This window comes from Medicago sativa, chromosome 3, assembly GCF_051527215.1.
Source record: "Medicago sativa cultivar Bolivia chromosome 3, Bolivia_mono, whole genome shotgun sequence".
Lineage (NCBI taxonomy): Eukaryota > Viridiplantae > Streptophyta > Magnoliopsida > Fabales > Fabaceae > Medicago > Medicago sativa.
In genome coordinates this window covers 7,752,529-8,012,500 of record NC_140751.1, presented here as the reverse complement: position 1 = coordinate 8,012,500, position 259,972 = coordinate 7,752,529, and the positions used below count along the sequence as shown (strand labels likewise).

At 34.1% G+C, this 259,972-nt stretch overlaps 22 protein-coding genes, 4 long non-coding RNA genes and 8 pseudogenes across 100 annotated transcripts in view; 18 read left to right on the top strand and 16 right to left on the bottom strand.

Moving 5' to 3' along the window:
- Window positions 1–6,883: 6,883 nt before the first annotated feature.
- Window positions 6,884–9,762, bottom strand: LOC146935412 (F-box/kelch-repeat protein At3g23880-like). Its single transcript, XM_085750617.1, has 2 exons — window positions 8,511–9,762; window positions 6,884–7,051 (listed from the first exon to the last, which is right to left on the bottom strand). Exon 1 carries the CDS (start codon window positions 9,451–9,453, stop codon window positions 8,539–8,541), a length of 915 nt encoding a protein of 304 aa, XP_085606743.1. The 5' UTR covers window positions 9,454–9,762; the 3' UTR covers window positions 6,884–7,051; window positions 8,511–8,538.
- Window positions 9,763–12,569: 2,807 nt separating this feature from the next.
- On the top strand, window positions 12,570–13,272 carry LOC146935411 (uncharacterized). Its single transcript, XM_085749046.1, has 2 exons — window positions 12,570–12,740; window positions 12,862–13,272. Exons 1-2 carry the CDS (start codon window positions 12,570–12,572, stop codon window positions 13,270–13,272), a joined length of 582 nt encoding a protein of 193 aa, XP_085605172.1.
- Window positions 13,273–20,687: 7,415 nt separating this feature from the next.
- LOC146935410 (uncharacterized) lies at window positions 20,688–21,389 on the bottom strand. Its single transcript, XM_085749045.1, has 2 exons — window positions 21,219–21,389; window positions 20,688–21,098 (listed from the first exon to the last, which is right to left on the bottom strand). Exons 1-2 carry the CDS (start codon window positions 21,387–21,389, stop codon window positions 20,688–20,690), a joined length of 582 nt encoding a protein of 193 aa, XP_085605171.1.
- A 2,829-nt stretch (window positions 21,390–24,218) lies between these two features.
- On the top strand, window positions 24,219–76,452 carry LOC146935403 (F-box/kelch-repeat protein At3g23880-like). Of its 6 annotated transcripts, none has more exons than XR_015030217.1 (4): window positions 24,219–25,449; window positions 48,401–48,471; window positions 49,677–49,748; window positions 51,277–51,571. XR_015030217.1 is itself a non-coding variant. In XM_085750604.1 (2 exons), exon 1 carries the CDS (start codon window positions 24,507–24,509, stop codon window positions 25,419–25,421), a length of 915 nt encoding a protein of 304 aa, XP_085606730.1. In that variant the 5' UTR covers window positions 24,219–24,506; the 3' UTR covers window positions 25,422–25,449; window positions 76,091–76,452. The 6 variants fall into 6 exon arrangements, 3 of the variants coding, with proteins under 3 accessions (XP_085606730.1, XP_085606727.1, XP_085606729.1); XR_015030218.1 differs by lacking the exon at window positions 24,219–25,449 and adding an exon at window positions 44,766–45,827; XR_015030216.1 differs by lacking the exons at window positions 49,677–49,748; window positions 51,277–51,571 and adding an exon at window positions 48,616–48,774.
- Window positions 39,989–44,739, top strand: LOC146935409 (F-box/kelch-repeat protein At3g06240-like). The gene is made up of 2 exons (XM_085749044.1): window positions 39,989–40,214; window positions 44,033–44,739. Exons 1-2 carry the CDS (start codon window positions 39,989–39,991, stop codon window positions 44,737–44,739), a joined length of 933 nt encoding a protein of 310 aa, XP_085605170.1.
- On the bottom strand, window positions 52,756–54,271 carry LOC146935408 (ABC transporter B family member 18-like; annotated as a pseudogene).
- On the bottom strand, window positions 56,742–60,026 carry LOC146935407 (F-box/kelch-repeat protein At3g23880-like). The gene is made up of 2 exons (XM_085750608.1): window positions 58,760–60,026; window positions 56,742–57,111 (listed from the first exon to the last, which is right to left on the bottom strand). The coding sequence occupies exon 1, from the start codon at window positions 59,928–59,930 to the stop codon at window positions 58,788–58,790; it is 1,143 nt and encodes a 380-aa protein (XP_085606734.1). The 5' UTR covers window positions 59,931–60,026; the 3' UTR covers window positions 56,742–57,111; window positions 58,760–58,787.
- LOC146935406 (uncharacterized) lies at window positions 63,947–68,366 on the top strand (annotated as a pseudogene). Its single transcript, XR_015030212.1, has 2 exons — window positions 63,947–64,578; window positions 66,825–68,366. The product of XR_015030212.1 is annotated as an uncharacterized LOC146935406 (transcript).
- LOC146935405 (protein ZINC INDUCED FACILITATOR 1-like) lies at window positions 67,503–69,892 on the bottom strand. The gene is made up of 7 exons (XM_085750616.1): window positions 69,810–69,892; window positions 69,509–69,594; window positions 69,306–69,413; window positions 69,106–69,150; window positions 68,916–69,004; window positions 68,478–68,550; window positions 67,503–68,216 (listed from the first exon to the last, which is right to left on the bottom strand). The coding sequence occupies exons 2-6, from the start codon at window positions 69,578–69,580 to the stop codon at window positions 68,517–68,519; spliced, it is 348 nt and encodes a 115-aa protein (XP_085606742.1). The 5' UTR covers window positions 69,581–69,594; window positions 69,810–69,892; the 3' UTR covers window positions 67,503–68,216; window positions 68,478–68,516.
- Window positions 69,978–70,724, bottom strand: LOC146935404 (uncharacterized). The gene is made up of 3 exons (XR_015030228.1): window positions 70,558–70,724; window positions 70,377–70,452; window positions 69,978–70,198 (listed from the first exon to the last, which is right to left on the bottom strand). It is a non-coding gene; the product is annotated as an uncharacterized LOC146935404 (long non-coding RNA).
- LOC146935401 (F-box/kelch-repeat protein At3g23880-like) lies at window positions 71,900–84,979 on the top strand. 4 transcript variants are annotated; one of them, XR_015030219.1, is made up of 3 exons: window positions 71,900–73,139; window positions 75,823–75,963; window positions 76,091–76,452. XR_015030219.1 is itself a non-coding variant. In XM_085750610.1 (2 exons), the coding sequence occupies exon 1, from the start codon at window positions 71,993–71,995 to the stop codon at window positions 73,109–73,111; it is 1,119 nt and encodes a 372-aa protein (XP_085606736.1). In that variant the 5' UTR covers window positions 71,927–71,992; the 3' UTR covers window positions 73,112–73,139; window positions 76,091–76,452. The 4 variants fall into 4 exon arrangements, 1 of the variants encoding a protein (XP_085606736.1); XR_015030220.1 differs by lacking the exons at window positions 75,823–75,963; window positions 76,091–76,452 and adding exons at window positions 84,451–84,511; window positions 84,622–84,979 and having other exon boundaries at window positions 71,927–73,139; XR_015030221.1 differs by having other exon boundaries at window positions 71,927–73,139; window positions 75,903–75,963.
- Window positions 77,826–80,478, bottom strand: LOC146935402 (uncharacterized). The gene is made up of 2 exons (XR_015030227.1): window positions 79,270–80,478; window positions 77,826–78,077 (listed from the first exon to the last, which is right to left on the bottom strand). It is a non-coding gene; the product is annotated as an uncharacterized LOC146935402 (long non-coding RNA).
- Window positions 80,542–84,979, top strand: LOC146935400 (F-box/kelch-repeat protein At3g23880-like). The gene is made up of 2 exons (XM_085750609.1): window positions 80,542–84,511; window positions 84,622–84,979. The coding sequence occupies exon 1, from the start codon at window positions 80,614–80,616 to the stop codon at window positions 81,748–81,750; it is 1,137 nt and encodes a 378-aa protein (XP_085606735.1). The 5' UTR covers window positions 80,542–80,613; the 3' UTR covers window positions 81,751–84,511; window positions 84,622–84,979.
- Window positions 84,980–87,408: 2,429 nt separating this feature from the next.
- Window positions 87,409–89,844, top strand: LOC146935399 (protein RTF1 homolog pseudogene; annotated as a pseudogene). 2 transcript variants are annotated; one of them, XR_015030213.1, is made up of 2 exons: window positions 87,409–87,479; window positions 87,789–89,844. The product of XR_015030213.1 is annotated as a protein RTF1 homolog pseudogene, transcript variant X1 (transcript). The 2 variants fall into 2 exon arrangements; XR_015030214.1 differs by having other exon boundaries at window positions 87,409–87,661.
- A 153-nt stretch (window positions 89,845–89,997) lies between these two features.
- On the top strand, window positions 89,998–100,476 carry LOC146935396 (large ribosomal subunit protein uL6m pseudogene; annotated as a pseudogene). Its single transcript, XR_015030223.1, has 2 exons — window positions 89,998–92,118; window positions 99,658–100,476. The product of XR_015030223.1 is annotated as a large ribosomal subunit protein uL6m pseudogene (transcript).
- On the top strand, window positions 93,889–96,259 carry LOC146935398 (protein FAR1-RELATED SEQUENCE 5-like). The gene is made up of 2 exons (XM_085750594.1): window positions 93,889–95,994; window positions 96,129–96,259. Exons 1-2 carry the CDS (start codon window positions 93,945–93,947, stop codon window positions 96,257–96,259), a joined length of 2,181 nt encoding a protein of 726 aa, XP_085606720.1. The 5' UTR covers window positions 93,889–93,944.
- LOC146935397 (uncharacterized) lies at window positions 97,094–98,328 on the bottom strand. Its single transcript, XR_015030226.1, has 3 exons — window positions 98,163–98,328; window positions 97,606–97,679; window positions 97,094–97,522 (listed from the first exon to the last, which is right to left on the bottom strand). It is a non-coding gene; the product is annotated as an uncharacterized LOC146935397 (long non-coding RNA).
- A 1,693-nt stretch (window positions 100,477–102,169) lies between the features above and the next one.
- LOC146935395 (uncharacterized) lies at window positions 102,170–106,059 on the top strand. The gene is made up of 2 exons (XR_015030225.1): window positions 102,170–102,505; window positions 105,671–106,059. It is a non-coding gene; the product is annotated as an uncharacterized LOC146935395 (long non-coding RNA).
- Window positions 106,060–108,939: 2,880 nt separating this feature from the next.
- On the bottom strand, window positions 108,940–112,040 carry LOC146935394 (F-box/kelch-repeat protein At3g06240-like). Its single transcript, XM_085750600.1, has 2 exons — window positions 110,754–112,040; window positions 108,940–109,298 (listed from the first exon to the last, which is right to left on the bottom strand). The coding sequence occupies exon 1, from the start codon at window positions 111,982–111,984 to the stop codon at window positions 110,782–110,784; it is 1,203 nt and encodes a 400-aa protein (XP_085606726.1). The 5' UTR covers window positions 111,985–112,040; the 3' UTR covers window positions 108,940–109,298; window positions 110,754–110,781.
- Window positions 108,940–139,567, bottom strand: LOC146935390 (F-box/kelch-repeat protein At3g23880-like). The gene is made up of 3 exons (XM_085750607.1): window positions 138,183–139,567; window positions 136,510–136,704; window positions 108,940–109,138 (listed from the first exon to the last, which is right to left on the bottom strand). The coding sequence occupies exon 1, from the start codon at window positions 139,363–139,365 to the stop codon at window positions 138,211–138,213; it is 1,155 nt and encodes a 384-aa protein (XP_085606733.1). The 5' UTR covers window positions 139,366–139,567; the 3' UTR covers window positions 108,940–109,138; window positions 136,510–136,704; window positions 138,183–138,210.
- On the top strand, window positions 113,806–116,118 carry LOC146935393 (uncharacterized; annotated as a pseudogene).
- Window positions 116,259–119,363, bottom strand: LOC146935392 (F-box/kelch-repeat protein At3g23880-like). 2 transcript variants are annotated; one of them, XM_085750606.1, is made up of 2 exons: window positions 118,013–119,363; window positions 116,259–116,610 (listed from the first exon to the last, which is right to left on the bottom strand). In XM_085750606.1, the coding sequence occupies exon 1, from the start codon at window positions 119,212–119,214 to the stop codon at window positions 118,045–118,047; it is 1,170 nt and encodes a 389-aa protein (XP_085606732.1). In that variant the 5' UTR covers window positions 119,215–119,363; the 3' UTR covers window positions 116,259–116,610; window positions 118,013–118,044. The 2 variants fall into 2 exon arrangements, with proteins under 2 accessions (XP_085606732.1, XP_085606731.1); XM_085750605.1 differs by having other exon boundaries at window positions 118,017–119,363.
- On the top strand, window positions 121,180–125,514 carry LOC146935391 (uncharacterized; annotated as a pseudogene). The gene is made up of 2 exons (XR_015030224.1): window positions 121,180–121,702; window positions 124,226–125,514. The product of XR_015030224.1 is annotated as an uncharacterized LOC146935391 (transcript).
- Window positions 128,292–153,228, top strand: LOC146935389 (F-box/kelch-repeat protein At3g23880-like). Of its 6 annotated transcripts, XR_015030222.1 has the most exons (3): window positions 128,508–129,766; window positions 152,771–152,832; window positions 152,948–153,228. XR_015030222.1 is itself a non-coding variant. In XM_085750611.1 (2 exons), exon 1 carries the CDS (start codon window positions 128,620–128,622, stop codon window positions 129,736–129,738), a length of 1,119 nt encoding a protein of 372 aa, XP_085606737.1. In that variant the 5' UTR covers window positions 128,292–128,619; the 3' UTR covers window positions 129,739–129,766; window positions 152,948–153,228. The 6 variants fall into 6 exon arrangements, 5 of the variants coding, with proteins under 5 accessions (XP_085606737.1, XP_085606738.1, XP_085606740.1 ...); XM_085750611.1 differs by lacking the exon at window positions 152,771–152,832 and having other exon boundaries at window positions 128,292–129,766; XM_085750612.1 differs by lacking the exons at window positions 152,771–152,832; window positions 152,948–153,228 and adding an exon at window positions 133,432–133,966.
- Window positions 153,229–155,704: 2,476 nt separating this feature from the next.
- LOC146935388 (uncharacterized) lies at window positions 155,705–156,564 on the bottom strand. Its single transcript, XM_085749043.1, has 2 exons — window positions 156,550–156,564; window positions 155,705–156,460 (listed from the first exon to the last, which is right to left on the bottom strand). The coding sequence occupies exons 1-2, from the start codon at window positions 156,562–156,564 to the stop codon at window positions 155,705–155,707; spliced, it is 771 nt and encodes a 256-aa protein (XP_085605169.1).
- Window positions 156,565–164,071: 7,507 nt separating this feature from the next.
- Window positions 164,072–165,454, top strand: LOC146935387 (uncharacterized). Its single transcript, XM_085749042.1, has one exon. The coding sequence runs from the start codon at window positions 164,072–164,074 to the stop codon at window positions 165,452–165,454; it is 1,383 nt and encodes a 460-aa protein (XP_085605168.1).
- A 6,570-nt stretch (window positions 165,455–172,024) lies between these two features.
- On the bottom strand, window positions 172,025–176,107 carry LOC146935386 (F-box/kelch-repeat protein At3g23880-like; annotated as a pseudogene). The gene is made up of 2 exons (XR_015030215.1): window positions 174,639–176,107; window positions 172,025–172,299 (listed from the first exon to the last, which is right to left on the bottom strand). The product of XR_015030215.1 is annotated as an F-box/kelch-repeat protein At3g23880-like (transcript).
- Window positions 176,108–177,775: 1,668 nt separating this feature from the next.
- LOC146935385 (uncharacterized) lies at window positions 177,776–182,433 on the top strand (annotated as a pseudogene). The gene is made up of 2 exons (XR_015030211.1): window positions 177,776–178,420; window positions 180,871–182,433. The product of XR_015030211.1 is annotated as an uncharacterized LOC146935385 (transcript).
- Window positions 182,434–182,910: 477 nt separating this feature from the next.
- On the bottom strand, window positions 182,911–189,374 carry LOC146935384 (protein ZINC INDUCED FACILITATOR-LIKE 1-like). Of its 4 annotated transcripts, none has more exons than XM_085750598.1 (17): window positions 189,200–189,374; window positions 188,898–188,938; window positions 187,727–187,787; window positions 187,534–187,636; window positions 187,069–187,188; window positions 186,917–186,970; window positions 186,596–186,658; window positions 186,180–186,229; window positions 185,999–186,074; window positions 185,630–185,809; window positions 185,430–185,517; window positions 185,129–185,214; window positions 184,933–185,040; window positions 184,733–184,777; window positions 184,557–184,645; window positions 183,994–184,037; window positions 182,911–183,370 (listed from the first exon to the last, which is right to left on the bottom strand). In XM_085750598.1, exons 4-17 carry the CDS (start codon window positions 187,594–187,596, stop codon window positions 183,261–183,263), a joined length of 1,176 nt encoding a protein of 391 aa, XP_085606724.1. In that variant the 5' UTR covers window positions 187,597–187,636; window positions 187,727–187,787; window positions 188,898–188,938; window positions 189,200–189,374; the 3' UTR covers window positions 182,911–183,260. The 4 variants fall into 4 exon arrangements, with proteins under 4 accessions (XP_085606724.1, XP_085606722.1, XP_085606725.1 ...); XM_085750596.1 differs by having other exon boundaries at window positions 187,069–187,171; XM_085750599.1 differs by having other exon boundaries at window positions 189,279–189,374.
- Window positions 189,375–192,696: 3,322 nt separating this feature from the next.
- Window positions 192,697–201,256, bottom strand: LOC146935383 (protein ZINC INDUCED FACILITATOR-LIKE 1-like). Of its 2 annotated transcripts, none has more exons than XM_085750593.1 (17): window positions 200,981–201,256; window positions 200,703–200,743; window positions 200,477–200,550; window positions 200,278–200,380; window positions 199,843–199,945; window positions 199,668–199,721; window positions 199,310–199,372; window positions 198,979–199,028; window positions 198,789–198,864; window positions 198,149–198,340; window positions 197,776–197,863; window positions 197,397–197,482; window positions 197,197–197,304; window positions 196,881–196,925; window positions 196,711–196,799; window positions 193,465–193,508; window positions 192,697–193,180 (listed from the first exon to the last, which is right to left on the bottom strand). In XM_085750593.1, the coding sequence occupies exons 4-17, from the start codon at window positions 200,367–200,369 to the stop codon at window positions 193,068–193,070; spliced, it is 1,203 nt and encodes a 400-aa protein (XP_085606719.1). In that variant the 5' UTR covers window positions 200,370–200,380; window positions 200,477–200,550; window positions 200,703–200,743; window positions 200,981–201,256; the 3' UTR covers window positions 192,697–193,067. The 2 variants fall into 2 exon arrangements, with proteins under 2 accessions (XP_085606719.1, XP_085606718.1); XM_085750592.1 differs by having other exon boundaries at window positions 200,477–200,537.
- A 10,151-nt stretch (window positions 201,257–211,407) lies between these two features.
- LOC146935382 (lysine--tRNA ligase-like) lies at window positions 211,408–219,183 on the top strand. Of its 50 annotated transcripts, none has more exons than XM_085750580.1 (17): window positions 211,408–211,757; window positions 212,419–212,508; window positions 212,607–212,714; window positions 212,865–212,897; window positions 213,086–213,166; window positions 213,320–213,909; window positions 214,021–214,145; window positions 214,252–215,121; window positions 215,196–215,293; window positions 215,383–215,501; window positions 215,942–216,224; window positions 216,301–216,399; window positions 216,490–216,609; window positions 217,042–217,091; window positions 217,183–217,351; window positions 217,477–217,594; window positions 218,276–219,183. In XM_085750580.1, the coding sequence occupies exons 13-16, from the start codon at window positions 216,535–216,537 to the stop codon at window positions 217,510–217,512; spliced, it is 330 nt and encodes a 109-aa protein (XP_085606706.1). In that variant the 5' UTR covers window positions 211,408–211,757; window positions 212,419–212,508; window positions 212,607–212,714; window positions 212,865–212,897; window positions 213,086–213,166; window positions 213,320–213,909; window positions 214,021–214,145; window positions 214,252–215,121; window positions 215,196–215,293; window positions 215,383–215,501; window positions 215,942–216,224; window positions 216,301–216,399; window positions 216,490–216,534; the 3' UTR covers window positions 217,513–217,594; window positions 218,276–219,183. The 50 variants fall into 49 exon arrangements, with proteins under 50 accessions (XP_085606706.1, XP_085606705.1, XP_085606690.1 ...); XM_085750579.1 differs by having other exon boundaries at window positions 218,538–219,098; XM_085750564.1 differs by lacking the exons at window positions 217,477–217,594; window positions 218,276–219,183 and adding exons at window positions 215,808–215,858; window positions 216,826–217,002 and having other exon boundaries at window positions 213,320–213,476; window positions 213,837–213,909; window positions 217,076–217,351.
- Window positions 219,184–237,630: 18,447 nt separating this feature from the next.
- LOC146935381 (uncharacterized) lies at window positions 237,631–239,283 on the top strand. The gene has a single exon (XM_085750541.1). The coding sequence runs from the start codon at window positions 238,087–238,089 to the stop codon at window positions 239,056–239,058; it is 972 nt and encodes a 323-aa protein (XP_085606667.1). The 5' UTR covers window positions 237,631–238,086; the 3' UTR covers window positions 239,059–239,283.
- A 7,745-nt stretch (window positions 239,284–247,028) lies between these two features.
- Window positions 247,029–250,426, bottom strand: LOC146935380 (uncharacterized). Its single transcript, XM_085757616.1, has 3 exons — window positions 250,188–250,426; window positions 247,776–248,815; window positions 247,029–247,471 (listed from the first exon to the last, which is right to left on the bottom strand). The coding sequence occupies exons 1-3, from the start codon at window positions 250,424–250,426 to the stop codon at window positions 247,029–247,031; spliced, it is 1,722 nt and encodes a 573-aa protein (XP_085613742.1).
- A 7,850-nt stretch (window positions 250,427–258,276) lies between these two features.
- The window catches only part of LOC146935379 (putative pectinesterase/pectinesterase inhibitor 24), a 4,947-nt gene continuing 3,251 nt past the window's right edge, over window positions 258,277–259,972 (top strand). The window contains exon 1 of the mRNA XM_085750540.1: window positions 258,277–259,187. Coding sequence (XP_085606666.1) covers window positions 258,644–259,187 — 544 coding nt within the window. The 5' untranslated portion in view covers window positions 258,277–258,643. The remainder of the gene's footprint in view (window positions 259,188–259,972) is intronic.

Genomic DNA, 259,972 nt, shown 5'->3' with positions numbered 1-259,972 from the left:
TTTGTTTGATGAGGAGAAATATTCAATTGTGTGATTTACCATGTATATGTGTTTGATTGTTATCGCTAACTTTTTCTGAGTAGGATCCTTAGGAACTGCAATTTGACAAGACCAATCCCTGATTTCAGTAGAATACTCTTGTTCATTCTGTCGAAAATCAATTTTACGATATAGACGCTTATGACCTCCCCCTCTATGCCCTGCGGTAATGATTCCTCTGGCATTACGGCCTTTACCACACCATGGCTATATGTAAATCCATTCATCTCATTTCAATTCACTTGGTTGGTTTTTTATAGTGATAGAGATTAGCTAAATTTCATAGAATCACACTGTTTTATGGTTCAACCTCAACATTGCTTAAGAACAGTCAAGAATGCCAGGTTCTACATATTTTCAATCTTCCTCTATGCCTCCTAAATTGCCGCCTGAGATTAGAAAGTTTGAATAGAAGATTGCTATTTAAAAAATACGTTTTTATTTTTTACGAACCTCATTTTACGTACAGAGCCGAGCCTCCTGATTCATAGAGCCACACACAATTAGTTTCAGTTGGGACAAAAATAAACACATCTGTTGGGAAAAAATTGCAAAAGAGGAAATAATTAAGGGACCAAATATTTTGATTTAAAAAATATTTCCTCTAGCTCTTAATATTAGTTGTTTAAAGTTTGTGTTAATTAACTGTGTTGATTTCAATTGTAAAATTAATGTCATTTACTAAAATACTCTTATTAACTTTAGTTAATGGTGTAGTTAAGTTGGATAAAATTCAATAAATAAGGGTATAATAGTGGAAAAAAATAATAAATATTGCATCGATATTTTAATTAAGAGAAAGAGAAATAAATGCCAAGACTTTGTTTGGGAGTTTGGAGGGGAAGGGAAGGAAAGACTTTGAGGGATGGAAAATATGCGGAAAAATTGAGAAATCTATCAAGTTTTTTAAATGAGTGATTTTAGAGAATGATAAATTAATACATATTTTTTTCTGGCAAAGTAAACGATATTCATTCATTCAATTTGATAGAGTACATTGATACAATACAAATCCAAACTCGCTAAAAACAAAAAGGATGAATCTGTGAACAAACTCACAACATCCATGTTAATAGCATAAAACGGCAAAGTATCTATGCCTACAAATATGACTAATATGGCTATATTCAAGTCTCCAGAATACTCATGTCTCCAGATCTGCAACGTTGACGACGCCAAAGTCATTGTCATAGATCGGATCTGCACTTGCTCAGAGCTAATCTTTCAACCTGAATCAAATAAACACCGCACTAAGACGGGAAATAAAAAAACACACCGCACAAAGATGAGAAATCAAAACAAACAGATTCGTTTAGAGACGACGAAATCACAAAGACAAACGAAAGAAAACAAAAAATATGTGAAATCACTTATTCAATTAGGATAGAAGGAAAAACAACTCGGACGGGTGATTTTTGGGTCAAAATTGACCCTAAAGCACCCCTTTGACAAGAAGAAGAAAGGTGTGACGGCTAGGATTTGAGGATAAATTAATACATATGATTACTTTATTTTTATTTTTAAAAATATTATAACAACATAAATTAAATTTGAAGAATTCATATAAACCCTCCTCCAATACAATTTTTTAGTTCCCAAACTAGGAGGGTTTGTATTATGAAAAAAAGTTAACCCCCCAAAGCCCATTCTTCCCCTTTTTTCTCTATTTCTTCCACTTACTCATTTCTTTTTTCCCAAGCCTTCACCTCCAAACTCGCAACCAAAGCCTAAAGAGACAATTATTTTGAGACAGAGGGAGAAAATTCTTTTTTGATTTTGGTAAAATAGGAGGACAAAAAATTCAATTGTGAGTTTGGTAAAATAGGAGGACGAAAAGTTCAATTATATAATGGATTAGGATTCTAAGGGATTTTAATTATGAAAAAGTCTTGTTGTATTCAATCAAGACTCTTTGCAATTTAAAAAAAGTCTTGTTGTATTCAATTAAGATTCTTTATCATTTTAAAAAAGTCTTGAGGTATTAAATCAAAACTTTTCATCATTTAAAAAAAGTCTCATGGTATTCAAAATCATTCAAATTTCAAAGTATTGTTTACTAAATTAGATTATGATGGATTTTGTGGGATTTTCTAGTGAAATTTTAACAAGAAAAAGTCTTTCATGAAGATATAAGATTTCTTCGGATTATTTTTCTTATTACTATCTCTTTCTTATCCCCTCTTCCTTCGCTCTCTCCTCTCTTCGTCTCTCTCTCTTCTCCCTTCTCTCTTCGTCTCTCTCTCTTCTCCCTTCTCTCTCCTCTCTTTTCGCCCTTCTCTCTCTCTCTCTATCTCTCTCTCTCCTCCCTTCTCTCTCTCTCTCTCTTCTCCCTCTCTCCTCTCTTTTCTCCCTTCTCTCCCTCCTCTCTTGCCCCCTCTATCTCTCGTAAAAATAAAATAAAAAATATTAGTATGTACTGAAAATATTATGATAGAGAGTGTGTTGTAATAATTTCTTTTCAATGAGTCCTTTATATTCATAAAATCTTTTGAAATCTTATAAATCCATAAAATCCTTTAAAATCTTATGATGTAAATCCATTGAAATCCAAATTGAAAATCCTGATAGTCTTTTAAAATCATGAAAGTCATTAAAATCCTATAAAATCTTTTAAAATCTTTTAGACTTTTTTAAACAAAAATCGTCCTTTAAAATCCTAATCCAATACACCCCCCAAGTAATTTTTTTAGATATTCTCTGTTCTGAAAGATCTGGCCACTAAATTATTGATTATCACGCATGTCTTGGCGCCAAGACAATAAAGAAATTAATGAGATTGTTGACTTCCAGGATATAGTTTTGTTCTCAAATCTAATATGATTCCTAGAATACCAAATATACTAGAATATTTATGATTGCAGCGTTGATAACAATACTACATTGAGGGGTCAAATGTCTTTCACAGAGGTTCCGAATATCCTCCATAGATTGAAAATGAATAGTGAAGTCAAGGATTCAAGCTAGCCAGCAAGAACGCTTAAAAGCACAAAAGCATTCAAAGAAAAGGTTCCGAATATCCTCCATAGATTGAATATTAATTGTGAAAGTCAAGGATTGCAACATAGGGTACACAATGAAGAAATGTTGCAGCCTCTTTGCACCAGTCTCCAGACTAACAATGATTTGGATCGGGGAATGTCAGTGCACATAATAGATTTGGCCCGAGAAATAAAGGGGTGTCTTTGCTTCTTAAGCAAGTAAGCATCTTTAAGAGTTAGGTTCCCAGATGAAGAATGCTTCAAGATTAGCTTGTCTACTTTAGGTTCATTGAGAATAATATATTTTTGCACAATGAAATTGATGGAGGGAAACATTTCATAATTTGTAATCTGGAATCCTCCATTGGGAGTTATAGATAAAATCACTAAATTTCTTAGGCAGCCAAAAAAGGATATTTGGATGTATTTGCTTAGAATTAGACAAAGAGTTTCCACACCAAGAGTCAAACAAAAAATTAACATTTTCGCCAATTTCCTTTTAACTAATAAGAGTTATCAGTAAATATGTATTTTTTTTTTTTTGAAGAAGCTAAAATGAAATTTATTGAAAACATAATGAATCCTAGCAAGCACAAGGAATGCTAAGCTAGGAGACTTAAAAGCAACATACAAAGAAAAAGTGTCCGTATATATGCGGAACACCCAAACAAACACCCATGTATCAAATACAAACTTCTACAAGCAAACCAAAACTTATGTTGATCACAATCCCAATTCTAATTACTCTATCTCTAACACAATTGTCCATTGATCATCAGAGTTAAGTATATCCCAACAATGTTTGAGATTGGAAGCTTTATTCAAGAAAAATAAGGATCTAATACCAAGACCTTGTTGGATTAATTATTTAATTAATCAATTATGGATTGACAATAATCAATTATTATAAGTTAATATTATATTATAAATTATGGTCTATTGTGTTAAGCACTAATTAGTTGATGAATTTGAGTGATTGGACTATTGTTACTAAATGGACCGTGATGGGTTGGACCATTTAGATAAGCCCAATGAGAGGTCCCTGCCCTCAGCCGTTTAGCTATTTATTCGTCATCCCATCAGACGGTTAATTATGCTGAATGTCATGGTGAAAACCTAGAGCTAGACGGAATGAGGGTAGTTATCCCTCTCATAGTTGTCGGAGTTGTTTACGTTTATCCTTCATCAACCTAATTCAAAGGTACACAATTTCTTGTTCCTTCTTTGTTACTGATGATATGCTATAATTTGTATCTAGTGATCTATGGCTAAACACTAAAACTTTCATCAGACCTCCCACCTCATTGGGGTAACAAATTTTCTTCCAAGCATACCCTTATCTATTGAATTCAATTCCACTTAATTACTCTGCTAACTATAATTAATAAGGATGTTTTAGTAAATGATACTAATTTTATCTTTAGAATTAACTCAACTAATCATTTTTTTAAGAATCACGCACAACTCAAATGTAATATTTAAAATGAGAGACACAAATTATTTGTTAGATGACACAATAAATTGATTAATACTATACGGCAAATTGAAAGAATGGTCTTTTACACTACTTTCTCATGATTCTAATCTCAATTTTGAAATATTGATATCTTATTTTTTAAGAGGAATAATCTTATATCATTTTATTATATAACAATAAATATATACATGGTGGAATATCAATATAAATGCCGGGACCAGCGATGGCAATGGGTTCCATTTAGGTAAGGTATTATATAGTGTCCATCCTCATATCCGAGCCCATACCCTCGTGGACAACAAGTTTGGTGTCTGTCCTCATACGCTATGGGCATCTAAACTCTTAGACCCACGCCCATTACTCGTAGTTTAACAACAAAAAGATAATAGTAACAAAAAAAATCATAATATAATAAAAATATGGTCTGAAATCACTTAAATTAACATATAAAATATTTTGCATCAGTCCCAGTGAGCTTAACTCAGTTGGCAGACACAAATGGACAATGCGTAATATTGCAGGGGCCAGGGTTCGAACCTCAGACACCCACTTCTCCATATTTAAAATGTGTGAGCTCTATTCACTAGGTTACTTGACAAAAATAATAATATTATGTACCATATTATTTAGCCAAATAAAAAGCAACGAAAATATAAAAAACAAGTTCATATTAGAATAAATATCAAAGATTTAGGATTAATTAACGAACTTTAAAATTACATAAAATTATTGGTAAAATTACCCGCGCTCAGCGTGTTCAAATTTTTGGATAATTACCCGTGCCCAGACTCATACCCAACAATGCAAGTATTTACCTGCCTGTCGTGGGTATTTTTTGTGGGTGCTCATTGGGCTTGGGTCCAATTTCCATCCCTAGTCGGGACAAGGTAGGGATGGACCTTTCTACCTAAGGTATGAGTTACATCATTCATTTGTCTTCAAAGAGTTTACAAAATATAAATTGCCACATCTTTTGCATTCATCGTTTTCCCGTTCCAAAATTTTGTTGCAAAAGTTTCATTTGTTTGGTGCCAAACACGCAAGTTTCGGCTTTTGCTTTGATTCAAACCCTAAACATTTAACTCCTCAACTCTTTAATCGCTTAAGTCAAACCACTTGAACTACCCAACCCCTATTTGAACACCCATAAACATGTAGAACATACACATAAATAGCAGCAATTTGACTATTTCTATTGGAAATTCTAATTTGTATATAAAAAAAAATTTAGGAAAAAAAAAAACCAAAAAAAAAAAACAAAAAATTAATCACTAGCACAAGACATGCTCGCTAAAATCATCACACAATAATTAATAACAGTTCACAGGCTTAAACAAGTCATCACCCCTTAATAATACCAAAAACATATCTCAAGCTTTAGAATTAGACAATAAGATCAATCACAATTGTAATTAGAATAAGCATTATCACAAAAAACAACAATAACCTTTCCATTATCTTGGACTCACAAGAAGAAATTGGCAATGACCTATCAAGCCTCCAAAGACTTTACATCATCACCATCTTTTCTTATTCCACCACTTCTTCCAATTTGAAAGGCCTATTTTAGTATTCAAGTGATCTTGTTTCTGCAACACCTCTTTTTGGTGCTTTATTCCCTTTTGCATTTGAAGATTATTGCATAGGTGTATACATGCCTCAAAAGTGATAGCATTGTCTTGATCATGTTGGAAACATTTCTTCACATTTTACTATATAAATTCAAGGGGGGAATAAGAACCCTTAAATAGAACTTTCAAGAGATCTAAATGTCCAATTGTTCACGAAAACTTTCAAGGGACTCTTTCAACTTATTTCTTGACTCAGTTGACTTAACTTATTTATTTAGCATGAATAAAAATCACAGACACAAGGTCACTTTTATGTTAAGCCAAACCCACTCAACCTGCTAATTTTGCAGGTCACTCTAAACAATGATCGTTTCATGTTTCTTGTATATAAGAGGTCATTCCTTTACTTCCTTTCCTTTCCCCATTCCCACAAAAAATTCAACTAAACCAACAAATTTCCTTTTCTTCCTTTCCCCATTCCCACAAACAAGGCCAACCACATAGGAATAAAATAGAAGCTTTTAAATAGATATTGGATAAGTGATTTCATCTAAGAAAATGAAAACCATCAATATTTATATGGGCACAGAACGAACTCTTTACCTTGTACACAATTCAACCAAAACAAAAAAATTAAAACAAATAGACAGACAATAGTAAAATAATGCACAAACCAGAATTTTGTCAGAATTGAAAACATGCGGAAATAGAACTGCAAAACCACCAGAATGCAGTAGCAAAGTATAATCAAGGTATTGTTATAAAACTGATAAAGACAATAATAATAAGTGCAATTAAATAATAAAACCAATAAGACATTTCCTACACAAGTTTTTTGCTAAATTATTAAAGTATTAAACATTCTAATAATGAAAGTAGGATAGAGATTGAACGCAAGATATTCAGAAACAGAAAGTCCAGCCCAAATTAATTGAAAAAACAAGGCATTCCTCCTACAGCTAAGGTTGAATCGACTCCGAAAAGACCTGCAGAAATAACAAGCCAAAATAACTTATTCCTTAAAACAATAAATCCATAACATAACAAAATTAACAAGTTCAACAAATCTGAAAAATAAAATGTAAACAAAGATACAGTGTTAACAAAGTTAAGGCAAACAATAGTTAGAATCTAACCACTATTGCGTCTAGTCTAGTATTAAGAACAGGCATGTAAGACATGAAAATATATCGATAACAGAAAACATACGTGCCATTTAAATTGCAAATCTAAAATAAATGCAGCCATCAAAAGATTATCATATAACTGCAATCCTACATGAAATAATAAAATCCTGAGTCAAATAAGGCATAATAGTTAACAATTTTATCTGTAACGAGTAATAACCAACACAACCTTATTCAATTTATTACTACACTATAATCAGCCAATACATCAGATTCTTGTTTCAATACATATTCCAGTAGTCACTACTAATAGGATATAAATAATGTACATCCAAAAAATGGCTTTGAAGTCAAACTCATAAACTGAGTGCTCATCTTTATCTTTTACTTTAGTTCTATATTCACATTCTGCAGTGCACAAGATGTAGACCGAGATTTATGTTCTGCACGGTTTAGTATAAGTTTTCCCTTCCAATAAGGATAACCGAAACAGTAAGAAAATTAAAACAGAATCAAACGTCCTTGTATATATCACCAACAAAATCTTTCAACTGTGTCTCATGAATCAACATTAAACCCTTTAGAGTATTTCATCACTAATTTATCACTACCACTTCAAATCAAGACTACTCAAAAATAAAATAAAATCAGTGTCAGTGTCATTAAGAATAAGATGGGATGACTTGTGGTTGATGATACAAAATAACTAAAAACAAATCAAAAACCCTCTTCCACCTGGAGAATCAAGTAATGAAAATGTGGGAAATACATAACTATAAGATAACTATCCATTTACAATCCAACACTTCGGTACATATATTATAGTCTAAAAAACAGTTCACGCCATCAGTGGGAATATTAACTAGGTTGAAATTGAAGATCCAATTTGTCAAAAGGCTACATCTAGTACTATATACTTATGTTGAGAATCATCGGGGCATGAGATCATTCGACTGTCTCTTTTTCAGTATATTGTGCCTTTTTATACAAGTTCTACAATAGTTATCTTCTTTAAAAATTACATCACAATAGTGTTATATAACATATTCAGTGTTGTTCATAATGCAGTGTGCAAGATTTGAAGCAAACATTAAAATATTTGTGCAACACTATGCAAACATTATTACATCTAATTCATAACGCAAATCATAGAAAAATCCAATGACAAACCATTTAATGTAATTCATGATTAATCAAACTATTGAAAATAAAAATCAATGTTGAACCTATAGATTCCATCAACCATTAATTAACAATGATCTAACAAGTCACCAAAATCAGAGCAGGCATAACATAAATAACAGAAACAAAAACTAACCATATATATGTTGCAGTTGAATCCATGCTTAAGGTGATATGAGACTCTCAATGTAGACTTTGGCATGTGTATGTTCATAGTTGTTTTGAAACACAGGAATATTCGATGTGCCAGCTTTAGAATCATAAACAACCAACTTCATATCGTCACATTCAGCCCCATACTCATGGCATTGTCCCAATAGTTGGTCATCCTCTGAAATATATAAAGCTCTACTGGCTTCTAAATCCTGATCTTTCAGGCTAGGAATAGTGTACAATTTAGTCCAAGACTCTTGATTTCCATACTCCTTCATAATCCAAACATCCAAGTATTCACCACTCCTTGCAAAGACACACAAGCAATCCCTCAACACACCCATGTCCCACGAATTATTTTCATTGTTGAAATCAGGTAGCCGAAGCTTTTGATATGACTCCTTCTCTAAATCAAGAGAAATAATGACATAACATGCAAACCAATTAACAGTGCCACTAACAAATAGTCCATGTCCACAAATGGGGTTAGAATATGGGATGTCCTCTATTCTTCTCCAATAATCAGTCCCCAAAGTATTAACACTAACCACTTTTTTGAAAGAAAGGGCAACAACCTTATAATCATCAATGAAATGATCATATCCAAAGCTTAGTAATGACCATTTGTGATTCCCCAAAGGAGGCAATAACTTAAACTTTCTAATGGAAGGGTTCCACAAGAAATAAGAATCATTATCAAGCTTACCACAAAACATGCCATCGTAGGAGCACATCAAGTACATGCAGTGATGTCCATTTGTGAGAGTACTAGGAATGTAAAGTTGTGTTTGTATAACAACAGTAGAAGTAGTAGAAGTAGAAAATAGTGAAGCGAATGGAGAATCATACATAACTAACTCATTATCATAATCATAATCATGATGATAAACATTTGGTAGCATGAGGTGGTGGCGCTTGGTTGACATACGGAGATGCTTCTTTGCGAAATTAGGATCAGAAATATGAGAATTGAAAAACCTACAAACGCATCGAAGCTGTACCAGTAATTTGACCGGAAGCCTACAGAGAATCTCAGGCTCCTAGGAGATCAAAAGGAAGAGCTGGAAGCTCCGGCTCCGGTGGGCATGTTAGGGTTCCGGCGGCTAATCTCTGCCTCTGAGTGTTTGTTGTTTCCTCCGTCGGTGACTGAGAACAAACGACGTCGTTTTGGTTGTCACCTTCGTTTCCTTGCGCCATTTCTCTAACTAGTAAAGTGAATTATTTTCTCGCGAGAGGAAAAAAAGCAGAAACACACGGTCCACCCTAGTTTTTCGTATCACGAATTTTTATGTAGATTTTTTTTTGTCAAAATATCATTTCTTTTCTTAAATACACTCGAGATGCGTCACAAGAAAAATACATTTGAGATAATATAAAACCATTTACAAATTAATTTTTCTTCTTCTTTCAAATAGCCTAGTGCTTAGCTAACTGTGGGTACTCCAAAAGTGGTGAAGTACTTGTTGTACCCGTACACCCCCTGTAGCTGGTAAGTGTATGATACTCGTATTGTAAGTACCGAACTATACCCATTTTTACTTAGTTGATTCATCATAGTGGATACCTGCGAAAACGTCTCGACCATAAAAAAATAGAAGAAATTATTTTTATTTTTTATTTTATTTCAATTCTCTTTCTTACTTTTGATGAAAAATGGAGATGAACAAAAAAAAAAGTAAATAGTGTGGCATAATGATAGAAGTTTGATTAGACACATTATTAAAATATGAATGAAGTTATACCATTTTTATTATAATTGATTTTATCTATGCATTTTTTCAACGGCAAAAATATATATTAAAACCAATAACGGCTTAACATTGAAATGAAACAACACGAGGGATCAACTAGAAGCTGAAACGACCAACACACCATAACAAAAATACGGATGCACCACAAACTAAAACAAAACAGGGGCCAAAAAAAACCGTTCAAGCTCTAAAGAGACTCACTCAAACCTAGCACCCAAACGGTAGCAACGCGAAGAGGACCCCCTACCCATCCACCACTACTTGAGAGAATCTGAATGCTTGGGCGCCATGAAAACACCCACAATACAGGTCAGATGCATCTCTGCCCCCCACTTAGCATACTATTAACACCAGCAAAAGAGGGGTTCCACCTTTCACTAATAGAAGGAACACTAGCGCAAATGATGTTTCCCAAATAACCACATCCAGGACATGATATGGATCTTATCCACCAAATGCCCAAGCTCGGGTGTCCTACCGGAAAAAATAAGAGCATTCCATGTTTTCCATATAGACTACACAACTGCATGCCAAACCAAAATACACCCTACCCTAGTCTTTCTATCACACCCTAAAGCTATGAAACTCTGAAACAACCCGACCAAATTTCGCGTCAAAACCCACTCAAACCCTGGCCACTTTCACACCAAGTACTAAACTCTGGACACTACTTCACAAGTAATAAAAAGATGATCCAATGAGTTGACACTACTCCGACATAACTGGCATTGAGCACTAGTAAGTTCCACTAAATTCCTTTGCTTTAAAAGATTTTGGCGCTTTGAGAACATATCCAAAATACTCTGCCAAAAAATTGGAATTTACTCGTATTATATTTTTTTAATATTTTATATTAGCGTATCGATACCTTCCATTTTTTTTAGATTTGACGTATTACATATTGGTGCGGGTTCACGTACCTATGCATCATAAGCGATTAGACTGGTAAACCGTAAATATAGAAAAGGAGAGAATTCAAGCATTGTTGATGAAGCTATCAACTAAGCTGCATTTATAGAACAATTAGTAATTTGTTTAACTAAACATGAGTATATTTGATTTGTTTGGAGTGACAACATAAAATAATTTTATATATACATTCTATAAAATCAATTTACGGTGTCACTTTTATAAGATAGTTCTTAAAATATCTCCACCAATATTTATATGACATATTTTGATTTGATACATGCAGTGGCAGAGACACCACCCGGCGACCCTGGGCATTCGCCCGGGCTCTATCGATACTTTCTTTATTCTAGGTACAACCGAATAGGTCATTAACCCACTTAAAAAAATTGCCAAACTCGAATTTTGTTCACACGCACGAACAACAAAATCCAGAAACACAATTTTCTCTTCAGCTCTGCCTCTCTCTCGTGTTCTTCAACAGTTCAGCTCTCGGTCTCTTTTCTTGTTCAATCTCTCTTGTTATTTTGTTGCTAATCTCTCAGTTCTCACTCACTCTAAAGCTAAGCCAATTGATTCTCTAATTTATCCTTCCTTCCTTCATTCCTTCCTTGTTTTAGGGTTTTAGAATTGGGAATTTTAATTGAAAAATTGGATGTGAAAATTGGATATTTGTTTATGGTATGAGGTGTGTATTGAAATTTCTTGAGTTTAATCCAAACTGATTTAATTTGGCGACTAATAAATATATAAAGTGCGTCTCATTGATTTCTTTGAGTACATCTCCTTGATTGTAACCACATCAAGCGCATCTTGCAAGAGAAGGGATGCTTTGACGGAGGCACAACATTAAGATATTTTGAATAGACTTGAGAGTGGTGAAGTATATGCAGGAAGGGGCTTGCACTAATCATCTAGTCTCGCTAGACCCGAGATACTAGATGGGGTTCACATCATACTACTTTGCTTCGTTTGGATCAGATGCGGTCCTCCGTGTTAGTGGTGCTTAGTATGGTTGATGAAGATGAACGGGACCATCTCAAGCGACGGGTTTGATAGAAAAAATGGTGAGCTTTAAATTTGGTTTCATTTTTAAGTTATTGTTAAAGTTGTTTGGTATCACAAACGAGCTTTCAAAAATCTTTCAAAGAGCTTAATATTGTGCTTACCATGGAATTAATTAATGTCGTCAAAACTCGGTCGACCACATTGAGTAAGAGTGGTTGGGATAATTTATTTTTGATGTCTAAGATTTTTGTGTTGCTAAAGGTATTCCGGTGCAAAATATGGATGAAGAAATACCGGTTCAAGACTAGAAGGGAGGACTGTCACTAATCTTCATCATTATCGTGCAGAGTTTTTTATGTTGCTATTTACAAAATATGTGTGGAGATGGATCACCGCTTATCATTGTGCTTGATTGCTTCTCATGTCTTGACCCCAAGAACTCTTTCTCCAAGTTTGATGTTGGTAAGCTTGCTCGTCTTGCTGATATTTATCATGCACACTCTGATGATAAACGTGGAACAATAAGGGAGCAACTTGACACTTGTGTGTGTGAGAGAGAGAGAGAGGGTGTGTGTGTGTCTATATTATTTTCCATTAACAAAAATAAAAAAGAATTTATATTATTGACAAAATTTTATGAATTTAATTATTCTTGTCAAATATTAGTGTATTCTCAAGCTCAATATTGATGGTAGCTTTCTAGAAGACTTTGGTTGTTTAGGTGTTGGTGGTGTTGTTCGCAACAACGATGGAGATTGGATAGCTGGGTTTTCTCACTATGAAGCTGGAGGTGATGCGTTGTTAGCTGAGTTACGTGCTATCCAGATAGGTCTTGATTTTTGTAGTAAAAAAAGTTATGTCAACATTATTTGTGAGAGTGATTGTTTGGAAGCAGTTAACCTGATTATTGCTGGCCATGATCATAACTTACACACTTATGCTACTGACATCCTTCATATCATAGATGCTTTACATGGAAATGTAAATACAACATTGGTGCATGTTCTTAGAGAACAAAATATGTGTGCGGATTTTATGGTTAAGGATGGATCACATGCATGGTGCTCTGCTCACTAGGATTGCCTTCTGCCTGGCATGGAATCTCTCATCCTGAGAGATAAGCTTGGAACTTAATTTCATTTTTTTTTTCTTTTGCCTCGTTACATTGTAACACTACCAAAAAAAATATTAGTGTATTCCATATTACCATAAATATAAAATAAAAGATATGAACTTGATAGATGAAAAAGTAGTATTAATTAGATGTCCTTCAAAAAAAAAATATTAATAGATGGTACAATTTTAAAAAAATAATTAATATTGTATGTAAACTGAAATGGTCACTTATTTTTGAGACAAGATATTTTTACAAATGAGTTAGTACTTATTATGTGATGAGGTTACATTTAACGTTGGTGAGTGACGCGTCTCAAAACCGATTATTCGTGGGAAAACATTGGGGAGATTTTTAAATTTTCACGTGTATCTAAAAAATCACACATGTACTCGAAAATATATTTGTGGACGTGAAAAAAAAAATGTGTATTGTGTGAAAGAAAACCATCGGAGAAAAAAGTGTTTCATTCGAGAATACTTTAATTTTGTTTGATAATTTTATCACACTTTTATCTGGAAGATATTCAATAGAAGTGACACACTAATCATTAAACATATCATATCTTTGAGCTTATTATTTTTGTTGTATTTGATTTCTTTCCCGAGTTAGGCTTATGTTTCTAATTTTTTTCCATAACGTTTTAGCTTCATAAGTCATTATTTAATCCTTCCATAAAATAAAAAACCATTATTTAATTTAATCCTAAGAAATCCAAACAACAATGAGTTAATTGTATTTCTAATTGAATTTTTCCATAAGTTTCCTTCATTTACCTTACTTGAGATCTAATGGTTCAGATTTTGAATTCATAATCTGCCAATTAAAATCATTAACTAAGTTATAAGATCTCTATTCGACGACACGAACAAACTTAATGCGGTGGCTCTAAATATTCACTACAAGGAATTGAGCTTCATGACCTACATCTTCTTCTTATTATAAAAGCTTATTAGGTTAAGCTTTTTCTTAACCCTAATCATAAGCTTGATATCCCTTCTAAACATCTTAACCTAGCTTTCTTAGCAAGCCTTAGACGTGTAATTAATGCCATTTCCCCCAATCTTGGCGACCTTCTATCTTCTTAATTTGAATTTGAATCTCCCTCTTCCCAGCATTAATTCGGCGCAGCTCTCCATGAGTCTCTTAAGTATTTTGGTTCTCTATATATAGACACCTATGGATTATATTTATTTTCCTTCATCCTTTCATTCTGACCATAACAAACTAACATCACGTGTGCTTATCAAAAACATGGCTTTTCGTGAGTTTGAAAGCTTTCTTGCATTGCATTGCTTGAAGGGTATTCTTTAGATTTTGTGTTATTCTTTTCATAAATTTTTCTTGATTTATGCCCTTTACTAATGTGTTTGTTGTATATTTATTAACACCTCCTTTGGATTGAATTCCAACCTCTGACATGGACAAGATTGTCAAAGAAATACGACTTCAATAAAAGACTATTTATGTTGAGTTTCATGCCAATGAAGTGAGTATGCATATTTACTTTTCGGATTTATTTTGGCAGAGAAAATCTAGCATTGAGTATATAATGTATTCCTTATTGTTTACAAGGTGCTGCTATGTTGTCAAAGATGTTTGCTTATGATTTTGGTGAGCAAATTGGACATTTTCCTACAGTGGTGGATCCTAACAACAACCAGTTCAAGGTTTTGGTGGAGAAGATCAATGGATGCGTGTTTTTAACTACATGATTCAATGCGATACATGATTTGTATAACAACCTTTGGGTGGATGGGCGATGATGGTAATTTACAAACCAACAAGTGCTCGTAAATTTTTCAAGTGTTCTATTCTAGAAAAATTTCTATACCAAAAGAAATGACTGCCGGTAAATTTTTATAAAAAGTTTCATTTGCACTAACTTTAATTTGGTTTCGAATTGGTAGATTATACATAAATTTTGTTGTAAATTCTTGTTATGATCAGAGGTGAACCTCACATAATCTATATTTGAATTCAATAAGACACGCCCTTGTGACAAATAAATTTTTAATTGAATTGTAAATTAAGAAACAAGAGAGGGTTGCACACTAAAAATTTCCAACCATAGCAAAATGGACAACCAGACACCCTAAAATAGATCGCACTCCAAAAACATAAGATTCATCGTTTCCTGCTTCCCACTGTCCTCAACACAAAGCAAAGACCCCAAATGTAATACGCCACAACACCCTAAGTTGTCTTTTGTCGGAGTCCTTTTATTCAATAACTTCCCCGCAAAAAGACACTTTTAGAGGCACCTATTTATTCCAATGATTTCCGTGAAAGGAGGATGGACATGCTACCCCTCAAAGCCTCTATAGAAGCCTGCAAAACCCACTTTTATCACCAAGTAAATACCAACACGTTCATGACAACGCCAAATTAAACTCCTTTATTTTCCTTATGGCCTAACCCTCCTAACTCCTTCTCGGAACCCACTTTACCCCATTTGGTTCAATTAATGATGGGAGCGTCCCCCCCCACAAAAAAAAAAAATTAAAAGGGATTCAATTACATTGTTGTCAAAATCTCGACTTAAATCCATAGTAGAATCCTAAAATAAGCAAAATTCATGGATTTTGATTGCGATTTCACGATTTCTTATAAATTAAGTCATTTAGGACTATATACCATTTATAACATATATTTAGTATTAGGAAAATGTTAACTAGTGCCCCCGGGGCACTGGTTAAGGACCTAAAGTAGTAACTTTTTATAAAAGTTTGAGTAATCAGTGCATTGGAAATTGAAATTTTTAAAGAATAATTACTTTATTTTACATGCTTAAAGAGTGCCCCGGGGGCACTCGTTAACAAGACCATAAATCCATTGATTTTGATTGCGATCTTACAATTTCCTATATTGATTCTGCAAAAATCTTTGAGTAAAATCCTTCGATTTTGATTGCGATTTTACGAGTCCCGATTTTGCTATTCCCTTTCGACCTGAAGTAAAGTCCCGATTTTGAAAATCTTGTTCAATTAGAGAATTGATACTTGTGGGTGCGTATAAGAAGGAAATCAAAAATACTAAAAGAGAAGAGAAAACATATTTAATCAAAACCAGACGACCATAACCGACCCCTACAATTAAAAATTTAATTTTTTTTTATAGGGGAAATTACTCACATATCATTGATTTTTAAATAAAATGCCCCTGTTAATACCCTCTTCTCCATCTCAGTATGTGCTAGTATCACCCTCTCAAGTCACCAAAAAGACGTATATAATCATTTTGAATTTTTAAGGTATGTAATTTAATTTTTTTATGGTCAACTTTGTGCTTAATGCTTATTAAAATATAATTTTGTTTATATATTATATAGTTTATTGTTGTGGCCTACCCAAAAAATTTATTTTGCCTCTGCTACTGCTCATTGACAGATTTTTGCTCTTCTAATCGGATAACCTTTTGTTTAGAGCTCTCAATCAAATGGTTCCAAAACGACAAACAGTGTGGGTTTCCACCACTAGGCAGACCCAAATAGAGAAACATAATCCGACCAACTTTACGGTTTAAAACCAAGACAACTGCTAACAACGAAGACTCTTTGACGTTTACACCAACCAAGAGACTCTTGTGAAAGTTCATTTCAATCCAGATATAATTTCAAAAAGAATTAAGGTTTTCTTCAAGGCTCTGATGTTTCCCCAACTTTTCTCTTCCACAACTAAAATATCATCCACAAAATGTAAATGCGACACCTAAACGGAAACAGACCCGCTGTCGCATATGCATTCAAAATGATATTCAACCCATCTGCTACTATAAGGAACAAAAAAGACAAAAGAGGATCGTCTTGGCGGAACCCCCGTCCTCATCTTAAATTCATTAGTACGGCTCCTATTAACTAAAACAGAAAAAGTTGTTGACCACACACATTCCATAATCCACTTACATCACATATACAAGAAAATCCTATTTTTAGCATGACTAATTCCAAATACTCCCACCCAACAAAATCATAAGCCGTTTTGAAATCAACTTTAAACAAAATGATAGTACCAAACGATTTTCTCATTTGTAGAAAATATTTAAAAAATTAATTACCAATTTGATTATGTTTTTACATTTTCATTAAGATAGAATTGCTAACAATATAGATAATCAGAGAGAATAACAAAGACATGGCTAGGGTTTTATAGAATACAAATAGTTTAACATTACATAAGGTTACTAGAGAATATATATAAAACCTAATGGACTCTAAACCAACAGACCCAATACAATAGCTCATTACTTTATAATCTAACAAGAATGGCATTAGGGACGGAGGGCTACAACCCAAACGACCCGTTTGTTCTCAAAGACTCACAGTGGAAACATCTGCCACTAAAAGGGAGAAACCAACATCACTCACCCAAACCCTAAAATCACTTTCTCTTTACTAGTCGTCGCTTCCGACACTTCCATTTGATATTGTTGCAGAGATTTTGTGCATGCTTCCGGTAAAGTTACTCATGCAAGTCATTCAATTCTATAATCTCTGATCCCAAATTCGCTAAGAAGCACCTTCCCCTGTCAACCAAGCGCCGCCATCTCAAGGTACGCTCTACCAACTTCTTAGGTAAATTACTTCTCTTTGATTCCCCAATCCAATATGTTTTTAAACTTCTAGAGTTACACAAATAGAAATTAGTCACCCTATTCCCCATCTCCCTTTGGACATGTGCTTTTGCGATGACATTTTGTGCTTCACCAGCTTGGATCTTCCTGCTATTTTGTGGAACACTTCCATTAGGAAAGTCAACATATTGATAATTATATGGTTGTTGCTATTAATTTCTTTTGTAACGAAAAAATGTCGTTTAGTTTATGTTTATACTTTGGGTACTAATCATTGTAGGAGGATCCAAGACTTCACATATTCTTGCCCCATTCGTGGACCGAGAGTATTTGTGAGTGATATTATGAATTGGTTGGCAATATAGAACTGCGTCATTGGTTTTCTTGATTTGGAGAATGAGACATATTGAACGATTTTGAAGCCTGATTTGGAGAATGATCACTGGACTTGGGGTGTGTAAGGATTGTTTGTGCATCTTTGCTTGTAGTGAAATGTTTTTGGATGTTTGGCTCATGAAGGAATATGGAAATAAAGAGTCTTAGACCAAATTGTATGGTGTTTCTTACATTGGAGTTCTGATTTAAAAGTTATTGGTATAGTCATTAGCAAATAGGACTCCTCAACTTGAATATGATCGAAGTCAACTGACAGAATCCTTGATAGAACAACTTCTATATAAATAAAATAAAGATGCATGTTACCACGTAAGATCAATAGTACCTAAACATAAATATGATCGAATAAATAACTATATCTATCATACCAGATACTTGGACTTAACATCTATCTTAGTCAATTATTTCTCGTAAGTGAGCTGAAATTTCTTTTCGACCTGATGAAACGTTAAGATTTTTGTTGAAATTGGGACACCATGAAAAACATATTTAGGAACCATTTATTTCTAGGTCTCAAATTTCATTAGACGAGCGAATGAAGGAGGATCCACCACAAAACCCAACCTATTGATGATGTTTATCCCAAACTGTCCTAATCGTGTAAAACACCATCATCGCCCATCCACCCAAAGGTTGTTATACAAATCATGTATCGCATTGAATCATGTAGTTAAAAACACGCATCCATTGATCTTCTCCACCAAAACCTTGAACTGGTTGTTGTTAGGATCCACCACTGTAGGAAAATGTCCAATTTGCTCACCAAAATCATAAGCAAACATCTTTGACAACATAGCAGCACCTTGTAAACAATAAGGAATACATTATATACTCAATGCTAGATTTTCTCTGCCAAAATAAATCTGAAAAGTAAATATGCATACTCACTTCATTGGCATGAAACTCAACATAAATAGTCTTTTATTGAAGTCGTATTTCTTTGACAATCTTGTCCATGTCAGAGGTTGGAATTCAATCCAAAGGAGGTGTTAATAAATATACAACAAACACATTAGTAAAGGGCATAAATCAAGAAAAATTTATGAAAAGAATAACACAAAATCTAAAGAATACCCTTCAAGCAATGCAATGCAAGAAAGCTTTCAAACTCACGAAAAGCCATGTTTTTGATAAGCACACTTGATGTTAGTATGTTATGGTCAGAATGAAAGGATGAAGGAAAATAAATATAATCCATAGATGTCTATATATAGAGAACCAAAATACTTAAGAGACTCATGGAGAGCTGCGCCGAATTAATGCTGGGAAGAGGGAGATTCAAATTCAAATTAAGAAGATAGAAGGTCGCCAAGATTGGGGGAAATGGCATTAATTACACGTCTAAGGCTTGCTAAGGAAGCTAGGTTAAGATGTTTAGAAGGGATATCAAGCTTATGATTAGGGTTAAGAAAAAGCTTAACCTAATAAGCTTTTATAATAAGAAGAAGATGTAGGTCATGAAGCTCGATTCCTTGTAGTGAATATTTAGAGCCACCGCATTAAGTTTGTTCGTGTTGTCGAATAGAGATCTTATAACTTAGTTAATGATTTTAATTGGCAGATTATGAATTCAAAATCTGAACCATTAGATCTCAAGTAAGGTAAATGAAGGAAACTTATGGAAAAATTCAATTAGAAATACAATTAACTCATTGTTGTTTGGATTTCTTAGGATTAAATTAAATAATGGTTTTTTATTTTATGGAAGGATTAAATAATGACTTATGAAGCTAAAACGTTATGGAAAAAATTAGAAACATAAGCCTAACTCGGGAAAGAAATCAAATACAACAAAAATAATAAGCTCAAAGATATGATATGTTTAATGATTAGTGTGTGACTTCTATTGAATATCTTCTAGATAAAAGTGTGATAAAATTATCAAACAAAATGAAAGTATTCTCGAATGAAACACTTTTTTCTCCGATGGTTTTCTTTCACACAATACACATTTTTTTTTCACGTCCACAAATATATTTTCGAGTACATGTGTGATTTTTTAGATACACGTGAAAATTTAAAAATCTCCCCAATGTTTTCCCACGAATAATCGGTTTTGAGACGCGTCACTCACCAACCTTAAATGTAACCTCATCACATAATAAATACTAACTCATTTGTAAAAATATCTTGTCTCAAAAATAAGTGACCATTTCAGTTTACATACAATATTAATTATTTTTTTAAAATTGTACCATCTATTAATATTTTTTTTTGAAGGACATCTAATTAATACTACTTTTTCATCTATCAAGTTCATATATTTTATTTTATATTTATGGTAATATGGAATACACTAATATTTTTTTTGGTAGTGTTACAATGTAACGAGGCAAAAGAAAAAAAAATGAAATTAAGTTCCAAGCTTATCTCTCAGGATGAGAGATTCCATGCCAGGCGGAAGGCAATCCTAGTGAGCAGAGCACCTTGCATGTGATCCGTCCTTAACCATAAAATCCGCACACATATTTTGTTCTCTAAGAACATGCACCAATGTTGTATTTACATTTCCATGTAAAGCATCTATAATATGAAGGATGTCAGTAGCATAAGTGTGTAAGTTATGATCATGGCCAGCAATAATCAGGTTAACTGCTTCCAAACAATCACTCTCACAAATAATGTTGACATAACTTTTTTTACTACAAAAATCAAGACCTATCTGGATAGCACGTAACTCAGCTAACAACGCATCACCTCCAGCTTCATAGTGAGAAAACCCAGCTATCCAATCTCCATGGTTGTTGCGAACAACACCACCAGCACCTAAACAACCAAAGTCTTCTAGAAAGCTACCATCAATATTGAGCTTGAGAATACACTAATATTTGACAAGAATAATTAAATTCATAAAATTTTGTCAATAATATACATTCTTTTTTTATTTTTGTTAATGGAAAATAATATAGACACACACACACCCTCTCTCTCTCTCACACACACAAGTGTCAAGTTGCTCCCTTATTGTTCCACGTTTATCATCAGAGTGTGCATGATAAATATCAGCAAGACGAGCAAGCTTACCAACATCAAACTTGGAGAAAGAGTTCTTGGGGTCAAGACATGAGAAGCAATCAAGCACAATGATAAGCGGTGATCCATCTCCACACATATTTTGTAAATAGCAACATAAAAAACTCTGCACGATAATGATGAAGATTAGTGACAGTCCTCCCTTCTAGTCTTGAACCGGTATTTCTTCATCCATATTTTGCACCGGAATACCTTTAGCAACACAAAAATCTTAGACATCAAAAATAAATTATCCCAACCACTCTTACTCAATGTGGTCGACCGAGTTTTGACGACATTAATTAATTCCATGGTAAGCACAATATTAAGCTCTTTGAAAGATTTTTGAAAGCTCGTTTGTGATACCAAACAACTTTAACAATAACTTAAAAATGAAACCAAATTTAAAGCTCACCATTTTTTCTATCAAACCCGTCGCTTGAGATGGTCCCGTTCATCTTCATCAACCATACTAAGCACCACTAACACGGAGGACCGCATCTGATCCAAACGAAGCAAAGTAGTATGATGTGAACCCCATCTAGTATCTCGGGTCTAGCGAGACTAGATGATTAGTGCAAGCCCCTTCCTGCATATACTTCACCACTCTCAAGTCTATTCAAAATATCTTAATGTTGTGCCTCCGTCAAAGCATCCCTTCTCTTGCAAGATGCGCTTGATGTGGTTACAATCAAGGAGATGTACTCAAAGAAATCAATGAGACGCACTTTATATATTTATTAGTCGCCAAATTAAATCAGTTTGGATTAAACTCAAGAAATTTCAATACACACCTCATACCATAAACAAATATCCAATTTTCACATCCAATTTTTCAATTAAAATTCCCAATTCTAAAACCCTAAAACAAGGAAGGAATGAAGGAAGGAAGGATAAATTAGAGAATCAATTGGCTTAGCTTTAGAGTGAGTGAGAACTGAGAGATTAGCAACAAAATAACAAGAGAGATTGAACAAGAAAAGAGACCGAGAGCTGAACTGTTGAAGAACACGAGAGAGAGGCAGAGCTGAAGAGAAAATTGTGTTTCTGGATTTTGTTGTTCGTGCGTGTGAACAAAATTCGAGTTTGGCAATTTTTTTAAGTGGGTTAATGACCTATTCGGTTGTACCTAGAATAAAGAAAGTATCGATAGAGCCCGGGCGAATGCCCAGGGTCGCCGGGTGGTGTCTCTGCCACTGCATGTATCAAATCAAAATATGTCATATAAATATTGGTGGAGATATTTTAAGAACTATCTTATAAAAGTGACACCGTAAATTGATTTTATAGAATGTATATATAAAATTATTTTATGTTGTCACTCCAAACAAATCAAATATACTCATGTTTAGTTAAACAAATTACTAATTGTTCTATAAATGCAGCTTAGTTGATAGCTTCATCAACAATGCTTGAATTCTCTCCTTTTCTATATTTACGGTTTACCAGTCTAATCGCTTATGATGCATAGGTACGTGAACCCGCACCAATATGTAATACGTCAAATCTAAAAAAAATGGAAGGTATCGATACGCTAATATAAAATATTAAAAAAATATAATACGAGTAAATTCCAATTTTTTGGCAGAGTATTTTGGATATGTTCTCAAAGCGCCAAAATCTTTTAAAGCAAAGGAATTTAGTGGAACTTACTAGTGCTCAATGCCAGTTATGTCGGAGTAGTGTCAACTCATTGGATCATCTTTTTATTACTTGTGAAGTAGTGTCCAGAGTTTAGTACTTGGTGTGAAAGTGGCCAGGGTTTGAGTGGGTTTTGACGCGAAATTTGGTCGGGTTGTTTCAGAGTTTCATAGCTTTAGGGTGTGATAGAAAGACTAGGGTAGGGTGTATTTTGGTTTGGCATGCAGTTGTGTAGTCTATATGGAAAACATGGAATGCTCTTATTTTTTCCGGTAGGACACCCGAGCTTGGGCATTTGGTGGATAAGATCCATATCATGTCCTGGATGTGGTTATTTGGGAAACATCATTTGCGCTAGTGTTCCTTCTATTAGTGAAAGGTGGAACCCCTCTTTTGCTGGTGTTAATAGTATGCTAAGTGGGGGGCAGAGATGCATCTGACCTGTATTGTGGGTGTTTTCATGGCGCCCAAGCATTCAGATTCTCTCAAGTAGTGGTGGATGGGTAGGGGGTCCTCTTCGCGTTGCTACCGTTTGGGTGCTAGGTTTGAGTGAGTCTCTTTAGAGCTTGAACGGTTTTTTTTGGCCCCTGTTTTGTTTTAGTTTGTGGTGCATCCGTATTTTTGTTATGGTGTGTTGGTCGTTTCAGCTTCTAGTTGATCCCTCGTGTTGTTTCATTTCAATGTTAAGCCGTTATTGGTTTTAATATATATTTTTGCCGTTGAAAAAATGCATAGATAAAATCAATTATAATAAAAATGGTATAACTTCATTCATATTTTAATAATGTGTCTAATCAAACTTCTATCATTATGCCACACTATTTACTTTTTTTTTTGTTCATCTCCATTTTTCATCAAAAGTAAGAAAGAGAATTGAAATAAAATAAAAAATAAAAATAATTTCTTCTATTTTTTTATGGTCGAGACGTTTTCGCAGGTATCCACTATGATGAATCAACTAAGTAAAAATGGGTATAGTTCGGTACTTACAATACGAGTATCATACACTTACCAGCTACAGGGGGTGTACGGGTACAACAAGTACTTCACCACTTTTGGAGTACCCACAGTTAGCTAAGCACTAGGCTATTTGAAAGAAGAAGAAAAATTAATTTGTAAATGGTTTTATATTATCTCAAATGTATTTTTCTTGTGACGCATCTCGAGTGTATTTAAGAAAAGAAATGATATTTTGACAAAAAAAAAATCTACATAAAAATTCGTGATACGAAAAACTAGGGTGGACCGTGTGTTTCTGCTTTTTTTCCTCTCGCGAGAAAATAATTCACTTTACTAGTTAGAGAAATGGCGCAAGGAAACGAAGGTGACAACCAAAACGACGTCGTTTGTTCTCAGTCACCGACGGAGGAAACAACAAACACTCAGAGGCAGAGATTAGCCGCCGGAACCCTAACATGCCCACCGGAGCCGGAGCTTCCAGCTCTTCCTTTTGATCTCCTAGGAGCCTGAGATTCTCTGTAGGCTTCCGGTCAAATTACTGGTACAGCTTCGATGCGTTTGTAGGTTTTTCAATTCTCATATTTCTGATCCTAATTTCGCAAAGAAGCATCTCCGTATGTCAACCAAGCGCCACCACCTCATGCTACCAAATGTTTATCATCATGATTATGATTATGATAATGAGTTAGTTATGTATGATTCTCCATTCGCTTCACTATTTTCTACTTCTACTACTTCTACTGTTGTTATACAAACACAACTTTACATTCCTAGTACTCTCACAAATGGACATCACTGCATGTACTTGATGTGCTCCTACGATGGCATGTTTTGTGGTAAGCTTGATAATGATTCTTATTTCTTGTGGAACCCTTCCATTAGAAAGTTTAAGTTATTGCCTCCTTTGGGGAATCACAAATGGTCATTACTAAGCTTTGGATATGATCATTTCATTGATGATTATAAGGTTGTTGCCCTTTCTTTCAAAAAAGTGGTTAGTGTTAATACTTTGGGGACTGATTATTGGAGAAGAATAGAGGACATCCCATATTCTAACCCCATTTGTGGACATGGACTATTTGTTAGTGGCACTGTTAATTGGTTTGCATGTTATGTCATTATTTCTCTTGATTTAGAGAAGGAGTCATATCAAAAGCTTCGGCTACCTGATTTCAACAATGAAAATAATTCGTGGGACATGGGTGTGTTGAGGGATTGCTTGTGTGTCTTTGCAAGGAGTGGTGAATACTTGGATGTTTGGATTATGAAGGAGTATGGAAATCAAGAGTCTTGGACTAAATTGTACACTATTCCTAGCCTGAAAGATCAGGATTTAGAAGCCAGTAGAGCTTTATATATTTCAGAGGATGACCAACTATTGGGACAATGCCATGAGTATGGGGCTGAATGTGACGATATGAAGTTGGTTGTTTATGATTCTAAAGCTGGCACATCGAATATTCCTGTGTTTCAAAACAACTATGAACATACACATGCCAAAGTCTACATTGAGAGTCTCATATCACCTTAAGCATGGATTCAACTGCAACATATATATGGTTAGTTTTTGTTTCTGTTATTTATGTTATGCCTGCTCTGATTTTGGTGACTTGTTAGATCATTGTTAATTAATGGTTGATGGAATCTATAGGTTCAACATTGATTTTTATTTTCAATAGTTTGATTAATCATGAATTACATTAAATGGTTTGTCATTGGATTTTTCTATGATTTGCGTTATGAATTAGATGTAATAATGTTTGCATAGTGTTGCACAAATATTTTAATGTTTGCTTCAAATCTTGCACACTGCATTATGAACAACACTGAATATGTTATATAACACTATTGTGATGTAATTTTTAAAGAAGATAACTATTGTAGAACTTGTATAAAAAGGCACAATATACTGAAAAAGAGACAGTCGAATGATCTCATGCCCCGATGATTCTCAACATAAGTATATAGTACTAGATGTAGCCTTTTGACAAATTGGATCTTCAATTTCAACCTAGTTAATATTCCCACTGATGGCGTGAACTGTTTTTTAGACTATAATATATGTACCGAAGTGTTGGATTGTAAATGGATAGTTATCTTATAGTTATGTATTTCCCACATTTTCATTACTTGATTCTCCAGGTGGAAGAGGGTTTTTGATTTGTTTTTAGTTATTTTGTATCATCAACCACAAGTCATCCCATCTTATTCTTAATGACACTGACACTGATTTTATTTTATTTTTGAGTAGTCTTGATTTGAAGTGGTAGTGATAAATTAGTGATGAAATACTCTAAAGGGTTTAATGTTGATTCATGAGACACAGTTGAAAGATTTTGTTGGTGATATATACAAGGACGTTTGATTCTGTTTTAATTTTCTTACTGTTTCGGTTATCCTTATTGGAAGGGAAAACTTATACTAAACCGTGCAGAACATAAATCTCGGTCTACATCTTGTGCACTGCAGAATGTGAATATAGAACTAAAGTAAAAGATAAAGATGAGCACTCAGTTTATGAGTTTGACTTCAAAGCCATTTTTTGGATGTACATTATTTATATCCTATTAGTAGTGACTACTGGAATATGTATTGAAACAAGAATCTGATGTATTGGCTGATTATAGTGTAGTAATAAATTGAATAAGGTTGTGTTGGTTATTACTCGTTACAGATAAAATTGTTAACTATTATGCCTTATTTGACTCAGGATTTTATTATTTCATGTAGGATTGCAGTTATATGATAATCTTTTGATGGCTGCATTTATTTTAGATTTGCAATTTAAATGGCACGTATGTTTTCTGTTATCGATATATTTTCTTGTCTTACATGCCTGTTCTTAATACTAGACTAGACGCAATAGTGGTTAGATTCTAACTATTGTTTGCCTTAACTTTGTTAACACTGTATCTTTGTTTACATTTTATTTTTCAGATTTGTTGAACTTGTTAATTTTGTTATGTTATGGATTTATTGTTTTAAGGAATAAGTTATTTTGGCTTGTTATTTCTGCAGGTCTTTTCGGAGTCTATTCCACCTTAGCTGTAGGAGGAATGCCTTGTTTTTTCAATTAATTCGGGCTGGAATTTCTGTTTCTGAATATCTTGCGTTCAATCTCTATCCTACTTTCATTATTAGAATGTTTAATACTTTAATAATTTAGCAAAAAACTTGTGTAGGAAATGTCTTATTGGTTTTATTATTTAATTGCACTTATTAATATTGTCTTTATCAGTTTTATAACAATACCTTGATTATACTTTGCTACTGCATTCTGGTGGTTTTGCAGTTCTATTTCCGCATGTTTTCAATTCTGACAAAATTCTGGTTTGTGCATTATTTTACAATTGTCTGTCTATTTGTTTTAATTTTTTTGTTTTGGTTGAATTGTGTACAAGGTAAAGAGTTCGTTCTGTGCCCATATAAATATTGATGGCTTTCATTTTCTTAGATGAAATCACTTATCCAATATCTATTTAAAAGCTTCTATTTTATTCCTATGTGGTTGGCCTTGTTTGTGGGAATGGGGAAAGGAAGAAAAGGAAATTTGTTGGTTTATTTGAATTTTTTTTGTGGGAATGGGGAAAGGAAAGGAAGTAAAGGAATGACCTCTTATATACAAGAAACATGAAACGATCGTTGTTTTTTGTGATAATGCTTATTCTAATTACAATTGTGATTGATCTTATTGTCTAATTCTAAAGCTTGAGATATGTTTTTGGTATTATTAAGGGGTGATGACTTGTTTAAGCCTGTGAACTGTTATTAATTATTGTGTGATGATTTTAGCGAGCATGTCTTGTGCTAGTGATTAATTTTTTGTTTTTTTTTTTTGGTTTTTTTTTTCCTAAATTTTTTTTTATATACAAATTAGAATTTCCAATATAAATAGTCAAATTGCTGCTATTTATGTGTATGTTCTACATGTTTATGGGTGTTCAAATAGGGGTTGGGTAGGTCAAGTGGTTTGACTTAAGCGATTAAAGAGTTGAGGAGTTAAATGTTTAGGGTTTGAATCAAAGCAAAAGCCGAAACTTGCGTGTTTGGCACCAAACAAATGAAACTTTTGCAACAAAATTTTGGAACGGGCAAACGATGAATGCAAAAGATGTGGCAATTTATATTTTGTAAACTCTTTGAAGACAAATGAATGATGTAACTCATACCTTAGGTAGAAAGGTCCATCCCTACCTTGTCCCGACTAGGGATGGAAATTGGACCCAAGCCCAATGAGCACCCACAAAAAATACCCACGACAGGCAGGTAAATACTTGCATTGTTGGGTATGAGTCTGGGCACGGGTAATTATCCAAAAATTTGAACACGCTGAGCGCGGGTAATTTTACCAATAATTTTATGTAATTTTAAAGTTCGTTAATTAATCCTAAATCTTTGATATTTATTCTAATATGAACTTGTTTTTTATATTTTCGTTGCTTTTTATTTGGCTAAATAATATGGTACATAATATTATTATTTTTGTCAAGTAACCTAGTGAATAGAGCTCACACATTTTAAATATGGAGAAGTGGGTGTCTGAGGTTCGAACCCCGGCCCCTGCAGATATTACGCATTGTCCATTTGTGTCTGCTAACTGAGTTAATCTCACTGGGACTGATGCAAAATATTTTATATGTTAATTTAAGTGATTTCTGACCATATTTTTATTATATTATGATTTTTTTTGTTACTATTATCTTTTTGTTGTTAAACTACGAGTAATGGGCGTGGGTCTAAGAGTTTAGATGCCCATAGCGTATGAGGACAGACACCAAACTTGTTGTCCACGAGGGTATGGGCTCGGATATGAGGATGGACACTATATAATACCTTACCTAAATGGAACCCATTGCCATCCCTGGTCCCGACATTTATATTGATATTCCACCATGTATATATTTATTGTTATATAATAAAATGATATAAGATTATTCCTCTTAAAAAATAAGATATCAATATTTCAAAATTGAGATTAGAATCATGAGAAAGTAGTGTAAAAGACCCTTCTTTCAATTTGCCGTATAGTATTAATCAATTTATTGTGTCATCTAACAAATAATTTGTGTCTCTCATTTTAAATATTACATTTGAGTTGTGCGTGATTCTTAAAAAAATGATTAGTTGAGTTAATTCTAAAGATAAAATTAGTATCATTTACTAAAACATCCTTATTAATTATAGTTAGCAGAGTAATTAAGTGGAATTGAATTCAATAGATAAGGGTATGCTTGGAAGAAAATTTGTTACCCCAATGAGGTGGGAGGTCTTGGTATTAGATCCTTATTTTTCTTGAATAAAGCTTCCAATCTCAAACATTGTTGGGATATACTTAACTCTGATGATCAATGGACAATTGTATTAGAGATAGAGTAATTAGAATTGGGATTGTGATCAACATAAGTATTGGTTTCAAGGGCCCTAAGTGGAGGGTGTTTTTGGTTTGCTTGTAGAAGTTTTATTTGATACATGGGTGTTTGTTTGGGTGTTCCGCATATATACGGACACTTTTTCTTTGTATGTTGCTTTTAAGTCTCCTAGCTTAGCATTCCTTGTGCTTGCTAGGATTCATTATGTTTTCAATAAATTTCATTTTAGCTTCTTCAAAAAAAAAAATACATATTTACTGATAACTCTTATTAGTTAAAAGGAAATTGGCGAAAATGTTAATTTTTTGTTTGACTCTTGGTGTGGAAACTCTTTGTCTAATTCTAAGCAAATACATCCAAATATCCTTTTTTGGCTGCCTAAGAAATTTAGTGATGTTATCTATAACTCCCAATGGAGGATTCCAGATTACAAATTATGAAATGTTTCCCTCCATCAAATTCATTGTGCAAAAATATATTATTCTCAATGAACCTAAAGTAGACAAGCTAATCTTGAAGCATTCTTCATCTGGGAACCTAACTCTTAAAGATGCTTACTTGCTTAAGAAGCAAAGACACCCCTTTATTTCTCGGGCCAAATCTATTATGTGCACTGACATTCCCCGATCCAAATCATTGTTAGTCTGGAGACTGGTGCAAAGAGGCTGCAACATTTCTTCATTGTGTACCCTATGTTGCAATCCTTGACTTCACAATTAATATTCAATCTATGGAGGATATTCGGAACCTTTTCTTTGAATGCTTTTGTGCTTTTAAGCGTTCTTGCTGGCTAGCTTGAATCCTTGACTTCACTATTCATTTTCAATCTATGGAGGATATTCGGAACCTCTGTGAAAGACATTTGACCCCTCAATGTAGTATTGTTATCAACGCTGCAATCATAAATATTCTAGTATATTTGGTATTCTAGGAATCATATTAGATTTGAGAACAAAACTATATCCTGGAAGTCAACAATCTCATTAATTTCTTTATTGTCTTGGCGCCAAGACATGCGTGATAATCAATAATTTAGTGGCCAGATCTTTCAGAACAGAGAATATCTAAAAAAATTACTTGGGGGGTGTATTGGATTAGGATTTTAAAGGACAATTTTTGTTTAAAAAAGTCTAAAAGATTTTAAAAGATTTTGTAGGATTTTAATGACTTTCATGATTTTAAAAGACTATCAGGATTTTCAATTTGGATTTCAATGGATTTACATCATAAGATTTTAAAGGATTTTATGGATTTATAAGATTTCAAAAGATTTTATGAATTTAAAGGACTCATTGAAAAGAAATTATTATAACACACTCTCTATCATAATATTTTCAGTACATACTAATATTTTTTATTTTATTTTTACGAGAGATAGAGGGGGGAAGAGAGGAGGGAGAGAAGGGAGAAAAGAGAGGAGAGAGGGAGAAGAGAGAGAGAGAGAGAGAGAGAGAGAGAGAGAGAGAGAAGGGAGGAGAGAGAGAGAGAGAAGGGCGAAAAGAGAGGAGAGAGAGAAGGGAGAAGAGAGAGAGACGAAGAGAGAAGGGAGAAGAAAGAGAGACGAAGAGAGGAGAGAGCGAAGGAAGAGGGGATAAGAAAGAGATAGTAATAAGAAAAATAATCCGAAGAAATCTTATATCTTCATGAAAGACTTTTTCTTGTTAAAATTTCACTAGAAAATCCCACAAAATCAATCATAATCTAATTTACTAAACAATACTTTGAAATTTGAATGATTTTGAATACCATGAGACTTTTTTTAAATGATGAAAAGTTTTGACTTAATACCTCAAGACTTTTTTAAAATGATAAAGAATCTTAATTGAATACAACAAGACTTTTTTTAAATTGCAAAGAGTCTTGATTGAATACAACAAGACTTTTTCATAATTAAAAAGTCTTTTAAAATCCCTTAGAATCCTAATCCAATATATAATTGAACTTTTCGTCCTCCTATTTTACCAAACTCACAATTGAATTTTTTGTCCTCCTATTTTACCAAAATCAAAAAAGAATTTTCTCCCTCTGTCTCAAAATAATTGTCTCTTTAGGCTTTGGTTGCGAGTTTGGAGGGGAAGGCTTGGGAAAAAAGAAATGAGTAAGTGGAAGATATAGAGAAAAAAGGGGAAGAGTGGGCTTTGGGGGGTTAACTTTTTTTCATAATACAAACCCTCCTAGTTTGGGAACTAAAAAATTGTATTGGAGGAGGGTTTATATGAATTCTTCAAATTTAATTTATGTTGTTATAATATTTTTAAAATTAAAAATAAAGTAATCATATGTATTAATTTATCCTCAAATCCTAGCCGTCACACCTTTCTTCTTCTTGTCAAAAGGGTGCTTTAGGGTCAATTTTGACCCAAAAATCACCCGTCCGAGTTGTTTTTCCTTCTATCCTAATTGAATAAGTGATTTCACATATTTTCTGTTTTCTTTCGTTTGTCTTTGTGATTTCGTCGTCTCTAAACGAATCTGTTTGTTTTGATTTCCCGTCTTTGTGCGGTGTGTTTTTTTATTTCCCGTCTTAGTGCGGTGTTTATTTGATTCAGGTTGAAAGATTAGCTCTGAGCAAGTGCAGATCCGATCTATGACAATGACTTTGGCGTCGTCAACGTTGCAGATCTGGAGACATGAGTATTCTGGAGACTTGAATATAGTCATATTAGTCATATTTGTAGGCATAGATACTTTGCCGTTTTATGCTATTTGTTATTCTGGCAGGCTAGCTTTCTCATGTTTTACACGATGTTTCAAGATCAGATACGAACATAATGAAGAGTAAGATGTTTTAACATCGAGCTAGCAGAAAATAGACAGATCAAGACAAATATAACAAATGTTGAATTTTAGCATGACAGTTAGAAGCTGTCTTTAATTCCAGATGCGCAGAAAGCAGATGTTCCGTTTAATGTTCCAACATCGTGTTAGCAGTAAACATAAACGAACAGCAAAATAAAAGACAAGAAGGTAAAAGGCACAGAAGGATTGTGAACCCAGTTCGGCACAACTCACCTACATCTGGGGGCTACCAAGTCAGGAAGGAAATCCACTAGTGTAGTCCATATTCAATAGCTCTCAGCAAACCACGTTTGCACTATATGACCTAGGACCTACCCGTCTAGACTTCAACCTAGGAACTCCTAGATCTGAGATCCCATCTCACTCCCTTACAACAGATCACAGCCTCTGTGATTCACAAATTACAAATTCAAATCAAATGAGGTTACCCTAAAAAATAACAACATGCAACCTTGCTTAAAAGCTTAGATGCAGTTCACAATCTACCTAGCTCCTTGCTTAAAAGCTTCGGAGTAGTGCACAATATTACAACTCAAAGCACAGTCCTAAACATGCATCAAGATGATACACGAAAGGCTCACAATAGATCAGAACTAAACTTGCATCAACATGATACAAGAGTAGAACTCACAAAGACTCAAAACCCTAAAAGTCTACATTTTTAGTGCGGCGGCTTCGGTCAATGAATTAGGTCTTGTAGTCTTGTATTTATACTGAAGCAATGCGGGTCATAAACATAATCGGGCTTCAGATCAAACCGGTGATCCATTTCACGAACAACTGAACCAGAAAAGGAAACTCCTAATATGTAGGCACATAATTAGAAACATCCTGATCACCTCCAAAACTTTCCTAATTAAATAGCACAATCTTAGGAAATCGCAAATGATCTGATTCTGTACAGATATGCGCGTTGCTTAGCCACTAAGATATGAAAACGAGGTTTCCTTAATAAGAACAGGCGCGAGTACAAATAGGCATAAAACCAGGCACACTGAACCGTGCCAGGATGTTGGAACATCGTATCCAACGTCTTACAAAAATGCCTAAAACATGGATATTTGTTTTAGCAACAATGAAGCCAATACTCAAATACCCAACAATCTCACCCTTTGGATTTATTCGTTGATAAAACAAATTGAGGCCATACAGACAAGGTAGAGAGATACCACATATACTTTTCTTCCATCCACGACCATGAAGAAAAATAACACAACCGCAAAATGGACATGTTGAATCATCATCCAGCACATTTATCCAGCATCTTACAGAGATGCCTATCCACATGTTTGAACATTAGTTCCAACCAAAACGAGGATATTTGTTTTAGCAATAATGCAGGCAACACAAATACCCAACAATCTCCCCCTTTGGCAAAATTTTGGCTAAAACAAATTAAGCCCACACCTGTTAAAACAGAGAGATAGCACACGCAACCTTTCCTTAAATCTTCACAATTAAAATCTTCCTTGAAGAAAGGTTCACATTCTCAGACTTCTAAAAGATACCAAAATATAGTTCTTCAGTCATCACACATAATCTTCAAGACTAGAAGAATTATATTACAGGTCTCAGATGCTTCCATTATTTTCACACAACAATTAACATATGGAATTATGCAGACAAGAGAAACAAAAAGGTATCAGAGAGAAAATCAGAGTCTTGCAGCAGAGGACGTATAAGGAAAAATAAATTCCTGTACATCCTAAACAGACAGTCAACTGTCACAGCACGCTACTTAGAGAAATATAAGAAAACAATATTCAGTAGCTCAAACCATCAGGATGTTCCAACATCCACAAGAACATTCAAGGACACAGAAGTTTACTCCCCCTCAAGGAGCACAAACAACATATCTATTACTCCTCCTGAATACATGCATGCTAGACAGAAATCCTCAATATGTTCAAACTCCTGGTGCAACACGAGAACATGCATACATAGAATACCTCACGAGTCTTCAATCACGGCTTCAGCTGGTAGAGGTATTACACTTTATCAGAGACATGCAGCAGCGGATCAGATATATAGCATAGTCTTAAGAGCAAAGGAAAAATAAATTCCTAAGCTACAACTAGGGAACATAAGTTCATGTACAGAGGATGGTTCAACATTCTTCACCACATAGAGCAGAGGAAAAATAAATTCCTATGCTACAGACAAGGTCAGAGAATTCCCACACAGAGATAGGATGTTTCAACCTCCTTCATAACATCAGACAGGAGTACCTGCCACACATAGAGGCAAGGGAAAAAATAAATTTCTCATACCTACAGAGTACTGTCACCAACCAACCATAGAAGCACAGGAAAAAATTCCTATACTTACAGAGTGACAGACATGGATGCCTTCAGAGTACTGTCACCAACCATATAAAGAAGCAAGGGAAAAATAAATTCCCATAGAAGTGACAGACACAGATGTCTAAATTTCTGGCTCAACATCCTTCACCTAGCTTGGTCTAGCACAAGCACACATAGAAGTATCACTCCCCCTGAATATATGAACTTATGAGTGACTACTTACAGGAATATTCCATTACTCCCCCAACCAGCAGACCTATCAGCAGATATGTGCTAGCAGTCCTATCAAGGGTCACACAAATTCTCCTAGACTTTTACAAGGCATGCACAGAGACATGTTCCATCATATTATAACACATCAGTAGGAAACATGTACATCAGAAATACTGAGAAAAATAAATTCTCAGATCAGCATCAAGATGTTGCAGCTTCATTGCCAACATCTACACAATTCTTCTTAGACATGTTCCAGTATTTTAGAGAACATCAGCAGGGAACATGTACAACAGGAATTCTGAGAAAAGCAAATTCTCAGAGCAAAACATCACAACATCTTCACAAAGTCTCACAGACATGTTCCAACTTTCTAGTGAACATGTACAATATAAAAGTACTGAGAATAGATTCTCATATTAGTATTAAGAACACAAAGATGTTGCATCATGAGTCTCAACATCTGCACACAACCTGAGATAGTTGCAAAATAAATGCAACACCAGAGAATACAAGCATAACAGGCAAATCTGCAAAATAAATGCAGACATAGCTACATGTGGAATAGCACAGCACATATACAGGCATATAGAGAGTATAAATATACCATTTTTCTCCCCCTTTTTAGCCACAAAATATGCCAACAATACCGGAGTCTTGAATAAACCCCTAGGAGTACTTTCTCTGTCATCTGCACTGCCTGCCTAGTCAGCACCACAATATCCAATTAATTTGGAATTTTCACTTATAGAATGTCATAATCACTAGTCCCATTGATGTGCTTCAGATGACTCATCTTTCAGCTCAGCTTGTTATCTGGCACAAACCCCTACAGCAAAGGTTATATCAGGTCTGCTTGTAGTAAGATCTAACAGACTTCCAATCATGCTTCAGTACATGATTTGATGCTCGAAGTGAGATATAACATACTACCAATCATGCTTCAGTACATGATTTGATCAACATTAACCCCTTTTACATCTTTTGACAACTTTAAGTGAGTGGCGGCCGGTGTTCTCTTGTGACTAGTGTTGTCCATGCCAAACTTCTTTACTCTGGGAAATAAATATGGTGTCTTTCATCTGTTTGACTTGCAGACCCAGATAGTAAGTCAGCTCTCCCACAAGACTCATTCAAATTCAGATTGCATTTGATGATCAAAATGTTGGACCATTTGGTTCGACATTCCTCCAAACACAATATCATCTACATATATCGGGGTTATCATAAGTCTCCCCTTTTCTTCTTTGAAAAACAAAGTCTTGTCATCCCTTCTTTTCTGCATCCTTCATTGATCAAGAATTTTGTAAGTCCTTCTTAAGTTCTTCATGTATATATACTTCAGGAGGTACCAGAAGTCCACAAATTACCATATCGTCCAAGAAATGCACAGAACCAGAAGGCCAATCAAAGTACAGAATACCATAAGGAATATAGACAAAGGATGTGTTACAGGAAGAACTTCATGAGCCAAAATGAAATTTAGACAGATGAGATGTTTCAACTACATTGGGCACATTAGTATGGCATCAGGAAAAATATGAATGTTTCAGAGTGCATACAGATAGAATACTACCATGTAACATAAATGCAGAAATGACAGAACATAATACTTTCAACAATCTACTGCCAGAAGATATCATACCTGCAGCAAGAGCACTTCCAGATGTTCCAACAATGTCTGGAACATAATCCACACCACACAACTTATAGTGCAACATGAGAGGAGATTCCCTCTTCTTAGCAATAACATTGGCAGTCTTAATACTAGGGTGCTGGTCTAAAATAATACTACTCAACAAGGCAGAAAAGCTATGGGGTACTTAACAACATCAGGTTCGATATGCTTAACAGTTTGTTCTAAGATATAAGCACAAAAATCCATTTTAGTCTTAGAAACTAAAACATGAACAAACTTACCCAACCATGTGGCAATATCAGTGGAATGAGTGGTAGGGAACCAGTTTGCTGCAGCAATCCTGTTGAGAATAGCATAGTTCACAGACAATTTGCAGAGGAAATCTTTTCCTTCTTAGGCAATACTTGGACCTGATTGGTAGAGATCTCCTTGCAAACCTGATTATCAGTCACCTCTAGCTTAGCTATATTGATCTCTTCAACCCCATGAAACTTGCAGAAGTTCCTACATCAGCTTTCTTTCCTTCATTTATACAAGGTTAAAAAAAAACTGCCACCAGCTATTGTGTACTCAGATCCATCAGTAGATTGGGACACATAACAATGATTCTCATAAACAAAGAGATTTGATTATTTCTTGAATAGAACAATATGAGATCATATAGACAACTAGTGGAATACAATCATACCTTCTTTCATTTAAACACACGAACTCATCTTGAAAGAAAGTAACAAACTTTAGCATTACCTCAAATGAACATCTTCAAAAATAATAGTAATGCATAGTTGAATAAGCTGGAACATTTCCAAGAGCATCAGAGGAATATACAGCAGCATAATAGAGATAAAGCCCAGCCTCACAGAGAATCCAAAGGAGAAACAAACTCCCACAAAAATAAAACAAGGAGAAATGAACTCTCACACAGGCAACCAACTTCAGAGAAAAATAAATTCTCAAAATAGGATGTCAAAACATCTGGTAAGACATCAGTACACCAGAAACATAACAGACCCACATCTATCCATACATTAATCACACAAACTAGCATCATGACATCATCAGACTAGTTAAAGATAATGCTCCTCCTCAGGTAATACTCCCCTTTAATAGGCATATATAAATAATAAACAACTCAATTACCTCCTTCCTTGAATATGTCCATGAGTCCAGAATTTATCTTCCCTGGAGCTCACCCAGTAGCAGGTCGGGTGCCTGCTCTGATACCAATTGTTATTCTGGCAGGCTAGCTTTCTCATGTTTTACACGATGTTTCAACATCAGATACGAACATAATGAAGAGTAAGATGTTTTAACATCGAGCTAGCAGAAAATAGACAGATCAAGACAAATATAACAAATGTTGAATTTTAGCGTGACAGTTAGAAGCTGTCTTCAATTCCAGATGCGCAGAAAGCAAATGTTCCGTTTAATGTTCCAACATCGTGTTAGCAGTAAACATAAACGAACAGTAAAATAAAAGACAAGAAGGTAAAAGGCACAGAAGGATTGTTAACCCAGTTCGGCACAACTCACCTACATCTGGGGGCTACCAAGTCAGGAAGGAAATCCACTAGTGTAGTCCATATCATTAGCTCTCAGCAAACCACATTTGCACTATATGACCTAGGACCTACCCGTCTAGATTTCAACCTAGGAACTCCTAGATCTGAGATCCCATCTCACTCCCTTACAACAGATCACAGCCTCTGTGATTCACAAATTACAAATTCAAATCAAATGAGGTTACCCTAAAAAATAACAACATGCAACCTTGCTTAAAAGCTTAGATGCAGTTCACAATCTACCTAGCTCCTTGCTTAAAAGCTTCGGAGTAGTGCACAATATTACAACTCAAAGCACAGTCCTAAACATGCATCAAGATGATACACGAAAGGCTCACAATAGATCAGAACTAAACTTGCATCAACATGATACAAGAGTAGAACTCACAAAGACTCAAAAACCTAAAAGTCTACATTTTTAGTGCGGCGGCTTCGGTCAATGAATTAGGTCTTGTAGTCTTGTATTTATACTGAAGCAATGCGGGTCATAAACATAATCGGGCTTCAGATCAAACCGGTGATCCATTTCACGAACAACAGAACCAGAAAAGGAAACTCCTAATATGTAGGCACATAATTAGAAACATCCTGATCACCTCCAAAACTTTCCTAATTAAATAGCACAATCTTAGGAAATCGCAAATGATCTGATTCTGTACAGATATGCGCGTTGCTTAGCCACTAAGATATGAAAATGAGGTTTCCTTAATAAGAACAGGCGCGCGTACAAATAGGCATAAAACCAGGCACACTGAACCGTGCCAGGATGTTGGAACATCGTATCCAACGTCTTACAGAAATGCCGAAAACATGGATATTTGTTTTAGCAACAATGAAGCCAATACTCAAATACCCAACACTATTAACATGGATGTTGTGAGTTTGTTCACAGATTCATCCTTTTTGTATTGTAACAAATTGAATGAAGCCAATGTACTCTAACAAATTGAATGAATGAATATCGTTTACTTTGCCAGAAGAAAATATGTATTAATTTATCATTCTCTAAAATTACTCATTTAAAAAACTTGATAGATTTCTCAATTTTCCCGCATATTTTCCACCCCTCAAAGTCTTTCCTTCCCTTCCCCTCCAAACTCCGAAACAAAGTCTTGGCATTTATTTCTCTTTCTCTTAATTAAAATATCGATGCAGTATTTATTATTTTTTTCCACTATTATACCCTTATTTAATGAATTTTATCCAACATAACTACACCATTAACTAAAGTTAATAAGAGTATTTTAGTAAATGACATTAATTTTACAATTGAAATCAACACAGTTAATTAACACAAACTTTAAACAACTAATATTAAGAGCTAGAGGAAATATTTTTTAAATCAAAATATTTGGTCCCTTAATTATTTCCTCTTTTGCAATTTTTTTCCCAACTGATGTGCTTATTTTTGTCCCAACTGAAACTAATTGTGTGTGGCTCTATGAATCTGGAGGCTCGGCTATGTACGTAAAATGAGGTCCGTAAAAAATAAAAACGTATTTTTTAAATAGCAATCTTCTATTCAAACTTTATAATCTCAGGCGGCAATTTAGGAGGCATAGAGGAAGATTGAAAATATGTAGAACCTGGCATTCTTGACTGTTCTTAAGCAATGTTGAGGTTGAACCATAAAACAGTGTGATTCTATGAAATTTAGCTAATCTCTATCACTATAAAAAACCAACCAAGTGAATTGAAATGAGATGAATGGATTTACATATAGCCATGGTGTGGTAAAGGCCGTAATGCCAGAGGAATCATTACCGCAGGGCATAGAGGGGGAGGTCATAAGCGTCTATATCGTAAAATTGATTTTCGACAGAATGAACAAGAGTATTCTACTGAAATCAGGGATTGGTCTTGTCAAATTGCAGTTCCTAAGGATCCTACTCAGAAAAAGTTAGCGATAACAATCAACAACATATACATGGTAAATCACACAATTGAATATTTCTCCTCATCAAAAAAAATAATAGTTTATAAAAAGTAACCTTTAAAAACACCTCTACAACATGGTACCAAATACACCAAATACCAATACAATTAGGAAATCAATCAAATATAACATTTCTTTCTCATTGAATGTCATAATATATTCTTTTGAAGAAATCAGGATGATAGTACCATATTAAACTAATTGATTCAAATAAATAAGGTTGTAAATAAAATTAAGGAAAGAGAGGTAAAACTGACCTAACGGTGTCATTTCGGAAATGGGAAAACGAATGTCTGAGATGGCTGAGAGATGGTGGTCGGAATCGGAGCAAACGATTGAGAGATGGAGGTCGAAGGTGGAGGGCACAATTGAGTCGTTGAATACGTTGCAAGCTGAAAAGAAGGAACTGGAACAAACACGTAAGCAAATAAAGGCTTTTTTTTTAGTGGATGGGGTTGGTACTGGCCAATGGGAAAAAATTGAGGCCCATGCCTATGGATATGGTTAGTTTTTGTCTGTGTTATTTATATGTTATGCCTGCTCTGATTCTTGGTGACTTGTTAGATCATTGTTATTCAATGATTGATGGAATCTATAGGTTGAACATTTCTTTTTATTTTCAATAGCTTGGTTAATTTGAGTTGTTGATCCTCTCACATCTTGCATTATATTTTAAATAGTTCACAATCATGACTTGCATTAAATGGTTTGTCATTTGATTTTCTAAGATTTGCGTTATGATGTAGATGTTTCAATGTCTGCTAAGTGTTACACAAATTTCGTAATGTTTGTTTCAAGTCTTGCACAATGCGTTATGAACTAAACTGAATATGGTATAGAATACTATTGCGATATCAATTTTTTAAAGAATATTGGATATCCAAATTTAGCACATATGTAGGTGTGAATATTAGCAATGAAAAGGAAGCTATTTTTTAGGTAACTTCTTAGCTATTTTTTTAAAGAATTTTTTCTTGAAGAACCCCACCCTACTGTTTCCAATGTTCATGTTCATTTCTCCATAAAGATCTGCATGTGTGATGCTTTGTGTTTAACAAATGCACTTTAATGAGTAGCTAATCTACTTGTCTGCTCTCATTAGTCCTTTGCTGATCTGCATGTCCTTTGTTGATTATATTTTTCTGCACAGTGGAATTTATTCATGAACATGATCTAATTCTGGCAGAGCTTCTATTTTATTATGTATGGTTACATTTATCAAATGAGGATTCTTTACCAATTAAGTTTTATAGTACTAAGTTGAATGATCTCATGTCGCCGATGATTTTTTATTGCGTCTGCTGCTACACTAGACTCAACATAAGTTCTATAGTACTACATCTTTTGACAAATTGAATCTTCACTTTCAAGTTTCAACCTTAGTTAATTTTTCCACTGATGGTGTGAACTGTTTTTTTAGACTATAACATATGCAAATAACCAATGAATTATTGTAAACAATGTACCAAAGTGTTGAATTGTAAATGGATATAGTCATATATTGCCCGCATTTTCATTACTTGATCCTCCAGGTGGAAAAAGGGTATTTGATTTGTTTTCAGTTATTTTGTATCATCAGCCACAAGTCATCATCCCATGTTATTCTGAATGACACTGACACTGATTTTATTTTTATTTTTGAGATAGTACAAGAAGTCTTGATTTGGAGTGGTAGGGATAAATTTGTGATGAAATACTCTAATGGGTGGAATGTTGATTCATGAGACACAAATCTTTATATAGTTGCAGTTTAAAGTTTTATATGCCTAGAAGAAATATTTAAAGGATTTAAATTGTTTATGTAAATTTCTGTAGTTAGCTAAGTTGTTATATTTTGTGTAGTAGTTTGAACCAATGGGGATGTGAATATGAAAGAAATACATGGACGAGAACATAGTAACATATAGAATCAAAACAAATTTGTATCATTGTTATGGTTTTGGGCTGATTCGATTACACGTTATTAGAGCTGATCAACTGAATGGTCAAATAAAGTGTGACAACTAGGAAATGTTGATGTTCATCAGACTGGAAACTCTATTCAAGGTTGCATGAATAGGTATGCCGTATGAAAAGCTATCTGTAGGGAGAATTGGATAACCTCAACATCCAAAAGAGGGTATAAAATGGAGACCTTTTACATACCTTTTGTGGTTGATTGTTTGGCTTAAGTTCCCGATCTCAAGAAACATGGGGTTTTGTTGGTGATAGACAAGGACATTTGATTCTGTTTTAATTTTCCTACTCTTTCGGTCTCTTGTGCATTGCAGAATGTGAATATAGAACTGAAATGAAAGATTAAGATGAGCACTTAGTTTACGAGTTTGACTTCAAAGCCATTTTTTGATGTACATTATTTGCATCCTAATGTAGTGACTACTGGAATATGTATTGATACAAGAATCTGATGTATTTGCTGATTATATAGTGTAGTAATAATTTGGATAAGGTTGTGTTTGTCAATACTCGTTACAGATAAAATTGTTCAATATTATGCCTTATTTGACTCTGGATTATATTATTTCAGTTTAGATTGCAGTTATTTGATAATCTTTTGATGGTTGCATTTATTGTAGTTTTTCTATCTTAAATGGCATGTATGTATTCTGCTATAGATATATTTTCATATATATGTCTTACATATGTGTTCTGAATAGTGGTTGGATTCTAACTATTGATTGCCTTGACTTTGTTAACATTTTATTTTTTTTCAGATTTGTTGAACTTGGTAGTTGTCAAGTTTTGTATTTTTTCTTCAATCAATGAGTTATTTTGGCTTGTTATTTATGCAGATCTTTTCAGATCAGATTCAACTTCAGTCGTAGGAGCAATGCCTCGTTTTTTCAGTCATCCTTGTCAATTTATTGCAGTCGGGAATCAACAAACAATTATTTTGCAACCGATCTCTAGCCTACTTAGTACTTTCATCATTAGAATGTTTAATACTTTTAGAATTTAGCAAAAAACTTGTTTTGGAATTGTCTCTATTGGTTCTATTATTTAGTTGTACTTGGAATTGTCTCTAACAATTATACTTTGCTACTGCCTTTCTGGTTGTTTTGCAGTTCTATTTCTGCATCTTTTAAATTTTGAACTGGGTGAAATTTTAGTTTGCATGTTATTTTACTATTGTCGGTGTTTATTTATTTATTTATTTTGGTTGAGTTGTGTACAAGGTAAAGAGTTCCTTTTGTACCCTTATAAATATTAAATGGTTTTTCATTTGAGTTTCTATGATTTGGCTTTTTATTGATGTTATAATGCCAGCTTAGTGATGCACAAATTTCATAAAGTGAATGATAAATGTGAAAAGTCTACTATAAATTCAAGTATTGGAAAAATATTAGTTATTCCAAATTCTGGTTTTATGTTATACTGACGTGTTTGTGCTAGTTGACTTTGTGTTAAGCCTCTTTGAGTGTAACTATAGTGAAAGCTTTTATACTGACGTGGCACTGATGCATGCAAGATGATTTTTTTGACCCTCTAAGGATGCGATCCTTAAAAGTTTCTTGAATGTTGCCACTATGACAGTTTTGTATAAATATGAATGCCATTACACAATAGTATTATATTTGTAATTAGAATAGAAATTTAGACCAACTGTGATCATCTCACATTTGGTGTTTTATTTCTGGCTCATTGTGATCATGATTTGTATCCTGCAAAGTTGAAGAATGTTGGAACAATAGTTCAAAAATTGTTCAAAAATATTTTCAGTTACGGAAGAGATTACTGGGCTGAAAGTATGTTTAAAATTAGACACCATCAACATGATCATTCACTAACAAAGCAATTTCTTAATTAAAGCCACGGCCACTCCAGTTCATATATAGCTCCACTCATTCGCATCATCGCCAGTTCTTTGTTCTTTTTTGTTGATCGACATCGACTATTATTAATCAAATATTATTAATCATTCACTAACATTGCTTATATTTCTTTTTGCACACTATACTCATACATTGTATTGTAAGACAAGAAGGATAACAAGGATAATGAAATCTTTAGACACAACACAAGCCTTTCAATTTTACGGTAATATGCGCCTCATGACTGAAACAAATAAGCACTAAGAGTAACGAATACCATGATCTCACCCTTAAAAAAAAATACGACGAGTTCAATCAAGCGGGATAATATTTTTGTGTATAAACCCGGATAATCCTTGTGCGCAACTACGTAAACTAATTCCTGTGGCCGGATTATTTATTTTTTGTCTGCTCTGATTTTTGGTAACTTGTTGGATCATTGTTAAACTGAGTTGTTGGTTAACTTGAACTTGTTTCATATGATACTAGTATTTTTTTATCACTTGTAGACACCATCAACATGATCAATGTTGGTTCTTATTTTTTGTGGAATCCTTCCATTAGAAAATTTAAATTATTGCCTCCTTTGGAGATTCCAGGCGAACGTGCTCCTTTTCACGTAAGCTTCGGGTATGATCATTTCATTGACAATTATAAGGTCATTGTCGTTTCTTCCGAAAATGAAGTTAGTGTTAATACTTTGGGGACTGATTATTGGACAAGAATACAGGACATCCCATATTCTAACAACATTTGTGGACATGGAATATTTGTTAGTGGCACTGTTAATTGGTTTGCATGGGATGTCATTATTTCTTTGGATTTAGAGAAAGAGTCATATCAAAAGCTTTGCCTACCTGAAATCAGAAATCAAAATGGTTGGCGGCCCTTGGGTGTGGTGAGGGATTGCTTGTGTGTCTTTGCAAGTAGTGATATATATTGGGATGTTTGGATTATGAAGGATTATGGAAATAAAGAGTCTTGGACTAAATTGTACACTATTCCTAACATACAAGATCGGGGTTTAAAAGCCTTAACTGCATTATACATTTCTGAGGATGACCAACTGCTGGTGCAGTGTATTGAGATTGAAAGTCGCAATGATAAGTTGGTTGTTTACAATCCCGAAACTGGTACTTCAAATATTCTTGAGTTTCAAAACAACTATGAATGGATACACCCAAATGTCTACATTGAGAGTTTGATATCACCTTAAGTTGGAATTCAACTGCAACATATATATGGTTAGTTTTTGTTTGTTTTATTTATTCTATGCTGGCTATGATTTTTAGTGACTTGTTGGATCATCGTTAATCAATAGTTGATGATAGAATCTATAGGGTAGAAAATGACTTTTATTTTCAACAGTTTGGTTAATTTGAGTTGCTGATTCTCTCACATATTGCATTACATTTTAAATCGTTCACGATCAAATATTGCATTAAATGGTTTGTCATTCGATTTTCTAAGGTTTGTGTTATGATTTAGATGTAATACTGTCTCTGCTGAAAAAGCGTATTTGGGACATATTAGATGTTTTGTAGTAAAAAGCTGCCTTTGTTGCTTGCGACATTCAAATTCAACAATGCCTTTCACTTTTGTTTCTGCCTCTGTTTAATTCCACTCCATTGTTCTTTTGTTGAGTTTGGGTTATTGCCTATCAGTAAATCATAAATTAGCTGTGTTCTGTTTTTAGCTTGTAATTGGATTTTTGTTATGCAGCTGAAGAACTTGATGAACAAAGCATAGACCAAAATTTGTGATGTAAATATAATTGGAATGTAAAATAACCATTGATGATATCCATTGCTTAAATTTGTGATGGAGTATTTGTTAGTGGCACTCTTAATTGGTTTGCATCCGATGTCATTATTTCTCTTCATTTAGAGAACGAGTCGTATCAAAAACTTTGCCCACCTGACTTCGGGGATTTTGGTGTGTTGAGGGATTGCTTGTGTGTCTTTGCAAGTAGTGATGAATATTTGGATGTTTGGATTATGAAGGAGTATGGAAATAAGGAGTCTTGGACTATATTGTACACTATTGATGACCTGCAAGATCAGGATTTACTAGCCGATCAGGATTTAGTAGCCAATATTGCTTTATATATTTCAGAGGATGACCAACTGTTGGTGGAGTGTTGTGAGCTACAAGCCTGCAACATGAAGTTGGTTGTTTATGATTCCGAAACTGACACATTGAATATTCCGGAGTTTCAAAACAACTATGAATATTTAAACGCGCAAGTCTACATTGAGAGTCTCATATTACCTTAAGCATGGATTCAACTGCAACATATATATGGTTAGTTTTTGTTTCTGTTATTTATATGTTATGCCTGCTCTGATTCTTGATGACTTGTTAGATCATTGTTAATCAACGGCTGATGGAATATATAGCTTGAATATTCTTTTTATTTTCAAGAGTTTGGTTAATTTGAGTTGTTGATTTTCTCACATCTTGCATTATATTTTAAATACATCAAAATCATGAATTGCATTAAATGGTTTGTGATTTGATTTTCTAAGATTTGCGTTATGATGTAGATGTTAAAATGTCTGCTTAGTGTCACACAAATTTCTTAATGTTTGTTTCAAATCTTGCACAATGCATTATGAACTAAACTGAATATGTTATAGAATACTATTGCGATGTCATTTTTTTAAAGAATATTGGATATCCAATTTTAGCACATATGTAGGTTTGAATATTAGCAATGAGAAGGAAGCTATTTTTAAGGTAATTGCCTATCAGTAAATCATAAATTAGTTGTGTTATTTTTTTTTTGGCTTGTCTTTGGAGTTTTGTTATGAAGTGGAAGAACTTGAAGGACAAAGTAGAGACCAAATAATGTGATGTAAAGATAATATTCATTGCATAAAGTGTAATTTTTCAAAACTAGTGGTGAAAACCTAACTACGTTGTTAATTTGTTTGTGGTTAGAAAATAGAAACCATCAAAATTTTGGCACAGGCATTTAAGGTTTGATTTGATAGAATTCAACCTCAACTAGTTTGATTTGATAAAATTGCAAACCAGTTTGGTTTTCCACGCTGAACTGAACTAAAACCACGGTTACCAAGTAAATTTTTCATTTATTTTTTCTTGCCCAAACTTTGAGTTTACTAACGCAAAGTTCTATGCACATTCTCCTTTTCCTGAAGAACCTCACCCTACTGTTTCCAATGTTCATGTTCATTGCTCCATAAAGATCTGCATGTGTGATGCTTTGTGTTTAACAAATGCACTTTAATGAGTAGCTAATCTACTTGTCAGCTCTCGTTAGTCCTTTCTGATTGTATTTTGCTGCACAGTGGAATTTATTCATGAACATGATCTAATTTTTGCAGAGCTTCTAATTTATGTTGTATGGTTACATTTATCAAATGAGGATTTTTTACCAATTAGCCTTTTATTTTCTTGGTGGTGATGATAATTGTCCAATTATAGGGTTTTTCATGATACCTAGGTTCTTTCTATCCTCTTTTTGAACTAGTTATCTAGAGATCGAGAGAGAACAGACTCATATCTTGAAAACTTCAGTTTCCTTTAGAATCCTTTTTTTCGTATTGTTAAATAAGGTTTTCTTTCAATATTAGTTAAGTTAACCTTCTAGAAATGCTAGTTTCTAGTATTGCTAGATGGTTTGACTCTCTTGCATATGTTCGTTCATTTAAACTTGTTTTTTGTGAGCATCAGGTTCTTACACCATTGGTGAGATTGAAATGCAATTCTATGCCTCATTTTTACTTCTCTAGTTTTGAGATTAAGAAAGAACGCTGCATATTTTTTAGTATTTTCCAAAATAATGAAAAGGTGAGGTTGTTAACAGAATGTCTACATGTTTATCATTATGAGTGCTTGGACAGGTGGCTTATTTCTAAAGAAATTAAGATGTTATTAATTTCTTGGTAACTTCATGCCTTTGCTAGTTTTTAATTAATCATATAGTACATTCAGTGTTCAATTAAGGGTTACCATTCCCACTATGTTTTTTTTGAGGGTAATTATAATTGCAAACATTTTGGTTTCTGTTTTGACGTAATATTGATCTTTTAATTGTGCATATGATGATTTTTTTTTTTTGTTACTGCTTAGTGGTGTCTAGTTTTCTGATTGGGTGAGTTGAAATGCCAATATGATATATGCCATGCATTTATTTTCGAGCTGCTAAGTATTTAATGTCTGGTGTGTTGTTAGAGAGATGTGTTAGTGGAAAGAAACTGAATGAATCATATGAAGGGAGAGGCAGAGCGTCACGATTCACAATTTAGAGAGAAATGGCCACACTGTTGCGTGCAACTGAGAGAGAGAGAATGAGAGGCTGCACTTGCTCCATGTACAAAAAACCCGATTTACTTTTACAATCTTGACGTCAATTTTTCGAGCTGCAAATGATCTTGTATAAGATCTGGATCTAAATCACGATTTTGATAACATTGATAGTATGCACTAATTCAAATTGACAAGGAGCGTATTATGGTTTCTATGTTTTAGCTCTTGCTTTTTGATAATGTTTGCGGGATAGAAATTCACAAGATAACGGTTTCTTCTTGTTGAATGATTAATCGGAAAATGGATTTTTTATATTTTGGTGTTTCATATGCAGGAGTTTTAAAGTTTTGCTTCAAAGATATATTCATTATATTGTTGTGTAAATGATATTTTTAAATTCTTACACACACGCAGCACATTGTACAATTCATAACATAGATAAAATGGTTTGAATATGATTGATAGTTTCTGAGATGGTAGTGAAGATCCTTTCCATACGAGTTCTACCTTATAATGTCTCACTATTGTGTTTGTAATTTTAATTGCATCTTAAGCCTCAAAGTACTCCTTATGACGTAATAGTTGGAATGTCTCTTTTTCAGGTTATTCAAAATCAGAATTGCTCGGGTTCTTTTTGTGGTCTGGAGCTTTGCTGAAGATGGGATGAAAAAGGGTAATAGTTCTAGGGTTATATAACTTCTTAAGTTATGTTTGATTATTTCTTCTGGAGTCAAACTAGACGGTGAAAAACCTATATGTTTTGGATAGATAGGATAAACTTGTCTCTGACTTTATTATTGTCTGTTTGTCTTGATAGAACATGGATAGGTTGTGTGATTTTGAAGCATAGTGAAATGGATAATTGAGGGATTCTTTAATTGCAAAATGCATTTGGATGTTCTATTTTCCTTGCAAAAACATATTTGTTACCCGTTTGTTTAAGATTATTTAGAAATCAGTTTACATGTTTTAGTTATGTTTGTGTAAGCTTATTTTTAAAATCATTTTTCTGCAGAAAATAAAAATATATTTTGATTAGGTTTTAAAGGAAAAAATATTAGTAGAAGAAAGAAATACAAGATATGTCAATATCTTTAAGTCACGATCTGAACCTTTGAATAGAGATCTTATAGTTTACACAATGATTTGTGAATTTTCTTTTTCCACCATCAACACCTATTTCAGATTATGAAATCCGAAAAAAGGGAGGGTGTTGGACGGTGTTTTTAACGTGTTTTTAAAAATACCTCACAGTTGATGTGAAACGCACCGTTTTATCAAAACATTTATATTATAAAATAAAAAAAATTAAATTAGTTAAATAATAATAATAATAATAATAATAATAATAATAATAATAATAATAATAAGAAAATAGAACATGGTGGAACTTTCTACAAACAAATAAAATAAACCAAGTAAACCCCACCTCACCTCATTTTCTCTCACGTTTTTCCCCCTCTCCCGTATTCCTCTTTCCTTCTCTGCTCCCTCACATCCTCCATCTAATTCCTTCTCATTTTTTCTTCATTTTCTTTCAAATCATGAAATTTCTTCCATAAATCAATTACCCAAAAGAAAAATTATACATTTAAACAAAGCTATCTCATAATCCAAGTGCTATATGGTGGAACTTTGGGGTTAGAGTTTGTGCTTTGGGAAAGAAGAGGAATACCATATTGTGAAAGTTGCTCATTGAGACTTCTTGGAGGTATATTTATCAATTTACAACTCAATTAGTACATATTTAGGTATGATTATTGTTAGAAATTAATTTTTGATATTAGAGTAGATGATATGGGGATTTTATGGTTAACTATAGTTAGAGAAGTAGTAGAATGAGTTACTAATTCATGAGAAAATATTATGGATGCTCAGATATGACGCCGGACGCTTCACATGCTTCTTTCGGAGTGGTTAAAGAGCAAACTTAGTTGATTCATCATAACTGTGAGTTGATAACGATCATTATCGCATATTTTCCCTATTAATATTATTGATATTTTGACAATTTTCTATGTTAAAGTGTTTATAAAAATTGGGAACACACCCTTGAACTTTTTCTTCTCATTGATGCTTATGTTTAAAGTCATCGATATTATTATGGTCTCTATTTGGATTTATCTATGATTTATTGGGCAACTGGTCGAAATTGAGATTTGGTTGCAATATTATGACATGAGTTTCGAGATGTGGGAAATACGGTTTTGAGATATATGTTTTTGGGAATTTTTGATATTAACATAAACACAAATTAGACTACTTATGACTTATACGTTGACATGAAATGTAGATTTGATTTGCACATATTTTTGTGCACTGGTTTAATATGTTCCGGGAAATACATTGTTGTGATAATTTCTACTTTTAATATTTTCGTGAAACTAGTTTTGATATGTTCTAAAGTATGGTTTTGAAATTGTGTTTTTCCAAGATTTTGATATTAATATGGACTATATTTGGATTTGAATTTGGATTTACCTATGATGATAAGTAGTAGATTTTCGATTGAGTTTTGATGAACGTATTTTGACGTAAGTTTCAATATGTGGTGAAATATGGTTTTAGAGACATTTTAAAAATTTTGTTTTGAGAAAAACTATTATTATTGCGACGACCTAGGTGCACCTAGTATGTGATTTCAATTAGGTAGAATTACCCCATTAGATGGAGCTGCCCCTATGGAAAGGCCGCCATTAGGAGGAGAGGGCTATCAATGAGAGGTAAACTCCCTAATTGAAAATGTTTTACACTTGTTTTGAGTCGAGAGAAAAGAGCTATCCGTTAGATGGAGCCGCCCCTATGGAAAGGCCACCATTAGGAGGAGAGGGCTATCAGCGAGATGGAGCTAGTTCTCGATTCACCCATTTTGATTATTTTCACTAAATTGATTTTACTATACTTTAAAAACGCTTTGTTTTGAGTCGAGAGAAAAGAGCTATCCGTTAGATGTAGCTACCACTAAGGGAAAGGCCACTTTTAGCAGGAAAGAGCTATCAACGAGATGGAGCTAGTTCTCGATTCACCCATTGATTATTTTCGTTAAAGTTGGATTTATATATTTTCTTTAAAGTTGATTATTTTGGTATAATCAAATTGAATGTGATTTTATATTCTACTTGAAGTTGATTATTTTGATCATTTTCATTAAATGGAGTTTTCTATATTTTATTTAAAGGCTTTTGCTATGATTTTCATTAGTGTATTTATAAAGGCTTGTAACCTATTTTCACCTCTTTGTTACATTGGATTTTCTTTGAATTATTCTGATTTGATTGAAAATATTTATACATGTGTAAATTATCATGCGTATAATGCGGATTAATAGAATTTTATGCTGTTACTATTTTTGTAAATTGACATTAGATTTGAAAAGGGTAAATAATCGTGCCCTTGTGTGTTTCCCTTCTAGTTGGTGGTGGTTGTTGTCTCTCACTAAGTCCTTGTGGCTTACTCTTTCATTTTCTATTTTTTTCAGATTTCCAAGCAGCCAAGTAGGAAGCTAGTAGACTTGAAGTTCATCTGTGTCACTCTTGGTGGTAGGTTTCCTTGATGAATGTCTCTTTTGTTTATGTATATGTTGAATCAGAGTATCTGCAGCTATTTGGAGTTTAGGAATGTTTTATTCTGAGATGTACAAAGATGTAAATATGTCATTTGAAACTCTGGATGAGAATACAGGTTCATAAACAGGATTAAAATCTTGGCGAATGTTAAAAATACAGAGGATACTCTGTCGAAATTTCAATGGATATCAATTTATAAATTGTAAATTATAGTTGTCAAGTGTCGTCCATAGGCTTGCCGGACTAGGATGTTCTAGTTCGTGCGCCGGTCACGATTGTGAATTTTGGGTCGTGACATGATGAGTTCTCGTTGCAACATGCACTTTAGGGTTACGGATAGTTTAGGAAAATATTGTCTTAAAAGATCAGTTTAAGTATTTGTATTTTCCTAGCAAGAAAACTTAGTAGGGTGTCCTGTCTTTTGGTATTGACCAAACAATATTTCGTGCTATTGTGGATGTTATGGAAGTTTGTAGACAATAAGCAATGAAAAATTGGCTGCCCATGTAACAGCAAGTCATTCACATGATTACAACGAAATAGTTTTCATAAGATCTAGCATTTTTCTTGATTAATTGATTTTCTTTATTTACGTGAAAAACATCAATACCACATTTATTTTAAGAAAGGGGGGAATGCGGAGTTCTGAAGCTCATATACGTAGTGCAATTACCAGTGCAATACGACATACATACATTAATGAAAATTAATAAAAAAAATTATATATATATATATATATATATATATAGAAAAAAAATACTTTTTAGAGTTTTTGTCTAAATTAAAATATTTTAACATTGTCGCAAAATAGAAGTTGTAACAACGAAAATGAAAAAGAACTTCGAGACATCTTCAAAATGTTTTAAAATTTTTGTTTGGAATATAAAAATGTATTTGATCTATAAACAAATGTGTCAAAAAACTTTTTTTTTCTTGGTAGTGTGAAAAAACTTAACATGTACACCCTTCGGTTACTATTAAAAATGTTTCTTTTAAAGGTAAAATGTGTATTAGTGACACAGTACGGAAGCGTAGGGTTAGCAAGCGCTAAACCTAGATAGAAAAGAACAAGTTTGCAAGCGACAAACTTGTGAAAATAGGGTTGCAAGCGACAAACCTATCAAAATAAGGGTTCCGGAATCCACCAGAAATTGAGAGAAAATCTCGAATATTATTAATGAATGAAAAAGTGTGCCTCTTAGGATACATAAGTTCTGCTTATATAGTGAAAGAAATAACAAACCCGTGGGCCAAAATAAAATAAAACGTAATAATAATAGAGAGTTATAGAAAATTACTAAGATTTGGCTAAATAATAAATACTAGTAAATTACTAATAAAACCCTCCTGCATTAGTCTCCTCCACCTCTGAAGAACTCGATCTCGAGTTCTCATTCTGATGAAGAGCTCTCCATGCATGTTGGCTCCTCCAATAAACAAGAGAACATCCTCCTGGATCCCATTGAGTGAACTGTGAGGGTCCCTTTTTATGGACAAAGCAGCCACCGAGCAATGTACCAACAATTGCAGACGCACTTGATAATTCTAGAGTGATGCCTGACCCTGTTGTACTTGAAGTATAGGAATGAATGAAACCAACACAGTAAATGAATTCCTTTTTATTTGAGCGAATAACCAATATCCTTTTTCATGAAGTCCAAGTAAAGGTTTAATAACATGCAGAACATCAAATGGTGAGAGTACCCTTAGTCTAACGTTTCTTGGTCCCACTTTATATAAGCCTTTAATAAAGCTTAAAAATGCATTCATAAGATATGCATAATATTGATGAAGAGTGGAGGCTTTGTTTTTCAAGAAACTGACATAATAGGATTGCACAGAGACATTACTTCCAACACTCAAATTCGGTTCTAGTTGTCCTCCTCCAAAAATTAAGGAACTATCTTGTGATTCATAGAATAGTATATTCCTCAACAATACTATTGTTGAATACATGCTTCCAATAACTGATATAAAATCCATCACATGAGAAATCCTCAATATAAGCAAAAGTCCTTCAGGGTAGTCAAATACAGACCCATAAGTTACCAATAAAAACATCATATCTCCAACAAGTGAACTTACCAAATTGGCTTCTGAATTGGGTGTACTTATGTTCTCCTTAATACCACACCATTTCATCTCAAAAATCATCAATTTTGATATTGTTTTCTCTTTAAGTCCTGTAGTCAATTGGTGTCCCATAGCAGCAAGGTGATAATGTTGAAGAATAGGATTGCAGAGATTAAAAACATCACACCTTAAGAAAATGAAGGCAAAGGATGGATCCTTAGAAATGTATTCATCATGTTTCCCCATTGTGTTTCCCCACTCAAATGCAAACAATCCCCACTGTGAAGGGTTTAAATAACTTGATATTTTCATTGTACTTTCAAAAATATGACCATCAGGGTCATATGGGATGGAGGAATATGAAGGCGTCCCCATAGAAAATACCCGGCTGAAGAGATACAACATTGAAGTGCTTGAACCAGAGCTGAAATTAACACCTGAGGTTATAGACTTGCCCAACACGGTGGAGTTCATTCCTTCTATTAGAAGTTTGGCATATTTGGAGTCATCATTCTTAGTTGTGACTTGTGGCAATTTTATCATTCTAGCAAACTCTCCTCCTTGTCCACCATGCACTTCCATTAGTTCATAAAGAATACCATTTTGATAAACAATTGTGTTGTCCTCCAAAATAATGACTCTTAAAGTTTTGACAGCGAGATAAACAGCTATTTCCACACAAGAAGGTGAGTTGAAGTTCCCTGTCGCCATAAATTCCCCAGGCATGGTCAAAAGACTTCGATCCGGAGGTTTCGGCGGTAGCTTCGGTGCTTGAGTGTATAGACGAGCATCATAAAAATTCAACCATTCAAAAGCTGCCCACGGCGAAGCCATTGTACACGGCAATGAGAACAACAAATTCGAAACAGAAAATTGTGGGAGAAACGACAGTGGCATCGATCCACCGGGATCGAAACATTCGAGACAGTTGAAGCTTAACGGAATTGATTATGCAAACACATTGAAGTGGTTAGGTGAGAGTGATTGAAATTTTACCTCACCCAATTGTTGTTCTGAATAGACAGTCGTTCCTATTGGAAGAGTGTTGGCAATCTCTTGATGGGTGAATCTGAAGTTTGACCTCCGCGTTTGTTGTTTACAAATGAAAGATTCCTCAAAATCTTCAACAATTTCATTATCTTCTACCTGTTTCGCTGGGATCCGAGATTGTTGGGAATCACCTTGGGAATTTTCAATGTCGTCTTTGCCAAACAGTATTGAATCAGTGAAAATTGGTGTCGAAACAGAAGATGGTTGAGAAACTTCGACAATGTCGTGAACTTCCTCTTCACGTTCCTCCGATAGTGGGACTTCTGTGTTGTTGACAGCTGGTATGTTATTTGGAACTAAGGGTACTGTTTCATGATAGACCTCATCATTCGTAACCTCTTCATTCAAGACAGCGTCATAAACAAATTTATACTTCTCCACAGTTTGTTCCTTTTCGACAGGTTCTTCCTCTTTGATTTCTTCAGATTGTTCCTCAATTACTTTAGGCTCTTTAGTTTCTTTTTCTTCTGGTTCTTCTTTCGGTTGTACATCATTCCTATTTTTTCCATCACAAAGTGAAACCATGTGCTCATCAGTCTCCACAATACTAACAACAGGTTCGGTGACTGAATGTTCTTCGACCGGTTTCATAGACGTTGGAAACGCTTCGGTCGTCTGAGCAACGTCGATCTTCTCTTTCAATTGCGTAAGAATTCTTAGAATATACGTTATCAAAACAGAGTGTCTAGCAAAATCTTTAACCATCTTACGCGGACACGGGTAACCTGCAATTCTGAAAGCATGTCTCAAATGGCCGGACAAGGAGTAATCTTTGTTGTAACAAAACGGACAACGATATACCGAATCGGAGATTTCAATCTCGTAGTAATCATCTGCCAACTTGTTGTAATATCTACGCTCATAATATTCCAAATCAGATTCATTGGTATATTTTGATTTTCGGTACGTAACAATAGTAGGGATGTTATTACAAACCCTAATAATCGGAATTGGTTCTCCTCCTCTATTCGGATTGTTTCTGTTGTTGTTGTAAACCTTAGCTGTCCACGCCGCCATCTGATCTAACAGAGCTTTGATGTCCGTGGTAAGAGTCGCGGTTAAGCCGGCAAACTCTTCCCTCGTCATTAGTTGATCTCCCATGGCTGATCCGTTGGGAAAAGAACAGGAGAAACCTGCTCTGATACCAACTGACGCGGTACGAAAGCGTAGGGTTAGCAAGCGCTAAACCTAGATAGAAAAGAACAAGTTTGCAAGCGACAAACTTGTGAAAATAGGGTTGCAAGCGACAAACCTATCAAAATAAGGGTTCCGGAATCCACCAGAAATTGAGAGAAAATCTCGAATATTATTAATGAATGAAAAAGTGTGCCTCTTAGGCTACATAAGTTCTGCTTATATAGTGAAAGAAATAACAAACCCGTGGGCCAAAATAAAATAAAACGTAATAATAATAGAGAGTTCTAGAAAATTACTAAGATTTGGCTAAATAATAAATACTACTAAAACACTCTTATTATTTATTGTTAGAAAAATAATTATAAATAATTGAAATACAAAAAATAAAGGCATGTTAATGAAAAAGAATAATAAATGTTATATTGATATTATCAAATGAAAAAATATTTTGAAACAAAAAAAATTAAGAAAGATGACATCTGAGATGAATGTTTCCTTCAAAAAAAAAAATTGAGATGAATGTAGTAATATATTTAATCCTTTTTTTTTTTACCAAATATTTAATCCTTTTAAATGTCCTGCTTTTCCTTTTAAATAAATAAGTCCCGCCTTTATTTGGTTAAAATTGATTAGGGTGGGAGAAGAGGAAAATAAAAAATATTCACAATCACAAGATTCACGAGGAAGGTTCAAAGAGGTCTCTTGCTTTGGTCACATCTTCCAACGATCTCGGCATCTCACTCTCTTTCTTCGAAAACCCCAACACCCCACAACATAACTTTTTCGTCGAATCTGAGGTTATCCCCTTCAATGAATAACCCTTTCGAAACGAAACCTTTCAATGTGAATCGTTCCATTCTGCGCATAAGTTATTCAGTCTCAGAATGGTTTCTAGTTTACAGTGTCGCTGTATAACAACAGGTAATGAAGAGGAGAGGGTTTTAAACGGGTCAGGATATCAGTTTGACCCGGTTGGAGTTTTGGGTTTCAGTCTGCTGTTGTCGTAGCGGTGTGTTTCTGGTGGCAGGCTGCAGTTCTGTTCTGTTTATTGTGCCTCTTGAGCTAGGTAGTGTTTCTAATAATATTTAGCCGTTTCAAAAGAAGAAAATCACTGTACTAGCAGAGAAAAGTAATAAAAATATTGACCCTAAAAAAAACAGCAAATATCAACAATGAATCACAGTCACACCACATCTAACCAACATAACTAGGCAAGACTTGGACATACTAACAGACCACTAAGATAGCAAGGCTAACATAAAAACAATGTCAAAAATACAACAATGCAAAGGTCCATCACCACCATATCAAAATACCAAACAGAGAGATAATGAAATGCAATTGCAATCCAACAGCACGCAAAACCAACTATAGCAGCACAAGCCTGGGAACCGAAGGATGGCTGAAAAACAGATAGTCCGGCCCGAATTCACTGAAAAAATGAGGCATTCCTCCTACGACTGAGGTTGAATCTGATCTGAAAAGACCTGCAGAAATAACAAGCCAAAATAACTCATTGATTGAAGAAAAAATCCAAAACTTGACAACTATCAAGTTCAACAAATCTAAAGAAATAAAATGTAAAAACTACATACAATGATAACAAAGTCAAGGCAAACAATAGTTAGAATCCAATCAGTATTGTGTCAAGTATTAAGAACACACATGTAAGACATATGTAGATATATCGATAACAAAATACACAAATGCCATTTGGAAATATAAGGAAACCCCCTTTAGCAAGTTTAATTGATTTCTTAAAACTAAAAGTTTTAAATGAATTCAATTCATAGTATTAGAACCCCATAAGCTTGACAATTTTGGGCTTCTATCTTAAGTCTCACTGCTTATACAAAGAACCCCAACCTTAAACAAATAGTGGCTAAATTTGAATAGCAAAACTACAATAAATGCAGCCATCAAAAGATTATCATATAACTGCAATTTAACATAGAAATAATATAATCCAGAGTGAAATAAGGCAAAATAGTAAACAATTTTATCTGTAACAAGTAATGACCAACACAACCTTATTCAAATTATTACTACACTGTATAATCAGCCAATAAATCAAATTCTTCTATCAATACATATTCCATTAGTCACTACTAAGAGGATATAAATAATGTACCTACAAAAAATGGCTCTGAAGTCAAACTCATAAACTAAGTTCTCATCTTTATCTTTCACTTTAATTCTATATTCACATTCTGAACTACACAAGTGACAAGATGTAGACAGAGACTTATGTTCTGCACGGTTTAGCATAAGTTTTCCCTTCCATTAAGGATAACCGAAACAGTAAGAAAATTAAAACAGAAGCAAGCGTCCTTGTCTATCACCAACAAAACCCCAAGTTTCTTGAGATGGGGACCTTGGCACCAAGGTATATTAGCTCTCAAGCCAAACAATCAACCTCAAAAATGAAGCTTCAATTCATCTCTAAGCTAAAAGGTGTGTAACGGGTCTCCATTTTATACTAAAATGAATGGATTTGATAGATGTGAATAATAAAATGAATGGATGAGATCATTCAACTTTGCGTCTCTTTTTCAGTATAGTGCACCTTTTTTTATACTCCCTCCGTATCAAAATGAGTGTCGCTTTACCTCATTGCACACAGATTAAGGAATGGAATGAAATAATCATTAGACATAACACTTTTACTAAACTTCCCTTACTTTATAAGAAAAAGACAAACTTAAAGTTGCATTGAAAATTGTGTGAGAGAAAAGTTGATGAGGGTAAAGTTGGAAGAAAAAAATTAAAGTTGTATTGGAAATGTAAAGCGACATTCATTTTGAAACAAATTTTTTTTGCTAAAGCGACACTCATTTTGAAATGGAGGGAGTAAGTTCTACAACAATTATCTTCTTTAAAAACTGACATCACAATAGTATCATACGACCTATTCACTTTAGTTCATAATGCATTGTGCAAGATTTGAAGAAAACAGTAAAAAAATTGAGCAACACTAAGCAGGCATTATTACATCTAATTCATAACGCAAATCTTAGAAAATCAAATGACAAACCTTTTAATACAATTCATGATTCTGAACTATTTAAAATATAGTGCAAGATGTGAGAGAATTAACAACTCAAATTAACCAAACTATTGAAAACAAAAACTAACCATATATATGTTGCAGTTGAATCCATGCTTAAGGTGATATGAGACTCTCAATGTAGACAATTGCTTTTGTATATTTATAGTTGTTTTGAAACTCAGGAATATTCGAAGTGCCAGTTTTGGAATCATAAACAACCAACTTGATATCGTGTGTCATATCATGAATATCCAACTGATAACATTTCACCAACAGTTGGTCATTCTCTGAAATATATAAAGCATCCCAATATAGTGCGTCTATACCCCGATCTTGCATGTTAGGAATAGTGTACAATTTAGTCCAAGACTCTTGATTTCCATACTCCTTCATAATCCAAACATCCAAATATTCATCACTACTTGCAAAGACACACAAGCAATCCCTCAACACACCAAAGTCCCACGAATTATTTTCATCCTCGAAGTCAGGTGGGCAAAGTTTTTGATACGACTCGTTCTCTAAATGAAGAGAAATAATGACATCGGATGCAAACCAATTAACAGTGCCACTAACAAATACTCCCATTTCATAAATGATGTAATCAAATGGGATGTCCTCTATTCTTGTCCAATAATCAGTCCCCAAAGTATAAACAAAAACTTCATTTTTTGTAGAAACAGAAATGACCTTATAATTATGAATGAAATGATCATACCCAAAGCTTAGTGATTTCCATTTGTGCTTCCTCAAACGAGGCAATAACTTAAATGTTCTAATGGAAGGGTTCCACAAAAAATAAGAACCAACATCGAGATAACCGCAAAAGATGCCATCGCAAGAACACACTACCTTAGGTAAATTATGTTCATTTGTGAGAGTACTGGGAAAGTAAAGTTGTTTCTGTGTAACAACGGTAGAAGTAGAAAAAACCGAAGGGATTGGAGAATCATACATAACTAACTCATCATCCTTTTTTGTTAACATGAGGTGGTGACGCTTTAATGACAATTGAAGATGTTTCTTTACGAATTTTGGATCAGAAATTAAAGAATTGAAAAACTTACAGAGGCACCGAAGCTGCACGAGTAATTTCACCGGAAGCCTACAGAGAATCTCAGGAAGGAGATCAACAGGAAGAGATGGAAGCTCCGACGGTGGGTATGTTAGGGTTCCGGTGGCCAATCGCTGCCTCTGAGTGTTGGTTGTTTCCTCCGTGAGTTGCTGAGAAGAAACGACGTCGTTTCCTTGAGCCATTTCTAGAACTACTAAAATCAATTGTTTGCTCGCCAGAGAGAGAGACGCTATCTATTCATCAAATTAGGATATACACACACACTCTCTGTTTCTCGCATCTCAATTTTTTATATAAAACTATATTTATAATTTCTCTCAAAAAAATTATTATTAACTTTATTTTTATAACAGGTTCAATTTTATTTTATTTTTGAAAGGGCTTAGAAAATGTATTAATAAACTATAATAAGCACCTCTAAGTGCATCAAAGAAACTTAATAATTCGATCAAAGCATATTTTTAATGGAAGTTTTTTAATTAATAAGGATCGCCGCTTGTTAAGGACCATATTTAAGTAAGAAAAAATACGATAACTTTTGAAAACCCCCTTAGTCCACCAAACTGAAGAAGATGATCTGTTAAAGTACTATAAACAAGATACACCTAACCGGTCGCAAATCACATACCAAAGAAGATCATACAAGTCACATTTAAAAAATGAATGACCTTGATCTTCCAAACAACCACAAATAGCCACAATATGCCGCCTAAACAAATTATCCTTTGTTGGAATTCGATTCTGAAACAAATGCCAGACAAAAATGTTGAATTTGAGCGATACCGCTTTAAACCACATGATTATAACCCACATTAAAATTAAGTTCAACAACAGTCGAGTTATTTAAGCACTTTTGACTCTGTACTGTTGGGTAGAATGAAGCTTTCAAACCCAACGGTATGTGACCTCAACCTGCAAACACAACATGAGTCAATCGATCCACACATGTCCTCACCAACTCCTCCTCCCCACACAAACAAAATCTCCTTCGTCAATTCCACCTCTCATCATTAGTTTTGTAATTTAAATATTTAATCTTTATTAATTTATCTATACCTATAAATTATTGATTAAATTGTTAAATTCAAAATATTTTAATATCATAACAATAACATGTCATAAGAAAAAAAGTCACTTGATATATAACATGAACATTTGTAAAAAAAAAACAAAAGACTCAAATTGGTAAAAAAATAATCTAAAAGACTAAAATTCGAAGGAACGTTTAGAACCTGATCTTCTCCTTTAAAATTGGCTCATTCCCCCTCTCCTTCCCCAATTATTAGGCATTGAATCAATCAAACAATACATAAATTAAAAATGACCAACTCTAGGATGCATAAGTGAGACAAGTCTTGCATCATACACAATTAAATTTATATAAATGAATTAATAAATTTTACTCTAGGATGCATAAGTGAGACAATTCTTGCATCATACACAATTAAATTTATATAAATGAATTAATAAATTTTATTTTGAATAAAATATGATGTGACTTTTTAATCCAATAAAAAAACATTATATATGTTACATGTTAACCAAAATCATTAGAAATATATTTAACGGAGTAATAATCATTTTGATTCTTAAATGTGTAACGAATAATCACAATAGTTTCTCAATATATCAAAAATTCAAAATAGTTTTTGACCATGCACTTCGTTAGTTAAAATTTTCCCTGACATTAAAATAGTCTCTCAATGCTAACATTAAATCTTTTCACATAGAAACATATATGACTTATAAGATTAATATGATAATAAATGATTATATTGAATGACTAATATGACAATATTAAAGAGACATTTTAATATAATGAACTATTTTAATTAACATAATGTACAATCAAAGACTATTTTAAAATTTCAAATGCTTTCAAAGGCTACTGTGACTACATTATAAATAAATTGAGACACAAAATCATTATGATTATTATATTTAACCCTTTTTAAATGTCCCGCCTTTATTTGGTTGAATTTGATTACGGCGGGAGAAGAGAGAAATTCTGAAGGATCCATTGATCTTCGTTTTAGTAATATAAGATTTTTGGTATTGATACAACAATGGAAGAATGAGCCCCGATTTAAATAAGAAATTAAGTTGGTGAAATGGACGGACTCCAAACAAATAATGCAATGTAGTGAATTAATATATAAAGATATAAATTAGATTGAAATGGACGGACACCAAACAAATAATGTAATGAAGTTAAATAATAGATAAGACACAAAGTGACAAAATACAAACAACGACTTGACAACATAGTTAAATAATAGATAAAGATAGAAAAACTTCAAACAAATAATGCAATGAAGTTAAATAATAGATAAGGCACAAAGTGACAAAATACAAACAACGACTTAACAACATTTGTCCCCCACTTCCTCCTCATTCAACATGTTGAATTTTTTTCAACCCCAAATAATCCACCTCACTTTCAACACTCCATTGAACTACTTAATTTTTTTTTCTTCCAACAACCATTGTAACTAGTCTTATAGGATCGGATTAATATGACGATAAATAATTATATTGAAGTACTAATATAATCATATTAACAAAACATTTTAAAATAACAAACTATTTTTGATTAACACAATGCACAATCAATAACTATTTCAAAATTTTAATAAGTTAAAAGAACTATTGTAGTTATCTTGTAAATTGAGACACAAAATGATTAGAATTCTGCTCTTCACCCTGCACTTTTCACTCGCGCCCTGCAGCCATGCCAAAAATGCCCTTACGTTAGTTAACTAACGCATGTGTAAATCAAATATGACTTAATTTTACACATGTGTGACTTAAGTCTGTTGGAACAAAATGTGTTTAACAATAAACCTTAATAAAGAGTTTTGATGATAACAAGGTATTAAAAATTGTAAATTGGACTAACTAATTTTTGTTCAAGTGTACAGGACCATAGTTAAAAATTTACATCATATAAAGGTTTTGAAGAACAAAAAGAGAGCTAAGGAATCGAGAAAAGGAAGCTTTAAAGCGTCTGAAGAGAAGTGTTCCCGAAGACTAAAAGTGCTCCTGAAGACAAAGTGCTCCTGAAGAATGATGACGTCATCAGAAGCTGAAGTTCATCAAAAGCGGGTAGTTCAGAAGCGACTTCATCAGAAACTGAAGCTCATCAGAAGCTGATTATCACCACAAGCTGAAGATTCAAGGATCAACACTTCAAAAGTTGTCTATTGGATTCGAAAGCAATGCAGAAGACTAGTGGAACTTTACAACTGTCATTTTGGTGAAGATTTGAAGGCTTTGGAAGCTTATCTTCAAAGAGCGTTGACATTGTACTGTGTACGAACTGTACAACCACCTTCTCCACTACTCTGCAGTTGTCCACGCTACAAGACAAGAGAACAGCTCGAGAATAAGGCTACGCCTGCAAAGATGTTCCTTCACAATGGGAATGAATTTCAAATTGGTTCTTCATAGGATAACAACCAAATCAGGCAAAAGATCATTGGTGAAAGATCAAGCTTCAACAACGACTCTTTTGATGTGCTGGCAATTTCACAACGTCTCTTTCACACCTCTATATAAATGAGTGAAGACTTAGAGATTGGCATACGACTCATCTACAATTTACAAGCGCCAAAACTTTGCTGAAATTGTTCTGCATTTACTTAGAATTTATGTTTCTCAAAGTCTCATCTTAGAAATTCTTAAGTCTTAGAGTTTGTATCTGATTTGTATTGTGAGCACCTCTGATTGTATATCAAGCGTTCAATCTCAAACATTTTTCTTTGTAATCTTGTTTGATTAGGAAGTCTCTTGCAGTTGTGCTTGAGCATAGAAGTCTCTTGACTGTGTTCTTGAGCATAGGTAGACTCTTGCAAAGTGTGCTTGAGCAAAGGAAGTCTCTTACTGTGTGCTTGAGCAATTGTAATTAGATATTACATTCTAGTGAAATCTCCTTGGAAGTGCATGGGGGATATTACATTCTAGTGAAATCTCCTTGCATGTGTAAAATTAAGTCATGTTTGATTTACACATGCGTTAGTTAACTAACGTAAGGACATTTTTGGCATGGCTGCAGGGCGCGAGTGAAAAGTGCATGGTGAAGAGCAAAATTCAAAAGATTATTATCTATCCTTATATTTAGCTTTTTGCTAAAAAAAAAAAAAAAAACCTTTTAAAATGTGCCGCCTTTTCCTTAAAAAAAAATGTGCCGCCTTTATTTGGTTGAATTTGATTAGGGCGGGAGAAGAGAAAAATTAGATTGACAACATAACTTGTCCCAAATGTTGTTAAATATAAACGAAACCCATAAACAAGATTGAAACAAGAAAGAAAAAAAGAAGAAGCATGATGAGTAGTGGAAATGCAACACAGGTTCGAAAAGGAGACATAGTTTGGGCAAGAGAAATTCACAACAACAACGATTGGTCTCCAGCTTTGGTCACCTCGGCATCTCCCTTTCCTTCTTCAACAACCCTAACACCCTACAACGCACCTTCTTTCTTGAATCCGAGGTTATTCCTTTCGATGAATTACCCTTTCAAAACGAATCCAAAGGGTTCCGTTCTGCGCTTAGGTTATTTGGTCTGAGAATCGTTTCGAATTTGCGGTGTTGCTGTATAACGGGTCGTAATGAAGAGAAGAGGGTTTTATCTAAGTCGGGTTATCAGTTTGACCCGGTTGGAGTTTTGGGTTTTGTTTTAGATGCTTCTATTTTGCCTTGGGTTGAGGCTTCACGTGCTGTTGATGCTTCGTGTGTTGTTGATGCCGTTAAAGTCATTGCTCAGGTTCATGCTTTTCGTGAGTACTCTTCCATTCATCAGAAGAAAGTCTATAGAGAAGCTCGAAAATTAGGTACTTTTTATTATCTTTTTTTTTTCCTTCCCCTAATTGACTGTTGAGATGATAAGAATTTTGATAAATATCTATGAAACACATAATTTGAGAAAATGACATAATTGAATACAATCTCATGTGTTAGTTATGTCGGAGAATTTCGTGTGATGTGTTTGACACTGGACACACATTCGATCAAACGTGTCGGTGCTACAAAGATAAATGTTACCTCGTTTGGTTCTTGGATTAGAAATTTTGATAAAATATTGCAACATAAAAGTGGTTACATAAGATAAGAAATATTGAGTAAAATTATGAAAGACAGAATTGGGGTAATTATTGTGGAAAACAGGGTAGAGATTTCCTTTTTAAAAAAAGGGTTGAAATTTGTATATAGTCATTTGTGGAAAAGATGGTAGAAATTGTATTTAGACATGACATTTGTGAAGAAGAGTCATAGAAGCATGATAAGGGTTTAACAAAATATGGTTGTTACAAAGTGATAAGAGACTAAGGAGTTAGGAAGAGAGTGATCAAAGGTTCGAATTCTGATTCTTTTCTGACACTGATTAGTTATTATTAAAGTACTTAGTACTAAACAACGATGGATACTTCGTAAGAATAACATTATTAACAAAATAGAGTATATTGTTGAATTTTTATACAAAAACTCTAGATTGGATTATTAAAAAGTAATATTAAAAGATCTTATAAGTTGAATGATATTACCATTGTTAAGTGTGACAGTATTGTAAAAGTCTTATAGTAAAAGTCTTATAAATACATGAATGTCCAGAACACAAGTTCATTACCTGACAACACTTAAAAGCAAGAGCTGAATACCTATGCAAAATTAAATGACAGAACCAAAATATACACCTATGCATACACAAAAATTGCTTTTGCGTTGGGGGTCTGGTATGGGATTAATAATTCATCGGGACTGATTTAAGTAATCAATCAGATTTATGTACAATGGTAGAATTAGAGGGGGGAAATAAAAGCGTTAAAAAAAGATAGCTCCGAATTTGGTACGTGGTAATTTGGGTGATATGGAAGAAGAGGAATGACAAAATCTTCTCTAATGTGAACTGCTGTGCGGCTGAAGTAGATGAGATTAAGATGATTTCACGGAAATGGGTCCTGAGTAGACTGCAAAAACTCATGTCTTACTTTGAATGGTGTTGGAACCCTTCACTGTGTATGCTTTTGTATTGGGGTCTGCTGTGAGGTCGGGTGCTGATTGGTGGCTGTGTTTTGGTCGTTGCCTTGATTGTCTGTCTGTTGTTACCCCTTTGCCATAGTCCTTCGAGATGCCAGGTCTATAGTGGTTTGTGTTTAGGTGATTTACGTTTTCCTTTTTGTAAGGGGCAGCTGTTAATTCTGTGACCTGCTAAGGGGGTGTTTTGGGGTTGTTGTATCAGCAGTTTTAGCTACAGAGGCAGTTTTTTTAGTAGTTCCTAGTTGTTTTTTTGCTATTCAGAATTTTATTTGTATCTTCAATCTCAAGAGCAGCTTGTGCTCAAGTGTTTTCAATAAAAGTTTAGCCATTCAAATAAAAAGAAAGAAATAGATTTGTTTATGCTGTGCAAACAGCACCTTATCATGTCAAAAAGGCACTGGTAAAACATCGAGTCATAGCACACGGATGCAGAAGAAAGATAGAGGTAGATTATTGTCTTGTATAGTAATGCAGAGGTATGTTCATGTGGTGCAGCAGTGTGTCACGAGTGAACAGGATTGTTCGACAGTGTTTGTTCACAGGAGGCTACCAGGTCATCGCTGGAAGAGTGAACAAAACTGTCTTCAGGAGTAGGATGGGAATGATGGCAGGGGTGGCTTTGGTTGGCAGGGAAGCATTGGGATGGAGCAAAGAAGTAGAACCATACGGTGAAATGTTCTTGCTTATCAATATTTCGGGCTCAATTTTTCCTTTTTATCAAACTATATTACACGGGAATAAATTTGTGATATTGAGTTTGAACGAGTCCACACAATTTCAACCAATTTTTCCAAAAATTGAGTATGTATGTGATTCAACTAGATTTTCCTACCTAGAAACATGCCACGGACTAGTTTACTAGTCCACTTGTGAGTTTGTTAACCATGCTTGTGACGATTATCCATAATTTGAAATGGAAAAAGTTTTATACTATATGATTTTAATTTGTTAATATTTACCATTTTCTTGACATAACTAAGCTTCTATTCTCATTCCTATGTCGAATAGTATCTTGATATTAAATGCTTATGGTGTTTATTAGGTCATAATGTGAAGCAACATCAACGTTCCTCTTTGAGTCAGAAGGTACTCTCAGTTACTCGAGAACCCAAGGAAAAACATCAGGTCACATCCGACCGAATGCAGAAAAACATGACCGTTGGTGCTATAAGATTGAAGCCAACAGTTCCTGATTTGGAAGGGCATTCTGTACAGTTGTTTCAGAATAAACTTTTGATTATTCCAGAGGATCCAGCAACCAGTGGTAAGGCTGAACTCTTTATGCATTCTCCTGCCTTAATCCCATTCCACATTTGGGGAAAGAATCTAATGTTAGAAAGGAAGAACCGTCCGATATTTGAAAATACATTAGATCATGGAATAGTTGATATCTGCTTTGAAAATTGTTCTAGAATGAGTGAGGCTCATTTTTCTATCGCTTCCAAATTCCAATTTCAAGACTCATTTGGTTGATTATATCGGTGAAAGAGGAGACAATGTACCAAGGCTTTTCTCCAGGTTACCTGACATTGAAACTACTATATGCCTCAACAGAAAAAGAAAGCGACCAGATAAAAGTGCTTCATGTCCTCAAATTCGCAGAGCTCAAGAACATGAAGGGTTTGCGTGCATCTCAAGAAATGCCAGACCTAGGATCTCACATATCAGTATTCTTGAACCAGAAGAAAGTATTCGAAAAGACAATCAGGCCTGCATACACTTTTCTGAAACTAGCATAAACTTCAGTGATGAGGCCCATAAAGTGGATATTGAAAGATGTCAAAAATAGACGTTCCAACAGTCTTTTACATGTGAATCATCTCCTAGTTTAGTGTTTGGCTTCCATTCTGATAATCATGAGGCTAATGCCAGTTCAGCAAAAGTTAAATCTGTATTAAGATCTAACTCTTCTGTTTACCAGGAGAGGCTGTTGTGATAGTGATAAAAGTATAACACCTCTTAAGCCAAAAGAGTCTGAAAGAATAAAATCACTTTCTGGGAATCGTTCGTTAGAGGGTATAAATTCCTATCAATATGTTGCTTCTTGTTCACTATTCAATTTAAAAGTTGGAGAGCAACCAAAAACACATGTTCCCATTTGTCCGACATTTCTGAACATGAAGTTCCCCAAGAATTTCAACCTACCATCAAAGGAACAGCTAATAAAGAAGTTCAGTATATTTGGCTCTGTAGATTCTTCAAACACAAGTGTCTTTTGTACCGGCTCAGATCTGGTGGCTTTTTTCGAAGAAAGTGATGCAGTTGCTGCATATCAATATGCCAAAAGGAAGGTCTGGTTTGGTGATGCTGGTATCCGGTGTTGGCTAGATCCTTTTGAACACAAACGAAGAAAGTTGAAGCATTTATATCACATGCATCCCTCAGCAAAACTAACAGGATCACCTCTGAAATCATGTCTGAAAAAATCCAATTCCTTGAAACAGGAAAACAGAAAGAAACATTATAGGGTAAGATTTACAATAGAAACTTAGTTTGTACCAATTTATTGTTTTAAGCATGTTGTATGCTATTTATCTTTATTCCTTTTTTACTATGGATAATGAATGCCAACAGCTTTATTTAATATCATGGCTTATATTTTTTTTGTATTGCCTAGTGAACACACCATGAGTGGATAAAACACTAATAATTACTTAATTAGACTAAGGATTTCAAAATTAGTTGAGAGTCATACCTGGGAGGAAAGAAGCATCCATCCTCTTTTGTGACCAAGTTAAGCTGCAGTTAGCAAGATCAAAATAAGAACACTGCATATAATTTTCATTATAACATCTTAGTGAAAAAAGGTACTGTTAAATTAATGCTACTCTCTACAATTCTCACAATATTTTTCAAATGTGACATTTGTTCAATGCAATTAGACTACGAAACACTGACACAGAACATTGCGACATCAACACTGGTCAAAGTAAATCTCCATTGAATACTTACTAAAATATGCAATGATAAGAAATGGACTAGTTATTTCTCTTTGAACTTGGAAAAGTTTGAACACATTAAAGACACAAATGAATAAACTATATCTCATAATAAAGAACATGTAGAACACACATGTTAAGGAAATATTATTTATAAGTCAAATAAAAGGTAACGAAATCAAAGGGATACTCACATTGCGCCGCCTCCAGCTGGACCAATTACCTTGCATGCTGACATAGCAGTTATGCAAATGCCATTTGCTACCCCTCTTTGATGTTGATCCTGTTTTCCGGAAAAAATATAAGTCATGTATATCTTGTGCAATTTCATACAGAACTTTTTCAAGGGGAAAAAAAATCTGAAGAGTAAAAACAAAATCTTACCACTGCTCTATTTTGCAGAATGAATAAACCAGTAGAAATTATCTCCTAATTCCATCAAAAAGAAATCAATTAGGCAAGTTCAATCAAGATCAAGTTTTCAATAAAATTAAACCGATCTCCCGAGTTTCAGCAAAGTCAATTCAACTCCTTTTCAATCTCAATATCGCTCGTTGGCTGTAGCGAGATAGAGTTTCACTTACAATCAAAAGATTCTTTAAAATGGAAGCACTATATATCGATATGTACAGTGTAAAGCCGGACAACATTGTCATGAAGGGGAAGCTTTGCAAGATTGGTATTGATAACACCTACAAGTATATGATGAAGGCATATTTTAAATTAAACAAAAAATGAAATGTTGAATCTGAGTATTTGTCACAAAAGGTGAATGCTAAGTGCTAACCCCTGCGATGCGAGCAAGAACGATAGGTCCACAAATTTTTTGCACTGGTTGATATAAGCCAAGCTGGAACATTATAATACCGACACCTGAACAAATTTAATATGGTTCAAGTATATTCAGATTATGTCTGCATAAAATCCATTTTTGATTCATCGATCAAGCAAGTAACCAAATAGCGTCATGTCATCCCGGAAAAGTTTATGTGCAAGGGCTATCATTCGTTGGAGATAAAGGGTTAAGAAGGAAGGAGTGTTCCTATTCTTAATAAATATCTAGAGATTCGTAAATGTCAAAGATGTACCTGATACTGCAAGAATATTGCTGACATCATTAGTTCCAAAGTTCAAACCGCCTAACCTTCGAGGACTTTCAGCCCCTAATGGGAAAATCTTCAAAAATAAATTGCAGAATAATATAAATAGATGCACATATTGATGAATAGTAGTAGAATCAGTAACAAGTCAAAACTCAAAACAGAAACATCTTTAAGTAGGAATAATATAATAATACCTCTGCAAAAGGAATGTCATGAATCGCGAAAACACAATAAACAATGATAGATGACATTAAGGGCCAATTTTTTAGGAGGCTTTCATCTTTTTGGATTGTCTTATTTTTCTCATCCTCGTTGGTTCCATTTTCTAAAGCTTCAATTTTGTTGGTCGATACTTTGTGATTATGAAGTGTCTCCTACATCGATGAAGACGTTTTAGATCATTAGTACTGATAGGAAAAAACCGAAAACCACATAAAAAGGATACTGAAATATGGTGATATATCATCACTAAATTAAGATCAAAATATAAGTCACATACCATAAAGAGGGCAACTATATATGTGATAAAATGTTAGAATTCAAGATACATACCGGTAGCCAAATGCAGGAAATTGCTACTACGAATGCCATAGCTGATACAATGAAGCACGACAAGAAGTATGGAAACCTGCAGGGAGGTTTAAGTTTTGACAAATGAAACTTAGTACAATAACAATGAAAAACAGAATAGATGATTAGAGTTTGTTATAAGATGAAAAAATAACCCCCTTACTTATCCCAAAAGGAATCCTTTGGAAATATATTTGGATATTTCTGTTCTGGCTGTGAAACAAAATTGACAAACTATTAGAGAAACAAGTGACAAATGCTTTTCCCAATTTGGAATAGAGTATTACCTTTTTCAACATGAAATATATACTACCTTCAACCATTTTTATAAGCCCCTGTATATCATTTTTTTGTATATGTTAAGAAAAATTGACAATGTAATTAGTGTATATTGTGTATGAATATTTCTAAATTTCCATTTGTGTGTAGATTTGTCAAATTCTGACTTTTCATCTTCCAAAATGAATTAGTGGTATTAGTAAGGTGTACATTTTGAAAAAAATAATAATAAATGTAACGAGTATTTTGAAATAGAGCTTATATTAATGGACACGTTTTTCCAAAGAAACAAAAGCTTAAGTAGTACCTAAATTTGGGGACACAGATGGAATGGCAAATCATGTCTTGCAATACAAGTTATCTTAAATCCATGTAAAAGACTAGATGCATTAATTATTGGGTTAAATATGTTTTTGGTCCCTATAAAATTGGGACCTTTTAAGTTTAATCCTTACTTAATTTTAATAGTTCTTTTGGTCCCTAAAAAAAAATTGCACTCAGTATTAGTTCCTCCTTAATTCAAATTTGTTTAATTTATGCTTAAACTCTTGAGTTTTTGAACAATTTTTTGTAGACGTGTTAAGAACATTACTAAAAGTTCCTCTGCAAAAAATTATCGCAAAATTTGATTTCAACGTCCATATATTGTTGATTTTATCTTTAACTTGCCGTTTTAAAAAAGTCATATTTAATTCGTTTCATGCTAAAAAATTCTAATTTTAGTAAATGAACCTTTCACAGTGTTCTAAACTTGTCTAAAAAAAATTGTTAAAAAATTTAAAGGTTTAAGGATAATTAAACAATCTTTGTTGTAATAAGGACTAAAATTAGAAGTAATTTTTTTTAGGGACTAAAAAATTTAGGGTTAATTAAGTTTTAGTCCCTATAAATATTCACAGTTTTGTTTTTAGTTCCTACAAAATAAAATCACACTTTTTAGCCTCTGTGACATTTTCCTTAAGCATTTTAGAGACCAAAACTGTTGATGAATTATTTTTACAGGAACTCAAAGTGTTGATGGAAAAATTTATAGGACTAATAATGCTGATGGAAAATTTTATAGGGACTAAAAACTTAATTAATCCAAAAATCTATTAAAATTGAGAACTAAACTTTTTTTTTTTTGACAAAAAGAACTAAACTTAAAATTTCTCAATTTTATAGGGACTAAAAACATATTTAACAATTATTTAATGTATTAAAAAGTGAAATTTTGCTTATAAATCGGAGGGAGTACCTTTGTCATTCACTCTAGTGAAATTTTACTCTCTTATTATAGTTCTCTCGCGACTCCCTTTCGATTTCGTAGTTCTAAAGAAATGGCTCAGGGAAACGACAACCGAAACGACGTCGTTTATTCTAAGTCATTCACGGAGGAAACAACCAACACTCAAAGGCGGCGATTGGTCGCCGGAACCCTAACATACACACCGCTGGAGCTTCCAACTCTTCCTGTTGATCTCCTTCCTGAGATTCTGTGTAGGCTTCCGGTGAAATTACTCATACAGCTTCGATGCGTTTGTAAGTTCTTCAATTCTTTGATTTCTGATCCTAAATTTGCAAAGAAACACCTTCGTATGGCAACCAAGCGCCACCACCTCATGCTAACAAATGTTGCTGATGATGAGTTTGTTATGTATGATTCCCCAATCCCTTCACCTTTTTCTACTTCTACCATTGTTACACGAACACAACTTTACCCTCCAAACGGACATCACTGGATGGGCCTGCTGTGCTCTTGCGACGGCGTGTTTTGTGGTCAGCTCAATGATGATTCTTATTTCTTGTGGAACCCTTCCGTTAGAAAGTTTAAGTTATTGCCTCCTTTGGAAAGTGACAATTTTATCAGAACGCTAAGCTTTGGATATGATCACTTCGTTGATAATTATAAGGTCATTATTGTTTCTGACGAAAATGAAGTTTGGGTTAATACTTTGGGGACTGATTATTGGACAAGAATACAGGACATTCCATATTCTGACCCTGTTTATGGAGATGGAGTATTTGTTAGTGGCACTCTTAATTGGTTTGCATCCGATGTCATTATTTCTCTTCATTTAGAGAACGAGTCGTATCAAAAACTTTGCCCACCTGACTTCGGGGATTTTGGTGTGTTGAGGGATTGCTTGTGTGTCTTTGCAAGTAGTGATGAATATTTGGATGTTTGGATTATGAAGGAGTATGGAAATCAAGAGTCTTGGACTAAATTGTACACTATTCCTAACATGCAAGATCAGAATTTGGAAGCCAGTAGAGCTTTATATATTTCTGAGGATGACCAACTGTTGGTGGAGTGTTGTGAACTTGAGGCTGAAACTGGCTATATCAAGTTGGTTGTTTATGATTCCAAAACTGGCACATTGAATATTCCTGACTTTCAAAACAAATATGACCTGATATACTCAAATGTCTACATTGAGAGTTTGATATCACCTTAAGCAGGGATTCAACTGCAACATATATATGGTTAGTTTTTATTTCTGTTATTTATAAGTTATGCCTGCTCTGATTCTTGATGACTTGTTAGATCATTGTTAATCAATGGTTGATGGAATCTATAGGTTGAACATTTCTTTTTATTTTCAATAGTTTGGTTAATTTGAGTTGTTGAGTCTCTCACATCTTGCACTATATTTTAAATATTTAGCAATCATCAATTGAATCAAAATGTTTGTCATTTGATTTTCTGAGATTTGCGATATGATGTAGATGTTACAATGTCCGCTTAGTGTTGCATAAATTTCTTAATGTTTGCTTCAAATCTTGCACAATGCATTATGAACTGAACTAAAACCACAGTTACTGAGTAAATTTTTCATTTATATTTTTCTTGCCCAAACTTTGAGTTTACTAACGTAAAGTTCTATGTACATTCACCTTTTCCTGAAGAACCTCACCCTACTGTTTTCAATGTTCATGTTCATTGCTCCGTAAAGATTCTGCATGTGTGATGCTTTGTGTTTAACAAATGCACTTTAATGAGTAGCTAATCTACTTGTCAGCTCTCATTAGTCCTTTGCTGATGTAACAAATGTTATGCGACAAGGATTATATTTTACTGAACAGTGGAATTTATTCATGAACATGATCTAATTCTCGCAGAGCTTCTATTTTATGATGTATGGTTCCATTTTTCAAATGAGGATTCTTTACCAATTAGCCTTTTATTTTCATGGTGGTGATGATAGTTGTACAGTTATAAGGTTTTTCATGATACCTAGGTTCTTTCTATCCTCTTTTTGAACAATATTAAATCAACTAGTTATCTAGAGATCGAGAGAGAGACTCATATCTTGAAAACTTCAGTTTTCCCATGACAGTTTGTGATAGCATGGTCATTCTCAGTGTTTGTTATTAGCTTAATTGGCTTAATTTCTTTACACACTTCTCTGGTATGATAGTGTTGATTACTGCAAATTAATAATTAAAGTATATAAGACTGGGGTGCGGTGCGGTTGGTGAGGCTGGGGTATGCTGCTGAGGACAGTGCTGCTGGTTGTTTTTTACTGCTAGGAAGTATATAGCAGCCTCAGTTTCTGTTTTGAGCTGCAGGGTGTTTTTGTGTTTCTGCCATCTGGGTGGTTTGGCCAAGAGGCCTTGTCCTGCTGTTGGTGTCTGTTGGTTCGCAGTGTTTGGCAGCCACTTTCTGGTTTTCTGCTGAAGGGTGCTCTTGGTTTACTGTCAGCTGGGTTGTTTTGGCCGAGAGGCTTTGTGGGGTGGAGTGGGTCGTAGGTTTTTCCGGTATATTGGTACCTATTGTAATTTTCTGTCTGCCGCGAGTGTTTTTGCTTCTTGCATTTACTCGACGAGAATAAATTTGCTGTTTCTAAAAAATAAAAAAATAAAATAAAGTATATACGACTCATAGTACAGTGTATTTGCCTGTTTGCTTAGGACAATATGAGTTTGGTTGGGTTTAATTATGGAACGAGACAACAAAGATAGGAGTAGAAGAATCATTTTCTTAGATTTTAGAATCCTTTTTTTTTATTGTTTAACAAGGTTTTCTTTCAATATTAGTTAACATTCTAGAAATGCCAGTTTCTAGTATTGCGATGGTTTGACTCTCTTGCATATGTTGGTTCATTTAAACTTGTTTCATATCATGCTACTTTTTTGGCTAATAGGTAGTAATTCATTTCTCTAGACCTTGCAAATTTAAAATCACCACACATTGTTTTTTGTGAGCATCAGGTTCTTGCACCATTGGTGAGATTGAAATGCAATTCTATGACTCATTTTTACTTATCTGGTTTTAAGATTAAGAAGGAACACTGCATATGTTTGAGTATTTTCCAAAATAATGAAAAGGTGAGGTTGTTAACAGAATGTCAACATGTTTATCATTATGAGTGCTTGGATAGGTGGCTTATTGCTCATCCTAGCTGCCCTCTCGGTAGAGTTTCCCTCCATGCATGTTAGTCATCAATTTTCTAAAGAAATTAACATGTTATTAATTTCTTGGTAACTTTATGCCTTGCTAGTGCTTAATTAATCATATAGTACATTCAGTGTTCAATTAAGGGTTACCATTCCCACTATGTTTGTTTTGAGGGTAATTATAATTGCAAACATTTTGGTTTCTGTTTTGACGTAATATTGATCTTTTAATTGTGCATATGATGATTGATTTTTTTTGTTGTTGTTACTGCTTAGTGGTGTCTTGTTTTCTGATTGGCTGAGTTGAAATGCCAATATGATTTATGCCTTGCATTTATTTTCGAGCTGCTTAGTATTTAATGTCTGGTGTGTTGGTTGAGAGATGTGTTAGAGGAAAGAAACTGAATGAATCATAAGAAGGGAGGAGACAGAGCGTCACGACTCACAATTTAGAGAAAAATGGCCGCACTGTTGCGTGCGACTGAGAGAGACAGAATGAGAGGCCGCACTTGCTCCTTGCACAAAAAACCAGATTTACTTTTACAATCTTGACTACAATTTTTCGAGCTGCAAATGATCTTGTATAAGATCTGGATCTAAATCGCGATTTTGATATTTCAAATTGACAAGGAGCGTATTATGGTTTTTATGTTTTAGCTCTTGGTTTTTGTTAATGTTTGTGGGATAGAAATTCACAAGATAACAGTTTCTTCTTGTTGAATGATTAATGTGAAAATGGATTTTTTATATTTTGGTGTTTCATTTGCAGGCGTTTTCAAGTTTTGCTTCAAAGATATATTCATTATATTGTTGTGTAAATGATATTTTTAAATTCTTACACACACGCAGACATTGTACAACTCCTAACATTGGTAAAATGGCCTGGACATGATTGATAGTTTCTGAGATGGTAGTGAAGTTCCTTTCCATATGAGTTTTACCTTATAAATTTCTCACTATTGTAATTGTAATTTTGATTGCACCTTAAGCCTCAAAATACTCCTTATAACGTAATAGTTGGAATGTCTCTTTTTCAGGTTGGCTGTGTTTGTTTGTTTCAATGGAAGGGTTATCCAAAATCAGAATTGCTCGGGTTCTTCTTGTGGTCTGGAGCTTTGCTGAAGATGGGATGAAAAAGGGTAATAGTTAGGATAAACTTATATGTTTTGAATAGATAGGATAAACTTGTCTCTGACTTTATTATTGTCTGTTGTTTGTCTTGATAGAATGTGGATAGGTTGTGTGATTGTGAAGCATAGTAAAATAGATAATTAAGGGATTTTTTAATTGCAAATCGATAATTGATGGATTTGCATTTGGATGTTGTATTTTCCTTCCAAAAACATTTATTACCTGTTTGTTTAAGACTATTTAAAAATCATTTTACATGTTTTAGTTATGTTTGTGTAAGCTTATTTTTAAAATCATTTTTCTGAAGAAAATAAAATATATTTTGATTAGGTTTTAAAGGAAAAAATATTAGAAGAAAGAAATACAAGATATGTCAAGGTCTTTAAGTCACCGTAATAAGCCTGTCTGAACCTTTGAATAGAGATCTTACGGTTTACACAATGATTTGTGAATTTTCTTTTTCCACCATCAACACCTATTTCAGATTATGAAATCCGAAAAAATGGAGGGTGTTGGACGGTGTTTTTAAAAATACCTCACAGTTGATGAGTCCTCGTTGTAACATGCGCTTTAGTGTTACGGATAGTTTAGGAAAATGTCTTAAAAGATCGGTTTAAGTCTTTGTATTTTCCTAGCAAGAAAACTCAGCAGGGTGTCGTGTATTTTGGTGTTGACCAAACAAATTGATCAAACAATATTTGGTGCTATTGTGGATGTTATGGAAGTATGTAGACAATAAACAATGAAGAATTGAGTTCCATACTATTTGGAAGAAAAAAAGTGTCCCAAGTCCCAGTTCATTCCTAACAGTTTCACCTTGCACAGAGAAGAAAACCTTAAAAGGCATTTTTTACTATGGCTAACTCGTAGTCATTTCTATAAAACATGAAGCGTTTTTCTAAGAGACTTTTGCTACCACCAATCCAAATGGAGTCTCTGAATATGTCAAGGAACTAAGACCAAATACATAGTTTGTTTCTCTGATAATTTTCTTTCACACAAATACATAGTTTTTTTCACCAATCTCATGATAAGTGACCCAAAAAAGGGTCTTAAATAAGTGACTATTTCAATTTCTAGTACAATATTAATTAATTTTTTTTCCTTCAATTATACCATCAAACTAATACTACTCTCACAACTATAAAAAAATGAATAATAATAATTAAATAAGGATACTAATCTCTTTTTTCAGTCAAAAGAAATTAAATAAGAATTTCTTTCTTTTTCATTACATATAAACAAAATTTCATTTTTTAAAATACATTGAATATTAATGTATATCCGGACTATAACAAAGACCAAATAAGTTAATTATTCAATATATTAAAAAAAAAAAAAAGTGAAATTATGCTTATTGTCACGACCCAAACACAATCATCGTGACCGGCGCACGAACTAGATCATTCTAGCCCGGCAAGCCTATTAAACAAATTTGACAACTATAATAAATAAATAAAAATTCTAATTTGAATTTCATTTCAAAGAAATGTTCACTGAAATTCGACAGAGTTTCCTCTGTATTTTCAACATTTCCAAGATGTAAATCCTGTTTTAAAAAAAACTGTTCTATCAGCCAGAATCTCCAAATAACATCTTCATTTTCATACTAATTCTACAATTTGAAAATAAAGCATCCTATCAGATAAATACTTCTGATTCAAAATTTCTATCATATACTTCATATATATAAAGTTTGACATTAGTCTATAATCATTTTCTATGTCATCAAGATGCGTCAATATTAACGTTAATCAATTCCATAATCTAAACAAATGGCAATATCCATATAATAGAATGGAACCTCATGAATTCCATTAACAATAGCAAGGACAAAGTGAGTCCTTTCTCCCCATAGCATCAGAGGAATCAATGCTCTGCTCGGCACCAATTCTAAAATTCATTTCAGCAACAATAAACAATCATATAACAAATCAAATATAATCATAATCACCACAATCATATCAATCACAATCAGATATCCAAAATGTCGTGCTCTGATATAACCTATACTTTGACATACTTATCTGAGTATGTCTCTGATCCTTTCCGATAACAAGTTTCAGCTAATTAAGCCGGAGTTCCATAAGTAATATTCCTCATTCCCAACTATTGGTAAAATGCGCATGAAATATTTCTCTAATCATTCTAACATAACTTTCATGTTAACATGTGTATGCTATGTTAGTATTCATGTTGGAGGGTTCTTAGAATTTTTCCTTGGATCCATAATTGAAAATTTTATTTTCTTTTCTCTTTCAAATATTATTCGAATAATTCTTGACTTAAAATTTCATATCATTAATTATACATTTCATTCGTTACTATGAGCCGTACCTCATAGGCTACATTATCTCTCGTTGTAGCAAACTGAGTTTTCATATTCGTACGTCATAGGCTACATTATCTCTTCGTTGTAGCAAACGGAATTTTCATATTCGTTACTATGACCCGTACGTCATAGGCTACATTATCTCTTCGTTGTAGCAAACGGAATATACCACATTATCTCTTCGTTGTGGCGAACGGTAATATACCACATTATCTCTTCGTTGTGGCGAACGGAATTTCATAAAATATCTATGAGCTTGTTACTCATAGGCTGCATTATCTCTTCGTTGCAGCAAACGGATTTTTCATATTCTTTTCTTTTTCTTTCTTTTTCTATGAGCATGTTACTCATTTCAATTTTTCTCATCATTTCCATTTCTTTGCGATTTTCAATAATTCACTGTGAGCATATTACTCATAGGTTGCATTTTAAATTTTCTTTCAAATCATTTCTATAAGTATATATGCATCAATTGCGCTGTTAATTTCCCTCCAACATTTATACTAACATCAACATACTTATTAACATAAAAGACATTTTAGAATTAACAAGTAAGAGAGCCTAATCATGAAATAATCATTCTTGCTATCTTATAATCATTTTACTTCAAATGTACCATTCATATGGCATAATAGAAATGTTTGCACAAAAGACAAGTAATTCATAAAATGGTCTAATTATTCGTATTATCTTAATAATCTAGCATAATAATAATCGATCTTCAAAGGTGGGTTCTAAGCTAAAGGAACTCACCTTAACATTTTTATGAAGTCTCGACGCTCCTCAAGTCCCATTTCAGCTCCTGCTATGCCCCATAAGCTCTGTTTTTGCCAAAACAGCTTAACTGCAGCTTATGGCTTCTGTACGCTCCCATTTCAGATCAGACTTCGATCCAAACTATTATTATGTCTACTAAACATATACATTCAATTCTGGACCCATTCGTTAACTAAAACTCGCAATTTAGCTTATTCGGTAAAATCTTCGTCTAAACCCGTAAGCATTTTCATGCAGAATTTAACAAACTTCTATTGTGTTTTCTGAGTTCGTTTCTAATCCAAATCACACGAAATTTATATCCGATTTGAAGGGAATTGAATGAGGAATCCATAAATCCAACAATTGCACAGGTCTGGGCTACACAGCAGCAGCATTGATTCGATTACCACTTGTACTGCCATACGAATTTCTACTCATAATTTCTAAAGTTCAATCATAATCACTTTTAACCATATTAACGCATTTCATCTAAGAACTCAGCCCATACATCAACAACATACCATCAATAATAACCAACGACAACAATTCCCTAATCTATTTCATTCCATAAACCCACAACATAAATTTGTAAAAAAAATAAAATAAAGCTTATTAGAAAGCTCACCTCAAAGCATTCTTTCAATTGATATCATAAGTTCTAAATTCCATTTCTTTGATCAAACCCTCAACCTTACCTAGATTAACCACAGCCTTATTCCTTGTCAATCCTCTAGCTTCAGCTCCTTAACTTCTTGTTACTCAACAACATGCATCTTCAAGATTAAGCTCCAAAACCCATGCCTTGCCTTCCTCTCATGCTAACAGAAGTGAAGGAAAGGAAATAAATGGGAATGAAGGGTTTGGTTCGGCCAAAGTGGAAGAGAGGGAGAAAAATTCAGCATGCTTCTCATCTAGAGTATTCAAAGATCATATAAACACCATTATATGTTGATTATTTGAGTGTTAGATGAAATTGATAAGATTGGGGTGAATGAAGAGATGACCGAGGGAGTTAGAAAGAAAAAGGGATGAGAAGACAAGGTTCTAGAGAGATAAGGAAAATGAGAAAAAAAATAATGAGGAAAAAAAAATGGTCTTTGTCTTTTAAAATATCTTGTAAGGCAAGATTACCATTTTGCCCCCACTTAAGTCTCAAAGATAAAAATAACTAACATAAAATTGAGAGTGTTTTTAAGCAGGGTTATTACACTTATAAACACAGGGGAGTACCTTTGTTATTCACTCTCGGTGACGAAATATATTCAACGTTGCTTTCCTCTCTTATTATCGAGTTATAGTTCTCTCGCGACTCCCTTTGGATTTCGTAGTTGTAAAGAAATGGCGCATGCAAACGACAACCGAAACGACGTCGTTTGTTCTCAGTCACTTACGGAGGAAACACCCAACACTCAAAGGCGGCGATTGGTCGCCGGAACCCTAATATACCCACCGCTGGAGCTTCCAACTCTTCCTGTTGATCTCCTTCCTGAGATTCTATGTAGGCTTCCTTTGAAATTACTCATACAGCTTCGCTGCGTTTGTAAGTTCTTCAATTCTTTGATTTCTGATCCTAAATTTGCAAAGAAGCATCTTCAATTCTCAACCAAGCGCCACCACCTCATGCTAACAAATGTTGCTGATGATGAGTTTGTTATGTATGATTCCCCAATCCCTTCACCTTTTTCTACTTCTACCATTGTTACACAAACACAACTTTACCCTCCAAACGGACATCACTGGATGGGCCTGCTGTGCTCTTGCGACGGCGTGTTTTGTGGTCAGCTCAATGATGATTCTTATTTCTTGTGGAACCCTTCCGTTAGAAAGTTTAAGTTATTGCCTCCTTTGGAAAGTGACAATTTTATCAGAACGCTAAGCTTTGGATATGATCATTTCATTGATAATTATAAGGTCATTATTGTTTCTGACGAAAATGAAGTTTGGGTTAATACTTTGGGGACTGATTATTGGACAAGAATACAGGACATTCCATATTCTGACCCTGTTTATGGAGATGGAGTATTTGTTAGTGGCACTCTTAATTGGTTTGCATCCGATGTCATTATTTCTCTTCATTTAGAGAACGAGTCGTATCAAAAACTTTGCCCACCTGACTTCGGGGATAAAAGTAGTTCGCGGGACTTTGGTGTGTTGAGGGATTGCTTGTGCGTCTTTGCAAGTTGTGATGAATATTTGGATGTTTGGATTATGAAGGAGTATGGAAATCAAGAGTCTTGGACTAAATTGTACACTATTCCTAACCTGCAAGATCAGAATTTGGAAGCCAGTAGAGCTTTATATATTTCTGAGGATGACCAACTGTTGGTGGAGTGTTGTGAACTTGAGGCTGAAACTGGCTATATCAAGTTGGTTGTTTATGATTCCAAAACTGGCACATTGAATATTCCTGAGTTTCAAAACAAATATGACCTGATATACTCAAATGTCTACATTGAGAGTTTGATATTACCTTAAGCAGGGATTCAACTGCAACATATATACTAGTTATAGCTTGATCATTGCTTTTTATTTTCAATAGTTTGGTTAATTTGAGTTGTTGATTCTCTCACATCTTGCACTATATTTTAAATATTTCGCAATCATCAATTGCATCAAAATGTTTGTCATTTGATTTTCTGAGATTTGCGATATGATGTAGATGTTACAATGTCCGCTTAGTGTTGCATAAATTTCTTAATGTTTGCTTCAAATCTTGCACAATGCATTATGAACTGAACTAAAACCACAGTTACTGAGTAAATTTTTCATTTATTTTTTTCTTGCCCAAACTTTGAGTTTACTAACGTAAAGTTCTATGTACATTCACCTTTTCCTGAAGAACCTCACCCTACTGTTTTCAATGTTCATGTTCATTGCTCCGTAAAGATTCTGCATGTGTGATGCTTTGTGTTTAACAAATGCACTTTAATGAGTAGCTAATCTACTTGTCAGCTCTCATTAGTCCTTTGCTGATGTAACAAATGTTATGCAACAAGGATTATATTTTACTGAACAGTGGAATTTATTCATGAACATGATCTAATTCTCGCAGAGCTTCTATTTTATGATGTATGGTTCCATTTTTCAAATGAGGATTCTTTACCAATTAGCCTTTTATTTTCATGGTGGTGATGATAGTTGTACAGTTATAAGGTTTTTCATGATACCTAGGTTCTTTCTATCCTCTTTTTGAACAATATTAAATCAACTAGTTATCTAGAGATCGAGAGAGAGACTCATATCTTGAAAACTTCAGTTTTCCCATGACAGTTTGTGATAGCATGGTCATTCTCAGTGTTTGTTATTAGCTTAATTGGCTTAATTTCTTTACACACTTCTCTGGTATGATAGTGTTGATTACTGCAAATTAATAATTAAAGTATATAAGACTGGGGTGCGGTGCGGTTGGTGAGGCTGGGGTATGCTGCTGAGGACAGTGCTGCTGATTGTTTTTTACTGCTAGGAAGTATATAGCAGCCTCAGTTTCTGTTTTGAGCTGCAGGGTGTTTTTGTGTTTCTGCCATCTGGGTGGTTTGGCCAAGAGGCCTTGTCCTGCTGTTGGTGTCTGTTGGTTCGCAGTGTTTGGCAGCCACTTTCTGGTTTTCTGCTGAAGGGTGCTCTTGGTTTACTGTCAGCTGGGTTGTTTTGGCCGAGAGGCTTTGTGGGGTGGAGTGGGTCGTAGGTTTTTCCGGTATATTGGTACCTATTGTAATTTTCTGTCTGCCGCGAGTGTTTTTGCTTCTTGCATTTACTCGACGAGAATAAATTTGCTGTTTCTAAAAAATAAAAAAATAAAATAAAGTATATACGACTCATAGTACAGTGTAGTTGCCTGTTTGCTTAGGACAATGAGTTTGGTTGGGTTTAATTATGGAACGAGACAACAAAGATAGGAGTAGAAGAATCATTTTCTTAGATTTTAGAATCCTTTTTTTTTATTGTTTAACAAGGTTTTCTTTCAATATTAGTTAACCTTCTAGAAATGCCAGTTTCTAGTATTGCGATGGTTTGACTCTCTTGCATCTGTTGGTTCATTTAAACTTGTTTCATATCATGCTACTTTTTTGGCTAATAGGTAGTAATTCATTTCTCTAGACCTTGCAAATTTAAAATCACCACACATTGTTTATTGTGAGCATCAGGTTCTTGCACCATTGGTGAGATTGAAATGCAATTCTATGACTCATTTTTACTTATTTGGTTTTAAGATTAAGAAGGAACACTGCATATGTTTGAGTATTTTCCAAAATAATGAAAAGGTGAGGTTGTTAAAAGAATGTCAACATGTTTATCATTATGAGTGCTTGGATAGGTGGCTTATTGCTCATCCTAGCTGCCCTCTCGGTAGAGTTTCCCTCCATGCATGTTAGTCATCAATTTTCTAAAGAAATTAACATGTTATTAATTTCTTGGTAACTTTATGCCTTGCTAGTGCTTAATTAATCAGATAGTACATTCAGTGTTCAATTAAGGGTTACCATTCCCACTATGTTTGTTTTGAGGGTAATTATAATTGCAAACATTTTGGTTTCTGTTTTGACGTAATATTGATCTTTTAATTGTGCATATGATGTTTGATTTTTTTTGTTGTTGTTACTGCTTAGTGGTGTCTTGTTTTCTGATTGGCTGAGTTGAAATGCCAATATGATTTATGCTTTGCATTTATTTTCGAGCTGCTTAGTATTTAATGTCTGGTGTGTTGGTAGAGAGATGTGTTAGAGGAAAGAAACTGAATGAATCATAAGAAGGGAGGAGACAGAGCGTCGACTCACAATTTAGAGAAAAATGGCCGCACTGTTGCGTGCGACTGAGAGAGACAGAATGAGAGGCCGCACTTGCTCCTTGCACAAAAAACCAGATTTACTTTTACAATCTTGACTACAATTTTTCGAGCTGCAAATGATCTTGTATAAGATCTGGATCTAAATCGCGATTTTGATATTTCAAATTGACAAGGAGCGTATTATGGTTTTTATGTTTTAGCTCTTGGTTTTTGTTAATGTTTGTGGGATAGAAATTCACAAGATAACAGTTTCTTCTTGTTGAATGATTAATGTGAAAATGGATTTTTTATATTTTGGTGTTTCATTTGCAGGCGTTTTCAAGTTTTGCTTCAAAGATATATTCATTATATTGTTGTGTAAATGATATTTTTAAATTCTTACACACACGCAGACATTGTACAACTCATAACATTGGTAAAATGGCCTGGACATGATTGATAGTTTCTGAGATGGTATATGAGTTTTACCTTATAATTTCTCACTATTGTAATTGTAATTTTGATTGCACCTTAAGCCTCAAAATACTCCTTATAACGTAATAGTTGGAATGTCTCTTTTTCAGGTTGGCTGTGTTTGTTTGTTTCGATGGAAGGGTTATCCAAAATCAGAATTGCTCGGGTTCTTCTTGTGGTCTGGATCTTTGCTGAAGATGGGATGAAAAATGGTAATAGTTAGGATAAACTTATATGTTTTGAATAGATAGGATAAACTTGTCTCTGACTTTATTATTGTCTGTTGTTTGTCTTGATAGAATGTGGATAGGTTGTGTGATTGTGAAGCATAGTGAAATAGATAATTAAGGGATTTTTTAATTGCAAATGGATAATTGATGGATTTGCATTTGGATGTTGTATTTTCCTTCCAAAAACATTTATTACCTGTTTGTTTAAGACTATTTAAAAATCATTTTACATGTTTTAGTATATGTTTGTGTAAGCTTATTTTTAAAATCATTTTTCTGAAGAAAATAAAATATATTTTGATTAGGTTTTAAAGGAAAAACTATTAGAAGAAAGAAATACAAGATATGTCAAGGTCTTTAAGTCACCGTAATAAGCTTGTATGAACCTTTGAATAGAGATCTTATGGTTTACACAATGATTTGTGAATTTTCTTTTTCCACCATCAACACCTATTTCAGATTATGAAATCCGAAAAAATGGAGGGTGTTGGACGGTGTTTTTAAAAATACCTCACAGTTGATGAGTCCTCGTTGTAACATGCGCTTTAGTGTTACGGATAGTTTAGGAAAATGTCTTAAAAGATCGGTTTAAGTCTTTGTATTTTCCTAGCAAGAAAACTCAGCAGGGTGTCGTGTATTTTGGTGTTGACCGAACAAATTGATCAAACAATATTTGGTGCTATTGTGGATGTTATGGAAGTATGTAGACAATAAACAATGAAGAATTGAGTTCCATACTATTTGGAAGAAAAAAAGTGTCCCAAGTCCCAGTTCATTCCTAACAGTTTCACCTTGCACAGAGAAGAAAACCTTAAAAGGCATTTTTTACTATGGCTAACTTGTAGACATTTCTATAAAACATGAAGCGTTTTTCTACGAGACTTTTGCTACCACCAATCCAAATGGAGTCTCTGAATATGTCAAGGAACTAAGACTTTTCATCTTGAAAAAAAAAGACTAGTTGAATGTTTTCCCGCTCAAAACTACTGCATAGTGGGACGACTTGCAGCATAGATTTTTCTAATCGGTTCTTTCCTATCACAGTGCTTGGAAAAGAAAGAAGAGATACAAGTTTTGAACAGCAGGACATAGAATCTCTATGATGTGTGAGAGAGGTTCACGTTTCTCTTGAAGAAATGTCATGTACACAACTGGTGCAAATGTTTACTATAAGTCATATTACTCATATAACTCAAACTCGAATGGTCTTAGATGCTTCAGTTGAAGTTCTTATGAAGACCAGACCTTCAAATGAAGTGAAAGCATTGATTGAGAATTTGGCTCTAAATGAATACTAATCGCATAATGGCAAGGGAGCTAAAAAGAAGAGTCAAGTTGACTTGGACACTCAAATTACATTGCTAGCCGGACATAAACTGATGAGTATGCAGAATTATGAAGCTCATATTCGTAGTACGAATACTAGTGTGATACGACTTAAAAACATTAATGAAATTTAATAAAAAAAATTATATATATATATATATATATATATATATATGGTTAGGATCAAATGACACCAAGGTGTCAAATTAAATATGACACCAAATCTCATCCATTCAATTTGTTTAATCCAAAGGCTTAAAACAATCACTAGAACAATTAAAGTGATTAAATATTTCTTGATTTGTTTTGTTGTATCTTTCCTTTAATAGTTGATTTTGCACTCAATTCTGAATATATTTTCTCATGTACGCCCTTCATTTCAATTTCAAAAATACTCATTTCAATCTCAAAATACTCATGCTTAGTGAGTATTCCACAAATCTCATCCATTCAATTTCAATTTCAATTTCAATTTCAAATTTCTTATTAATTTTTTAAAAACTAATGCTTAGTGGCACGACACTTGACGTCGTCAAATGTACATGACCTGTGTATTCTATAAAACACTATTACAGTTTTTAAATTTGATTTTAATTAAAAGTTAATATAAATAAATTCAGTGATGACACGTACATAGTCGTGCAATGTCGTGCTAAAATATGTCAATTTTCGTGAACTATAATATTGCTCTTTTTTAAATTGATATTTTGTGCAAACTTTATTTGCAACAATGCTAATGTTCGTTTTGAATAACGAAAGTTTTTTTCGGATAAATTTTCTATCCGTCGGTTTGCATTCACATAAAAAGTGGACTAAGTTTCAGACCTTTACAACTATACAGGAATTGAGAAAATCATACGATACAAAAAAAATTGACAAGAAATCCATAAGTGATGGACGGAAGAGAACATAGGTTTTTTGAAATTGAAATGAAGGGCATACATAAGAAAATAAATTCAAACTTGAGTGCAAAATAAACTATTAAAGGAAAGATATAGCAAGACAAATCAAGAAATATTTGATCACTTTAATTGTTCTAATGATTGTTTTAAGCCTTTGGATTAAACAAATTGAATGGATAAGATTTGGTGTCATATTTAATTTGACACTTTGGTGTCATTTGATCCTAACCCATAATATATTACTACTCCGGTCCTATTTATAAGAGAAAATTGGATCAACAAAAGTTGATGTATCTGGTTAAAAATTAAGTCCAGATACATTAACTTTTATTGACCTAACTTTCTCTTATAAATAGGACCAGAGAGAGTATAACATTATTATTATTATTCACTGAAAAAAAAAAAACAACAAAATCGCAAATCGCAAACGGCAAGCAGCAGGAACAAACTGAAATCGACAAAGAGAAGAAACGGCAACACCAGAATCGCAAATCGCAAGCAGGAAGAGAAGTAAGTAATTGATTTGTGTAAAAAAGATAAGATTCAGATTCCTTCTTCTCCTGTTCAAATTTCTTGTATTCCTTCTTCTCCTGTTCAAATTTCTGAATTTTCAAGTCTGTAACGGGTGATTTTTGTTGTCCAAAAACGGTCACGGTGACTGCTGATACCGTTTTGTAACGGCCGCAATCCCGGTATCACACTTTAGTATCGAAATCACACCCTTTTGTTTATTGCTTTGTTGTGTTCATTGTTTTGTTGTTTTAACTTTCAATATGATTGATTGATTGATTGATTATATACATTGTGTTATACATGCAGACAAACAAATTATGGCTGATTTAGAAAATGACCTTTTGGAGGCTGCTGGTATAAACAAACATTCTCTCCCACCTTCATCAAAAAATCAATTTTTTGATTCCGGAGACGATGATGACTCTGATGATGATGATGGTGGTTCTGACCGTGAGGTGGACAGGAGTGATGAATCTGATGTTGGCGATGATCTTTACAAGGATGAGGATGACAGAAAGAAACTTTCTGAGATGACTGAACTTCAAAGAGAGATGATTTTGTCTGATAGGGCTGCTAAGAAGGATGATAAAGATATTTTGTCCAAGATAGCATCCAAGCGTGAGAAGGGAAATGTATCGACAAGAGAGACTCCGCCTCCTCTTCCGTCTTCTCGTGTGATGTCATCTACTAGATCTTCTGACAGGTCAGCTGCTAAGGATGGTGCATTGAATGAACTGCGTGCTAAGAGGCTGAAACAGCGAGAGCCGGAAGCACATCGCGAGCTGAAAGAGGGGTCTAAAATTTCAGGATCAGGGGGTTTTCCGCAAATAGGGAAACCTAATTTCAGTAGCTCAAGCCATAGTGAAAGTGAAAGTAGGTCCCGTAGTGACGAGGATGTTGAAGCTTTGTCTGAAAATGAAGGGATTATTGACAGCGATGATGACAAGATAATGCCTGGATTTGAAAAGCCATCGTTTGAGGACATAAAAGAAATCACCATTCCAAGGTCAAAACTTACAAAATGGTTTATGGAGCCCTTTTTTGAGGAGTTGATTGTTGGTTGTTTCGTTAGGGTTGGTATTGGCAGGTCAAAGACTGGGCCTATCTACAGGCTCTGTATGGTGAAAAATGTTGATGCCTCGGATCCTAATCGACTCTATAAATTAGATAATAAAACCACATACAAGTACTTGAATGTTGTCTGGGGAAATGAGACCTCTGCTGCGAGGTGGCAAATGGCCATGGTTAGCGATTCTCCCCCGCTTGAGGAGGAGTTTAAACAGTGGGTTAAGGAAGTAGAGCGAAGTGGTGGCCGGATGCTGAAGAGGCTAGATGTGGTGGAAAAAAAGCAAGACATGCAGAAGATTAATAATTTTGTTTACTCAGCAGCCACTGTGAAGCAGATGTTAGAAGAGAAAAAATCTATCTCGCGGAGGCCACTAAATGTTGCAGCTGAGAAGGACCGGTTGAAAAGGGAATTGGAAATCGCAGAAAGCAAGAACGATGCAGCCGGAGTAGAGAAGATCCAGACAAAACTGCAAGAATTGGAGGAATCCCGGAAATCTCGGGAGAAGGACGCCAAGGCTCTGAGGCTTTCTGAGATGAACAGAAAGAACAGGTTTGAGAACTTCAAAACTGCTTCTGATTTAAAGCCAGTTAATAAAGCATTGAAAGCAGGGGAGGCAGGTTATGATCCTTTTTCAAGGAGATGGACTAGATCAAGGAACTACTATAATTCAAAACCGGCTGAAGAGGCTGCAGCTGGAAATAATACTTCTGGTGGTGCAGTGGGTAATGGAGGCAGCAATGGGATTGGAGCTGGTATGACGGCCACTGCCGAGGCTTTGGAAGCTGCTGCTGGTGCTGGAAAGTTGGTAGACACAAGAGCTCCAGTGGATGAAGGAACAGAGTCAAATGTACTGCATGATTTTGAGTTGCCAATATCGCTAGCAATGTGGCAAAAGTTTGGTGGAGCGCAGGGAGTTCAGGCAGGGTTTATGGCAAAAAAACAGAGAATTGAAGAAGTTGTTGGATTTCGAGTCCCAGAAAAGGATGGAAGGAGTCATCAGCTGACATTAACAGTTGGTGATTACAAGAGAAGAAGAGGGCTTCTTTGAAATTTGTTGAAGTGACAATTTTCCTTTTGGTCAACTCTATTACAAGGCAAAAGTTGGTTTGTATTTTCTGCAGAAATGTTTTGTAATAGATCATAGAGTTTTCAGTCTGAGACAAACCACTTAGCATTAAAGTTTAGATTTGTGGTTTGCTACAAGATTATGACTACACAAATATATTATCGTGGACAACTTAGTTTTTCCCACAAAATTCCTTTTATATTCCAAGATATTCCGGGATTTATTTATTTTTCTTTAAAATTTTACATGAAATTTCAATTCACTGCGAAAGTTAGATTGAGGCTTTTAAGTTTTAAAGGCTCATCCTGGTAATTTTCAGAATTCAGATCCAGGTTTATGGAAATTAGACGTAGTGTCTTTGTAATGTTTATTGGGTACGTGGTACACAATATTTTAGGCAAAACATGCTCATCTAAGTTTTGAACTTACAACCTTGAAGGGTTACAAATTGGATCAACCAGCCTTGGTTTATCTTTTTCTTTCTTTGTTTCCTTCCTTCGTTTAAGTCTTTTATTGTTTAAAATATTTACAACCTTTTCCTTTCCTTTTTTTTTTTTTGTCTTTTAGAAAAACATTGACTTTTATCATTTAAAATATTTTCAACCTTTGTATGATAGTGTTGATTAGTGCAAATTAATAATTGAAGTATATATGACTGGGGTGCGGTGCGGTTGGTGAGGCTGGGGTATGCTGCTGAGGATAGTGCTGCCGGTTGCTTTTTACTGCTACGAAGTATATAGCAGCCCTCAATTTCTGTTTTGAGCTGCAGGGTGTTTTATGTTTCTGCCATCTAGGTGGTTTGGCCAAGAGGCCTTGTCATGCTGATGGTGTCTGTTGGTTCGCAGTGTTTGGCAGCCACTTTCTGGTTTTCTTCTGAAAGGTGCTCTTGGTTTACTGTCAGATGGGGTGTTTTGGCCGAGAGGCTTTGTGGGGTGGAGTGGGTCGTAGGTTTTTCCGGTATATTGGTACCTATTGTAATTTTCTGTCTGCCGCCAGTGTTTTTGCGTCTTGCATTTACTTGACGAGAATAAATTTGCTGTTTCTTAAAAAAAAAGTATATACGACTCATAGTACAATGTAGTTGCATGTTTGCTTAGGACAATATGAGTTTTGTTGGGTTTAATAATTATGGAATGAGACAACAAAGATAGGAGTAGCAGAATCATTTTCTTAGATTTTAGAATCCTTTTTTTCTTATTGTTTAACAAGGTTTTCTTTCAATATTAGTTAACATTCTAGAAATGCTAGTTTCTAGTATTGCTAGATGGTTTGACTCTCTTGCATATGTTGGTTCATTTAAACTTGTTTCATATCATGCTACTTTTTTGGCTAATAGGTAGTAATTCATTTCTCTAGACCTTGCAAATTTAAGATCACCACACATTGTTTTTTGTGAGCATCAGGTTCTTGCACCATTGGTGAGATTGAAATGCAATTCGATGACTCATTTTTACTTATCTGGTTTTGAGATTAAGAAGGAACACTGCATATGTTTGAGTATTTTCCAAAATAATGAAAAGGTGAGGTTGTTAACAGAATGTCAACATGTTTATCATTATGAGTGCTTGGACAGGTGGCTTATTGCTCATCCTAGTTGCCTTCTCTGTAGAGCTTCCCTCCATGCATGTTAGTCATCAATTTTCTTAAGAAATTAACATGTTATTAATTTCTTGGTAACTTTATGCCTTGCTAGTGCTTAATTAATCATATAGTACATTCAGTGTTCAATTAAGGGTTACCATTCCCACTATGTTTGTTTTGAGGGTAATTATAATTGCAAAATTCACAGTTTATGAGTGTTATTCTGGACTATAGTCATGTTTCAAAAAACTAACAGAAACATAGATTAATACTATAAGTATCAGACATCTTTCAGATGTAGCGAAAGATGGAACATGGGACTTAACTCAGCCTTTTAGACCTGGGCAATAATTAGGCTAAAGATGCATAACTCACCATTACAGAGCCAGGCGGCTGGGACTGAATAGCCAGATAAGTTGGGCCTCCGCCACGACCAATACTCCCTCCATGGCCATGGAATAGAGTAACCTTAATACCGTACTCTTTGCAAGCAGCCACCACATCCTCTTGAGCTTTGTAAAGTTCCCAGGCAGCAGTAAAGCGCCCAGCATCTTTACCAGAATCAGAATACCCAACCATTGCATATAGGCATATATAGCATTACCACCTGTTAGGTCTATGGCCGAGTGTTGATTGACCAGAATACGTCGAACGGGGGCGAAGATGGTGGGGGTAGCGTGAGAGTTTTTGTTGGTGGTGAATATGTCGAACGGTCGAAAGGTTTCTTTAAAAATCACTCTAACTTCCGATCCAAAACTACCCTTCAATTTGTATGTCATCATCATCATCTCATTCTATTCAATTTCCCTTTTCATGCATCGATCGTGAATATGCTAATTTTTTCAGTTTTTTTTCTTTGACAATTTCAGTTTCAGAAGAATTCAAAGTTCCTCCACGGACCAGCGCTATTATCACCAATGGTAATTTCTTTCATCATCATTATCACCAATTTCTTATTATTATTATTATTATTATTATTATTATTATTATTATTATTATTATTATTATTATTATTATTATTATTTTCGATAGATTATGTTTTTTATCTGATTATTCTTAAACAGATTATGCCCAATGGGTATGGATTTTTACGATTTTGAGAACGATTTTTTAGTGTTGTCAATCACGGATCACAGAAAATAGTTGATTGTTCAAATTCCGCTATTTGATAACACTTTGTACTGATTAACGTATTGCGGAATTATATCAATTTGTTCAAATTCCGCCACGCTATAGTTCTGCTATAGCCGGTATTTTATAACACCGGAGTACATTTAAGTTTGTTGAAAGCTTTTCAAATCAAATTCCGCCACGCTATAGTTCTGCTATAGCCGGTATTTTATAACACCGGAGTACATTTAGGTTTGTTGAAAGCTTTTCAAATTAAGAATATGATTTTTTATAATAGTTGTTAATGGATATATTTCACTATTTGGAGGTGAGAATGATTTAATATTTAGGTGTTTTTAAGCACCAGGTATAGTCTAAAGTTATGAAATGAAACGTTTTGTGCAAACATTTTGGCTGTTTTGTGAAAAATTCCGTCTTTCACTATCGTAAATATGTTCATTGATTCATTGAAAACCGATTTATGTTGTTGATGCATGGAATGTCATAGAATAAATGAAACAAAGGCATTCATTTTCTGATTCTGATGATCTTCCCTTTGAGTACTGCTATGACTTAAGGTGATTATAGTTTATAGCTTGAGAGATTTCTTTTCTTTTTAATTTCAAATTAATCATCAAGCACTGATTGTTGGATAGAGTTGAAGATATGTTCGATATATAATTGAAGTTTGTTAAGTTAGTTACAGGTTAGATAGTATTAGTTGCACATTAGTTAAGATTTGTTAGTTTAGCTACGGTCCCTACTCCCCTATATAAAGTGTATCATACACTCAGTGTAATCATCTTTTCCTATTCTACCAACTGTAAAGGGGAGGCACTTCAGTGCCATAGTCATTTGGTGACATTGTGCCATAGTCCCTATCATATTTTGACACGTGTCAAGGCTTATTAAAATAAAATAAAAAAAAGAAAATGCAAGTTTAAATGAATTAAAAAACAAAACGCATATGCAGAAGGGAAAACACAAACACGATTGCCGCTCTTTCTCTTTGCCATTTCAAAGCAGCAGCGGTGACAAACACGATTGCCGCTCTTTTTCCTTGCCATTTCCGCCTCCGATGACAACCTCTGCTGCGCCGCTTGATAGTCTGGCATCGTAAGGTTCGTTTCTTTCTTCCTTATCTTTTTTTTTCCTTCATCTTTTGAATAGTTATGGTCATGAGAACAAACAAAAACCAAAATCAAAATTAAAATAGGAATAACTACACTTGATTAGGGAAAGAAAACAAAGCTTTTGAACCAATTTCAATTCTGTAGGATTAGATTTTAAGAAATTTAGGGTTTTATTTTAGGATTGAAGTAAACCCATTGCAAGGGGTAAATATGCTCTGTTTTTTAGGAGGAATACATATGCTCTGTTTAATAGCTAAACATTAGATGAATTAGGTTTGTGTAGCTTTTGTTGCGTGTTATCGAGTATGCAGGTTGGAGCTTCATTTTTGGAGCTGTTGTGTTTTTTATTTCTGTTTGTCTGTCATATCAGTGGTGGTGGTTTAAATTTGGTCTGATGTCTGAGTAGGTACCTTCATTTGGATGTATTGTTAACCTGTTTAGTGACACTCCTTGTTCTTACCTCTTTTATTTACCTGTCAGGTACCTTCATTTGGGTATTTGACATGGCTTCTTCAAATGATGATTGGAAGCCAAAACTTGGAATGAAATTTGACACTAGAGAAGAGGCTGAACAATTTTACCTTGCTTATGCTTTACGTGAGGGCTTCGGAGTTAGAGTACGCTTTACAAACAGGAAGAAAGACGGTAGTGTATCGTCATGTAGGTTTGTTTGTTGTAAGGAAGGAATACGGAAGAAAGAGGATAAATGTGCATATGAAGGAAAAATTCGGAGAGGCGAGACTAGAACGAAATGCTTAGCAAGAATTACACTTTCAAGTATAGATGGAAAGTTGGTTATCAATGAGTTTGTAGAAAAACATAACCATGATCTACTAAATCAAGAGACAACGCACATGCTTCGATCACATAGAAAGATAACTGAAGTACAAGCATATGAGATTGATATGGCCGATGACTCTGGATTAAGGCAGAAGGAAGTGTATCAACTTATGAGCACACATGCAGGGCATATCGCTAATGTTGGATTTACAGAGGTGGATGTAAGAAACTACATCACTACCAAAAGACAAAGAAGTATGGTGTATGGTGACGTTGGATATCTTTCACAGTATTTTCAACGACAGTTGTTGGAGAATCCGTCCTTCTTTTATGCATATCAGATGGATATAGATGAACAGATTACAAATGTGTTCTGGTGTGATGCAAATATGATCTTGGATTATGGGTATTTTGGTGATGTTGTTTCATTGGACACCACATATTGTACCAACGATGCCAATAGACCACTTGCTTTTTTTTCTGGTTTCAACCATTATAGAGGTACGATCATTTTTGGTGCAGCTCTAATGTATGATGAGACAATTCCATCATTTAAATGGTTGTTTGAAACATTCTTACAAGCACACAACAACAAAAACCCAAAGACGATCTTCACTGACCAAAGTCAAGCAATGTCTAGGGCAATTGAAGAAGTGATGCCTGAGACTCACCATGGTTTATGCACATGGCACTTGTTGCAGAATGGAATTAAACATCTTGGAAACAGGATGAAGAAAGGAGCTTCTTTGCTAACAGATTTCAGCAAGTGCATGTATGAAATTGGCATTGAAGCAGATTTTGAGAAAGCTTGGTTGCACTTGGTCAATGAACATAATCTTCATGGTTCATCTTGGATCAAGTCAGTTTATGAAATAAAAAAAAAATGGGCTGCATGTTATATGAAGGAAGCATTAACACTTGGCATGCGAAGTACACAAGTTAGTGAAAGTTTGAATGCTCACTTTAAATGTTGTCTAAAACCGAATTTGGGTATCCTGCAATTCTTGAAACATTTCGAAAGAGTTGTTGGGGAGAAGAGAGAAAAAGAACTGAAATGTGATTATGAATCCTCACATAAGCTTGCAAGGTTAGTGTATGAAACTTCACCATTACTACTCCAAATGGGAGAGATATACACACACACTATATTTGAGTTGTTTCAAAACGAGTTTAAGTTATTCTTGACTTTGTCTGTACCCATTAGACATGAAACTGACTCTCTATGTGAATATGTCATCACTAATGAGAAGCATGAAGGGTCTTTTAGAGTGTCATTTAATCGTGTTTCAACTTCCATTACTTGTAGTTGTAAGAAGTATGATACATTTGGCATACTTTGTTCGCATGCATTAAAAGTATTTGAGCTGAACGATGTTAAGGTGATTCCTGATAGGTATATTTTAAGAAGGTGGACAAGAGAAGCCCGTTGTGGCATTGTGCAAGATTTTAGGGGAAAAGAGGTTGAACAAGATCCTAAGTTATCTAGAAACCGAATGTTCAGACAAGTTGTCTCTAAGTTCATTAGAGCGGCAACTGTAGCAGCATCGCATAGTGAAGAAAGTCTCATGTTTGTTGATAAAAGTGTAGATGAAATGTTCAAGAAAGTAACAGAATGTCCAACACAAGGTAGAGACAATGACAATGATCATCCATCATTTGAGAGTTCTGATGCCATGCAACCAAAGGGATTCAAGAAACAACCCGGCTCAAAGGGAACTAAGCGACATAAAAGTTTCCTTGAGCGTCAGCCCAAGAAAAGAAGTGCTCCTCCAAGTAAACACGCTCAATCTAGCCGTGTTCCACCTCAAAGAAGTTCACAGGTATATAAGTTGATATGTAGATTACTTGTTTTAGTTTTACATGTACTTTCACTTATTTTAATGTTGCATAATCATTTTAGGTTAGAGAATTAACAACTAATATGGTCGATGGAGTATCTTGTTCCGCGCCCCCAACTTATGAGCCCCCGCTAGCACGTGAGGATATGTTTGTTAGTTACACAACTACGTTGATGGTAATTTCATATTTTTTTTCATAACTATTCTTATACTAATTATTTTTCATCACACAATCATGATTTAATTATTTTTTGTTATTAATGTAGGCACCTTTTGATGATACAAATATTGGAGCATTACTTTGACCGATCTCAATCGAAAGAAACGGGGCTGGTTATTTTTTGAATATTATTATGTACAGTTAGTTTGCATCTACAGGGTTGTATTTTGGTTGGAATATACTGTAAAATGCAGTTATAAAAGTGGACTGATGTAGCAAAATAGTGCAAACTAGTTAGTAATTTTGCACTAACAATGCACGCTGAGCTCTTGTGGTGTCTGCAGGGTCGTGTTTTTGCAATGTTTCAACAGTGTTTTTGTTAACAGAGCTGTTTTTTCTGCTGTCATATCAGTGCAGCAGCTGCTGCATTTTTTGGAGGCAGTTCAGGCTTGGGTTTTTTGGCAGTTTTTTCACTTGCTTGCTTGCCTGAGGTTAGGGTCTGTGTTGGGGCCAATAGCGGCTTAGCTATGAGACTGAATTTCGGAGCCTATTTCGGATTTCATAGTCATAGCTTACGCCATTTTGGAGTGGCTTGGTGCAGCTGGTTTTTTAGTGGTATTCCTTACCTTTCCGGTTGGGATTTTAGTGGTCTGTGTCGGGTGATGTTACGCCTATATGCGGCATCTTTGTACTCTTTTATTTACATGATTAAATGACTTTCATTCAATTTCAAAACATTGTAAGGAAGTTGTTATATCAGTGTACCATTATTCTACAATTGATTCAAAATAGCACCAATACCATTGTTTTCAATCAAGAGTAACCATTGTTATGAAGAAATCATGAGAAAGCATAATACTAACCAAAAAATAAATTGAAGAAATCTGATTTCATTGATGGATAAAACTTAATTTCATATACACATTGAGGTTCAAATTACATAACAGATTACATGACAGAGACTTAATCTAATATACATGTAATCAAAATCTGACTTAATTGAATACACATAACAAGATCTAAGCCTTCTTTAGAGACTTTCCTTCCCAATAGCAGCTGTTTTCTTGTTCAAAATCCTTCAAACTGATCCAACCCTCCTGCGACCCTTCTTTAGAGACTAACGGTGCGGCGGAGGGCGGTGGTTACAGGTCATGCGGCGGCTGGCGAAGAAAACCAGTGGTGGTTACAGGCTCGGGGCGGGGCTTTCTAGAGAGATAGAGACCCATAAAGAGTTCGAGTATGAATCCGACCATATAAGGATCTTCCTCCATGCTGCTTTCTACAATGTTCCTCTTAACAGCTTCTGAAAACACAAGGCATGCATGCATATTGTAAGAAAAATACACACGGTTGATAAAATAAAAAAGAGGGGATCATTTAGGTTACCCATTTTGGCTAGGGGGAGAGACTCAGCTGCTGGAACCGTTCTTTGTTCTTAAAATTCCGATAGAGCACAACAACTAACATGAAAGAAGGAAGAAAAAATCTTAAAAAGCAGCAAACAAATTTGAATAATTCCAGCAATCAATCACAGAAAAATTTAATTGGAAGTGCTTCAATAACAATAGGTCCCAATCTTAAAAGCCCCAATTGAAAAGGTTGTGAACCCTAACCCGAAAAAAGACAAAAGGATTTGAATAATTCCAGCAATCAATCAAAGACAAATTTAATTTGAATTGATTCGATAACAATCAATGGCAAAAATTTAGAATAATTCAAGCAATCAATCAAAGACAAATTTAATTTGAATTGATTTCATAACAATCAGTCGCAATCTGAAAATCCCAAATTGAAAAGTTTTAAACCCTAACTCCGAAAAAGTCCAAAAAATTTGAATAATTCCAGCAATCAATCACAGAAACGGAATCAAAGACAAGAGACATAGATTATGAACAAGAATTAATTGAAAAAAAAAAGGAAAGAAGAAGAATGAAAATTCATACCTTGAGAGCAAAACAAGAGAAAGAGAGATGTGGAGCGCGCGTAGATGAGATACGGAAAAGACGAGCAAGAGAGAATGGAACCTGGAAAAAGGAAAATAAAGAAAGAATCAACACCATCGCATGGTGAAGAAAGTGGCAAGAAGAAAGAAGCAAAACGATGCGTTTTGTTTTTTAATTCATTTAAACTTGCATTTTCTTTTTTTTATTTTATTTTAATAAGCCTTGACACGTGTCAAAATATGATAGGGACTATGGCACAATGTCACCAAATGACTATGGCACTGAAGTGCCTCCCACTGTAAAGTGTATCAGCAGCAAATTAGTTAAGATTTCAACTTTGTCTATCCACCAATTTCTTTTATTCTTTGCTTTGAATAGATTTAGTAGCATCCACACAACTGCTCCTTTAATTAACAAAATTTGTTTTCATTATTAGAATGAATAATAAGAAACTTAAAAACCTTTTATATATTAGGGCAGCACAAATGCATCTAGAGTCTGTATCATAGTTCAAATCTCACTCTCGGGTATCATATTTTTTTTGTTTCCACATATTAAACATTTTGTGCACTGAAGTCACATCTCAAAATTGGAACAAATTCTGTTAAAAAAGTTCTAAGTTGTCTCTTCTCTATGCATTCATAGCCTGTAACTTCGATTTTATTGGATTACCAACTTATTTTTTGGATTTCTTGGATTCATGTTGATGTTGGCCTTCCAAATCGTCTACGATCTGTTGTTGTTTTTATATCTTAAGACTATATATCACCCTTCTAGGTTGCCATTTAGTTATTTGTTCAGATTCTGAGTATTTGATTTGGATGTATTATGCTTATGAGATAGAAGGCAAGTTTGTTTGTTAATTGATTTTTTTTTCCATCTCAAAGTTTGATATTTTTATTTTTGAGTACGAAGAGCAAAGGCCTACACATTCTAAGTTTGATATTTTATTTTTGAGTACGAAGAGCAAGACCTGCACATTATCTGCTCTATTTTTTTTTATTGCATAAACATGGTATATGAAATGGGATGTTTGCTGAGTTTCCTTTTGTTAATTTTGTGTCTTTAAGCATTTGTTTATACATGTAGCAGTGTTTCTTCCTCCTTGCGTTTCATGTCAATGTGTTGCAGCCGCAACATTTCAGTTTTATTTTTTGCAACTGTTTCAGTTATGTTTATAGATTTTTATTGTCTGCCTTTGCTGGCTGTTTGTATCAGTCTCCTACTGGTTTATCAATATAGGTAGCTGCGTTTTGGCTCTTTAGTGCGTTGGTTTTGGTTTGTTTTCTTTGGGACGTTTCTTATGTTCTCTTAGTCTTATTTCCTTTTGTATCTTAATTATTTGATTGGAGTTATAACAATGGATCAAAGTAAATGTAAGTACACAAATATTGTTTTCTATATCACTCACAAGGAGCAAACATGTTTCAAACTTGAAGGTTCTAATTAATATGTTTTTTAAATGTATTTTGCTATATTTTTGTTGAATTAATAGGTATTGTAATAATGAACAAATTGGACTCGCATTCATCTCAACGCCGGCGGATTCGGTCACCGGCCGCCACAACCATCGTCAGGAAGCTGAATTACATTGGAATCGATGGAAGCAAAATTTTTCCGCTTTTTGAAGATTGTGGGTGTTGGATTCAAAGCTAGAGCTGAATCTGCAGGGAGGTTACTGTATCGCAAATTGGGTTACAGTCACGAGGTTGAATTATCTGCGCCAACTGCTGTTCGTGTTTTCTGCTTCAAAGACAATGTAATTTGTTGTACTGAAATCGACAAGCAAAGGGTTCTTCAGTTTGCAGTTACCGATCGCAATTGTAAGCCGCCTGAGGTTTACAAAGGTAAGGGTATAATATATACTGATGAAGTTATCAAGAAAAAGCAAGGAAAGAAGTCTAAATGATTGTATAATCTTCGTCGATTTCATGAAGTCTGCGAATCAGATACAATGTGAGCTGTGGATATACAGACGAATTGGAAGACATATGCTAGAGGAGTTCATTTAGGGAAAATTATTCTTCCTTCAAATAATGATTTCTTTGGTTTTGGTTTTGTTCTGCGTACTACACACAACAAGCTACAAAAAAACAATCCAAATGTCAATAATTAGGCCTCGTTACCTGAGTCATTTCAATGATCACCTATGCTGCTGGGCATACAAATTTAAAATGGAAAAAACAAACCTCCAATATTGTCAACGCATGCATGTTCACAAGAATGTATGCAGAATTGCAGATAGATTTTTTTGTGTGAAGTTCATTGAACATTTGAAACAGTTTAATAAAAAAAAAAAAAGGTGTTGTAATCACACTGGGAGTATCCTTTTAGCTTTTCTTTTATCTATCAATTTTTTGGTATTTCATCACTAATAGGAAGTGGTTCATAAGCTCTCTCCTATTGGAATTTTTTAGTATTTCATCACTAATAGGAATGGTTCATATGCTCTCTCCTATTGGAATTAGTTGATTGATATAAAGTTTTAAAATTAATTGTCTCTAAACTTCCATTATATTATACTCCTGTCACATTTATAAGAAAAAATGTACTTTTTAAATTCATTAAATAGATTATGTATTTGGTCTATATATTGACCAAATACATTAAGTATTGAATGAATCTAAAAAGTGTTTTTTTGCTTATAAATGTGACCAGAGGTAGCAAGTAAGAAAAATAGTTTTTAAAAATGGCTGGTCTTCATTGTTTCAATAAAAAAATGGATGGTCTTCGTGGTGCTACTGACAACATTTATTCTATAAAATGACCTTGATAGGAGCTTTTTTTTTTGTCATTTTTTTGGACTTCAGTGTGTTTTTTGGTAGAGTATACCTTTGTAATAAAGAATTCTTGAAATTTGAAACATGTCTTACAAAATGGGACAAATAAAAAACAATGGTGATGTGATATGAAATACGAATACTATTCAGATTAGACGTGTCACAGTGTTGGATTATAAGCTCTTTTTTTATTTACCATATAATTCATATCCACTGTAATTTTATTTGATAGATTGTTCAACATTAAGACTTTGTTTGGGAGTTTGGAGGGGAAGGGAAGAGAGAGCTTTGGGGGTTAGAAATATATAGAAAAATGGACAAAAAATTCACATTTTTTGAAAGAACAGTTTTTTAGAGAATGATAAACTAATACTTATGATTAATATACTTTTAATTTTAAGAATATAATAACAACATATATTGGATTTGAAAAATTCATATAAGCCCTCCATAACCCCCCAAAACCCTCCCCCAATACAATTTTTGAGTTCCCCCAAATGAGGGGGATTTTTTATTATGAGTAAAAAATTAACCTCCAAAGCCCTCTCCTTCCAATGTCTTCTATTTCTTCCACTTGCTCCTTCCTTTTTTCCAAAACCCTCCCCTCCGCTCCCCTCCATACTCCCAAACAAAGCTTAAATGTGGCCACGAGGTAATCAATGCCACTTATCTAAGACTGTTACCCCAATGCCACTTATCTAAGACTGTTACCCAAATAAGGTAGAACCTTTTACCTATTTTACAAGATGTTTTTGATACTTTTTAGGTATAATAAAAAAAAGTTGTTAGTATAGCTGATATAATTTTTACTAAATCATCTTTTGTGTAAAAATAGTGTTAAGAAAAAAAAAAACATTTACACATGAGTACATTCAATATTGATTTTTTATATGCTAAAGAAAATTGATAATATTAATATGGATTATATTTAGAATAAAGGTTTATAAATACATCTAAAAATTTATATAGAGGATTTTATATTTAGAGATAAGTAGATGTTTTAAAAGAGTCTTATAATTAAAAAATAGTATGTACTCCTTCCGTTTAAAAATACATGTTGCATTTTTGCAATGTGTATTATTCATATGATTTATTTTGACTATACTTTTTAACTAACATATAAAAACAAGTAGCATGTAAGATGTTTGATTTGTTTCGATAAGTGTTGACAGTGTAAAGTCATGTTACACAGTTGTCGACCAATAAGATTCTGACACATACATCTCTTTTAAAATAATTTAATTGAATTAAAACCAAAATAAAACTCCATCATCATTGTGATTGTTTCTATTACGACGCCGCTGGCCGCCATTCCACCGCTTAAACCCACAAGCCAGAGTCAATTGAACGTTGTTGTTGTCGAAACGACGTAGTTCTAATGAAATGGCGCAGGGAAACGACGTCGTTTGTTCTCAGTCATTCACGGAGGAAGCACCCAACAGCGATTGGTCGCCGGAACCCTAACATACACACCGCCGGAGCTTCCAACTCTTCCTTTTGATCTCCTGCCTGAGATTCTCTGTAGGCTTCCGGTCAAATTGCTCGTACAGCTTCGGTGCCTTTGTAAGTTTTTCAATTCTCTTATTTCTGATCCTAATTTCGCAAAGAAGCATCTTCACATTTCAACCAAGCGCCACCATCTCATGCTACCAGATGCTTATGATGAGTTAGATATGTATGATTCTCCAATAGCTTCGGTTTTTTTCTACTTCTACTGTTGTTCCACAGACACAACTTTACTTTCCTAGTACTCTCACAAATGAACATAATTTCCCTAAGGTAGTGTGTTATGCCTGCTCTGATTCTTGGTGACTTGTTAGATCATTATTAATCAATGGTTGATGGATTCTATAGCTTGAACATTGCTTTTTATTTTCAATAATTTGAGTTGTTGATTCTCACACATCTTGTCATCTGATTTTCTAAGATTTGCGTTGTGATGTAGATGTTACAATGTCCGCTTAGTGTTGCACAAATTTCTTAATGTTTGCTTGAAATCTTGCACAATGCATTATGAACTAAAATTAATATGTTATAGAAAACTATTGCGATGTCATTTTTTAAAGAATATTGAATATCCAATTTTATTTAGCACATATGTAAACTATTGGTCTGACTATTAACAATGAGATGGAAGCTATTTTTTAGGTAATTGTCTATCAGTAAATCATAAATTATTCTTTTTTTGGCCTGTCTTTGGATTTTTGTTATGCAGTGGAAGAACTTGAAGGACAAAGTAGAGACCAAAAGTTGTGATGGAAAAATAATATTCATTGCATAAAATTCAATGTTTCAAAACTAGTGGTGAAAACCTAACTACGTTGTTAATTTGTTTGTGGTTAGAAAATAGAAACTATCAAAATTTTGGCACAGGCATTTGAAACGTATTAGGCCTGAATCACTTTTTTTGCATTTATGAATTTTTGTTAAGGTTTTCTAGATGTATAAGAAAAAAACAATGTCTGTTTTAAAGTTCAGTTCTAAAACACAAAACATGGTGCATCAACCAGAATCGGTCTGAATTAGGTTGATTCTCAACTTGTTTGATTTGATAGAATTCAACCTCAACTTGTTCGATTTGATAAAATTGCAAACCAGTTTGGTTTTCCACGCTGAACTGAACTAAAACCACAGTTACCAAGTAAATTTTTCATGTATTTTTTCTTGCCCAAACTTTGAGTTTACTAACGCAAAGTTCTATGCATATTCGCCTTTTCCTGAAGAACCTCACCCTACTGTTTCCAATATTCATGTTCATTGCTCCATAAAGATCTGCATGTGTGATGCTTTGTGTTTAACAAATGCACTTTAATGAGTAGCTAATCTACTTGTCAGCTCTCGTTAGTCCTTTGCTGATTGTATTTTGCTGCACAGTGGAATTTATTCATGAACATGGTCTAATTTTTGCAGAGCTTCTAACTTATGATGTATGGTTACATTTATCAATTGAGGATTTTTTACCAGTTAGCCTTTTATTTTCTTGGTGGTGATGATAGTTGTCCAATTATAGGGTTTTTCATGATACCTAGGTTCTTTCTGTCCTCTTTTTGAACTAGTTATCTAGAGATCGAGAGAGAACAGACTCATATCTTGAAAACTTCAGTTTTCCCATGACAGTTTGGAATAGTATGGTCATTCTCAGTTTTTGTTATTAGCTTAATCGGCTTAATTTCTTTACACACTTCTCTTGTAAGATAGTGTTGATTACTGCAAATTAACAATTAAAGTATATACGACTCATAGTACAGTTGAGTTGCATCTTTGCTTAGGACAATATGAGTTTGGTTGGGTTTAATTATTGAACGAGACAACAAAGATAGGAGTAGAAGATTCATTTTCTTAGATTTTAGAATCCTTTTTTTCGTAGTGTTTAATAAGGTTTTCTTTCAATATTAGTTAACCTTGTAGAAATGCTAGTTTCTAGTATTGCTGGATGGTTTGACTCTCTTGCATATGTTCGTTCGTTTAAACTTGTTTTTTGTGAGCATCAGGTTCTTGCACCATTGGTGAGATTGAAATGCAATTCTATGCCTCATTTTTACTTATCTAGTTTTGAGATTAAGAAAGAACGCTGCATAGTTTTGAGTATTTTCCAAAATAATGAAAAGGTGAGGACGTGAGGTTGTTAACAGAATGTCTACATGTTTATCATTATGAGTGCTTGGATAGGTGGCTTATTTCTCAGCCTAACTGCCCTCTCAGTAGAGCTTCCCTCCATGCATGTTAGTCATCAATTTTCTAAAGAAATTAACATGTTATGAATTTCTTGGTAACTTCATGCCTTGCTAGTTTTTAATTAATCATATAGTACATTCAGTGTTCGATTAAGGGTTACCATTCCAACTATGTTGGTTTTTAGGGTAATTATAATTGCAAACATTTTGGTTTCTGTTTTGACGTAATATTGATCTTTTAATTGTGCATATGATGATTTTTTTTTGTTACTGCTTAGTGGTGTCTAGTTTTCTGATTGGCTGAGTTGAAATGCCAATATGATTTATGCCATGCATTTATTTTCTAGCTAAGTATTTAATGTCTGATGTGTTGGTAGAGAGATGTGTTAGAAGAAAGAAACTGAATGAATCATATGAAGGGAGAGGCAGAGCGTCACGATTCACAATTTAGAGAGAAATGGCCACACTGTTGCGTGCAACTGAGAGAGACAGAATGAGAGGCTGCACTTGCTCCTTGTACAAAAAACCCGATTTACTTTTACAATCTTGACTTCAATTTTTCGAGCTGCAAATGATCTTGTATAAGATCTGGATCTAAATCACGATTTTGATAACATTCATAGTATGCACTAATTCAAATTGACAAGGAGCGTATTATGGTTTCTATGTTTTAGCTCTTGATTTTTGATAATGTTTGCGGGATAGAAGTTTACAAAATAACGGTTTCTTCTTGTTGAATGATTAATCGGAAAATGGATTTTTTATATCTTGGTGTTTCATTTGCAGGCGTTTTAAAGTTTTGCTTCAAAGATATATTCGTTATATTGTTGTGCAAATGATATTTTTAAATTCTTACACACACGCAGCACATTGTACATTTCATAACATTGATAAAATGGTCTGAATATGATTGATAGTTTCTGAGATGGTAGTGAAGATCCTTTCCATACGAGTTCTACCTTATAATGTCTCACTATTGTGTTTGTAATTTTAATTGCACCTTAAGCCTCAAAGTACTCCTTATGACGTAATAGTTGGAACGTCTCTTTTTCAGGTTGGCTGTGTTTGTTTGTTTCAATGGAAAGGTTATTCAAAATCAGAATTGCTCGGGTTCTTTTTGTGGTCTGGAGCTTTGCTGAAGATGGGATGAAAAAGGGTAATAGTTCTAGGGTTATTTAACTTCTTAAGTTCTGTTTGATTATTTCTTCTGGAGTCAAACTAGACGGTGAAAAACCTATATGTTTTGAATAGATAAACTGGTCTCTGACTTTATTATTGTCTGTTGTTTGTCTTGATAGAACATGGATAGGTTGTGTGATTGCGAATGGTGAAATGGATAATTGAGGGATTCTTTAATTGCAAAATGCATTTGGATGTTGTATTTTCCTTGCAAAAACATATTTGTTACCCGTTTGTTTAAGATTATTTAAAAATCATTTTACATGTTTTAGTTATGTTTGTGTAAGCTTATTTTTAAAATCATTTTTCTGCAGAAAATAAAAATATATTTTGATTAGGTTTTAAAGGAAAAAAATATTATTAGAAGAAAGAAATACAATACAAGAAATGTCAATGTCTTTATGTCACCGTCTGAACCCTTGAATAGAGATCTTTATAGTTTACACAATGATTTGTGAATTTTCTTTTTCCACCATCAACACCTATTTCAGATTATGAAATCCGAAAAAATGGAGGGTGTTGGACGGTGTTTTTGACGTGTTTTTAAAAATACCTAACAGTTGATGAGTCCTTGTTGTAACATGCACTTTAGTGTTACGCATAGTTTAGGAAAAGTCTATTTTGTGTTAAAAGATCATTTTAAGTTTTTGTATTTTCCTAGCAAGAAAACTCAGCAGGGTGTCGTGTCTTTTGGTATTGACCAAACAAATTGATCAATCAAAATTTGGTGCTATCGTGGATGCTATGGAAGTATGTAGGCAATAAACAATGAAGAATTGAGTTCCATACAATTTGGAAAAAATTTGTTCCAAGTCCTAGTTCATTCCTAACAGTTTCACCTTGCACAGAGAAGAAAACTACAAGCTCAAAAGGCATTTTTTACTAAGGCTAACTCAGATATTTCTATAAAACATGAGTTGTTTTTCTACGAGACTTTTTCTACCACCAATCCGAATGGAGTCTCTGAATATGTCAAGAAACTAAGATTTTTCATCTACTCTTCATGTGAAAAGAAAAGGACTAGTTGCAGAGAAGATTTTTCTAATCGGTTCTTTCCTATCACAAAGTGCATGGAAAAGAAAGGAGATCAGTTTTGTAGTGGGACGTAGAATCTCCATGATGCGTGAGAGAGGTTCACGTTTCTCCTGAAAAAATATCATGTACACAACTTTGTTGACTTGCAACTGATTAAAATGTTCACTACAAGTCATATAGCTCAAACTTGAATGGTCTTAGTTGCTTCAATTGAAGGTATTATGAAAGACCAAACATTGATTTAGAATTTGGCTCTAAATGAATACAAATCGCATAATGACAGGGGAGCTAAAGAGCTAAAGAGAAGAGACAGGGGTGGTTTTACCACCCAACTAGCCTGGGCACACGCCCGGGCTCAGTCCCGGATCTCGTTGGAGACCCATAGGTGCCACTGCAGTCCTCAACTTACCTATAATTATATTATCCATGATATATCATATGTTACATGGTGTTGCAGTGGATAGGCGCACTCCCAAACCCCCTTAGTTCATGGGTTTGATCCACGGTTACCCTCCTTTTTATTTTCTATTGTCCTTTTTATTTTCTATTGTATTAGTATTAAAAATTAAAAATATTTTTATTCAAAAAAAGCAACCTTGTAGTGACTCGAACCGCAGTTCTTCATGTTAGCTTCAAAAAAATCAAACCACTGCACCAATTCACAATTTTGCTAAAATTTTAAAACTGTTTAATATATATTCTGAAAATATTTGGTAAAATATTTTGCCCAGGATCTGCTAAATTTCTGGCTCCGCCGGTGAGAAGAGTCAAATGGAATTAGTTAGCCAGACACAAATTGATGAGTGTTTTGGATGCAATTTCTAAACAATTGGCTGCCCATGTAGCGGCAGGTCATTCACATATTACAACGAATAGTTTTCATAAGATCTAGCATTTTCCTTGATTAATTGATTTTCTTTATTTACGTGAAAAACATCAATACCACATTTATTTTAAAAAAGGGGGGAATGCGGAGTTCTGAAGCTCATATACGTAGTGCAATTACCAGTGCAATACGACATAAATACATTAATGAAAATTAATAAAACAATTATATATATAGAAAAAAAATACTTTTTTAGAGTTTTTGTCTAAATTAAAATATTTTAACATTGTCGCAAAATAGAAGTTGTAACAACGGAAATGAAAAAGAACTTCGAGACATCTTCAAAATGTTTTAAAATTTTTGTTTGGAATATAAAAATGTATTTGATCTATAAATAAATGTGTCAAAAACTTTTTTTTTTCTTGGTAGTGTCAAAAAACTTAACATGTAAACCCTTCAGTAACTATTAAAAATGTTTCTTTTAAAGGTAAAATGTGATTTAGTTACTAAAACACTCTTATTATTTATTGTTAGAAAAATAATTATAAATAATAGAAATACAAAAAATAAAGGTATGTTAATGAAAAAGAATAATAAATGTTATATTTATATTATCAAATGAAAAAATATTTTGAAATAAAAAAATTAAGAAAGATGACATCTAATTTGAGATGAATGTGGTAATATATTTAATCCTTTTAAATGACCTCCTTTTAAATAAATAAGTCCCGCCTTTATTTGGTTGGAATTGATTAGGGTGGGAGAAGAGGAAAATAAAAAAGATTCACAATCACAAGATTCACGAGGAAGGTTCAAAGATGTCTCCTGCTTTGGTCACATCTTCCAACGATCTCGGCATTTCACTCTCTTTCTTCGACAACCCCAACTTCCCACAACACAAATTTTTCGTCGAATATGAGGTTATCCCCTTCAATGTATTACCCTTTCGAAACGAAACCTTTCAATGCGAATCGTTCCATTCTGCGCATAAGTTATTCAGTCTCAGAATGGTTTCTATTTACAGTGTCGCTGTATAACAGGTAATGAAGAGGAGAGGGTTTTAAACGGGTCAGGTTATCAGTTTGACCCGGTTGGAGTTTTGGGTTTCAGTCTGCTGTTGTTGTAGCAGTGTGTGTTTTTGGTGGCAGGCTGCAGTTTTGTTCTGTTTATTGCGCCTCTTGCTCGTCTTGAGCTAGGTAGTGTTTCTAATAATATTTAGCCGTTTCAAAAGAAGAAGAAAATCACTGTATTAGCAGAGAAAAGTAATAAAAATATTGACCACCAAAAAGAAGAAGAAAATCACTGTATTAGCAGAGAAAAGTAATAAAAATATTGACCACTAAAAAAGACAGCAAATAACAATGAATCAAAGTCACGCCACATCTAAACAACATAACTAGGCAAGACTAACATAAGATAGCAAGGCTAACATAACCATATCAAAATACCAACCAGAAAGAGAGCTAAACAAACTCAAACAACCTACTAACTGTCATACAGCCACAGTGCAATTGCAAAACCAATTATAGCAGCACAAGCCTGGGAACCGAAGGATGGCTGAAAAACAGAAAGTCCAGCCCAAATTCATTGAAAAAACGAGGCATTCCTCCTCCGACTGAGATTGAATCTGATCCGAAAAGACCTGCAAAAATAACAAGCCAAAATAACTCGATGATTGAAGAAAAAAATCCAAAACTTGACAACTTCCAAGTTCAACAAATCTGAAGAAATAAAATGTAAAAAAACATACAATGTTAACAAAGTTAAGGCAAACAATAGTTAGAATCCAACCAATATTGTAATTTGTGTCTAACATTAAGAACACACATGTAAATATATCGATAACAAAATACATACGTGCCATTTGGAAATATAATGAAACCCCCCTTAGGAAGTATAATTGATTTCTTAATACTAAAAGTTTTAAATGAATTCACAGTATTAGAACCCCGTAAGCTTGACATTGTTGGGCTTGTATCTTAGTCTCAATGCTTATACAAAGAACCCCAACCTTAAACAAATAGTGGCTTAATTCAAATAGCAAATCTATAATAATGCAGCCATGAAAAGATTATCACATAACTGCAATTTAACATGAAATAATATAATCCAGAGTCAAATAAGGCATAATAGTGAACAATTTTATCTATAACAAGCAATGACCAACACAACGTTATTCAAATTATTACTACACTATATAATCAGCCAATACATCAAATTCTTCTATCAATACATATTCCATTCGTCACTACTAAGAGGATATAAATAATGTAAATCCAAAAAATGGCTTTGAAGTCAAACTCATAAACTAAGTTCTCATCTTTATCTTTCACTTTAATTCTATATTCATATTCTGAACTGCACAAGATGTAGACCGAGACTTATGTTTTGCACGGTTTAGCATAAGTTTTCCCTTCCATTAAGGATAACCGAAACAGTAAGAAAATTAAAACAGAATCAAGTGTCCTTGTCTATCGCCAACAAAACCCCAAGTTTCTTGAGATGGGGACCTTAGCACCAAGGTATATTAGCTCTCAAGCCAAACAATCAACCACAAAAATGAAGCTTCAATTCATCTCTAAGCTAAAAGGTATGTAAAAGGTCTCCATTTTATACTAAAATGAATGGATTTGATAGATGTGAATAACAAAATGAATGGATGAGATCATTCAACTTTGCGTCTCTTTATCAATAGTGTGTTTTTTTTTTTATAAGTTCTACAATAATTATCTTCTTTAAAAACTGACATCACAATAGTATTATATGACATATTCAGTTTAGTTCATAATGCATTGTGCAAGATCTGAAGCAAACATTAAAAAATTTGTGCAACACCAAGCAGGTATTATTACATCTAATTCATAACGCAAATCTTAGAAAATTATATGACAAACCTTTTAATGCAATTCATGATTGTGAATTATTTAAAATATAGTGCAAGATGTGAGAGAATCAACAACTCAAATTAACCAAACTATTTAAAATAAAAAGAAATGTTCAAGCTCTAGATTCCATGAACCATTAATTAACAATGATCTAACAAGTCATCAAGAATCAGAGCAGACATAACATATAAGTAACACAGACAAAAACTAACCATATATATGTTGCAGTTGAATCCATGTTTAAGGTGATATGAGACTCTCAATATAGACAATTGCGTTATTATACACAAAGTCGTTTAGAAATTCAAGAATATTCAAAGTGCCAGTTTTGGAATCATAAACAACCAACTTGACAACCTCATACGCATAACATCGCACCAACAGTTGGTCATCCTCTGAAATATATAAAGCAGTAGCGGCTACTAAATGCTGATCTTGCAGGCTAGGAATAGTGTACAATTTAGTCCAAGACTCTTGATTTCCATACTCCTTCATAATCCAAACATCCCAATGTATCTCATTACTTGCAAAGACACACAAGCAATCCCTCACCACACTCAAGGTCGACGAATCATTTTCATTCTTGAAATCAGGTAGCGAAAGTTTTTGATATGACTCGTTCTCTATATGAAGAGAAATAATGACATCGGATGCAAACCAATTAACAGTGCCACTAACAAATACTCCATGTCCACAAATGTTGTCAGGATATGGGATGTCTTCTATCTTTCTCCAATAATCAGTCCCCAAAGTATTAACACAAACTTCATTTTCGTCAGAAACAGCAATGACCTTATAATTATCAATGAAGTGATCATATCCAAAGCTTAGTGTTCTAATCAATTTGTGATTCTCCAAAGGAGGCAATAACTTAAACTTTCTAATGGAAGGGTTCCACAAATAATAAGAACCATTATTGAGCTCACCACAAAACATACCATCGCAAGAGCACAGCACTTCCTTGTTGTAAAGTTCATTTGGGAGAGTACTGGGAAGGTAAAGACGTGGTTCTGCATCAACGGTGTCAGGAGTAGAAAAAAGCGAAAGGATTGGGGAATCATACATAACTTTATCTTCGGTAACTTTATTTTCGGTAGTTGAATCATACATAACTAACTCAATTACTAACTCATCATGATCACTATCAAAATAATCATAATCATTGGTTAGCATCAGGTGGTGACGCTTTGTTGACAATTGAAGATGCTTCTTTGCGAATTTTGGATCAGAAATTAAAGAATTGAAGAACTTACAGACGCATCGAAGCTGTATGAGTAATTTGACCGGAAGCCTACACAGAATCTCAGGAAGGAGATCAAAAGGAAGAGTTGGAAGCTCTGGCGGTGGGTATGTTAGGGTTCTGGTGGCCAATCGCTGCCTTTGAGTGTTGGTTGTTTCCTCCGTGAGAGACTGAGAACAAACGACGTCGTTTCCTTGCGCCATTTCTCTAGAACTACTTTACTTGCTGGCGATAGAACACTCGTTTTTTTTGTTGTCTTAATTCTTATGCAAATGAACACATGTATATATAGTCCTTAAAACAAAAAGTTTTTTTTTTTTTTATTTGAGGAAAACAAATTCTTATATACTAAGTCAAACACTAACTTTTTTTTTTTTTTTTGACAAATGTAAAACACTAACTTATATACTAAGTTTCGGTTCGTCAAACAAACTTATAGATTAAGTTTAGTTAAAAATATGTGTCATGGTATTGCTTTTGTAACGCACATATACTGATTACTTTTGTTAGAGAATCTATTTTGTGTTGTAATGGTAATAAAAGTTATTTAAAAAATAATAATTTTGTTGTTTGGATACCATTGTACTATAATAGAGATTATTTGTTATGAAAACACCTAAAAATTTTTTTGGTGGTGGTTGGGTTTGAATCCCGAACCTTGTATATTTTATGCATTGTTCTTATTAACCGAGTTAATCTCACGAAGACAAACACCTGAATCTTTTGACAATTATATTCTCTCATCTAATAATGATTTTTGTCAAATAATTAAAGTGGGTATAATTGGTTTTTGCTTGTTATTACTACCATTGTCCCTAATTATAAAACCATTTCGGCAAAATCATGAAAATTAAGAAAATTGATATTTGTATTAAAATTGTTTATAATCACACTATTGTTTTTACAATTTTATCTTTTAAGAGAGAGTTATTTTATGTTATCAACATTTTATTTATTGCTGATTGAAGTAAAATATGTATAATAAATAGAGGTATGTAAGTAAAAAAATAATTAATGTAGTTGGAAATAACAAAGGGGTTTTATTCAAAAACCCGAACCCACCACAACGCACTTTCTTCATCGAATCTGAGGTTATCCCCTTCGATGGATTACCCTTTCGAAATGACGACACATTTCAATGCGAAGCATTCCGTTCTGAGCTTAGGTTATTCGGTCTGAGAATCGATTCGAGTTTGCGGTGTTGCTGTATTACTTACGGGTCGTAATGAAGAGAAGAGGGTTTTATCTAGGCCGGGTTATCAGTTTGACCCGGTTGGAGTTTTGGGTTTAAATTTTTTCTCTCTAGTAGTAGTGAAGTGGGGATGAAGAAGTGAGTGAATTACGGAGGCATGTATCCTCTTATTTATAGAGTTCAGTAGTAGGTGAGTGGAAAGTGGAGACTGGAGGATCATGGGGTCCCCTGCTACTCAACCTCTCTAGACTCTAGTCAAAGCATGATATGTACATGTACTGGGCTCATCCTTGGATAAGAGCAGTGCAGGGTCGCTACGTAAAGACCCGTGACAAATGACCCTTTGCCGCGGTACGCCGCTAATGTGTTTACGTCGCAAACGTGGCTAGCACGTGCCTGACTCCCTTGTCGCCTATATTATTTATGGCGATACAGACAGGATGCTAGAATCGTATATAGACTTGACATTTGTGGAGAAGTAAAGAAGCTTGATAAGGGCTTAATAACATGTGTTTGTTGCAAAGCGATACGAGACTGAGGAGTTAGGCATCGTAAGCAAATGGTCATGGATTCAAATTTTGCCTCTTGTATATGGAGGAAACTTAATTGCAAGACAAAATTCACTCTGTCTGTCCTACATGTTTTTTTGACATTAATGGATACTTTGTACTGATAACATGGTTAAATAAAGATAGAGTTTAGTTGGATTTTTATTAGAAAAACTCTTATCAAATGATTAAAAATTAATATTAAAAGAACTTATAAGTTGTGTGATATTACCATTAATGTTATAATTAACATTTCAGCTCTTTAATAAAGTAAATCACATAAGTGTGATAGTATTGTAAAAGTCTTAAAGATACACGAATGTCCAGAACACAAGTTCATAAGCTGATATCATTTAAAAGAAAGAGCTAAATACCTATGAACATTCAAAATAATAGAACAAAAATATACAATTGTGCATACCTGACTACAGAAAAAATCAGAAACAGAGATTAGATATAGAGATAGATTTGTTTCGTGCTTTTCTGTGAAAACCGTACTTTATCAAGTCAAGAAGGCATTGGTAAAGCACCAAGCAGTAGCGCAGAGGTGCAGAAGAAATTTGGAGGAGATTATTGTCTTGTGTAGTAACGCAGCGGCAGGTTCATGTGGTGCAGCAATGTGTCATGAGTGAACAGGATTGTTCGACAATGTGTGTGTTCATTGGATCCGGGTCATCGCTGAAAAAGAGTGAACAATAGATTGTCTTCACGAGTAGGATGGGAATGATGGCAGGGGCGGTTTTCGTTGGCAAGGAAGCATTGAGATGGAGCAAAGTAGTAGAACCGTACAATGAAACATTCTTGTTTTTTTTTTTGGCCCAATTTTTCCTCTTTTTCTCAAACTTGATTACATGGGCATAAATTTGTGTAATTGAGTTTGAATGAGTCCACACAATATCAACCGAGTTTTCCCAAAATTGAGTATGTATGCGATTCAACTAGATTTTCCTACCTAGAAACATACCACGGACTAATTTACTAGTCCACTTGTGAGTTCGTTAACCATGCCTGTGACAATTATCTATAATTTGAAATGGAAAAAGTATTATACTATATGATTTCAATTTGTAAATATTTACCATTTTCTTGACCTAACTAAGCTTCTAGTCTCATTCCCATGTTGAATAGTATCTTGATATTAAAAACTTCTGGTGTTTATCATTAGGTGATAATGTGAAGCAGCATCAATGTTCCTCTTTGAGTCAGAAGGTACTCTTAGTTACTCGAGAATCTATGGCTTTAGAACCCAAGGAAAAACATCAGGTCACATCCGACCGAGGACAGAAAAACATGACCATTGGTGCTATAAGAAGATTGAAGCCAACAGTTCCTGATTTGGAAGGACATTCTGTACAGTTGTTTCAGAATAAACTTTTGGTTATTCCAGAGGCTCCAACTAACAGTGGTAAGGCTGAACTCATTGTGCATTCTCCTGCTTTAAGCCCATTTCACATTTGGGGAAAAAATCTAAAGTTTGAAAGGAAGAACCGTCCTAGATTTAAAAATATATTAGAGCATGGAATGGTTGATATCTGCTTTGAAAATTGTTCTAGAATGAGTGAAGCTCATTTTTCTATAGCTTTTGACTTCAAGACTCATTTGGTCGATTATATCGGTGAAAGAGGAGACAATGTACCAAGGATTTTCTCTAGGTTGCCGAACATAGAAACCACTATATGCCTCAACAGAAAAAGAAAACGACCAGATAAACATGCCTTATGTCCTCAAATTCGCAGAGCTCAAGAAAATGAAGGGTTTTAATGCATCTCAAGAAATACCAGACCTAGGATCTCACACATCAGTATTCTTGAACCAGAAGGAAGTATTCGAAAAGACAATCAGGCCTGCATACACTTTTCTGAAACTAGCATAAACATCACTGATGAGGCCTGCAAAGTGGATTTGGAAAGATGTAAAAAATTGATGTTCCAGCAGTCTTTTACATGTGAATTATCTCCTAGTTCAGCATTTAGCTTCCATTCTGATAATCATGAGGCCAATGCCAGTGAAACAAAAGTAAAATCTGTATTAAGATCTAGCTCTTCTGTTTACCAGGAGAGGCTGCAAAGAAGTTGTGATGGTGATATAAGTATAACACCTCTTAAGCCAAAAGAGTCAACAAGATTAAAATCATTTTCTGGGGATCGTTCGCCAATTATATTCAGTTCAAAAGTCAGAGAGCAATCAGAAACTCATGTTCCCATTTGTCCTAAATTTCTGAACATGAAGTTCCCCAAGAATTTCAATTTACCATCAAAGGAACATTTGATAAAGAAGTTCAGTGTATTTGGCACTCTAGATTCTTAAGCCAAAACCGGATATTAGCCTCACCAAACACATGTGTCTTTTGTTACACTGGATCAGCTCGGGTGGCTTTTTTCAAAGAAAGTGACGCAGTTGCTGTATATCAATTTGCCAAAAGAAAGGTCCGGTTTGGTGAGGCTAATATCCGGTTTTGGCTAAATCCTTTTGAACACAAACAAATAAAGTTGAAGCATTTATATCATGTGCATCCCTCAGCAGTACTAACAGGATCACCTCTGAAATCATGTCTGGGTTTTGTTTTAGTTTTGGGTTTCAGTCTGCTGTTGTTGTAATAGTGTGTTTTTGGTTTTTGGTTTTGGTGGCAGGTTGCAGTTCTGTTTATTGCGCCTCTTGCTCGTCTGGAGCTAGGTAGTGTTTCGAATAATATTTAGCCGTTTCAAAAGAAGAAAATCACTGTACTAGCAAAGAAAAGTAATAAAAATATTGACCACTAAAAAAGACAGCAAATAAAAACAATGAATCAAAGTCACTCACACCACATCTAACCAACATAACTAGGCAAGACTAGGACATACTAACAAACCACTAAGATAGCAAGGCTAACATAACCATAATGTCAAAACGACAACAATGCAAGGTCCATCACCACCATATCAAAAATACCAAACAGAGAGGTAATAAAATGCAATTGCAATCCAACAGCACGCAAAACCAATTATAGCTGGGAACCGAAAGATAGCAGAAAAACAGAAAGTCCAGCTCGCATTCATTGAAAAAACGAGGCATTCCTCCTACGACTGAGGTTGAATCTGATCTGAAAAGACCTGCAGAAATAACAAGCCAAAATAACTCATTGATTGAAGAAAAAATCCAAAACTTGAACACTACCAAGTTCAACAAATCCAAAGAATACATGCAATGTTAACAAAGTCAAGGCAAACAAAAGTTAGAATCCAAACAGTACTGTGTCTAGTATTAAGAACACACATGTAAGACATATGTAGATATATCGATAACAAAACACATACGTGCCATTTGGAAATATAATGAAACCTCCCTTAGCAAGTTTAATTGATTTCTTAAAACTGAAACTTTTAAATGAATTCATAGTATTAGAACCCCATAAGCTTGACAATTTTGGGCGTGTATCTTAAGTCTCACTGCTTATACAAAGAACCCCAACCTTAAACAAATAGTGGCTTAATTTGAATAGCAAAACTAAAATAAATGCATCCATCAAAAGATTATCATACAACTGCAATTTAACATGAAGTAATATAATCCAAGTCAAATAAGGCAAAATAGTGAACAATTTTATCTGTAACAAGTAATGACCAACACAACCTTATTCAAATTATTACTACACTATATAATCAGCCAATAAATCAAATTCTTCTATCAATACATATTCCATTAGTCACTACTAAGAGGATATAAATAATGTACATACAAAAAATGGCTCTGAAGTCAAACTCATAAACTAAGTTCTCATCTTTATCTTTCACTTTAATTCTATATTCACATTCTGAACTGCACAAGTGACAAGATGTAAACCGAGATTTATGTTCTGCAAGGTTTAGCACAAGTTTTCCCTTCCATTAAGGATAACCGAAACAGTAAGAAAGTTAAAACAGAATCAAGCGTCCTTGTCTATCACCAACAAAACCCCAAGTTTCTTGAGATGGGGACCTTAGCACCAAGGTATATTAGCTCTCAAGCAAAATAATCAACCACAAAAATGAAGCTTCAATTCATCTCTAAGCTAAAAGGTGTGTAAAAGGTCTCCATTTGATACTAAAATGAATAGATTTGATAGATGTGATCATGTGAATAATAAAATGAATGGATGAGATCATTCAACTTTGCGTCTCTTTTTCAGTATAGTGCATATTTTTTTATAAGTTCTACAATAATTATCTTCTTTAAAAACTGGCATCACAATGGTATTATATGACATTAAAAAATTTGTGCAACACTAAGCAGACATTATTACATCTAATTCATAACGCAAATCTTAGAAAAACAAATGACAAACCATTTAATGCAATTTATGATTGTGAAAAGATAGTGCAAAATGTGAGAGAATCAACAACTCAAATTAACCAAACTATTGAAAATAAAAAGAGATGTTCAACCAATAGAATCCATCAACCATTGATTAATAATGATCTAACAAGTCACCAAGAATCAGAGCAGGCATAACATATAAATAACAGAAACAAAAACTAACCATATATATGTTGCAGTTGAATCCATGCTTAAGGTGATATGAGACTCTCAATGTAGACAATTGCGTCTGTATGCTCATAGTTGTTTTGAAACTCAGGAATATTCAAAGTGCCAGTTTCGGAATCATAAACAACCAACTTCATATTGTCCCTTCTTTGCATATCATCAAGCTCATAACATTGCACCAACAGTTGGTCATTCTCTGAAACATATAAAGCAGCATCGGCTACTAAATCCTGATCTTGCAAAGACTTTATATATAACAGTTCGTTAGGAATAGTGTACAAGTTAGTCCAAGACTCCTCATTTCCATACTCCTTCATAATCCAAACATCCCAATATTCATCACTACTTGCGAAGACACACAAGCAATCCCTCAACACACCCAACTCCCACGAATCATTTTCATCCCCGAAGTCAGGTGGGTAAAGCTCTTGATATGACTCCTCCTCTAAATCAAGAGAAATAATGACATCCCATGAACCCCCACCAGTAGATGAAATCCAATTAACAGTGCCACACGCAAATATCCCCGAGCTATGTCTGTCGTAATATGGCATTTCCTCTATCTCTCTCCAATAATCAGTACCCAAAGTATAAACACAAACTTCAATTTCGTGAGAAACAGCAACAACCTTATAATTATCAATGGAATGATCATATCCAAAGCTTATGGTAAAAGGAACCTGTTGGCCTGGATTTTCCAAAGGAGGCAATAACTTAAACTTTCTAATGGAAGGGTTCCATAAGAAATAAGAACCAAGATTGAGCTCCCCACAAAACATGCCATCGCAACAGCACAACACTTTCTTGTTGTAAAGTTCATTTGGGAGAGTACTGGGAAGGTAAAGTTGTGTCTGTGTAAAAACGGTAGAAGGAGATAAAATCGATGGGATTGGAGAATCATATATAACTAACTCATAATCATCATCATCACAACCATTTGTTAGCATGAGATGGTGGCGCTTGGTTGACATATGTAGATGCTTCTTTGCGAATTTTGGATCAGAAATAAGAGAATTGAAAAACTTACAAAGGCACCGAAGCTGCACGAGTAATTTGACCGGAAGCCTACACAGAATCTCAGGCAAGAGATCGAAAGGAAGAGTTGGAAGCTTCAGCGGTGGGCTTGTTAGGGTTGTTTCCTCCGCGAGTGAGTCGGCGTTTCGGTTGTCGTCACCATCGTTACCTTGCGCCATTTTCTGTATAGAACTAAGTGAAGTGAATTGTTTGTTCGCGAGAGAAATACAACAGAAACCCTATCGATCTATATTCTATTCACCAAATTTGGGGTCTACATAATCTCTACCCTAGTTTCTCGTATCTCAGTTATTTTTTATGCGTCTACACTCTCTACAGTCTACACACTCTCTGTTTCTCGTATCTCAATTTTTTTATATAAAACTATATTTTTAATTTCTCTCAAAAAATTTATTATTAACTTTATTTTTATAAGAGGTTCAATTTTTAAATGGAGTAATATAATAAGCACTTCTAGCTATGGGTGGAAATGGGTTAGGCGGGGTCGGGCTTTGTAAGGCCTAAGTCTGGCCTACTTCAAAAATTATAGGCCTGAGCCCGACCTATTACCCGTCATAGGTTTATTTTTGAGGCCAGGCCTGACCTTTTTTAAAGGTATGATGAAGCCTGAAAGTCTATTTAAAAGCCTATTTTATACTAAGGTCTATCAACACATTTAAGCCTACTCCTAAATAGGCCAAAACTTATTAAGGCTTAAAGCACACAAATATGTTTGCTACTAAATAATGAATTCTTACGAAGGTCTAATCACACCAACATATCAGCTACTAAATAACCAATCATATGAAGGCTTGTGTTTGTGGAAAAAAAACTTCAAAAATATCAATAATGGAAGATATATTATATATGAAAAGTTTAATAGGCCGACCTGATGGGCTTAATACGCTTTTTTGCAAGTCTTAGCCTGACCTGTTTAATTAAATAGGCCTTATAAAAAGCTTGAGTCTGACCTTGTTAATAAACGAACTGGGCCGAGTTAGGCTTTAAATAAGCTAGGCCGTAGGCCTCTGTCGGACGGCCTGGCCTGTTCCCACTCCCCACCCCTACTTCTAGCGCAATGTGTATCAAAGTAGCTTAATAATTCAATAAAAGAATGGGAACTCCTTTAGAATGAAGCTTCCCACCCCTACACTCTCTGTTTCTCGTATCTCAATTTTTTTTTTATATAAAACTATATTTTTAATTTCTCTCAAAAAATTTAGGATTAAATATGTTTTTGGTCCCTATAAATATACCGACTTTTTGTTTTAGTCCCTCTAAAATTTTCCTTCAACTTTTAGTCCTCCAAAAATTTTCCACCTTCACTAAAACACAAAGCAATTATACAGGTTCTTTCCATAAACCGGAAGTAGTCATGTCCCCCTTGCACTTCCAAGGAGAGTTCACTAATGTAATATCTGATTACAACTGCTCACTGCTAAAACTAGCAAGAGACTTCAAACTGCTCAAGCACAACTGCAAGAGACTTCCTATGCTCCTGAACACAATGAAAAGACTTCTAATCAAACAGAATTGCAAAGAAAATTGTTTGAGGTTGAACACTTGATATACAATCAGTGGTGTTCACAATACAAATCAGATACAGACTCTTAAGACTCTAGAATTTCCAAGATATGAACTTGAAACAGAAATTCTAAGTGAACTTTTGAAAGCAGAACAATTTCAGCAGAGTTTTGACACTTGTAAATTGTTGTTGAGTCCTTGCCAATTTCTAAGTCTTCAATCCTTTATATAGAGGTGTGAAAGAGACGTTGTGAAATGTCAGCACATCAAAAAGAGTCGTTTGAAGCTTTGATCAATCACCAATGATCTTTTGCCTGATATGGTTATTGTCCTATGAAGGATCAATTTCAAATACATTCCAATTGAGAAGGAACATTGTTGCAGGCAGAACTGTTTTTCTTGTCTTGTAGCAGAGACAAAAACAGAGTAGTGACTTTAAAATATAAGGATGATTAATTATCCTTGCATTTAACCCTTTTTAAATGTCCCGCCTTCATTTGGTTAAATTTGATTTGATTAGGCGGGAGAAGAGAAAATTAGATTCACAAATCACAATACAATTTGTTGAATATATAAAGGAAGGAAACCCATAAACAAGATTGAACAAGAACAAAAGAAGCATGAATAGTGGAAATGCATCAAAGGTTCGAAAAGGTGATATAGTATGGGCAAGAACAATTCACTTTCCTCACAACAACAACAACAACAATTGGTCTCCGGCTTTGGTCACATCTTCCAACCACTTCGGCCTCTCACTTTCCTTCTTCAACAATCCCAACACCCCACAACGCACCTTTTCTGTCGAATCTGAGGTTATCCCCTTCGATGAATTACCCTTTCAAAACGATGACTTTCAATGCGAAGCGTTCCGTTCTGTGCTTAGGTTATTCGGTCTGAGAATCGTTTCAAGTTTGCGGTGTCACTGTATAATGGGTCAGAATGAAGCGAAGAGGGTTTTGAACGGCTCGGGTTATCAATTTGATCCGGTTGGAGTTTTGGGTTTTGTTTTAGATGCTGCTTTTTTGCCTTGGGTTGAAGCTTCTTGTGTTGTTGATGCCGTTAAAGTTGTTGCTCAGGTTCAAGCTTTTCGTAAGTGCTCTCCCATTAATCAGAAAAAAGTCTACAGAGAAGCTCGAAAATTAGGTATTTTTTTTTAATCTTTTTTACGAAAATGACTGTTGATCTTTCAAAATGATATTACTTTCTAGATCGGGTTTAAAAAATTTCTCACTCGAAGTACCTCCGACACATATAACTTCATTCATTTTCTTAAATTATTTGCATTGTTGATGTGTTTGTGTCAGTGCTTCGTAGTTGTTGACAAGTTTAGAATGCTATTATCCTGTTTTGCTTCTAAATTGGAAACTTTAATCGAGGTTTTGATAGAATCTAGCAACTATAAGTGGTTGCCTTATAAAGAATGGACACAGACTCACAAACACGTACACAGAACACTACACAATCACTGACAAGTTGGCATTGATAATAATTTGAGAAAATGACATAGTTCATTGTATGATTGTAATCACATGCATGTAGTGTCGTATATGTGCGACATTTACACGTACCGGACACCATACACGCCTTTGATCAAATGTGTTAGTGCTACATAAGATAAGACATAGAGAAAATTAGGGTAATCATTGTAGAAAACGAGGTCGAGATTTGTGGAAAGGATGTGTACTTGCGCTGAGTACAACCATAGAGACCCTCCTTGCCATGGCAATGACAGTGAGAAACTCCTAGGGTGAATGGAGACATCGCCAACATTGAACCAACGAGTCGGAAGTTGTTATTCTAGCTCTTAGGGCAATCATCGTAGAAAACAAGGTCGAGATTTGTGGAAAGGATGTGTACTTGCGCTAAGTACAGCAGTAGAGACCCTAATGGAGACGTCGCCAACATTGAGCCAACGAGTCGGAAGTTGTTATTCTAGCTCGACAGGGAGGATCTCTGGTCCTACCTATCCCTAAGTGGCTCAGGGGATCAGAGCTACATAGTTCTCTCTAGTAGTAGTGAAGTGGGGATGAAGAAGTGAGTGAATTGCGGAGGCATGTATCCTCTTATTTAAAGTTCAGCCAATGGAAGTAGTAGGTGAGTGTAGGACCTAGGGGTGAGTGGAAAGTGGAGAGTGGAGGATCATGGGGTCCCCCCGCTAATCAACCTCTCTAGACTTTAGTCAAGGCCACATGTGTTTCATGTGGGACGGCTTAGTCAAAGCATGATATGTACTAGGGTCATCCTCGAATAAGAGCAGTGCAGGGTCGCTACGTAAAGACCCGTGATAAATGACCGTTTGCCGAGGTACGCCGCTAATGTGTTTATGTCGCAAACGTGGCTTGCACGTGCCTGACTCCCTTGTCGCCTATATTATTTATAGCGATACAGGCAGGATGCTAGAATCGTATATAGACATGACATTTGTGGAGAAGTAAAGAAGCTTGATAAGGGCTGAAACAACATGTGTTTGTTACAAAGTGATACGAGAATAAGGAGTTAGGCACCGTAAGCTAGTGGTCATGGATTCAAATTTGGCCTCTTGTATATGGAGGAAACTTAATTGCAAGAGAAAATTCATTCTGTCTATCCTACATGTTTTTTTGACATTAATGGATACTTTGCAGTTGCACCGATAACATGGTTAAATAAAGATAGAGTTTAGTTGGACTTTTATTAGAAAAAAATCTCGATCAGATGATTAAAAATTAATATTAAAGGAACTTATAAGTTGTGTGATATTACCATTAATGTTATAATTAACATTTCAGATCTTTAATAAAGTAAATCACATAAGTGTGATAGTATTGTAAAAGTCTTAAAGATACACGAATGTCCAGAACACAAGTTCATAAGCTGATATCATTTAAAAGAAAGAGCTAAATACCTATGAACATTCAAAATAATAGAACAAAAATATACAATTGTGCATACCTGACTACACAGGAAAAATCAGAAACAGAGATTAGATATAGAGATAGATTTGTTCTGTGCTTTTCTGTGAAAACTGCACCTTATCAAGTCAAGAAGGCATTGGTAAAGCACCAAGCAGTAGCGCAGAGGTGCAGAAGAAAGTTGGAGGGAGATTATTGTCTTGTGTAGTAATGCAGCGGCAAGTTCATGTGGTGCTGCAGTGTGTCATGAGTGAACAGGATTGTTCGACAATGAGTGTTCACTGGATCCGGGTCATCGCTGAAAAAGAGCGAACGTCTTCACGAGTAGGATGGGAATGATGGCAGGGGCGGCTTTCGTTGGCAAGGAAGCATTGAGATGGAGCAAAGTAGTAGAACCATACAGTGAAACATTCTTGTTTTTTTTGGTCCCAATTTTTCCTCTTTTTATCAAACTTGATTACATGGGCATAAATTTGTGTAATTGAGTTTGAATGAGTCCACACAATATCAACCGAGTTTTCCCAAAATTGAGTATGTATGCGATTCAACTAGATTTTCCTACCTAGAAACATACCACGGACTAATTTACTAGTCCACTTGTGAGTTCGTTAACCATGCCTGTGACAATTATCTATAATTTGAAATGGAAAAAGTATTATACTATATGATTTCAATTTGTAAATATTTACCATTTTCTTGATCTAACTAAGCTTCTAGTCTCATTCCCATGTTGAATAGTATCTTGATATTAAAAACTTCTGGTGTTTATCATTAGGTGATAATGTGAAGCAGCATCAATGTTCCTCTTTGAGTCAGAAGGTACTCTTAGTTACTCGAGAATCTATGGCTTTAGAACCCAAGGAAAAACATCAGGTCACATCCGACCGAGGACAGAAAAACATGACCATTGGTGCTATAAGAAGATTGAAGCCAACAGTTCCTGATTTGGAAGGACATTCTGTACAGTTGTTTCAGAATAAACTTTTGGTTATTCCAGAGGCTCCAACTAACAGTGGTAAGGCTGAACTCATTGTGCATTCTCCTGCTTTAAGCCCATTTCACATTTGGGGAAAAAATCTAAAGTTTGAAAGGAAGAACCGTCCTAGATTTAAAAATATATTAGAGCATGGAATGGTTGAATCTGCTTTGAAAATTGTTCTAGAATGAGTGAAGCTCATTTTTCTGTCGCTTCTGACTTCAAGACTCATTTGGTCGATTATATGGGTGAAAGAGGAGACAATGTACCAAGGCTTTTCTCTAGGTTGCAGGACATAGAAACCACTATATGCCTCAACAGAAAAAGAAAGCGACCAGATAAACATGCTTTATGTCCTCAAATTTGCTGAGTTCAAGAAAATGAAGGTTTTGCATACATCTCAAGAAAAACCAGGCCTAGGATCTCACACATCAGTACTCTTGAACCAGAAGAAAGTATTCGAAAAGACAATCTGTCCTGCACACACTTTCCTGAAACTAGCATAATCTTTACTGATGAATTCCTATCAACATGTTGCTTCTTGTTCAATACCCAATTTAAAAGTTGGAGAGCAATCAGGAACACATGTTCCCATTTGTTCTACATTTCTGAACATGAAGTTCCCCAAGAATTTCAACCTACCATCAAAGGAACAGTTAATAAAGAAGTTCAGTGTATTTGGCTCAGTAGACTCTTCAAACACAAGTGTCTTTTGTTACACTGGCTCAGCTCAGGTGGCTTTTTTCGAAGAAAGTGATGCAGTTGCTGCATATCAATATGCCAAAAGGAAGGTCTGGTTTGGTGATGCTTGTATCTGGTTTTGGCTAGATCCTTTTGAACACAAACAAAGAAAGTTGAAGCATTTATATCATGTGCATCCCTCAGCAAAACTAACAGGATCACCTCTGAAATCAATCATGTCTGAAAAAATCCAATTCCTTGAAACAGGAAAACAGAAAGAAACATTGTAGGGTAAGATTTACAATAGAAACTTAGTTTGTACCAATTTATTGTTTTAACCATGTTGTACGCTAATTATCTTTATTCCTTTTTTACTATGGATAATGAATGCCAACAACTTTATTTAATATCATGCAAGTACTCAAAAACTTATAGTTTTCAAAGTTACCAATTACCAAACAAGCCGTGCAAATAATATTATAATTTACTAAGACATTCGAAAGCCAAAAACTTATTTTAATATCATGTATTAGAACTACCAAGAAACTTCTAGTTTTCCAAAGTTCATCCATGCTTGCTTGTGTTTGAGTTTCAATCTGCAAATGTTCAATACAGCTCAACATAGAAGAACTATGCAGCTTATGAACCTTAGTTCCTTGGAGTTAAAATTTCTTAAAGTCACTGCATTATGTTTGTCTAATCCATTGAATAGAGATCTGAAAGCTAAAATGAGTGTAGTAAGTGTTGACTGCACAGATTATAGGAAATCCTTTTCCGTAGTTAAAATCTGAACCATTAGATCTATATCAATGGTGATGGTCAAGATCACTGACTGTAGTGAGTGTTGACTACACTGAATATAGGAAATCCTTTTATGTAGTTCAGCCAAGGATATGTTCACATTGAATGAACGTAAAACCAAACAAATCATACAAGTACTCGGATAGATTAGTGAAACACTGTTATAAACAGTTTTGAATAAATGAACTGGTTCATTCCAATAATTTTTTTCAAAAGGCATCACTCATTTTATTTTACCTGTTAATTTATAAAATACATAAAATTTGGAAACATATTTGGTATTACATCAAATATTCAAATGGAACTAATCAATCCAAACTCAACGAATCTACTCCAAAGTTCTTCACTGCATATATGAAGTGTCTCCTACGTTGATGCAGATGTTTTAGATCATTAGTACTGATAGGAGAAAACCGAAAACCACATAATAAGGATACTGAAATACGGTGACATATCATCAGAAAATTAACATCAGAATAGAAGTCACACAATATAAAGAGGGCAACTATATATGTGACGCATGAACAGATAAATGTTGGACTTTAAGATACATACTGGTAGCCAAATGCAGGAAATTGCTACTACAAATGCCATAGCTGATACAATGAAGCATGGCAAGAAGTATGGAAACCTGTAGAGGGTGGTTTAAGTTTTGACAAATCAAACTTAGTATAACCACAATGAAAAACAGAATAGAGGATTAAAGTTTGTTATAAGACTGAAAAAAAAATCCACTTACTTATCCCAAAAGGAATCCTTTGGAAATATATTTGGATATTTCTGTACTGGCTGTGAAACAAAATTGACAAACTATTAGAGAAACAAGTGACAAATGCTTTTCCCAAATTGGAATAGAGTATTACCTTTTTCAACATGAAATATATACTACCTTCAACCGTTTTTATAAGCCCCTTTATATCATTTTTTTTGTATATGTTAAGAAAAATTGACAATGTAATTAGTGTATATTGTGTATGAATATTTCTAAATTTCCATTTGTGTGTAGATTTGTCAAATTCTGACTTTTCATCTTCCAAAATGAATTAGTAGTATTAGTAAGGTGTACATTTTGAAAAAAATAATAATAAATGTAACGAGTATTTTGAAATAGAGCTTATATTAATGGACAAGTTTTTCCAAAGAAACAAAAGCTTAAGTAGTACCTAAATTTGGGGACACAGATGGAATGGCAAATCATGTCTTGCAATACAAGTTATCTTAAATCCATGTAAAAGACTACATGCATTAATTATTGGGTTAAATATGTTTTTGGTTCCTATAAAATTGGGACCTTTTAAGTTGAATTCTTACTTAATTTTAATAGTTCTTTTGGTCCCTAAAAAAAAAAAAAATTCTGCACTCAGTATTAGTCCCTCCTTAATTCAAATTTGTTTAATTTATGCTTAAACTCTTGAGTTTTTGAACAATTTTTTGTAGACGTGTTAAGAACATTACTAAAAGTTCCTCTGCAAAAAATTATCGTAAAATTTGAGTTCTACGTCCATATATTGTTGATTTTATCTTTAACTTGTCGTTTTAAAAAAATCAAATTTAATTCGTTTCATGCTAAAAAAATTCTAAATTTCAGTAAATGAACTTGTCTCAAAAAAATTGTTAAAAAATTTAAGAGTTTAAGGATAATTAAACAATCTTTGTTGTAATATGGACTAAAATTAGAAGTAATTTTTTTTAGGGACTAAAAAGTCTAGGGTTAATTAAGTTTTTATCCCTATAAATATTCACAGTTTTGTTTTTAGTCCCTACAAAATAAAATCACACTTTTTAGCCCCTGTGACATTTTTCTTAAGCATTTTAGGGACCAACACTGTTGATGAATTTTTTTTACAGGAACTCAAAGTGTTGATGGAAAAATTTATAGGACTAAAAATGTTGATGGAAAATTTTATAGGGACTAAAAAGTGTGATTTTATTTTATAGGGATTAAAAACAAAACTGTGAATATTTATTGGGACTAAAAACTTAATTAATCCAAAAATCTATCCTTATTTATTAATTTTGTTAAGTCTGCAGCAATTTAACTTAATATTTTCCCGCTCATTTGCTGTATTAGGTTAGCAGTAATTTACCCTAACAAATTCCATCTAAAAAAATGCATCGCACCAATTTCATTCATATCATCTTGCTTTTTTTTTTTGTACACTTATTTAATACTAAAAAAATGTATCGCACCAATTTCATTCCTATCATGTTGACTATATCCTTATTTATTAATTTTGTTAGATCTGCAGTAATTTAACCTAATATTTTTCCGCTCATTTGCTGTATTAGGTTAGCAGTAATTTAACCTAACAAATTCCATCTAAAAAAATGCATCGCACCAATTTCATTCATATCCTCTTGCCTTTTTTTTTTACACTTATTTAATAATAAAAAAATGCATCGTACCAATTTCATTTTTATATCCTTATTCGTATGTCAATTCCTTTACAATAAACCTGTGCGGAGTACGGGTCAAATATCCAGTTAAAATTAAGAATTAAACTTAAAATTTCTCAATTTTATAGAGATTAAAAACATATTTATCCCTTAATTATTCAATGTATTAAAAAGTAAAATTTTGCTTATAAATCGGAGGGAGTACCTTTGTCATTCACTCTCAGTGACGAAAATGTATTCAACAATGTTGCTTTACTCTCTTATTATCGAGTTAGTTCTCTGCGACTCCCTTTCGATTTCGTAGTTCTAAAGAAATGGCTCAGGGAAACGACAACCGAAACGACGTCGTTTATTCTAAGTCATTCACGGAGGAAACAACCAACACTCAAAGGCGGCGATTGGTCGCCGGAACCCTAACATACACACCGCTGGAGCTTCCAACTCTTCCTGTTGATCTCCTTCCTGAGATTCTGTGTAGGCTTCCGGTGAAATTACTCATACAGCTTCGATGCGTTTGTAAGTTCTTCAATTCTTTGATTTCTGATCCTAAATTTGCAAAGAAGCATCTTCAATTGTCAACCAAGCGCCACCACCTCATGCTAACAAATGTTGCTGATGATGAGTTTGTTATGTATGATTCCCCAATCCCTTCACCTTTTTCTACTTCTACCATTGTTACACGAAAACAACTTTACCCTCCAAACGGACATCACTGGATGGGCCTGCTGTGCTCTTGCGACGGCGTGTTTTGTGGTCAGCTCAATGATGATTCTTATTTCTTGTGGAACCCTTCCGTTAGAAAGTTGAAGTTATTGCCTCCTTTGGAAAGTGACAATTTTATCAGAACGCTAAGCTTTGGATATGATCACTTCGTTGATAATTATAAGGTCATTATTGTTTCTGACGAAAATGAAGTTAGGGTTAATACTTTGGGGACTGATTATTGGACAAGAATACAGGACATTCCATATTCTGACCCTGTTTATGGAGATGGAGTATTTGTTAGTGGCACTCTTAATTGGTTTGCATCCGATGTCATTATTTCTCTTCATTTAGAGAACGAGTCGTATCAAAAACTTTGCCCACCTGACTTCGGGGATTTTGGTGTGTTGAGGGATTGCTTGTGTGTCTTTGCAAGTAGTGGTGAATCTTTGGATGTTTGGATTATGAAGGAGTATGGAAATCAAGAGTCTTGGACTAAATTGTACACTATTCCTAACCTGCAAGATCAGAATTTGGAAGCCAGTAGAGCTTTATATATTTCTGAGGATGACCAACTGTTGGTGGAGTGTTGTGAACTTGAGGCTGAAACTGGCTATATCAAGTTGGTTGTTTATGATTCCAAAACTGGCACATTGAATATTCCTGAGTTTCAAAACAAATATGACCTGATATACTCAAATGTCTACATTGAGAGTTTGATATCACCTTAAGCATGGATTCAACTGCAACATATATATGGTTAGTTTTTGTTTCTGTTATTTATATGTTATGCCTGCTCTGATTCTTGATGACTTGTTAGATCATTATTAATCAATGGTTGATGGAGCTATAGCTTGAACATTGCTTTTTATTTTCAATAGTTTGGTTAATTTGAGTTGTTGATTCTCTCACATCTTGCACTATATTTTAAATATTTCGCAATCATCAATTGCATCAAAATGTTTGTCATTTGATTTTCTGAGATTTGTGATATGATGTAGATGTTACAATGTCCGCTTAGTGTCATAGTATTCAATAGCGGCCAATAGCGCCGCTATAGCGGCCGCGCGGTGCGGTGCAGTGCCGGAGCGCTACGCAACAAGCCATAGCGTTGCGGTGTGAGATAGCGGCGCAACGCTTCGTATTTTTTTGCTGTTTAGAACCGCTATTTCATTTTAATAGAAAATAATTGTCCTTGGTTTAAAAAAAAAAACAAGGGTATTTCTGTAAATCTTCCTCTGCTTTCTGCTGTTCTGTAAAACTTCTTCACCTCTGCTGTAAATCTTCCTCTACTTTGCCGCGTTTGCTTTGTTATCCTGTTATTTTTTTGTTTAACAATCTCAAAACTCTGTTGTCGTGTTACTTTTTTGTTCTAATTTTCTTTGTTATTATGGATTCCAAACTCCATTCTGCTCTCTCTGTTTCTGTTTGTAGTTTGTACAAACAATCCTCTGTTTTGTTCATATAAAACCAATGTAGCCAGGATCGAGTTCCTACGTAGGATCGGTCGGCCGGTGAAAAAACATAAACACGAGGAACGTAACACGGTTCGTAAGTAGGATCGATAGGTTGTCGATAGAAATTGAGAGAAATATATAGGGAAAATAGAGGGAAAACAGGGGAACTAGGCATAAAAACAGAGATATAGAGGAAAAACAGAGGAACCAAACAATAAAACAGAGAAAAACAGAGCAAAACAGAGAAAACACGGTTCGTAAGTAGGATCGAAGCACGGTCAAGGTGCTGTGGCACGTAAGATCGTGCGATCCTACGTGTTGGGACTCGTTCCTCACTACCTTGTATAAAACTCTATTCTGCTCTCTCTATTTCCTTATTTTTGTTGTTTTTGTTTTTATTAAATAGCGGTCATAGTGCTATGCGCTATCCCGCAATGGCATTTTTGGGGTCGGCCGCTACGCGCCGCTATCCGCTATTAACGACTATGCTTAGTGTTGCATAAATTTCTTAATGTTTGCTTCAAATCTTGCACAATGCATTATGAACTGAACTAAAACCACAGTTACTGAGTAAATTTTTCATTTATTTTTTTCTTGCCCAAACTTTGAGTTTACTAACGTAAAGTTCTATGTACATTCACCTTTTCCTGAAGAACCTCACCCCACTGTTTTCAATGTTCATGTTCATTGCTCCGTAAAGATTCTGCATGTGTGATGCTTTGTGTTTAACAAATGCACTTTAATGAGTAGCTAATCTACTTGTCAGTTCTCATTAGTCCTTTGCTGATGTAACAAATGTTATGTGACAAGGATTATATTTTGCTGCACAGTGGAATTTATTCATGAACATGATCTAAATCTCGCAGAGCTTCTATTTTATGATGTAAGATTACATTTATCAAATGAGGATTCTTTACCAATTAGCCTTTTATTTTCATGGTGGTGATGATAGTTGTACAGTTATAAGGTTTTTCATGATACCTAGGTTCTTTCTATCCTCTTTTTGAACAATATTAAATCAACTAGTTATCTAGAGATCGAGAGAGAACAGACTCATTCTTGAAAACTTCAGTTTTCCCATGACAGTTTGTGATAGCATGGTCATTCTCGGTGTTTGTTATTAGCTTAATTGGCTTAATTTCTTTACACACTTCTCTGGTATGATAGTGTTGATTACTGCAAATTAATAATTAAAGTATATAAGACTGGGGTGCGGTGCGGTTGGTGATGCTGGGGTATGCTGCTGAGGCTGCTGGTTGTTTTTTACTGCTAGGAAGTATATAGCAGCCTAACTTTCTGTTTTGAGCTGCAGGGTGTTTTTGTGTTTCTGCCATCTGGGTGGTTTGGCCGAGAGGCATTGTCCTGCTGTTGGTGTCTGTTTGTTCGCAGTGTTTGGCAGCCACTTTCTGGTTTTCTGCTGAAGGGTGCTCTTGGTTTACTGTCAGCTGGGTTGTTTTGGCCGAGAGGCTTTGTGGGGTGGAGTGGGTTGTCGGTTTTTCCGGTATATTGGTACCTAATACCTATTGTAATTTTCTGAATGTCGCCAGTGTTTTTGCGTCTTGCATTTACTCGACGAGAATAAATTTGCTGTTCATAGTACATTGTAGTTGCATGTTTGCTTAGGAGAATATGTGTTTGGTTGGGTTTAATTATGGAACGAGACAACAAAGATAGGAGTAGAAGATTCATTTTCTTAGATTTTAGAATCCTTTTTTTCTTATTGTTTAACAAGGTTTTCTTTCAATATTAGTTAACCTTCTAGAAATGCTAGTTTCTAGTATTGCGATGGTTTGACTCTCTTGCATATGTTGGTTCATTTAAACTTGTTTCATATCATGCTACTTTTTAGCTAATAGGTAGCAATTCATTTCTCTAGACCTTGCAAATTTAAAATCACCATACACTGTTTTTTGTGAGCATCAGGTTCTTGCACCATTGGTGAGATTGAAATGAAATTCTATGCCTTATTTTTACTTATCTGGTTTTGAGATTAAGAAGGAACGCTGCATATGTTTATCATCAATTTTCTAAAGAAATTAACATGTTATTAATTTTTTGGTAACTTTATGCCTTGCTTGTGCTTGATTTATCATATAGTACATTCAGTGTTCAATTAAGGGTTACCATTCCCACTATGTTTGTTTTGAGGGTAATTATAATTGCAAACATTTTGGTTTCTATTTTGACGTAATGTTGATCTTTTAATTGTGCATATGATGATTTTTTTTTTTTGTTACTCCTTAGTGGTGTCTAGTTTTCTGATTGGTTGAGTTGAAATGCCAATATAATTTATGCCTTGCATTTATTTTCGAGATGCTAAATATTTAATGTCTGATGTGTTGGTTGAGAGATGTGTTAGAGGAAAGAAACTGAATGAATCATACGAAGGGAGAGGCAGAGCGTCACAACTCACAATTTAGAGAAAAATGGCCACACTGTTGCGAGCTGCGTATATAATCTTGACTTCAATTTTTCGAGCTGCAAATGATTTTGTATAAGATTTGGATCTAAATCACGATTTTGATAACATTCATAGTATGCACTAATTCAAATTGACATGGAGCGTATTATGGATTTTATGTTTTAGCTCTTGCTTTTTGATAATGTTTGTGGGATAGAAATTCACAAGATAACGGTTTCTTCTTGTTGAATGATTAATCTGAAAATGGATTTTTTATATTTTGGTGTTTCATTTGCAGGCGTTTTAAAGTTTTGCTTCAAAGATATATTCATTATATTGTTGTGTAAATGATATTTTTAAATTCTTACACACACAGCACACATTGTACAATTCATAACAATGGTAAAATGGTCTGAATGTGATTGATAGTTTCTGAGATGGTAGTGAAGATCCTTTCCATACGAGTTCTACCTTATAATGTCTCACTATTGTGTTTGTAATTTTAATTGCATCTTAAGCCTCAAAGTACTCCTTATGACGTAATAGTTGGAATGTCTCTTTTTCAGGTTGGCTGTGTTTGTTTGTTTCAATGGAAGGGTTATTCTCTCCTTTTTCTTAGCGAATGGATTTTTGAATTTTATTGATTTAGGTTAGCTCAGTTTTTTCGGGCTCGACTATATTGCCACTTAGCCGAGCCCGAAAAAAGATTAGATATTAGATATAAATGAATTGAAAAAAAAAATATTTTTTCAATATCATCTGCTCGACTCAACCCAATATGTATACTAAAATCAAAGTGATTCCTAAATCAGAATTGCTCGGGTTCTTTTTGTGGTCTGGAGCTTTGCTGAAGATGGGATGAAAAAGGGTAATAGTTCTAGGGTTATTTAACTTCTTAAGTTATGTTTGATTATTTCTTCTGGAGTCAAACTAGACGGTGAAAAACCTATATGTTTTGAATCGATAGGATAAACTTGTCTCTGACTTTATTATTGTCTGTTGTTTGTCTTGATAGAACATGGATAGGTTGTGTGATTTTGAAGCATAGTGAAATGGATAATTGAGGGATTCTTTAATTGCAAAATGCATTTGGATGTTCTATTTTCCTTGCAAAAACATATCTGTTGCCCGTTTGTTTAAGATTATTTAGAAATCAGTTTACATGTTTTAGTTATGTTTGTGTAAGCTTATTTTTAAAATCATTTTTCTGCAGAAAATAAAAATATATTTTGATTAGGTTTTAAAGGAAAAAATATTAGTAGAAGAAAGAAATACAAGATATGTCAATATCTTTAAGTCACGATATGAACCTTTGAATAGAGATCTTATAGTTTACACAATGATTTGTGAATTTTCTTTTTCCACCATCAACGCCTATTTCAGATTATGAAATCCGAAAAAATGGAGGGTGTTGGACGGCATTTTTAACATGTTTTTAAAAGGGTTAATTATGTTTCTAGTCCCTATAAAATAGCGACCTTGTAAGTTTAGTCCCTACTTAATTTTAATAGCATTTTTAGTCCCTGATTTTGTTTTTCTGCACTGAGTATTAGTCCCTACTCAATTCAAATTTGTTTAATTTATGCTTAAACTCTTAAATTTTTGATCAATTTTTTGCAGACATGTTTAGAACATTACTAAAAGTTCGTCCGCAAAAAATTATCGCAAAATTTGATTTCTACATCCAGATTTTATTACTTTTTATCTTTAACTTTTGTCGTTTTAAAAAATTCATATTTAATTCATTTCATGTTAGAAAATTCTAAATTTTAGTAAACGAACCTTTCATAGTGTTCTAATCTTGTCTCAAAAAAATCGTTCAAAAATTTAAGAGTTTAAGGATAATTAATCAAACTTTGTTTTAGCAGGGACTAAAATTATAAGTAAATTTTTTTTAATAGGGACTAAAAATGCTATTAAAATTAAGTAGGGACTAAACTTACAAGGTTGTTATTTTATAGGGACTAGAAACATAATTAACCCTTTTTAAAAATACCTCACAGTTGATGAGTCCTCGTTGCAACATGCACTTTAGTGTTACGGATAGTTTAGGAAAATATTGTCTTAAAAGATCAGTTTAAGTATTTGTATTTTCCTAGCAAGAAAACTTAGCAGGGTGTCGTGTTTTGGTATTGACCAAACAATATTTCGTGCTATTGTGGATGTTATGGAAGTATGTAGACAATAAACAATGAAGAATTGGCTGCCCATGTAACAGCAAATCATTCACATTTATTGCATTTCTTTATTTACGTGAAAAACATCAATACCACATTTATTTTAAGAAGGGGGGATGCGGAGTTCTGAAGCTCATATACGTAGTGCAATTACCAGTGCAATACGACATACATACATTAATGAAAATTAATAAAAAAATTATATATATAGAAAAGAAAATACTTTTTAAAGTTTTTGTCTAAATTAAAATATTTTAACATTGTCGCAAAATAGAAGTTGTAACAACGAAAATGAAAAAGAAATTCGAGACATCTTCAAAATGTTTTAAAATTTTTGTTTGGAATATAAAAATGTATTTGATCTATAAACAAATGTGTCAAAAAACTTTTTTTTTTCTTGGTAGTGTGAAAAAACTTAACATGTACACCATCCGGTCACTATTAAAAATGTTTCTTTTAAAGGTAAAATGTGTATTTGTTACTAAAACACTCTTATTATTTATTGTTAGAAAAATAATTATAAATAATTGAAATACAAAAATAAAGGTATGTTAATGAAAAAGAATAATAAATGTTATATTTATATTATCAAATGAAAAAATATTTTGAAACAAAAAAAATTAAGAAAGATGACATCTAATTTGAGATGAATGTTTCCTTCAAAATAAAAATAAAAAATTGAGATGAATGTAGTAATATATTTAATCCTTTTAAATGTCCTGCTTTTCCTTTTATATAAATAAGCCCCGCCTTTATTTGGTTGAAATTGATTAGGGTGGGAGAAGAGGGAAATAAAAAATATTCACAATCACAAGATTCATGAGGAACGTTCAAAGAGGTCTCTTGCTTTGGTCACATCTTCCAATGATCTCGGCATCTCACTCTCTTTCTTCGAAAACCCCAACACCCCACAACATTACTTTTTCGTCGAATCTGAGGTTATCCCCTTCAATGAATAACCCTTTCGAAAAGAAACCTTTCAATGTGAAGCGTTCCATTCTGCGCATAAGTTATTCAGTCTCAGAATGGTTTCTAGTTTACAGTGTCGCTGTATAACAACAGGTAATGAAGAGGAGAGGGTTTTAAACGGGTCAGGTTATCAGTTTGACCCGGTTGGAGTTTTGGGTATTGTTTTAGTTTTAGTTTTAGGTTTCAGTCTGCTGTTGTTGTAGCAGTGTGTTTATGGTGGCAGGCTGCAGTTCTGTTCTGTTTATTGCGCCTCTTGCTCATCTTGAGCTAGGTAGTGTTTCTAATAATATTTAGCAGTTTCAAAAGAAGAAAATCACTGTACTAGCAGAGAAAAGTAATAAAAATATTGACCACTAAAATGACAGCAAATAACAATGAATCAAAGTCACACCACATCTAACCAACATAACTAGGCAAGACTAGGACATACTAACAGACCACTAAGATAGCAAGCCTAACTGTCAAAAAGACAACAATGCAAGGTGCAATAAACAGAACCTACTAACTGTCATACAGCCAAAGTGCAGCCAAGGATAATAAAATGCAATTGCAATCCAACAGCACGAAAAACCAATTATAGCAGCACAAGCCTGGGAACCGAAGGATGGCTGAAAAACAGAAAGTCCAGCCCGAATTCACTGAAAAAATGAGGCATTCCTCCTACGACTGAGGTTTAATCTGATCTGAAAAGACCTGCAGAAATAACAAGCCAAAATGACTCATTGATTGAAGAAAAAATCCAAAACTTGACAACTATCAAGTTCAACAAATCTAAAGAAATAAAATGTAAAAAATACATACAATGTTAACAAAGTCAAGGCAAACAATAGTTAGAATCCAACCAGTATTGTGTCTAGTATTTAGAACACACATGTAAGACATATGTAGATATATCGATAACAAAATACATACGTGCCATTTGGAAATATAATGAAACCCCCCTTCCCTTAGCAAGTATAATTGATTTCTTAAAACTAAAAGTTTTAAATGAATTCATAGTATTAGAACCCCATAAGCTTGACAATTTTGGGCTTGTATCTTAAGTCTCACTGCTTATAAAAACAACCCCAACCTTAAACAAATAGTGGCTTAATTTGAATAGCAAAACTACAATAAATGCAGCCATCAAAAGATTATCATATAACTGCAATTTAACATAGAAATAATATAATCCAAAGTGAAAATAAGGTAAAATAGTAAACAATTTTATCTGTAACAAGTAATGACCAACACAACCTTATTCAAATTATTACTACACTGTATAATCAGCCAATAAATCAAATTCTTCTATCAATACATATTCCATTAGTCACTACTAAGAGGATATAAATAATGTACATACAAAAAATGGCTCCGAAGTCAAACTCATAAACTAAGTTCTCATCTTTATCATTCACTTTAATTCTATATTCACATTCTGAACTACACAAGTGACAAGATGTAGACCAAGACATATGTTCTGCACGGTTTAGCATAGGGTTTCCCTTCCATTAAGGATAACCGAAACAGTAAGAAAATTACAACAGAATCAAGCGTCCTTGTCTATCACCAACAAAACCCCAAGTTTCTTGAGATGGGGACCTTAGCACCAAGGTATATTAGCTCTCAAGCCAAACAATCAACCGCAAAAATGAAGCTTCAATTCATCTCTAAGCTAAAAGATGTGTAAAAGCTCTCCATTTTATACTACAATGAATGGATTTGATAGATGTGAACAATAAAATGAATGGATGAGATCATTCACTTTTGCGTCTCTTTTTCAGTATAGTGCATCTTTTTTTACAAGTTCTACAACAATTGTCTTCTTTAAAAACTGACATCACAATAGTATCATACGACCTATTCACTTTAGTTCACAATGCATTGCGCAGGATTTGAAGAAAACAGTAAAAAATATTGTGCAACACTAAGCAGGCATTATTACATCTAATTCATAACGCAAATCTTAGAAAATCAAATGACAAACCTTTTAATACAATTCATGATTCTGAACTATTTAAAATATAGTGCAAGATGTGAGAGAATCAACAACTCAAATTAACCAAACTATTCAAAATAAAAAGCAATGTTCAAACTATAGAATCCATCAACCATTGATTAAGATCATGATCTAACAAGTCACTAAGAATCAAAGCGGACATAAAATAAATAACATAAACAAAAAAACTAACCATATATATGTTGCAGTTGAATCCCAGCTTAAGGTGATATTAAACTCTCAATGTAGACATTTTGGGATATATGTTCATAGTTGTTTTGAAACTCAAGAATATTAAAAGTACCAGTTTTGGTATCGTAGACAACCAACTTCTCCTCGCCACTTTCAAACTCGTAACACTGCAAGAGCAGTTGATCATCCTCAGAAATATATACTGCGGCAGATGCTTCGAAGCCGTGATGATCCTTAGGAACACTGCACAATTTAGTCCAAGACTCTTTCTTTCCATACTCGTTCATAATCCAAACATTCAAAAACATATCACTAGTTGCAAAGACACACAAGTAATCACTCAGCACCCCCAATGTCCAGGAATATGACCCATCCTCGAAATCAGGTGGGTAAAGCTCTTGATATGACTCATTTTCTAAATCAAGAGAAAGAATGAAGTACAAAGAACTATCTGATTCATCTTGTACATACCAATTAACAGCACCACTGACATATAATCCCGATCTACAGATTGAGCAATAATATGGGATGTCGTCTATTCTTGTCCAATAATCAGTCCCTAAAGTATGAACAAAAACTTCATTTTTGGAAGTAACAGCAATGATCTTGTACTTATCAATGAAACAATCATACCCAAAGCTTATGGTAAAAGGAACAATTATGGTAAAAGGAGCACTTTTGTGTGGATTTTCCAATGGAGGCAATAACTTAAACTTTCTAATGGAAGGGTTCCACAAGAAATAAGAAAAATGAGTGAACAAACCCAAAAAGATGCCATTGCAAGAGCTCCTCAACGATGCGTAGGTATCTCCACCAGGAGGGTAAAGTTGTGTTTGTGCAACAATGGTAGAAGTAGAAAAAACCGAAGGGATTGGGGAATCATGCAGAACTAACTTTTCATCATCAACAGTTGTTAGCATAAGGTGGTGGCGCTTGGTTGACAATTGAAGGTGCTTCTTTCCGAATTTGGGATCGGAAATAAGAGAATTGAAAAACTTACATAAGCACCGAAGCTGTACGAGTAATTTCACCGGAAGCCTACAGAGAATCTCAGGCAAGACATCGAAGGGAAGAGTGGGAAGGTTGGGCGGTGGGCCTGTTAGGGTTCCGGTGGTTGTTTCCGCCGTGAGTGACATAGAAGTAAGGACGATGTTGTTTGGGTCATCTTCTTCCCCGTCCGCCATTTCTCTACAACAACTTGTTTGAGTGAGTGGAGTTTCCAAAATTAGGGTTTGAGTTCTAAATCGTATGTATATTTTAGTTTCGATTCAATGCAGCAGGAGAACAACAATGGTTGGATTTTAGTTTCTAGCTATACGCGAATTCCATAGTGGAGTCAAGGTTAGGGTGGAAGTGGGATGGTGGTCTACACTCTCGTGATTCTTATCTAGTAATTTTTTTTGATTAAATATGTTTTTAATCTTTATGAATATGTCAACTTTTCGTTTTAGTCATTCTAAAATTTTACTTCGACTTTTATTCCCTCTAAAATTTTCAATCACTACTTTCGGTCCCTATTTTTAATTTAATTTTTATATTTTTTAATGAAAATGTGCAGAAATGTGTAAAATATTCTAAAAAAATTCCTAAAAAAAATTAGAATTTTTTAACAAAACACAAATTAAATATGAATTTTTAACCGTAAAACATATAAAAATTCATATTAAATTCATGTTTTCTTAAAAAATTCTGAATTTTTTTTTGGAGTGATTCTTATAATATTTTGAATTTTTCTGGAAAATTTTATTAAATAATATGAAGTCTACATATGAGTTTACTTTAAAAGAGGGACCAAAAGTGAAAATTGAAAATTTTATAGGGACTAAAAGTTGAAGGAAAATTTTAGAGGGACTAAAACGAAAAATTGACATATTTATAGGGATCAAAAACATATTTAACCCTTTTTTTAGGGATTCTTATCTCAATTTTTAAACAAGTACTTATTAATTTCTTCTTTCTTTCTTTTATTCAATTTTAGATATGTTATAAATATAACTATTAGTGGATGTCCATTCATTACCCTTCCACATGCTTGTAACTTCCACTATCCATTACCCTTCCATATGCTTGTAACTCTCACTAGTAAGTGGGTTGTAATGTGATCATTCATGTACCTATATGTGTCCTATAAATAGGATCTACATTACAATGTAATGACACACTTGTGAAGAGAATAATACAAAGTGTTTTCATCTTCTTCCTCCTCTTCTTCTTTGATCTTATGTTTTTGTTTATTTCTTAACACGTTATCAGCACGAAGCTCTACCAGAGTGATGGCTTAATTATGAGCTTGGAGATAGATTTTCTTTTTCTCATTTTCTTACATTGATCTTTGCACAAAAGTGTCTTCTAAATTTCTCATCAAAGTCTCTTCCCTAACATTCTTTAGTTTCTTTCTTCATATTCTTTTCTTTCAGATTTCTGTTTCAGATTTTGGTTTCATTTAAAATGTTGTTTACATGTCAAAATATTGATTTTCATGGAGGTTTTAGTGTTGTGCAAATACTAATAACTTATTGACACTCATGTGCTCTAGATTTTTTTTTTATTAGTGACATTGCCGCATGTGCCTTCCATATTTTGGGTCAAAATGTTTGTATAAAAATGTCACTACGTTGAAGAAATAGATTCAGTCAAGGTCATATTTGCTACAAGCCTGTTAAAGCAAATGATTATTACGTCACGAAGCTCTATCAATCGGAGGATGCTTGTTGACGTTGGGAATCATGGTAGTGGTGGTGGTGAACTTTTGATTTAAAGTGAAAGTCAAATAAGTTGCAGAAATTATACCATATATATATGCTTCATCCAGGTTATCTATTCCACCTTACTTCTTGGTTATATATTTGGGTGAAATTTATGCCTGTTATGAATTTGTGCAAATGGTATATTGATATTTAATTTGTTTAACATTATTGCATCACAATTTTTAGATTTTACTATGAATTTATTTTAACTTGTTTATAAGTTTCACACTATATTTATAAAGTATTTTTCTACTTGCGTCTTGTGACTAAAAATTAATAGATTTATTTTTCTGAAATTTCAAAAAGAATTCTTCACAATGCCATAGGTATGAAGAAAAGATTTATTTATTTTTTATTCAATTTAAATTCCGGAAGAATTTAACGTTGAAACATCCCTGAAGGATTGTACAAACAATGAAGATCTTATGATATAGTTCTTGAAGAACTATGTTTTCTCTTAATATTAAAGCATCTTGGAAGGATTGCTCAAAGAATGAATATTATTTTTATCATTGTTTATGAAGATTTGAGATATGGTTCTAGAAGAACTGATAAGTTAACATCAAGCATTTGTGAAAGATTACAAAATAAAAATATTGTGATTTTCCTTTGTCATTGTCGATAAAGGTTTGTGGTTGAGTTCTTGAAGAACTAGATATTTGTTCATAAATTAAATATATAAGATCTATTTGATCTTAGTATGAGTTGAAAAAATTAAATTTTGAATATGCTCCCGAAGTAGCAAAATCGAGAAAATAATATCAAGAATTGATATAGTAGAGATTATCATTTATATAATACATGCGAAGATGGTAAAAATTTATTATGACTTTCAGTGATTATGATTTTTACTACTAATGAGTTCTCAGAAGACATATAAATTAGAGGTATTGTCATCTATGTCATCTCTTTGCACATTCAACACTTATAATTTGTGTTTCACATAATTTCTTTTCTAATGAAATAGTAAATATTATAGTTGTGAATTTGTCAATATTTTTCTTTTTGAAAGATTAAGATTTAAGAACAATATTGTGTTGAATTAAAAGAGTTCCCGAAGACCAAAACATTTAAAGAGAAAATATGAGACAATATATTTATTTTTATGTTATTCGAAATGCTCCTGAAGTAGCAAAATAAGTGATTATCTTCAAGAATATTTTTGAAAGATTAGTCACATTTGTAATTGAACTGATCAAAATGGTGAAAGGTCACATTGAACGTCATTCCCAGAAGTGAATGGTTCATACGATTTGTTTCATATAACTAATGTTGTAATTATGGTAATTGATTTAGTAGAGTTTACTATTGATACAATACATGTCAAGATCATAAAATTCCATTAGTATGGACTTTGATCGTTTGGGAAAGTTGTGTTTGATAAAAGATTTTATTGATACGATCATATTTCTATTATATGGATTGAAACGTGCAAGATTGTTTCCTTATTCTATGATCAAAGTTTGATTATGATTTTCTTCTTTCTTATTGCATAAGACTAGCTTCTAGAAGGCCTGAATTACAAGGTAAGCAAGCACAAACTCTTTTCTACATAACTCTTGAAAACATCTTCTATGAATTGACGTTCTCTTATTTGCTTCTAAATCCTTCAAGATTATTATATGTTAGATATGTATATTTTCTTATGAAATAAAGTTATTCGATCTTGATCTTACATATAATATAAAATCTGGAGATGTCAAACTTGAAAATATGTCTTGCTGACAATATGTGATGTCTAAATTACTCACCTGATAAATACGTATGATTTATAAATTTTTATTTGTTGGAAAAATTGTGTTTAGTTATTTTTATATTTGATATATCTATGATAATGCAAAAGATGTTTAGTTCTTTTCATCAATAGTTGTTAGCATAAGGTGGTGGCGCTTGGTTGACGATTGAAGATGCTTCTTTGCGAATTTAGGATCAGAAATAAGAGAATTAAAGAACTTACAAACGCATCGAAGCTGAAAGAGTAATTTCACCGGAAGCACCCTACAAAGAATCTCAGCAATGAGATCGAACGTAAGAGTTGGAAGCTCGGGCTCCGGTGCTGGGCATGTTAGGGTTCCATTGGTCAATTAGAAAGGATATGGGAAGGTTATGCGGTGGGCCTGTTAGGGTTCCGGTGGTTGTTTCCGTCGTGAGTGACATAGAAGTAAGGACGATGCCATTTGGGTCATCTTCTTCCGCGTCGCTTCTACCCTCCACAATTTCTCTACAACAACTTGTTTGAGTGAGTGGAGTTTCCAAAATTAGGGTTTGAGTTTTGAATGTATGTAGATTTTAGTTTCGATTCAATGCAGCAGAAGAACAACAATGGTTGGATTTTAGTTTCTCTATGTGAATGTGATTTTCATAGTGAGTGGAGTCAAGGTTCTCAGAATAGGGTGGGGTTTACTTCTTAACGATGATGGTCTACACTCTCCTGATTCTTATCTCAATTTTTAAAGGGAAATGTTAACTTGTGCCCTTGGGGTATAAGTTAAGGAACCAAAAGTAGAAATTTTTTCTCGAAAATTGAACATTCAATGTCTTGAAAGTTTCAAAAGTTATCTTTTTAACATAATTTTTTTTTACTTAATTCCATTTTAAGTTCCTTAACTTGTGCCCTTAGGGCACAAGTTAACATGACCCATTTTTAAATACTTAATAATTTCTTCTTGTTTTTTTTAAGAAAGAAATGAAACTCTAAAGGATTCAAGACATAGATATGTTCATATGAAACAGTGAGAGATATCATCCAATTATACAAAACATTAGTGACATAAATAACATGGTACATAAAGTCATAAACACCCATCATATTTATTTAATTAACTACACCTAGAAGTCTTTCCAAGGCAACCAAAACAAGCATATCCATGGCAGGTAGATTCCATAACCATGGCGGAGTGTATTCGATTTTCTTAATGAAACACTCTTTGACAACAGGATCTTTATCTTTACGCTGCAATACATGAGTCTGGAAAGTCGTTAGAGCAGGTCTTCCTCCCTTTTCTGTATTGCTTCTGCTTTTGCTTTAAAAGTAATGTAATATGCCCTAGGAGCATATAAAGAAGTAGCACCAGGATGGGTACACTTGACAACTTTATCAAACACAAAAGTTGGACCCTGCTTAATATTTGTTTGATTGTAAATCTTCAAAGCAGCATTGCAGAGGGGTTTGAGAGTACGGAGCACATCATCGCTTAAGTCGAGGGGTACAATACCGCCAGCACAACGTGGTGGACAGTGGATAGCATTGTAGACACTTGGTTTGCTAGAGCGATTTTTATAGTCAAGAATTTTAGCCTTACGATCCCTCCAAGCCTTATTGTATACAAAGAACCATCACGACGCTTATACCAAAATGGAAAACTGTCATTGTCATGAACAGACAAGTTATCCTCGTCTTCCTCACTATACTCAGAATCATCTGGATCCGGTTTCGGTTCCGATTTCAGTCGTTTCTCCTCCTCCTCCTCCACAGATGAATCTTGTTTCATGAATCCTGCTTATCCTCCTCATCCTCATATGAATCTTCATCGTGTTTCTGTTCAGATCCCGATCCCGATTTCAGCCATTTCGATTTCGGTTCCTGTTCCGATTTTGACATTTTGAAACACGGAAGGAATCTCTTTCTTTTATTCAATTTTAGATATATAAATTTATAGGTTTTTTTTTTGCGAACTTCAGTTCGGCAAAAGTTATGGTGCATAAGTCCTTTCTTATACACCATGTATAAACATATCACAACCGTCAGATCAGGGACACATGTTATAATCTTGTGCTTCAGCTCTACATTTCCCCGTCTCTCTCTGCATTTAACCAATAAACTTCTCTCTCTACAAAGATAATTTCTCTCTCTACTCTCTCTATTATCTCATGAACAACGCTACCTATCACCATCTTCTCCGCGCGCGGTGGCCGGTGGTGGCACCACCGCGCCGGAGTTACAAATCTGTCGTTTCAAAAAGTTTTCACATATTTAAACATCCTTTTCTTCCCTTTATTCATTTTTGAAATCAGTTTTTAGCAAAAACACTTAATAAAGCCTAGATCTAGAAATTACAGTAAAGTAAAATTTCTCAATCCTTTTATTTTTGACCTTCTTCTCACTTCTAGATTCGTTCTCAGTTTACGCTCTTCTCCTTTTTGGTGTACACAGGCTTGGAGACGGTCCCGTTTTGCTCCTTCTTCCCTGGTCCGAACAGCTTCTGTATGTATGAATCTGGCTCGGTTTCTGTTGCTGGAATCAAAAATGAATGGTGTGGTTATGGCTATGTTTGAATCCGACTTTGAATGGGTTGAAAAGAAACAATGCGTTGTTGTGATTCGAATTCGGTTTGAAGTTGTTGTGAGTGTGGAATTCGAACTGTTTGTGAGGTTACTGTTGCTGGAAGAGAGTTTTGAGGATGATGATTGTGATGAACTAGAAATGATAATTGCTGGAAAATGTTCCTAGTGTTCTTGATGAATTTTTTTTGATGATTTTGTGTTTTGATCTGTTTTTGGGCGCTGCCGAACACTAGATCGGTGTAGGAGTGGAGATAGAAGGCGGAGGAAAGAGACACGTGCGGTTCTGTTTTCAATTGCACAAGAAAACCATTAAGTATATCTAATGGTTTTAGAGTACAACTCACAGAAACCATTCTGATAGCAAAATGGTTTTGGAGTACAACTCGCAGAAACCATTTTCACAGCAAAATAGTTTTGGGGTACAACTCACAGAAACCATACCCATAGCAAAACCATTAGACAATTATTTTGGTTTCTCATAGAAGACTATCAAAACCATTAAACCATAGTTATGGTTTCAGTAATAATTTCAGTGTATAACATCTTAATCATTATTCAAAACCATCTAACAAGAATAATTTCAAAATATTATTTCAAAATACCTTAATTTGATATACTAATATAGGTTAATCTGTACTGAGTATGGATTATGGATGTGATGATAGTGTTGGGTTGGTAACAGTTATAAAGGATTCGAAATACCATACTTTACATTACATGAATTAAGAAAATAATATAACTAATTAAATATAGTCGTGTGACCGAAGCCATGTGAACTCTCAAATGAAGAAAGGTTAGACTAATGAAATAAATATGCAGAAAGTGTTGAATTAAACTCAACAGCTAATATATGTATTATACTTAAAAAAAACTAATATATGTATTAATTTGATATACTGATAGCGGTAGAATTAGAAAGCAATTGGGGTGTAGAAAGGTTAAATTGTTTTTGTTGGACTAGGTGTTAATGAGCTGGACTTATGCATGAGTTATTAGAATTAAGCTTTCACTTGGGGTGTAGAAAGCAATTATGTTGGGTGTAGAAAGCAATTATGCACGGTGCATAAGGATCTCCTTATGCACCATAACCACACCCCTTCAGTTCCGGTCTTTATAAAAAAACATATGGGCCTTTTGGTTTTGTAAAATATTTTCTAATTTCAGTTTCTATCTTCAAGATATACTCCATCCGTTCCTTTTTAACTGTCATTTTTGGGTTTTTTACACAAACTAAGACAACAAATACATTTTACTACTTTTGATGCAACGATTTATCTTTTTCCTATAATAACTTTCGTCATTTAATATCTCATTTTATATATTTCTCTTTCTTCAATAAATAACCAAGGGTACTAATGGCAAAACAACATTTAATGTTGTATTGAACTTTGAAAGGGATAGTTAATTAGAAACAAAAAATTTCTACAAAAGTGACAATTAAAAAGGAACGGAAGGAGTATGACTTATAATATTAAGGGGCCATACTCCTTTAAAAAAAAGATTAAGGGTCGTACAAACTTGTGCCCTTATGGTACAAGATAAGGAACCCAAAAGTAAAAATATTCCCTCAAGTTTTGTACATTCTATTTATCACAAATTCAATAATTAAATTCAATGCAGAGATTCCAACAAAAATTACTATATTTGATTCATTAACTTGTATCTTAAGGGCACAAGTTAACATTCACCTAAGATTAATATGACAATAAATAATTGGCTAAAGTGCACTTTTCCCCCCTTAACTTTCAAAAACTTGCAATTTTGGCCCCCTAACTATGAAAACTACAATTTTGGCCCCCTAAGTTTTAGCCCCATTGCAAATTTGGTCCTTTTGGTCAATTTTGACCGGTCAATGCCCATGTAGCATGCCACGTGGGTAATTATTAAATTAAAAAAAAATAAAAAAGCCACTTAATCATTTTTTAATTAAATAAATAAAAAATCTAATTAAAAATATTTAAAAAATCAGAAAAAATATTAAAAAATTCTGGAAAAATGAAAAATTAATAAAAAATTGAAAAAAATATAAAAAATTCTGGAAAATTGAAAAATTAATAAAAATGAAAAAAATTGAAAAATAAAAATTCTGGAAAATATTTAAAAAAATTTCAAAATTTTCATTGTAATATGCATATTTCGAAATTTTTATTGTAAAATTCCCGGTTTATAAATACACAAAAATTCCCTGAAAAAATACTAATGAAAATTTCGAAATTTCGAAAAATACACAAAAAACCTAAGCTCGGTTTATAAATACACATATTTTTTCCCTTATTCTCGGTTTATAAATACATAAAAATTTCCGGTTTATAAATACACAAAAATTCCCGGAATTTTTTTTGGAAATAAATACACTGTAAAAACCTAAGTCGACATATATACTAATGAAAATTTCATTTTTTTAAAAATGATTAATCTTTTTAATTTTTCGAAAATTTTTAATATTTTTTTCAATTTTTTTATTAATTTTTCATTTTTCCAGAATTTTTTAATCTTTTTTTTTTTCAGAATTTTTCATTATTTTTCATTTTATTAGATTATTTTATTTTTTTAATCATTTTTTATTTTTATTAATTTTTCCAGAATTTTTAAGTTTTTCCCGTATTTTTTCAGATTTTTTTTTATTTTTCCAGAATTTTTAAATTTTTTCCGTATTTTTTCAATTTTTTCATTTTTATTAATTTTTCAATTTTCCAGAATTTTTTATTTTTTTATTAATTTTTCAATTTTCCAGAATTTTTTTCAATTTTTTTATTAATTTTTCAATTTTCCTGATTTTTTTAATATTTTTAATTAGATTTTTTATTTATTTAATTAAAAAATGATTAAGTGACTTTTTTTTTATTTTTTTTAATTTAATAATTACCCAAGTGGCATGCCACATGGGCATTGACCAAAAGGACCAAATTTGCAATGGGGCTAAAACTTAAGGGGCCAAAATTGTAATTTTCATAATTAGGGGGCCAAAATTGCAAGTTTTTGAAAGTTAAGGGGGAAAAGTGCACTTTAGCCTAAATAATTATATTGAATGACTAATATGACAATATGAACTAAACATTTTAACGTAATGAACTATTACGATTAATATAATGCACAATTTTAAAATTTTAATTGAACCCGTTTTAAATGTCCGGCCTTTATTTGGTGAAAATTCGATTAAGGCGGGAGAAGAGAAAAATTACCTTCATCATCAACTCTATGTTTCCAACATGACTTTTATGTTCTCAATGCATATTCAAAATTTTCTCTCTTTCCCTGCAGTGTATACGCGGCTCTATACCAATTAACATTTATTGATTTACGCTTTCAACATACCAACCTAATTCATTTGAGGAGAATTATGAGAACAGATCTCAACTCTCAAGAATCTCAAGAATACCCAAATGCTATTCTCTTTTTCATCTACCTCAGAACAACAATCTATGCTCTTCTCTCAAAATCATTCTTCATCTCTCTATCTCGCTTTAATAACCGGAAACTTGAGATAACGGTGGCGATAACATAATGAAGAGGAAGAGAAGTAGGTCGAGTGATGATTGACCAGAATACGTCGAACGGGGGCGAAGATGGTGGGGGTAGCGTGAGAGTTTCTGTTGGTGGTGAATATGTCGAACGGTGGAAAGGTTTCTTTCAAAATCACTCTAACTTCCGATCCAAAACTACCCTTCAATTTGTATGTCATCATCATCATCATCATCATCTCATTCTATTCAATTTCCATTTTTATGCATCGATCGTCAATATGCTAATTTTTTCAGTTTTTTTTTTCTTTGACGATTTCAATTTCAGTGTTCCCGAGGTTGCGCGCCGTTCTCAAATTCACAGCTGAAGAATTCAAAGTTCCTCCACGGACCAGCGCTATTATCACCAATGGTAATTTCTTTCATCATCATTATCACCAATTTCTTCTTCTTCTTATTATTAGTATTATTACTGTTATTTTCGATTATCTGATTATTCTTAAACAGATTATGCCCTATGGGTATCGATTTTTATGATTTTGAGAACGATTTTGTAGTGTTGTCAATCACGGATCACAGAAAATAGTTGATTGTTCAAATTCCGCTATTTGATAACACTTTGTACTGATTAGCGTATTGCGGAATTATATCAATTTGGTCAAATTCCGCCACGCTATAGTTCTGCTATAGCCGGTGTTTTATAACACCGGAGTACATTTAAGTTTGTTGAAAGCTTTTCAAATTAAGAATATGATTTTTTATAATAGTTGTTAATGGATATATTTCACTCTTTGGAGGTGAGAATAATTTAATATTTAGGTGTTTTTAAGCACCGGGTATAGTCTAAAGTTATGAAATGAAACGTTTTGTGCAAACGTTTTGGCTGTTTTGTGAAAAATTTCGTCTTTCACTATCGTAAATATGTTCATTGATTCATTGAAAACTGATTTATGTTGTTGATGCATGGAATGTCATAGAATAAATGAAACAAAGGCATTCATTTTCTGATTCTGATGATCTTCCCTTTGAGTACTGCTATGACTTAAGGTGATTATAGTTTATAGCTTGAGAGATTTCTTTTCTTTTTAATTTCAAATTAATCATCAAGCACTGATTGTTGGATATAGTTGAAGATATGTTCCATATATAATTGAAGTTTGTTAAGTTAGTTACAGGTTAGATAGTATTAGTTGGTGCCGTCTTCTGTACGCGGCCTTTGTGGGTCTCGTATGGTGCATGACTGCCAATTTTAAATTAGTTGTGGTCTTTTTTTTTTTGCCTTGTCTTTGGATTTTTGTTATGCAGTGGAAGAACTTGAAGGACAAAGTGGAGACCAAAATTTGTGATGTAAAGATAATATTCCTTGAATAAAGTTCAATGTTTCAAAACTAGTGGTGAAAACCTAACTACGTTGTTAATTTGTTTGTGGTTAGAAAATAGAAACTATCAGAATTTTGGCACAGGCATTTGAAACGTATTAGGCCTGAAATTTTGGCACAGGCATTTGAAACGTATTAGGCCTGAAACAATTTTTTTGCATTGATGACTGTTAAGGTTTTCTAGATATATTAGAAGAAAAAAAAAACAGTCTGTTTTAAAGTTCAGTTCTAAAACAGAAAACATGGTGCATCAACCAGAATCGGTCTGAATTGAGTTGATTCTCAACTGGTTTAATTTGATAGAGTTCAACCTCAACTAGTTTGATTTGATAAAATTGCAAACCAGTTTGGTTTTCCATGCTGAACTGAACTAAAACCACAGTTACTGGGAAATTTTTCATTATTTTTTTCTTGCCCAAACATTGAGTTTACTAATGTAAAGCTCTATGCACATTCAACTTTTCCTGAAGAACCTCACCCTACTGTTTTCAATGTTCATGTTCATTGCTCCGTAAAGATTCTGCATGTGTGATGCTTTGTGTTTAACAAATGCACTTTAATGAGTAGCTAATCTACTTGTCAGTTCTCATTAGTCCTTTGCTGATGTAACAAATGTTATGTGACAAGGATTATATTTTGCTGAACAGTGGAATGTATTCATGAACATGATCTAATTCTTGCAGAGCTTCTATTTTATGATGTATGGTTACATTTATCAAATGAGGATTCTTTACCAATTAGCCTTTTATTTTCATGGCGGTGATGATAGTTGTACAGTTATAAGGTTTTTCATGATACCTACGTTCTTTCTATCCTCTTTTTGAACAATATTAAATCAACTAGTTATCTAGAGATCGAGAGAGAACAGACTCATATCTTGCAAACTTCAGTTTTCCCATGACAATTTGGGATAGCATGGTCGTTCTCAGTGTTTGTTATTAGCTTAATTGGCTTAATTTCTTTACGCACTTCTCTGGTATGATAGTGTTGATTAGTGCAAATTAATAATTGAAGTATATATGACTGGGGTGCAGTGCGGTTGGTGAGGCTGGGGTATGCTGCTGAGGATAGTGCTGCCGGTTGCTTTTTACTGCTAGGAAGTATATAGCAGCCTCAATTTCTGTTTTGAGCTGCAGTGCGGTGGTTTGGCCAAGAGGCCTTGTCATGCTGACGGTGTCTGTTGGTTCGCAGTGTTTGGCAGCCACTTTCTGGTTTTCTTCTGAAGGGTGCTCTTGGTTTACTGTCAGATGGGGTGTTTTGGCCGAGAGGCTTTGTGGGGTTGAGTGGGTCGTAGGATTTTCCGGTATATTGGTACCTATTGTAATTTTCTGTCTGCCGCCGGTGTTTTTGCGTCTTGCATTTACTTGACGAGAATAAATTTGCTGTTTCTTAAAAAAAAAAAAAAAAGTATATACGACTCATAGTACAGTGTAGTTGAATGTTTGCTTAGGACAATATGAGTTTTGTTGGGTTTAATAATTATGGAACGAGACAACAAAGATAGGAGTAGCAGAATCATTTTCTTAGATTTTAGAATCCTTTTTTTCTTATTGTTTAACAAGGTTTTCTTTCAATATTAGTTAACATTCTAGAAATGCTAGTTTCTAGTATTGCTAGATGGTTTGACTCTCTTGCATATGTTCGTTCATTTAAACTTGTTTCATATCATGCATCAGGTTCTTGCACCATTGGTGAGATTGAAATGCAATTCGATGACTCATTTTTACTTATCTGGTTTTGAGATTAAGAAGGAACACTGCATATGTTTGAGTATTTTCCTAAATAATGAAAAGGCGAGGTTGTTAACAGAATGTCAACATGTTTATCATTATGAGTGCTTGGACAGGTGGCTTATTGCTCATCCTAGTTGCCTTCTCTGTAGAGCTTCCCTCCATGCATGTTAGTCATCAATTTTCTTAAGACATTAACATGTTATTAATTTCTTGGTAACTTTATGCCTTGCTAGTGCTTAATTAATCATATAGTACATTCAGTGTTCAATTAAGGGTTGCCATTCCCACTATGTTTGTTTTGAGGGTAATTATAATTGCAAACATTTTGGTTTCTGTTTTGACGTAATATTGATCTTTTATTTGTGCGTATGATGGTTTTTTTTTTACTGCTTAGTGGTGTGTAGTTTTCTGATTGACTGAGTTGAAATGCCAATATGATTTATGCCTTGCATTTATTTTTGAGCTGCTAAGTATTTAATGTCTGGTGTGTTGGTAGAGAGATGTGTTAGAGGAAAGAAACTGAATGAATCATAAGATGGGAGAGGCAGAGCGTCACGACTCACAATTTAGAGAAAAATGGCAACACCGTTGCGTGCGACTGAGAGAGACAGAATGAGAGGCCGCACTTGTTCCTTGCCCAAAAAACCCGATTTACTTTTACAATCTTGACTTCAGTTTTTCGAGCTGCAAATGATCTTGTATAAGATCTGAATCTAAATCACGATTTTGATAAGATTCATAGTATGCACTAATTCAAATTGACAAGGAGCGTATTATGGCTTTTATGTTTTAGCTCTTGATTTTTGATAATGTTTGCGGGATAGAAATTCACAAGATAACGGTTTCTTCTTGTTGAATGATTAATCTGTAAATGGATTTTTTATATTTTGGTGTTTCATTTGCAGGCGTTTTAAAGTTTTGCTTCAAAGATATATTCATTATATTGTTGTGTAAATAATATTTTTAAATTCTTAAACACATGCAGCACATTGTACAATTCATTACATTGGTAAAATGGCCTGAATATGATTCATAGTTTCTGAGATGGTAGTGAAGTTCCTTTCCATATGAGTTTTACCTTATAATGTCTCACTATTGTTATTGTAACCTTAAGCCTCAAAATACTCCTTATAACCTAATAGTTGGAATGTCTCTTTTTCAGGTTGACTGTGTTTGTTTGTTTCAGTGGAAGGGGTATTCAAGATCAGAATTGTTCGGGTTCTTTTTGTGGTCTGGAGCTTTGCTGAAGATGGGATGAAAAAGGGTAATAGTTCTAGGGTCAGTTATCTTAATTTCTGTTTGATTATTTCTTTTGTAGTCAAACTAGACGGTAAAAACCTTGTATGTTTTGAATCGATAGGATAAACTTGTCTCTGACTTTATTATTGTCTGTTGTTACCCGTTTGTTTAAGATTATTAAAAACATTTTACATGTTTTAGTTATGTTTGTGTGTAAGCTTATTTTTAAAATCATTTTTCTGCAGAAAATAAAAATATATTTTGATCAGGTTTTAAAGGAAAAAATATTTGTAGAAGAAATGTTACGTACACAAAATCTATTAATTTAGTCTCGAAATCGACAGACATTCATATATTTTAGGGATTAAATTGACGGATTACATATAATTTAAGGGCTATTTATTATATTTATATAGTTACGGACAAAATTGGAGAGTGATATTTTATGGATTATTTTAATAGTTTATTCGTTATAGGCATTGGTTTTGAACTAGTGATAGAGTTGAAACAAGTGGTATAGTGATAGAGTTGAATAAGAACAAGGAGAGTAAGAAAGGATGGAATGGAAGATCTGCAATAATCTTTCTAATATAGAAGTGAATGAAGCACCAATAAAAGGTACTGCAGATACAGAACCAGTTGAATACTAAGATAACCCTTTCAAAGCTAAACATTTTTATAGTTGGAGATGAGGCTGTGTTGAAGAGAAATCAAATTGTTCTTGATGAAACAATTTGCTTCATTTAATATTAATGCTTGTGTTTGAGTTTATATTTGCTTACGTTCAGTGCAGTTCAACATTGAAATAACTATATATGTAAGTCAATTTAAGCTCGATTCCTTACAGTCAATTTCTTTAAGTCACCGTAATAAGCTTGTTTGAACCTTTGAATAGAGATCTTATAGTTTACACAATGATTTGTGAATTTTCTTTATTCCAACATCCACACCTATTTCAGATTATGAAATCTAAAAAAATGGAGGGTGTTGGACGGTGTTCTTAACATGTTTTTAAAAATACCTCACAATTGATGAGTCCTCGTTGTAACATGCACTTTAGTGATACAAATTGTTTAGGAAAATATTGTGTTAAAAGATCATTTTAAGTCTTTGTATTTTCCTCGCAAGAAAACTCAGCAGGGTGTTACCAAACAAATTGATCAATCAATATTTGGTGCTATTGTGGATGCTATGGAAGTATGCAGACAATAAACAATGAAGAATTGAGTTCCATACAACTTGGAAATTTTCTGTCCAGAGTCCTAGTTCATTCCTAACAGTTTCACTTGCACAGAGAAGATGCACATAAAAGAAAACTTAAAGCTCAAAAAGCATTTTTTACTATGGCTAACTCATAGATATTTCTATAAAACATGAGTCGTATTTCTACGAGATTTTTTCTACTACCAATCCAAATGGAGTCTCTGAATATGTCAAGAAACTTGAGACTTTTCATCTACTCTTCATCTTGAAAAGAAAAGGACTAGTTGAATGTTTTCCCACACAAAACAACTGTGTAGTGGGACGACTTGAAGTGAAGGTTTTCTAATCGGTTCTTTTCCATCACAAAGTGCTTAGAAAAGAAAGAAGAGATACCAGTTTTGAACAGCAGGACGTATAATTTTTCTATGATGCGTGAGAGAAGTTCACGTTTCTCTTGAAGAAATATCATGTACACGACTTTGACGACTTGCAACTGTTCACTGCAAGTCATATAGCTCAAACTCGAATGATCTTGGATGCTTCAGTTGAAGGTATTATGAAGACTAAAACTTCAAATGAAGTGAAAACATTTGGTCGAGAATTTGGCTCTAACTACTTGTAAAGAAAATAAACATTAACAATTAACCGTTAATATACATGATAAATATAATGACCACAATTTACAAAAGATATTTGGGCTAAAAGAATTTCTAGAGTTTTTTTCTAAATTAAAATATTTCAACATCGTCGCAAAATAGAAGTTGTAACAAAGGAAATGAAAAGGAACTTTGAGAAATCTTCAAAATGTTTTAAAATTTTGTTTGGAATATAAAAATATATTTGATCTATACATAGATCATGTATCAAAAAACTTAAGAAACCTGCTCTTTACCCAAACAGTAATGCTCATTCCCAAAGTAAATTACCTATTTACCCCTACGCATGTTAACATGCGCAAGTACAAACCTAACGTAACTTAAGTCACATAGCGTGACTTAACTTACGCTAGTACAAAGTTTCACGTGAGTTAAGCTACGCTACGTGACTTAAGCCACACGGCTGCTTGTGTACTTCAAAACACGCAACTCAACACACGCAACTTAACTCACGCTAGTACTAAAACTAGCGTGACTTAACTTGCGCTGCTGCTGGTGCACTGCTCGCAACAGAACAGACTGGCAGTGGCACCAAAACAGCAATGGCAGTGGCACTAGCTACTGTTTTGTTCCTTCATTCCCTGTTTACAGTACATGTATTCATTGATTCAACCAAAACTCTTAATTTAGAGAACATGCATTCATTCAACAATAATTTAGAAATGCAATTTTAACAATAAAACGCAAATGTCATAAAGAGGCGCAACCGCGCAAATGTATATATCATACAACCAAAAAGTCGAGAAAATACTACAAATATATCCAAAAAAAGTCATAAAATGTAGTCCTAACACTACTGGTCCTAAAATGTAGTCCTAACACTACTGGTCCTCCTGTGGACTCCTAGACCTCCTCCTCGGGACCGGATGCTGCTCAAACACACTATAGTCGGTACGGAGGCCATCCAAAATGCCAAAGAAGAGTGGATTAGAAACCACCTCTGGAATCCCCATCGCATGCTCCACTCTCTCTCTCATGCTGCCGATGACCTGCAATGGATCGGGAGGATGTCTGGCCCACTCCTGGTCAACAAGAATATCCTGGTAGACAGGTCTCGGCATGACAATATCAGGCTCTGGAGCAGGGTTGACGATGAGAGGATGGGACACACGGTAGAACCACCTCACGTACCTCTCTGTATACTTCCAAGGCTCGTCGTCTGGGACCTGGCGACCCCTCCGCTGGTGGGGAACGACATGAAGAGCAAACTCCAAGAAGGCAGCAGCCACATCTGCTGCGGCAAGAGGCATAACATCAGTAGGAGGTCGGGGAACCCTCTGAACATGTCCGTACTGCCTCAGCACCCGCTCCGGCAAGTGACGCACCATCCTCTGACTGTCTGCCATGATCCATCCGGAGTACCAGCACACGTCATGAAAAGGCGCCACGTCTCGTCGGTGCTCGTACGGCCTCCAGGTGACATGACAATGCTCCATCGAGTCCAACAAGCCTCTGAAGTGGTCAGCATGAGCAAACCCCCTTTGAGGTTTCCATCTACCCACATACGGGTCCTCCCGGTCGTAATCTAAATATTTGGACCTCGGAACCACATGTCTGAAGTGAACTATAACCCATCCCTGCAAACACAAAGAGACAAAATATATACATGTCATAACAAACACGTATACATTTATGTTTAACTTAAAAAAAGAGGAAAAAATATTACCACAAGCAAGCTCATGTAACCACCAACTGAGCCAACATTTGCATCTGAGGTAAGATTCAGCTACTCATACAAGAAAGCAAGTCCCATCGCGCCCCATGACCACGTGCCTATGTTAGCCAAATCCCGAATGGCAAGCATCCACAGCAGACTAATGGTTTTGCTGTTCTTGCTGGCAAAAAGGGTGTAGCCAAGCAAGAGCAACAAAAACGCCTTCACACAGGCGGGTCTAATACGACTCAGCTCCTGCTCCTCCTCCTCTGATAAATCCTGCCCCAACAAATGGTTGCACCTATTCAACAGGTAGTCATACTGGTCTTTCAGGGCCGTGTATGAGACAGATGCACCAAAATCAGTCACATACCCAACCGCAGCCTCCACCGGAAACAGCAGGTGGGTCACCAGCATATCCATAGATGTGTCATGATCTAAATCCTCCTCATGAATGAGCCGTCCAGCGACGGGGATGCCTAGGAGACAAGCGACATCATCCAGTGTGATGGTCATCTCCCCAACAGGAAGATGGAAGCTGCTGGTCTCCTGATGCCATCTCTCAGCCATGGCACACACTAAACCGTGGGAGATGTTGTCGTACCCAGTCAGAAGGAGGGGCCTTATACCCGATCTATCAACCGGTTCCCAGAACCAAGGGTTAGCATCTGCCGGCAATGGAAGGGACAGGGAAGAAAGCTTCAGTTTCCTCCCGTGAGAGATGCCTTTCATCTTACGATCCGCTTGCAACTGAAATACAACAAAAATATAATTAAATATGTTAAATAAACATGAAATAATAAACTATAAATATTCTACGTAAAATAAACATGAAATAATAAACTATATATATTATACGTAAAATATTATACGTAGAATATTATAAGTAGAATAAACTATATATATTATACGTAGAATAAACTATATATATTATACGTAAAATATTATACGTAGAATATATTATACGTAGAATATTATACGTAGAATATTATACGTAGAATAAATTATATATATTATACGTAAAATAAACTTCACATAATAGTAAAATATCATTAAATTAAATAAAACAAATTTTACTTACTCTTTTATCGTTCCAAAGCTTGCATGCCACATGTCTACCGAAGTCCGGTAAAAGTGACAACTCGTAAGGCCCCCCTGGAAAGCCCCCATCCTCGTCCTCCATAACTGGCTCTGCATGCTGCTGCTCAGGATCCTGCTCAGGATGATGCTGCTGGGGAGGCTGCTCAGGATGTTGCTGCTGAGGAGGGTCGACAAACTGATGCTCAGGCTGATACCCCTCCTGAAACTGATGCTCAGGCTGATACCCCTCCTGATAGTGATAACCCGGCTGAAATCCAGCCTGCTCCTGATAGTGCTGATCCTGATAAGCCAGCTCCTCAAACTGATGCTGATACTGTGGGGGGTCCATAATCTGGGATGCACCTGTCTGTGACGTCGATCCCCCCGCAGCATCAACAGTAGCACTACTAGTAGCAAGACTCGTGGCCCCCACTCTCCCTCGACCTCTCCCTCTCCCTCGACCCTTCGGAGGATGTAATGCTTGCTTCTCCCTACGTGCACTACTAGTAGGGGCCATCCTCCCTAACCTAAGCCTATCAAGCCTCTCCTGCTCAGACATATCTGCACAAATATCAAATAAAATTTAACACATTTTCACATGTAATCTTTAACAATATAACAACTAACACTATAATGTCGACGGTGTCATTTGAATCCATAAACTACCACATTGCAGTCAAATTAACTATACTCAACATTAACAAACATAACTCTAAATAATTACATCATTAACAATCCAATAAAACCAAAAAATTATCATTGAGACATTTCACCGAACACGTAGTGTGCATTTTTCAAACAACTATGTAATCTAGCATTTTCAAAACCCTAAACTACCACATTGTACCCTAAACAACATCTAAACAACAATTCCTAAGTTCAATCATCACTAACAACCATAATCTTTAACATGCAAGACATTTTTTTAAAAACCTAAAAATGTTAATTTTCTACACAAATTCGAAAATTTCAACCAAAATAATGCAAAGAAGTAGTATAATAATCACTTACTTGATAATGTGGACGAAATTTGGTTTGAATGGCGCAAGAATGGTGAAATTTGGAGTTGGGGGTGAAAATTTCGTTTTTCAAAAGTTGAGAAATGGAGGAATGGAGGTTCTGTGTTGCTGATAACCAACTTAAGTAACGTTGTGCAACTTAAGTTGCGTTACCGTTATAACTAACGCATGTTAACTTGCGTGGCGTGACTTAACATGCGTAAGGGCATTAATGTAATTTACTTTGGGAATGAGCATTACTGTTTGGGTAAAGAGCAGGATTCAAAACTTAACACGTATATATCACACTCCGACAAAGATGTATTCAATAAATATTTAAAATTAATCTAGTGAGTTTATTTTTTGAAGCGTTGCATCAACAAAAATTATAAAAGCGTTTTTTTAACTTTTTGAAAATTATAGATTTGTTCATAATTTATATGTGTTAGCGCAATAAAAAAGTGAACAGATAGACACAGAGTACTTGTTATATATCCTTAAATGTTCATAGTATACGTACGTATCCAATAAAACAAATATTTCTCTTTTTAATATATTTAAATATGATTTTTTTTTTGTGGTGGCCGGGGTTTGAACCCTGACCTTGTATATATTATGCATTGTCCATACCAACTAAATTATGCTCATGAGGACTAAATATGATTTATGTAACTCCTAAATCTTTGAACTTTTACTTTTAATCGCTCAAAAAGATGGCTTCAAAGTTTGGTCTTTCTAAATTTTTTATTTTCAATTATAGTCATTTTTTTTTCTTTGATAAAAATTCACGTCACATTCTCTAAGGTCAATTGTAGGCCAGGTGGTCGCCTTTATAGGCCAACATGGCCTATCCACTATCCACATACTCCATTTGTCTCATATTAAACGTTTCATTTTAGTACACTGTTTTTAATGAAATGATTAATAAAGTTGATTTTAAAGGTAAAATATGTATTAGTTACTAAAACACTCTTATTATTTATATAGTTAAGGAAATAATTATAAACAATTGAAATACAAAAAATAAAGGTATGTTAATGAAAAATTATTTGAAATTTATTAAGAAAGATGAAATCTAATTTGAGATGAATGTAGTATTATATCTGATCCTTTTAAATGTCCCGCTTTTCCTTTTAAAAAAATAAGCCCCGCCTATTTTTGTTGAAAATTGATTAGGGCGGGAGAAGAGGAAAATAAAAAAGATTCACAATCACAGTATAACTTGTCCCCAATCAAATCGTTGGAACTTAAACGAAACAAGAAACAAACATAACCATGACGAGGAATGTTCAAAGAGGTGATATAGTATGGGTAAGAATAATTCACTTTCCTCACAACTGGTCTCCAGCTTTGCTCACATCTTCCAACGATCTCGGCATCTCACTCTCTTTCTTCAACAACCCCAACACCCCACAACGCACCTTTTTGGTCGAATCTGAAGTTATCCCCTTCAATGAATCACCCTTTCAAAAAGACACCTTTCAATGCGAAGCGTTCCATTCTGCGCTGAAGTTATTCAATCTCAGAATCGTTTCTAGTTTACAGGGTCGCTGTATAATGGGACGTAATGAAGAGGAGAGGGTTTTAAATGGTTCAGGTTACCAGTTTGACCCGGTTGAAGTTTTGGGTATCAGTCTGCTGTTGTTGTAGCAGTGTGTTTTTGGTGGCAGGCTGCAGTTCTGTTTATTGCGCTTCTTGCTCGTCTTGAGCTAGGTAGTGTTTCAAATAATATTTAGCCGTTTCAAAAGAAGAAAATCACTGTACTAGCAGAGAAAAGTAATAAAAATATTGACAACTAAAAAAGACAGCAAATAACAAGAATGAATCAAAGTCACTCACCACATCTAACCAACGTAACTAGGCAAAACTAGGACATGCTAAAAGACCACTAAGATAGCAAGGCTAACATAACCATAATGACACAACATTCTCCATTCACCACCATATCAAAATACCAAACAGAGAGAGAGCTAAACAAACTCAAAACCTACTAACTGTCATACAGCCACAGTGCAGCCAAGGATCATAGTTTTGAAACCCGGACCGGACCGGCCGGTTGAACCGGTCGGACCGTGAACCGGTGTGTCATACCCCAATTTTTGACCTAAGGTCCTACACTCGTACACCATTTGATCCTGAATAGTCTCTGACTTTTTAGTGAAAAATTCGGCAGAAACTCATGTTTGGTTCCTAGTCGGGCCCTCTTCTCTTTTTTTAGTGTTATTATTTTTTTATTATTTGTTATTTACTCTGTAATTTCCATCTCTTATTTAATTTTATAATTTTTAAATTTTAATTCTAATTTTTATTTTCATCTTTTAATTAGTAGTTTTTCATATTTTATTTTAATCACTTTTTTTAATTTAGTTTGTCCATGTCAAAACAAAAAAAAGGAGCAAAGTGTCAATAGGTTAGAAAAAATACTCTCCATGTCCAAAAAAATAATTCTTTTCTCAGCATGCCACAATCACAGGTAAATCAACAAAATGTCAGAAGTTTGTTTCCTTCATTATCAAACGCGTAAAAATGCATTCAACACCAATTCAATCCCATTCATTGTCCTTCAATATTGTTTCCTTTTTACAAATTGCAAGAGTTTTTAAAAGAAACAATTTTGATCAGAACAAAAAAAAAACCAAGTTTTCACACACAAACCTAATTTGAAAACGAATCACAACCTGCAAACAAAAGCACACAAGCACAGTTCCAACATCACAAAAAAACCATCACGAATCCAGAAACCATCAAGGAACCAATTCACAAACCATTAACCTGCAAAACCTACACCAGTCCACTACACACAAATTGATCAAAACCAATTTCTCAGGAGCCAATTTCTAAACCATTCATCAGTCACGAATTTCATCACACACAATTGCAACAACCTGCAATCACCACACAATCAATCGAACCAGCCATAACCAACATTCATAGCCGAACATCACAACACCAACAGTCAGCCATATAACCACAAAAAACCCATAACTGGTCCAGATCCATTTCTACACAAAAAGGTATACCCTTCTTTGATTTAGACATAGGCTTTTTTTTATTTTTATTTTAGTTTGAATTGAAAAAAAATAGAAAAGAAAGAAAGAAAAAGAAGAGTGAACGAGAGAGAGAAGAAAAGAAGGATAGGAGAGAGAATGAAGACGGGGAAATGAAGGGAATGAATCGGCAAGGTTGTTTATATGGCCTAACGATTGTGTGTATGTGGGTGCATGGCCCTAGCATGCACCCTCACACCCTAACCCCTTTGATTTAATTTTAACTCCCTGTGATGATTCTACCTTAGATCAGATCAGGGCCATTGATCAAATCAATGGCCTAGATTCGATCTGTTAGATCCTTGCACCCTACCTTATGATTGGACCTCTGCTTTATTTCTTTCATGCATTTTTATTTTTTTTTAGCATTTTATTTTTTTTCCTTCTCTCATGCATTTTTATTAGATTAGATTTATTATTCTGCATCTTTATTAGTTATTCATGCATATTTATTTTCTTCGTCATTTATTTTTATTGCATATGAATTAGAATGTAATTAGGCCAATTGTACAACGATAAATGAGAAAAAGTGTGTGTGTGTGTGTGTGTGTTTTATTTCTTTTACTGCTTTATATATCGAAAAATGCAAAAAATATTAGATTAGGTTAGGAGATTTTGTGGTGATCCAACGTCACTACAACATTCTCACGCTTTTATTTTATTGCTGCGTTAATTTATTTTTAGTCTAGTTATTATTCAAAAACAACAAAAACATGCAAATAACAAAAAATCACAAAAAAAAATATTTTCATAATAAACCTTGATTTCTCAATCAAGTGAGCGTCCTTTTTTTATTTTCTTTCTTAATCAAATATTAAATCAATTTTAATCATACTTTGAGTTTATTTTCTTTCAATATAAAAAATACAAACAAATTCTCATTTGCCACTTGGCTTTTATTTTAAAACCTTTTTTCAAAATTAATAAAAAACACTAAAACAAATCAAACGTCATTTTCTTAACCCCGAACTACGAGGTTTTGATCCCTCACGGGTACGTAGGCAGAGGACACTCGTCCTTCCAAATCAATAAAATGTAGATAATTAGGTCTTCCTTTTTTTTTAATCATTTCAAAGTTTCATTTTTTTTAAAAAAAAAAAGCAAGCAAGTTTATAGCACAAAACATTAAATAAAACCAAAAGGTTCTCGTAGAGTACTACGAATATTTAGGGTGCTAATACCTTCCCTAAATATAACCAACCCCCGGACCCCCCAATTTAAATAAATTTTTTCAAAGTCGTGAAATAAAAAGTGAGTCAAACGCTAACCAAATAGCCTTGATCTCCGAAAAATGACGCGACAGAAATGGCGACTTCACTGGGGACTCCTAAGAGGGTTGAGCCTAACTTGGTCTTATTTAATTTTTGTGCTATAACTTGCTTAAAAAATCAAAAAAACAAAAAAATAAAAGATGGAAATCCGTGTATATATTTGTTCATCCTTCTTCTTTCTCCTTTCTTAAACGTGAGTGGTGAGATAAGTCCTACACCCGGGCTTGAGGGAACATTAAGATAGGATGGTGATATAATCAAAGTGCTATTCCAAGAGTAATCTTGAGTGTTAGTACATGTGATAATCCCGCTCAATGGAGGTTCTTGGAGGTAGTACTATGTTGACATGAGTAATCGTGTTTGGCACTATTACTTTCAAGTAACCGTCGAAGTTGAGGACCTTTAGTTACCTTTAACTCATCTTGGCCTTTTAGGACGTAGTGCGGTGGCTGATCAAGAGTAATCTTGAATTAGTTGATACGCGATACTACACCCAAACGAGACTTTTCTACGAATGTCATTGGAACAAGAGTAATCTTGTAACCCGATAATATTTGGAAGTGGTTGCAGACTTTGGGAACTTGGTAGAACCCTTGTTACAAGTACAAATGAAACCATAGTCCTTACCAAAATGGCGTTGTTGCCCTTGACTCCATCATCATGGACCTAACCTCATTATGTTTTCTTCGTTCTTTAGCATAATCATGCATACATGCATACATTCATTAACTTTTTTCTCATTAAACATTGAAGGACTTAGATAAATCTTTGTAAACATCAGAGATATAGACCTTGTAAAGAGGGACACCAAGGAATACAATTTCAAAAGTCTCAAACTAGACCTTAGCTTTGTCAGGGACTTTGTCTTTGGCATTTCTTTTGAGGGAACTGTTTTCAACATTTCAAATTATCAAATGAAAAATATTCCTTATGATGTTTACAATTACTTTGACAAATCCTTCGAAAATGTGTGTCTATTTTTGCATAACATCATGCATCATCGTGCATTTCATGGTCTCAATTCTGAGTCTCACAAATTTTCCTTCTCCATAAAAGGTCAACCAATCTCAAAAGTGTCATGGCTTCCTCGTCCGAAACCAACTCGCATGTACAACACTCGAGCAATCATAAAGAGAAGATGGATTTTCTCAAGCAAGAAAATCAATTGCTTCGGGAGGAAATTGCAGCCATGCAGACCAAGATGGACGAAATGATTGAATTGATGAAGACACTGACGGTTGCTCAAGCACGTCCTCCCGCTCCTCCTATCAGGACTCAAGCCGAAACTGTTTCTATTGGCCCTGAATGGATGTTTTGTGCCGATACTCCGGAGTACTCTGCTCCACAACGTTCCATGCCCTGGTTCCCGCCTCTTACTGTTGGCGAAATACTTCGTCCCATTGCTTGTGAAGCTCAGATGCCTACCCATCAATATGTAGCTCATGTTCCTCCACCTCCTATGAGAGCTCCTCCAGTCTCTATGACCTATTCAGCACCTATGATGCATACCATTCCCCAAGAAGAAGAGCCCATCTACTATTCAGGGGATATGGAAGTCTATGATAGAGTGAATGACTTGCAGCAAAAATATGATGAAATTCAGCGAGATGTGAGAGCCCTCCACAAGAAGAAAATATTTGGGAAGACTGCTTATGATCTTTGTTTGGTGCCAAATGTTCAAATACCCCACAAGTTCAAGGTACCAGACTTCGAGAAGTATAAGGGAAAATCCTGTCCTGAGGAACATCTAACAATGTATGTGAGAAGAATGTCTGCCTATTCCAAGGATGATTCAGTCCTTATCTATTTCTTCCATGAAAGTTTGGCTAGTCCTGCCTCAAAATGGTACATGAATCTAGATAAAACAAATATCCAAACTTTTCAAGATCTGTGTGATGCTTTTGTGGAGCAATACAGTTACAATGTGGATATGGCCCCAGATCGAAGTGATCTACAAGCTATGACTCAGGGAGACAACGAAACGTTCAAAGAGTATGCCCAGCGGTGGAGGAATACTGCTGCCCAAGTCAGCCCGCGCATAGAAGAGAAGGAGATGACCAAACTTTTTTTTAAAACTCTCAGTCAGTTCTATTATGTGAATATGGTCGGAAGTACCCCCAAGGACTTTGCTGAGATGGTTACTATAGGTGTACAGTTGGAAGAAGGAGTCCGAGAAGGACGACTGATCAATGAAAGTGTCCCTGCTGGCAGTTCAAAGGAGAAAGACCAGGGAGTGAATATGGTGAAAGGGCAGCAAGTCGATCCACATCGCCAGGCCCAAAAAACGCCGCAGTATGACCCGATTCCTATAAAATATGCGGTTTTGCTTCCACAGTTGCTCGAAAAGAATCTAGTCCAGACCAAGTCGCCTCCTCCGGTGCCAGCAAGATTGCCAGCATGGTATAGACCTGACCTTTTCTGTAACTTCCATCAAGGGGCACCTGGCCATGATATTGAACATTGTAATGCAATGAAGAAGGCAGTTCAAAACTTGATTCGGACCAACCGCCTGACCTTCTAAGACCTAACGCATGGAGTGGTTAGCTGTAATTGGGTCGCTGTTGACGTTCCTTCCGCTACTTATTTGTTCAAATAATGTTTGTTTGTTGCTTTTCGCTTTTTTAAAAAAAAAAAAAACATCCTCTCGTCCTGCCCGAGACGGAAGTGAACTTGTGTAGGGCTTTTTGCTTCATGTATTTTCCATCATTAATAAAAAGGTCGTTTTGATCCCGACTTTGTTTTTTATTTTGTGCTTTTCTGGAAAAATGGTAATACAAAAAACCAAAAAAAAATCTTCTTTAATCATTCTCAAATATCTGCATAGTCATAACTTATACTTACTTGTCAAAATCAATAATCAAATCATGCATTAATAAACCCGTTGAACACATTAACCATGTACTCTCTTCCAACTTTGAGTTCCTTGTATCCGAAGCTGAAGGGAAGAATAAAGACACTCCCGATGAGATCTCTCACATACTGGGGCATCTTGGCCGTTGAAGCTACAAACAAAAATATTATCCAGAAGATGACATTCAATTACAAAGACTGGTATGCGATGTTGTTGTTGCCTCGCATGGATATCGTACTTCAGTACACATTTCAACAGGGGCAACCCCCCCTCCTTCCCCAATATGCAACATGGAGGTCATGCTTCATGTGGAGGTCGAAGTCCCGTCAATAGGAGTTCTGCTGAAATCTCAGCTTGGTTGAACTTTAAATGCATGACGACCTTATAGCTTGAAACAAACTTCCAACAAGAAGATTCGTCCCCTTGAAATTCAATAAGGAGACTTTGTGCCCAAAAAGGTACTATCTTTTCAACCAGACTCCAGGGGCAAGTGGACGCCTAATTATGAAGACTTGGGAGCAATGACTCTTACGATCATGGATGGTGACAAACTCACATGTCCTATGAATGCCGGTGCAGTCAAGAAATACTTTGTCAAAATAAAAGCTCGATAAGTCGCAAACCTGAAAAGGCGACTTAGGCAAAAATGAGCGTCTCGGTGGACTGAAAACCCGAAAGGGCGGTCCAGGCAAAAATTAGAGAAAAAAAAATGATGGTTATCCTGATAGATTGAAAACCCGAAAAGGGCGATCTATGCAAAAGTTAAGGATCATGACAAGTAACTGCATCAGTCAGCACAGTCCACTTGGGGCATCCAGTCGTCAAAAGAACCTCCGATTCAAAGCATCTGCAAACCAAAGACTCAGAACTGGGGCATTCAAAGTTGTCAGGAAGTATAACAGTTATATGTGTTCAATGTACCTTCCCATATATTTACCATTTTCCAAATTTTTCAAAGATCCGTGGAGCCATGCCATTGGTAGGCCACCACTCAATTCATCAAATTCGAGCCTGTGCCCATTTATTTGGAACTCTCATTTATTCTATTTGCAAAATTTCTTCTATTTTTGATGGCAATACTTGAAGCAAAAATTTTCAAAATACAAAACCTTTTTAACATTTTTTGAAAAGTGTGAGCAACAAACACTCTCCTTGAACTCGTGAGTAGTTGAAACGTACATCAACATCCGTCTCGAGAACGGTTACATTCCAGAAGAGAAACATGGCTAAACACTGTGGAGAGGACCTCTGCTTCGAGCAAAATGCTTTCACAGTCAAAAAAATATATACAAAAATAAAAGCTCGCTAAGTTGAAAACCTGAAAGGGCGGCTTAGGCAATAGAGAGCGTCCCGGTGGACTGAAAACCCAAAAGGGCGGTCCAGGCAAAAATTAGGGGCACAAAAAAGGAATAAACTCCCGGTGGATTGAAAACCTGAAAGGGCGGTCCAGGCAAAAGTTAGGGATTTTCAAAAACCAAAAAAATATATACAAAAAAAAAAGACTGTTGAAGCATGCCAGGGGAAAAGCACTCTGCGTCGATTTACAAATGGCGACTTCTTCCAGACTCTTGGTCAACAATGGGCTTTATCCCCAGGAGCATCAGCTGCTACCTTGTGCCGGGTTTTACACCGTCAACGGCTTGATTTGTTCACAATAACATCATCTCCAAGGAAGTTTGCCGAGTGTTTGTACTGCGATGTCAGTCCGCCTCCCATCCTACATATCTTGTTTCGTTTCATCGAGTCGCCTGTCATATCCAATTTTTACAGTCGTACAAGCTACATCCATACATTCATGCATTCATACATTAATATTGTCACGTATTCATACATTCATATATACATATACACAATATCAATTCATACATGGTTGCATCAGTCACCCAAAGTCTTGTTTGGTCGTATCCTTTCGTCTCAGTCCTCAATTGTTTCAAGCTGCCAGTCCTAAACAACGGACCGCTTGAGTTTACTTTTCATCTTATTTCAGGCTACCAGTCCTAAACAACGGACCGCTTGAGTCTACTTTTTGTTTCAAGCTGCCAGTCCCAAACAACGGACCGCTTGAGTTTATCTTGTTTCAAGCTGCCAGTCCTAAACAACGGACCGCTTGAGTCTACTTTTTGCCTTGTTTCAAGCTGCCAGTCCTAAACAACGGACCGCTTGAGTCTACTTTTTGTTTCAAGCTGCCAGTCCCAAACAACGGACCGCTTGAGTCTACTTTTTGCCTTGTTTCAAGCTGCCAGTCCTAAACAACGGACCGCTTGAGTCTACTTTTTGCCTTGTTTCAAGCTGCCAGTCCTAAACAACGGACCGCTTGAGTCTACTTTTTGTTTCAAGCTGCCAGTCCCAAACAACGGGCCGCTTGAGTCTACTTTTTTGCCTTGTTTCAAGCTGCCAGTCCTAAACAACGGACCGTTTGAGTCTACTTTTTGTTCCAAGCTGCCAGTCCCAAACAACGGACCGCTTGAGTTTATCTTATTTCAAGCTGCTAGTCCTGAACAACGGACCGCTTGAGTCTACCTTTTTATCTTGTTTCAAGCCGCCAGTCCAAAACAACGAACCGCTTGAGTTTACTTTTCGTCATGTTTCAAACGGTCAGTTCCCACCAATGAATAGTTTGAAATCACATTTTATTTCCTCGAAGGTGTCATCCCCAGCGTTAGCTGTTCTAGTGATGTCACCGGTCAATCGCAATTTCAATTTCAATTTCAGAGGTGTCATCCCCAGCGTTAGCTGTTCTAGTGATGTCACCGGTCAATTTCAATTTCAGAGGTGTCATCCCCAGCGTTAGCTGTTCTAGTGATGTCATCAGTCAATTTCAATTTCAATTTCAGAGGTGTCATCCCCAGCGTTAGCTGTTCTAATGATGTCACCGGTAAATTTCAGAGGTGTCATCCACAGCGTTAGTCGCTAAAAGTTTTGTCTTCATTAAGCTATCGTCCCAAACGGACCAATACGGTAGTAGACAATCTTTCCCCAGTAAAACTACATTCCCCAGCAGTGTCAGATCCCTTTCTTTAATGAACTTGGGTATCCCGTTGTTGTTTTCCAGTCTTAGTCAAGTCATTTTTGTCGTCCTGCATTCGTACTTGCATCATGAGCATTTCATAGCATCTTAGGTCCAAAATTGGTGTACTTTTATATTTAAGTCTCTTCAGTCCGTCAACTCAAAGATTCCATCTTCAAATCTCCGGACGAAGAAACTTAAATAGGGGCATCTGTCATACCCCAATTTTTGACCTAAGGTCCTACACTCGTACACCATTTGATCCTGAATAGTCTCTGACTTTTTAGTGAAAAATTCGGCAGAAACTCATGTTTGGTTCCTAGTCGGGCCCTCTTCTCTTTTTTTAGTGTTATTATTTTTTTATTATTTGTTATTTACTCTGTAATTTCCATCTCTTATTTAATTTTATAATTTTTAAATTTTAATTCTAATTTTTATTTTCATCTTTTAATTAGTAGTTTTTCATATTTTATTTTAATCACTTTTTTTAATTTAGTTTGTCCATGTCAAAACAAAAAAAAGGAGCAAAGTGTCAATAGGTTAGAAAAAATACTCTCCATGTCCAAAAAAATAATTCTTTTCTCAGCATGCCACAATCACAGGTAAATCAACAAAATGTCAGAAGTTTGTTTCCTTCATTATCAAACGCGTAAAAATGCATTCAACACCAATTCAATCCCATTCATTGTCCTTCAATATTGTTTCCTTTTTACAAATTGCAAGAGTTTTTAAAAGAAACAATTTTGATCAGAACAAAAAAAAAACCAAGTTTTCACACACAAACCTAATTTGAAAACGAATCACAACCTGCAAACAAAAGCACACAAGCACAGTTCCAACATCACAAAAAAACCATCACGAATCCAGAAACCATCAAGGAACCAATTCACAAACCATTAACCTGCAAAACCTACACCAGTCCACTACACACAAATTGATCAAAACCAATTTCTCAGGAGCCAATTTCTAAACCATTCATCAGTCACGAATTTCATCACACACAATTGCAACAACCTGCAATCACCACACAATCAATCGAACCAGCCATAACCAACATTCATAGCCGAACATCACAACACCAACAGTCAGCCATATAACCACAAAAAACCCATAACTGGTCCAGATCCATTTCTACACAAAAAGGTATACCCTTCTTTGATTTAGACATAGGCTTTTTTTTATTTTTATTTTAGTTTGAATTGAAAAAAAATAGAAAAGAAAGAAAGAAAAAGAAGAGTGAACGAGAGAGAGAAGAAAAGAAGGATAGGAGAGAGAATGAAGACGGGGAAATGAAGGGAATGAATCGGCAAGGTTGTTTATATGGCCTAACGATTGTGTGTATGTGGGTGCATGGCCCTAGCATGCACCCTCACACCCTAACCCCTTTGATTTAATTTTAACTCCCTGTGATGATTCTACCTTAGATCAGATCAGGGCCATTGATCAAATCAATGGCCTAGATTCGATCTGTTAGATCCTTGCACCCTACCTTATGATTGGACCTCTGCTTTATTTCTTTCATGCATTTTTATTTTTTTTTAGCATTTTATTTTTTTTCCTTCTCTCATGCATTTTTATTAGATTAGATTTATTATTCTGCATCTTTATTAGTTATTCATGCATATTTATTTTCTTCGTCATTTATTTTTATTGCATATGAATTAGAATGTAATTAGGCCAATTGTACAACGATAAATGAGAAAAAGTGTGTGTGTGTGTGTGTGTGTGTTTTATTTCTTTTACTGCTTTATATATCGAAAAATGCAAAAAATATTAGATTAGGTTAGGAGATTTTGTGGTGATCCAACGTCACTACAACATTCTCACGCTTTTATTTTATTGCTGCGTTAATTTATTTTTAGTCTAGTTATTATTCAAAAACAACAAAAACATGCAAATAACAAAAAATCACAAAAAAAAATATTTTCATAATAAACCTTGATTTCTCAATCAAGTGAGCGTCCTTTTTTTATTTTCTTTCTTAATCAAATATTAAATCAATTTTAATCATACTTTGAGTTTATTTTCTTTCAATATAAAAAATACAAACAAATTCTCATTTGCCACTTGGCTTTTATTTTAAAACCTTTTTTCAAAATTAATAAAAAACACTAAAACAAATCAAACGTCATTTTCTTAACCCCGAACTACGAGGTTTTGATCCCTCACGGGTACGTAGGCAGAGGACACTCGTCCTTCCAAATCAATAAAATGTAGATAATTAGGTCTTCCTTTTTTTTTAATCATTTCAAAGTTTCATTTTTTTTTAAAAAAAAAAGCAAGCAAGTTTATAGCACAAAACATTAAATAAAACCAAAAGGTTCTCGTAGAGTACTACGAATATTTAGGGTGCTAATACCTTCCCTAAATATAACCAACCCCCGGACCCCCCAATTTAAATAAATTTTTTCAAAGTCGTGAAATAAAAAGTGAGTCAAACGCTAACCAAATAGCCTTGATCTCCGAAAAATGACGCGACACGGTGATATGTCCGGTTCGAGCTGAGCAATGGATCGGCCATGCAATAGAACCGGTGAGAACCGGAACGACTCGAAAAAAACCGGTAAAAACCGGTGACTCGGCCGGTTTGGAGAACCGGACCGGTTCAACACATAACCACTACATATTGTTTAAAAAATCAGAAAAAAAAACCAGGGAAAGAAGAGAGAACAGAACACGATAACGAGCCTCCTCTTCCAAACAGTCATGGTGAAAACTAAAGGCATGGTTCTAGTTCATGGAAAGAAAATTTAGAGAGGAGGTATAATTTGTATAGACAGATCTTGGTTACAGATAATAAAAAAAAGAAATGAGAGAAAGATCAAATGTGAGGGAGGTTGGCGGCTACTAAAATGAGAGAGGCGCTGCTGCTAACTTCATTTTGGAAAAGTAGTGTAACTAGGGTTTTCATTATTTGGTGGGGTTTTGTTATTTTGACTAAATGGGCCTTTAGGTTGATTTTCTTGCAATGTTTCCTTGCATTCAAAAGATATTTTATACACCTCCCGTAATAAATGATAATAGTTCATACACTTGTTTTTTTTGAGAAAAAATATTTCATACACTTATATTTATTTTTAATATAGAATATGAAAAAAAATGTTAATAATAATGTTTTATAAAAATATTGTTTTTCCTTTAATACACGTACAATTTTATGGACCGAGTCATCCGGCCTAATCTACTTTAATACATGTATAATTTTTTTATAGAGACCGAGTCATACTACCGAGTTATCCGATTTAATACGGTTCAGTCATGCGGTTCAACCAATGACCCAGTGGTTCAACCAATGACTCAGTGACCCAGTGGTATTGCCGAGTCGATGACCGGTCCGAGTTTTAAAACTATGCCAAGGATAATAAAATGCAATTGCAATTGCAAAACCAATTATAGCAGCACAAGCCTGGGAACCGAAGGATGGCTGGAAAACAGAAAGTCCAGTCCGAATTCATTGAAAAAAATGAGCATTCCTCTACGACTGAGGTTGAATCTGATCTGAAAAGACCTGCAGAAATAACAATCCAAAATAACTCACTGATTGAAGAAAAAATCCAAAACTTGACAACTACCAAGTTCAACAAATCTGAAGAAATAAAATGTAAAAAAACATACAATGTTAACAAAGTCAAGGCAAACAAACAATAGTTAGAATCCAACCACTATTGATTCTAGTCTAGTATTAAGAACATGCATGTAAGACATATGTAGATATATCGATAACAAAATACATATGTGCCATTTGGAAATATAACGAACCCCCCCTTAGCAAGTATAATTGATTTCTTAAAACTAAAAGTTTTAAATGAATTCATAGTATTAGAACCCCCCAAGCTTGACAATTTTGGGCTTGTATCTTAAGTCGCACTGCTTATACAAAGAACCCCAACCTTAAACAAATAGTGGCTTAATTTAAATAGCAAAACTACAATAAAATAGCCATCGAAAGATTATCATATAACTGCAATCTAACATGAAATAATATAATCCGGAGTCAAATAAGGCATATAGCGAACAATTTTATCTTTAACAAGTAATGACCAGCACAACCTTATTCAAATTATTACTACACTATATAATCAGCCAATACATCAAATTCTTCTATCAATACATATTCCATTAGTCACTACTACGAGGATATAAATAATGTACATCCAAAAAATGGCTTTGAAGTCAAACTCGTAAACTAAGTTCTCATCTTTATCTTTCACTTCAATTCTATATTCACATTCTGAACTGCACAAGATGTAGACCGAGACTTATGTTCTGCATGGTTTAGCATAAGTTTTCCCTTCTATTAAGGATAACCGAAACAGTAAGAAAATTAAAACAGAATCAAACGGCCTTGTCTATCACCAACAAAACCCCAAGTTTCTTAAGATGGGGGCCTTAGCACCAAGGTATTTTAGCTCTCAAGCCAAACAATCAACCACAAAAATCAAGCTTCAATTCATCTCTAAGCTAAAAGGTATGTAAAAGGTCTCCATTTTATACCTCTTTTTGATGTTAAGGTTATCCAATTCTCCCTACGGATAGCTTTTATTAGCTTTCGATACCTCATACCTCTACATGCTACCTTGAATAGAGTTTCCGGTGTGTTCAACATCAACATTTCCTAGTTGTCACACTTTATTTGACCATTCAGTTGATCAGCCCCAATAATGTGTAATCGGGGCAGTCCAAAACCATAGCAACGATACAAATTTGTTTTGATTCTATAAGTTACTATGTTCTCATTCATGTATTTCTTTCCTATTCACAGCCCCATTGGACGAATCTACTCTAACACAAAATATAACAACTTAGCTAACTATAGATATTTACATAAACAATCTAAATCCTTATATAATACTTCAAAATGCAACTATATAAAGATTTGTGTCTCATGAATCAACATTTCACCCTTTAGAGTATTTCTTCATCACTAATTTATCCCTACCACTCCAAATCAAGAATTCTTGTACTATCTAAAAATAAAAATCAGTGTCAGTGTCCTTCAGAGTAAGATGGGATGACTTGCGGTTGATGATACAAAAGAACGGAAAACAAATCAAATACCCTTTTCCACCTGGAGGATCAAGTAATGAAAATGTGGGCAATACATAACTATAAGATAACTATCCATTTACAATTCTACACTTTGGTACATTGTTTACTATAATTCATTGGTTATTTGCACATGTTATAGTCTAAAAAATAGTTCACACCATCAGATTCAGAGGGAAAATTGACTAGGTTGAAAGTGAAGAAATCCAATTTGTCAAAAGGCTACATTTAGTATTATATAACTTATGTTGAGTCTAGTGTAGCAGCAGACAAAAGAAAAATTTGTCGGCGGTACAGAAGATTGGGTCGGAGAGAAGACGTTACAAGGGAGTAAAAAACCTCGGCACCATTGGATTTGATAGATGTGAATAATAAAATGAATGGATGAGATCATTCAACTTTGCGTCTTTTTTTATAAGTTCTACAATAATTATCTTCTTCAAAAACTGACATCACAATAGTATTTTATGACATATTCAGTTTAGTTCATAATGCATTGTGCAAGATTTGTAGCAAACATTAAAAAAATTGTGCAGCATTAAGCAGGCATTATTACATCTAATTCATAACGCAAATCGTAGAAAATGAAATGACAAACCATTTAATGCAATTCATGATTGTGAACTATTTAAAATTTAGTGTAAGATGTGAGAGAATCAACAACTCAAATTAACCAAACTATTGACAATAAAAAGATATGTTCAGCCTATAGAATCCATCAACCATTGATTAACAATGATCTAACAAGTCATCAAGAATCAGAGCAGGCATAACATATAAATAACAGAAACAAAAACTAACCATATATATGTTGCAGTTGAATCCATGCTTAAGGTGATATGAGACTCTCTATGTAGACAACTGCGTCTGTATGCTCATAGTTGTTTTGAAACTCAGTAATATTCAAAGTGCCAGTTTTGGAATCATAAACAACCAACTTGATATCATCAAGTATCTTATCATGATTATTATCAAACTGCTCACATTTCACCAACAGTTGGTCATCCTCTGAAATATATAAAGCAGTATTGGCTAATAAATCCTGATCTTGCAAACAATCTTTATATAACAGTTCGACAGGAATAGTGTAACATATAGTCCAAGACTCTTGATTTCCATACTCCTTCATAATCCAAACATCCCAATATTCATCACTATTTGCAAAGACACAGAAGCAATCCCTCACCACACACAAGTCCCATGAAACAATCGCATTCCCGAAATCAGGTAAACAAATATCTTGACATGACTCCTTCTCTAAATCAAGAGAAATAATGACATCCCATGCAAACCAATTAACAGTGCCACACACAAATATCCCCGGGCCATGCTTGGTGTAACATGGGATGTCCTCTATCTTTCTCCAATAATCAGTCCCAAGAGTATTAACATAAACTTCATTTTTTTCAGAAACAGCAATGAGCTTATAATTATCAATGAAATGATCACATCCAAAGCTTATTGATGTCCAGCATTTGTCACTTTCCAAAGGAGGCAATAACTTAAACTTTGTAATGGAAGGGTTCCACAAGAAATAAGAACCATTACTGAGCTTACCACAAAAATGCCATCGCAAGAGCACATCAGACGCACGACATGATTTCCATTTGTGAGAGTACTAGGAATGTGTAGTTGTGTTTGTGTAAAAACTGCAGAAGTAGAAATAGGCGAAGGGATTGGAGAATCATACATAACTAACTCCTCATCTCTACGTGTGGAACGATTATAATTTGTTAGCATGATGTGGCGGCGCTTGGTTGACATACGAAGATGCTTCTTTGCGAATTTGGGATCAGAAATAAGAGAATTGAAGGACTTACAGACGCATCGGAGTTGTCCGAGTGATTTGACCGGAAGCCTGCAGAGAATCTCAGGAAAAAGATCAGAAGGAATAGTTGGAAGCTCCAGCGGTGTGTATGTTAGGGTTCCGGCGACCAATCGCTGCCTCTGAATGTTGGTTGTTTCCTCCGTAAGTGACTGAGAACAAACGACATTACTCCCGGGAATTTGATACGACATCGGAACCGGAACCTGCACCGAACCGGATACACCAGGAGGTTGATTAGGGTTTTGGTAACAACCAGGTGGATTGGAATTAGGGTTTGTAGGAACTGGATCGGGTGGATTAGTGATTGGGTTAGGCTGATGTTGAACCTATTACACGAAGGATGAGAGAAAAAGGCTGATTTTTGTAGGAACTGGATCGGGTGGATTAGGGTTTTTTTGTAGGAACTGGATCTCTATGATTTGCGTGGATTGGAAAAAGGCTGATGTTGAACTTCATTTTATTACTTACTTATTTTGTTTTTGAAAAAGGCTAAGAATGTATTAATAAACTAGAAATTTAATAATCAAAATCGAACAAGATATACGGTTAAAACTCTATAAATTAATAATGTCAAGACCGGATAAATTTATTAATTTAGAGAGTTATTAATTTATCGATAAATTAATAATTATTAATTTAAAGAGTTTTTAAGTAATTATATTGTACATACCAAACAAAAAGGAAAATTAGTCTATGCCTCTTAGAATTATGTTGCAGCGAACATTGGGACTCAACGTAAATTAGTAACTACTCCATCCGGTCTCAAATGTAAGAAACTTTTCACTTTTTTGGTTCATTCAATAAATGATGTATGTGGTCTATAATAAAGACCACATACATCATTTATTGAATGAATCCAAAAAGTGAAAAGTTTCTTACATTTGAGACCGGAGGGAGTACTATGTTCATATGCATTGGAAATCAATAATGACTTTTGAAGTACAGGAAATGTAAACAAGAGGAACAAATGTGTTCAATGTATTCTTAATATATTTTTTTTTTTTCAGTTTCAATGAATTATTAATTTATGCTTTTCTTGGGACCGAAAATTATAAAGGGATCTCCCGAAAAATTATTATCTCATTATTTTATCTAGTTTTTCAATTTTTTACATTGGCCCAAGTCGGAACCGGACACATTTATTATTTTAGAGAGTTTATTAATTTACCGAGTATTAAATTAAAGAGTTTCTACTGTAGTATGATTTTTGCTATCAAAAGTCTAGAGTATAAGCTCTTCAAATAAAGATTGAAGAAGATTTTCTTTATGATGAAAAATCCTTCCATTACGCTCCTTCCATATGATGCAAATCATAGAGATTCAGATAATATTAAAAGCCAAATTTTTGAAAAACCCCACGCAAGTTCAACATCAGTCAAGTTATTTAAGCACTTTTGACCGTGTACTGTTGGATAGAATGAAGTTTCTAAACCCAACGATTTGCAACCTCAACATGTAAACACAATAATAGTCAATTGATCCACTCACGCCCCCACCAACTCCTTCTCCCCACACAAGCAGCCTCCTTCGTCAATTCCAAGTCTCACTATTAGTTTTGTAATTTAACTATTTAATATTTATTAATGTATCTAACCAATGAATTATTGATTAAATCGTTTAATTTATAATATTTTAATATGATAACAATAACATGTCATAAGAAAAAGTTATTTGATATATAACGCAAATATTTGTAAAAAAACAAAGACTCAATCAAAGAGTAACTAAATTAAAAATGACCAACTCTATGATGCATGAATGAGACAAGTCTAACATCATACACAATTTAGTTTATATCAATGAATCAATAAAATTTATTATTAAATAAAATATGATGTGACTTTTTAATCTAATAAAAAAACATTATATATGATACAAGAAATGTTAGCAAATATTATTTTTATATAGAAACATATATGACATAGTACTTATAGGATTCATATGACGATAAATAACTATATCAAGAAACCAATATGAGACATTTTAATGTAAAGAATTATTTTGATTAACACAATGTATATTTCAAAATATCAATACATTCAATGACTATTACGACTACTCATTTATACATACATTCAAAAAGAAAATGATTATTATCCTTATACTTAACCCTTTTTAAATGTCCCGCCTTTATTTGGTTGAATTTGATTAAGGCGGGAGAAGAGAAAAATTAGAAGATTATCCCAAATATTGTTGAATATAAACGAAACCGATAAACATGATTGAAACGAGAAGGAAAGAAGCATGAGAAAGGTTCGAAAAGGTGACATAGTTTGGGCAAGAGAAATTCACTTCCCTCATAACAACAACAACGATTGGTCTCCGGCTTTGGTCACATCTTCCAGCCACCTCGGCATCTCACTCTCATTCTTCGACAACCCTAACACCCCACAACGCACCTTTTTCGTCGAATCCGAGGTTATTCCCTTCGATGAATTACCCTTTCGAAATGACGATACCTTTCAATGTGAAGCGTTCCGTTCTGCACTTAGGTTATTTGGTCTCAGAATTGTTTCGAGTTTGCGGTGTCTTTGTATAACGGGTCATAACGAAGAGGAGAGGGTTTTACATGGATCGGGTTATCAGTTTGACCCGATTGGAGTTTTGGGTTTTGTTCTTGATGCTGCTGCTGTTTTGCCTTGGGTTGAGGCTTCGTGTGCTGTTGATGCTGTTAAAGTTGTTGCTCAGATTCATGCTTTTCGTCAGTACTCTACCATTCACCAGAAGAAACTCTACAAAGAAGCTACAAAATTAGGTACTTTGTTTTTAATCTTTTGGTCGCTACTTTTCCCACATTTTGTTGAGAGCTAATATAGTTGTCACATATTATTAATCTCTATAGCACCGACGCTTTTAATCGACAAGTGTAAGTGTCCTACACTGACACGACACAACACTTTCTCAAATGTCAATATGTTAGTGTGTATCGGGGTAATTATTGGGAATTTTGGTAGAATATTGCAATGCAAACTCAATGTGATTACACTGATTACATAAGATAAGAAATATTTTTAATTGTAATTGTGAGAAAAAATTCGGGTAATTATTTATTATTATGGAAAACAGGGTAGAAATTTGTCTACAGACATCTGTGGAGAAGACATGTAGAAGCATGATAAGAGTTTAACAACATGTGGTTGTTACAAAGTGATAAGAGCCTAAGGAGTTTGGCACTTTAAACAAGTGGTCATGGATTCAAATTTTGACTCTTATACATGGAGAAAACTCAATTGCGAGAGAAAATTTACTATGTGTCCAACATGTTTTCTGACATTGATTAATTACATACTAAAGTACTACTAAACGGATTCAACGGATTCAGAGGGTATCATCACCCGTTCCAAAAAGGGTATTTCAAAACCAAAAGTTCTAGAACCTTAGTTGTCTAAAGAATGTCTTCTTTTGCTCCTGTGTAAAAGGGTTTCAGCAGGAAAAAGAAGAATAGGTTGCAACAAGCTAACGGTACAAACACAAATGGAATTCGAACTCGTTCTTAAAAGGAGGTTACCAAAGACAGTTTTTGCTAGCTTAGGTTCTGTTTTGATAGTTGGCCTGTTGTGGCAATACTTGTCTTTCTTTCTTTTGTGCAATTTTTGCACTCTGGCTGTATAAGGGTTCAAGCCCTTTCTTGAATTTTATTGCTTTCTTTTGCCTTATCAAAAAAAACTTAGTACTACTAAACAACAATGGATACTTCGTAAAGTTAATAAAATAGAGTATAGTTGGATTTTTCTTACCAAAACTCTATGTTGGATTATTAAAATGTAATATTAGAAAAACTTATAAGTTGAATGATATTATGACAGAACTAAAATATACAACTGTGCATACATTACTACACAGAAAAATAAGAAACACAGATTAGATATAGAGATAGATTTTGCGTTGGGGATCTGGTATGGGATGTATAATTGGTTGGGACTTGTTTTGGTAGTCCAATCAGATTTATGTACAATGGTTAAATCAGATAGAGGAAATAAAAGAGTTAGGAAACAAGAGAAATGAAAAAATCTTCTCTAATGTGAACTGCTGTGCGGCTGAAGAAGTGAATGAGATTAAGATGATTTCACAGAAATGGTTCCCAAGTAGACTGTGCAAAAAGTCATGTCTTTACTATGAATGGTGTTGGAACCTTCACTGTGTGTATACTTATGTATTGAGGTCTGCTGTGGGGTCGGCAGCTGATTGGTGGCTGTGTTTTGGTCGTTGCCTTGATTGTCTGTCTGTTGTTACCCCTTTGCCATAGTCCTTCAGGATGCCAGGTCTGTAGTGGTTTGTGTTTAGGTGATTTATGTTTTCCTTTTTGTAAGGGGCAGCTGTTAATTCTGTGACCTGCTAAGGGGGTGTTTTGGAGTAGTTGTATCAGAAGTTTTAGCTACAGTGGCAGTTTTTTTAGTAGTTCTTAGTTGTTTTTCTGCTATTCAGAATTTTGTTTGTATCTTCAATCTCAAGCACAGCTTGTGCTCAAGTGTTTTCAATAAAAGTTTAGCCGTTAAAAAAGGAAAGAAAAGAAATAGATTTGTTGATGATGGTGCAAACAGCTCCTTATCATGTCAAAAAGGCACTGGTAAAGCACTGAGTCGTAGGACAGGGATGCAGAAGAAAGATGGAGGGAGATTATTCTCTTGTGTAGTAATGCAGAGGTATGTTCATGTGGTGCAGCAGTGTATCATGAGTGAACAGGATTGTTCGACAGTGTCTGTTCACTGAGGCCACCGGGTCATCGCTGAAAGAGTGAACAATACTGTCTTCACGAGTAGGATGGGAATGATGGCAAGGGTGGGTTTGGTTGGCAGGGAAGTATTGAGATGGAGCAAAGAAGTAGAACCATACTGTGACATGTTCTTGTTTAACAATTTTTTGGGCCCAACTTTTCCTTTTTATCAAACTTGATCACACGGGCTTAAATTTGTGATATTGAGTTTGAATGAGTCCACACAATTTCAACCGAGTTTTCCCAAAGCTGAGTATGTATGTGATTCAATTCAACTAGATTTTCCTACCTAGAAACATATAACGGACTAGTTTACTAGTCCACTTGTGAGTTTGTTAACCATGCTTGTGACGATCATCCATAATTTGAAATGGAAAATATATTATACTATAAGATTTTAATTTGTCAATATTTACCATTTTCTTGACATAATTAAGCTTCTAGTCTCATTCCTATGTTTGATATTAAAAACTTCTGGTGTTTATCATTAGGTGATAATGTGAAGCAGCATCAATGTTCCTCTTTGAGTCAGATGCTACTCTCAGTTACTCGAGAATCTATGGCGATAGAACCCAAGGAAAAACATCAGGTCATATCTGACCGAGGGCAGAAAAACATGACCATTGGTGCTATAAGAAGATTGAAGCCAACAGTTCCTGATTTGGAAGGACATTCTCTACAGTTGTTTCAGAATAAACTTTTGATTATTCCAGAGGTTCCAACTACCAGTGGTAAAGCTGAACTCTTTATGCATTCTCCTGCCTTAAGCCCATTCCACATTTGGGGAAAGAATCTAAAATTTGAAAGGAAGAACCGTCCGAGATTTAAAAATATATTAGAGCATGGAATGTTTGATATCTGCTTTGAAAATTGTTCTAGTATGAGTGAAGCTCATTTTTCTACCGCTTCCGACTTCAAGACTCATTTGGTCGATTATATCGGTGAAAGAGGAGACAATGTACCAAGGCTTTTCTCTAGGTTGCCTGACATAGAAACCACTATCTGCCTCAACAGAAAAAGAAGGCGACCAGATAAACATGCTTTATGTCCTCAACTTTGCAGAGCTCAAGAAAATGAAAGTTTTGCATACATCTCAAGAAATACTAAACCTAGGATCTCACACATCAGTACTCTTGAAGCAGAAGAAAGTATTCGAAAAGACAATCTGGCCTGCATACACTTTCCTGAAACTAGCATAATCTTCACTGATGAGGTCCATAAAGTGGATATGGAAAGATTTCAAAACTTATGTTCCAACAGTCTTTTACATGTGAATCATCTCCTAGTTTAGCGTCTGGCTTCCATTCTGATAATCATGAGGTTAATGCCGGTGCAGCAAAAGTAAAATCTGTATTAAGATCTAACTCTTCTGTTTACCAGGAGAGGCTGCAACGAAGTTGTGATGGTGATATAAGTATAACACCTCTTAAGCCAAAAGAGTCAGCAAGAATAAAATCATTTTCTGCGGATCGTTTGTTAGAGGGTACAAATTCCTATCAATATGTTGCTTCTTGTCCGATACCCAATTTAAAAGTTGGAGAGCAATCAGGAACACATGTTCCCATTTGTTCTACATTTCTGAACATGAAGTTCCCCAAGAATTTCAACCTACCATCAAAGGAACAGTTAATAAAGAAGTTCAGTGTATTTGGCTCAGTAGATTCTTCAAACACAAGTGTCTTTTGTTACACTGGCTCAGCTCAGGTGGCTTTTTTCGAAGAAAGTGATGCAGTTGCTGCATATCAATATGCCAAAAGAAAGGTATGGTTTGGTGATGCTGGTATCCGGTTTTGGCTAGATCCTTTTGAACACAAACGAAGAAAGTGTAAGAATTTATATCATGTGCATCCCTCAGCAAAACTAACAGGATCACCTCTGAAATCATGTCTGAAAAAATCCAATTCCTTGAAACAGGAAAACAGAAAGAAACATTGTAGGGTAAGATTTACAATAGAAACTTAGTTTGTACCAATTTATTGTTTTAAGCATGTTGTACGCTATTTATCTTTATTCCTTTTTTACTATGGTTAATGAATGCCAACAGCTTTATTTAATATCATGCAAGTACTCAAAAACTTCTAGTTTTCAAAGTTACCAAACAAACCGTGGAAATAATACTTTAATTTACTAAGAATTTCGAAAGTTCATCCATGCTTGTGTTTGAGTTTCAATCTGCAAATGTTCAATGCAACTTAACATAAAAGAACAATGCAGCTTATGAACCTTGGTTCATTGAATAGAGATCTGAAAGCTCAAATGAGTGTAGTGAGTGCTGACTGCACTGATTATAGGAAATCCTTCTCTGTAGTTAAAATCTGAACCATTACATCTATGTCAATGGTCAAGATCACTGACTGTAGCGAGTGTTGAGTGCACTGATTATAGGAAATCCTTTTCTGTAGTTCAGCCAAGGAGGATTTACTTTCACATTGAATGAACGTAAAACCAAACAAATCAAACAAGGACTCGTATAGATTAGCGAAACATTGTTATAAATGGTTTTGCACAAATGAACTGGTTCATTCCAATAATTTTCTTCAAAAGACATCACTCATTTTATTTTAACTGTTAATTTATAAAATACATAAAATTTGAAAACATATTGGTATTGCATCAAATATTCAAATGGAACCAATCAATCCAAACTCAACTAATCTACTGCAAAGTTCTTCACTGCATATATGATCTACACTGAAAGCTCAATAATTAATCAAAACCCAAATTTGCATGATGCAAATTCCAACGAGTAGTCATCCAAACTTAAGTCAATCTGCTATCCAATGGTATTGTTGTTAGGATATTGTCCTTTGCTGACATTCTATGGCAACAAACATTCCCAGTTGCTATAATATTTCACCTATTTTGCAAAATAACGTTAGTATCAGTGAAACTGCTCTGAGGGGGGTTTCCTTTCAATCAGGAATGGTTTGAAAGTCAACAACAATGCAAGTCCTTCAATAAAATTGAGCACAAAGAAAACCAGATGGGGGCCTGCAGTTGAATGTTCAAAAGTGAGCTTCAAGTAATATAGATAGCAAAGATAACATGTTCCTTAACTCTAATGACTCTGTAGTTTATAAAGATGTAGCATTGAAACCTTCGATTGAAGGCATGCTAAGTGTCGGCCACCGACACCATATTGGCACATGCTGTTACATTTAATCACTACTATTTTTAAAATTATTATCAATGTCTATGTGACAATGTAGAGTTTGGTGTTACTCCTATCAACAAAACAAAACCAAAAACCACTGCTGAAGACTGTAGAACAGGCTGTTCACGAATGTTACTCAATCTAAAGTTGCAGTTCCTTTCTTTTTCTTTAGCTCAACATTTTAAACTGTGGTAGCGGTTGTAACTGCAGTTTTGTTGTATTTCTTAGTATTGTTGAAAAATGTGGATAAACAAATGCCATTGATTAAGCTACAATTGCATTTCTGAACTAAAAATGGAAACCGTGAGTAGAGAAAAGATAAAGCTTATATTTTTTTGTATTACCTAATAAACACACCATGAGTGGATTAGACACCAATAATTGCTTAATTAGACTAAGGATTTCAAAATTCAGCATCTGAAACAGAAAACACCTCAAACAAATTAGTTGAGAGTTATACCTGGGAGGTAAGAAGCATCCATCCTCTTTTGTGACCAAGTTAAGCTGCAGTTAACAAGATCAAAATAAGAACACTGCATATAATCTTTGATATAACATTGTAGTGTAAAAAGGTACTGTTAAATTAATGCTATATGATATACTCTCTACGATTCTCAGAAAATATTTTAAAAATGCGACATTTGTTCAATGCAATTAGACTATGAAACACTGGCACTGGTCATAATTTGCAAAATATGAAATATTTGAATGGGTCAGTTAGTTTCACTGTCAGACTCTGACATGCATCAGACCACAAACACACCTTCAATCTGAAGTGTTAGTGTTACATAGAGATTAGGTCATAAAGGGGACAAAGTAATCTCCATTGAATACTTTCTTACTAAAATATGCAATGACAAGAAATGGACTAGTTACTTCTGTTTGAACTCGGAAAAGTTTGAACACATAAAAGACACAAATGAATAAACTATATCTCATAATAAAGAACATGTAGAACACACATGTTAAGGAAATATTATTTATAATTCAAATAGAAGGTAACGAAATCAAAGGGATACTCACATTGCGCCGCCTCCAGCTGGACCAATTACCTTGCATGCTGACATAGCAGTTATGCAAATGCCATTTGCTACCCCTCTTTGATGTTGATCCTGTTTTCCAAATATATAATAAGTCATATGTCTTGTTGCAATTCCAAACAGAACTTTTTAAAGGGGAAAAAAATCTGAAGATCTTACCACTGCTTTATTTTGCAGAATGAATAAACCAGTAGAAATTATCTCCTAAATTCATCAAAAAGAAAACAGTTAGTCAAGTTCAATGAAGATCAAGTTTTCAATAAAATTAAACCGATCTCCTGAGTTTTAGCGAAGTCAATTTAAGTCCTTTTCAACCTCGATATCGCTCGTTGGTTGTATCGAGATAGAGTTTCACTTACAATTAAAAGATTCTTTAAAATGGAAGCACTATATATCGATATGTACAGTGTAAAGCCTGACAACATTGTCATGAAGGGGAAGCTTTGCAAGATAGGTATCGATAACACCTACAAATATATGATAAAGACATGTTTTAAATTAAACAAAAAATGAAATGTTGAATCTGATTATTTGTTACAAAAGGTGAATGCTAACCCCTGCGATGCGAGCAAGAACGATAGGTCCACAAATTTTTTGAACTGATTGATATAAGCCAAGCTGGAACATTATAATACCAACACCTGAACAAGTTTAATATGGTTCTAGTGTATTCAGATTATGTCTGCATAAAATCCATTTTTGATTCATTGATCAAGCAAGTAACCAAATAGCGTCATGTCAACCCATAAAAGTTTACGTGCAAGTGCTATCATTCATTGGAGATAAAGGGTTAGGAAGGAAGGACTGTTCCTAATCTTAATAAATATCTAGAGATTCATAAATGTCAAAGATGTACCTGATACTGCAAGAATATTACCGACATCATTAGTTCCAAAGTTCAAACCGCCTAACCTTCGAGGACTTTCAGCCCATAATGAGAAAATCTTCAAAAATAAAATGTAGAATAATATAAATAGATGCACAGATTGATGAATAGTAGAATCATAAAGAGTTAAAACTCAAAACAGAAACATCTTTAAGTAGGAATAATAATACCTCTGCAAAAGCAATATCATGAATTGCGAAAACACAATAAACAATGATAGATGACATTAAGGGCCAATTTTTTAGAAGGCTTTCATCTTTTTGGATCATCTTATTTTTCTCATCCTCATTGGTTCCATTTTCTAAAGCTTCAATTTTGTTGGTCGATACTTTGTGATTATGAAGTGTCTCCTACATCGATGCAGATGTTTTAGATCATTAGTACTGATAGGAGAAAACCGAAAACCACATAAAAAGGATACTGAAATATGGTGACATATCATCATAATATTAACATCAAAATAGAACTCACACAATATAAAGAGGGAAACTATATATGTGACTAATGAACAGATAAATGTTGGACTTTAAGATACATACTGGTAGCCAAATGCAGGAAATTGCTACTACGAATGCCATAGCTGAGACAATGAAGCACGGCAAGAAGTATGGAAACCTGTAGGGAGGTTTAGGTTTTGACAAACGAAAACTTAGTACGACAACAATGAAAAACAGAATAGATGATTAGAGTTTGTTTTAAGATGAATAAAAATCCACTTACTTATCCCAAAAGGAATCCTTTGGAAATATATTTGGATATTTCTGTACTGGCTGTGAAACAAAATTTGACAAACTATTAGAGAAGCAAGTGACAAATGCTTTGTATTCATTTTCTTTTCCCAATTTGGAATAGAGTATTAATAAGGTGTCAAATTCTGACCTTTTCATCTTCGAAAACGAATTAGTAGTATTAATAAGGTGTACATTTTGAAAATAGAGCTTATATTTAGGGACAAGTTTTTCAAAAGAAACGAAAGCTTATATTTAGACCGAGGTAGTACCTAAATTTGGAGACACAGATGGAATAACAACTCATGTCTTGCAATACAAGTTATCTCAAGTCCAGGTTAAAATCCATGTCTTTTTCTGAATTGTTTTATACCAGAAGGAACAAATGAAAAGCCAAAAAAATATTACCTGAGCCAAATAACCTCCCAATGCTGGTCCAAAGACCAAACCTACTCCCCAAGCAGCTGCAACCTGAAATCAGATTATAATTTGAATCATTACAACAATGGTGATGTGCTATGAAGTATGAACACTCCTCGGATTAGACGTGTCCCGGTGTCGGACACTTGACAACGACACATAAAATTACACTGAATTATGTGATTTTCTCAAATTATTAGTGGTGTCGGCGTGTCAGTGTCCATGTCGTGTTTGGTGTCCGAGTCCGTATCCGTGCTTCATAGTTGATTTGGTTCAAAAAAATGATAAACAAAGGTTTGTGAGACTTACAGTTGATTGTCCTAAAGCATGGTATTCTTCTCTAAAAATTTCAGAAGAATAAGCCTATTAATGAAGGAGGTTATGATAAACAAATTATCAAAATAACCTGAGATATTCAAGTATACACATCCAAACATTTAATATAGTGTTTTGAATGATACCTTCATTGGTCCAAGCAAACCATTTAAACCTCCAAGAACGAATCTCATCGTAACAGCCATCCAAAAACTCGTGCAAAGGCCAAATAGTGTGTTGAAAATTACACTGAAATCAAATGAGCACTGCCATTGATATTATAACAAGACATTGAAGCCCTTTTTGGATAAACAACTTAATGAAATGCTTATAGCATAAACACTTATCATATAAGTACTTGTGTTTAAGCTATTTAAATAAAAAAAATAATAAAGTCATTGTTTTCGTATGTAAGTTATGAGCTGTTTTCCCAAGCTATTCTGTACAACGTATGAAAATAAGTTGAAAACAGCTTGGAGACACGTTATAAGCAGTTTCTATAAATTCTCCCAAAACAACATTAAAAGTACTTATACCAGTAAATAAGCTCAAATTAACTCTTAGTGCATCTCAAAAGAAAAAGTATCCACCTCAGTTGCATATATACTTACACAGAAATAATTCCTATTATCACAACAGGTTTTCGACCATATCGATCGGCTATCATTCCCCATAATATAGATGTCGAAGCTCTACCAAGCATGTAGGCAGATCCTATAACATTTTTACAATCAAATGTAGATAAGAAATAAAGATCTTATGATTATAACAAGACATCAAAGAAAGTACTGCAATTAATCTTACCTACATAACCAGCATAGGAACTGATATCTTCTTCTGTTTTAGCAATATTAAAATCCTTTACCTGATTATATATTGAGGATATATATTATTATCAAAAGTGATTAAGATTAAGTATAGTATAATGATTTTGTGTATTTCATAACAGGCAAGAAAAATCAATAGATCAAATTCAGATTAACCATTGTAAGCCCTTAAGTATGTAATTATCTATTAAATTGTGAATTATATTGTATTCAGGAATAACATTGAAGGAAAATTTATATTCAAGAGAATTTTTTTGATGAATGCTTCTGAGGATTAGCTGTTAATGATGTAAGTTCATGATAGTACTAAACAATTATATTTGCAATTTTAAATTGATACTTGAAATTTGTAATTTTCATTGGAAAAATGTTCATCCATAACTTCATCACAGGCAGGTTAATATAGAGGTAAAGGGTTTTTCAGAAAGCTAAAACAATTTTGAGTTTGTAGCATTGTCAAAAATTTAAATTTAATCGAAATTCAATTCTGTCACGATCCTTGATATTGAAGACAATTTTGACTAAATGCGGTTGGTGCAACTGCAATTACGGTCACAAAATAGGCATGAGACCTCAAAAACTTTATTTAGAAGCTGCAATATTCCAAACTGAGCCATGCAGACACACACTATCGCTCGCGCTCTCACAGAATCAGAATCAAGAAGAAAGAACTCTCGAAGATGAAGAAGAAGAAGAAGAAAGAACTCTCGGAGAAGAAGATGAGGAAACTAGAAAGAACTCTCTCTCTCTTTCGAAGAGGATGTAAAATGAATCCTCTCATGTCAATTTTTCATGACATGAAACGTATCGCAAGTAGGCAGCTAAATTGACGAGCTGAGGGACGTGGAAGGAGTACTAACTAGGAGATCCACAGTCCAAAATCTGAAAAATTAACATAACTCACTAACGTTTACCTATCTAAAAAACAAAAATGAGATGTACGTAACATGAAAAATCCATGTTATATCATAGACATGAAATATGTGAGATGTTTCCAAAATTTGTGAATATTTATTACAAAGATGGACACAAACAATTCTCACATGGTAAAGTCAAAATCTAAAGAAACTTTTAATATCTGAAATGAAAGTTCATGAAGTAATTAATGTGAGATAAAGACATAACAGGAAACAGTAACTATCACTCACCATGAAATAGAGGTATGGAAATAGAGATGCTATAGGCAGAGCTGTAACAACATCACAAAAGAAAAAAATAAAACAAATTGAGTAATTAGTGATAGGAACTATGAAACACGGATACGCACACGGACACCGGACACGACTCAGACGCTAATAATTTGAGAAAATCACATAATTCAGTGTAATTGTATGTGTCGGTGTCGGCACCGGGACATGCCTAATCTGAGGAGTGTCTGTGCTTCATAGTATAGGAACAATGCATGAGTTGTTTCAATCAAAATGTAAGTTGAAAAAATGTTTTTGCTTACAGCTACATAACACAACAATCCATATATTGAAAACATTTCTAAATGTAACATCTTTTTTTAATTCCTTGGCTTGATCCACCTTACAACCAGGACAATTCTCATGATAATATTGTTTCTTCAACAATGACTCTCCAAAATCTTCCATGATTATGTAAAAACACAATACAATCTTTGTGATTTTGTGCTTCCACACCAAATCCTTTTATATGTAAGAAACAAGTAATGTGTTGTCAAATAAAAGTTATATAAAGTGTACAACTTTAGTGGTTTGTTCCGTAATTGACCAAACATTAATATATGTTGATTAGCAGCAAATCATTGAAAAATTGAAAGGGGTAGATGTAGATGTGAATCCAAAATTGTGGAAATGAACGTGGACACACATGAAAACATCAAATAAAATAAGTACGTCCACGAGGATAGTAGATGTGAATCCATAATGTGCAATTATTTGCATGATTATGGTGCCAGCCATATTTTTTTTGGGTAATATAAAATAAGTACGTCCACGAGGATAATATAAAATGACAATATATTTGTTTATACAAAATATTAATATTTGTTATACAAAATACTAAATTTTTAATAAAAAATCATTTATTTTTATGTAATACACATGATTTTTTTTATCAAAGTCAGTTTTTTTTCATTTACCATATAATTCATAATTTCATATCCACTATAATTTTATTTGATAGATTGTTGAACACTAAATGTGGCCACGACTATTACACCAATACAGTAGAGCCTTCTATCAACTAATTTATGGATATGTTTTCCAAAATAGGGTGTAACCAGGGACCTCTTTAACCACAAAGAAGGACCATCTTTGTACATATTTCATATTTGTCCACACGAAAAATGTCAATTTGTGCGAACATAATAATGAAGTTAATTAAACAAGCGATGAAATAGAGAAAGTCAATGGAATTAATCAACGAAACTCAAGCCAAAAATATAAAATATACCCACCTCAATTTTGATATAAAAGAATATATAAGTTGGTATTTTTTGGAGACAAATCGAAACCCCTTTATGAAGGACAGTGAAGGATTGAATATCAGGAAAAATCTCAAAAAAATAATGAAAATGAATATCAATCTCCGTCTTTGTGATATTTTGATATGGCGTTTGGAATTTCAACAAACTTTATACTTAGCTTCCTCTCTTTTATCAAGATTGTATTCGTCATTTTCCTCTTGATCATGATATTAAGGATAAACTTATTTGGAGTGGCTCCTCTAATAACGAGTGTTCGGCTAGCTTAGGTTATAAGTAGCTTAGTCGACTTCTTCATCAACAAGCAAACACATTATTTGTTGGAATTGAATTTGACGTCTTGCAATATATGAAAACTTACCACACTTTTGTTGGTCAGTGATGCATGGTCGTATTGAAGTTGATCCCATTTATTTTATTTTTTTTCTCAAACCGTATTGAGTAATTTTAGTTTTTTTTTTTTGAGAGAAGTAATTTTAGTTTTTGTTGAGTACTAATGAGCCGCTTTGTTTGTCAGAAAAAAATATAATGAGCCGTTTTGATGCATTTATCCCACAGTGTAATTCCCCAAGCTACAAAGCTTTATTGACGTTATAGGCCACTAGCCTAATATTTAAAAAAAGACAAATGAAAATGTATGAACTATGGAGCAGAATTGATACATTTGTGATTTTTTTTTTTTTATGTGATCATATGACTTTAGACACAACAATTGGACCCTCTTACTAGTTACCTACTACCAAACTGCTAGTAAAAAAAAAATAGAAAAAAAAAAGAATTAAATAATTTATTTGTAGTAAAGAGCAAAGAAAAGATTATTTCATCTAACACAACTCACAACATAAAAGAATTTTCTTTTACTCTATCAACAATTAAATTTAGGAAGAATCCAATGTGAAGGATGAATTTTTGAATGAATGTGTGGTCACATATTAGTACATAAGTGATATATTTGTTGAAAATGAATTTATTTTTACAACACTTTTAAAATATGAAGACACGTGGATAATATGAAGAGGGCACCACGGTACCGCACATAACACTTAGAATATCTTTCCATAAATGAAACACTTCTGAGACCCTTAACCACTAGAAGAAAAAAGAAAGACGCAAGAGGGTCCCTTGTTTGAACGCTATTTGGATATTGATTTTTTCGGTTGGGCTACCATTTACAATGACAGAGGTTCCCATAGAAAATACAAGCCCTAATCCATCGATGCCACCTAGGACCAAAAACAAGTCTTCTCATCATATAGTTCAGAAAACTCCAATTGATAGAGTCATAGGCCTTCTCAAAAGAGACGATCTTTCAGAGTCTTTTGGCCAAATCAGTAATCTCATTATCCGCCACCACTCCATCAACAAGTTGTATACCCTTTAAAAGGTTGATGATTGAGCGGGATATAATCTTATCCATAACTTTTACTTGACGTGCGTCAATTTGATTATTCTCATTGCATTTCCTAATCAATAATAAATTAATAATACACTAACGTGGATCAAAAAATGTCAATTTTTAGAATAAATCGCCGAAGCATCCACTTGCAAAACAACTTTTGCCACTACGATATTAAATACAATTGACAATATTTGGAAAAGTTTGTAATATAACGATGAAACATTATTTGGAAAACTTTGAGGGGGTGTCATGAGTCATGACACATTCCCGCCTTAGAGAAGGTATGACCTTGGATATAGAAGTTACAAATGAGGCTTCTGCCTACATTCAATTCAACTACTCTAAATCCTACGTTTACACGTAATTTTAGGTGGCAGTGGAAGCTGGTTGGCTTTTAAATTGACATTGACAGTAGGTGGCTAGAAGAAAATGTTGGAATATTTTATTAAATTTTAATTATTACTACATTCCAATATAATTAGAGTTTAATTGTGGTAAATTGATTGTGTAAAGTCAGTTAACACATTCATCCAATGGTATTGTGCCATATCATTTACTCTAATCAATTATGTTTTGTTACATTTGTGCAACACATCTTCATGTAATTCTGCAGAAAAATTGTATCTCTCAACGGAATCTTATAAGTAAGATTTCAAGCGAATTTGTATCCATTTTTCATGATACTAGTGAAGGATCTGAACGAATTCTTCGAAAAATATTGTGTCTTCTACGACAGTATTTAGAACATAAAGACAATAGGAATTCAATGGTTATTCACTGGGAGTCGCGTTCGCATGAGCAAAGGAAGTAGGTGATTAGGGATATTTGATACCTTTGAGAAAATGGATAGAAGCACTGAGTTATTTTTTCGCGAGGGAGCGAAGCAATAGATTAAGAGTAAATGATGTGACACAATACTATCGAATCACTGTGTGAACTGAATTTACACAGTCAGTGCACCACAATTAAACTTTTAAGAGTTTTATTGTTTTAGCGATATTTAAAAAACTACATATTCGATTGTATCAATATTATTTTAAGGAGAATTTTTCCATGGAAAGAAAATACAAAATTTCCGAGTTTAACCATACAAGGAAAATAAAAAAAGGTATGATTGCATTGATTCATACTATTGATTGATACAACAACACATATATAGGATGACAGACTACGCACATGTGATACGGGACTTGGGCATCTTATCACATACGGACAAAATTGGTTGGGAGGGAAAAACTCACCTTGTGCACCTAATAGATCGTACAACAGAGATTAATCACTACTAAATGACGATGAATACTGTAACTTGGTTATACAAAAAAATATTCGATGGCAGGCTACTATGATAGAGAACCATAATGTGAAAGCATCAATCTGGTCCTGTGATTGATCTGCAATAATAATCCTCACCCCTTTTCTCTAAAGAGGATTTTTATAGAGAAAAGGTTCAATTTATATCCTTTATTTATGTTAGTGTAATTGCTGAGAGGGTGTTTTCTTCTTTTCAGTCAAAAATGGTGTAAACATCAATAGAACTCCGAGTCCTCCAGCAATATTCAGGACAAAAAAGACCATATGAGTGCCTGCAGTTATGCACAACAAAGAGCTTCAGGGATTCAGGTAATTAATAAATCTAGTAAAAGAAATTAATGTTAAAATGCACTTCAATATTTTGATGTCATATTCATAGAAGAGTTCCTATGTCATTCTATTGTTGCATCTTTTCTTTCGATTACTTATGTGTAGGAATTAAACTCTTAAATATTGTTGTGTTGTTTACAAATAGATAGCATACAATAAGAAAAAAATTGAAAAGTTACATATGTGATGTAAGTATTGACTCATTAAAATTAGTTGAGCATCATACCTGGGAGGAAAGATGCATGCATCCGTTTTTGTGACCAGGCTAATCTGCATTGATAAAAATATCAGCAGAAGAAAACTGAATATATTATACTGTTTTCAATATATCGTTGTAGTAAAAAATGAATTCTACATGCCAAGTGTATATGTAATATATTTTACTTACGAGAAACATATATTTTTGTCCAGAAGAAACCCTAATAGTGTTAGATATATTTCATTGTATTGCATATGGTTAGTTGGTTAGAAGTTAGTTTTAGAGGTTTCTTGTTTTCCAAGTAAGCTAGTTAGTTAAACCTCTATGATGGACTAGTGCTATATATAGCTTTGTATCAGTTCAATTGAATAATGAGAATAGAATTCACCTCACAATTGGTATCAGGAGCCCCCTTAAGGGTCTGTAAACATTCAGTTTTACAAACAAAAACACAGTTTTTTGGAGGGAAGTTAGTTAAAACAGTTTTCTCATTGATCTTCGAGATCCTTCTTCATTTCAATCTTTCTCATGTTCTTCAAACGGATTTGAAGATTCAGCTATGGCAGAACAGCGATCTTTCATGCCACCTAAAATTCCCAAGTTTGATGAGTTATAAGATCACTAGGCAGAATTCATGGAGAAACTGTTGCGATCAAAGGAGTACTGCGGATTGGTGGAGACTGGAATCACTGCGGCACCATCAGATGCAACTCCTGAACAATTCAAAGCTGTAGAAGAAAGAAAGATTAAAGATCTCAAGGTAGGACATCAAGATTCACCTATGTGGTGTGCTCTATAGAAGAATCAAATGATGTCATTACTCTCTGAATGGATGAACTGCAAAGCAGTTTACTTGGTCAAGAAGCAAGAATGATTCTCACAAAGAGAAAGATGATGAACAAGATCTGAAGATGTCGAAATCAGAAAGGGGTTATGGATGTTGAAGAGGATGTACTGGTGCTAGTGGGCGTGGAAAAGAAAGAAAAGCAAGAAAACTTGTTGAATGTTGTAAGTGTCACAAACTCGGGCGCTATCAGAATGAATGTGGAAAGTGAAAATGTAAATTTTGCTGAATTTGATGACACAAGAACAAAAGAAGATGTGTGATTCCATAATTCAGGGTGTAGCAATCATATGATAGGAACTAAAGATTGGCTATTTGATTATGATGATGCATTTAGAGAATCAGTCAAGATTGGAGATGATTCCAAGATGCATGTGATAGGGAAGGGAAATCTGAAACTATGCATTGGAGGTAAGATACTAATCATCACTAATGTGTATTATTTACTAGGATTAAGAAATAATTTGTTAAGCATTGGCCAGTTATTTCCCTCAAAAAAAAAAAAAAAAAAAAGCATTGGCCAGTTATAGAATAAGAACCTAATTGTTGTCTTTTAGAGATACTTGCAAAGTTTTTCATCCTGAAAAGGGATTAGTGATGAGCACTCAAATGTCTTATGATAGAATGTTCGTATATTTTGCTCCTGTCATTGTACCTATGTATCTGCAACTTAGTTTAGAAGACAATAGCAATCTATGGCATTATATATATGCTCATCTCAGTTTCAAAGGGTTAAGAACTCTTATAAAGAAAGAAATGGTAAAAGGGTCACCAGCACTGAAATAAGTTGATGAAAAGTGCTTAGATTGTGTAGTAGGAAAACAACACAATAATGTTGTTCCAAAGATGAAATCTTGGAAGGCCACTAAGAAACTGGAATTCATTCATTCAGATATGTGTTGACCCATCAATCCAGCATCAAATGCAGGAAGCATAAATTTTAAGTGCATTTGATATATTCAGAAGCTTCAAAGCTCTTGTTGAGAAAGAATCTTGTCAAAATCAGTGGTTTAGAACTGATAGAGGTGGTGAATTCACATCTACTATGTTCAATGAATTGTAGCTTGCATGGTATGAACAAATAGCTTAGAACTGCTTACACTCCTTAGCACAATAGTGTCTCAGAAAGGAAGAATAGAACCCCGATGAACATGGTGAGGAGTATGTTATCTGGCAGAGATGTATCAAAGATATTTTGGCCTGAAGCTGTTGTGTGGGCCACTCAAATACTGAACAGAAGTCCTACTCTATCTGTTAAAGACATGACACCTAAACAAGCTTGGAGTGATTTGAAGTCTGCGGTTCACTATTTTAGAGTTTTTGGGTGCATATCATATGCACATATACCAGATGCTCAGAGCAAGAAGCTTGATGAAAAAGGTATCAAATGTGTTCATCTTGGGAGTAATGAGTCTAAAGGTTACAAGGTTTATGATCCTACTCAGAACAAAGTGATAATCAGCAGAGATGTTGTGTTTGAGGAATCAAAAAGGTGGAATTGGAGTGAAAAGCGAAAGGAACCAATTTTGCAAGCTGACATAAATGATGAAAAGAACAACAGGATGAAGAAGCAAATATTGAGCGTCACGCTGATGTTGATGATGCTAGTAGTGAAGAAACAGATGAGAATATTCACTCATCATCTAGCAATGAAGAATCTGACAGTCAAGATAACTTGCCTCCAAGATAAAGAAGACCTCATGTGTGGAGTAAAGACTATGTTGTTGTCATAGAAACAGAAGAAGAAAGTGAACGATAAATCTAGCTATTTTCAGCAATAGTGAGAATCAAATCACTTAAGAAATGTTGTTGTCAGAGAAATGTTGTTGGTGCTCTTACCAAACCTCTCTAAACTCCTCTTTCCTAGTCTCATAGACAAACTCATAGAATGTTATTATCTAGAATGTTATGAGGATACAGTTTTGATCTATTTATATATTTGATAGCTTCAGGTATATTATCTAGAATGTTATGAGATCTGTTAGATAGCTGTTGGAGCAGTTGAGTAACTACTAGATTAGTTAAAACCTGATTAAATAACTAATGTTTTGTATAAAAAAGAGTCAAATTTTTTCGCTTCTACATGGTGTCAGCTAAATGGTAAGAACTTAACGTTGCAAGGGATGGAGTTCAAATCTCCTTAGGTACAGTTGTAAAATGACCTTTTTTCCCATTTCAATTAATACTAATTTACCCTTCAAAGAAGAAGCCCTAATTAGGTTTATTATAATATTAGTCTAGGCCTATAAGCCTTCAGGATTATTGTAATACTAGTACTAGCACAAAAGTAATTCAGACATTCATGTAAGAAATTAGCATGAAATTTTGCATAAATTACAAAACATGTACTAATAAGCAAGTTTATGCCACAATTTGTAACAATGAAAGATAAGTAAAATAAAAGCTAGAGGAATCAAAGATTCACTCACACTGCACCACCTCCAGCTGGACCAATTGTTTTGAATATTGACATTCCAGTCATAGCAATGCCATTAGCTGCTCCTCTTTGACGTTGTTCCTGTTCTCCAAATCAACATGCCATTTATGCCACAATTTCCTCAAAATATATAATCTTAACTTTTGGAATGAAATAGTTTACCACAGCTCTATTTTGCATAAGAAATAAACCAGTGATTATGGTCACCTGAAATCCAGCCAAGTAATACAATTAGGTAAGCTTGTAATATAGATAATAACTATTGTTAGAATCCTAGTCTAGGTTAAGTTATAATATAGCCTCGCATATGAGTGATAAGCGAGGCTCCAGATCGGTGGAGGCAGAATGAATCGCAAGATGGTATGATCTCGAGATGTAGAACGCGATCGCGATTTCGATGTTTAATGAAGTCAATGCAATACATTTTGAAACTGCATCACTAACGATTGGTTAAATAAACAAAAAATAATAAACTCACACTTAGAAGATTCTTCAGAAGGGAAGCAATATTAATCACTAGGTATAGTGTGATTCCAGAAAGCATTGCTATGAAGGGGTAACTTTGCAAAAGAGGTATGGATAACACCTACATAAGGTAACAAAATAGCAATACAATTTTAGAACAAGAAACAATGTAATGCTGAGTTGCATTAACCACTATGAATGGCGAAATCTTACCCCGGAGATGCGAGCAAATCTTACAGGTCCAAAGGTTTTTTCTAATGATGGGTATAGGGAAAGCTGGTAGACAATAAGACCAATACCTGACCATTGATCATTTGAGAAGAGCTCAATACTTAAGCATTATATCTTGTGAAAAGAATGCACAAAATAAAGTATATCTAAGTATTGAAGTTATAAGAGGAAGAGGGAACAGAAAAAATTTAAAGACTTTGAGTTATGATTATGGTTTGGTATTGTGATGATACAAAAGACTATAAGCACTTTCCTAAAGTTATACACTATATATTCCTAGTTCTGATTAAGTAAGAGAATTGAAGCTAGTCCTAAGAGAATAATAAATCACTAGGGATGCATACATATATAAAAGATGTACCTGATATTGCAAGAACATCACCAACATTTTCAGTTGTAAAGTTCAAACCACCTAACCTTCTAGGACTCACCGCCCATAATGAGAAGATCTATTAAGAAGTAGAATGGTGCTTACTTATAGTCTATAATATGAAATATCAGTTCTGCTGCAAGTTAATTAGAATAACACATAACGGAAAGAAAAACTCTATAGCACCGACACTTCAGATAGAAAGCGTTTCTGAGATTCCAACACATGAGATTATTTTCTCAGATTATTGTCAGTGTCGATGTGTCAGTGTCATGTTCGTGTTTCTATACGTGCTTATAGAAGAAAAGGGAAAACAACATCTATTAAATATGCATAAACTAACTTTATTAAGTAGGAATGGTACCTCTTGATAAGAAATATCATAAAGTGAGAAAATGCAATACACAACAATAGATGACATTAAGGGCCAGTTTAGGAAGAGGTTTTCATCCTTTTGGATTATCTTGTCTTTGCCTGCTTTCCCATTTCTTCCAGTTTCTAAAGCTTCAGCATCATCAATGGACTCATTGCCAAGAGGGTGGTTGTGTAATGTTTCCTACAGTCGAGCAGACATGCATTTATAGAAATTATATTGATGGTAAAGTAAAGAGAAATAAATATTTTTCGCGTGCGCATAAAAAGGGAAGTAAAAGCAGGGCTGAGCTAAAAAACTTATACAAAAAATGTTGCTACATTATGAAATGTCAATATATTTTTCGCTGAGCTAAAAAATTTATACAAAAAATGTTGCTACATTATGAAATGTCAATATATTTTTCGCGTGCGCATAAAAAGGGAAGTAAAGAGAATTGAGTTGATTTTGGATGCTTGTATCTGAACCAAAGAGGAATCTCAGAGAACTTTCTATCTGTTATTCATAGCCCTACTTTTACTGATACCACATCAAAATCAATGATATAGATCATGTTTTTTCAACTACCTAAGTTTAGCATAAATGGTTGTAAATCAATCATATATATCAGTGTCCAATCAGATATACATACCGGAAGCCAGATGCAGGCAATTACTACCGCAAATGCAAAAGCTGATATTGAAATGGAAGGCAAGAAATATGGAAACCTGCAACAATATTATGTTTTGACAATGACAGTCGGAACATCAACAATATGCTTGGAACGACCAACTAAATTGTTAAAATTTAATGAAACTTAAAATCAAGATAAATTCACTTACTTGTCCCAAAAGGAATCCTTTGGAAATAGATTTGGGTATTTTACAGTTGGCTGCAATATAATTTTCACACAAACTATTAGAGAAACAAGTAAAACTATGTTAAATAAAATAAACATGTAACAAGTCTATGTTTGAATATACAAGTAGGGTTTCTAAGTTATATAAGATTCAATCTTTGATCATGACATATATAGGTAACCTATCGTATTCTCACTATACATCAAGTTATGAATCAAATTGGGAATGGTCTCATGCCATTTTCTAAGTCCAAAATCTAAGACTATTCTCAAGATCTATTTTCATTACAAAAGGAAAATGAATAAAGAAGTACCTGAGCCAAATAACCCCCCAAAGCTGGTCCAATTATTAAACCCATGCCCCAAGCTGCACTGAACTGAAATCATATCACATCATTATGAACTATTATTGTTGAATGAGAGAGACCTGACACATGAGATGGTGTGTGTATCAACTATACAACAGAGCCAATTTATATATACTCAAGGCAATAAATACTAATTAACTATAAAAGACATTATCTAGGAAGCGCTAACGCAGGCACGTACACGATCATCAAACATGACATTAACATGTGGACATCAATAATAATTGAAGAAAACACAAGTAACCGAATGTAACCACGTGTGTCAATGCCCTATAGGTGTCGGACAAAGATTATAGAAGCTTACAGTTGAGAGTCCAAGAGCTTGCTTTTCTTCTCGAAAAATTTCAGAGCAGTAAGCCTGTTATCAGAAAAGGATGTGACAGAAATTAACCGATATCAAAATATACAAATGACAAACATATGATTGCTCATTGATGTTGAAGGATGAAAAATTTAGGTATTATTGTGTTGATTGGTACCTTCATTGGTCCAAGCAAACCATTTAAACATCCAAGAAAAAACCGCGTTGTAACGGCCATCCAAAAACTTGTGCTAAGGCCAAATAGTGTGTTGAAAATGATACTGAAATCAAGTAATCATCATCATCATCAATGATGTAATGGAAAACCGTATTCGCTCTCTTTAGTTAAACAACTTTGTTTAGCACTTATATCATAGACTATTAATATGTAAGTACTTATGCACAAGCTATTTTTATAACAAAAGATAAAATAAAGTCAAGTTTTTTCATAAGCTATCATCGAAACTTATGGAAATCAGCTGAAAGCAACTGACACACGTCATAAGTAGATTCCATAAGATCTCTCAAACAGTCCTACGAGTGTCATGTGAATAGATAAACTCAAATACGTCACCGAAGAAAACCTCAATGACATATTGACATGTATACTTACACCGAGATAATCCCTAAAATTGCCACAGGTTTTCTACCGTAACGATCTGCTATGATTCCCCATGATATTGATGTCAAAGATCTTCCAAGCATGAATGCAGATCCTACAACATATTCACAGTCATATTAGGATCAGAAATAAAGAACTTATGAAGATAAAACACATCAAAGGAAGTTTACAAAAAAACAATAAATCTTACCCACATAACCAGCATAAGCACTTATGTCCTCCTCTCTTTTTGCAATATTAAAATCTCTTATCTAAATAAAAATACTGTTCACATTAAATGTTGGAATACTTTAGCCAAAATGTAGCAAACTTTAGATAACAAAAATTGATTCACCTATTGTGTCAGAAAAACTTCCAAGAAATAAGAATGTCACAAAATTAAAATATGTATGATGAATTAAAGTTATTAAACTTACCATGAAATATAGGTATGGAAAGAGAGATGATATAGGCAAAGCTGTAAAGCACAAAAACAAAGACATAAGACATAAGACATTTATCAATAAGCAGTTCAGAAAAATCAATCACTATTAAGATTTTTTCTGTGTTAATAGCTTCAATGTGCTTTATCTTATGAAACTATAATATAAGTGATTATATTTCTACTAGTTAATTATCATGACTAAAATTAAAAAGAACAATCATCATCATCATTCTTTAACAAAGTGAAAATTAATTTCAATGCATAGCTTACAGCTGCATAAAACCACCATCCATATGTTCAAGAGATTTCGAAATGAAACATCAGTTTTGAGCTCTTTTGCTTTGTCAACTTTACAACCAGGACAATTGTCATAGTACTTTTTCTTCAACAATGTCTCTCCAATATTTCCATCTTCCATTTTTTGCAACACAAAACAATGGTTACAATGTTTGTGTTATGACCCTCTTCACCGAATTCTTTGTTTTTTTATTTGCAATATGAAAGAGACTAATCAGAAAGACATAAAAGATACAAAAAGACAATAACAAAGATTTGTCACACATCTGAAAGGACAATTATAGAGCTATGAGAAGAAAATAACAAACATTCATGTAACATTAAATTGTGTTGAAAGAGACATGATTGGATCTACAAAATCTGACATCATTGCACACGTAGTAACAAAAAAAGACCAAATCATGAGAAAGGAAAATTGCAATTTGGTCACGAACACTAATAAATAAATGCTGTTTTTTTTTTTGTTACAAACACTAAATGCTGTTGGTTTTGTGTGAATTTAAAAATTAAAAATTGCATCAAAAATATAATTTTAATTTAAGTTTGAAAATGTATTTGATTAAGAGAATGTGTTTATTTCTCCAAATAAAAAAATAGAAAATCATAACCAGAGAGAATCCTAACTCACCTCGGTCCCATTCTCAACCTTCAAAATCAAATTTCCTTTTTCATTAAATGATAGTTAAAAAAAATGTACGGCCTTTTGTTTTTCGATTGGACCATAGTCTATTTAATATTTGTGAAAGTTATTTATTTCAAAAGAAATATTTGTGAACGTTATTGTTTACAATATAATCTTCATTCTCGTTTCACAAACAAAATTACTGATTCCTATGATAATTTAAACTATATAACATGATCTAAAAAATCTAAATAAAATATTTTGAAAAACAACTAAATTTTTTGAACCAATCTAAACAAACTAACACTTTAATAAGACGAGAAATCAAACAACGTTGTATTGAAATGTTGAAATCACGGGAGGAAAAAACACGGACGAAAGTATATTATAAATTAAAAGAAAGAAAAAGGTATGCAATTGGTGATTAAAAAATTGCTAAAAACCAACATAAATAAGAAGAAAAATTTGTTAAAAGGGAAAATTGAAGAAAGATAGAATTCAGATAAAAAAAAATTAAGCTTATCTCTCTAAATATATTGTAGCCACTAATTACAAAAAAAAAATCTTTTATTATATTTATATAAGATGATCAAATACGATGTCGGTAAAGAGTTTTATATTTGGGTTTAATTTTTTTTTATAGGGGACAATGGTATTAAATATTTTCAACTTGAAGCATTTATGGGGATGGTTTAGGAAAAGGAAAATATGGGGAAAATCTTTTATTAAATATTTTTTGGGGGACGTGAGAACTTTAAGAAGATATTTTGGATAAATTGAGATATTGTTTGTTTAGAAAAGGAGAATGGAAGTTTTGGGGGTTCGAATGATTAAGGAGTTTAACTTATCAGTACTTGGTAAATGGTGTTGGAGGTTGAAAGAGGCAAGAGAGAGTTTGTGGTTTAGAGTTTTATCTGCAAAACATGGAGAGGAGGGTGGCACTACTAGTGATGGGGAAGGTTTGCTTCATCTTGGTGGAAGAATTTACTTAGTATTCGAAGTGGGGTGGGTGTCGGAGTTGGTAATTGGTTTGATGATAACTTATGTAATGACGTGGAGGAAGACACAAAAACTTTATTTTGGTGTGATCCTTGGTTAGATGGAGGGGTTCTGATAGACATAATTAGTCGTCTTTTTGCCTTGGCTGATAACAAAATGGCGATTGTGGAAGATATGTTCAGGATGGGAGGAGGGTGGTGGAGATAAAAAATGGAGGCGACATTTCTTGGCTTGGGAGGAAGAAAAATTGAGGGAGTGTTGCATGTTACTTTATCATATTGTTTTGCATGTTAATGTTAGTGCGAGAGGGATCTATAAACTTCATGAATATTCAAAATATAATGTTTTTAGTGCTTATAACTACTTTCTTTCAATGGACCAACATATCACTGTTGATCATTCAAATATCTTTTGGCATAGAGAGGTTCCATTAAAAGTAAACATATTTGCTTTGCGTTTGTTACGTAATCGTTTACCAACTACAAATAACTTAATCAAGCGAAAGGGTGCTCCAACCAAATGCTACGTTATGTGCATGGAACTGTGGCAAGGAGGAGGATATCTACCATCTCTTTTTGTCTTGCGATTTATTTGGAAAAATTTGGTTTGGTATCTATGTTTGGTTAGGTTTTACTACGGTTCATCCAACTCAAGTTTTCAATCATTTACTTCAGTTAGGCTTGATTGGTGGCTTCTCAAAGAGGGTTTACTATGTTCTTCATTTAATTTGGCTTTCTTGCATTTGAACCATTTGGCACAAAAGAAATTCAAGAGTTTTCAACACGCAAGGGGGAATCTCTTCAGCATCTTCATGAAAAAGTAAAACTACGATCTTTTTGGTGGCTAAAGGCAAATCACCCAAATTTCGCTTTTAACTATCACTACGTGGTGGCTTAACCCTCTTTTGTGTTTGGTGAAACTTTCTTGTCTTGTTTTGTGTTTCTTTTAGAGAGCTTGCTTTTGACTCTTTTTAATTTCATGCATTATTGAATCCTTGATGTAACTTTAGCTTTTTCCTCGTAGTCTTTTCTAGTACTCTTTGTGTGGGATTGACTAAGAAGTTCAATTAATAAATTCCATTTTAGCTTCTTCTAAAAAAACTTAAAGCATTTATGGGATTGAATATTCAAATAACCAAAATTAATTGGCTTAAATGCACTTTTCACCCCCTAACTTTCAAAATGTAGCGATTTTGGTCCTCTAATAAATAAAAACCAAAGCCCTCATCATGTTTTGTTTGAACCGATGAATGTAACAGCCCAGGTGGGTCCCGCACCGCAGTGGGGCCGCTCCACTACCCCGGCACTGTCACTCACAAGCTCAATCACTACCCCCCCCCCCCTTCACTAGTAGTGTTTTTGCCTCCCGTGGGAATCGAACCTAGTACCTGGGGATAAGTACTACTTCAATGCATTCCCACTACCAATTGAGCTAGCTCAATTGGTAGTGGGAATGCATTGAAGTAGTACTTATCCCCAGGTACTAGGTTCGATTCCCATGGGAGGCAAAAACACTACTAGTGAAGGGGGGTAGTGATTGAGCTTGTGAGTGACAGTGCCGGGGTAGTGGGGCGGCCCCACTGCGGTGCGGGACCCATCTGGGCTGTTACAATGAAAACCCATGAAGGAGATTCCATGGGGGTGGAAGATATTTTCAGAGAAGAAAATGCAATTTCTTCCGATGGTTTGATCCTGAAGTGCATGAGAGACAGAAGAAAATTATACGAGGATTTTGAAGAAAAATGATGCATTGAAGAAGAAGGAGAAAAGTCTTGTGAATGTCATGGTAATATTAGGGATTTTATTGTTTTTAAGTGTGTGCGTACTTTGCATTAAGCCTGTTTAACTAATGAAATGTTGTATGAGATGAGTTGTTATTTAAGTTGGTTTACTTGTTGCAGTGTTGTATTAGATGTGATGTTATTTAGGTTGTAAACATATGCATTGGTTTACCATATGCAATTTCTGATTTGGGAATGGAGTAATGAAATTAGTTTGTTTATGTTAATATTGCAAGCCCTGTTGTTAAAGAGTTATCAAACTAACAGAAGAGGCGCCTTTTTAACTAGAATATCATTTGATTTATTATCAAGATTCTCCTAATTCTCTTTGATTATAAATATTAAAATGAGGAATTTCTTTTTCATTATCATCACCAAATTTTAAATAGTATATGCATTCGACACATTATTAGAAACACTTGAATTATCATCAATTTTCTCATTTTCATGGTCTAGATTATTCAAGTTTTTGTATGTCTCACTTGATAGTGAAATTTAGGGTTGAATACACTTAATATTGGGGGGGGGGGGGGGGGGACCAAAAATATCATTAGGGTTGAAAACATTGTTCATGTTTGGGACCAATGGTATAAATTACTATATAAACCCCCTATACAACAACTTATGTTATATACACCCCCATATAATTATTTTTTGCCTCAAAAACTCCGGGCCCTAGGTCGTCGCACCTCAAGCCTACGCCTTTGGTCGGCCCTGTTCTCATGCCCTCCCTTTTTATCTCACACCCCACCAAGAAACTCATACCAAAATTAGATCGCTTTTCAAATTCGGCACCATGAGTTCTACGTCTCAAGATGTAACATTTGAAGAATATCTGCTTTTGAGCTTTAAGATTACTTATTAATAGATAGTTTTTCTAAAGTAAAAAAAAAGTGAAGGAATATGAAGCGAAAATATTTCCACGCCTTTCTAGGAATTATTCATTTTGATTATTCATTCTGACAATCAACATGCTTTTATATTATTTGTTTTTGACACTTTTGACTTCTTAACACTAGAGACTGTTGACCTTCTACATAAAGTTCAATGTCTTTTAGGTCCATGAACGTTGTGTTTACAAGAATTGGTTTTGCTATCCAAAAATATATAGCGACGCAGCTTGTTGGCCACTTACCTTCTATTGATGTGTAATTAATCCTTGATATATAAAAGTAAAAAACATTATGCTGAAATCATCCAAGAAAAGAAATTATGGAGAGATACACAGATTGGGGCACAGAGCACCATTCACGGGGTGGGATGTTGAAAAATTGGAGGAGGGGGCACTAAACATGATTCAGGAGGTGTGGGATATTGAAAATAGTGGGAGGGGAAGGGATGAAAAACAATGGAAGAGGAGAAGGTTTGATATATGACAATGCACCAATTTTTCTACTAACATTGTCCTCGTCACTTTCTTTGATGTTGCTGACATATATGGCAATGCACAAGAAGAAGAGCAACTCTCTAGTTAGTTTTTTTTTATTCTAACAGTGTCGTACCATTAATTACAAAGCCTTCGTTGGTTAATCGTCTCTCACCTCATCCACGACCTCTGAATATGACCTCCAAACACCCCTAGAAAGCCATTGGGCCGACTGTGTTTGGTCACTAAGTCACCGTTCGATTTGAGATCTAATGTTAGTGTTGCTTTTATGATTTCTTTATTATGTTTCTTTGCTTCTCTTTCTATTGTTTTTTTTTGAACAAGCCAAAAACTTGTCTTTCTATTGTTATTTCTGGTTTCTTTTCAATTTGTACTCTGAATTTGCTTAAATGCTTGGGAAAGACGTGTTTTGTTGGTTTCTTTATTATAAGTTGTCATCAAATTTAACATTCTCTCATTCTTACAATTGACTTAACATGTGATTAAATTAGTAATGGCAGAGATCACTTATAGACGATAGGAGTGAACACCTGAAAATAACTTTTTTTTTGTAGATGGATGAGATTGAAACTTAGGATCTTGCATTATTCTTAACAATTTACCGTATGGGGGAGGAATTTTTTTGGTTATAATTAAGATTTTGGTTTGTTATTGATAAGTGCAAGTTATCTACGGAAAAGCTTTCAATTGTTGTATTTATACCATTTATGCTTTACATGCCTGATTCTACCCAATTTATGCAGGAAATGACAAGCAAGGACCAAAACTCAAGTTTATGAACCAAGCAAAACTCGCTTACGCGAGCACATTTCGCTTACGCGAGAAAGTTCCAGAGAGCAACTTAGCATCTTGCTTCCAGATCGCTTTCATCTCGCTCGTGGATAATGGTATCTCGCTTACGCGAGTGTAACTCGCTTACGCGAGATCAATGCCGAGAGAAAAAAGAATCTCGCTTTTCATCTCGCTTCCCGTTCGCGCAAGCCAGGTTCAAAGGCGGTTTAAAGATTGAAGCAAGCTCGCTTACGCGAGTTAATGTCGCTTACGCGAGATCATTGTCGAAAGGAATTTCAGGAACTCGCTCTTGAATCGCTTCCAGCTCGCTTACGCGATATTCAACTTCTACAGGGATAAGGGCTACGTGGCAAGACTTCACTGGTCAGAGTTAGATATTTATGCAACTCGCTTAAGCGAGATGTAGCTCGCTTACGCGAGATGTCACGTTTTCAGCCCATTTAAATAGAAGTTTTCCCTCTCTCTAGCACTATTCACATTTTTATTGATAATTCTAGACATTTTAAGAGAGAGGTTAGAGCTATTTCAAAGAGAGAAACACAAAGCAAGTGGTTTAGGAGTAGATTCAACTCAAGATCGCTTTGGACACGAAGGATCTTGACATGGAATCTTCATCTTTCCTTCATCCTTTGCATAGTATACATGTCTATGTGTAGTTATTATCTACTCTTGTAGTAATGAGGTAAACAAACAAGCTATTATGTAATCTTTTGATCTTTTAATGTATAAGGTTCTAGCTTAATGATTCAATATTGTTGTTATTCTTGTGTTTAATGCTTTCAAAGAGATTCAAGATGATTTGGACACGAACTCTTGAATCTAGAACTAGAATAACAATCTATCTTAAGTTATATCACTCTTGACAAGTTTGTAAACATTTGATAATTGCTTTTAATCAAGAACTTAATGCTTTCGGATACTTAATCAGGCTGGACACGGTCGATTAAGTTATCCGATCGACTTTGTTATCGTTTAAGGGATTTGGACACGAATGTTTAAACGATAATTTAGAAATAACGATATCGCTTTGGACACGAAGGATGTTGTAGAAATGATTATGATAATATTGGTTATAAAGCTAGAGTCTGTTAATCGATCGAGAGATTGCTGCTGTTATGCTTGATTGTTATCTTATACCGCAAGCGAAATAGTTCGATCTTCTCTCGTTTTTACTTTTATGTCGTTTAGGAATATAGTTTTACAAAACAAACAATTTATAAAGGATACCTTAATGTGAACTATTGTGAAAATGCTTATGATTAACACAACTTCCTGTGGAAAACGATCCTATATTATACTCACGTGTATATAGTTATATGTCATGTAGAAATCCTACATCAAAATGGTGCCGTTGCCGGGGAGTAACGGATTTTAAATTATAAGTATTGAAACAATTTTGTCATGTTAAGTCAATTTTGCACAAAATTCTTTCATGCATATACATATACACATATATCATTCATTATTTTTTATGCTAACCACCTGGTATAGTCTTTGTGAACTTTGTTTATGCGAGGTACTATTGCAAAAGACCAACTTCAGTTTGATCCTGAGATTGAGAAAACTGCTCGATTACTTAAGGCACAAGCAAAGGAAGCTAAGAGACTAGCCAGGCTGGCTCAGCCGGACTCTTCTAGTTCTATTCCTCCTTCAGGTTCGGTTCATACATTATCTCCAAGTGGTTCTTTACGCTTGTCTCCATCATCATCACCGGAAAGGGAAACTAGTGTAGCAATGGCTAATCAAGAAGAAGATGAGAATGCACTACCATGTTGGGTTAGTCCAAGAAGGCTAGCTAGCCTTGAAAATCAAAATACCAAGCAAGTCGAGTTGAAGTCGAGGTTGATACATTTGATAACTCAAAACCCGTTCACCGGAATGGATCATGAAGACCCTTATAAACATCTCACCAACTTCTACGTTACCGCCGGTACTCTTGGTATGAAGGAAGATGAGGAAGAGAACATGTTTACCAAATTATTTCCTCATTCTTTAATTGGTAAGGCTAAGGAGTGGTACTTAGATCAACCTACTTCATTGATGAAAAACTGAAATGATTTAGAGAAAGCTTTTCAAGAGAGGTTCTTTCCGGAGGATAGGCATCTTGAAGCTAAGAGATCAACCACAACTTTTTCTCAAGGCCAAAGTGAGACACTATGTGAAGCTTGGGAGCGTTACAAATCTTTGCTTAGGAATTGTCCGAAGCATGGTTATGATAGCCAAATGCAAATCTACCTTTTTCGTCAAGGGCTTCAAGGTGAGTCCAAGATAATGTTAGATGCAAGTGCAGGCGGATCTATAGCTTTGAAAAGTCCAGCTGAAGTTGTGAAGATCATAAACCAAATGGCTCTCAACACTAGAAAATCATCTCACAACCGGAATCCTCAACAACGGAAAGCCGGTATTCTTGAACTAGAAGCTAATGATGCGGTTTTGGCTCAAAATAAGCTCCTCACTCAACAAATGGAGGCTATGCAAAAAGAGATGAGAGCCATGCCAAAGCAAATTCTAGAATCTCTCATGAAAGAAGGAGGAACATCTCAAGTCAACACATGTGAGCTATGTACGGGAGATCATCCCACCGGCTATTGTCCCGCACCTGGTTCTTTTGAAGAAGAATAGGTCAATTATGTGGGAAACCAACAACAAAGACCCAACCAACAACAACAAGCCGGAAGCTCACAACAAGCCCAAAATCCGGGTACTTCCAACTTTCAAGGGAGATATCCGGGTAATTCAAACTTTCAAAGACCATGGAGAACCCCTTATAACTATCAATATCCACAATCTAACTTCTACCAACAACCATACCCTCAATTCCAACAACCATTCAACAACCAATATCAATTCCCACCATAAAATAATCCCCAACAACCTAACCGTTCCCAAAGCACCGACGAGACTTTGAATCAATTTATGCAAATGTCGATGGCTAATCAAAAGTGTAACACCCCGTTTTCCCAACGTAAAAATTTCATAATTAAAAATCAGAGTAATTCAACTTTAAACGGAATGCTACACTTCTTAAAAATTCATAAACTGAATAAATAACAATTTATTCTTCAAAATCATTTAACATAAGTAATTCAAAACTTTGCCGCGGAAATTAGTTCAACATAATAAAACTCTTTGGCACGCAGGCCTCATCATGAAATCTCACAAAGTCTTGTTTCGTCATTTATTCATAAAAGTTCATAAACTATACGTAAGGAATAGAAGTGAAGTCAAGTCTCATCCCGTTACGTATCAGAGCACCTAGACACACATGTGAGGAGTCCACTCACGACGCCTCTAATCTTGGTTACCTGCAAGTTACTCATACGAAGAGCAACATTTTCAAGCAAAGGGATGAGATTTCTCAAACAATAATATTAAGCAGGTAACTCATAAACTACATTTAACAACATATATAATTCATTAATTATATCTAACAACTTAACTTTCTTAACTAGTATCATTAATCTTCTTATATTAGTCATAAAACTATCATAATACTATTTATAAACATCTTCATATATCATCAATTACTAATCTTAAACACCATAATCATTCATAAAACACTTCATTAATAACTCATCAACTTGACATCTTAACATCTTAAATCATCTTAAATCATCTTAGACATCTTCAATATGCATGTGGTACCACCAGGGCATTAAGCCCCCATCTCTAAGGTCATAAAGGACCTGTCGGGCATTAAGCCCCCATCTCTAAGGTCATAAAGGACTTTTCGGGCATTAAGCCCCCATCTCTAAGGTCATAAAGGACCTGTCGGACATTAAGCCCCCATCTCTGACTAAGCAACGACACAACTCTAATGCAACGACATAACTTTCGTACAACTTAGACAACTTCATGAACATCTCTTATAATTCTTTGACTTAGACCGACATTTACATCTTAAATAAGATCAACAGCAACATATGCAGCACTTATAAAGTCACATCATATCAGCATCATAACTTAACAGTATCAAATGATAACAACAACATCTTAAACATTGCATCAACATAAACATCATAATTAACACATATAGTGCATAAATAACAATACCACATCTTTATATAACACAACTTCAAATAATTCATATTTACTCATTATCAAATAACACATCAATTACATCATTAAATAACACATCAATACACATTGTCAATTAATTCATATAAATCATTTACACATCAAGAAAAATTATGATAAATATATAGTAGAATTAGAACTAGAATTATTTCTGTAGCCAAAAAAGAACTAGAATTATTTCACAAAATAATAGCAAGGAACCGTAAGCCAATTAACAAGGGCATGATAAGAAGCTAATTATTAAGTAAACATTTTGAAGCAATACTAATTGAATTTAAAAGGCAATATCCCATGCTGTCTCATCAAGTTCAACAATAAATGAATTATTAAGGCTCGAGGAATGGAGATTCTTGGTAATTTAAAGAAACAAATTTCATTCAAAGTTGTACCTAGTCAAAAGAGTGCTTATGTTCCAAACCTTTTGGATAGTATCTCGTTTTGGATCATTAACCTTTTAAGTAGTATATTTCTTTCAAAAGGTATTAGCATGATACTACTGTTAGTTGAAATTAATCTTCTATGAAACCAGATATCACAAAACACGTATTCAAATAGACACAAGAAAGGCATTGGTTTCAGAGACTTCTGAACCACATTCAAAATTAGACTTCTGAAATCTACTAAACTAAATAAGAAAATGAATGTCCGTTGATTTTACCATTTTGCCCTCAGGAGGGGCATTTTTGTAATTCAGTAATTTGTTAGCACATGGGTATATATATATGTTTGGGAGCTATTCTTCCATTCTTTTCCTCACACCAGAAAAAAAAATTTCCCCCTTCTTCCCATGTCTCTCTCGGCCCTCTCACTCTCTTAGCCCCAAATTCTTCAATCCTCACCCAAACTCCATAGAATCAACATGCAAACTCATTTTTGAACCCTCATGATGGAATAATCACAAATCAAGTCTCAATCCTCTTATCCTCTTCCCTTGAACGTGTCCCTCTCTCTCAATTTTCACCTTGGGTTTTCATTTTTATTCAAACAAGAACCTCTTGCATGGGCACTGAATATGATTTATCAGGATGGTCTGAAGCAAGAAACAAGGAAGATTAGAGTTAGGGTTTGGTTGCTCAGCTGCAATAATTGATGGGTATGTGTGTTTTCTAACTCTGTTCTGTTTTTGCTGATTGCTGGAAAAGAGTTGAGTTAGAACTTGATGCATAAGCTAGAATTTTGAAGCATAAGTTGTTTAAGTTGTTGTAAGGAATAGATTAGCATTACAACTTATGAGTTTGATTAATTATGTATTTTTGGCTGTTAGTAGCAACAGTAGTGTTGTTAGAGTTTGAGGTTAAAAGACCCAAATTAAGAATAAGAATGAGTGAATTAGTACCTTTTTTTTTTGTAAGTATGTTTTTGGTACTTGCATTTATGTCATGAATCAAGTTTGCAATTAGTTATTTCAATTTTGTAAATGCATTGCTGCTGATTTGTTCAACCCACAAGATGTTTGTATAATTGCCTGAATTAAGGTGTAGTACATGTTTGTCAAAATGTTCCTTTCATATTGTGAGTGTGTTATGATTCAAGGTTTTGAAATTAACTAATCTTTTGAGCTTTGGAATGTAAATCCTCTCTTAAGGAATATGTGAATGAATGTTTTGACAAAGCCTTTGATTATTTGTTTGAGTTATTGCCTTGTGATCGTAAATAACTATTAAGTTGTGTAGTCATTAGTGTCATATTCTGAAGTTTACATCAGGATATCTCATCCATTATTTTCCTGATTTCATTGCATCTTTTTTTTGCAGGTTGTGAGACTACTAATTCGCAAAATTAGACAACGAAGAATGAAAATTGCTGAACTAGAACAAGTTAGCTCAAGACCTGATGTTGTTGTGGTAGGAGTGTTTTATATTGCAGAATTAGTTTCAAATTGTTGGGTATCCGCTTCTTTTAAGGCCGTTATGCAAATGATGTTTCATAATTTCGTTTTCAGGTTTGGGATGCTACTGCAGCAGATCCTAAGTTGCTGGTGTTTTTGAAATCTTATCGTAACACCGTACCTGTACCTAGGCATTGGTCACAAAAGAGAAAATTTTTGCAGGTTAGTCAGCATCCTAACTTGATAGTTATTATAGGCTAATGATGTAAGCATGTCTGATGGTTGTGCCTTGCGTGAGTGATGTACTAATAGGGTGAAAACGATGAAGTCAATAAGGTTTATCTTATATATGTATGTATGTGGTTCTTGCAGGGGAGCGGCTTGGCAATCACCAATCCTGGACTGGTAGGTGTTTGGAAATGGGCATCCTTGAGTTGTTTCTCTTTTATTATCTTTGTTATATTGATTGGGAATATAGTGTTTTATGTTGTGTAGCTGTGTCTTGAATTTATGTTGTGCACAAGATTTGTTTGGTGTTTTTTTTTGGAGTGAGGTTTGTTAATGCACAAGATATTTTTGTGGCCTTGGCGCAGATATAGCAATTTTTCTCTGAATTTGGTTCATTTGACCGAGGACAGTCGAAACACAATGTATTGAGGAGAATAAAAGTTGAGGTTATTTTGTTTTTATCAATCTGCTAAAAATTTAAGGTTAATTGAATACTTAGTATATTGTTGGGCGTTTGTAACTATGTGAGTGATGTACTACATTCTTGCTTATGTACAAAAGAATCGTTTAGTCAAATTATTTATGGCATTGAAATCCAGGGAAATCTTGGTGGAGCTCGAATAGGAATAGTTGCGAAACCGTCTGCGAATTTGTTGCTGGAATACTCGCGACTTGGCTTAGTGGAGGTGTTGTTGTTCCACTTGCACTCAGCTATGCAGAAGTAGAGCTTCTCTATGTGATGAATAATTCGGTTCGGTATGCTTTGCAAACACTCACTTTTCTTATATAGCATCTCCTTTCTTTTATCTGTTTAACGTTTAGCTTGTGAACATTAAGAATTCAGGACTATATTAATTTTCCATTGACATTATCTTGGTACCTTTTATATGAAATTTTCAAATAGCTGGTTTATCTGTAGATTTTTTTTCCTTTGTGAAAAGTATATATGATGTAAATATGCTTCAAAATGAACCTTACCTAAGGAAGAAAAATGTTGGCGATGTGTCTGCTATATTGAGTACTGAAGATCATGGTGAATTAATGCAAAGCATTGCCAATAAAACCTCTTCTCAGTTTTTCCATATTCTGCATGTTCCTAATAATTCCTCTGAGAAGAGTAGAAATGGACATTCACAAAATGGGGAAATTGATGCAGACAGAATTTTCCTGAAAAATGTCGAAAGATCAAGTAAGAATATCACATTTTCAGCTTTTAAAAATGGATGAAGTAGAATATCTTCGTATCAGTTTTCTGAGGCAGTTCTTTCTCATCATTTGTTTTTCATATCCTTTGGATTAGGTGAAGATCCAGCACTGATTTTGTACACTAACGGGACAACAGTTAAAAACAAACAGATATTAGATTGTATGCTGGTTGTTACTTCAAATTTTGCAGACAAATTGCCTTCTTCATTGGTCCTACAGGTATATAAAATTGTTCATAACTCATTGATTAATGTTTAATTTGGAGCTAAGCTAAATATAATTGATTACGTGAAGCTAAATGTTTATGTATTCTCTATTATTACAGTTGGAGGGCTTCTTAATGCAACATGTGGGAATATTAGTGAGCTGATAATAGCAATATTTACTCTTAGCAGCAACCAAATTGTTGTTGTCAAGTATTCTCTTTTAGGTTCCATCCTTTCAAACCTTCTTCTTGTGCTTGGAACTTCCCTGCTTTGTGGTGGCATTGCAAACCTTGGAGTGGAGCAAAAAAAGGAAGCCTATTTCATTTTATTATATATTGTCAAATATAAGTTAAGTGCAGTTTTAGAATATGTGTTCAAAATTGTTTGCGAATGTCAGTGAGGTTAGCGTGGATGGTTTTTAACTAATATCTATTGTTTCCGCGACATGCTATTCAGTATAAAATATGGTCAAATAATGGCTATAACTTAAATAGGGTGCAGACTTGATGGTTTTCAAGTCTGGTAATAGTATGGCTAGATTAGTTTTTCATGTTGGTACCTGTTTGGTTCTTGAATTATTTTTGTATAAACGATTTATTGCGCTATTTTATTCTTCTTTCCATCACTACTATATTTGGTTTATGCATGATTTTTGCTTCAACCTTATTCGCTATCTTCGCGAATGCATTTGTAGTTTCTTCGGAAAAACTAACAAAGGAACGAATAGTCATTTCAATCATCACACTTGTGATGGTCAATCTTTGATATACATCGTTACCACAAAAACATTCCTTTTTTTATTTGCTCATTTCTCGTGATAGATGAATCAGAAAACATGTTATGGGAGAATATTTTGCTGATGGTCATACAATTTCATCCACTAAGAAAGCATTTTTCATTTTATTTTGTTCTTTTTCCATTGAAGGATCAAGATTTTTCACTATAATGGGTCATTGTACTTCAAGGAGATGTTTGACAAGTTATACCAGGTCAGTAGTATCTCGAACTCTTGCTGATAATTGTTTTTGTATATGTCATTGAATTGTGTGTAAACTATTTGCAGGCTGATTGGAAACCAGAGTCACCAAGTAAGTTAGGTGACATCAGTAAACTAATCAAGTCTCATAGACTCGATAAAACTTGAAGATTAAAAACCATCAGGTTCTTTACCATGTTTATTCTACTATTTCTTTTTGTGACGAGTTTTATATTTTGTTCTATAAAGTGTGAATACCCTGAACTTTTTGCAGGTCAAGGACCAAAACCAACCCAAGTTTCTACAAAAGCCTCTTCTGCCAACCCAACTGCACAAAAACCTGCTGCATATCGTCCACCACATGCTAAGACTGTAGCTGCTATTCAGGCAGAGGTACACATTCACAGAACCAATGATCTGTTAATTGTTTCTATTCAAAATTATCGATATAAACTTCAGCAAGAAGTTTGCATGGCATAACTTGAATATAAGCATATGAACCTTTTGTGTCACCATCCATTATTATGACTTTCGCTGTGCAAGCATTCTCTTTATAAGAATAGTATGTTCTGATATGAGATGTGAAGTTGGGGGGAGAAGGAATTTTATACTTCCTTTGTTATTTTTCATTTTATAAATTATATCACGCATCCCTCATCTATTAACAGTGGTCTCTTTTTTTATTGCCACATAATCGAGAAATAAAATCATTTCTTACATAGGCACCTTGATGACCTTAATTTTATGGAGGTTTGTTCTCTGTCCAAGTATTCTGATGCCAGTTGCTTATAATTTCTTCCATTCCTCCTACCTATTCTTTTCACTACTTTCAGGTTGAAACACCTATGATAAACAAGATTGCCGGTGGCGCAGCAGCACGTCCATTTGTAGCTCACCACAATGAACTTAACGTAAAGTTGTTCATGAGAATTGCTCCAGAACTTTATCTCAAGCAGCTGGTTGTTTGTGGGATGGAAGATGTTTATGAAATTGGTAAACAATTTAGAAATGAGGATATAGACCTTACACATACTCCTGAGTTCACTACCTGTGATTTTTATATGGCTTATAATGACTACAACGACCTAATGGCGATAACACAGAAAATGTTGAGTGGTGAGAATTATTAAGGTCTATTGATTGCTATATTTGATTTTATCTTCTTTAAGCCATATGATTTTATCTTATTAAGGTCTATTCACGAACTCACAAAGGGAAGCTATAAAATCAAATATCATGCAAATGGGGTTGATAAAGATCCTATTGAAATAGACTTCACTCCACCCTTCAGGTGCAGTGCATTCAAATTTGTCACTCATCGATTGTGATTATAAAATCTATTGTATTTTGGCATGACTCATTTGTATTTTTATTGTTACAGGAATAATGCTGATCTGGTTATGTGGTTTTATTATTCTTCTATGGAATGTCTAATTTCTCAAAGCCTGCAAGGTACATCTTCATGGAAATTCAGAAGATTGATAGCAATTATTATCCTGAGGTACTTTTTGTTGATCATAGCTTATGAGCAGATGATTTAGATATACATGCCTGCTATTAATGTGTCATTAAGTTAGATTATATGATAATATGACAATGATTATGTGCTTTTTAAAGTTTACAACAATAATAACATAAAAAGTTAGACAGATTCTTAAATTTTTACTGTAGTAGCTTCCCTATTGAAGTTGATTAAAATTCATCTTTATTCTTGCAGACTCTAAATAAACTCTATTATTAATGTTGGTTCTGGCTTTAAGATGTTGTGGAAAGCGGTGAAGGCATTCCTAAGTGAATGCACAAGTTCGGATAATTAATATATCGAAGAATTTTTCATCTCAGATGCGATGATTTTGCACAACTATATTTTGTTATATCAACCTCTAGCTGACAGGTTTGTGTTTATGTTAAATCTCCAACATTCATGTTTCAGGTTTTGGGTTCTAATTATCTCAATGTGTTGCTAGAGGCTATTGATCCGAGGTAAAACGACTTTTGTACAGTTAAGCCATGATTTTTTCAGTAGCAACTTAGGAAGTTGAAACCTTTTCTGATGAATATGACCTACATTCAGGTCTATTTGTGATGTTCTGCAATTTATGAAACTCTTAGATCTAATTGTTCAATTTTTCAATAACTTGCCAACATTTTTGGTTGGTCATTGCACATGTTCTGAGTATGGAGATTGCTTGATGTGTGATCAAGGCCCATGGAAAAATTCAGAATTGTTAGAAATGATTCAGGTTTGTCGATATCAAGAGCGACATTTTAAACTCTTTCAACAAAACTAGATTTTTGTATTTTTTAAAATGTAGAGAAGTAGAAAATTAGAGAGTAAGGGATGCCTTATCTAACTGAATTTTTTCAGAGAAAATTTCTTCCAAGATTGCGGAGAGGTTGTTGATGTACGTCTTGCTTTAGATGAGGATGGAAGGTTTAAAGGCTTTGGACATGTTGAGTTTGCAACTGCAGTGGCAGCCCAAAGCGTAAGCTCTTAACATTTTTTCAACTTTGTGGATTTGATTGAAACTCTAATTGATTGCTTCCAAGTAATTTGTTTCTGGATTCACGTGTTATACATGTTTATATGATTGTTTGCATGTTTAATAATATGTTTTATTTTAGATCAATCTAGCAATTTATTTTTTAAAAAAAAAAAAAAGAGAATGATCTATCTAGCATTAGATGCCAGGTATTTAGTATCTTGCTTTCATGACCAAGGTTTTAAATCTCGGTTATAGTCGCTATCATGTCTCGATTCAGCTGATGCAACAACTATTATTGTGCTTGTGATATGGTCTCTATTCAGGGAAGTATAAATCAATATTAGGTTATATGATCTTTTAATAGGGGAAGCAAAACTACTGCAAGTGATCACTTTTTCTCCATTTGGTGCTTTATTATTTTTCAATTTATAATGCTTTGAGTGTAGTGAACTGGTACTTTTTTTTCTTTCTAACTTTTCTGTATTGAACGAATTTTTCGTCGTCGTCTATATTGCATTGATATCATCTGCTTCAGATATTTTTTGCTTCCCCACCAGGAATTTTATGCTTTTTGTTTCTTCTGCATACATGTTGTTGATTTTGGTATTTTGATAAGATCTGGTTTCAGCATACCAAAAACTTTGTTCTTCAACTTTTTATCTGCACTTGTGGCACTTGCAGGAACTGCATTGGTGAGTGTTGTCTTCATTCAATAGGGAGATGTTTAATGGATTCACAAACAACATATCTGCTCACAACATTTAACCGAAATTAAATTTGCATTTGTTATTCACGATAATGTAGTCCCAAATTTTGTAGTGAGGACTTAAGTCACCTTATGAATAATATTATGAATGAGCATTGGAGAAACGAAATGGTAATTATACATGATTTAACAATTATATTGCACTATATTCAGTTGATCTTTCTTGCATTGTATTAGCATTTTTCAAACCGAGTTTGGAGGGAGGTTCTAAGGCAACCAAGAAAGACAATGCAGTTGCTTGATGTGCTTACCGGTCATGAATACGATTGCCGCCTCATTACCGCTGAGCGTAACAAAGCTGAAAAATCCTTGGGAGGAGGCTGGTTCCAATTTGTTAGGGACAATCACCTACAAGAGGGCGACATGCTGTTATTCGATTTAGGTGTTCCTCCTACAGTGTTGTTTGTGGAGTTGGTCCGTATAAATGATATTGCTTGAAGAAAGTTCTAAACTTTTGGAAATTGTATGCTGGCATGTATATTTTGTATAACATTTCGATGACAATATGTTTTGAATGTGGTTTGGATTTAGTAATCCAACCCTTTTTTAGTAATCAACCTTAAATTGGTTGTACACTACATGGTAGCATCTATATTTCTGCTGCAGTATATTATGTAATGACAATAATTGTTATGCTATCTTTTATGTCATGCCTTAGACCATGCATAACAAATATTCGGATTATGAGACCTTCGTTCTCAAATTTACGAAGAATAACAATGTTCCGTAATTTGAACATCTCTTCTCTAGAGCAATTTTTTTAAATGTACGTTTATGATAGACCTGTCTAGGATTTGATATGTTATGGATCATGGTTTTTTTATATCTATATGCATGTAAATCTATATTCACAATCAGTTTACTTTTAAGCGTTAACAAATATGTGTTTGCAAACAAAATTATCCGGGAAAAAGCAATCCACCCCGTGCGAAGCACGGGTTTGTAACTAGTTAACTATACAATCAAACACGTTTTAATCCTCTAAATATAACTATGAATCTACTACGAATTTACCACAACATTGAAAACTAATATAAAGTAGGCTCCTATAAGAATTTCCAAGGTTCATCGTTATGTAGTTGTGCATCGGCTATTAAGAAACCAACTAATTGAATTTCATAAAATCCCCAATGTTAGGTTTTCATTAATTTAAATCACAACAGCAAATTAGAGCATGAGTTTAACATGAATTCATTGAAACATCATGAAAACAAAGAAAAGAATGCAAACCCTTCACTACCCATATGTTCATAAAACCCTTATGCGAATAGAGACTCCCCTTACAAACTCATCCTAAAGCATGTTAGATGCAATCTAATGATTCACAGACTTAATATTAGTGAAAGATAGTCCCACCCTTACCTTAGATTGTTTTTCTGAAATCAAAAGCAGCGTTCTTCGTTCCTAGGGTTCTCTCTCTGAGTTCTCCTCTTTCTCCAAAAAGCGGTCTAACGTAAAAATTCTTTCTAACCTAAGCTTCCTTATTTATAATACTAATCACTCTTCCTAAATCTATTTAGGCCTAATAACTTATTCTTCTTTCTATTCTAACCTCCAATTCTACTTACACTAATAATTCTTATATTCTAATAAATAATAGAATAATGCCACATAATAAAATACTAACACCTCATATATATATATATATATATATATATATATATATATATTATATAAATAAATCACATAAATAGATTCTAACTTAATAAAAATAATTAAATAAAAGGAGGGCGTTACAACTCTCCCCAACTTAAAAGAATTTCGTCATCGAAATTCAAAGCACAAGAGAAAATAAATTTAGTTATTGCTTCTTCAAACAAAACACAAAACCACATCAAAGTTAGTCAGTTAAACATGATCACATAATAAAACATAACTACTAACTAGAAAACATGACGTCACGACACAACGACTCATCTACTTGGCCGGACGGACGGACCTGCTCTGATACCAATTGTAACACCCCGTTTTCCCAACGTAAAAATTTCATAATTAAAAATCAGAGTAATTCATCTTTAAACGGAATGCTACACTTCTTAAAAATTCATAAACTGAATAAATAACCATTTATTCTTCAAAATCATTTAACATAAGTAATTCAAAACTTCGCTGCGGAAATTAGTTCAACATAATAAAAGTCTTTGGCACGCAGGCCTCATCATGAAATCTCATAAAGTCTTGTTTCGTCATTTATTCATAAAAATTCATAAACTATACGTAAGGAATAGAAGTGAAGTCAAGTCTCATCCCGTTACGTATCAGAGCACCTAGACACACATGTGAGGAGTCCACTCACGACGCCTCTAATCTTGGTTACCTGCAAGTTACTCATACGAAGAGCAACATTTTCAAGCAAAGGGGTGAGATTTCTCAAACAATAATATTAAGCAGGTAACTCATAAACTACATTTAACAACATATATAATTCATTAATTATATCTAACAACTTAACTTTCTTAACTAGTATCATTAATCTTCTTATATTAGTCATAAAACTATCATAATACTATTTATAAACATCTTCATATATCATCAATTACTAATCTTAAACACCATAATCATTCATAAAACATTTCATTAATAGCTCATCAACTTGACATCTTAACATCTTAAATCATCTTAAATCATCTTAGACATCTTCAATATGCATGTGGTACCACCAGGGCATTAAACCCCCATCTCTAAGGTCATAAATGACCTGTCGGGCATTAAGCCCCCATCTCTAAGGTCATAAAGGACCTGTCGGGCATTAAGCCCCCATCTCTGACTATGCAACGACACAACTCTAATGCAACGACATAACTTTCGTACAACTTAGACAACTTCATGAACATCTCTTATAATTCTTTGACTTAGACCGACATTTACATCTTAAATAAGATCAACAGCAACATATGCAGCACTTATAAAGTCACATCATATCAGCATCATAACTTAACAGTATCAAATGATAACAACAACATCTTAAACATTGCATCAACATAAACATCATAATTAACACATATAGTGCATAAATAACAATACCACATCTTTATATAACACAACTTCAAATAATTCATATTTACTCATTATCAAATAACACATCAATTACATCATTAAATAACACATCAATACACATTGTCAATTAATTCATATAAATCATTTACACATCAAGAAAAATTATGATAAATATATAGTAGAATTAGAACTAGAATTATTTCTGTAACCAAAAAAGAACTAGAATTATTTCACAAAATAATAGCAAGGAACCGTAAGCCAATTAACAAGGGCATGATAAGAAGCTAATTATTAAGTAAACATTTTGAAGCAATACTAATTGAATTTAAAAGGCAATATCCCATGCTGTCTCATCAAGTTCAACAATAAATGAATTATTAAGGCTCATGGAATGGAGATTCTTGGTAATTTAAAGAAACAAATTTCATTCAAAGTTGTACCTAGTCAAAAGAGTGCTTATGTTCCAAACCTTTTGGATAGTATCTCGTTTTGGATCATTAACCTTTTAAGTAGTATATTTCTTTCAAAAGGTATTAGCATGATACTATTGTTAGTTGAAATTAATCTTCTATGAAACCAGATATCACAAAACACGTATTCAAATAGACACAAGAAAGACATTGGTTTCAGAGACTTCTGAACCACATTCAAAATTAGACTTCTGAAATTAACTATACAATCATACACGTTTTAATCATCTAAATATAACTATGAATCTACTACGAATTTACCACAACATTGAAAACTAATATAAAGTAGGCTCCTATAAGAATTTCCAAGGTTCATCGTTATGTAGTTGTGCATCGGCTATTAAGAAACCAACTAATTGAATTTCATAAAATCCCCAATGTTAGGTTTTCATTAATTTAAATCACAACAGCAAATTAGGGCATGCGTTTAACATGAATTCATTGAAACATCATGAAAACAAAGAAAAGAATGCAAACCCTTCACTACCCATATGTTCATAAAACCCTTATGTGAATAGAGACTCCCCTTACAAACTCATCCTAAAGCATGTTAGATGCAATCTAATGATTCACAGATTTAATATTAGTGAAAGATAGTCCCACCCTTACCTTAGATTGTTTTTCTGAAATCAAAAGCAGCGTTCTTCGTTCCTAGGGTTCTCTCTCTCTCTCTGAGTTCTCCTCTTTCTCCAAAAAACGGTCTAACGTAAAAACTCTTTCTAACCTAAGCTTCCTTATTTATAATACTAATCACTCTTCCTGAATCTATTTAGGCCCAATAACTTATTCTTCTTTCTATTCTAACCTCCAATTCTACTTACATTAATAATTCTTATATTCTAATAAATAATAGAATAATGCCACATAATAAAATACTAACACCTCATATATATAAATAAATCACATAAATAGATTCTAACTGAATAAAAATAATTAAATAAAAGGAGGGCGTTACAAAAAGAATACCGACGCGTCAATCAAAGGCCTTGAAACGCAAGTCGGTCAACTAGCACAACAAATGGCTCAAGGTAATCCGCAAGTGGGAACGTTCACCGCAAACACACAACCAAATCCTAAGGAGCATAGCAAAGCATAGCAATCAAAAGCTATAGCAACACGGAGTGGTAGAGTGATCGGTGAAGGGGTTGGTGAAGAAATAGTAGTTGAAAAGAAGGTTGAAGATGTTGTCAATGAGGAGGATCAAGTGAAGTTCGAGGAGGATGTAGTGGAGATAGAGAAGGATGTGTACATAGAAAATAAAGGAGAGTTAGTTGAAAAAGAAAAAAAATGAAAAAAGAGAACTAGTGGAACATGAGGAGATGGAGAGAAAGAAGAAAGATGTGGGGCAAGAAAAAGGCAAGAAAAAAGAAGTTGAGAAGCAAGTGGCGGCTCAACAATTACCGTACCCACATGCTCCATCGAAGAAAGATAAAGAGCGGCAATACTCAAGGTTTCTTGAACTCTTCAAGAAGTTTCAAATCGATATACCATTCTCAGAAGCCTTGGAGCAAATGCCGGTCTATGCTAAATTCATGAAAGACATCCTTTCCAAGAAGAGAAGAGTCAATGATGAAGAGACTATCCAAATTGATGCCAATTGTAATGCTATTATTCAAAGAAGGTTGCCTAAGAAAGAACAAGATCCGGGAAGAGTCACTCTACCGGTAGCTATTGGCACAACCCATGTAGGTAAAGCACTACTTGATCTTGGATCAAGCATAAATCTCATGCCTTTGTCCGTTGCCAAAAGAGTTGGTGATCTTTGTATAAAGAGGACTATGATGATGTTGCAATTGGCCGACAAATCCTTCGCAAAACCACTAGGAATGGCCGAAGATGTTCTTGTAAAAGTGGACAAATTTGTTTTTCCGGCTGACTCTGTGGTGATGGATGTTGAAGAAGATGAGGATGTGCCTCTTTTAATGGGAAGGAATTTCATGCAGACGGCTCGGATGATGATTGATCTTGATAATAATATCATGAAGGTTAAGGTAAATGATGAAGAGGTTACTTTCAACATCCGAGAAGCCTTGAAGCACTCAAAAGACAAGGGTGCATGCTTCAAAATGGATGCAACCGAAGAAGTCATCTTGACAACTCGGAAGCAATTGCACAAAAGAACACCCCTTGAGAGTGCTCTGGTGGACGCACTCAATGCTATTGATGAAGATGAAGCAAGAGACATTGAACAGTGTTTGAAGGAGCTAGATTCCTTGAAGGAGATTCTTCCTAATCAAGCCATACTTGAAGATTTGAAAGAAGAATCCAAGGAAGAAGCAAAAGATGATGACACCAAGGTAGAGTTAAATGTTTTACCATCTAATTTGAAATATGTTTTTCTTGAGAAAGATGGTACCAAGCTGTCATACCCTAATTTTGGACCTAAAAATACTTGCTCAAAATGATTTTCCTCTTCTCTGAGATGGGTCTTTGACTCTTGAGAGATTGTAATTGACTGTTGTTTTACTCTGATATTTTACTCTACTTTATATGAAATTTAGTGCTGTTACTTGAAAATGTTTAATTGTGATTTTGTCTGTGGTTTTCTTGCATTTCAAGATCCAAAAGGTTTTTCTTACATTCCAAGTCATTTGGAAATATCTTTGATTAACTGCACTTTATTTCAACCTTATTTGCAAAAATCATTGAAAAGGGCATTTTAGTCATTTCCTGTGTTAAAACTCCTTTTAATCTTTGAAAATTGTCTCTGAGTCTTTTCAATTAGTTTGTATAAATCCTTGCTTTAATTCCATGTTAAAAAACCTTTCAAAAATTGCATTTGAGTCATTTTGGGTCAATTTAGTCCCTAGGGGCATTTTGGTCATTTCACTCAAAATTTTGGCAGAGAGGTTACTTTAAAGTACCTCATTTTGCAGTTGGTTCATTTTAGTCCTTTTTGTGTTTTTTATTTTGTTTCACTTTAAGTTTTTTCCAAATTACCAATTTTAATTCAATTTTAGTTTTATTTTCATTTTTAGTCCTTTTTGCATTATAGTCCTCTAAAGTTTTTAAATTATGTTTTAGTCCTTTTGCTTTTTGCAATTTGGTCCTCTATTTGTTCATTTTGCAGATTTTTTTGTCCAGCAATCAATTAGGTCACGTGGCATCACAACATTGGTCAGGGATCACTGCATGGCAGCTATAAAGGGCCCAGTCATTGGTCAAAGTCAGAGATTGAATCATTCTGCACAATTCCCAAAAAGTCAGTTACAAACACAGTTCCAATTTTCTCTCTCCACCCTCTCAGATCAAAAACGCAGAAAGAATGACGAACACGTTGAAGTTCATCAAGAACATTCAACCGTGATTCATCTCCAACCTTCCCAGAATCAACAGTGATTCACCAAAATCATCCATCATCAACATCAACAGATCAAATTCAAGCATTCAAGCTCAAATCTCACGAAATCCGAACCAAATTCATCGATCCAGAGAGGGATTTGAACTGAAGCAGCTTCGTGGAAGAGGAAGAATCAAGAATGGAATCAAACTGCATCACTGCATAAACACAGGCTCGAAATCGCAGCAAACGCAGAAGAAGAGGAATCGTGACTTGAAGTTTTCCCATCTACGCCGCTTTGTGCTTCTCCATTTCAAAAGCAAGAGGTAACGGTTTCGACCTTTCTTTCCATTGCTTCGAGTTCTCAGTTCGTTGTTTAAAACTCTAGATCCACTCTTAATCTTTCCTTCTTCTTCAAAACCGAAATCCGAATCTAAACCTCAAGATCTAAGCCGATTGTGACTTGATTTCAAAATTCTAAGGCCGGATCCATGATCTATGTGAAAAAGGATTTTTAAAACTATAAAGAAAGTTAAGATCCGAGCCAAAAGAATTTTCCGGCGACGGCAACGGCACCGGAAGGTTACCGGCCGCCGCACCGGAGTTTCAAGATCCATCGGAGAAGAAGAGGCTCATCTTCAGAGCTTCTCTCTCTAGTTTTGTTTTAGAGAGAGAATCGGTTTAGTGTTGTGTTGTTTTTCCTCATGTTTTGCTTATATATCTGCTTCTTGATCCCACGCGCGCGCGTGTACTGCTTTCCATGCTCCCTATGCGTTTCTGGCTGTTAGATCTGCTTGTTGATGTGTTGTATGGTTGAGATTTGATTTTACTGTGTGTATGCGTTTCCTTACCATGCGTTGTATGCTTAAGAGCCGTCAGATCTAGGTTTTGGAAGATCTGGATCAATCCAACGCCTCTGAGGCTCTTGGATGATCCAGATTCATCCATATGTGTGGGCTTGGGCCTATAATCTGTTTGTCTTGTGTTTTTGCTGATCTTTTTGCTATTTCTCACACTATTTTTTGCTAATTACGCCTCTGATAGGTTTTCAAATCTTTTGAAAATTTTCTAAAAAAATTGTGAATACTTCTTGATACATTTGTGATAATTTTGTGGTGTTTTTACATAATAAAAACTGGTAAAAAATAATGTGATATCTTTCTGGCTTATTTTGTGATGTTTTGTGTTAAATCTTGTGAAAAATTGCATGATCTTGATTCTAATCTTGATGCATGATATTGAATTGTGACATGTGAATTTGTGATGAGTTTATCTCTGTTTTGATGTATATTTTACTGTTTGTGAATGTGTTGTGGTGAATTACTTGTTTTACAAGTCTTGTGAAAATAAAGTGCCAAATGTGTCTAAAAATGTATCATAACTCTTGACTTGAATATGTTCCTATAATTCTCACATTATGGCTGCAATAAAACCTTTTGAAAATTGCTATGATGAGAGAATTATAGGTCATATGCATATTGAGATGTTATGGTAAATTTTTAGTGTATTTTGACACTTTATTCTTGTTGATTTTACCACTTTGTGTAGCATTTTCTTGCTTTATTTCTTGCCATACTATATCTTGTGCTACTAACTCTCTATTTCATGTTTCATACATCATAAGCATTCTATACTTCATCTCCTCCTTCACCTTTATTTCTTGCATTTTTTTTATTGGTTCATTTTTATGCGAGATTAAGTTCTCGCAAGGATAGTAGTGTGTATCTATGCCAATGATGTAAACGGACAATGGACTCTAAACATGTACACCGACACTCACCGACACAAGCACACACCTCACATGGATACTTTAGATGTATGTTTAGGGTGTGTATGCTCTAGATGTATGTTTAGAGAATGTATGTTTAGATGTATGTTTAGGTTTTGACACTTAGACAAAAATCCTTTTTTCCAAAAAAATGTGAACAAACTCACTTGAAACTTTTTTCCAAAAAAATAGGAGTCAAAACTCCTCCCTTTTCTCTTTATTTTCTTAAGTGAAAATCTTAATGAATTTTAACCATACTTAGACCTTTTTTGCAAAATGACTAATTCCACCTCACATTTTCCCAATGCTTATGCCCTTGAGGCCTCTCATATCAATTCTTCAAAATTCCATTTTCAAACTTAAAATCAACCAACAAAAATAAAAACTCTTTTTGGAAGAGAACTACATGGAGTTTGATTCCTTCCAAGGATATGTAGGCAAGAAGTCAAAACTTCTCCAAGTCCAATAAAACAAAAATTCAAACACATTCTTCTCCCTCCAATTCTTGACCTAGCAAACCCTTAGGTGTAAATAACATTTTCAAATAGCATTTAAAAATAAAGCGCGTGTGTAGAAAGTAAAGACGGTTCCTATAGAATACTATAGTCGTTATAGGTGCCTAACACCTTCCTATAGCGAAAACAACTCCCGGACCTCGATTCTCAAGGGTTTTTTCTTATTTTTCCCTTCCCAAGAAAAAACGAGATATAAAAGGTTAAAAAGGTTCAAACTTAATCAATGTTTGACACCCGAAAAACCAAGATAAAACACAAGCCGATGGTCATTAGTAGCTCCTTGTCCATCAATGATGAAACAAAGTTGGTAGAGGTCCTCAAAGCCAACAAGGAAGCAATAGGGTGGAAGTTATTCGACTTGAAAGGGATAAGTCCATCTTATTGCATGCATAAGAATATGATGGAAGAAAACTACAAACCGGTAGCACAACCGCAACGCCGCTTAAATCCAAACATGAAAGAGGTGGTGCGCAAGGAAGTAGTGAAGTTGCTTGAAGCCGGCATGATCTATCCAATCTCGGATAGTGCTTGGGTAAGCCCGGATCAAGTAGTTCCCAAGAAAGGAGGAATGACGATGATCACTAATGATAAAAATGAGTTGATCCCAACTAGAACCGTAACCGGATGGAGGATGTGTATCGATTATAGAAGACTTAATCAAGAAACAAGGAAGGATCACTTCCCATTGCCCTTCATGGATCAAATGCTTGAAAGACTCTCCGGTCAATCCTTTTATTGCTTCCTAGATGGTTACTCCGGTTACAATCAAATCCCTGTGAACCCAGATGATCACGAGAAGACGGCTTTCACTTGCCCCTTTGGTATTTTTGCTTATCGAAGAATGCCATTTGGCTTGTGTAATGCACCCGCAACTTTCCAACGGTGTGTTCAAGCAATCTTCTCCGATTTAATTGGTAAATGCATGGAGGTGTTCATGGATGATTTCTCAGTTTTTGGATCATCATTTGATATGTGTTTGAAGAGCTTGGATACCGTGCTGAAGCGGTGTATTGAAACTAGCTTGGTGCTCAATTGGGAGAAATGTCATTTCATGGTTATCGAGGGTATTGTCCTTGGTCATAAGATTTCTTCAAAGGGTATCGAGGTAGACCAAGCAAAGGTCGATGTTATTTGAAAGCTTCCACCACCGGTGAATGTCAAAGGTGTTCGGAGTTTTCTAGGCCATGCCGGGTTTTACCGGAGATTCATCAAAGACTTCTCAAAGATAGCAAAGCCTATGAGCAACTTGCTCAACAAAGATAAGTCTTTTATTTTTGATAATGAATGTCTTTTTGCATTTGAAATTTTGAAAGAAAGATTGACCACTGCACCAATAATCATTGCTCCTAATTGGGACTTAAATTTTGAATTAATGTGTGATGCAAGTGATTTTGCTGTTGGTGCGGTCTTGGGTCAACGTAAGGACAAAATTTTTCATGCTATTCACTATGCAAGTAAAGTTTTAAATGAGGCACAAATTAATTATGCCACCACTGAGAAAGAATTACTTGCAATAGTTTATGCAATGGAGAAATTTTGTTCTTACCTTGTAGGTTCCAAAATTGTTATCTATACTGACCATGCAGCTATAAAGTATCTCCTCACTAAGTCCGACTCAAAGCCAAGGCTCATCCGATGGATGTTGTTGCTTCAAGAGTTTGACTTAGAGATCAAAGATAGGAAAGGCACGGAGAATCTTGTAGCTGATCACCTTTCAAGGTTGACAAACAATGAGGTGACAAAGAATGAACCGGAAGTTCGTGAAGAATTTCCCGATGAAAGGTAGCTTGCAATCAACGTGAGACCTTGGTTTGCCGACATGGTGAACTACAAAGCATCCGGGTTCATTCCTGAAGATTATGAATGGCAACAACATAAGAAGTTCCTCCATGATGCTAATCATTATGTGTGGGATGAGCCATACTTGTTGAAAATTGGAGCGGACGATCTCTTGCGTAGGTGTGTTGATGATAAAGAGGCGAAGAAGATCCTATGGCGATGCCACAATTCACCCTATGGAGGTCACTTCAATGGGGAAAGAACCGCCACAAAGGTACTTCAATCTGGTTTCTATTGGCCAACTCTTTTAAAAGATGCCAATACACATTGCAAGCATTGTGATTAATGTCAAAGAACCGGATCAATGTCAAAGAGAAATGAGATGCCTCTACAAATCATCCTTGAAGTAGAAGTGTTCGATTGTTGGGGTATAGACTTTGTTGGCCCTTTTCCTTCATCATTTTCTAATGAATACATCTTGGTAGCTGTTGATTATGTTTCAAAGTGGGTGGAAGCCGTAGCATCGCCTAAAGCCGATAGCAAGACGGTAGTGAAGTTCCTAAAGAAAAATATTTTCACCCGGTTTGGTACACCAAGAGTTCTCATTAGTGATGGAGGGTCACACTTTTGCAACGCACAACTTGCCAAAGCCTTAGATCACTATGGAGTCAAGCACAAGGTAGCATCACCTTATCATCCGCAAACAAATGGACAAGCTGAAGTTTCCAACCGGGAGGTCAAACAAATACTTGAGAAGTCGGTCTCTACATCTCGGAAGGATTGGTCGGCTAAACTTGATGAAGCTTTATGGGCATATATGACTGCTTACAAGTCTCCTATAGGCCTCACTCCCTTTCAAATGGTCTATGGCAAATCTTGTCATTTACCGGTTGAGCTTGAACACAAAGCATTTTGGGCACTGAAGTTCCTAAATTTTGATCAAGAGAAGGCCGGTGAAAGACGAAAAGTTCAAATGCATGAGCTTGAAGAAATGAGAAATCAAGCTTATGAGTCTTCAAAGCTTTACAAAGAAAGGACCAAGAAATATCATGATAAGAAGATCATCCAGAGACAATTCATGCCGGGGCAAATGGTGTTGCTTTTCAATTCAAGACTAAGACTTTTTCCGGGCAAATTGAAGTCTAAGTGGTCCGGACCTTTCATGGTTAAAGAGGTGAAACCTTATGGAGCTGTTGAACTTGAGGATCCAGTTACAAAAACCAGCTGGACAGTGAATGGGCAGAGACTTAAGCCCTATTTCGGTGGTGAAATTGATCGGAGTTTGTCGACGATTTCACTAATCGAACCATGATTTCTTCAAGATAAATGCGTCGAGCTCATGACGTAAAACAAGCTCTTGCTGGGAGGCACACCCAGTTTTGTAAGTATTTTTATGTTTTATTGCATATAGGAATATTATCATGAGCATTGCAATGCCAAAACAACAAGCAATTTTTGAGGACAGTTCTGGGGAAATCTCGCACAAGCGAAATGAAGTTCGCTTAAGCGAGATTGGTTTAAATCTTGGCATTAGTTACGACATTGAACTCGCGCAAGCGATTTGTTTTAAAACGGTTCCCAATATCAATGTCATAACTCCTCTTAAACCCACCCACCCACCCCACTTCTCTCTTTTGCGGTTCCACAAAACTTCTCCACACTTCTCCTTTCTCACACACACTACTCCAAATCTTCTCAAAGCAAACATTCATTCATTGCATCAATCTACATTTTGTTTGCAGTCATTCTTCCACTCTTTTAACAGGCTTCCTTTTCCTTGTCCTTTTCCTTTTCTTGTTTTAATTTGAAAAATCATGCCTTTAGCATTTCTAGAATTGGTTAGGGTTAGGATTAGATGACTTATTTTGTTAGAAATTGGATTGAGATAGAACAATAGCGTGTAAATGGACTACAATCACTATTACATAACCTTAAACATTCAATTTTGGAACAAACCCATTTGTAAATTTTGTGAAAAATAAGGGTTGTGAATGATTTTTGGTTATATATGTGATTAAAGTCCCTTTTTGAACACTCTTGTTGTTATAGAAATGTAGGGCTGAGTTTTATGTCAATTTTTTGCCCGGTTTGGTTGAATATGCTGGAAATGGGTTAAATTTCGCAGGTACAGAGAGAATTCGCTTAAGCGAAGTTTATGTTTCAAAATCTCGCGCAAGCGAATTTTTTCCAGAATTGCTTATGCATACTCGCTTCTGAGCTCGCTTCAGCGAGGCTCAAGCGAAATCTCTCTGTCCCTCTGTTTTTGTTTTAAGGTCTATCTGCCTTAACCCATTTGATTCCATACTTGTGCTGATCATTATTCTATACTGTATATGGTTTTCCTGGTTGTTTTGCAGATGGCACCCAAAAATCCACAAGGCAAGAAACGAAAAACCACTGCTTCCTCGTCCGGTGTTATTAACCGTCCTGCACCCTTACCCAGAAACCCCGACCGAACCAGATACACCTCAAACAAAACTTATGTCAGGTTTCTCGAGTTGAAAAAAGAGAAAATTTGGCATGATAAAATTTTCCGGATAGACCCTGAGGGAGAGTTTGGGGACATTGCAGCTGTTTTTAGAGATAGGAAATGGGAGAAACTTCTCAACCCCCACCCAAAGATTAACTTGGACCTGTTGTGTGAGTTCTATGTCAATTCCCTACCCGATTGTGAAGCCAACCAAATGCATGATGCCTACTCCTTTACCACCACTGTGAGGGGCACCACGATCCGCTTTGATCGTGATGCCATCAATGAGTACCTGGGAAACCCTTACACTTTACCTGACCCTGAGGACCTAGATGAAGAATCCCTTTGTCCTTATGGAGATAGACAGAAAAATGGGACATGGGACCATGAAAAAATTTAGAGAGAGATCCTACTACCTGGGAGGTGGTATCGCCCATCAAAAAAGGGTAACCCAAATTTAGTCGGCTTCACTGACATGAAGCCAAGGGCCGGGATCATCTTCAAGTTTTTGGTTCACAACGTTTAGCCAAAGAGCCATGTCACCACTGCCACTAAGCTTGTAACTCCTCTGATTTACCACATTTGTAAAGGAAGACCAGTGGATGTGGTGAGGATTATATCTAGAGAGCTGAAGAATATAGCTCTAGGTGGTACAGCAGGAGCCGAGACTCGACTTTGCTTTCCAGGGTTCATAATGGGGTTGCTTAGGCATCATGGAGTGCAAATTCCCGAATTTTCTGAAGAGCTCGTTTCTCCCATTGATGACAAGTACATTCGGGGTTACATTACCAGAGCACTAACTAAGGGTGCCGCTTCTTCTTCTCATGTACCCTCACCTGAGGACTTTCCAGAGCATGATGATCCTCACCAGACTATGCCACCACCTCAGCAGCCCGACACTTTTGATTTTGCTTCTTTGCAGGCTTGGATGATTCAGCATGAGAAGAGGGCACATGAGAGAGCTATGAGGCAAGAAATCAGAGATAACCATATGATAAACCAGCAGGCTGCAATCTTCCGCAGCAACCAGGGTATCTATTCGCATCTTTACGATGCTCACTTGGACCCTAGGTGTTTCGTATTCACTCCTACGCAGTTCTATGACTCTTGCATCTGGCCTGGGGACATGCCAATTTACCCAGGAGGGGGCAGTGGAGCAGGACCAGCTCATACTCAGGAGAGGACTGCTAGTTTTCATGGTATTAGTACAGCATGACCTGCTCATACCCAGAAGAGGACTGCTAGCTTTCATACCCAGGAGAGGACTGCTAGCTTTCATGGTGCTGATCATGATCCAGAGGGGACTGTTAGTTTCCATCCTTCTGATGACATGGATGACGATGCGGCGCACTGACCGCATCTCTTGTTTTTTTTAGTGATGCTTTGACATTTCTGCTTTGACTCTTTATTTTGATGTTGGAACAATTTTTATGCTTTTGTACTCTTACTTCTTGAGCACGGTTTTGGGTGTTCAACATTTTGGTTTAGTTTTAATTGCATTTTGGTTTAATAACTTAGCTTGTTGGTTGTTTTTAACTTATATGCTTTGGATGAATAATTTTGGTTTAAATCTTGCTTGTGTCTCTCAAAAGATAATCGCTCATGAACATCAAAGTTTAAAGTGCTCCAAGGAGCCAATTATTGAGCAAAAGCAGGTGAGTGATAATGATATGAATTGTGAGAAAGCGCAAGGCCAAGGTATTGGTTTCCTGTTGTTCTAGGTGTGACTAAGAATTTGAAACTTGTACTTTGAACAAAATGTATCTCATTTAATTCTTTTCATAAACATGATTATTTTTGAACCACTTAGTACTTAACCTAAATGTGAGGTAGCTTCAAATTGTTAATATATGCTGGAGACCGATAATCACCGTCTAACTTGTTTTTGTTATGTTAAATCTGATAATTATTTTGAATTGTATTGAAGCATGGAAAGGATCAAGGCACTTTTTGAAATTGAGTTAACCTACTTGACCACATAAAGCCTACCTGTGAGAAGAGTGTGTATCTGATACCCCAATCTGAGTCAAACGAATCAAGTCCTCAAACATGAACTGTCAATATTCATAAGCACAATGCTCATTGAATTTGCCTGAAATTTTTCAAAAATCCAGTTCATGCTTGACTCATTTTAGGACTTTGATATTTTCACTTTGTTGAACCCTTAACTTTATTGCACTTTGTCCATTGCCTTAGGATAGGGGAACATTCAATTAGAGTTTTGTTGTATTCAAGTTGGGGAGAAAAGGAGGCATTGTATGTCAAGTATCTGGTGAAATTGTTAAAATAACCTGACAACATTGAAGAAAAGAAAAAGTTGTACATATGAAAAAGAAAACAAAAGAAAAGAAAAAGAAGAAAAAGAATGAAAAATCACAAAAATAGAATAAGTTGTCAAGGTTATTGGTTAGATTGTTAATCACCAAGGGTTTGTAATGATTGGTAGGGAAGGTGATGGATTTTAATGGATGATACAAAGAATGTTCCTCTTTGATAGGTTTTCTGATCAATTGCCCCACATATGACATTTCTTTTGTAGCCCGGCCAAGTTATAACCCTATAAAGACCTTTTGATCCATGTTTTTGTGCTTTTTGAGACGATATTTGGATGGACACCTAACTTAATCAGGATGTTAGCATGATTGTTGGATGTGTGTTCATTACCTTCATTATTGTTATTATTATTATATTTCAACTACTTTCAAAGAAGTGTGTTAGGTGTGGTTCATAACTAGTTATGTTTATGCTTTGAATTTTATGATATATATTTTGTGCTTAGGACTTGTTTCACATTCATAGCTGTGCTTGGAATAATGGAGAACTTCATGCTTGCCTATGCATTCACATTTGAATCACCACTTGAAATTTTTTAATGTATTGAATTGTTTGGTACTGTGCTAGAAAGCTTGTCCAAAGCCTTGTGAGTTTCCTTTTGATTCTTTTGTTTGAGGACAAACAAAAAGCTAAGTTGGGGAGAGTTTGATAAGTGCTCAAAAGTAATATCTTTCATGTGTTAAAAGAGGCATTTTTAGTGACTTGTTATGCAAGTTATCTACGGAAAAGCTTTCAATTGTTGTATTTATACCATTTATGCTTTACATGCCTGATTCTACCCAATTTATGCAGGAAATGACAAGCAAGGACCAAAACTCAAGTTTGTGAACCAAGCAAAACTCGCTTACGCGAGAAAGTTCCAGAGAGCAACTTAGCATCTCGCTTCCAGATCGCTTTCATCTCGCTCGTGGATAATGGTATCTCGCTTACGCGAGTGTAACTCGCTTACGTGAGATCAATGCCGAGAGCAAAAAGAATCTCGCTTTTCATCTCGCTTCCCTTTCGCGCAAGCCAGGTTCAAAGGCGGTTTAAAGATTGAAGCAAGCTCGCTTACACGAGTTAATGTCGCTTACGCGAGATCATTGTCGAAAGGAATTTCAGGAACTCGCTCTTGAATCGCTTCCAGCTCGCTTACACGATATTCAACTTCTACAGGGATAAGGGCTACGTGGCAAGACTTCACTGGTCAGGGTTAGATATTTATGCAACTCGCTTAAGCAAGATGTAGCTCGCTTACGCGAGATGTCACGTTTTCAGCCCATTTAAATAGAAGTTTTCCCTCTCTCTAGCACTATTCACTGTTTTATTGATAATTCTAGACATTTTAAGAGAGAGGTTAGAGCTATTTCAAAGAGAGAAACACAAAGCAAGTGGTTTAGGAGTAGATTCAACTCAAGATCGCTTTGGACACGAAGGATCTTGACATGGAATCTTCATCTTTCCTTCATCCTTTGCATAGTATACATGTCTTTGTGTAGCTATTATCTACTCTTGTAGTATTGAGGTAAACAAACAAGCTATTATGTAATCTTTTGATCTTTTAATGTATAAGGTTCTAGCTTAATGTTTCAATATTGTTGTTATTCTTGTGTTTAATGCTTTCAAAGAGATTCAAGATGATTTGGACACGAACTCTTGAATCTTGAACTAGAATAACAATCTATCTTAAGTTATATCACTCTTGACAAGTTTGTAAACATTTGATAATTGCTTTTAATCAAGAACTTAATGCTTTCGGATACTTAATCAGGCTGGACACGGTCGATTAAGTTATCCGATCGACTTTGTTATCGTTTAAGGGATTTGGACACGAGTGTTTAAACCATAATTTAGAAATAACGATATCGCTTTGGACACGAAGGATGTTGTAGAAATGATTGTGATAATATTGGTTATAAAGCTAGAGTCTGTTAATCGATCGAGAGATTGCTGCTGTTATGCTTGATTGTTATCTTATACCGCAAGCGAAATAGTTCGATCTTCTCTCGTTTTTACTTTTATGTCGTTTAGGAATATAGTTTTACAAACAAACAATTTATAAAGGATACCTTAATGTGAACTATTGTGAAAATGCTTATGATTAACGCAACTCCCTGCGGAAAACGATCATATATTATACTCACGTGTATATAGTTATATGACATGTAGAAATCCTACATCAGTTATCTTCTCCAAAAAAAAGATGCTGGTTTGTTAATTTCTCATTGATTTATGAAATGCTTACATGAAAAACATTGTCACGGTTCAACAATGCACACAAGTATTGTGTGAAAATTTGATCAAAGGAATGTGTCCTAGTTTTTTTGTTTTGTTTTCGTGATGTACATATTATGTTTAGAGACTAATCTTAATTATGTTTTTTTTTTGTGAAGTGGGCTAGTGACACTTCTCTCTTTTTTAGGTTAGTTTTAGATAAAGGACCAAATTATTCTGGATAATACTATCATTTTTATTAACATTAGAAAATACTTTTTCGGTCTCAATTATAAACGCCTTTTCATTTTTTAGATTTGTTGAATAAATGATGTATGTGATCTCAATTATAGACCACAAACACCAGAAACTATCCGATTAAATTTGTCTTTGAACATGATTGAATCACATTTGAATGACATAAAGTTTGATTAAGTAACAAAGTTAGACCATTCAAAAAAAAGAAACAAAATTTATTGTTACAAATGTTGTAATTTGGGTTTGTGGGGCTAAAATAAATAAAAGAAAAATGAGTAAGCCTTTACCTTTTCATTTATTTCAAAAAGGTCATGCATGTAGTATAGTAAAGCCTAAACATGAGACCAATTGAGTGGTACAAGTGGGAAACACAGCACGTTACACAAAACACAATTAGTGTTATTGGACCCCATTCACAACAACAATGCTTTTGAGTTATTTTTGAGCACGCTTAATACCCTCTTCTTCCCACCCTTTTTTATTTGTTTTTGCCATTTTGCTTTTTATCACCATGAAGTGTCATCATCATTCCACGCTCATGAATCATTTCTTCCAATCCTTTCCATTTTTTGCAGTAGCACATTCACAGGTAGATATATAATGTTTTCACCCCAACTCTTAGGTGTAATCTTTGAACCTAGAATATATCAATTTTTTTTAAGAGTTTCGTATTGGATGAAATATGATTTGAAAATATGTTTATAAGTCGATACCTGTTGTTTTTTGAGTTCAGAAAAGTACCTTTAATAAAATTGAAATCAACACCGAAGATATTACCGGGTTGAATCACGACCAGGTCCCTTTTTTCAAGACGTTTCGCGGCACTACCCGAGTTTGTGCAAGGTAGACTAACAACCGTGCTGCCTCCAGGATAAAACAGTCCAGTTCACGTGCTCGATTATGTACTGCACCATAAGTAATTGTTCGAGAAATAACACCCTCAAATATGGCTTAATCAATCGTTCGATTAAACTACTCTTTATGGTACGAAGGCCACTCGAAACCGACAGGACAGAAGGAGTAGAAGAAGAGAAGAATGACTCGTCAACACAAGTCGAAAAAGGTAGAAGAGAGGAAAAACACATAAAGCATCAACCGTGAATTTCGGTGTGTGGAATAAATGAGGCCAGCTCTCATTTTATAGGATCACATCATAACTTTGACAAATTATACAATAGAAATCTCAATCTATTTAAGCCATTAAATAGTGTTCAGATAACTCACATCTGACTGACAAATTAGAAACTCAATCCCAACCATCTGATCTTGATGAGTGGTGTTGATCATTGACTATAAGTCTATAACGTATTCTTTTGGTCATTGAATTTGATTGTGACACTTGCACTACTAAAAGAGGCATTCCTTTTGATAGAGAACCATATGTGAGTTTTTAGATAAAGCAAACATCTCATACAAACATATGTAAATTGTTTTACCCTTTTCATCTCCTTGATCTAGTCTGTGTACTAGTACTATCCTAACCTTTCTCATCTATTAACACTACAAAATCTTTCTTGTTAGACACTCATTCATTCCATATAGTAACATTCCTGATTTAGTTATTTCCTTTCCTTAGGAAAAGAAATCAAGCCTTTCCTTTTGAAGTTATATATGACACATTGATTCTGTATAAAGCTTTGGTCCTCTTTTTTTCCTTGTCTCATGGACTCATTTTACACTCTTATGTTGATGACACTTTCATTATTGTCATTGAAATTTCATGGATCTTATGCTCAGAATATCAAATCAGTTCATGTTCTTGACCTCCTCATAAGAGATCACACATTCAAGTCATTAGACAAAGATTTCAAGACAGGAATACCTCAATCTGTGAAGCTACCTTCAAATTTATCAGGCATCAAAGTAGATACTGTGAGATTTAGATGTGGAAGTTTAACAAGGTATGGTGCAAAATTAAAGGAGTTTCATCTTGGTATTGGTGTTTCTATTCATCCATGTATTGAAAGAGTAATGTTGATAAGACAAAGCATAGAGTATAATAATAATTGGTCTTCTATATATTATGCAAACTATAATGATCTATCTAAGTATCAACTTGTTTCTCCAATTGTTGGAATTTTAGCTTACAATGCTGATGAAGATTCAAATTCTAGTAGTAACCCTTTTCAACTTGGAATTGAAGCTGGTGAAAAGCTCATCACAATTGATTTCAACAATGCTACAAATTTCAAGAATCAAGAAGAGAAAGGTATCGAAGTGAAACCATTATGTGTAAGTTTTGAAGGAAATGGAAAAATGACACTTGCAATAACAAAACCTTTAGCAACAAATGTTTGTGTTGCTAAAACACATGGGCATTTTGGTTTGGTTGTTGAGTCTTTAGAACATCAAGATGATGAGTATAAAAAGCCTATAAGACTAAGTCAATGGAAAATTGCAGTTGGGAGTACTATTGGTGCTGCTTTAGGTGCTTTTCTTTTAGGTTTACTTTTTGTAGCAATGGTTGTTAGGGTTAAGAAAAGGTCAAGAATGGTTCAGATGGAAAGAAGAGCTTATGAAGAAGAAGCACTTCAGGTTTCAATGGTTGGACATGTGAGAGCTCCTACTGCACCTGGAACTAGAACAACACCAACACTTGAGCAACATGACTATATAACTCGACATCCTCGTTGATGAGGTTTACTGCATGTTTGGATTGATGGTGAGTTTGCCAAAATCACGATGTCACCGTGATTTCCTGAAATCCACCTTGATTCCAAAACATGCAGCTTATTGTGTTACTAGTTAATCAGTTTTGTAACATTAAAGATCACATTCAATCAAATTTATTAGGTCAAATCTTAAATTGTATTATTAGTTCATGTTCAGAATCTTTATAGGTTTTTTTTTTTTTTTTAAGAAGTCAAACTAATCCATCAAAATTAAGGTTTTATATCTCCTTGATAAAAGAAATCACACATTAGATCCATGTTCCTAATATTTGATATTGGTCCTAAAATCTAGATCAATGACACAGAGGCAATTATACATGTGTGTTGCTTGAAGCCACAGATTTGCATATTGTGCTGTTCAAAAGTCAAAAGAAGCAAATCTTTTTATTTTTTATTTTGTTGGTGAAAGTAAAAGAAGCTAATCAATTATAAGCCTGCTATGCAAAACAATATGATAACACGACAGTTTGACAATTGTGACAAATAACAAGTGCATTTGACTATGTGACTAACAACAGTTGTACAAAATTATATATATATATATATATATATATATATATATATATATATATATATATATATATATATATATATATATATTGAAAGGAGTTGTACAAAATTATATGTTTGGTGAGATTGTGCTCATAATTTGTTTGTTTTGTGAGTCATGTGTCCACGATTTGTTTCTCTAGTGTGTTATAAGGTTGTGCTCACAATTGGTTTTTGAAGAGTTCTCATTGAAGACATATTTAAATCTTTTGGTTGCTTCTATCACCATTGCTCTTCTATTCGATTTGGATTCAATTTAATCTGGTATCATGGCTTCGGTTGCTGTTGCTTCTTTGGTTGCTCATCTCCTTTAGTTATGTATTGGTTGATTGGTTTTATTTTTTCGGGTTAATTTTTAACAAGCTTGAAACTTAGTGAGCTTTGACTTGAGGGGTAGTGTTAGAACTTTATATTATTATGCTTTTCATATTTAGTTTAACAAACTCACAATTCTTCTTGCTGATGCATCATGAGTTTGAGAGGCAGTCTTAGATAATCAAATATTGGGCTTTAGTTATTGAGCCTTCATCGATCGGCAAGACCATTATGATTCATTGAAAAAATGGCAAAGCATTGTCACACCTTCATCGAAATATTACCAAAAAAATTACATCCAAAACACAAATATCTCATAGACTCTCCTTCGCCGCACCCTGCCACACAAACATTCAGATGTTGTTGAATGACAGTACGATGCACTAAATTATCTTTTGTAGGAAGTCTATCATGAAGAAGCCTCCACGAAAAGATAGACACCTTTAAGGGAACAATTTTATTCTAAATTAAATCATTCAACTCAAGTTTAGTAGATGGATCCACCTCAGTACACACCACACACCGTGTACCCTTTTTCTGGACTTAACCTCCACCACCACCTATCCTCCACCCCATCATGCAAATAAATGTTAGATAAAACCTCACAACACTCCGTCAACAACTCATCCTCATAGACAAATAAATGGTGTCACTGTTGCCACGTACCACCACCTAATTGCCAATTCAGATTCCTCACATCCCCTATTGTAATGTCTTTGTTTTCCGTTAAATCCAACAACCGCCTAAACATATCCCTCAACACCCCCTTCCAACTACAAATCAGTCCAAAACCTTGTTTTTAACCCATCACCCCACCTCCTGCACCATGTTATCATCAAACGACCAACTCTCCACCAAACCCTCCCCATCACGAACACTACACAAATGTCTCGACCACATAGATCCAACCCTCCCTCCATTCTTGAACCTCCTTTCTAGTAACCCATACCTCGCTACAAGCACCTTATACCACAAACTGTCCCGACACACATGTATCCTTCATAACAACTTCCTAATAACGATAAATTAAGTTCCCACAATCTCACCCATAACCCTCCATTCTCCTTATTCATACAAATATTATCTGAATTAATCGAAGGCTTTCAACATAATAAGGACTGCTTTCAACACTCGATCATTAGACGAACTTTTTTTATCCATCAACAAAGTCTCACCGGCAAATTTTAAGTGTGAATTTCGACATAAAACACATCACATCCTTCTTAATATCCACCCAAAAATCCTTAATGAAGCCAAAACTAAGTCCATCATGACCAGGGTTTTTGACGCTATCATAATCCCACACTGCGTTTTTAACCTCCAACTCGTTAAAAGAAATCACCAACTCACTACCTTCTACCACAAAAAGTGATTGAAACTGTAAATCTCCCACCCTCAATCTCTCATCATTACTTTCTTTGAAATGATTAGCAAAATGAATAAAACTCGCTTCACGAACATCATTCACCCCTTCTACTTGCTCGCCATTAACAATGAGAGATAGTATCAAATTAATGTGTTTTCTTGTCGTCATAATATCGTGAAAAATATAACATTAGCATCACCTTCTTTAATCCAAGTTAGGCGAGATTGTTGCCACTACATGCTGGTAAACGCCTTCAATGAACACTCTTTAATTGATTGAAATTTATATGGCTCTACTTCTGTCAAGCCTACGCAATTTAGTGGAATCTATTTAAATTTTAATTAATTGATGATGGTGCATTGAGAATAGTATGTTTTTTTTGTTTGATGATTAGGTGAATGTTGGCTTTGTAAATGCCATATGTTATCTTATATTATTTTATTTTGGATTGGGGCACCACCCCATCTCCTTAAAATTTTACCATAACTTCTTTATTGTTTACTAGCGTTTAGACAGGCATTTCATGTCCGTCTATCCATTTTCTTGTTGCGCCAATGCGTATAAATTACGAACAATAGTTTTTATGAAATTTTGATTAAAATTAATATGATTTTGATTAAAATTATAGATATAGATAATAGATATTTTGCACTTTCATATTGTAACAAACTATACTTATCTTTTTCAAAGATACCTACAATAAAACAAATATAATTTCTTTCAAAATTATATAACAAATGTAATATAGTTTTTTTTATCTTTTTGAATGGCATCAACGAAATGACATTCTTATAGTCAACATTTGTTTAAGGGTATGATTGGAAAGAGAAAAAATCAGCCCAAAACGGTCTATTTTCTTTATATATAATTTAATTTTTTTTTCTTTCTATTATGCAGATATGAACTTTGTGTTTATCTTGTATATAACTTATATTTGAGGTATCCTTAAAAAAAAACTTATATTTGAGGTAGATTTTATTTCGGTCTTTACCTTTTTAATTAAAATAATTAATTTAAAAGGGTGGAGAGATTTAAAAATTTTGACTTTTTGAATTATGTAATTCAAACATACTAATGAATTGGGTCTAACAAGCTGAACTGAGTTATTCGTAAAATTTACAAGTCGAGTTCAAATTAAAAGAAAGATTTATGTCGAACTTGAGTCATGTTTTAAGTTAAAGCAGCTTTTATCGAGGCAAGCTAAGGAGAGTTTGACATGACTCATCTCCAACCATACTAACACCTAATTATATAAAGATGAGTAATATAGTTGTTCTTTATAAAAAGTAAAGAGACACAGAATTTATCATTTTACTTTTGACTCATTTATCATTATTAATTATAAATTCAATTATTTTAAATAATATAGTGTTTTACTCCATATTAATCAACACATTTCAATTTTTATTTCTACATAAATTTTATACAATTTTAATTACTTTTCAGAGTAATTATAATCTATTTAAAAATATATATTCACCTAATAAAAATTATGTTTATTATTTTCTTTCAAAAAAAATATTTTTAATATTTAAAAGGGTTAATTGTTGAAATTGACCGTGTAATATACCTGATTTCTGAAAAATGAATCTGTAAAATAAAAAACACATATTCTAACCCTGATAATTTGAAAGAAAAAAAAATATTTTTGACCCTATAATATACGCGTAGTCCAAAAATGTGACCTACATGTTGAATTTTTTCATGATTCTTTTCAAACATGTTTAGGAAGTAAAATATGATTTCACACAAAATATTACTCCATCCGTTTCAAAATGAATGTTGTTTAAGGTTTTTACACACATGATCAGAAATTCATTAATTAAAAGAAAGAGAGATGTTATTTTACCAAATTATCCTAATCAACTATTGGTTTGTTTTTCATTAAAGAAAAATAATACTTTGGAAATAGTGTGTATAGTATTAATTGAAGGGTACAATTGAAAAGAAAAAGTATTTTTTGCATTGAAAATTGAAAGTGACATTCATTTTGAAACAATTTTTTTAGCTAAAACTACACTTTAAAACGGATGGAGTAGATTTTCTTCGACTAGGAGCGAACTAATTATGAATTTTATTCCCCATAATTACGAATTTCTTAAACAATTCATCATTAATTTGTCATTTTAAAATTCAAAATTTCATGGTCAATGTTCTTATGATGGTCTAATTATAGGGAACAAAATTGGACCTGAGTGTACGCTTACTCAGAACAAAATTGCAATTTTGCACATTTTGTTTGCAAAATAAAAATAAATTGAAAAGCCTTCGAAATGCTATGAAACTTAACAGATCCTTTTTATATATTTTTTTTAGACGTCCCTGCAAAAAATCAGCTTAAAATTTGAGTTCTAAGACAAAATTTTCCTTGTTTTGTTTTTTGCCACTTCAAAAATTCATAATTAATTGCTTGAAAAAAATTATAAAAATATTCAACCTCTAGGCTTCTTTTTTAGACTCTGTGTATACAATAGAGTAATAAAATAATAAGAATAAAAAAATACATAGTTGGAATTTGTATACTAAGTTATTTTTCGGACTTCATGTATATTACATGGTAAATTTCAACAATTAACTCTATTTAAAAATATAGTACCACATATATAAAAAGATAAGTATGAGAGTAAGGGATTTAATTATTTTTTCATCTAGAAGCTACTTCTCTTAACTTTACATATATTAATTTTATATATTCAATGAATAAAGATAATAATCGTGTTTTGTTTTTAGCAAAGATCCATAATATTAATTTATTAATAAATATTTAAATTTGATATTTTATTTTGAAATTTCTATTGACATGTTTTGTAATTAATAAGGATTTAAATAATATTATTCTCAATGTATAGAAAGTATATATTGTCAGTGCCAAAACAAATGTATATAGTGTCAACCCATTATATTTAAATAATATCAGATGTTATTAATAATTATTTTTGAAGAAAAACTGTCCACCAATTATATTTAAATAATATCAGATGTTATTAGTAATTATTTTTGAAGAAACACCGTCAGCCAATTATATTTAGGGTTAAATAAGTTTTTTGCCTCCATAAATTTATCAAATTTTGATTTTAGTCCCTAAAATATAAAATGAGATGTTTTCATCCTCATAAAAAAAATTGTTTTAGTTATGGTCCCTAATCAATATAATTTTGACATGTTTTTGACATTTTTTGAATATAACATAAATATATAAAGGTTGAACATGGATACAATTTGAACATAAAAGAATTATAATCTTGACATTCACATGAACATAAAGTGACCATTAAGGACCAAAATCAAAATATATTTTTTGTGTGAGGACAAAAACATTCAGTTTAATCTTTTAAAGACTAAAATCAAAATTCGTTACATTTATAGGAAAATTATTTAACCCTTATATTTATTGGATCATTACATATGTTTGTTTCTAAAAAAATGTTTGATTGTATTTGATTGAGAACGTACGATTAATATTACCGACACTAATAGTCATTTTATAATGGAGTCAACTAGAATTGAAATTCTCCCTCAAAAAAAACTAGAATTGAAATTCTATCTTTGAAATTATAAAGTTAAGCTTTAACCAACGAGTTATAATTTTGAGTAGGGGGTGTAACAATTCGGTTTTGATCGGTTTTCAGTAAAAAAAAAAAAAAAATCTGAACCTATGAAATATTCATCGATATGGTTTGGTTTAGTTTTCACTGTTTTTTAAAATATGAACCTAACCAATTTAATTGGTTTGGTTCGATTTGGATCGGTTCAGTTGATCGGTTTTTTGAAAATACATTAATTTTTTTTTACCATGTTCTTTTTAGTTTTATTTCATTGTGTAGTTTTAAAATCTCTAACATGTAGATTCATTCTCAAATCCTTGATACCTATTACCCTCACCCTAATTTTTATGGTGTTCTCTTTCTATGTATTCAGTACGATTCAATAACGGTTATTGCTCATAGATGAAGATTAAATGAAACGGAAAGCTTCAGAAACTGGTAATCGATTCTATATATGTTTTTATTCTTTTTAAGTGGTACAAATCTATTACGCCTATTTTAAGATAACAAATAGATAATGACAATGCATTCTTTTTAGTGTGGCTTTCTAATCTTCATTAAACAATGGCATATAATAAGTATAAATAAATGACATAGAAAACAAGTACAGAATACAGTGTACGATACAATGAGTATAAATCAATAGCATAGAGAATGAGCATATAAAACAATGGAATATAACGAGTACAACTCAATAGCATAAAACAATATTTTTCCAAAAGTTTGAAGGCATAGACATGATAAAATTTATCAAGAGATGATGGACAATCTCAACATTGGTGAGGAACAATGGGTTAGGTTAGGTGTGACTGGCGGCTAGGATTTCTTTTTAGTGCAGATGAAATAAAGTCCTAGTGACGAGATGATGACGTGAGAAATTAAATGAGTTAAAGAGTATTTTAAGCTGGCCTTTAATTTTGAGCCTAATCATAAGTATGTGTGAGGAGGGATAATATTAGTAAAATGAGTACTAAGGTTAGCATCAGTTCGGTTCATCAGTTCCTTAGATCTCAAAATAAAAAACGGAGAACTGAACCAAACTATATCGGTTTAGATTGGTTCGATTCAGTTTTAAACCGAACCATACAAAGTTGAATACTTTTTTGGTTTGATTCAGTTTGAACTTTCGATTTCGTCGGTTTTGTTTGAACACTTACACCCCTAATTTTGATAAATAACTGTGACATTAATTGTCACCTTTTTTAATTAGAAGTTTTTCATTGTTGTATGTTTAATGTTTTAATATATTAAAAGTGTGACACGCTCACTTAGTAGCTACAAGGACATTGATTGGCAAAGGAGCCTTGCATGGTGCGAATATGAGATTTTCCACTTCTTCACACTCAGGTATGCAAGTCTAGCGAATGGTTACTTTAAGAAAAACTGATATTAACAAAGTTTTTTCTAATTTTATAGCATATATTATTAAGTTAGCTTCCATTTTCTTTTAGGGTCTTGCTAACAAGTGCCTTAAGGGCATTGTTTAAGGAACCCACAAAAAGAAACTATGTCTTGAAAATACAAGTCCAACACATGTTAAAGTCATAACGGTACAATTTCCAATGCAAAAGTTGCTACTTTTAGATGCTTAAACAATGCCTTTAGGGCACTTGTTAGCATTTTCCTTTCTTTTATATTAATCAAAGCATAGTAAATAGTAGAAAAAGTAAGTTACTATGTCAAAATAAAATAACATGATAACATAAGTATGTAAATACAGAAACACTACAATAATTGCATATATTTCAAAGGAAAATGATTGGTAGACCACTCATATTAGTCCTTAGACTTTGAAACTCAATATTCTTCATAAACCTTAGACAGACACATCAGATTCACTCTTCACATATATGCTTAATACTACTATGTAGGCATCCCAAAGAGACACCTTATATAGACTAGTAAACAAGACAAACTTAACTAAGAACTCATAACACAAAGCTTCCTTCTCCAATGATCTCTTATATAGCAACCAAGCACAAGTAAAATCATAAATTATCAATTTTAAGTTTCACTCTCTTAAACAAATAGACCCTTATAGTTTTAGTTTTGTCACCTATATATTAAAAAGTCCAAAACCAAAACCAAAAGAGGGCTATTTGTGAAAAAGTAATGATGAAAGTTTCAAAAAGATGATTTATGATTTTACCTTAATTATTAATTCCCAATATTGTTTGGCCAAGAGAAATCATAACTTTGTGTTGCCACATTAGGAGAATCAATAAGTGCATAAGCATCAACATCAGATTGAGAATTGAATGCCATCAACTCATCTAAAGATGAATCGAAGGTTGTCATTGTTGAGACATTTTCATGCATTGGAACATTAACGACTTCAGCATTAGGCACTTTGTAGTTGTAATTGCTATTTGCATCCCCTTGTTGATCATAGAAATTCAGCTCCATTTGAGGCTGCATGTTTTGGTTAAATCCAGGAGTTGGAATCATGTTGGTAAATGGCAAAGAAGTATTCATCATTGAAGTGTAGATTTGAGGCTGAAAATTTTGGTAATCACCAGAAGGAGTAGGAATCATGTTGCCAGCTGGCACAACATGATTCATCCAAATAGAAACATCTTCTCCTTCTCCTGAGTCATTACCTGCATGGTAATCAAATCAAGATTCAAATTGTTGATCAGAAGACTTGTTTTTGAAGCGTGAGTCGAAATCTTATTATAAATTGTAAGATGACATTTTTCCTATGTAAGTAGCTCGGTTGGTGAGTTAAGAGACATCATATAGTTTTAAAAAAAAAAATCTATAATTGAAACCCTAAAAACTAGTTTTTAAGTAAAAATCAAGATTTAAGATAAGATGCATGACAAATGTAGATAGGGACTAAAGATTCATATTGATTGAGTAGTTAGTTTTGTATCAAATCAAGATATTGATAACCATGATTACCTGCATGAATAGTGATCTGATTTGCAACAGAAGGTACTGCAGCTTGCTCATGTTGGTCAAGAGGTGCACCATGTTGTTGATTCTTTGAGCTTCCAACTCCAACCATTTGGAATTGGTTGTTGTTGCTGCTTCCTCCTATTTGGTCAGCCTTTCTCTTATTAGCACCCCTACTCTCAATAACAAGATTGTTCATTGAAGAACCTCCATGATGATTGTCTTGGTAATGTGGATCAATGCATATCGAAGTCTCGAGATGAGAAGAAGTTTCTTCAAGTTGATCAACCATGTTGGTATCAGAACCCTCATCACATGATGATAAAGGTTTTGCTAGATTGTGCTCATCACATTCCACATCATAATCATCTGTTTCCACAAACTCATAACTACTTTCAGGATACATTTCTCTTGCCAATCTTTCTTCATAACTAATAACAGCTAACCAAATAGCTGTGTCCTTAGCATTGAATTTATTTTGCAAGCTCCTGGAATGTCTAACAATACTCCTGATCTTCTGAAAATTAGGAGATATGTGTTTGATAATAGCCGTCAACACACAAATTTTCCAAACCTTCTTCAAATCATGTGGTTTTTTGTATGGTGGTGGGACAAGATCCTTACTAAATCCCATTTCCTTCCACCATGATTCGTTCCCTGTTGGCCACCATGGTGGAGGAATGCCGCTTTCCAAAGGATGTTTTCTTTGGGGTGGATCGCAGTGTTGCATTAATGATGATACAATTGAACCTAATATCGTATCAGGTAGGTCATACAAGGAGTAAGGCCTTACTTGCTCATCAAGCAACATGCCATTCACTGTTGAAACTTCACATTGTTCTTCATATTTGGCGATTGCAGCTGGACCGTTTTCCTCAAAGTTTACTTTGTCCTTCCACCAACCGCGTAGATTTTCCGAAGAGCCAATCATTGGTTTGCCATTGTCAAGTACTACTCCATAGACGAAGCCACGAACATCACAAAATTCCACCATCTTTAACATGTACCTGTCCACAGTACATGTCAGCTCAACGGGGAGAATTTGACTTTGTTTATCTCAAGTCAAAGTTCTCAAAATTGGGAATTTAAGCAAAATTGTTGTCTATATGAAATCAATTCATAAACATGGCTTATAAACTCATACAATTTACTTCATATTAAAATTATGGCTATATACATGACATGTATACTATATGATACAATTAAAAAACTAAAAAAAAAATACATGAACAAAGAAAAAAAGAAATCGAATCTGATAAACTAAGATGAAAAAAAAAAAAAAAAAGATAAAAAATTCTATTGAAGATTTCCTGTAAGTTTACCCTAGTTCACTAACTAAAATATGAGTTTATAGCCAATTAAACTTGAAAATGATCCCTGGACTTTAACTTGCGATTTTAGCAATTTACCTCAAGAGATAGAATTAAAATATCCAGCGGCGAAGCTAGAGAAATTTTTACAAGGGGTCCAAATACAAATATTTTTTTAGGTAAAGAAAATTTTTATATTTTAAAATAGGGTTAATGGTGTTTTACCCCCTGTAATATAGGTCATTTTCGGTTTTACACCCTGTAAATTTTTTTTTATTTACCCCCTTGAAAAATATTTTTGTTTTGATTTACCCCCCTAATAGGTCATTCAAAAACCAGAATTTCTGAAGAAAAAAATAAAAAATTGGTTTTTGAATGACCTATTAGGGGGTAAATCAAAACAAAAATATTTTACAGGGTGTAAAACCGAAAATGACCTATATTATAGGGGGTAAAACACTATTAACCCTTTTAAAATATTATATATTATATTTAAAGGATAAATATGTTTAATCTCTATAAAACTAGGCTTCAAGAAGTCAAATATATTCATAATTGAATATTTTTTAAATAGACTAATAATTTCTTTTTCAACGTAGACAAATAAGCTATTTGCATTAAACTATCCTCTATTATGTTTGACTATTGATAATTTTTATTGCTAAAAATAATTTCTCTATTGTTGTTGTAGAGACCGAAATGTCAACATAAGACAAATAAGTTTATTAATCAAGTAATAATTTTTTAACCTTTTAATTTATGCTAATTTTTTGCAAATGAATTTGTTTGAGGTAGCTAAAAATATATTGTTGGGGCAGCTAGCCATATTAATATACCTAGTGGTTGTTCTCGTGAGCTTAGCTCAGTTGGTATGGACAATGCATAATATATGCAAGGTCTGGGGTTCAAACCCCGACCACCACCAAAAAAATACCTAGTGGTTCAATAGAAATAAAAATTTTGGGGTAGCCAATGCTACCCCATCCTATCAAAAAGGATTCGCCTCTGAAAATATTAATCTTTAAAACGGTTGTAAAATAATAATTAATGTCACTTTTATTAATAATAATTTTTCTCTTTTTCAATTAAAAAAAGAAGTAAGAACTACCTTAATATGCCCTCTTGTGCACGAGCCATTGTCTTTCTTTTCAATTGTTCCAGTGACGTTTTATTGTCACTTTGAATTCTTTTTAACTTCATCTTCTTTAAGAGCATTTTATCTTTCCATATCTTTGTCTCTAGTTCCTCAATAGTCATATCTATGTTTTCACCACCTTCTTCTTTTTTCTTTCCTTTATCTTGTTTTGCATTGTTTGAAGCACCACCGTTATCAACGTTGGGATGCATTTCTTCTGTATATGAAATAATTTACAAAAATAAAATAAAAACCTTGTGTCATGATAACTTCAAATTTGGAGACTATTACCGGAAAAATTAGATAAATTAACTAGTAAAATTGCGAGAGAGAAACATAAAATTTGTCACTAATTGTATTTTATTTTCTCTTCTTCATGTCACTAATTTTATTTTTTAACTACGGGTAAACTTTGAAGGATAACATTATAAATTTTTAATGTTATCATTCAATGTTTATATCCTCAAGTTTGACTAACTTTATGGTGCACAAATGAGAGAAGTCTTTCATTATCTATTAGCTAGTTTTCACCTTTAGATAAATAAATTGAACTGTTAAATTAAATGGGACATAACATGACTTATTGATCTAACGGTGAAAAACACATTTATACATGATGTAAGAAGAAAAGACTGTTTTACTTGTACACTATCCGATCATTATTATAAGCAAAAATTACATTTTAGATTCATTCAATTAACGATGTATATCGTCTTTATTATAGACCACATACATCATTTACTAAATAAATCTAAAATGTGAATTTTAGACGAAATATAATGTCAAAATAATAAACGAAGAATACACTTACATAAATTTTGGATTCAGAAGCTGATCAGATCTAAACGTTTCTTGCACGTTTATAAATGAGGCCTGCATTAATCATACATCTAGTTAAAATTTTGCTAAAAATTATTTTATGAAAAATCTAGAAACATATCTATCGAAGGAGATAAATCAATAAATGAAAATAAAAATTACAACTCTAACATTTACGCCGGACATATATTTTGTCAGCATGAAAATCATTTTTCAAAATATTTATAACAATGTTGTATTCTTGTGGTTGGATTTGAAAACAAGATCTTTGATTAAACCGAAAGATATCGCTTTATTTTTTAGAGTGGAAGATATCACTTTTCATCTTGTTCAGACCAAAATATATATTTGCAATCAAGAAAAAAACTATTAAAATAATGCCCTTTGACAAAAATATTGATATGTATATGAGATCATCCGTGAGAATTCACTTTTCGATCAAAGTAAAAACAATCAAGCTAGGGAAACACCACACACAAAAATATGAAGAAAAAAAAATGAAGGAAATAATTATTGGAAAGCATTGGTAAAGAATTGTACCACAAAACCACTAGAGGATATAACAACACAATAATAAGAGAGGATAAAGAGGGAGGGATTGTTGAAGTGATAGTGACAAAAATTAAGAGAGTGATTTGGGGTAGTGAAAATGGATGACACAAATTGGTAAAGATTGTTGTGAGCAAATGAGTGACACCAACACTATTCTTATATGCTCAATAAAATAAAATATGCAGGTTTGGTAAGTACTCGTACTTATCTTCACATGTAAGATGAGTACGAGTGTTCAATGGTAAAATTAAGATTGACCGTTAATTATTGAATTTCAATAAATTAATAGTATTTTTTGACTTTATTTTATCTAGATTATATAACTCGTAATTTGTCATCTCTAAAAAAATACTTGTAATTTTTTCTTTATTTACATAATTTTTTTTTATAAAGTTATTATCCCTATACCACTTTTATATATAACTTTAAAAAAAATAGGAAAGGATTATTTTATTTTATTTTAATTTTACAATTGTCTGAGTTAGAGTTTCAACCTTTGGTCTCTTTTATTTCTAAAACTCCGAAATGATGTGTATATAACCACCAAAAAAACTCTTACAGCACAAGATGTACTAGAATCATACTATAAAGTCATACAATAGCAAGTTTTCAACAAACAACGGAAGAAGCAAAAACAAACATAAGTAAAAAACACGACAAAGAAATAGAATCAAGGAACTTAATGGGATTGAGCCACCGGTTGTGATAGTCGAAATCGAACACAGGGTACGTCGTTTTCAACCACCAACACGATTGAAACTTAACTTTATCACATAAAATTTGCATGTTATCCTATGTGCTAAAAAATTAGTTTTAAAGTATAAAATTTGAAATGAATATAAATTTTTTAAAAAAAATCCATGGAAAGAAATTAATTTAGTAATAATAATATATAATAGATATATTAAATTAATATTTTAAATTACTAAATTTTAAGTATCTTAAATAATCAGAGATATAAATTTTATTATAAATTAAGAATACCGAATTTATGTCATTTAATATTTATCAACTAGTTGAATCACTAATTTTATAAAACACTTTAATTAGCTTATCAGCTAGTAACATCCATCATCTATAAGGTTATCTCTCAATTTTATCAAACAGAGTCTTAATCACTCGGGTTTGAACCTAGGACCTTAAACTTCTTATCTATTTTCTCAAACCAATGAAACTATCCAACCTCCAAAGCTTTTTGGTCCCCTATTTCAATTTTTGGGTTTTGGTAATCCACCCTATTTTGGAGACAATTTTGATGACGTGGCAACATCTAAGTGAAAAAATTTAACGTCCTTATCATTATTTATCATTATTTCTGTATTTTATTATATTCAATAATTACGACTTTATAAAAGGTTTTAAATATAAAACTGATATTTTTTTGAAAAGGGAATATAAAACCGATATATTACCTTCAATATGTGATGTAAACTAATATTTTTATTAAAATGTTGCTAAAAATATTTTAACTATAATTTTATAGAATATTATAATCATTATAATATTATATTAAGTCAAATTGTGATGAAACATATTTCAAAACTTATAAAATATTATTATTATTAACATAATATTTTAATTATTGATATAATATTTTCATTAATAAAATAATATATTATTTTGTTAAATATTTTAAATGTTAAATAAATAACATATTTTATTTATTAATCAAAAATTATTTTTCATTAAATAGTAATATTAAAATTAATATAATATTTTAATAATTTATTTTAATAATTAAAACATTTATTAAAAAAATAACTAATGAATATAAACAATTAAGAATGACATGGATATTAAACTTGTCCACCTAGGCTGCCACATCATTAAAATAAACCCAAAAATGTGGTGGGGGATGAAAACTCAAAAAAAGATTAAAAAAAAAAAAGTAATCGTATTCTTTTTATAGCTTAACATATTAATTTTGGGCTTAAGTACACTTTTGATCCTCCTATTTTTAAAAAAAAAAAATATTTGAAAATATTAATCTAGGAGTGGTTAGAGTTTCCTTTATATAGTATATATAAACATATTAGACTTTGTATGTATGTACGTGAGTATGCTTGAGTGTCGTGGCCTTTTTCAATCAAACTTGGTCCTTTATATAGAGTTGAGTCTCGGATGACCATTGTTGAATAATTCATTGTCTTTGAATGTCTGATTAAATGCTGAAATATCTTAGAGAAATGTGGTCAGCGTATTAGTCATTCAATTTCATCAATGACGCTATTAAGGAGCATAAATCTCTTATTAAGTTAGAATAAACTTTTCTTTTTTAAGCAAAGAGTTGTTGCGTGCATCAACAATATTTCTTAAGTGTTGGTACAAAGGATTTCACTCTAGAGGCTTTGTATAGTAGCATTGACTTTCACATAGTTGACCTTTATCTTGGTGTAGAGCCTTGCCTTTATCTATGACAAAGAGCTCATCAAGGTCTAGAGCTTTGACTTTATGTCGAGAGCTTTGACTTGGTCAAAAGCTTTGACTTTTTGTATAGTGTTTTCACTTCTTGTCCAGAGGTAGTATATTAGTTTTATACTTAAAATTTCCTGCACACCTAAACACATATTAGTCAATCCTAATTGATATAGAACATGTTTCGTATATTACCTTGTTATCATCAAAACTTTAAGGGATTTGTTCTTTTAACCAATTTTGGTCTAACACTCATCTCTTCCATAATGAGTATGAGTTAAACTTCTTTAGTGGTTTAGACATGATGAGGTTATGATTATATTTTCATAAGATTACAAAGTTACAACTTTAAGCTTCTTTTAAACAAACTATTTTCACGATAATTTTTAAAAGTAAAACTTGATCACTTTTACATTTATTATCAAATTCTCTAAAACTAAAAGAAGATCGGAATATAACTGTTTGTTTAATATGAGTTACTTCCCCGAGACTAAAAGGAGATGGGAACTTGAAAGACTGCTTTATATGAACATAGATCTTTGAGTGCAAAGATCTATATAGATTTCTTGTCATAGGCAAAAGGCTCGGCATTTTCATGAGAAGAGCTACTGAGGCCTAGCCTAGCAAAGTTGCATGTTAAATATTGTCAATGAACCCCAAAAGGTAGGTCATCCCATGTTTAACAAGGTTGTTGAGTTGAAAGACCTCGGAGGCCATCAGGTTTCAAAGAAGCTATATAAAGCCATATATCTCTATATTGTTGCAAAACCATGTCATAACTGATTCGTTGTTCTAAATCTTGTTTTCCTTCTTGAGATCTTCTAAGTATTTTTAATTGTTTTCCTAAACTATTATTACTTTTGACACTTTATTTTATTGTTGTGACATCAAACTCAGTCTCTCTGGGTTCGATCTTTTTATACTATTACTTGAGACATTGTATACTTGCACTAATGAGACTCATGAACATGCATAGTGTTTTTAGATCTAGCAATCAACTACGTTTGATGTTGAAGGATGTAGTTGCATCGATTGTCAGGCGGCTGGGGCATGTGAGTTGAGCTAAGTCGTGATCGTCGAGCTTATAGGAGTAGTGAAAGCTTTTAGTGAAGGTTTTTTTTAAGGAAAAACAAACCTTCGAGACAAAGCTGGTCAAAATGGAGGAGGATCTAAGCAATTACAAGGAAATATATAAGCCTTGACCGAGCAAAATGAGGCATTAATCAAACATTTCAAAGACTTGGCTCAAGCTCGTCAGTCCGTCAATGATTTGACGAAAAAAGGTTAAGGCTTTGGAGCTTCAGAAATAGAATATCTCTTTTACTTTGAAGTCTGTTACGAAGTACTCTAATCCTTGAAGTGTGGACGAAGCTTAGGACGTTTCCATTTTGAACATGGTTCAACTCGTCACAAGGATTCAAGAGTTGAGAAAAAATGTTTTGTCGGCTGCTCCTTATGGTTTTGACAACGTCGTCAAGCAACTCAAAATATTGAATTTGAGCATTGAGTTAAAGATAGAGGGGATGCATTTCTCAAAGAGTGTCAAAGATGGATAAATGATGGTTTGTGGAGGAAGACGTTGGCAAGGAGCAAGATGATGCTCAGGTTGATAAATAGCCTTATAAAATTTTTTTTTGTCTTTATTTTGGTTTGGTTTGTAATTTTTATTTGTGTCATTGATGACATGTTATCTTATGTTATTCTTAGCATGTTTTTTAGTCAATTTCAGTAGGTTTTAGCAGCAAAACGGAGGAGTATTAGAACGATTGTCTATGGTTTTGGGACTTTTGTAACGTTTTCTATATTTGAGTCTGTAATTCTAGTTTTCCCGAAACATAGCAATTTTAGGGGGTTTTTGAAGTAATTCACGAAAAAATCATGCAAATTGGCAAGTCAAGAACATCTGAAGAATTGTCAAGACCTTGGGAAGACCAAGAATGAAGATTCATGAGGCCTCGTGAGACTTTATGATAGAGATTTAGCAAGTGTACTAAAACTATTGAAGTAATAAATAAAAAGTTCGTTTCCATAGGTACCACAGTGGCGTTATTAAGTAGGATGTGGAAAAGTTATTTTAGTGTCCTAGGCAGTAGATTTGAATTGATTGCATAAAATTTAAATAGCAAAAAGTAAAGATTTGATTAGAAAATATAGAGAGAGATGAGATCAGGTCTTTCGAATCCTCTGTTTCCCCTAATTGGTATACTGCACCTATTTCTTACAAATGATTCTCTAGTTTCACGATGGTTAACAAAATAGCCTTACTCAATCCCTTGACTTAGGACCCTCTTCTCAGACTACAGCCCCTAATTCCTTAGGTGGTCTACTATTCTTTGAAGGTTTTAAGAACATTAACTTAATATCACAAATAAACGATTATCCATTCCTAGACTAACCATGTTTATTTGAACAATCCAATTAGGTCTAAGCTGAAAGCTATGGTCAATAGTCATTCATTCTCACGAAATCATGTTTATATTTGATCAGGATATAAAAAGAATTAAGAACAATTGAATTAAATAAAAACTAGATTGTCATTCACAATAGATAAAGTTTCACAACAACATGTTTCAATTAGGGTTACACATAATCATCTCAAACCTAATCTCTAAGAGATTTAGCTACTCATAATCGAGTTTACAAATAGCATAATCAATATAGAAATTAAAACATACATGAACTGATAGAAGGTTGAAGAAATCGCCCTCCTGGCCGTCTTTAGGTCTCAAAATCGCACTTTTCTCTCTCCAATTTGCAACCTTTGTTTTCAGAATATTCTTCAGCTTAAATAGGCACAGAACTTCGCCTAATCGTGTCACGTTTTAAGTAAATCGTGACACGTTTTTACCTTATGTAACAAACCAACTGGATTAGGGTTTCTCAAATCGTGTCACAAAAAGGCAACCGTGACACGTTTTGACCAATGCCAAATGCATGTTTTCAATGCTTCAAATCGTGACATGTTTTTCAGCAACCGGTCACGGTTTGTCTTCATTCTTTTTCTTGAGTTTTTCCTGCTTTTCTTGCTGCTTAAGTATGCTTGTGAAGTCCAACTACCATGAATTTACATAAAAAATTACGTAATGACGAGATGTCATCACTTTACATAAGGAGAAATTATGTTCCCAAGTTCCGAGGCATATTATTTAAAGACGAAGACCTAAAAACGACAAAATCGGAGAAATTGGGCTCAAGAAGGAACAACCATGCGCCTAGGGCATATGTCATGCACCTAGGGAATGGCCACAAGGCAATATGCGCCTAGGGCATATTGCATGCACCTAGAGCATGTGCAAAAATGCACTGCATGCGCCTAGGGCATGCTGTATGTGCCCCTAGCATGTTAAATGTGAGGGGCGTAGGCGTAATTTTATTTGTTTTTCTGGGTTTAACCCGCGTTTTTAGCCCAAATCCAGTTAGAAATCTCCACTATAAATATTAGCCTTCCTCATTCAGAATTTTTCGTTCAGAATTGTGACGGGGCCTAACATTGCTACTACTATCTTGTTGCTTATATCTTGACATTTATAGCATTATACTAGTAACTATCTATCTAGGAAGTAAGTGATTATTAACTAGCGAAAGATACCGAAAGAGAGTTGACCCTAGTTGTAGGTACTTAGGAGAAGACATTACTAAGAGTGAGTGGTGCTCTACCAAACCTAGGATGTAACTGGTTAGTAATTAGGGAAACAAGTGTCTCCAAGGAATAAGACTCTATCGCACATCAGTCATCGTTATTTTATTTTAGTCCTTAAAACATAACTTATTTTTGTATCTGTCCCTGTAATTTCCTTTCTTTTCACTTAAGTCTCAACCATACCAAAACTAATTGAATATTTTATTTGTTAAGGAAAAGTATATAAGAGTTGAGTCTCGAGGGCTTATTAGGATCAGAGCAGACTTTAATGCTTAAAAATCCCTGACAAAAGTAGTCACAAATTATCCACCGATGTGGTCCTAATGTTGGCGTAGGGAGCTAAAATCATGCCCTTACAAGATATGCAACTCCTTATACAAAATTGAACCAACACAAGGACTAACACAAAAAACAAAACCTAAGCTAAGAAAAAAAATATATACAATGACCATTAGATTTGTTTATATAGAAAAAGTACTTATGCGAAAATGTTTATAACAAGAGGGATTGGATCTTGTATGAGTTAAACTCTCACAATGTGATAAATTAAAGTTTTTATTTTAATTTAAAGAGGTATTCACATTTTATGTATGACGTGCATTGAATATGATTATTTCAATTGGAATGAACTATGAGAAAAACTGTCCAAGGATAAAAAATTATTTAAGTCTAATAGCAAAAAGTTGAAACTACATTCGTACCAATTGTGATGCAACACATTACATGTTAAGCACTTCATTCAAATTTATGCAAATATACAATATGGATTATACAAGTGCCTAGCACGTCAATGAGATGACGCGTGCTACCAAATGAAATCTTCCTTACATATATACACGTATATTGATTAATACGTATAATAATCGTTGACAAATGAATATGTTACTAACTTTCACAATCCCTCAAAAAAAAAAAATTATACTCACAAGTCTTTCTATATAATTAAAGCCAATTGAAAACAAAAATTGTATAGCACAAACCTTAAACGTTACAAACATTGAACATGTCTTTCTTCAAATCCTATGGAAAAGTTGATGAACGCGATCAAATGATGTTAGAAGCAAAAAGAAAAACCCGAAAGAGAATCACAATCATAAGCTTATCCTCAATAATCTTTATTGGTGTTGTAATTGCAGCTGTATTAGGAGTTGTTAACTCAAAAAATGATGATAACAACAATAATGCATCTCAAAATTCAGTGACCAATTCTATGAAAGCTGTTTGTGATGTTACATTGTACAAAGATTCATGTTATAACAGCCTTAGCTCTATTGTTGGCTCAGGAAAAGATGTTCAACCTGAGGAGTTGTTTAAGTTATCAATCAATGTAGCATTAACTCATGTGTCCAAAGCTATTGAGTATTTCAATGAACATGGTGTTTTCAAAAGGTTGGTAGATGATAGTAGAACCAAGGAAGCTTTGAAAAATTGTAGGGTTCTTTTGGATCTTGCTATTGATCATTTGAATAACTCATTGACTACTTCAAGGGAAAATTCTTCACTTCATCAAGTTTTTGATGATCTTCAAACATGGTTAAGTGCTGCAGGTAATTTGAACAAATAACATATCATTAAAATATTGTTCTTTCTAATATTAATTTGGTTTAAAATGAGTTTTTAGTTCTTTTAATATATTTTTGTTTTGTTTTTTGTCCTTATAGTAGTGATTTAAGCCTACTGATTTAAGCCAAACGGTTTCAAACCATATACTATATATATAGTCAATAACTTGCTTAACATATTTGAGCTATCATTTTGACCACACATGCCAAATTCACACATTTAATTTTCAGCTAATTCATTTTCAAAACTAGGTACTTTAGGTTGAACTCTAGGGTTGTATTTGTATTGATTTATTTGAGTATATCTACTAATATAAGAATTTATATGATTGTTTGTAAGAGCTTATGAAAACCATGTATGACATGCAAGGTCGGTCAAACATGTTTTGAAGTCTAAAGGGAATGAATATGATGCATTTATGTTAACAAAAGAAACCTAAAAATTAATTTACAAAAACGAATTAAACTTTTTTAGGGAAATACTATAAAATATATTGATTATTTATATGTAGTAAAATTTATCATTTTTATAAAAGAAACAGAAAAACAATTATAATATGAACCAAGCAATTTGTTAAGTGGTTAATGAGCTCCAATAAATACCAATTATTCATAAGAACATGAGTTTGATTTTTGGATGGAATAATGTTCTGTCAAAATAATACAGAATAGAGAAAAGACAGACATTATTCTACTTTATTGTATATATGCTTTATTATGTAATGTTTTTTTAGTTTAATTCACCTGTTTGAATTTCTTAATTTCTATAT

Excerpts from the sequence above, each read along its gene's own strand:
- LOC146935412 (XM_085750617.1), bottom strand. The coding sequence starts at position 9,453 with ATGTCAACCAAGCGCCACCACCTCATGCTACCAAATGTTTATCATCAT.
- LOC146935411 (XM_085749046.1), top strand. The coding sequence starts at position 12,570 with ATGTGTGGAGATGGATCACCGCTTATCATTGTGCTTGATTGCTTCTCA. Across the intron at positions 12,741-12,861 it reads GGGAGCAACTTGACACTTGT|TGTATTCTCAAGCTCAATAT; the intron begins GTGTGTGAGAGA and ends GTCAAATATTAG.
- LOC146935410 (XM_085749045.1), bottom strand. The coding sequence starts at position 21,389 with ATGTGTGGAGATGGATCACCGCTTATCATTGTGCTTGATTGCTTCTCA. Across the intron at positions 21,099-21,218 it reads GGGAGCAACTTGACACTTGT|TGTATTCTCAAGCTCAATAT; the intron begins GTGTGTGAGAGA and ends GTCAAATATTAG.
- LOC146935403 (XM_085750604.1), top strand. The coding sequence starts at position 24,507 with ATGTCAACCAAGCGCCACCACCTCATGCTACCAAATGTTTATCATCAT.
- LOC146935409 (XM_085749044.1), top strand. The coding sequence starts at position 39,989 with ATGGGAAAACGAATGTCTGAGATGGCTGAGAGATGGTGGTCGGAATCG. Across the intron at positions 40,215-44,032 it reads GGCCCATGCCTATGGATATG|ACACCATCAACATGATCAAT; the intron begins GTTAGTTTTTGT and ends TATCACTTGTAG.
- LOC146935407 (XM_085750608.1), bottom strand. The coding sequence starts at position 59,930 with ATGGCTCAAGGAAACGACGTCGTTTCTTCTCAGCAACTCACGGAGGAA.
- LOC146935405 (XM_085750616.1), bottom strand. The coding sequence starts at position 69,580 with ATGTTCCAGCTTGGCTTATATCAACCAGTGCAAAAAATTTGTGGACCT. Across the intron at positions 69,151-69,305 it reads TTTTAAAGAATCTTTTGATT|GAGATAATTTCTACTGGTTT; the intron begins GTAAGTGAAACT and ends TGATGGAATTAG. Across the intron at positions 69,005-69,105 it reads TTCTGCAAAATAGAGCAGTG|GATCAACATCAAAGAGGGGT; the intron begins GTAAGATTTTGT and ends TCCGGAAAACAG.
- LOC146935401 (XM_085750610.1), top strand. The coding sequence starts at position 71,993 with ATGGCTCAGGGAAACGACAACCGAAACGACGTCGTTTATTCTAAGTCA.
- LOC146935400 (XM_085750609.1), top strand. The coding sequence starts at position 80,614 with ATGGCGCATGCAAACGACAACCGAAACGACGTCGTTTGTTCTCAGTCA.
- LOC146935398 (XM_085750594.1), top strand. The coding sequence starts at position 93,945 with ATGGCTTCTTCAAATGATGATTGGAAGCCAAAACTTGGAATGAAATTT. Across the intron at positions 95,995-96,128 it reads GAAAAGAAGTGCTCCTCCAA|AATTAACAACTAATATGGTC; the intron begins GTAAACACGCTC and ends TTTAGGTTAGAG.
- LOC146935394 (XM_085750600.1), bottom strand. The coding sequence starts at position 111,984 with ATGGCGCAAGGAAACGACGTCGTTTGTTCTCAGTCTCTCACGGAGGAA.
- LOC146935392 (XM_085750606.1), bottom strand. The coding sequence starts at position 119,214 with ATGGCGCAAGGTAACGATGGTGACGACAACCGAAACGCCGACTCACTC.
- LOC146935389 (XM_085750611.1), top strand. The coding sequence starts at position 128,620 with ATGGCTCAGGGAAACGACAACCGAAACGACGTCGTTTATTCTAAGTCA.
- LOC146935390 (XM_085750607.1), bottom strand. The coding sequence starts at position 139,365 with ATGGCGGACGGGGAAGAAGATGACCCAAACAACATCGTCCTTACTTCT.
- LOC146935387 (XM_085749042.1), top strand. The coding sequence starts at position 164,072 with ATGGATTTTCTCAAGCAAGAAAATCAATTGCTTCGGGAGGAAATTGCA.
- LOC146935384 (XM_085750596.1), bottom strand. The coding sequence starts at position 189,344 with ATGGAAGATTTTGGAGAGTCATTGTTGAAGAAACAATATTATCATGAG. Across the intron at positions 185,041-185,128 it reads TTCTTGCTCGCATCGCAGGG|GTGTTATCGATACCTATCTT; the intron begins GTTAGCATTCAC and ends ATATATTTGTAG. Across the intron at positions 183,371-183,993 it reads GGATGCTTCTTACCTCCCAG|GCCCCCATCTGGTTTTCTTT; the intron begins GTATAACTCTCA and ends ATTCAACTGCAG.
- LOC146935383 (XM_085750592.1), bottom strand. The coding sequence starts at position 201,128 with ATGGAAGATGGAAATATTGGAGAGACATTGTTGAAGAAAAAGTACTAT. Across the intron at positions 200,538-200,702 it reads TTCCATACCTATATTTCATG|ATAAGAGATTTTAATATTGC; the intron begins GTAAGTTTAATA and ends ATTTTTATTTAG. Across the intron at positions 193,509-196,710 it reads CCAGCTGGAGGTGGTGCAGT|ATTAGCCTGGTCACAAAAAC; the intron begins GTGAGTGAATCT and ends TTATCAATGCAG.
- LOC146935382 (XM_085750543.1), top strand. The coding sequence starts at position 213,678 with ATGCTTCAAAATGAACCTTACCTAAGGAAGAAAAATGTTGGCGATGTG. Across the intron at positions 213,910-214,020 it reads GAAAAATGTCGAAAGATCAA|GTGAAGATCCAGCACTGATT; the intron begins GTAAGAATATCA and ends CCTTTGGATTAG. Across the intron at positions 214,146-214,251 it reads CTTCTTCATTGGTCCTACAG|TTGGAGGGCTTCTTAATGCA; the intron begins GTATATAAAATT and ends CTATTATTACAG.
- LOC146935381 (XM_085750541.1), top strand. The coding sequence starts at position 238,087 with ATGGACTCATTTTACACTCTTATGTTGATGACACTTTCATTATTGTCA.
- LOC146935380 (XM_085757616.1), bottom strand. The coding sequence starts at position 250,426 with ATGCATCCCAACGTTGATAACGGTGGTGCTTCAAACAATGCAAAACAA. Across the intron at positions 248,816-250,187 it reads GCACAAGAGGGCATATTAAG|TCAAATTCTCCCCGTTGAGC; the intron begins GTAGTTCTTACT and ends AGATAAACAAAG. Across the intron at positions 247,472-247,775 it reads TCAGATCACTATTCATGCAG|GTAATGACTCAGGAGAAGGA; the intron begins GTAATCATGGTT and ends ATTACCATGCAG.